This window comes from Phasianus colchicus, chromosome 8, assembly GCF_987193195.1.
Source record: "Phasianus colchicus chromosome 8, bPhaCol1.hap1.1, whole genome shotgun sequence".
NCBI lineage: Eukaryota > Metazoa > Chordata > Aves > Galliformes > Phasianidae > Phasianus > Phasianus colchicus.
In genome coordinates this window covers 19,568,971-19,839,571 of record NC_143443.1, presented here as the reverse complement: position 1 = coordinate 19,839,571, position 270,601 = coordinate 19,568,971, and the positions used below count along the sequence as shown (strand labels likewise).

The following is a 270,601-nucleotide window of genomic DNA, read 5'->3' as shown; positions in this document are numbered from 1 at the left end:
CCTCTTATTTTTCATGAACAAAATGAAACTTTTATTAAGCTTATTTACAAGTTCTACCAGCAACTTTAAATATTTATTTATTTTTAAAGAAATATTCAGAGGAAACAAATGTGTGTATACGGAGTTCAGGTGCAGGATCTTTTGAAGTATGATCTTTGATCATAGAATCTTCTTCTGACATTGATTCAGGACAAGGTAATTCCAGACATCTAACATCCAAAGAACAAAGATGGTATAGGTCACACTTTAGCTCTAAAGGAATAGTTTGTTTTGTCAGATTGGCTGTTTCTTCAAATCAGCATTTACAAAATGCATGAATACCTTTCTGGTTCAGTCTGTATTATTTATATATAAAGGAGTAAATGAACATGCATAATTTTTTGCAAATTATCTTTTCATAGCTTTGTTTAACCACTCTAAAGGAGGTGACTGCATTTCCTAAATGAAACAGTAGAGGGAAGCATAACATACATAATAGAGCTTTGACATACATAATCTTGGCTTTAAGGATGGTGCTCATGGCAGCTTGGCGGTTATGGGGTGGGACTTCTTGTGTGGTTTTTTTCTTGGTGGTTTTTTTCTACTTTAAAAAAAAAGATTTGCTCTCTTTCTCCCTCTTCTTTTTTAAGAGGATATGATTTGGAAGTATCTGTCACCTAGACATCCCTATATTCTTAGCATTTATAGTTCACTGGTGAAAGAATGAAATGTTACTTAAATATGAAGTAGCACTTCTTTTAAGATGCAAATTCTCTGATTCAGAAAAAGAAAGAACAACCCTAGCATGTCATTCAGGCCAACACACACACAGACTATGCAATAAGCACAAATTTAGGTTGTGTGATTGTAGAAGAAAAGCACGCATTAGCTGTAGATTTCCAGGGACTGTCAGGTAAGTTAATCACTGCTGTTTTAAGAGAAGCATAAAATGAAGCTAACTTCAAAATGCTGAATTGAGATTTAAAATGCATAATATGTCAGCTGTCACAGCAGGTAGACTGGAAAAATGTACAAATGGTATAAATGGGTCTATTTGGTTGGTAAAAAGAATAGCTATAATGATTAGGATGTTGGATTAAGATAAGTCACTAAGTAGGAGAAATGGGAAGAGCCTGGTGTAAGAAGAAAGCTATGCTGTGTGTTAAATTTCAACTTTCCTAAAGGAGAAGAGTTCTGCAATGCCTGCAAAGATATTTCTTTGTTGTCTTGAAATCTGAAGTCAGCATATTTTTCTTCCCCTGCAGCACTCCTGAGAATCTGCAGTCCAGTAATTTGCTTGTTTATCTTTAAGCTTTGCCTTCCTTCATGCCTCCTGTTTGGAGCAAGAGAAGCTCCATTGCACCACCACAGTAGGTCTGTATCAAGAATCTAGAAGTGCTCGGATCTTTGAATCTTTGTTTTGAGAATGGTACGGGTGAAGAAGCAGATTCCCTGGGGAAGATCAGTGAGTTTGCGGATTAAGTTTCTCCTACAAGGACAGGCTGAGAGAGCTGGGGCTGTGCAGCCTATAGAAGAGAAGGCTCTGGGGGGACTTTTGAGTATCTAAAGGGGTCTGTAATAAGGAAAAGGACAGATTCTTAGCATGCTCTGTTGTGATAGGACAAGGGAAAATGGTTTCAAACTAAAAGGGGGGGGGGGGGGGGAGAAATAGATTGGACATAAAGACGAAGTTACAATCAGGATGATGAGGCACTGGAACAGGTTACCCAGAGATGTGGATGCCCCATCCCTGGAGACATCCAAGGTCAGACTGGAAGGGACTCTGAGCAACGTGATTGAGCTGTAGGTGTCTGTTCGTTGCAGGGGAGTTGGACTGGATGGCCTTTAAATGTCCCTTCCAACTCAAATGATTCCAGGTATGTATTCAAAATACTTGTCTTGGTACAAATTGAGATCTGTTAGAAGCTAGGTTAACATGCCCTGGCTTATTTCTGATACATGTCTAGGTAATTGTTAATGTAAGTTAGAGCAGAATGAGTGGGATTTCCTGCTTTTGCTTGTGGTGGCATGTGCCACATTCCGCTGCTTTTGGACTCAAGCATTTGTTCTCTTGAAACACACGCAGCTCCCACCATTCTTTCCTGAACACCTAGAAACCCTGAATTTTAACAATTTTGACAAATTCAAACTGCATCCCACAGGAAAAGACTTACATGTTTTTAAAGTGATTTTTTTGGACTGAATTACTGTGTAAAAGTTGCAAGTTCTGGCTGAGGAGTGGGAGGTGACTAAAACACAGTACTTAATTGATCAGATGTGGTATGGGATGCCTGGGGACAGCCCAAGGACCTGACTTCCTGGGCAGGTGGTGTGTTTGTGGTGCATTCCAAGCTTAGCAAAACTCTCCTGGTGTTTCAGGGGTAGCAGCACTGATGTTCTTGTTAGACTGTCACAAGATGCTTTCAAGTGAGTTTTGGCAGGACACAACAGAAATTTAGGGGTGGGAGAGCCATATGGGGTTGAACTGGTGACAAAACAAATATTTGTGATTGTTTCCAGTCAAATGAGTTCTTCTACTGGAATCTGTTTTCAAAGTACAAGGTGTCTTTTGAATCTAGGATAAAATGAAATGTGGGCTGTGAATATACCACAGTCTCTTTTGTGTCTCTCTGCCTGGGAGGTAGAGGACATGAATGTCCTGGACAGTAAGTGCTTATTCAAACCTGAAAACTGAACCCGATTTCTGATTATCTGGTGCTGACTGGAACTCGCCAGTAGATGAGCATTAGGGTGGTGCAGAGAGGGAGAGATTGTGACCCTGAATACAGTGAATGTTCTTCAAACCTCTGTGACTCTCCTTCCAAAAGCCTCAATGAGAAGAAGCAAAATCAGAACTGAATCTAGTTGCCAAAGTTTGGGTGGTCTTGAACATCCATTGCTCGTGTCAGTACTTAAGTGATGCAGAACAAGGGTGTGCTGGCCTCCAAATGGATTTTGCATCAGATCCAGTGATGTTGCTGGAAGGATGGGGCTCTGCTGGCCTGAGCAATGGCTGTGCTGTGTGCAGCAGTGCAGCACAGCTGGCTGTGTGAGGGGTGGCAGCTCCCAGGCACTGAGGGGCCTGCAGCCAGCACCATGCTGGTGTTGTTCCTGAACACTGCGAGGCAGCTGCGGAGTCCCAGGGATGACTGAAAGTAAAGGATTGCTACTGCCAGAGGTGGCACTGTGTCACACTGAGAGCAGCAGTGTGCCACCTCTGTCCTGAAGGAGTTCTGCTTGCTTGACTGTGAGGGATCAGAGCACTTCCCTGCTTCTTTCATGTTGGCTGCCTTATCATTGCACAGGTTACTGATCCATCCGTTGTGCTGCAAGCAGCGGAGTCTGAATGGCTCCATCCCACTGCTGTACTGGAAGGATCGAGGAGTAATGCTTAGGGCTAGACACAGCCTCATCGGGAGCAGTTGCTGCTGTGCAAGATCACTGCTACAGAGGCAGTGGTGCTTCAAACAAAGTGGTGTGGCTGCAGGTATATTGCAACTTGATTTGTCGTTCTCGCCTGTTAGCCAAATATACCAAGGTAAATTGGCTGGTGGATCACAGTGAATTTGGAAGAGGTGGAGGTGGGGATGTGTGTGCAAGGATGAGAAAGTCAGTGCCCAGAGCCAGCAGGACAGATGTGCTAGCATTGCTCTGTCCTGCAATCTGTTACAACAGCCCTGTCAGCTGGGAGATTGCAATCAAAGTATCTTTGTATAAATCCCTACATTGTTACCACCTGGCAGACATAATGAACTGAAAAGGAGAAAACGAGTCTTACATTTTTGAAGATAGCTACATGAATCACTAAATGCTGAATGAATTTAAAAGAAATATTCATTCCTTTTTAGTAGATTTGCTTTGTTTTGAGCAACCTCTCAACCTTTTGAGCAAATAACCTGGTGTGATTTGAATAAATAAACAACTGCATGCTGTTCTCAGGATGCAGGCATGGAGCACGCTGTTAGCAGCTAGCACCCTGCATATTGCACTTGGCTACAGAGGGCTGTGCAAAAAAAAATTTGCAGAAATATTTGCAAGATAAGCCAAAAACACTGTCCTGAATTCTGTGGGGTTTGTCCTCTCTGTTTAGCCTAGGAAGTAAATTCTTTCTCTGTCATCTTAGATCCTGGCAGCTTGAAGTCCCTGTGTCTGTGCAGCGCAGTTTTGCCTTCTTGAAGAAGGAAGACCAGTGTGAGAGAACCGGAGCCACCAGCCCAGCGCCCCACAGCTGCTCTTTCTCTTTACAGGTAGGACAGAAAACACCCAGGAACCAATCCTCTGATTTTTTTCCCTCTTCTCCTTCTCTGTCATCACGCAAGAAATCACTGAAACTCCATACGTTTTGAAGTGCCTTATCTTTGCTGCAAGATGTGCAACGTCTGTGAAGCCCTGCAGCCGGAGAAGCAGGTGCAAAGGCAGGTTTGTGCCGACCTGGTCTTGAAGTGGTGCCTTCCACCTCCTCCCGAGGGCCCGGCAGCCTTGCCGGAGCCCAGCCGTCTTGCTGCGTCTCCCACTAGGTGGCACCGCCGCCCGGCTCCCTTGCTGCGCACAGTGCGTGGCTTTTGGCGTTCCTGGCTCTGCTTTAGGTCTCCGTCCACACATGCTCAAGTTAAAGAGAAAAAGTAAACAGGAGGGGAAAGAAGCCCAACAGCTCGCTTGCACACGCACGGAATAAAATAAATAGCTGAAGGTTGCGTGTTGCATAAGCAGCCCCGGAGCCCCCTGGTGCACCTCCAAGTCAAACAGCACTTTGGTGCTTGCAACTTTCTCTCTGGGTAGGATGACAATGTTTTCCCAGTTTGTTAGCTCTGCAAATGTTTGCTCTAGATATTATCAATGGGCATATTTTATTTAAAGGAGGATATTAACATTTAAAACAATGAACCTCTTCCCTAGGCTGTAAACAAACACAACAGTCTGGCAGTAAAACACAGGTGGAAATCAGGGCTAGCAGTTCACTTGTGCATTTTACAGCAGAAGTAGAATGGAGAATGCCCTGGGGCTGCACTGTGCCGTGGGGGAGGGAGAGAGTGCACAGGGTGCAGCTGGGGTTCTGTCTCTGATGTACATTGTGGAGTGGGAGGTGGCTCACCACCACCTGTCATCTGGTGCTGTGTGCTGCTGTGGGGTTAGGTAAGGACCTGTGCTGCCCACAGGCTCTGCAGCCTGGATCAGCCTTTATGTGAGATCTTCATAGGGGCAAAGCCCCTTCTGCTTTGGCCCAGAAGCTGCTGTAGGTGGGGGTGTGGGTGCTGAGCTGTTGATACCTCTGCAGAAGAACACAGCAAAGCACACCTGTTGTCCATCAGAGCGAGGAGAAATGTAATGCCATGAACATTTGTAGAGCCATGGAAATGCTGTGCTTTCCTCATCTGCTGTACTTAGTGTATATAAAAAGACTGTGTCTAGCAAAACTTGCAAAAATTCTCATAAATGAGACATGTTTAGTCAGAATAGGTTGTAGGATATAGGTGCATCTCATCCTGGGTGCCATTAGAAGCTGGGCTTCTTTTCAAATGATTCTTTTGCTCTAATACTGCAAAATGGCCTTATGTTGCAGGAACCATCAGTGTAAAAAGTGAGGAAGCTGTGGAATACAACTACATGTCCTCCTCTTTTCTTACTCTGGATTCCACACATGAATTATACAACCATGTACTTTGAGGATCCCGCAGCCTCCTGACCTTCTGCTGTAGGCCTGTGCACACCTACGTAACACAGCTCAGCGTTGTGCCTGGGAAGCAGCCTGTGCTGGTGAGTGGTAGTGAGAGCCTCACCTCCCAGCTGGGAGTCTGCCAGGTTGGGGCTGTAGGGGTATGGTTTGCCCATGTCCATCCTGGGGTGTTGTTGGTTTAATACTAGAGATGTCAGGGAAGCTGTGTCCTCTTGACCATGTGCTGCCAAAGGTGGCATTTCCAAATGTTAGTGACCACAGAAACACAATACCCTGAGTTGGAAGGGACCCACAATAGTCATTGAGTATAACCCCTGGCTCCACAAAGGACCACACAAAATGCAAGCCCTGTGTCTGAGAGCATTGTCCAAATGCCATTCGTCAGCTGTACCACAGCACACAGCCATTCTCCAAGCTACAGAAGTGCGTATCTCACCTGTTAAGTTCTAGTGTCATTGTTTCTGATTTTTACTTTTTTCCCCTTTGAAAAGCATCTGAAAGAGTGTAAAGATATTATTTGTGTTTGCACAGGACCCAGTGGAGTCCTTTCCCAGACATGATGTCCTCACCCAGACATCTCTGTGCAGGGCTGTGTTCCTGTGGCACCTTAGTGGGTAGGGTGACAGAGCACAGTTCTGGCCCTCCGGGGTATTGAGGGCAGTGCAGTGAGTTATAGAGTGCCATTACCACATAGCAGAGCACAGAGGGGACACAGCTGTACCCCATGGGGACAGGGAGCTGAGTGCAGCCCTATAGCCCTGCAGAGGGCCACCCCTTAGACCCTTCCCTAGCCCATGGCCCTTATCAAGTAGCAGAGGGGTTTGGGATCTCCTGGAGCTCCCAGCTGCCCACTCCTGGCACTGTGGGGCAATAGGGAGGGGAAAAGGTTATGCAGTGTCTTGGTTTTCATGGGACATGTCCCAGGGTGGTGGTGCCCCTCTGAGCAGAGCCCTGCTGTTCTCCAGCCCCCAGCAGACAGCCCCTGGCATGTCCAGCAGCCGGCGTGGTTTATCTCCTTGGATAAACAAAGGGCTGCTGGAATTTGAAACTTGTTCCCAGTTGAGGGTCCAAAGCCCGCTGCAGTCCCTGCACAGCTGCCCTGACCTGTGCCTTTGTGTTGAATTTGGACATGTAAAATGCAGTGAGCAGCAGTGCAGCTCCTAATGGTGTGAGGCTGTGCCAGGGCTGTGTGGGCGCAGGAGTTGGTGTACACCCAGGTCTGATGCACCGACTGGCAAAATAGCTGTGAGCCTCACCGTTTGGTGGGGAAGTTGTGTGTGCCCAATGCATGTTGTGACGCCAGGCGGGCAGCTAAATAAGACATCAGTAGTGCTTCGGGTTCTTTGCGCGAGAGAACTTAATTTTGTTTGTTTTTTTTCCCTATTTAATAAGAAGGAAACGAGAGCGGCTGGGAAAGGCTGCACTCTGCTCCCCGCACCGCCCGCATACGCGGGGCCCCGGGCGCTGCCCACCGCCGCGGGAGGAGCGGGGCGTTGCGGGGCGGTCCTGTCCCGAGCGGCGCTGCGGGCGGGAGGTGCGGCGGTGCGCGCCCCGCACACTGCCGGGTGCCCGCGGGGCAGCGCTCGGCACACGCGCACCGCAGCTCTCGGCTTGGGGGGGGCGGGGGTCCGTGGTGGCGGGCGGGCTGAGGGCAGGGGATCGCTCAGCGAGAAGGAATGCCAAGGGACACGGTGAGTATTATCCTTAATTCTGTTTCTGTGCTGAATCGCCCCTTATTTGATATAGGCGTTCTGCCGACTGCGCGTTGTTAACGAGGTGTTTCACTTTCCTACCTTTTTGGCGGCTCTACGTTCATCGAAGGTTCTCAGCGTACCCCTCGGGGCTCCCACGTCGGCGGCTGGAAGTGCCCCGGGAGTGCTGCCGCCGCGGGACCCCGCCCCCGGACCACCTGCGGGCACTGCGCCGTGCGGGCTCGAGTTCCGGGCCGGCGCCCCACGGCTCGGGCGCGGGCAGGGGGCAGATTTTTCAGATGTTTTGGAGCGAACACCATTTGCTTCCTCGGGGAGAAGTTTGGCCGTCGGTCCTTAGGACGTACGGTTGCGTAAGCGGCCCTCCGAGAGACCCGCGCGGCCGTCGGGGAGCGGCCGGAGAGCGAGGGCAGGTGAGGAGGCGCGGGGCCGCTGCTGGAGCCCCGGCTCGAGCGCTCGAGCAGCTGCGTGCGGTGTTAGCGCGTGCGGTCCGCTCTGCCGCACCACGAGCCGTTGGTTCTGCGCTCTGCTACTGCGCTGAGCCGTCACCCGGTAGGTCTGCTTTAGCCATGCGTGGTTCTGGCTGCGTGTAACTTCAGCATGCCGTGTCTGTGTTGCGCCTTTTTGTAAACTAAGCCTTTATTTTCTAGACGACAGACTCGGGTGTCATAATGATTTTGTGAATGTCGTTACGTTGTGCTGGACAGACGGACAAACAGACCTCAGATTCTGCAAGGGGAGATGGAGCCCTGTGGTTGCCTCCCATCCCACCTGCGTGTAACTGATTCTCTTCTACACGTGCCTGTGGTGCTGAATGTATGGGACTGACCTGTAGCCACGTTCTGCGTGGCAAAGGGGGTTATGCAAACAGCACTGCTGTAACTGGCACCGTGAGACCCCGCAGCCAGCAGGCTATAAGCTTCCCATAATCTCTACGATTTACTCCAGTCTGGAAAGCACTGCTGCTTTTGCAGGCAGCTCTGAGAGTCCTTCTCATTCTCATTTCTGCAACGTTTCTCTGCCATGATTCAGCTGCAGCTGCTAAGAAAGCTCAGAGGGCACCACTGCTGCTGTATGGTATGTGTGTGCTTGGAGGTGACGGCACGCTTTGGCATTCACAGAGTTTGGGGGAGCAGTGATGTGCCATGCCAGCCTGTGCTTAACAGGGGAAATCGCTCGTCCCTCTAACCTGAAACAAACTGAGTTAAGAAAAATGTGATTTTTACTGCTTTTCTTATGGCTGCAGTTTGGATTGTCTCATAGTCTATCTTTAAAAAGTAGAGTAAAAACAAACAAACAAAGAAATTCCTTCATTTTATCCATTCTTTCTAAGAGGAAAAGGGTTTCATTTCTTTCCAGCAGCCCGAGGAGAGCCAGCCACATCCCCCAGGTGCTGTGTGGTTGAGGGTGCCTTGCAGGTGGTGCTGGGAGCAGTTGGACTGCTGTGCTGCGGCATTTCCGCACGCGGTGGCTCCCATCTGTGACCTGGAGCACTCTGAAAGGTGTGACCCTTTAAAACCAAAGCCCACAATGCCCAGGCTGCTCACTCTTTTTATTCATCAGAATCAGAGATGTTTGCTCAGCGAACCACAGAGAGAGCTGTGCTTTCTTCTCAGTAGCTGCCTGCACTTGCTGCAGTGTAGCAGGAGGTGAGCTGCTGCCAGCATGTGCCAGTAGTCAGGCAGCCCTGGGAGAAGACACCCGTGTGGCCTCTGTCCTCCTCTTGCTTAAGCCTGTGGATGAGTTACAATCTCCTGTGTTTGTCTTTCTAATAAGATTAGGGCTCCAGTTGGGACCTCAGCCCGTGCGCAGCCTTCCCTGTAGTGGGAGTCTCTGTGGGTTGAATGGTTGCAGTCAGCCCCACTTTGTGCTGTGCCTTGAGGTGCTGTAGCACTGCCTCAGCTGTGCTGACAAGTGGATTTGCAGCTCTGGCATCAGGAAGGTAGACACGCCTGTGGGCTGCTTCAGCACCTGCTCTTCTCTACTGCAGTAAGATGAGCCAGCAGTTTGTAACAGGCTTCTTCAAAGAGCCTGAGGGCTGTGGCACTGCCCAGGGAGCCAGGCGATGTATTTCATTAGGGAGCTGGGATGAGTTCCCTCTTCATTAGTAAACGTGATCAAGTACCTGCATGCAGTGCAGAAGCCATTTGAAAACTGCTGCTTGGCTGTTGTATGGTGTTGGTAATTTGCAGGCCGTCATGGAGCAGTGTCTGCTGGCTGCCTTTCCTTGGCACTTACAGCAAATGAAGCAGCACTTTTATGCTGTTGTTCGTCATATTTATTAGTTCCTGCTCATTTCATTTGTTGAAGTAATGAACTGAGAAAGCAGTACCTGAAGTGATCATCGTTTGCTTTCAGTCAGTGTTACAACTTTTTTCCAAAGGATTAATGGGCCTTTTCTCTCCTTTTTTGGTGTTTTTGTTGTAAGATGATTATATTGGCTCTGGTATGAATTTCAGGATATGGTGTAAATAACAGAGGTGTGAGCAGCTGTGTGTAACCGTGGTCTCTCTACACATGTTGTGTTCCCAGTGTGTGCAGTAGCAAGCAGGGCTGGGAGCTGGTGCAAAGGTACGTCGGGAAAGTCTCTGTGTTGAGTTAAAATGAATGTGGAAGTAATGAGTCTGAGATACACTGGACTCCTACAAAATGCTTTTTAACTATTAAATATAATTTTCATTACCCATAGTGGTTATCACAAGAACCTGTGGAGTTTCCATGGAATCTTGTCCTTGAATGCTTTCTGAACAGTAAGTGCATTAGTTGCTGCCAGAAGGTCCTGAAAACAGTGTCCAGAAATAATGGTAACATGCTGCCCTGAGCCATGTGTGGATATTTAGCTACAGTGCGCATTAGTGTTGTTGTAATTCACCAGTGGGCTACTTATAGAGAACAAACTTCTCACCCTTCCCACCTCTCAGGGCTTAGTGTGCACTCAAGAGGGACTGGGAAGTGTAAATTTTCCTTCTGCTAAATGGTGGCTGGCCTATGCTTCTTGGGAGCACAGAGGAAATGGTTCTTCTGGCTTTGATGCTTGGTGATACCATCAGAGCAATGTCCATGGATTGCACAGAGATGTGACTGCACTTCAGGGTTTTCTCAGACATCTGTTTATTGCTGTGCTTGGGGGTTTGCCCCCACACCTGCTTACACTCTGATTCTTATGGAGTAGCACCATACATAATGTTTAAAAACCTCTCTTGAATTCATTCTGAGCATTAGGTAAGAATGCAGATGAAAATACAGTAAAATACACTTCAGTTCTTGATTAAAAGGTTGGAAGTGAAGTTCCAGATAGGAGATAGGTAAGAGAACAAAACATTGTCTAGGGCCATTAAAAAAAAAAGGTGTTTCTCAGCTGTTGCATAGAACCCTTGTGGATGAGTTTGGACTACAGAAGAGTGGAGATGTTTCAGCTCACCACTGCCTTGCTCCCGCATCCCCTTTTCTGCACAGGACCTGAAGTAGCTTTGAAGTTGGGAATGTAACTCCCCACGCACAGCCCTCAGCAGGACACTGCTGACCTTTCTCTCTCCCTTTGTTCAATGTGGAAACAGTCCCCCCCTCTTCCACCCTCCCCCTCCCCCAATTCAAAGCTTCCTTCCTTCCTTCCTGCAGTTTCTGGATTTGTACCAATGTGGATGTGATGACTCACATTTCCCAGATGCAAAATGCAAATCTGCAAAGTGTGATCTTTCCTCTGCCTCTATGGGGGTTTCTTGGAGTCTGTGCTGCTGTTGAGCTTCTTAAATAGCACGTCCAGTGTGAGCCAGATGGTTTTCCTGCTGGCCACAGCATTCTGGGGACTTATTTAAAAGTCATGTATTTCTGGGACAATGTTTAATAAGTCCTATCTTTAAGTGTTCATTGTATGCACATCTTAAACCTCTTTGGCTTTGAGAACTTCTCGAGGACCAGTGAAACATACTAATTTAATCTGTTGATGCAGGCAGATACTTCTTCGTGTTCCTTTTTGGGTTTACGTCCTTGAGCTGGTGTTTGACAAAATCAGTCCCCACTGACAGAGGTGCTTCAAGCCGGTTCAGGCAGCGCAGTGGCTGTTGGTGCTGAGTTAGGAGCTGCTGGGATAGGGCTGAGCCCTGTTTGGCTGCAGCCATCTGTGCCCATCTCTTTTTCACCATGATCACATGCCATGCCCAGTGCTGCAGCATGTTACTGTACTGGGGGGTCTCTCCCTATTAGCTGTATCTGTTGGGCACTCAGCTTTCACGTGACTCTGCCCTTAAATTACACTTACTTCCAACCAAACAAATAAAAGCTTTGAAGTCATGCTATCTGATCTGTTTCACCTAACAAACCAACAATGTTTTTTCTAGATAAAGGCAATAGGCATTTGAGAAATGTATTTATTAACAGTCCTCTGTTGATTCTGTTTTTCTCTGATAACTAAAGTTCTGAAACAGCATTTAATTAGCTTGAATGTTCCTTGGCATGGCTATGGCGTGATGTCAGAAATGGCAAATCTGATGAGCAAAATTGCATCTCATTTACTTGAGGGGTTGGAAAAAGTGTTCCTGCAGGCAGACAGAATGTTGGCACGGAAATGGGCTGGGCAGAAAGAGCTGAAAACAGCAGCACTTCCTCTCGTGATGGAGCTGGGAACACAACAGCCAGGTAATTTCTCTGCTTGAGAAGTGTCAGTGCTGTGCTCTAGTAACATCTAGGGCTTTTTGTATAAGAGCTGGTTTTGTTATGGAGTGTGGAATTGGTATGTTCTGTTTCCTCATCTAAAGCAATTCATTATATACTGAAGGACCTGATGCCTGCCCTAAATCTGTGAAAATCTCAGCAGTCAGAACAGGATTAAATTGATCAAACTTGGTTTTCATTTTTCGCACACTGATGTGTGACTATGAAGTAAATAAGCAGCACAGTGAGGTCCTCTGGAAGCACAGCACAGGGCCTGAGCTTTGGGCAGCTCCCATTTGGGTTTGCTGAGGCACCGGAGGAGCTGTGTGTAGGACAGCACAGCCAGGCAGTGAAGGGAGGATGTGTAACTTAGGGTGTGCTATAAGTTCTCCCATACCTGGTACATCATGTGCTGCTGTTCATGAAACCAGCATTTCACCTGGATCTCATTTATGGTTCTTTGTTAGTGTCCATTCATCTAGCCTGATGAAAAGCAAGTTTAAGGGAATAAATAAAGCAGTTTCATCCAGCTTGTTTATTCTTAATGAACTTAATTGTGGAAAGAGTAATCTTATGGGAATAGAAACCTACATGGTGTAATGGTGTTTGTTAGGCACATTGTTAGGCACACTGCATAGAAGCAGCCCCTGTGTGATGTGTCTGAGCTTCCAGGCACTGCTGGTGTGCCAGAAGGGTGGGAGAGTGAAGTGCTTCACATGAGATCTGTTGTGTGGGCATCTGAGGTGTTTCTGCACAGAGCTCTTATTGGGCAACTTTGCTGTCTTGTATAACTAAATGAGGAAGCAGTTTTTGGGAGACGTGTGAAAAGCTCATACTCTGTGAATATGAGGTGATGCTGGCTTTATTGCTCCTAGGGAATATAACAAGCAAGTAAATGGTGTTGGCAATATATCACTGCCTCCTGGCAGTGAAGGGCTATGCAGCTTGCACTGAAATATTAACTAACAAATGGATAGGGAAAGAATGAAAGGAAGAGTCTGTGAAGGTGGTGCAGTAAGAACTGATGCGTGAAAGCAAGTGGAGTGTTTTATGGAGGTAAGTGAATTCAGCTAGCACTTGTGGACTGATTTGAGAAAAAAAAATAAATTATTTTTTTTCTTTAGGTGAATTTGAAAGTTTATAGTTGCTTAGAGTTTATCTAATACAGCCTGACCTAACTGAATTACCTGGAGCATGATGTAACAGTGCAGGATTTGAAGGATGCAAGCTGAACAGAGCTTCCTTCAGAAAGCAGGTTTGTAGGCAGAAGCTGCTGGCAACATATTTCCATATACTGGTGTTACTTTACTGATAAAGGAAGCTTAGCTCAGCTGAGATATTTCTCAGCAAGTTTAAAATATTAATCATTTTCCCTTAAATATTGTTTACTGTTTTTGATGTGAGTTCAAGGTTATCTTTCATTAATGTGGTGTCAATGAACTTAGGGGTAAACCAACAGTTCCCTGTAACAACGGTTCTTTGAAATACCACAGGTTACTCTTTCAGCTAATTCAGAAACTGCAATTTAAGTAATCTGACGATCTCATAATTGTTGATTTCTTAGATGGGGTGAATTTCCATTGTAAATAGCTCTCAAAAACAAAAACAAAAGAAAACCAACCAAACAAACAAACAAAAAAAAGAACCAAAAAACCAACAGTATACTCTGTTCTTTTTCTTTTCTCTTAATTTCATCTGGAAAATGTTTTAAGGAATACCACTCTCTATGTATCAAGAATTTTAAAAAATGTTGAAGGTAATTCTTACTGTCTGATCATTCTTATTTTTATTTTGAGATTACGTGTGATAAGCTGTTTAAAGTGAAACTAATGTCTCTGAAAGGATTATTGATAATGGGATCTAGTTGAGGGACAATTACAAGGTTGGTTAAGGTAACAAGATAAGAGGATAATTATTGAGTCCTCCTTTGAAATCTCTTGTTTTTTGGTTCCTAAGTTGTTGCACATGGTGACAAATGGTATGTGTGTGAGTATCCCATCTGAACAGTTAGCACGTGCATTTCTTCATGATGGCTCCTCGACCAGTAACGTAACGTCAGGAAGGAAACTGAGATAGAAGATCCAGGATTGTTGTTGGGTGTTTTTTTTTTTTTTTTGGTTCTTCACAACTGCTGTAGGAGTACAGTACCGGCTTGGGGGCCTATCCTTATTTCCACAGAGTCTTCTTGCATTTCTTAGCCAAGTGTTTGGTCTTGTGCACTTCCCAATGTAGTGGTTTCTGAGTAACAGTTCAGAATGTTGTGATAAATTGCCCGTAGTTGGTCTGTGGGGCCATGTTAAGTGGCAGAGCCTGCATAGTCTGCTTCTGAAGTGTTTCCATTTGTGAGTCTGCTGATAGCAGTGTTTGTGTGTTTTACAGGACGTTGGGCAGGCTGAGCTGGTCCTGTGGTTGTAAGTGCTCTGCTGCTTCAATGAGGAGGACTGAGTTTAATGGGAAGAAATAAAGCCTTTTTATCAATTCTTTTGCGACTGGTTCTTAGAGACATTTCTAGTTTTTTGTTTTGTAGATAGCATCAGTCTCTTTCGTCCCCCCCTTTTTAAGTCCTTTAAAGTTTTGCCATTTATGGTCTCTCTTATCATTGCTGTCTAAATGCAAGATAACTCCCTAATGTGTGTCTTGCTGCTCCATAGGCACTCTTTTCCTCTTCTAGAGCCATCTGTGCCTTTTCAGTGTAGCCGTTGAAGAAAAAAGAAAAGCACAATACAATCTGGTGAAACTGGTTTCCTGTTTTCCTACTGTCTCATTCTTCCTCGTGCAGCTCAGTGCTCACTTCTCTAGCACTTCAGCCCTCCCTGCTTACGGGTCAGATTTTCTGCCAGAGGCCCCCCTGCAGAGGGGGCCTTGCAGAGGCCTTTCTTATCCTTAGTCTCTAAGAGTTAAGCCAATCCCTAACCTCTTGTGGTTGGCTATTTTTTCAAGCGTTCTATCCAGTTACATCTCCATGAGTTCCTTGAATGTGAACATGGAAGTGTTTGTGAGAAAACTTGCTCTGATATTCTGCTTGCTGACAGTTCAGTGTGTGTATGGAGTTGAAGGGATACAAGCTGAGGAGCTGTACAGGAACACCAGAAGTAATAGAAAGGAATTTTTAAATGGCTGGAAATCTGGAAAGCAAAAATAAAACATTTCTAACAGGACCGGTTGGTTTCTTGTGTTTCACTTACCAAAAAACTCAGTTTTCTCTATGAAGAAAGAGGTGTTCTTTAACATAAAATTTGGAAGCTGTAGATCTGGGCTGTAGTAATTAGAAGTACACCCTTAAGTAGCATGGAAAGTTCTTGCTGGTCTTTCCTGCAAATGATGTAATCGAGCAGCTGCACCAATATGCACTCGTCAGAGGCACTTTTCTTGAAGCTTTGAAGATTTCCTAAGAGCTAAAAGAAGTTTCTGGATCTAGTTGAAATGCAGCTTGGTGAGGCTGAATGGAAGACTGAGCATGAAGAATGTGCTGATCTGCTCAAGACGTGTCAGTTGTTTGTTAACTTTCAGAGGATTTGATTTCACTAAGATGATCTGTTAGTGGTGAGTAGATGCATTTTTTCACAATGTGCGTGCAGTCAGTCATGTTCTTCCCGGTCGGAGAGATATTTACTTTTTATAGCTAACAAAGTGTCGTTTTTTTCTTGACCTCCATCTGTTCCCTTGTCTTTCACTGTAGCATTTGATGTTTCCTTCCCAGCTTGGCAGCTTCTGTGTTGTCATTTTCAGAAGTTTCTCACACTTTCTCAGAACGTCTAGAGTGCAGGGAAGGCACGTGCTGTGATTTTATCCTTATGGCAGATAAGGTTCTGGCTACCTTTGGGCTGGTTAGGTAATCTAGGGTTTCCCGATAATCTTATCAAAATAATATATGATTGCTCTCAGCTGAACTAATTCACATATGAATCATTTTGTCTGCTATTAAAATGCAGAAGGCCTCAGTAGTAAATATGTCTGCCTTTATCATATCGGATGCTGATATTACATATGACCAAAGAAGGAAAATTCTTGTATTGCAGAGGACATTTTTAGGCAGGATTGGCCAAGACATGACAGCTAATGTAAAGTAAATGGGAATATCACTGGTCCTGGCAACTTTTTTTGAAATCTAAATTCTAGCATTTAAGGAGAGGTTTGGGTTTGTTAATTTGAATCATAGAATCATAGAATTGCTCAGGTTGGAAAAGACCTTGAAAAGGACCTTTGGCTGTAGGTTGCCCCAACTTTGAAGCTGAGCATAAAGATGTTTCTGTGAGGCTGAGGCTTGGCACAGGCTTGTCTTTTGTGCTTCCAAAAGCCATCAGTTCAGTGTGTTCAACACTTAGAATAAAACTGGGTGTGTGTTGCTTGGCTACCTATCTTGCAATGTGTGTATTTGACTCATTCACATAGTGTTTGTATTGTACATGATACTGCTCTCACATTTAGGTGGTTTAAGGTTAATTGGAACTAACCTATCAAAATCTATCTGTATATACCACATGTATTCCCCTTAGTTAAAGATTTTCTTCTATTACTGCCGGAGATTATAGTAGTGCAATATGATAAATACAGTACTTGTATACTATCCTTATTAAAAGTAAAACAAACAAAAATACATTTTTTAAAAAAACAAACAATAGTGACTTTGAGATTAAAATAAAATATCATAATTTTACTGGGCTCACGGTTTCAGCTGTAAGCTTCCAAGAAAAATAATGATCCTGGTGGCAGTTTGCTATCGTACGGTGTGTGTTGTCCAGTAGAAGAGCACATATGGCATTAAGAATCCTAATAGGTTTCTTTTGAAAGGTAAGCTTGTGTGAGTGAAGGGAAATAGCCTGCCTTGCCTTTCCATGCCTGATTAGTTTCTGCAAACAAATCCTGCATATTGAAGGAAAATGAAATGAATTGCTGCTAACAGCAGCCCTGGAACATCAGGTAAATAGAGGCAATCTTCTGGATAACTTGTTCTTAGGTGCAGATTTTGTTTTCTAAAATGGTCATCAGTCTTCTCATTAGGAAGTAATTCTGTATGATTGACATCTTGAGAACTATCAGTGCAATGTTATTCATCTGAGCGATTTTGGATCCCTCTTCCCTAAGTGTGGAATGCAGTGTGCAGTGACAGTAAAAGAAGGCAAGAGCAATAATTTCCCCCAACAGACTGCTTGACAGTCTGCAAAAACTGTCCCGTTCCACATGTTTCATGGCAGCTTTGCGATGGTATAATTTGGGGGTGAAATTTTCCTGAATGTGGAAAAATTAATATAGCAGTTTCAGGAAAAAGGCCAGCTGAAGACCTCTAAATAAAAGGTCTTTTCAGCATTTCCAAACAGTTATGGTCATATGTTAATATTTGTTTAAGGGTGTAATGGTATATTATTAAGTTCCTGATCCAGATTGTTGCATTTCTCATTTGTCAAACTAATAGCAATGACTCAGACAGTGATTGGAGCATCACCTACTTAAACTACAAATGAGAAATGTTTGACAAAATGTTTAGTCACTCTTAACAACACATTAACATAATAAAAAAATAATTAGCATCAGAGAGTTCTGACATTCTTATGCTCCCCCATAGACTCCTGGCCCAGCAGACAGTAAGTATTTCTGGTAGAGCTCTGGAAGCACCATTTGGTTTAGTGATTTCTGGAAAATTGCACATGTGAGCAACTCAGAGCTGCGAAGCACTGGTGGTGGGTGGCAGCATGGCTCTTCTTCTCCCAGCATTGTCAGCACTGTGCCACTCAGCAAGGCAACGACTCATGGGCTCATGTGTCCCCCTGCAGCCTTTACTTCTGCCATATCTTTTGTGTTTCAGCTCTGAGTTCTTCACTCTTGTATAAAAAGGACATTTCTCAGCTCCTGTCCCTTGTTTGCACTGCCCCACTCAGCTATGCACTTCTTCAGTACTTCCCTCCTTGACTTGTTTTTTTTTAGCATCCCTTTATTTTCCTTACTGCTTATAGGACCCACATCTATGCTCCAGTCAGTCTGTCCTCTTCAGCAGTTATCTGTTTTCTCCACAGGCACAAACTCAAGTAAATGAACAATGTCTGCTGCTCAGCATCCTGAGGGATGGCAGTCCGTAAATTGTACTCTCTCACATTTTGTCTTCTCTATCCTGAGATAGAGAGGCTTGGATAGCAAGCTTTATTAGATGTTGATGTGATGCCTAGCACTGTGACTCCCACTTCCTGATTAGAAGTCCTAAAGCACTATCAGAATACAAATAGGCTATTAATGTTGCCCTTATCTGGTGTCACAGGGAAACCCTTCCATAAGAAACATAAAGGGTTACACATGTGCAGAGTATCCAGATTGATTCAGATACACTGCACATCAAAAACTGGACAAAGAGTGAAACACAAAGGACAGTTTGCTGTGGTAAGCTTCTGGTCTTAATGCTGCGATAGCAATGAGAAATAGGGCTTGTTTATTTATTTATTTGTTTACTTTGTTTCTAGTACAATTCCCTAAGTGAAATTTCAGGTGGATGATAACCATTTATTGAACTGCTGGAGAGGCACTGAGTTTGTGGAGATGTACTGGGAAGGTGACTGTGTACTCTGCTTACATACGTACTCCATAATTCTCAAGATTTCTAGAGGATTTCAGTGGAGCAGTCTGCTGATGTTAGGAAAGCGTAAAGTTTAGTCACCTTTAAGTCACCTTTAAGTGGAGGGGAAAGCTGAGGATACAGAGCTGCAGCCTTGAGATCTCAATGAGGTATTTTTATTTAGGAGCATAGAGTTGGAAGGAACCTCTGGGGTCATTTTGAAACAGGAAGTGATAATCCTGCAATTCTTGATAAATACTCTCAGCAGAAGTCAAAACAAGCTGTTCTTTTTCAATTAAACAGCTGATCCTGGGAGCAGAATGGGACAGCTCTGCTTTGGGAAAAATATACATGATTAGAAATAACTTACAAATGCCAAAAACTGCACAAAATTAGAGAGCATTTACTTCCCCTATATGTAAGAACACCTTGGAATTTAGCTAGCTACCAGACCACTGAGGTGCCTACCATGGTGTGCAACTGTGAGGGGTTAAAGAGGCAAAAGGAGGTTGTAAAAGTTCTGTTTTGCAGACCACCCAGCTGACAGGCACTTGTACATCTATCACTATCTCCTGTGTCCTATTTGAATGTGCTCTGCTGTGTTTGGTGTCATGTAGGAGATGGGTTAAGGGGCTGCATGCCTGGGGGTGTTCGGTGGGGAAGGGAGGTCTGATCCTGTGTGGTGAGACATCTGGGACAAGGTGGTGGCATAGAGAGGGCTATTTCCCTTTTTTGTCTTTCATCTGCTGCTGGGGTAAAGCCATTTCTCTACAGATCTACACAGTTACAGATGAAGCCATCCATGACCATGCAAGGCATGTTGAAGAAATGAACTCTTTCAAAGCACAGGAGATACTAAACCTGAAGTGTCTCACTGTCACTGAATGTGTACAGTGTTTCTTTCTATTCTCTAGCATTTTAGTGTTCTCTCCCACCCTTTACTGCTCATTCTGTGCTATGTTTGGTTTTCTTAAGTCATAGTTGTGTTTTTTATTAAAGATGCAGCTGTTGAGGGAAGGGAAAGGAAAACGAGAGCAAGAAGTTGATATGAATAAATGTAGCAAAGACCTACAACTAATTAATGCTTGATACAATCTTAAAGACAAGTAAGAAATGCAGTAAATCTATCCTAGGAAGCTATGCACATAGGGCAAGTGGAGGAACATATCAGAAATGGCCTTAGAGCTAGGTGAACAGGGTAACTGTAGCAAATAGACCCTTACCTTTCACTCTAAGCACTAATGGATTTTTTCCAGCTGTGCTTAGGCTGTTTTGTACTTCATAAAATTTGTCTGCGCAAATGTTCTCAGAGTGCCTTTGAGAGCTGTGTACGTTGCTGTTCACAAGAAAAACAGTTCAAATTCCTCTGTGCAAGTGAACCTGCTGTGGGAGTGTGGCCAGGTGCTCGGACATAGGCTGGCATGAGTTTCTCAGGCTCAGCTCTGCTGTTGTTGCTGTGAAAGCACTGTAAAGCATGTACAGCATGTGTGTATGTATGTAGTTAAATTCTGCACTGATTCAGAGAGAAAGTTCTTGTCCTGTGCATGTTTCTGTATTGCCAAACAGGTGTCTATGGGTGTGTGGGATCCTGCGCTTATTTACCTGTTGTATAGATTGAGGCCAACCCCTGTGGGGTGATTAACTACACAACATATATAGCAAGGGTCTCTTGCACCACAAACTTAAGAAAAGACAGAACATGAGAGCTAGCCAAGGTAGGATCAGGAACAGAGGAGATAAGTGACCGCACAAAGAATGGCCTTTCTGTCTCTGTCCTCATTTGTAGAGGCTGCAATCTGTACCTCTCATGGCATACATAATTAGAAAATAGCATCAAGGTTTAAGCCAGTGAAGTTTTCTAACTTCAGTGTACATTTGCTAGGGTGTCATACTGAGTGTTTGTTATACTCATGCAGCAAGAAGAAAGGTAACTGTTTAACTTAGTTCAATGCCTGTAACACAGCACTCCCTGAAGTCAAGGGGATGGTTTGCACAGGTTCTGCATGGGCTTTCTGTTGCTGTGTGTGCCAGACATTTCTAATGTTGTTTTCAATTGCTTGTAGCCTCGTTTAATGTTTGCTGTTGGTGTGTGTGTTGGTAGGAAGGGCTCTGTGGAAATAAAATCGACAAGTGATCATGTAACCAAGTACCTAATCTATGTTTGCTTAGCCTGATATGTCATCAAATGCTTCACAATTGTGCTTATAAACAACTAAAATGCAAACTGGGTTCTCACACCCTACCTGATGCTTGTCTGGGAGGTTGGGCCAGCGACACAGGCTGAGCTCCTGGCACTCAGCTATTGCTGTGTATGTAAAAATGAGTTTAGGCTCTCTATTTGGAGGCAGTAGACTCCTCTGAAAGATGGTATGTGTACTTTTACTTTACTGTAACATGCATAATAAATCAGAGTTATTGTTATCTCTTCTGGCATTTCTGGAACTTCCTCTTCCACTCTTAATAACCAGAATTTGAAATGCATTTTGAAATGCATCCCTCCCCTCCAGGAGGGATGGTGAAATACGTTGCTTCAATCCAAAATTAGAAGCTCTGCCTTACCAAGATGCTAAAGGGTGCTGCAAAGGTATGTCTGGACTGCATTGAATCCCTCTGGGATGTGCCTATGTACACTCCACCGAACTGTGTTACTCCTGATTGCCAGTAAAATGTCAATGGCATTTTATCAGTATGGTGTTAATTCAAGTGACTGGCATGGGTTTTCAGGGGATATTCAATCACTCCAGCATTTTGAACCTAACACATTAAACTTGCAGTAAATCCATCTTTGAGGTCTCTAGTGTTGGCTATGAAATGTGGTTGCTGCTTGGTAATTGCTCTCTTGTTCAAATGAATTCAGTAGGATAATGTTGTAATGTGAGGCTTCATTGCCAAACAGGGGTGTAACCGATCTGTGACACCCTGGCTTTATGCTAGGTTGGCTAGCAGTTTTTTTGCATCTAGATTAGAAGTGGATACCCACAGAAATGTTGCATTTTGGTTTTCATCTATGTAGGCAGGGATGTGGCTGTTGCCATCAAATTGTTTATTTTGCTCGTCATTCGTTGATCCAGGCTGAAGAATCATGTAAGGACACAGCCTTCGCCATCAGATAGCTTGTCAATCTAATAGGTGCACATATTTAATCAGCAGTTGTTGCTTGGAGCTATACAGAAAGGGGTAGATAATTGACAATACTAGTTAAAAAACAAAACATCAAGAATGAGTCATTAGTGCATGTCAACTCACTCCAAAAGTAATGTAACCCTTTGTGCTGTATGGATGGATTCAGCACATGAGAAGTATGGTCAGCTCACAAATTTGCAGCACATGCTGGAAGACAAATAAAGAATGTGAGCAAATCCATGGATGTGTCTTCCATGTCGTGAACCTGGAGCCCTGTAACTTCTGACTACCTGCTTTTTCAGCTTTCATAATAGTCTTCTAGCATAGAATTTGTGAGCAATGCTATAGTACTTTGCATATACACTTACATGCTTTCTTTTCTTACTGCGTTAGCCAATCTGTTCTACCTTTTCTCCTCGGTTTGTTCATACGGTTCCTCAAGAGAGCATCTTTTGTTTTTGTCAGAGTTTGTTTCCAAACATAGTGAGATAGGAGGGTGTAGGTATACACTGGTCCATGTAGTGCTGCATGTTCGTCTTGCAGTAAATAGATAAGGTCAAAAACTGGACTTTACATTTCAAGGAAGAAGTCACAAGGCTTGTGAGGAGGCCAGTAGTGTCCTTTGATTGTGTGTGCATCTAACAGGCCACTTAGAAAGCTCTGTCAGCTGCCTAGGCAAATTTAGCTTCATACTGGAAGGTCATGTCAGAAAAGGAAAACCGTCCTGGTCACTGCTCTAGAACTTCATTGATCTTTTACTTGCTTGAGTCCTAGCAATTGAATACCCCAAAGACAAAGTTTGAAATGTTTAACTCGCTTGGACCTTGTTTACTTTGTGTGCTTTTTCTTATCAGCTGTGGGAATTAATTAAAGACTGCATTCATCTGGGACCATTTACCCTCACTTGGAAGCGTGCATGAGATACTGGATTTGGGGCTGATCATCAAAAGCCCTGATAACCCAAGCTGCGTGTTTGTTTGATCTTTGTGAGCTGCTGTGACCACTGCTGTGTGATCCAAAACACAGTTATGTCAGATGTCCCGTTTGAGATGTGGCCTATTCTTGAACTGTGGAGCGCTTAGATGATGATGCAGAGTGGAGCAATGTGTATCTCACCAGAGCTTCGTGGAAGTGACAAGTGAAACAGGTCGCTAGGATCTTCTTTTTATCTTTTTATACAGCGCTCCTGTAATTGATTAGTGCATGTTATATTGGATGGTACTTCAGGCTACAGTGAAGATCACTTGTACTAGAATCCGTAAAAACACAAAGGATAACATAGACTTTGCAGAAACTTCAAAACATTATTTAACTTACGATGAAACGGATGTTTGGCACAATGGAGGAAGAGAGTGTAATAAAGAATGCACTTGTGCATGTTCTGATGCTTATAGTTGGCTTAGCTTTGGGCTTGGAATCACTGAAAGCTTTATACAAATATTTACTTACAAATAAATACTAGCAAAGCCTATCATACAAAGAGAGAAAACAGAACAATCATTTTCTTTCCAAATACACTCACAGATTTTTGGCCTCAAGTAAAATAAGTGAGAGTTCACTGTCTGAGGAGCAACAGCCATGAATAAATGATAGACGAGGAATACACAGAGATGGATATTTCTTGGTAGCCTTCTCAGCTTAAGTGGTTGGATGGCAATTTCATAGAGTTTTGGCATCTTTTTATGGGTATTTTAATCCGCTGATAGGGACACTGTTTCAGACGTGACTGCTTTAAATCACTGCTTGAAAGTGTTGACAAGCACACACTGGTGTGAGGTGACAAAGGTTCAGCTGCCCCATACTACAGCACAGACATTGGCTTTTGGACTCAACTCCTGCTTTTGCAAGCTACACAAAAGTTAAAACTGTATTCCCTCAAATGTGAATTTTGCACTGAGCAGTGTACCAGAAGTAGAGCTGCCTCGAACAGAGGCTGCAGTTTGAAATAAAATCCAGGGATTGGTGTGTGGTGCTGGAGTCCCGCTGAGGTGAGCTGCAGCTCTGGGCAGCAGCAGGGTGAGTTACACCTGCGGGGAAAGGCCTGCCATGTAGTAGGGTGCAGCTGCTGGGGGGATCACCCTGGTGTAAGATACCAGACATGAGGACAAGTTCTGATGACTCAGCCTTGCTTCCAACAGATTTTAATACCCTGTGTTCAGAAGGAAGAAATGTAATACCTTTACATTTCATAGCTCTGTACCCTGACTGTTCTCTGCCTGTTTCTTTGCAGATGGCGAGCAGTCCCTGGACCCACCTTCTCTGGTGTGTGGCAATGGGAGCCAACCAGCAGTGCTGAGGGGAGGAAGAGGAGCATCACCCTGTCACAACATGGCCCCGCGTGCCGGCCCGCCTGATGGCGGCTGGGGCTGGATGATTGTGGCCGGCTGCTTCCTGGTCACTATCTGCACCAGGGCCGTGACGAGGTAAAGGGGCTGCTGCTCGGCTCTGTCCTGCTGTGGTGCTACCTCTTTTCTTCTTTCATCTCAACAATGTTTCTCAAAAGCAGAAAGAGCAGGAAGAGACTGCTGCTTTGCACAAATGTGATGTGTATGTTTGGGGTGAGATGGCTTCCACAGCTGCTGCTGGGTCACTTTGTTGTTGGCTGGAGGCAGGAGCCCGCTCCTTGTGAACGTGGACACTGAGCTGTGTTAAGCACAGATAGGTGCTCTGGTGAGGGAGAGAGACTGAGACAGCAACTTCTTGGCCAGGCAGTGTAACATAAACACAGCATTTACTACTTCACATTCACATCTTGTTTAAAATAAAATTGCCAGGTGTAGGAATATGAGGAGCTTGGAATAAACATCACAGAAGGGACATGTGAATGTTGACATGGTAGTTTCTGCATGCCAACATATCTGTTCCATAATGCAGATTTCCGAGCGGATTTCTTTCCTTTTTCACATATGAAATGTGAAAGAGCCCAATAAATAATCTGACAAGTGTTAAACATCTGGAGAACATATGAAAGTGAAATATATGCAAGAAAAAACATGAAGAAATTAACTGCCCATGGATTACAGAAGAAAGAAAAGAGGGAAAAGAGATCTCTGCAGCTGCTGGTGGCTGGAACAAAACCATGCAGCCATTCATCTGTTGCCTGCAGAGGCAGGTGAAACACTAGCGCTTGTGCAACAAGGTGGAGTAACCACTCCTGGAGATGTTTTAAAGAACTGCTGGAAGGGCTGTTGGCTCCTGTGGTATTTTTATCCTCTGGAAGGTGTTGCTTTGCACTTGCTACCATTTTTGTACTTGTGTACATAAGAACACGTAGCTATAGGTGGTGTTGGTTCTACAGGTGCTATACCAGACGTGCTCTGCTTGCACAGGCATGAGTACCATTTCAGTGAGCAAGCGTGTCAGTCAGGAACAGGAGCTGAGCTTTGTGTACTAGGGTAACAACATCATGATGTGGCTATAAATTGCCGGTGATAGTTACAGCTTCGGTTTCATTTCAGTTGAAAAATCGTATGAGTTACAAAAATCTAGCAGCAAATACCACAATAAGAAATGTGGTGTTTAATGTTGATAATCCCTCTGGATTAGTCTGACCTGTCTGAAATATGTTCTAAATCAGCCTTTCTAATCCCCCTGTTGGGATCATAGCTGGATGCCATTTTGTGATTCAGTTGTTGCCAATGCAAAGCAAGGATTCTTCCCTGTTTGAATCATGTAGCGTTCTGTTGAGATTACTAAACTTGCACGCACCATTTCATGTCTTGTGTCACATACATTAATTATCTTCATTTCCAATACTCCTTTGCAACTCTCTAAAAATATCTCCTTCCAGTTGGGATCCAGGCAAACCACAAATTTGATTGTTGCTGGGGGCTGGGGAAGGATTTTCAAGCAAGTTCTCCTTATCTCTGAAGAATGAGATTGGTACTTTCTGGGAGGCAATCTTCAACAGTTTGGTGTTTGTATTTTCTTCTTTAGGTGCATCTCCATTTTCTTTGTGGAGTTCCAGGCATATTTTGGGCAGGATTATGCCAGAACAGCTTGGATCCACTCCATTGTCGACTGTGCCACGATGCTCTGTGGTGTGTATTGTGTTTTTACCACTAATGTGATTGCTTTTTCTTCAGCTCCATCTGTTTTGGGAGCACCCATCAGCCAGTGCAGTAGGCTGGGGACGATGGATGCTGTGGACTCTCAGAGGTCTGGTGTATCTGAGCCGTTTCCCCTAGTGTAGTTGAGCAGGAAGGGACTGACTTCACACTAAAGAAAAGAATCAGAATTTTGTTTTGTTAAATGATCTAAGTTTGCAGAAATGTACGAGGTCTAATGGGACAAGTTTTTTGAGAGCTGCTAGCTGAGCACATTTCTTTTGCCTATTGATTGGAATCATACTTGAGAATTAGCACAGACTGTACTTTTTGCCTTTGGATCAAGTCACATCCTCCTCATTTTAGCAACTTGTGTTTACAAATACTATTTTCCTTTAAAAGAAAATTTTGTGCTACTACAAATTATGTGCATCAGTTCAACAGCTGTTCTGAATTTCTTAGGGTTTTACTTCAAAACTGTGCAATTAGGTGAAAATCCAGGCCCTGATCCTGCTGTAGAGGGTTAATCCACAGGCATTGCTTTGAAGGCACAGGGGCACAGCTGAAATGAGACACAGCAACAGGGAGGGAGAGAGCTGGTGATGACATTCCCTGGTAGAGGCAAGGTGATCTGGGAACTGCCATTGTTGGAGAAGTGCAGGACAGGTCTGGTGGCTCTGGGGGTGGTCAAATGGTGTGAGACCTCCTCCATCTGTGTCTGACACAGAGCCCTCAGAAACGTCGCTTGAAGTTACTCCTGAACTATGGATTGCAAGTTGAAGAAGGTCTCTGCAGTTGTAAGCATGGATTAAAGAACAGCATGGGCTCTTCTAGTTGTTGCTATGGCCTCACCTGACCCCCGAATCTGCAGACTAGTTGTGTTCCATGGTGATTTTGATCTGCTGAAAGAGCTACTGTAAACTTCAGTTTTATCCTGACTTTCAGGAAAATAATTCTAAGTTTTTGATGCTCACCCCATTCTAGTAAGGGAGGCTGTTAAAAGGCTATCCTGATCATCATTTTGCCTGATTTCCCTTGATGATTTTGCAATGAACTGTGTCTGAAGACCTGCTATTAACTGCCAGCTTTGTTTCTTTAAAGCCCCGCTTGGGAGTTTAATCAGTAATCATGTATCCTGCCAAGTTGGTATCATGCTAGGAGGGCTGCTCTCATCTATTGGACTAATTCTGAGTTCCTTTGCCACCAGCCTGGAACATCTCTATTTATCATTAGGAGTCCTTACAGGTAGGTGACACTCATCTTCTTGGTCCAGTTGGGAAAGCAGCACAGGAACATCAAAAATGATGGTCCTCCCTGTAAAGAGGGGTGATCTCCCCATGACATAGTACCACACAGCAACTTGTTCATCTCACTGTGGAAGAGAGGGTTTGGCTGCAGTCAGTAGGTCTCATACAGCCCAAATATGGCATGCTGAAAAACATCTCTTTAACATTGCTCCACTGAGGGCTATGGATAAAGTTCTGAAGTTCTGGGATGCTGGGAAGGATTTTTGCGGCAGGTGATACCCAAAAAGATTTCCTCTTTTGCCTGTGATTTGGGAGGAGGTTGTTATGGTGAGAGTTCTAGAGTGCCTCCCAAACATCTGCAAATTAAAAATAAAATGTAAATTGAAACAAAATGAGTAAGTAAATGAATACCTAGTACTTCAGCTGAGCACCTTATTTTTATCCGCATTACGTTCCTTTTAAAAATCAAACATATATCTGGCTAATAGTATTTCTGTAGCAGATCTTCCATTTGCATTCAGGTATGGTGACAGCAGATATCTTTGCTCTGTCCTATTTTCCTGTGTTTGTCATGCACAGAGGAATATGAGAGGTGCCCATGGTCACACTGACATTCCTTCCTCATTAATACTGACCTGGTAGCCACGGTGATATAAGCCCTTGTATTTGGTTCCCTGCTGTTTAGTAATGAGGTGGTGGAATTACTGCAGTTCACATGCTGCCAACAGCTTATTCAATAAGGATTTCTTCTTTTTTTGTTTTGTTTTGTTAATAGTGCATGCAGTTCCTGCATTACAATGTTAATCTTTTGACAAATGTGTTCGTAACAAATAAAAAAGCTCCTTGTAGTTCAAAAGGACTGTGCCACCTACCAATGCCACTGAGGCTTCCTTAGTGGGAACCACAGTGAATGCTGGGTGGAAAAGCAATTGCACTCTGTAGATGGGGTTGTAAGGTGTCCATTCTGTAAGCAATTAATTTCTGGTCTTTAGAGACTGATTAATATGGGGATAACTGTTGGTAAAGGCTGGAGGTGATGCTCCAACATAGAGGAGGTCAGAAAGTAACTAAAAAAGTCTTAAGTCCATAAAAGCAGCAGAACTTGAAACTATGAAGAGTGAAACAGATGGGATAGGGGACTGACTGGAAAGAAATAGCAGAGCTCGTTCTAAGAGGTATAAAAATGTTTTCAGTCCCAAACTTTGCATTTCCACTTTTCACAGGACACTCACTGGCTCGTGGGAACCTATTGTCTCTGTCACCTCATTCAAAACAATATTTGTCATAGCTCCTCTGCCATCTCCTTTCCTCATCCCCTCTAATCCACTCAGCTCAGTGCCTGCCCAACATAGAGATGCCTTTGAGGAGAACCATGCAAGCTGTTTATGGCACAGGTGATTACCTTCCCAGCTGACACATTCTGCTGAGGATCACTGGGCACTTTTAACCCAAATGTAGACATGCTCCTGAACCCCATTCAGGAGCTCATTTTGTTGTCTCGTCTGGAAATAAATGTTTTAGCATCGTAGCAAACAATTGATAGTTACAATCTCTCTGGTTTCTGCAGCAAAGGTCATGATCTTTTCCAAGAGGTGGATCTTACATATTTACTGACTTGGACATGGCTTTGTATTCTGAGGCATTTTTCCCCTCTGTTTGTGCACAGGGATTTACAAATGCTTAGGGATCCAGCCAGCTGTTCTGTGGAGCTAGTTGAGCTGACTGAAAAAGGTTTAGTGCAGGATATTAGTGACAGAGATAGATTCCTTGTACTGCATTTGTGATCTGAAAATTAACAGCTGGATTTGCACCAGATTGAAATACAAAGCATTGTCTCATGAATGTGCCCCACACCAGTGTCTGCACTGGGTTAAGACCTTATCTGGTATCCAGGAGAAGCTGACATGCCATTTTTCTGGTGTTTGATAGTCCTGTTCTTGTGATTAAGTAAACCCCACTGTTCCTTTCTGAGCCTTGTTATCGTTAGGTTTGTTAAATCAATGGCCCTGATAGTGGAAGGAAGGAGTCATCCTGGTTTCTTCCCACACTGGACTTTCATGATGCAGAATCACGTAGAATTTCCTATTCGTTAAAGTGCTAATTAAAGTAAGCTATGTGGCTTAATTTAATGTTTTTTATATGTTGTGCTCAGAATTAACCCATCTGCACTGTGTTTTCTTTCCTAGGACTTGGATTTGCTCTCTGTTATTCTCCAGCTATTGCAATGGTGGGCAAATACTTCAACAAAAGGAAAGCTCTGGCTTATGGAATAGCTATGTCTGGAAGTGGAATCGGTACCTTCATCCTGGCTCCTGTGGTCCAACTCTTAATCGAGCAGTTTTCCTGGCGTGGGGCATTACTTATCCTAGGAGGTTTTGTCCTAAACCTCTGTGTCTGTGGTGCCTTGATGCGGCCTATTGCCCTTGAGGAGGACCGTAAGACTGTTCCGGGGCTTCTTGAAAAAGATTATGTCCCTGAAGCACAGAAACAAGACTTGAAGCGAATGTCTCTCTGTTCACCTTTAATCAGAACGTGGTCGCCTGAGTGTTTATGCTACTGTTCATTGAAGGAATATGACTTTTTACTCATGCCAGGCTTCATGGTGCTAGCAGTGTCTGTTTTATTTATGGCATATGGCTGCAGCCCTCTGTTTGTCTACCTAGTGCCTTATGCTTTGAGCGTTGGAGTGAGCCATCACCAGGCTGCCTTCCTCATGTCCATACTTGGCGTCATTGATATCATTGGTAATATCACCTTTGGATGGCTAACGGACAGAAGGTAATGGCTTATGGCTGAGGAAATGCAAGCTTTAACCAGTAGGACTCTGGTTGCAAGTAGGGTGCAATACATATAAAGTTAACATTATGAACATTGTCTGTAGCACGTGTAACTTCTCCGGAAAACCAACACACAATCTAACTTTCAGAAATATTTTGTCTCTTCATTGGCTTCTGCTGGGTGTTTTTCTTGTGTGTGTTTTTTTTCTCCCCTGAAGAAATGAAGTGTTTGTGCAAAGCTCTTGCATTTGACCTTGGAAATGTAACCTCTTGCCCAAGATATGTCAAGCATGATCCTCTGTATGTAATCCCTACAGGACAATACTCTATTTGTGCCTTTTCATCTCCTCTGTGCTGCTGGGGAGGTACAGAAGTGGTAGAGAAAGAGCAAAGGTCTGGCTTACCATTGTCAGGCATATACTCATAAGGACTGATGTAGAATTGTTACACGTTTCTTAGTATACTGAGAACTGAGCATCTGGCTAAACTAAGAGGTGTTTTAATTTTAAATGACATGTTATTCTTTGTGTTTATTCAGTTTCTAGGAAAAATCAATCATCGGTTTTGTGAGACAGGGAGAGAGGGAATTGTCATTTCGCTTAGCTCTCACTAACTCCATTGCTGGAAGGCTGATGTGAAGGATGAGAGCTGAGAGAGGTGTGCTATAGCTTGTTATGCATAGTATTGGGAGTGCCTTGCTGAGCTGGAAGGCCCAAGAAATACTGCTTTGAGCACTGAAACTTCAGAGGGCTGCATAATCTTGGCAGTTGAGCTGCCCTCACTACAGTCAGCCCTAAAAACAGTTTGGGCTGCTATTATCCAGGGGTTTCTGCAGCTGTAGGCAATGAGTCCAGGGCTCATTGCTGGTTGAGCTTTTCATCTAAAAGCTGGGTAATATGTCGTACTTAAATCTGAACAATATGTAAGAGAGAGAGACTGAAGTTCTACATAGCAACTGAGGTGCTGTGTCCAGTGATATTCTTTCCTGTTTTGAAATTTGCAGGTGTCTGAAAAAATATCGGTACTTCTGCTACCTCTTTGCTGTAGGAATGGATGGTCTCTGCTGTCTTTTCCTACCAGTTCTCCAAAACTTCCCCTTGCTTGTGCCTTTCTCATTTACCTTTGGATACTTTGATGGAGCCTATGTAACACTGATCCCTGTTGTGACGGCGGATGTAGTGGGAACTTCTTCTTTATCATCAGCACTGGGTGTTGTGTACTTCCTGCACGCCATACCATATCTAGTGAGCCCACCTGTTGCAGGTCAGTTCACAAATGACTTTTCTGTAATCTTACTACCTTGATTTCACCTCTTGACCAAAAGCAGAATAGCCTAAGCTTCTAAGAGCTGTGACGTTACCGCTTCACATAGTGCAGAAATGAAAGATTTCTCTGGAATTATGCAGTTTTGAAAATGCTAGCTAAAGTGACTCATTCCAAGTTTTCTGGGCTTTTTTTTTTTTTTTTTTTTTTTTTCATCCAGAAGACTTAATCTTTTCATCTCTGAGCTGCTTTGGACAGATGGTTGAGTCAGCTTCACTACTGTTGGGCCCAAGCTCATCCATCATTTTCCCTACCAGTCTCATTGCAAAAGAGTAATGACGGGAACTTTACTCTTGTTATTCTTTGGAAAGCTCTTGACATAGTTTTGAATATTATGGAAACTTAGAGATTTTTTCCAAAGAGCCATATATAGGTATGTCTTGCATATCTTGTCTGCTGTTCACAGCAATTTCCAATTGATCTCTGTTTCTGAAGCTTTTAATTTAACTTTCAATAACAAAAGATATTGCAAAAGAGAATGCTTTAACTGATGCATGAGCCCAGGGCACAGCTCACTAGCAATTTTTGGTATGGGGATCTCACACACACAGTAGTTAAGTTGTTAAGCCTGCCTAAAGACAAATGGTGCAAAGATGTTTATGTAGTACTATGGGGATGATTGTGTTTTTCTTGTGTGTTTTACATCTAAACAAAAACCCATAAAAATCTTGTATTCCTGCGGATGCTATGGACCAGTTTTCTTCCACCCCAAGAGGTAAAAGAATAGTGAAGGCAATGTGAGCCTCTCTGGTTTTATGGTATTCATATGTGATAAAATTCCCAAAGTGCAGCTGATCACAAGATTTGTAAATAAAAAAATGTAATTTGTCTTCCTGCAGGTTGGCTTGTGGATACAACTGGCAGTTACACGGCATCATTCCTCCTGTGTGGATTTTCTATGATATTTAGTTCAGTGTTATTATGTTTTGCCAGACTGGCAAAGAAAATGAAGAGGACACATTTGAAGTCACTCTCCAGTGATACTCACAGCAAACAGCACATCTGGACAAATGGAGCAATAGCTTATTCTGTCACAGGAGAATTAGACCAAAAGGATGCTGAATTTTTGCCTGTGGATACAAACAGCTGCAGCAACAGATGACAATCACTGTTAAGATTCAGCACTGTGCAATCACGATGAGACAGAGGAGACTGTATCATGTTGCAGTGCTGAAGATGATAGTCCTGTGACACAAGGACAGTTAGATATTTCTGTCATGTTTGGATAGGCTAGAATTTGCAAACAGCATAGGAAGTTGAAGTGGTAGATCAAAACTATACTGAGAATAGAGTTGGTAGATAAAAGTTTCAACAGATTTAGTTCTAAAGCAGTATGTTGACTCCACAGGTAACCTGAAAAAGTATAATTGGCTATGATCAAAAGCAAACAATAAAGTTATCAGTCACCAAAGATGAAAAATAATGTTTAAATTATTTAAAAAATAGTATTAATGAAATAGGCATTTCAGTGTTCCTGTCTGTTAGTTTTCAATGGAGTAATCACAGATGCCACCAAAAAGCCTCTCCATTTTTCAGGCTGCATCAAACTCTTTGCCAATGACTGTTTTGAATGCCAAAGCCATTTTTTAGAAAATCTGACAGAAAGCTGTGATTTATGCTGAAAGTATATCTGAAGCAGCTTTAATTTCTACAGTGTGCCTGAATCTTGAGCATACGTTGCAACTTCATTTCAAGGGTGGCTTGAGAGCTGCTTTCCCAGTCCCCCCGCAGCAAAGTGTTCAGGTGGTTTGGTTGCTGGCAGTTTTTGGCTGGTTGTTTTTTTTTTCCCCTGGAAACCTCTAGAGGCTGAATTTCTGAATGCTGACACTCCAGGTATGATCTTCCAGCTGGTGTTTTATGAGTAGGTGTAAGAGGAATCATGGCTGCTCTGCCATCTGAACATCACTAGCTTTTAGGAAAAATTAGATCTGTGCAAGCAGATTATTGAGAATTAATAGCTCACCACACCAGCTATTAGTAAAGAGAATGTTGGCTGACAAGTTGCTCCTATGTATTGCAATGGCCAGTCTGTCCCTTTTTTGCATCTGGGAGCTGCATCTTTAGATGATTCTACTTACTCACTTGTACCAACTAACCAGGTCACTTGTCCTGGACAGAAGGCAACAGCTGTGATTTGCCAATGATTTCCTGCTACTTGTGCTAGGGATATTTACTACAGCTGGCTACTTTGTGAGACCTGGGAACTGAATGTAGCTCATGAGGTAAATTACTGATGGTTGGTTTATTAAAAATGGGATGCTTCTACATTTCCAGGGTGAATCCGTTAAGAGATGGAGAAAATTCACATTCTGAGATGCAGATTTTTTCTGTTTGATGATGTATGAAGCTGTAGTCTTTTGTCATTAGCAAATTGATTGGAGACCAGATAAACTTCATTAATGCTGTGATGTTATTGATTGCCTGCAGTACGCTTGGTGTTTGCTGTTGGTGTCCAATTCCACGCTGTGCCTCAAGGGGGAGACCAACGTGGGCTGCTGCTCACAACTTCGACTCAGATAAGAGAACAGCCACAGGGTCATAATGTATTTTATATTTATCAATACTGTGTGTATCAATTACTTCTATTTTTCATGCATATTTCAAATACAACGCATTAAAATTGTTTGACTTCAGTTGCCTGTGCTCGAAGTATTTACCAATCCTGCTATGCCCCAGTATGATCAGAGCAAGTAGAGTGAATTCCTGCACAGACCACGAATTAAGAGGTGGGAGTGCCAGAGATGTTTAAAACTAGCAGCACAACCTTTCTTCAGATCTGTGTGGCAAATGAGTTTGAGGTCCTAAGTTTCATTTTAATGTATGTTGATAAAAAGACAAAAGACAAAACAAAACAATTCAGTATTTTGTGAGTTGGACACAATATGCACACTTGGAAGAAAGGAAAAGTTATAATTATTAGTAGTGATGAAAGTATTGTCTTAGATTCCAATACAAATGTTTTGTATCAAAAAAAAAATAGGGAGTAGTGTGGTCTATATGAGATTATTTCAGCAACTTTTAAGTGATCAATCGCTCATTTTACAAAAATTTAGTTGTTTGGTTTTCTTTACCACATCATGATATGTCAACAGGTGTTGGTGCCATAACTGCATGTTATGAAAGCCTGTTGGAATACTGCTATCACATATGGGTAAATAATACAGATTTGGTAACAAATTATTAGCATATGGGGATTGTTTTAAACAATTTCAAGATATTTTTTCATAGGGTTTCCTGTTTATAAACATGAACATCCATTTATAATTAAGGCAGTATTTATTGTTTTAAATATCAATTCAGCAGAAAACATTCAATTTGTTTTATACACAGACATTTTTTGTGGAAAATGGTAGAATCATTTCAGGGTTTCTAGCGCCGTTTCTGCTTTGACTTAAAGGCATAGGTACCAGAATGATGCTTTCTGTGCATAAAACTAAGTATAAAGTATCAGCCCTGTGGTGAAATTCTCCATCTAAGAAACTGAGAAGGAATGAGGCATAGCAAAGAAATGGAAGTGGAATAACCGGGAATACAACCTAAGTTTGCAAATCCTCACGTCAAGCTTCTACTCTTTGTTCTGCACAACCAGAAATGAACTTCTCCATCCTGACACATGAAATAGAATATAATATTTTTAAAAATCAGTAATTCTGTCTGCAACATTTTTTTCTCTGCTCTTCTCTGCTCTGCTCTTCTGCTCTGCTCTTTTTTTTTCTAGAAATGATACTATTTAGGCTGTTCTCATACAGGATACACTGTCAGGGCACAATGTGGCAGTAGGCAGATATTGGGCAAGTTGTGAACTGAATAACACTGCATTCCCACCAGCCCTATTGAGCACCAGTGGAGAATTTAACCTTGGATAGGGCACTGCACTGCTGAACCTCTCTGGCTTCCCGGGACTTGGCTGGGGCAATGTCTGCCCAAGACAGAAACAGACGGATCCTACTGCAAATGAATCTTGCCTACAGTAATGCACAGTATTCTGTGCAGCATAGCAGAATTCAGTGCAAGTAAGTGCAGAATATGATTTCTAATTGGTTTTATAGTTGATAATTTTTTGCACTGACAGCAGTGCATAAAGAGCTCTGAGACACTCAGATGCTAACAGCCTTCATGGCACTGTGGCATCTCCACCATCTGCTCCACAACCAGTACTGTTTGCAGCCAAGGTCCTGGGCAGTTCTTTTCCAGGAGCATCATATCATCTTTGAGCCCATTCTGCCCGGGCTGCTATGGGAGCTGTAGGAGATCTATGTATGGGACCAGGTGGTGGAAGTCAGTTGTAGCAGAGAACCTAATAATCTCCACCCCCAGCCTCTATGGAGTGGATGAGGAGGCCCATACCCAGGTGCTGGAGCCCAACCTAGAGCACCATGCAGTGACTTGTGTGCACCATTATTGTGCAGTGCTGCACTGAAGAGGCCCCTAGGCTGCTGGCCTGAGAGGATGCTGCACTGTTATGAAGTAGGAGGACAGCCTCATGGTTGGACCAGGGATTTTCAGCAGCCCTTCAGACTGCACCCTGATGAACTTCCAAGTACATTGGATACCATTCTTTGTGGAGGTCACAGACACACCATTTGTGCTGCCATCCATGCAGCACAGCAGGAGCCCCCTGAGGGGCCTGGGAAGGAGGCAGCAAGTCCTTCTACTTCTGGCCAGGGCAGGGACTGCTTACTCAGAGCTGTGTTGTCCTCCAAAGGTGAGGGCCAGCAGCCTCCACAACCCTGCAGGAGGCCACCCCAAGAACCGCACTTAGCAGGGTTACAGCTAAAGACAAAAACAACAAACAAACAAACAAACAGAAAAACAAAGACTACAGCACCAAGTGCTGTTCTTACTCATTGCACAGCTGATGTTGTTTAGCACAGAGGACTGCTTTTCCCCCTTTTGCTGATGCCTTCCCCTGCCCTGCTATGCACCAGTCTCAGTGAGACAGCCTGATGGGGAGCACAGCCAAGGGCTCCAGGACCTGGAGTTGTCTCAGTGGTATTTGCTCCTAGCAGAAAGCCTGCTGCAGATCTGAGGGCTTGCTGAGGATGGCTGACAGCCCGGGAAGGATCGCAGCTAGGACAGCTGATGCAATCTGACCTAAGGGGTGCCTCCATACTGTGCAACATCGTGCTCAGCAATAAAAACTGGAAAGGGTGAATTGAGGATGGAGTTTGCCAGGGCTGCTGTTGTTCAGGGGCTGATTGGACATCAGTCAGTTGGCGGTAAGCAAGCGCTTTTTGCTTCACTTGTTTTTCCTGGTTTTCTTTTACTTTTCCCACATCTTATGTGTTAAAGTGCCTTAATATAAACCCACGTTTCCCAGTGAACTAAAAAGACAAAGTGTTTGCTTTTATTGTTAAACAGTATACAAGGCAGCAAACTGAACAAGACAACACAAGTTTTTTTCTAAATGATACTTGATATTCAAAAAAACACCAGAAATAACCATATTAGTATTAGCATGCCTTTCAAGTGGATAGGTTAAAAGTTATAATATTATGTTCTCTTTTCTCAATAGAAGGTGAGAACTGTTTTCCAGCTTAGATTTGTGTCCTACAGGTACTCATAGACAACTTTTATACCAGTATTAGCATGGCAGGCTAAGGTAGCTTAATTTCTATTTATTCTAGTCAAGCATGCTTTTTGGTAATGAACAGGCAAGCAAATGCACAATCATCATCTGGTCATCATCTGCAGATTCTGCATTATCATAGAAGAGTGAAGCCATTAGGTTTTTCAACTGGTTATAACTCTAACTTTAAAAAGTGAACAAATGCATTTATATTTTCTCTTCAAATGTGCTTTTGTTATTATTGAGAGGGATTTGGGAGCACTTCAGCTTGAGAGGGAAAGTCGTAGCTCATACAACGCACTCAGATATTCCTCATTATCAGGATTGTATTCATTGGCTTTCTCATAACATTCAATTGCTTCAAGCTTCTCACCATCTAGCTTATGAATGAGTCCAAGTGTACTGAAATCTTCTTCACCTCCTAACCCTTCTTGAATTCTCCTTTCCAACAGTCTCTTCAAGTATTGTCTGATCTTTTCTGCAAAACAATAGTTACCATTTTTTAACCCTTCTTTGTAGTATTTAATTGCTTCAGATTCTGATTTCTTTTTATATTGCAGAAAATTTCCATAATAGTAGTATATTTCTTGTTTATCGGAGCAAGTCAGAATATTTATCTTCAGTGCTCTCTGAAATGTCTCTTCTGCTTCTCGATACATCTTTGCCTCTGCATACATCCTTGCCAAATCAGTTAGGGCACTAAAAAATTTTGGCTTTTGCTCGGTCACAGCTTTGAAATGAGAAATGCAAATTTCAATGAGTTCCTCCACTTGATCTTGAGGTGGATATCTTGTACTGTTTTTCAACTCATACAGCTTTGCTCTGTAGCAGAGTCCTAGCTGATGAAGCAAAAAGGTGGATTTTGGTGATACTTCTAGGGCTCTCTCCAAAATCTCTTGTGCCTTGTCCAGTTCTTTTTTCCTTCTGTAAAATTTAGCAGCGTATCTCAGGAAGTAGGGAAGATCAGGAGTTTTCTGCATTCCTTCTTCAATGTATTTCTCTGCTTCATCAACTTGATCTGAGTCCTGAAGTTTCAAAGCAAGTAATGCTAGGAGATACGTGTCCATTGGATTCAGTTCCAGTGCACGCTTCAGAGGCTCCAGAGATGAGTTCACTTCTTCACATCTTCTGTAAGAAAATTCTTCCAAACGATACATTGCTATTGCATAGCCAGCATTAAATTCTGGGTTGTTGGGTTCTTTCCTCAGAGCGTTTTCGAAGCACTCTTTTGCTCTTTTATAGTACTTTCCTCCAAATTTTAATAGTGCAAATCCTTGCTCAGCATAGATCTCTGGAAGCTGAATCTTCAACTGAGCAGTATTTGAAAGTTTTTTGCAACTGTTTTCAACTTTCTTTATATACATTTGAGCTTCTTCATATCTGTTCATGTGGTAGTAGATCCAAGCATAGTTCCCCCAGGTAACGAGACTTCTCCTGTCAATTTCATCTGGATAATACTTTTTAACTTCTTCTTCAGCTTTTTGGAGATATTCCAGAGCTTCTCCATCTGAGAGCTTTAGGTGGTATACGTAAGATAGTAGATTGTAATTTGAAATGTTGGGTTTTATGAAAAACTCAATCTGATCACCTATTGATTCTTCCAGGCTGGCAAGATCTATATCCTCCTTCAGCAAAGTCCATGTAAAATAACATTCTAGCTGCAGCAGGGAGTTCTTCAAGGAATTCTTAGAAATAGTACTAGAATAAATTAAAGAAGATTGATTAACTTCCTGCTGCTTGTGTTTTTAACCCAAGCATGATGTACTATAAAAGCAGGCCGTACCTTGGCTGGTGCCACTAGACAACAATAGCTCATGTAAGCCACAGCAGTGGGAAGCTGTAAGTCTAGAGTAATTCTAGTAATTCTCCTTGCCAGTAGAACTGAGAGCACCACTTACATAGAGAAAGAAGTGGTGGTCTGGATGCTGTTAGAGAAGGGCTGTTCTACTCTAACACCAGCACTCCTCCAGGCCTCAGGAATGTATTACCCCTCCATAAAAATAGAGGCCCTGCTTCCTTTCTGCCTCTGGATTCCTCCATGCATGTGGGGATGAGCCTGGCAGCAGCTGGGGCAGCGTGTTGCATGGCTTCCCCTTCCTACCACTGACTTCTTTGTCAAATGGTCCATTGTCAGAAAGATTGTTCTGCTTTTTCCTTGTAAAACCAGGAGTATCTACTATCCTGTATGGTGCCATGTATTTCCAATTAGAAAGCTATATTTAGGAATTCATATTTTTTTCTGGGATGAAGGGGAAGTGAGAGCAAGTTCTGATAAGAGCAGCACCTTGTTAGAAATCTTTTTCCCGAGGAGAATACCATGAGAGAACAAACCCTGGCTGCCAAACCAGCTTGAAGCATTTTAAATTGTCCCCCTCAAAACAAAATTAAAATGTTTTGTCCAAATTGTCACATTAAGGGGCAATCTAGTCCCATATAGTGGCTGGACTCAAGCTCAGATAGATGGGCAGACTTGAAGACCTTGAAGGTTCTTTCCAACCTGCAGGATTCTATGTTTCTGTGCAAGTGAACTAAGTGATTCTGCATTTCCTGTTGGTTTTGGTGCCTCAGCTGAGAACCCAGAAAACTTCCATGGATGAAAACAACAGTAGAGAGTAATTTCATGAGTAATTTCACATTTGTGAACATGTGTGAGATTTAAGTGACATGTTTCTTTCTAGCTCAGACTCTGACTATACCATACAGAACTGTAATGTGATGAATTCTTCCTTTCCTTCTGACTGGTTAAGAGACAGCCTTGCAGCTAACTGGTGACTAGCAAAACAGAACTTGCAACGACATCCCCAAAACAGATTTGTGATGCAGATAAAATGCAGTTCAGTTTAGTACTGTGCATACTCTGTCAGTGCAATTTTCCAGGTTGTCATAAACATCATAGATTCATCCTATTTGAGTGTTTGCAGGACAGTCCTCAGCAAATGTTATCCCCAGTGTGCTCCAGACTGCAGACCAGAATGATTTTCTGGTCCTCACAGTAGTAGAGAGCAGAAAGTAAATTCTCAGCTGCATCAGTGCCAGCCATCCCCTTGGCTGGTCAGCAGCTGCTACTGCAGCCTGCATTTCATCCAGGAACTGCGTGTACACAATTTCTGACAATCAACTCTGTAAAAGCAATAATGTTACAGCATCCAATTTCATCCTTCTCTTACTTTGATTCTTCCAGTGAATATTATGTAAATTATTCTCTGATACCTAGGTCCCTACGTACCTTACTGCTTCCAGTTATGCAAATTACAAACTTACATTCCCATAGCTTAAGAGTACAGAAAAAACAGCACTTGTAGACCAAGCCGCTCTCTTACCTCATGATTTGCCTTCTTTCTTTCTTTTCCTTTTTCTGCCTGTTTGCAGGTAGCTTTGAAGTCCAAGAGCTTCTCCCTGCAGTTGTGAGTTGCCTTTTATGTGCTCTAGTGTGCACGTGATTAATGTGTATGATACTGGGAATCAGAAAGTGAAAGCAAGCTTAATGAGTCTGGGAGGAGCTGCAAGGCAACCGGCTGGGAAATAGAAACTTATGAGTCACTCTGCTTTTTCCATTTTGGCTTTATGCCACACATTGACTTGTGCTGCAGAGCCCATGGTAAAAGCTGCTAGCAGCTCCATGTCTGAATTTAACCCCAAATTGCTAGCACTGAGAACTGCCTGGCCAGTGCAGCCCATGGCTGAGTGGCAGCTCTCAGTGGCAGCTGGGTGTTTGCTGGTGCCTGAGACTGGTAAGGTATGGATTGTCTCAAATAAATGTGAGAGGATTGAAATACTTTGTGGACAGTTTTACATTCAAAAGCATTTCTTTAGAGCTGTTTACCTTTGAATGGGAGGGTCCAAAAGTGATTTCTGTCTGGGGACTTGGCCTGGAAACAAATATTTTCAGCTTGATACAAGAGACTGGGAGATGATACCACTGTACCTTGTGAAGGTCCCCAAAGCCAGAAACTGTCATTCCAAAAGAGCAGGCTCAACCACTCGGGATGTAAGTCAAAGGTATGGACGTTTGTCATTTGTCCACAACTTACCACAACAAATGGTCAGCCCATCACTACCAAAGATCAGCACCACCAAGACATGGCTGGACTGAGGAGTGGTGAACTGCTTTGCTTTGCCATGTTTGTATATCTGTACGTCTGCTTGTCTCTCTCTTTCCCTATCATTTATCTTCTACTCTTTCACTCTTAGTAGTAACCGTTTCCTAATATTGTCTCACCTGTAGCACTTATTAATCGTTATTAGCAATTTAACCAATTTTAGATCCAAGTAGAGCATTAGTTGTTATTAGAAAGATCTTAATAAGTTGATTAGTATTATTCTGCTGACTCTTCAATGACTCCGTTGCAGTAGAGACCCCTGCTGATGTGAGGAGTTGTGTCTGAGGATAAAGAAGCCTACTCTCTTGAAACCCGCTGAGTGGGACAAGACAGCTGGGCAGATGCTGGATGCTGCCAGGGCTTCCTAAAGAGCAGTGAGTTATAGTGAATTGGGAAAGCTATAGCTGAAATATCATTTGCTTCTGTTCCAGGAGCTTTGAAATGGGGAAATCATCATTCTTTTGAAATTGCTTATACTTAAAAGAGAATACTTTATCAAATCAGTTTTGGAGAGGAAGGGAGACATTTAGTAAACTGTACCTTGAAAAATGGTGTGACAACAGTGATGGAAAAGTAAAGCACCTTCTGTTAAAAAATAACTCCCTTCTGAGAAAAAATATATATTCCTACCAGCTTGGATACTTTATCTTGTGAAAAACAAAGGTGTTTTTGCTATTATATGGTGAATACATTCTATATATATTATGACAATTGCACGTATGGGAGCATTGTCCAAACATCTGTTGAGCTCCAGCAGCTTGGGGCCATGTCCAGTGCCATGGGGAGCCTGTTCCTTGCCCACTGCATTCTGGAGAAGAGTCTTTTCCCAACACACACCTGACCCTCTGCTGACACAGCTCCATGCCATTTCCTTGGATCCTGTCACTGTCACGAGAGAGCAGAGCTCAGTGCTGACCCTCTGCTCCTCTCGAGAGGAGCTGCAGGCTGAAAGCTCCCCTCAGCCTCCTCTGGTCTGGGCTCAACAAACCAAGAGATCTTGGATACTCCTTATTCACTTTACTCTCCAGATTATTTACCATCTCTATAGCCCTCCTTTGAGCATTCTCTAAAAGTTTTATGTCTTATTTTCTATGATCTGTCCACTGAAATGGACCCCACAAGTGGCTGGCCACCAACCTCATGTAAATCCAATTACACCAACATTTTGAACTCAATCCATCAGCCAATTCCTCACCCATAACTTTATGTTTTTGTCTAGCTGTATGCTGGATGCTTTGACCAGAATGAGAGAAACAGTATTGAAAGCTTTGCTGAGATTCCTGAAATATTACATAACTGGCTTCCCTTGGTCAAGGATGTGGCCAACCTTGTCGTAAAAAGAGATTAAATTTGTTAAACAGGACTTTCCCCCCCCCATGAGCCTGTGTTTGCTGTGACCCACAACAGCATTGTCTTTCAGGTGTTTTTCAGGAAGTCCAAGAATAACTCCTTAATTTTATGAAGCACTGAAGTGAGACTAACAAGCTTGTAATTACAACGGTCTTATTTCTTGAAAACAAGGACAACATTTACTAGTTTCAATTCAACAGGAACCAATCGATATTCACAAGACTGCTGAAAAATAATAGAGAGAATTCTCATAACATCAGTCAGCTTTTTGAGTTCCATGGGATGAATCCCTTCAGACCCTATGCATATACATAGAGGTATATGCATGCATCTGAAGCAGCAAGTCCAATACACATTTGGATTTGGCTGGGAGTTTATCATTCACACAATCATGGTCTTCCAGCTCAGGGCCCTGGTGGTTCCAGGGCCCATCAGCATGCAAGACAGAGGCATAGAAGGCATTAAACATCTCTGCTTTGCCTGCAACCCTGTTTCTGAGGTGACTGTCCTCATCAAGCAATGAAACATTATCTCACAGAATCACAGAATTGTAGGGGTTGGAAGGGACCTCCAGAGATCATCGAATCCAACCCCCCTGCCAAAGCAGGTTCCCTACACCAGGTTGCACAAGTAGGCATCCAGGCGGGTCTTGGATATCTCCAGAGAAGGAGACTCCACAACCTCCCTGGCAGCCTGTTCCAGCGCTCCGTCACCCTCACCGTAAAGAAGTCCTTGCGCACATTGGTGCGGAACTTCCTATGCTGCAGTTTCTGGCCGTTTCCCCTTGTCCTGTCTCCACACACTGCTGAAAACAGTCTGGCCTCGCCACTCTGCCCGCACACCTTAGATATTTATAGACCTGGATCAGGTCTCCTCTTAGTCTTCTCTTCCCAAGGTTAAACAGACCCAGCTCACTCAGCCTTTCCTCATAGGAGAGATGCTCCAGGCCCTTCACCATCTTTGTGGCCCTCCGCTGGACTCCTTCCAAGAGATCCCTGTGGTCCTGTTTGCTGTGAATGTATCTGAAGAAGCCCTTTTGTTGTTCCCCTACAGCTTTAATTCTGACTGAAATTTGACAACAATCATTTTCTCCCTGCTGTGGCAACCAGAATCTCTGTAAACTTCCCGTGTTGCCTGAACATGTCCAGTGGCCATACATTTTTCTTTTTCTCCCTAGAAGGTCCTTGGGCCTTCTGCACTGCCTGCTTGTCTTCTGACATTTTAGAATTGACCAAATTGTGTCCATTAGTGCCTTGGCCAGCAGCATTCCACCTCATCCACCATACATAGGTTGAGCACCGCAAAGCCATGCTTGCACAAACATTCCCCTGGGTGGTAACAGTCCAGTGCAATCCTCCAGAGCACACAGGAGATAGGGCACAAGACACTGATTTCTTGCATCGCTGTGCCTCACTTAACAGCAGTGTTTTAAAAGTGCAGGGTTCATGTTTCCTAAGATCCACCATCTATTATACCAAGCTACAGTGCTGTAGAACTAAGCTGGCATGTCACGAGTGATACCATTAGTTGGATCTGTGAAGGCAATCCCTTCCTTCATCTATTCTCCTTTCAGCTCTTTCTTCCCTTCCTATGTGCTCTGTGTTCACCCACCCCTTTTCCCCCCTGTACCTTGCACTAGAATTTCCCAGAACTTTAACTGTGCTCCACCCTCCATTTCTGGTTCAGTACTTTGTTTGTGTTTGTTTTTCATTTCCCCATCTCTCACGTGATTGTGAGAGAAAGAGGAAGTGAAAGCAAGCTTTCTCTCTGAATCTGCAAGGAGTTGCAAAGGCTGCCAGATGGAGAACAGAAACTCATGAATCACTCTGCTCTGTTTTCATCTTGGCTTTGGGCCATGCACTGAACTGTTGTGGAGCCCATGGCAACAGCTGCTAACAGCTCAAAGCATTGACTTTGCTCAAATGCAAAGGCATCTATGATAAGGAGAGTATTTCAGGTTAGCATAGCTTGACCTGGTTATCATACATAAGCAGGATCTTGGGGTCATTCCCCCTCCTGCTTTAGCTGATGAATCTATGCATGGTTTTGCCCCTTGCTTTAGGCTTCTATTTTAGCAGTGTTGTTTATACACATAACATTAATGCAACATCATCCTTTGCTTGCCTCCTGTATGCTACATCCTCTGCCTCCACTTCCTGAGGGCTCTGCTATCCAACCAGCCCTGTATTGCTCCATGCTGTCATTGTATTAGTTTGTCACCAATGGCTTGTGCTACCTGGAGCAGCTGCTTGCTGCTGCTCTCCCTGACAAATTACAGTTTTACGCCACAAAGATAAAGAAATGTTGAGCAAATCAGATACAGACACCTGATGTATTGAAGCAATTGATGTCACAGTTGTACCAAGCCAAACAAGATTTGAGCAGGTGGAGATGAGCTCCAGCAGAGCAGGCATGACACACCCCAGTCCTGAGGCCATGCAAACGCAGTGCAAAGCTGCGTGGGCAATACTGTGTTATAGGGCTGCGTGGCCAGCAACTGTGGTTCAGCAATGGTGCTGGAGCCCTATGGATAAAAACAACCCATTTGTAATTAGGCTAAAAAAAAATTTAAAAATTCATAATTAGTGTTTGTGGAATTTGAGTGCCTGTTTTGAGAGAATAAGGTTATAAATATGCTCCCAAGGGTGCCTCATGAGACATCTCATGGTGTCTGGTACACATCAGCTGACTTCATGCTCGTGGCTTGGCTGGGATGTGGCTGTGCCTGACCAGCTGTGGGGAACATAAGGGAGCATGGGGCACCCAGCAGCCTGCAGGAATGGTAGCTCTTGAGTGGACCTGATGGGACAGCGGTGGGGTGCAGCCTCAGCCAAGACACAGTAGGTGGTGGAGCTGCACTGGAGCTTGTCCATTCACTAGCAGCCTGCCCCAGGTGCAGGTTTTGCCCAAGGACTGGGTTGTGCTGCAGGTCTGGTGGAAAGCTGACAGCTTTTTATTGGAATTAAAACAAGCAGTGCTTCTCTTTGCACAGTAGTGGCTCTCCATAAGCAGGAGCCTTGGTGTACTTGTCCTGGAGATGCATTTTCCTGCAGCAGCTGTCAGTCATGGTATCTTTGACATTAAGCAGGGAAGTGGGAAAGAGCCTGAGCATGGAGGCTTATCTGGAGTTTGAGGAGGTGCAAATAAGATGGTGATAAAGCAGAAGAAAACATAGATAAACCAAGTTAGAGAGGAGGACTGGGATCTAGTTAGCAATTATATAATCTTAATTTGGGAAACTATCCTTGCTGAAGCTTTCTTGATTGATTTTAAAAGTACCTTTGGAAAATCTAGTCCATGTGTCAGTGTTGGCATGTAAGTATAACGCGACTATTAGTAACAAATGCAAGAGATTCATGGAAAGCACATGAAGAAACTGATAGAAACAACTGCCTTTGTATTTAACACAAAAGCTTTACTTACTTTAGTGCTCTGTACATATAGAAGAAAAGGGAATGTCTGCAAAAATATCTACGTGTTTTAGAGAGAAAACTCATGCCTGTACAGTTCCTTGGAGCTGATATCTGCTGACAAGGAATTATTTCCCAGTGACATTAGCTCAGTCAAATAGTCTGAAATGCAGTTTTCTTCATTAAAATAATGTAAAGAAACTATTCCATTGTAATAATTTGATCATTTAAATATCTAGTTTCCATTAAACCTAGTTAGCATCTAATTACTATGCTTGAGAACAGCATCGCTGGCATTTTATAATTTGTATTTTCCTCTGAGGAGAAAAGTATCCTGTAATTAATCTTCTTGAAAACCCACACAAATAGCTCAGCATTACTTTTGTTACCCAACTTCTGAAAATAAAATGTAATCCTGTGAAATTCAATTCAAGAATAGGAAGGGCGTCACTTTCGCTGAGTGTCCAGGACATCTCTGTATGTCAAAACTAGTGGATGCAATGGTGCTGAAGTGCCCAAGATAACTCTTTTCTTCTGATATATTTCCCCAAAGGCAGCTCATGTGTAGTCTTAGCACATTCATTGATGAGAAAGATGAAAGAAAGGGTTATAGACTTTTTAAAAGAGTTCTTGAGAGTCCACATTAGTACTATTTTGTGGCAGTCTGCTTCTGAATGTGTATTTTATCCCTTGCATGTTTCATCTGATGGTTCAGCATTTAAACTAACTGCAACCCAAAACACTGCTTTCAGGTGGGAAAGTCACGCACAAGGAGGATACCTACAGGTGCAGTGGAGGTAAAGTGATCAGATAACGCTGTGAACTTCCAGTTCCAGTGGTGCCCCTCTTGGGGGAGACACACCATGTTGTACAGGAGGTTATGATTACTTCAGCCTTAAATCCCATGTATGTGCTTCACTGCAGCCCATACTGTACTGCAGCTCACAGTGATACTTCCAAGCCTGAGCTTTAACCTCATTAACTGAAAATGAGACATGGTTATCAGTTTGCTGGATAGAAGAATTTCATCCCTTCTCATGGAAAGTTGTAGGACTACTGCTCTCAAAGAGAGGTGCTGACAGTGAGTTAGCTCTGGTTTGGTTTGTCCTGTGCCAGGCCCACACCACAGCTGTGTGCTGCGTGGGAATGTGGCCCCCCGTGTGGTACTTCTGAAAGCAAAAACTCCAATGAAAATCTTCACACCCTCTAAATAAACAGAAATACTTGCTTTCTTGACACATTACTGCTCTGCTACTATGTATTTTATTTCAGGTTTCAGTATTATCCCAAGGATATTACTACGTGCAAGCCATGTGAATGTTTGTACTTCAGGGCTGCATGTGGTCCAGGTTTTGCAAGCATGGCTGCACGCTGCCTGACCACAGGCTCTGGAACACGACAGACGTTACATGTGCTGCCAGCTCGTTGCCTCAGAGCACCGGGACAGACCAGATTGGCAGCAAGCTGCTGGAACTGTGCACCTGCATGTAATTCAAGCCTGCTTGTATCAGATTTGATATATTTAGATTGTGCTCAACGATGATGGACAGATGATCTTCTCTTTGTGAGAGGATAACGGTGCTGGACGCAATACTTCGAAGCCCTCAGGATCGGCCACGAAGTGCCCGTGGGTGGGGACGGGACTGCCGGCGGGATGAGGGGTCATCGGGGCAGAAACCTGCGCACTCACGGGGCGGGGGGCATTCGTGCAATCTCAGTCTTTTTAAAAAGACTGAGTTCAGGAGAGGGGGGGGTGGAAAATTCCCACGCAGCTGCTGAGAAGCGCTGAATCACGCCGCCCAAGGTCGCGCAGCCGGCGAGGGGCGGCGTGCAGGGAGGGCGCAGAGCTGCGGCACGGCACGGCACGGCGCAGCCCCGCAGCGCAGCGTAGCGCCGCGGAGCAGCGCGGCCGCGGCCGCCGCCGCCCCCGGGCGGGCTCCCGCCCCTCGGGCCGACGATAGGCCGCGCCGCGTGGCCTGAGCGCCGCCGCCGGCCCCGCTCCCTCCTCCCGCCGCGGGTCGGTGCGCGGACGGCTCCGTGGCCGGGGGAGGCGTGAGGGCCGCGGGACACGCCCGGCCCGGCCGCGCGCCTTCAGCCGCTCGGGGCTGCGCAGCCCCGTCCTCGCCCTGTCAGCGGGCGTCCGCCCCCGCCCTGTCACGCGGTCCCGTGCCGGCCGCGGGGCTCGGCGGAGGAGGAGCAACAAAAGCCCGCGGCGGGGCCGCTTTCTTATACGGCCGTCTCGGCGCGGCTTCGCCGAGCCTTGCGAGCCGTCGGGCGCGGCCCGGCCTCCCCCAGCCCGGCAGGATGCGGGGCCTGCTGCCTGCCGCCGTGTTGCTGTACGGCGTCGTCGTTCCGGGCGCGTTCGCCGTCGGGAGAAGGAACGTGGACCCCGAGACGAACATGAACATCGTGAGTTGTGGCGCGGGGCGGGTTGTGGAGTGGGACAGAGCCGGGCCGGCGGCGCTGCTGTGGCTGCAGCCTCTGAACGGCGGCGGTGCCAGCTCGGAGGTGCGTTGTGCCCCGTGGTTCCGGGACGGCGGCAGCGGCTATTGCCGGCCCCGGTGCCCCGCACCTCTCCTTCGAGTCCTGCTTCGGCCCCTGATGCCCGCAGTCGATCTCTCTTCTGTGACTTCTGAGCCGGCTGTGTGGGTTTTGCTAGAAAAGAGCGTGCTTACAGAATGTACGTAATGCTGGTGCCGTCCTCCCGTCGTTGCAGCGATAGCTGCTTGCCTTGCTGGTCCGTCCTTCCCTTCCAAAGAGAGATGAACTCTCTGTAGAATGCCCCGGCTTGGAAGCGTCCCGCGAGCAGCGCGCTGCTCCTGGCCCCACGCAGCACCTCCCAGAGTCAAAGCCGGTGTCTAAGCACTGCGTGAACTCCAGGCTCTGTGCTGTGACGGTGCCCTGCAGCACCTGTGCCAGTGCCCACGCAGGTGTCTTCCTTCCTTCTCATCCTCTGCATGCCGCTGTGGTACCAGGTGCTGCAGTGCTTGTTTGTTTTTGGAAGATACTATTTTTTTCTGAGAGAAAATCATAGAATCAGGGAATGACCAAGGTTGAAATGTCACTTTTTGCCTGCCATTTCTGTCCCAGAGCTTTGCCCTGTTACAAAAATCCCCTTTTCAATGCTGCAATCTTTTGCGCTTTAACAAAGGTGCGGCAGTGCGTGGGGACAGGCGAGTAAGTCCTCCCAGGTCCCTGGGTTAATGCTTGTACTCTGGCAGGCTCCTGCCTGGCATAGGTCTCAAAAGAAACCTGTCTGTGGTGGGTGGAGGAATGGCTGTGGCACACTCTTGCCATGTCCTGTAATTTCACCTTGCTGTTGGGAAGGAGCCCGGGGTTCTCTGAGCATCTTGATGAATGAAGTAGGCTGGGAGCCTGACTCCAAGCTTCTTTCTTCTCTTTCTTCAGAGTCAGATTATCATGTTCAGGGGATACCCCAGTGAGGAGTATGAAGTGACAACAGAAGACGGGTACATTCTTTCTGTTAACAGAATTCCTTACGGAAGAAAAGATCTGGGGCAGAGCAAAGGTAAGATTTATTTCTGGTTGGAAAAAGCAGTAAAGAGTGGAAAAGTTCTACGCTTTATAAAAAAGAAAAAAAAAAGTTTGACGGAACTTCTGCTCCTACAGTCATTCAGAAGAAGATTACAGACTATAACCTGTGGAGTTACAGTCTGAGACTGGTGAATTTCATGGCCAGAATGGCTCAGGTGTATTTAGAGTAACTTCAGTGAGAGAAGGGTGAAGGAGTTAAGAAAGCTGCCTTTTCCTGGCATTTCCATTTTGTGACATTAATGCAATCCCTCTGTTGTTTGGTTTTTGATGGCCTGAGAGACCCAGATCTTCTGGCAGGGAGAAAATAGGACTAAGAAACTTTTAAATATTAATTTAGTATCCTGAAAAGAGTTTGACTGTACCATTGTAGCACTGTTTCAAACCACACTGAAAAAAAAAATCTTATAAAAAAGAATTTTGTTCAAAGTGCCTGAACATTTTCGAAAATAGGCACAACTTGTATTCCTCTTCTTGTGAAGTACAACTGAACTATAAGAGTTCCCACTGGGAACTTCACTAAATAATTACTTCCTGATTTCTGGGGCATAGGGGAAAGAATCATTTTGCTCATCGTAACTGCTGAAGCTGCCTTTGCAGTAAGTTACAAGCTAGAACAAGTCCTGCTGTTGTGGTGTCATTTTGTATATGCAGCTGCTTAAATTGGAAGATACTGTAATGAGAGAAAATCACTTCAGAGCATCTTGAGTTGAATACATTTAAAATACAATGCAAATGAGCATATGTAGCAGGTTATTGGCAGCAGTGAGCTCAGGCCAGCTTGTTTTATGGATGTGATTTGATGGGGAGCAGGGAGGGTGGTTGGCATAAACCACCAGATGACTCTTTCACAGTAATCCTTACAGTTTACAAGATTGCTTAAAGCCATGGAAGGAGTGCAGGGGGTGCGCAGATGACAGAAATGGAGTGTAAGCTGAGACTTATGGGAGCGGTAAGGTTTTTGCAGCAACTGAATGATGGAATGCTCTAAAAATGAGTGAAATATGTGTGGAGGAAGAGTGATGGACGGTCTTTGGATCGTTGTCTTGCTCTGCATGCAGAAATAAGTGCATCTGAATAACAGTCTCTGAACTTAGTACTGGTTATACCACCACCCCTTAGAAAATGTCATACTGACAACTGCATGTGTACAAAAGCAGCTAGTTTGCATGCAGACTGCATCTATCCTAAAGACTACTTCAGAACCTTTGGGACTGAAAAAACTTGCAATGAGAGGTTAAAAAAAAAAAGTGGCATTTAAATAATAAATAATTGATTGTCCTTTAGCTGTGGGTGCATACAAGACTATGGGAAATGCTTCTCTTCTAAAGGCCAGGCAGCAGTCTCACCTGCTGGTTCTGCAAGTGTTGGGGTGTTTGCACCATGCACTTTCACAAGGTTGGTGTGTAAAATCAGTGCGTGCGTGAAGCCAGTCAAACCTGGTAGGTGTCTTTTCTCTGAACTGAAGTTTCAGAGAAACCACAGGAAAAAGATGCCTGGAACATGTTGATTTTGTTAAATCTTTCATCTATGACATAAGCAAACAGAAGTTTCCTGACTTGTGGGAATTCTCCACATTCCCCTTGCCACACCCTCTATCCCAAGTTCATGTTTTGCAAAGTGCTTTAATTTTAAAAACAAGGATTACTGAGCACATTTGGGGAAGTATGATCTCAGAAGAATGAAGATCTCAAAGTTCATATTGATCTTAAGTTTTTATAGACTTGGTATCTTTTCCCAGAAAGATACCAATGATGTGTTACTGCTGACTTAGCGTATATATGCCATAATTCTTTTGCAATACCTGCTTAATGTGAATAGGATCCCTTGGAGTTATGGATCACATGATGTTTTGGAACAAACCTACAGTTCCTCTGCTGAAGGGGGAAAAAAAAAAAAAAAAAAAAAAGAGGGGAAAAACAAATGGAGGGCATAAAAAACCAGAAAGTCAATGATTTTCATTTTTAGTAGTAACTAAAAATCTTAGATAACTGCATTGCGCAGGTGAGAATGGCATTGAAATAAGTTCTTCTTTCTTTTGGACAGATTTATATTTTCAATAACTTTATTTAAGCCATGTATAGATTTATTGAAGTTTTAACTGTTTTACTGAAAGGAGTTGTTGATGTGACAGTAGAAGAATGTAAGAGGGATTACATTTCTAAGTGTATCTTCCAGTTAGAATTGGTGTTGTGTGTAATTAGAACAAAAAGTTAATTACAGGAAAAGGTATTTTTAAGTTTCCACCCTTCTTATTCCCTTTTTAGGTTTTAGGACCAAAGGTGATTAAGAATTATTATTGTCGAAGTCAGTTTGCCTTGTGATTGCACAAGTCATGTGCTTCAGGAAGTGAAAACGGAACTGGCAGAAGTTCAGAAACTGGCGGTTAACAGGACAGAATTAAAGCGTTGAAGGATTTGAACAGCTTCCCCCTTTCTATGTTAATTAAAAAAAAAAAAAGAAAATATTGGTTTATCTGAGTTTAGTAAAAGGAAAGAAAATACAAAGCTAGAATTGATCATTATTGAAAACAAATATAGTGTGAGGTGTGAAAATCCTGCACGCGGAAAGAGATGAACTATTACTACAGTATAGAAAACATTAGTGTGGAATTGTACTGTCCTGAGTGCTTGTTTGGCATTGCTGGAGATTTGTTTTTTTTGGCATGGGTGCTATGTCACAATGTTTTTATTTTTTAAATGAAATGAGAAAAACAGGCACCAGAAAGCTCTCCCTTCCCAGACAAAAAGGCTGTCAAGGGAGAGAAATGCTGCTGATTTGGGTTTATGGAACTCACAGCAAACCTTCTTGAACACAGCCTGGTTGTGACTGTTTCTAATGAAAGATCTAAGTCCACTTTATCAATGGAGAAAGCACTGTATGAACTTGGGACTGTTGTAGAACGATGTATCATTGGAGTAAGTTAAATTCCTGAGTAATTTCTGGCACTGAGATAAAATTACCATGTCTTGGATTTCAGTTATTAAAGCAGGAATAAAGGAGTCATTTTCTGTTTTAGGGTAGGAGTGTCAGGAAAGAAGTTTCCTAAATTTCATGTGGATATTCTCTGTGGTGCTTTAGCTACTTACATTGAGGGAAGAAAGGCGTTTGAAACTTAAACGTACTTATTGTCTACCCACATTGTTATTTGGGTTCTGCCAAGAGCTTTGGTATCAAAAAGATATTGGATGGGGCCAATACTGGTACTGCTAATCTTCATAGTTGAAATATTCAAAGTATGAAACTGAAGCAGACTTCCGGTCACTCACCTGAATTTTTCTTAGCTTCCTATTAACATGGAAATGAAAGTCTATGATAAATGCTTTTTCAGGTCCAAGGCCTGCTGTGTTTTTGCAGCATGGTTTGCTTGCTGATGGCACCAACTGGATCACAAACTTGGATTACAACAGCCTTGGCTTTATGCTGGCAGATGCAGGCTATGATGTATGGCTGGGAAACAGCAGAGGGAACACCTGGTCCAGGAAACATATACACTTCTCAGTGAAGCAAGAAGAGTTCTGGATTTTTAGGTATCCTCATCTTTGTAGACAAACTAAGCGTGCTATTTGTGAACAGGTTTCTGTCTTTTCCTGTCACCCCGTTTCAGTTGTGGTGTGGATGTACAAGATGCTTTCTTTCTGTTTGTGCCCTAACACATATATAGAGGAAATAAAGGGAAGTTTTATGGTGAGTGTTGTCTCGTTGTGTCCTGAGACAGCTTTCATAGATGGTCAGTAGGACAGTAATTGCTTTCAGCAGTACTTGGTCTGATGACAGCACCAGAGTGTACAGTTTCATCCAAAGAAAGCTTTTCTTTATATCCAGACAGTTGGTCTTCAGTACAGTAAAACTCTATGCAACCATTACACTCTGATAATTTTGTCTTTGCTTTGTAGCTTTGATGAGATGGCTAAATATGACATTCCAGCTTCTGTGGACTTCATTTTGAAGAAAACTGGCCAGGAACAACTATTTTATGTTGGCCATTCACAGGGCACTACTATGGGTATGTAAGAAGATGCATTCAGTAAAAAATGCTGTGTTTGAAATGATGACAAATTCTATGTGTATGGTTTAATGATGTTTAAAAAAAAAAAAAAAAAAGACTAAAAATCTATAGCTTCTGTTTTTTGACTGCTTCCTGAAATATTCATTGTTAAGAAGAAAATGATTAATGTTTTTGTTCTTACTTTAAGTGGGAAGTTGTTGAAATGAGAAAATGAAGTCACAGATTCAGTACAGTTCCTACTGAAATATGTATTTTGATAAGCTACACATAATAATGTAGAATCATTAGATATAAATCTACCATTTCTGGAATATTTACTGTATGGAAGGCCTGCATCAAGTGCTTTTAGACCTGCAAATAAAAAGAAGAATATTGAGTTACTCAGCACAAACTTTTTATTTTCAGAAGATAAGAAATCCTTCTGATCTTAGAGAAGATAGTAACACTACTGATCTAAAAGCTTTTGCACACATCTTAGATTTTGTAAAATCACCTCCACATGAAATTCTTGTCTGTTGTGTTTCAGTGATGATGTTTGTTAATTATTTTCTTACTATTTGCAGCTTTCATTGCTTTTTCAACTTTGCCAAAACTGGCCAAAAAAATAAAAATGTTCTTTGCCTTGGCACCAGTAGCCACAGTCAAGTTTGCCACTAGCCCACTGACAAAGCTGGGAGCGTTTCCTGATCTGCTTATCAAGGTTTGTTTTTTCGTGTTCATATTTTAAGCCAAAGGAAGAGTATCTATGGCTGAAAACAGTATAACAAAGAATGCTAGTAGCTGTGGATTAGAGATTAGTGTGTTCCACAGGTGCACTGCGCCAGTTTTTCCACAGTAATGCTATGCAAGTCAGCAGTGACTTCTCTGGTTTTACTACTGTCTAATGATACAATTTGCATTGGTGTTATTATGTTACAAGTACAACATCTTAGGTGGAATAAAATAATGGTTGTTTTGGTTACATATTTCTGGAATTTAGGCTAAAGGAATAACACAACAGTTCTGTTTTAGGAGAGTCATATGATAGCTTTACATAGTATACTTCTTGAATTGTCATGAACCTTAACAGATTTATTTCACAATAACTATTAAGTACAGGAGGAAGATTCATCAGAGGGTGATGATGTGCAGCAGCTTTATTTAGATGTTATTAGTCATCTTCTGGAGTTTATCTTTCACCATTAACAGCAAGGGGAATGTAGGCAGACTGGCAGGCTGCAGTCAGCGCCTGGAGTCAAACATTCTGAACACCCTCTTGTGTGTCATTTTTAATGATCACTTCTTTATATCACTTGTGGCAATTCCCATGCAGGCCTGGTTGTCTTCGGAGATAAACCCTTGTACTGGTTTAGTGCATGCTTGTATGCATTATTTGTTCCCTACACCAAAAGCAGCTAACATAAAAGTGGTACTAACAATTGTGATGAACTTTATGTGAGAAGGAGTAGCTGATCAGTGCCCTGTGCAGATGCTCTTGTTGTGCTTGACTTTCATGGTGACTTGCAAAGGAAACAACTGCATTGCACAAATGCATGAGAGCCACAAACCTGTAGGTCAGTCACATTCTTAAAAACGCTGTATCGCTTTCTAAGAAAGTGCTGAATGGGCCACTTCAAAATTTTCAAAGTTTTAAAAATACTAACAAGAGGAAGTAGCCACAACAGCTCATGCTAGTTGTTTTTCTTGCAAATTACTCTCTTTGAGACATATAAGTACAAGGCCATTTCACTTTAGCAGCTTAGCCTTAAATGATTGTGGTGACAAGAAACTCTAGTACTCCTGTAAAATATTGAATTTAAAAATTAATTGAATTTGAGAGGAGACTTGCAATTGCATCATTGTTCCAGATCCCACATACATTTTGTGGGTGGTAATTCAATGCATTGTTTGTAGCAGAAGCACTAACCCTGACCTTCCCCTAGGGCTGTAAACAAGGTGGTTGATAAGGAGGTAGGTGTGTTTTTTTTTTTTAATATGACTTACCTGTCACCAGTGCAAATGGAAATAATTACCTGAAGGATTTTTTAGTATAAAAACTAAAACCAGGTGATTCAGTTCAGTAACATGTCTGTGCTATGTTTGTTATTTTGTAGAACTTGTTTGGAAAGAAGCAATTCCTTCCTCAGAATTTTTGGCTGAAGTGGCTTGCTACCCATGTTTGCACCCACAGAATACTTGATGACCTCTGTGGCAATGTATTCTTTCTTCTGTGTGGCTTTAATGAGAGAAACTTGAATATGGTATGTTTTGATGTCTTTTAACAGTGAAATTATTGCAAACAACACGGTATTGACAGTATCACTGTACCAATTGTTCTTTACATGTAATTAGAAAATAATGCCTTTGTTATGCAAAGTGTACATGTATGTATTTCTTTGGTGTAGAATTAATTGTCTACTTGGAATGGATAGAACTTATTTTTTAAAAAGGTACTGAGAAGCTAAAATAAATTATTTTAGGTATTTTGGAGCAGTGGGTAAAAGAAATGAATGTGATGGAGCAGGAATGTATTCCTCTCATCTTTCAAAGATAAGTGGAAGACATCACTTTCTACCACTTTCAGTGAAACTATTGAAATTTTCTGGTCTCTTGCTGGATGTGTGCAGTTATTTTCTCTGGGGCCAACGTCCATCCCTGCTGATGACTTCATCTCTGGTCCTAGTTGCGCAGGGCTTGTCCATATAACTTTTCTATCTAAAAGCTTGTTCATAGCATCATAGAATGGCTCGGGTTGGAAGGGTCCTCAAAGAGCATCTAGTTCCAGTCCCCCTGCTGCAGGTGGGGTTGCCAACCACCGAATCAGGCCAGTCACTAGATCAGGCTGCCCAGAGACCCATCCAATCTAGTGTTGAACATCCCCAGGGATGGGACATCCACAGCATTTCTGGGCAGCCCATGTCAGCACCTAATAACCATCTCAGTGAAGATTTCCATCTTATTTAGTTAACAGCAATTGGTGTGTGTTTTTCTGTTTTCTTTTTTTAAATGCTTCTACGTCCTTGACAACAGCAGAAGCTGGCATCAGATTACCCATCAGTAGAGGGAGGCAGAGGATGTCTTTGGTTGGAGTGAGATGGAATTAGTGTTATTTTTGTCACTGCTCACCGTGTGTGAAAATGCACTTTGTATGTCAACACAAGGGTGCAGTTTTTTGATATTTTCTTGCCCAAGACATATGTATTTTTCAACATTAAAACTGTATATTTTTAATTTCAGGATACTTAGTTTCCCCTGGATATAGTATACTTTTAAACTGAAGGTGTATGAAACTTTGAGTCATTGTTAATTGACAGCTTCTCATTTAGATGTAGAGTGACTCTGATTTTTCTCTGACGGTCCATGTAAATATTTGTTTCCAACTCTTACAATTATAGCACTTTTTGAAAGGTGCTTTAACTATATAAGAATAATTAGGTATGTCATTATTATGTTTAAAAATGAGCTATAAGCTATGCAGTCAATTGCAGTACATATGAAACTTTTACCTCACCTGTTTGTATGGTGCTTGTTTTTCTTTCTTTCTTTTTTTTTTTAAGAGTAGTTCTAAGAGGAATTGTCAATTTGGTGTTAGTTGTTCCAGAAGCAATAGTGGGTAGAACTTTTGTGCTGTGAAGTGTAAATTGTGTTAACTATCTTGTTGCAGAGCCGTGTGGATGTGTACTCATCGCATTGCCCTGCAGGGACATCTGTACAAAACATGATCCACTGGAGCCAGGTAGAGTTTTCAGAATCTAAAGTGTTCATGACTCTAGCTTGCCTGTGGAATACTGACACCCCCTGATATTTAAGTGGAATAAAATTTCAATGTATGTATGTAGCATAGCCTTGATGAAATTCTGGAACTGCTAATAATCAGAACAGCAGCTGTTCACTGCAGCTGCTTTGATACTGACCTTATGGGACTGAGCCCTATTCCCTATCTCATGGATGGTGATGTTAAACAGTTAAACAGTTTAGGCCAATAAACAATACAAATGGAATGACTTAACTCAGGGAGATGCTGTAACAAATATTTGCTTGCCTTTCAGCAAGCTTTGTTTTGACTAAAAGTTATATTTTTAACCAGGAAAGAGCAGCTGGCTTTATATTCAACTATATTGTTTGGTTTTATTTTATGGTTTTGTTGTTTGTTTGTTTGTTTTTTGTATATTTTGAACTTCACCTCAGAGCACAATTACTTCATGCCTGTGATGCTGCTGTGCTGCTCAGCAGGCTCAGCTATATGCTGGCAAAGAGGAGGAGATGTCATGGCAGCAGCGATCATTGCTGTGTTTGATCTTGTAGCTGGACTTGTTCATTCATTCAGAAGTGATCTGTTGCACTATACACAGTGGTTGAGTATTGAACAGAAGGAAATTTGTGAACACTTTTTTTTTTTTTTCCCTAGAGAGGGGAAATGGTGTTAAATCAGAGTAGACTTCATAATAAAGGTTCACTACTGCATTCATGTAGGTTGCTCTGAAGGTAATACCTTCTACTTATTTCCATGGAAATGACAAAAGATGCAAGAAGTGCAATAACACTATCTGATAGAGCAAATTCTCAGATATTTTCCAATGTAGTCACCACCATTAGCTATGCATTTTTGCCAACAATGAACAAGAGCATGCATACTGCATTTGTAAATGTCTGCACCAGTGGAGGTGACACACTGTTTCTGTCACTTCTGAAATGTGCCACCCACTGCCTCACTGTGTTCACATCCACTGTTTGGTCTCCAGAAACATTCAGCAAGCATCAAGGGATGTCAATAGGTGCCATTTTTTTTCTGCATGGAGGAATTCAGTGATACATATTTGCTTCAGGTGCCATTGTGTCAGACTGCCCCTCTGCTGCCATCTGTCTCTCAGCAACAAACAGTAATAGAATACTGGCAGAAGTGTTCAACCTCTGCTTCCATACCAACATCTGACTCTGACACTGTGGCTCAAAATAATAATATAGGGGGTGTTACTTTTGGAGCAGACCTGGTACATTTAGACAGAATGTTTCAGCAGTAAGCATAAAGTTGTCACATCCTGGCTTTGAATACTGAGAACTGTTTTTCTTAGTCTTTCCTACTGTTGTTATGATTGTTATGACAGTCTGTGGTCTGTTGGTATTGAATCTTAATGTTTCCAACTCCCAAGACGTGAGGCAAAGCAGTGGTCCTTGTCCTTGTTAGTACTTGGCATTTCAGTGTCTCATGTGTGAGCTGCCTTTGCCAGTACTCCAAGATAGTGTCTTTTTTTTCTTTTTTTTTTTTTATCCCTTTGATAAAAGTTTTTTGGATTTTCAATGTGTATGTGAATGTTTGTTCATTTCTAGGCTGTGAAATCTGGGGAACTCAAAGCTTATGACTGGGGAAGCAAGGCTGCAAATATGGCTCACTACAACCAGGTAGATACTTTTCATGGATCTGTTTAAAATTTTTGAGTGTCACAAAAACAAGTCTTCGGGCACTTATTCAAGGTGCTGTGTTTATACTGTGTTCTAAATGGTGTTGCCCAGTAACCAGACTGGAGACGTGCCTTTTTAAAAATAAAGAAATAAAACACAAGTGCCCCCCCCCCCCCCAAAACAAAACAACAAAAAAAACCCCACCAAACCCACAGTCAAGAAACACAGAGCTATAGAGCTCTGAGGTAGTCCTAAATCATTATGGAGTTCATGCTCAGATACAAAGTTGTGGTGGCACAGTGTTTCTTGAAGGTCATCCTTTTGTTAAGATTTAATTAAGATTCTGCCTATGTCATGAAATCCCAGTGCACTTCTCACAAGAAGGGACGTACTGTAATTTCAAGTGTACTGCTTATCCTCAGCTTCTTAATCTTCACCTGTGTTTGTTTCTGAATTGCTGTGTGTAGAACAAAAAATATTTTGCCCCTTGTCATTTTAGTGACTGGAAAATACTGCAGTATTATACTTTCAGAGGAGCTATCACTTCTGGTATTTGACTGGGGTTTAGAAATTCTTGAATGAAATGTGCAGCGAGAAGTCTTGGAAGTGTCAATGTTACCTTCCTGGCTTGCAGGCTCTCCAAGCCACATTTTTACTGCTGTGTGTAATATAATATTGCAGAACCCTTTGGAATTACCTTTTTTCTTGAAAGTCAGGATTCCATCTACAACTCTGGCTGTCTAAAAACAAAAGTGAAAGTCAGAATCTGACATATTTTTACATTTACTAGTGTATTATGCTGCAGTTTAGTACCACCCTAGAGACTTGTTCTTTCTAATGCTTTTGTTTCTGTTTTTTTTTGTTTTTTTGTCCCTCAGTCTACTCCTCCTTTCTACAAAGTAAAAGAGATGACTGTACCAACTGCTGTATGGACTGGTGGACAGGACTTGCTGGCAGACCCAAAGGATGTTGCCATGCTGCTCACTCAGATCACAAACTTGGTTTACCACAAACACATTCCAGAGTGGGAACACTTGGATTTCATCTGGGGCCTTGATGCACCTCACCGCATGTATAATGAAATGATTGACATGATGAGGAAGTATTTGTAAACCAGCATTGTATTTCAGAGTATTAGTTCACCAGAAATTCACCTGTCTGGAGCATTTGCTTTTCTGGCAATAATGCTACATTGCTTATTTATGTTATGTTTTTAAAATGCCAGGAATGACTACTGAATGGGATTCATATTTGATTTTTTTTTCTCAGTATTATTTTTCCCTCTTGCAAAAAATCCTCATTCTAACCTGCTGATTTTGCACACAGTGGCACAAGATCAAAAAACAAGCAGTGTAACTTTGCACACACCTCATGTGTATAGACTTAGTTATGTCTGAAAGACAAAATAGTCCACTGAGCACCAGGAAACTTGAGAATTTAGAAGTATTTTGCTCTGTGTAAAATGCTGCCACTTCTTAACACGTTGCCATTTCTGAGTACCTTTCAGAAGTACTGCTTGTATTGCAGTGACCCCATTTGATGCTGGTACTTCAAAAAGCACTTAGTGACTTCCTGTTGTGTTATTTTAGCCATTATTCAGAAGCTAGCTACATCAGGTGACTTTCTTTTTCAATATTGCCAAAAAGAATTGTCTTGAAGTCATAAAAGATCACCACTGTCGATTGGAAATCAAGAAAAAGGCACTAATCATACAGCATCACTGAAGCTTTCCATGTTCCACATAATAGCTATGGATAAGGATTGTTACTTGCCCTTGCTAATTCCTGGAACAGAAGCAGCAGTTAAAAGGAATAAAAGCAATACCACTTTTATCTTTGTGAATAGGTTGACTTACTAGGAGAATGACATAAAACATTTGTGTTTTATTTGCACTGACCACTAGAAAACTCTCCTTTCCCCCTGCCACTACACTTCTGGTCAGGGAAGGGCCAATGTATTAATTCTATATGTTGAGCAACTTCGTTTGCATGGACTCTTCTCCCTAATCATCTGCTGCTTTGAAAGTCTGTTTACTTTTTTTGCTGGTTGTATGGTGCTTGCCATCATTGTGTTCAGGAGCTATAAAGTATTCTGGTGAAGCCTGGCAGTGTTTATGTCAATTTCCATTTGTCTGTTTCTACTTTACAGTGGGGCTAAGCCCCCACTCGGTGGGGGTAGAGAATTCACATTTGCTTTAGAGGCCTGACTTTGGAGTTATGGTAGTCTCTGGTATAGGTGCCTTGCTCTTTCCATTGACTATGCAGAGAACTTTGACTCCGCTGAATTTCATGCCTAATGGAGATGTATGAACAATCTCCAGAGTCAGTTACCTCAGTCCAGATGGTAATTTCTGTACTTTAGTTGGAGTTTGTTCCAGATCTCTGTAATCCTAAGAGTAAGAACTGCCTTTTGTATATGGCATAGAAAATAGTACACTTTAAACCGAGGCAGCCTTTTTTTTTTTTTTTTTTAATTGGAAAAAGGAAACCACACAAGAAGATGTGTAAGCCATAAATTAGGGTTTGTTTTGTTTTGTTTTTACTCCTAATTCAGTCTCAGGGAGTCCTCAGGCTTTGTTTAAGGAAAAAAGTGGTTTGTGGTATTTCAGTTGTGATTCCTAGCAGGACCTTTAAGTTTGCTTCATATTTGTAGCAGCTACATTTGCTTCTCACTGATGTACTGGAAGGAAGACTGTAGGAATCCCAATTGACTAACTCTGCAGCTGTGATGGTATGATGGCAAGAGCCATGTGTGTTACGTTCATTAAACTTGAGATATTTCAATAAATGTGAGAGACCTGCTCAGAGTTTGGAGTGATGTGATCTGTTTGACTTCTTGTTTCATGTATGCATGTGAACCTTTGTGGCGGAGAACGCAGAGAGCCAAGTCTATTCTCACAACTGTTCATCCATAAAACAAGTACAGTAAAAAAGTACAACTTCCATTTTACTTTTGTCATCAGAGGAACTTTGCCTAAACATAAAGGGCCATTCGTATTGTTTCAGAAGACTTTTCTGAGACTTTTAGATAAGGTACAAACTATAAATAACTGCTTAACTGCTTAGTCATTCTCTAAGCCTGCAGGTTAAGAGTTTCTTTCAAAATACTGACGTGGTGAAAAGCTTCTTGTATCACATTCTTAAACCTTGGGTAATTAGATTGCTTAACTGAGTGTCTGGTAATCTCATAAATAGCATGTAACCACATTATACAACAGGGAACTAATCTTTTTCTTGGTGAATTTGACGTGAATGCCCAGCGTCAGTAGTAAATAAGCTCAGGCCATACCTTTCTGTCCATCCTGAATAGAGTAGATGTGCAGTCAAGATAGCAGGGTGTAATAAATCCTGTGTTTTGCCAGCTTTTTTACTTGTTAGAACTCCTGTGTGCCTGGAAGTAAAGAATAATGGAAGCTTTAAACAAAGCCATTCTGGACCTTCTTTCCTTTACTGGAGCAGGGATGTCTGTGGAAATTGGGAGCTGCTGTGCTGTCAGTGGCCTGCTAGTTACAAGCATTTCATAAGACAAAGCTGGAGAGGCATTGTCAATGGAAGGAGACCTGCAAGATAACACATCTGGATGTGACAGAGAAGAGCAAGACTTTTGATCTAATAAGGAGCAATACTGAATGCTGAAGCAGATCTTGCATACTTGATGCCTGTTCTATAGACCATTTTTCTCTGACGGTGATGTTGAAGATTGGCTGAAACATAAATTTCCAATAATACAAAAGCTGACAAAGAACATAGGACATCTTCCACTGACATTTAGTGATGTGAGCCAACTACGGCAGGAAGCTGGAGACAGTGGACCCTAAGCAGCTCAGCTCATGGATTGTCAGACTCACTGACCTGTCTGTGTGTGAGCAGCATGCACCATCCTGGGCTGTCGCTCCCCGATCTGCAGCACAGATGGGCGCACAGGGGTTGGAACGTTGGTCCGGAAATACTCGGATTAGGAAAACCTGCTCATTCTGTTAAGAAAAGTATGGGGAGCTGAAGATTTTCATCCAAACAGAAGAGAACATCCAAACAGGAAAGAAATGTGTGCAGGAGGGGTCTTAGAGTGTGCAGCACGCCAGGGAGCCCAGTACTGGGGGGCTGCAGGAAGTAGCGGCTCTTGTCCCTTCTCTATATTCACCTCCAGGATTTGACTCTCAGCGTACCAAAACATAAAGAGTCTACAAGTTGAAAAAGACGTAAATATGCGAGGCCCTTTCTTTTCCACTCAACCTGCCGCACCTGTGACAAAGATGTACGCCTCCCGACTTCGTGAAGTCGCCGTCCCCTGCCGAGCGTTTTGCCGTTCCAGGAGCGCTTCCGCAGGCGGCAGCCCTGACGGAAGGCTCCGCAGGGTGGCGCCGTTGCGCAGCGCGGCCGCCGCAGCCTCGCAGGGCCAAGCAGAGCCGGGCGGCCGTCCCGGCACGGGGGCGGCAGGCGGGCAGCGGGCAGCGGGCGGGGCGGGCTCCTCGCACAGGGCTCCTGCAGCAAGGTGAGTCCATGTGCGAAGGCTTCAGCTTCACTGCGATTCCAGCTTGATTAGCTGTTTTGAAGTGAGAGAAGGGACAGCCTTTAGCATCGTTTGCTGCAGCTACTTGCCTGCTCCCCTATCACTGTCCTAAGTTTTCCGCTCTGCTTTGCAGCACCCGCCTGTGCCAGTGGGCTCGGCTGCACCGGGCTGTGCCTCAGCTCTGGTACAGCAACCATCTGTCTGCCCAGAGAGCGGGAGGCTGGCGGGAGGGAGAAAGGGTTTTGCCTCTGCTGCTGTGAGATTGGTTTCAGCATGCACATACCGGTTTCCCTTCTTCCTAACTTTTCCTCGCTTTCCTAACCACTTGTTTGTGTTCTGCTATTTACCTCGCTGCAGGGCCTGGGGTGGGTGCCTGCGTCTTGTGCTCATGTGGAATCTATTTAAGACCCTTTGCGGGGCCTCATTCCAAGCTATGTGCCCTTCAACCTAACTCCAGAGCAGCAGTCTTGGCTTTTTAAGAGACTCGTTTAGAGTCCTGTAACACATGGGGAAGCTGAGCAAAAAACGCCAGGGCTGTATTGTTGAATTAAGTACAGAATGGATGTGTATGCTTCGTCTTTTTTTCACCTTGTGTTGACAAGAAAACCTAAATCAGAGGAAGGAAAATATGTGAAATAAGTGCTTTTTGATGGCAAAGTGAAGGAACTTGAAATCGGTTTCTGGAAAAGAAGAATTTGCTGTCTCTGATGCATGGCGATTCGCTTTCCTGAGCCTGAATTAATTCCCAGCAGGGTGCAACTTGACAGCAGAGTTCATCCTCCTGAGCGCCAGCAGATGGGGCACAGCGGCGGCGGCGGCTTTGTCTGCCTCGGAGCTGCAGGTTGTCGCTGAGGTAAGCTGTGCTTGCAGCCCTCAGCTCGTTTATGCTTTATGTTACAGGATGTACTAGCAATAAGGCTGCAAAATTCTGTTCTTGTTCCTTAAGGGATTTAGGAATATTTTCCTATGACATAATCTGCAGGCAAAATGCCAATTCTTTAAGTTTTAGCTGATAGGCGTAATTGGTCCTACATCTTCTTGAGAATTCATATAGCCATTAAGAATTAGTTGGAACAGTGTCTTTAGAGCAGTTAATCAGTTTTCCTCAACCTCCCTTTTGACAGATTTGGAATATATTATGGAGAAGAATCAGTCCTAGCATAAATCTAATACAATGGAGAATCACATATGCATCTGGGGGGCTTAATTTCTGATTGTAACTACATAAATCAACAGAAAGCATCTCTCAGAAGAAAATGTTGTGTCTTACACAGTGATTGAGTTATAAATGCATTTTTCATGTTCTTATTGTGAACCGGAGGTCAGTTTAAAACATATTTTCAAGACTGAAACAAATCTTGGATGTAGGTCCTCATCCATCAGATTGGTGTATCTCACAGGGTTTTAGCTCACCTACATTCAACAACCTGATCAAACAGCACAATCTCACATCAGCAGAAAATCTGAATCTATTTCTAAAATATGTGTGCAACAGATAAAGCTTTTGAAGGCTGTACCAGAGCTGTCTCCAACATAAAACTTCTGATTGACAGAATAATAGCACAAGTGACAATAGTGTTACTGTTTCAGTAAACTAAGTCTAAGGAGGGAGCAAAATTTGTATTTACTTTAGAGCAGAATCTCTTGACGATGAAATAGCTGAAGCTGAAGACAAACTTAAGGGTTAAGAAACATCCATGCATAGATCAGAAAAGTTCACTGCTAAACTCATTATTCTTAATTATTAAGAAATTAGGAAACTCTCATTTACTCCTGTAAAGATCTAAAATCATCTGAACAAGCTAATAAAGTCATCCAGGAAGCTGAGCTCATTTCCAATATTAGAATAAATGCTGTGTCTACAAAAGAGGTGAGTTCATAGGAAGCTGATGGCAAATTGTTTCCCTAAGTATTCAAAGCTTTGTTTTCCATTTTCAAGAAGCACAGAAGAAGTGTTGAATCAAGAACTCTTGTCTTACCACTGAAAAACTTTCAGCAAATTTGAAATGCTGGGATTCAAATCCGCTAGCTTTTTTTCTGCTCAGAGCTTGTCTATGATCGAAGGAAGATCCTTTAGAGGACACTGGTCTAACCAGTGAATCTTTTATTTACATTAAGTTACTGTGATACTTAGGTGATTTGGTACAAGAATGAATTCCATATCATATCCCTCAAATTCTTACCAGTAACTAAGAGATATTTTTGTTGGTTGTTCTTTTTTTTTTGTTGTTGTTCAATTTTGCATCAGGTCAATTCAGGTGGATTTTGCCTTGTCAAGTGGTTAAAGGAGAACATGACCAAAAAATAGATGGAGATAAATCACAGCTACTTACATTCGGACTGGAAGCATAGTGTAGATCTTACACGGTTTCAACTTAGCCTGTTTTATACCCATGAGATGTTTAGGATGTGTCCAAATTAGCCTATTGGCACACATCTTAATCATCCCTTGAGTATAAAACAAATTAAGTTGAAACCTTAGAAGATCTACACTGTGCTTCCAGTCTGAATGTAGTAGCTATAATTTAGCTCTACTAACCAGCAAACATTCATGGGTCAGACCTAGAGTTTAGGTGCATATACATCCTTGTATATGTCACAGAAAGAAAATCAATAATGGATTATGTTTCCTCACTTATAAAGGCAAAAGGATAGCAAAGGCTGATATAATGAGTAAAAGATAGCAGTCTTTCAAGTGTATGCAGTAAGTGGAGTGGAAAATATTCTTACCCCCTTCCACTGTTTGTTCTACGTTTCAATTTATTTTTCCAACTATGCAAGTCTTTTGTAGAGCTCCAGTGATTACCTGACGAGCTAATTCGGTTCTGATTGTAATGCATTACAGGAAGGGGACTTCCTCCTTAAAGCCAAGCTAAATAAGGAGTTTCTGGGCGGAGTCATCTTCTGAGCAGCCTAGATAAAAGCTTACCAGGATTTACGGAACCTCAGACTGCAATCAGCATGAACTGCAGCGTGCCAGACAGAGTGCTGCTCAGCTGCGCCATGGAGAGACAGCTGGACAGGCTGTGCCTCCAGTTTCTTTGGGACTTTGTCAGAGCAAAAGAGACATTAATCAAGTCACCGTTTTTTCCAGTGTTGTTTTCTTTTACAGTGTACATGGCTTTCTGTCTTCCATATATTGCACTGGACTTTTTAAGCACTAGACTGCCAAACTTGAGAAAATACAAAATCCAGCCACAGAGCTATCCAACTCTTGGAATGATGGTGCCTTGCTTTATTCAGAGTGTGTATCACCATGTTGTGTGGATTTTCCCAGTGACATTTCTCCACTGGTACTGGAAACCAACGAATCTACCGGTGATAGCTCCAGAGCTGCCTCAGGTCCTGCTGCAAGTAGGAGTTTGCCTGCTTCTGTTTGATTTTGAATATTTCTTGTGGCATTTGCTTCATCACAGAGTGCCTTGGCTCTACAAGACCATCCACAAGGTGCATCACAAGCACGTATCGACATTTGCTCTTACTACGCAGTATTCCAGCGTATGGGAATTGCTGTCACTGGGATTATTCGCTGCCATCAATCCATTCCTCCTTGAATGCCACCCTTTGACAGAAATGATTTTCTTCCTTGTCAACATCTGGTTGTCAGTGGAGGACCATTCAGGATATGACCTTCCGTGGTCAACTCACCGACTTGTGCCTTTCGGTTGGTATGGAGGAGCACCGCATCATGATCTCCATCATCTGAAATTCAAGTCAAACTATGCTCCCTACTTCACCCACTGGGACAGACTCTTTGGGACATACACAGAGTCACATCCTAATTAAGAATATTTGCCTATTTGCCTGTGGATGAATTTTTTGTTGATAAACTATACTGGGACATTAATTTTTCAAAGCTATACAGAAGATTGTATATTTGAAGCTACTTAGAAAGTCTATGGCTATTTATAACAAATCTTTTTAATATATGTATTTGTTTGTATACTTGGAACTTCCTATGTTAAATGACTGCAAAAGGGATAGTAAATATCTGTTACTTGAGTTTGTGTGAGTCTAAGTGTAAGGGAAGTGTAAAGAGATGTTCTCTCTTCTTTCTAGCTTTCATAAAGCATTTATTGTTTTACTGTATGATGTTTATACATACACCAGAAAAAAAGATTTTAGGGCTATAAGATGATTTATGATGTAAACAGAGAAGGTACACAGCACGGATTTTGTGGAGTTGAACCTGTCAGATCATGTTATTGCACACTGATGTCATAAAAAAATGCTGCCAGGCAATCAGTACTAGTTTGCTGACTGTGCAATAATTTTGACATTTGTATTTTAAATCTTGATGTTCCATCTGTTTTTAAATAAATATGGTCCTTCTTTTAAAATTATGTTACGTTTCAGGTTATTCATTCTTCTGTTCATATTATGAACCTATGTGACTCCTTTTTCATAAGTGTAGTTTAATTCAGTTTTAGAGGTAGAGTTCTCTCCTTAAAATATTGTCAATTTATTTCAAGTGTGAACCAAATACCTTTTTTGTCATCAAAATTGTAGTATGTTTAAGTGAATTTTGATTTGGGAGAAACAGAATATTGAATAATGCATTTTAAAAGTCAGGGTGAAATTTCATTATTACCTCTTGAGGAAGCTTGAACTATTTTCACTAAACTTACAGTGTGAGAGCAGAACATTAAGCAGCCCCTTAATGAACAGGAACATTCCCTTCATCAGTCCTTCACAAACACACCAATTAACTAGCACTAGCACGTAAAAGCCTTACAAGGAATAGAAAGAGAGCTTCTGCAAAGTAGAGGGATATTTCATTTAGATTTCGGGGGAATACAATCAAAACTTGGAGGATCCTGAAGCACAGAGTGACATGCTGCATGTTGATAGAGGAACAGTTCAAAGTAAAACAGTAGCCATGAAGTCTACAGGAATCCTACTGAAAAAATAAAAGGACCCACATGAAGATATAAGATCTTCAGTGCTTCCTTCAGCAGAACCCACATGGCTTTCCCATGTCTGCTGTATACCATTTTAATGCCGATAACCTATCCCGTGTTGCTAATAAACTGCTCAGGGAAATGTTAGGAAAAGAGAAAGTGCAAATAACATGGAGTGTGTGTACTGAATGCCTATGCATCATCACCCACAAATGTATCTGTTGTTCTGGTCAGTCCAGAGGGTTTTGTGACCTGATAGAGGCTATTTGTCTGGGAGAATGAAGAGCATTTAATAATTCCCACTCTGTGAATATTTAGGGGGAGCAGTACTTTTGGACACTCTGCATCTTTTAGGTAACATAAAATAATGCTGATGAACTTCTTAAATAGAATGAAATGCTTTAGTCATTAATTTATAGCTGCCTGTATTTTCTGGATATCACAGAAGTGCAAGATTTTTTTTCAGTGGTAAAGGCATGACACAAAATAGCATCCTGAGAACAAAAATGGAGACTTAAAATGATTACAGAACTGGATTTTTTTTATGAGTTTATTCAGCTGAAGGAACAAATTCCAAATCTTTCTGATTATTATAATCTTAAGTTTTTTGGGGTGTGCTACAAAGAAAAGTAAATTGGCTTTTTTTTTTTTTTTTCAAACGCAGGAAGCAAAATGTAGTCTCTGATTTCTTTGAGCTGCTTAGCCATTTTGAGGCCATTTTGAGGTATCCCAAAGTTACCCTCTCAGTTCTAGAAATACCATCTAACTCAGCTCAGCAAATACTGAACATCTGGTGGGGATGCTCTGTGGTTTTAATGGGTTATGCCATATAATATAAGCATATATGTAACTGCACTTTAATAGCCTGTTTTATGTACCATTGATTCTCTAAGCAAAGTAAAGGCTGAATTTGTTATGTCTCTATAAGAAGCTAAGAGCAAATGCCATGAGAGGAGTTGTAGCTGTACTCATAGGGATTATTATGCTTTTTATTTGTGCCTGTAAAGCTTAACAGTTGGTATAACAACTACTTCAATGCTAGAGAAGGAGTCCTAATCACCTGCAGGCAAAACTGGGATTGCAGTTGTTATGTCAAGAGAGTCACATTCAGCACTGACAGCAGGAAGGAGTCTCAAAATGACAATGCAAAGAGATGATCCTCTCCATGAGAGTTCCACCTTCTTCTTTGTTCCTTACATCCCAACTGTTTCCATTACTTCACACAGATGCCAAGAATGCCTTTCCTCAAATATGGAAATTTCCCCCAGATTATATCGGTACTGAACTGCTTGCCGATCAGACCTGGAATCTTGTTTTAAAGGCTTGTTATTGCATGAGCTTGGAATACAAATAACATAGTTGTCATATGAACATTTTCCAAATATGGCTTATTTACATTCTGTGTTAGAAATCTGTGTCATCATGAGATGTTCTTAACATACCTCGTTCCTGTTTCTTCAATGCTTTATAGATAATACAAGCTTTACATCTCAAGAGGTTGAAATAGTTTGCATACTGTGGGTATTTTGAAGCACATTCTCCAACAGTGCACTATAATATAACTCTAGATGTATATATGAGAAAAAATTGTGAGCAGAAGACCCAGGCAAACATGTAACCTCAGGCTTATGCAATTTAATGAAAAGCAAAATAGAAACAAAAACATATACCGGAGACAAAAAGACAAAGCAAATAAAAGTTGTTTTTTTATCCTGTTTTCATTGAAAATTCAGCATATTCTGTTTCACCGAGTGTGAGAGCACACCAAGTTCTGTGTCTTGATGGCTGGGATTTTAAAAACAGGATTTTACAGATGTTACTTCCTATATTTCCATTTCCCCACAGTCTTACCGCAAGTTTTCACCAGGCAAATGGAACAGTGTAACACTGCCTTGTAAGAGTTTATGTCATACAACCAAAACCAACTTTCGTTCTTCTGTTCCAAAATTCTCCTAGCTTCCTTCCTCATTATAACATGGTATGATGTGCCACGGACTTCCTACCTAATCTGCTGGAAACTTAGCTGTCTCTTGTGATTTGTTAGCAGATAGTGGATGTTTGCACACTGTAAAATGCAAATGAACTGCATTTAAGACTCTGGGCTTTTGTGCTGGGCTTTCTATGTGCCAGTGTGCACAAATGTTTAGGCTGGTCCTCCATTGCTCAGTATAACCCAACCCGAAAGGTCTTTGTCACACAGTCTGGAGTTGTGTTTATTGTACATTTTCCTTGTAAAAACAACAACCAGACTGTTGATTTCCAGAAATTCAAATGTGTTTCTAATTTGTGGAAATTTGAAGTGGCTCAGGACACACACACACACACACGCACGCGCCAAACACAACTAACAAAAGCATTCCAAAATTTTAAAGGAATCAGAATTCATATAAAGAGGTTTTTAGCTGTGAAAAATGATGCTGAGCTTTTTTCTTTTTTCTTTTTTTAATTTTAAGGTTCTTTTAAATCTTTCTTTTCAGACTTTTTTCTTTCTAAAAAAGAAGACTTGAAGCTTACTAGTCACCTCATTACCTGAACTGTACAGCTTGCCATAATCAAGGCTATAGATGTGGATAGGGCAGGGGAAGGAGAGAAAGGACAAATACAGCAACCTGCAACAGGTAATTCTGCCTTTGATCTGCACACATTCAAATATACCTTTGCATTGTCAGCTATAAGATTAAGTTAAAAAAACAAACACCTGACTATTAAGATGCCAGGTTTTACTTATGGAAAACCAAGACAAGATGGACGTCTGGTGTCCATTTTTATTTCAACGTAAGGAGTGAAAGCATAGTCTCCAACAGATACACAATTCAGAGAGCTGTGGAAGAATGGATAACCAGCACTTCCAGGAAGAGTTTACATAGTAGATACTTCCATTTGCCTTGAGAACTGAATAGCTAACAGTTTGGGGAGGTTAGATAGCCCAAAGTGGGGATGAGCTATTGAAAATCTGTTTTTAAGCTGATACAATATGAAAATCAAAGTGATATGAATAAATACTGCTAAGAACCATATTGATGTAAAGATGTTTATATAATTTTTCAGAACTTACAGAAGCTGTAGACTACAATCTTAAGAACAAACATAGTTGGGTAATTACAATGTCCCTTTAAGTGATTTATTTACAAAACTTCTGGAGACTTCTGGAGATACTCTGACTCAACAGAGTTTGTCAAGCTAGCCAGAAAAAACAAAAAGCAAAAAAAAAACAAAACAAAAAAAAAACCCCACAAATATGGGAATGACATGGATGCATAGGATTGAAGCAATTGAACACTATGAGTATGCTCTGCTGATGACAGTTTACAAAACCTGTAATCTCAGAGGTGGCCTTATCAGCTGCTTACAGAGAGAGCAAATGATTACCAGCTGCCTTCCCTCCCTGATGTATTCAGTGCCTTCTGCACTGCGGTTCTCCGTCTCTGGTGCTCCTAAACACTTCTCAGCTGTTGATGATTGAGGAAGCTGATTGAGTACTGCCAGCTGGATTGCCAGTTTTGCAGTGTTTCTTCACTTAGGCAGTCAGATGACTGCTCTCTCGTGCCTGGAAAAAGCTAGCAGTTGAGAACCAACTAAATATACTGCATGCACAAGCTTTGCTGTGTGTAGGGGCTTATACCTCACAGCCTGTTCTGAAACCCTTCTCTGTAGTCCAGCACCTGCTCTTTCCTTTTGTGCTCAGCTCCAAGCAGGTCTGCCTGCAGTTCAGGTAATTCTCTGTGTTAAGAGCCTCCTCCATTGAGACGATCTCAAAATGGCTTTCCCCTCCTTAGCCCTAGTTTTGGGAGATCATGGTTTGTATATGTGCTAGTTGAAATGGCCTTAACTCATGTAAGTATGTGAATGGTAGTATCTCAAATGCTTCTGTCTGTGGCCTCTCCAGAGTATGAATGTTAGGTCCTCTGATGAAGACTCTGAATGGCTGTGTCAGGCTTGATCATGCTGTATCCAACCTGGCCTTGAGCCCTTCTAGGGATGGGGCACCCACAGTCTCTCTGGGCAACGTGTTGCAGTGCATCACCATCCTGCCATTCTGGTATGGTCAGTCCCAATGTGATGTATGTGCAGCCTGTACTCAGGAAAGCTTGAGGAAGAAAAATGGCTGTGGTGGAGAGGAAAGCCAAGGAGTGTTTAATGCCTGGCTCCATGGTGTTGACTGGGTCCAACCTCTGTTCCTCTGCTCCCCTAGCTGTAGCCTGCCCTGGTCTTGACAGTGCTCAGTTCTTCTTGCAGCTTGCTTGTGGGAATAGCTTTTTCCATTGGCAACCTTTCTGCCCTCCTGGCCTGCTCTCTATGCCAGGCAGTTTGGGGTCAATTGCTAGCAGGTGACCAACTCGAGGGCAATTAGAGCATACAGAGTATGTGTCAATCCTCTTTTGACAGTACCACACCAATACTTAATTACTATATTTGCTTCCTGATAAGGCCACTTCCCCAGGACCTGCTGCTCTGCTTTCTTTGCATCATGAAATTAATTGTGCAGGTTAGTCCATATGCTGTGTACAACTTCTGCTTTTCTCTTGCACTTTTTTATGACTCAGACTGGTTCCTTGAGTAGCTGGACCATTTCTTAGAAGAAGAGCTTTTATTTTCCTCTGCAGGTGACACAGGTAGCAGAATATCACTGCTTTCCTCTGAAAGCTGATGTACACAGTTCAATTTCTTTGTCACAACAGAAGAGTAAAGTTCTTTATGCATGGAAAACAGCTAATTTTCTACATTTTTTTTTTTCTTTTGCCTATAGAGCACCAGTTTATTGTTTCAAAGCTGATCTCTCAAGGCTCTTAATTCACAGAGTAATGGGATAAATTAGTACACACATACCAGCTTCAGGACCGTTTCTAGAAGTTAGCCATGCTGACAGAAACAAATGATGATAACAGAGGAAAATAAATATCTAGTCTAATTTTTCTGACTACTATAGCAAAAAAAATCAGTTGCATGTTTTAACCTACTATGCCAAGTGGGTTTCTTGGTACCTGCGCCTTCCTGGGGGCTGCAATGAAATTTTAAACCAAGAGTGACATAAATTTTTATGTATTTTATGAAAGCTGTATTCTTGTCTTTGTTATCAGGATTTGATCAAAACTTCCTCAATGTAAGTATCTAAATTTGAGTTAGCTGTCACTGATCCTTTCAGATACCTGAAAAGCTGATGTGTGTTATCTACAAAGCACTAATATCCAAACAAGATGAGTAATAATGAGGCATTATTTATTTCCCAATGCTGTTATTATACATCTTGATTATTTAATGCAGATGCAGTGCCTACTGAGGAATAAAATTTCATTGTGCAAGGTTTCTCTGAGAACTGTTGATTCATATGTGCTATGACTTACAATACTTCTGCCTTCTAATATAAAAATTGCTCCCAGGAAAATATTAATATAGGAACCAAAGCAAGGTTTGAACTTAAGTCATGTTCAGTCTAACGACCTTTGCCAATGGCGTCTGGGTATAATTGGATTTAATTCCTCTTGAACAGGAATTCCAGGATGAGATTATTAAAAATGGATGTTCAGTGCAGTTCCAGTGATTGTCCAGCAATATGTGAAGGAGTCTCAGGTAATTTGTATGTATATCCATTGTATATATATAACTGTGGTATATAAGATATGATGTGAGAAGTATGGAGATGACAGTAAATCAGAGTTGTGGCTGGTGGTTCTTTGAGGTGTGCAGAGGTTTACCTCTGTGAAACCAAGAGGGAGCACTGATTGGGAGAATGGGGCATTTGTGTTCAACCTCAGAAGTGACCTCAGGGTTTTCCTCTGTTGAGACATGCTGACAAGACATCTGAAACTTGTGTGGTGGCGATAGTGCCAATTTTAGCCCAGTTTCAGAAGGAAATGGTCATTATGCAACTGCACTGTCTGTCAAGGTCTTCCAGTACTGAGTTAGGCAACTCAGCAGAACTGGACAGAGCAGAGGAGATTGTAAGATAGTAAGTGCTTGTGAATGTTATGAAAATCTTTAGCTATACATTAGAGAGAGAGATTTACAACCCCAATTTGTGAGGAGGCAGGGAGGAACTGGCCTGTGTGTGAATGTAGTCTGTGAGATCCTTTGAGAGTGCAGCTCCAGATTAATTGTAGCCTGTTCTATCTCTTTGGATAAAAGGCTGAATGAGGCAGAAGAGTGACAGTATAGTGGGGAGGGAGTGGGAATATTTGGGTTTGGGGGATGTGAGTGAGAAGTAAGAATTTTGTGAGACAGTACAGAAACGTGCAGGTAGCTAGAGATCTTGCTGTGTCAGAGTTTCTGTGGTTTTTGTGGTGGAGGCATGTTAATCATGAAGATAATTCTCAGGAAACAAGGATATACAGCTCACAATCAGCAGCTCTGATTTGAACTATAGTTCTGCTTTTTTTTTCTTCTTTGAAGTGAAGACAAATGTGACGTAATCACAAAGCCAACTCATGATCCAGAGTAAACAGTTCTATAAAAAAGACCTAATAGTGAGCTCAGCAGTACTGCACCTCTTCAGAGGAAGCTGACCTCCGGTGCTGTGACTCCTATTTTCCAAAAGGGAGAGTGACTCTTGTGGCAGGGTGAACTGAGGTTAGCAGTGGTGGCCAGTGCTGTCAGCAAGCAAACTGAGCTAGGCTTGCCACAAGGATAAGTGAGCAATGGGGAGGATGCAGTGAATTTTAGAAGGCAGCTCACATGACAGACATTCTGTGCATATTAAGCATAAATTTGCACTTATTTTCATAAGTTCATTTAATATGCTATAATACCAGAAGTCTTTTATGAAAAGAATCTTGTTATATTTCCTTGCAACAGAAGGACTGGCAGCAAGTAAAAAACTGTGCTGCTGTTGTGTATTTTTGTTGTGGTTTTGGTTCTCATGCATTTTGACCAGCTGACTGAGTTAGCTAACTAAGCTAGTGCAGTAAAGTGCCCTTAAAAAATTTCACGTATTTATTACCAGTCTTCAAGAAGTCTCTTGTATTTTCATTAATGATATGCTGCCTAAAAAGAAGCTCGTCAGGTGAGCAAAACAAGTATAGACTTGACTTAATTTTTTTTTTTAATGGAAAAAAAGGGTATGCCTTGGGATGCTCAACTTCTGAAACCAGTTGTAGAGTAAAACAAGGCAGGAACATGATCAGAATGATCTTTAATGACATCACTGTATTTTTTACCTGACAGGCAGTGGTGGTTTGACAGGCTGAAAAAACTGGGAGAATAGCAGTCTGCCTCATACTCACTGAGATAGGTGGTTTCCAGCTGGACCAAACAATCTTTGTCTTAAAATCAGGTTCAAAGGTCTGTGAAAGTTAGTGAAGGATGGTATTCTGTGGACTCTACAGCCTATATTTCTGGACTGAAATTAGTAAGTAATGAAGTTTTGCTATAGAATAGCAGCAGTTTTAAGTGAAATGTTGACAGAAATGTTGACATTTAATTGCATGAATATGTAATTTTCTGTATTTTTTTAATCATCACTGAACATTAAGAATGTTTGTAGCATCATTGTAAGTATTTTTTTAATGTCAGCTATTTCCCTTTAAGTTTACATAATTTAGATTAGTTTATGGCCTAAGATTGAATGATAATAATGTAAAAATCATAACTGCTGGGATCAAAGAGAGAAATCATCAAGTGAACCAGCCTTCTGGAGACAAAATGTACTCTGGATTAAGCGGAGGTGAAATAACTGTGAAGAACTGCCCAAGAAATCACAAATTGCTTTTACTTGTCTCTAAAATGTTAAGGCCTCTGAAAATTTAGCAGGCAAGTCAAGAAGTCGACTCTCATAGATTCAGTTCATTTGGCTTTTTCTTCTTATGTATGACTGTTTCATAGATCCAAATGTCTGTCCCAAGCTGTGTACCCTGGCCTCTGGTCTTTTTGATGGTAGCCCTCCATGTTGTCCGCTCCCTTCCACATCTTATCTTTCAAATACCTGTGAATTCTACTTCTCAGCAAAACCACTCCTATTCTCATCCAGCCCACCTGTCCTCCAGGTCTACATCCCAGCCACCATATACCTCCTTACACACTGTAAGTTCAGTTCTCCTTCTTTTTCCCTTTCTCGGTGCATGGCAATGGCTCAGTGCATTATTGCACTCAGCAAAAAGAGAAAAAGCCTCTCCAGCTTTTGTTTTCTTAATGCAGTTTCTTTTCATCATTTCACTGTCAGCCTGAGCTGATGACAACTAGTTACAACATTGTGCTAGTTCCTCTTTTGAAGGTAAATGCAGCTCATTGCAACCTATTTTGTTTGAGCAATACTCTGACAGCATTTCAGCTTGCCTGCAGGTATTGATTGCATTGATCTGAGTTGTGTAATCCCAGGTGATGCAAACTCTCCTAAAGCAGAATAGAAAGAATGAAAGAAAAACTGCGTGGGCCCTAATCCTTTCTCACAGGCAGAAGATTTGGATTGCAGCATGTCAAAATGAAAATTAATCCTTTCCCTTGAAAAAACGGAAGTGCCAATGAGTACTTAAGCAATGTTTCCTACAAGCTGAAACTAATGTTTGAATCTAGAAGGGGAAAAAAATGCTTACTAAAAAGTACAAGGATCTGAAATGTTTTCTGGGGTTTTCTCAACTTCATAAGAAGAGGAATAATGACCTTTAAGGACAGAAAGAGTGGAGTTTTTCTTGTGCTACAGGGGGAGTTTTCTGTTCCTGCTAGACCCTGAGAGAGATTATTAGGGTGGTAGAACAAAATTGGTAGAAATTATTATTCTAAGCAGTGGCTAAAGCTAACTATGTGTGCCTTCCCCTTCCCACTCAATCGCTGCAGCAAGGTGAATTGCTCTGTACTAAATGTTAACATTTTTTTTTTCCTTATTGTTCTAATTTATCCTTTTTCTTGAGTGTTTTTCCCCCCAGGTTTTATTTTGTGATGCCACGCCACTCTGCAATGCTAGTCTTGCCTCCAAAAGCTGTCTGGTTCTTGTTCAACCTTATACTGGACCTCCTTTTAAGGGAGTGTAAATTGAAAGACCATCAACAATCAGAAGTGATGCTATTTCATACCCCTTCAGAAACTGCAGAAGTGGAATGTAGGTGTGATTTTTTTCCAGGGTTTTGAAGGATAAACAACCAGTCTTCAGGGAAGATTTAGAAGAAAGGTCACAAATAGCCAGCTTCAAATGGCAGACATACTTTCTGTTTAGACAGCTGCAGCTGAAGCACAAAATCTCCTGAACAACCAATTGGACACATTTTCTCTAAAGGAGATAAAGCTGGCCCGTATAGCTTCATGATATGTACAGATTCTGCAAGAAATACATTTCACATATTTAAAATTCATTCTGAAGTGAAAACAGAGACTCAACATAATGAATCTATTGCAATGCAAAACGTTGGGTCTTTGTTTCATTGCTAAAAATGTCTTTTGAGAGTTGTTTTATCCCTCTCTTTGTTTCACCTTATCTCATTTTGTACCATATCTCCATTGCTCCTACCTACCTGTACCACATACTCCTACTTTTCTGTCCACCAGCTCCTTCCGCTTAGCACTTGCTGTTTCTGTTTTCAAGTTATTTTGTCCTTCCAGAGCCCATGCTGTTGTGTAGGAGCTCACTGTGGCTATATGGGTTTACAGCTTGATGGCAGCCATGCAAATGCAGAAGAGCTTACAAGGGGACAGATTCAAGTCTGGAACAGAGTCCATGTTTTTATGTCTCCACTTCCCTCACCGAGGAAGAGCCTTGCTTTTCCTCCTCCCAGGGCCATATAGGAAGGAGTATGCTGATGTGCAGAGCTGAAACAGCTCTGAAACAGGTCCAGAAACAGCTGTTTACATCACAGGAAAAGAACAGCTTTCTGTGACTTTGTCTCCCTTTGGCAAAATAGTCCCTTTGGAATGAAACCAATGTGGGTTTGTTTTTTTTTTTCTCTTTTTAAAAGGCAAGTAACACTCTCTGTTCCGTAGTATTTTAGTATTTCTAAATCTTATATTATTACAAAATTATTAACTTAATTCGTAAACAACAACAAAAGCATTTAAATTTGAAAATGCAAATGAATCATATGATTGTTTACTTTTTTTAAAGATGAGACTTTAAACTCATTAAAAATAACACAGATTTCTTAATTACTTTTAGTGATTCAAATATGCAATATTTGAATTGAATTTAGCAATATTCAAATATTCAGCAAATAAAACTTGTGTTCTGAAAAATGTCACCTATCTGCTATGTGAGAATTTGATTTGCATGATGCCATCTCTAGAGAATATGTTCTCCCATTTCAACTCTGACATTAAAACAGTGTGTTTTTCTTTCTTCCTTTACATTTCCTTACTCAGAATTATCTTACTGATATTGCATAGCAATCAGGAATGCATGCATCTATTTTCTGCATATGATATATTTTTCATCTAGTAATCTCATTAATGAAAAGCTTTTCCAAGATGTATATTGTGGTTTATTAAGTTATATTAATCCTTTAATTTCCTTAAAAGGATGATTTGGTGTTTTCAGGAACACGTAGTCTGTTTTGAGGGTGCTGTACACAATTCATACATTGATTTCACATAAACCAGATGTTGAAAATAATGGAATTCCTACCACTAGACTCCCATTTTACTGGAGACTTATTTTGGGCTTGGAAATCATCTAGAAGACAAGTCTGTAAACATTGCTTTTGTTTTTGAATGGAGCAAAAAGGTGAGAGTGACTATTTGCATCCGCCCATTCCTTAAAGGAATTGATTGTTTAGCATTTTACAGCTCCTGAATCATCTCCCTTGTGTTTGTTTTACATGAAGAGAGTTCCTCCCCTAATTACTGTGTATTTTTAATTACTAAGAATTATTTTGCAACATATAAAGCGATCTGATTCCTACTTGCTTAGTCTGTTCTGAATACATTTTCTAACTTGACAGAAGTCATAACTGTAGGTGCTACATAGCAAGGAAGACATCACATATTTAGAGTTGAAACTAATCTTCAATTCTTATTATAGAGGTCATGATAGCTTATATGAGTTTCCTCTACAAAACTCTTCTGTTGAATTATGTTCTCTTCTGAAGGCTACTGTGATCTCCATCCATGTATTGCACAAAGAAAGGAATGAACAAGACAGAGCAAAGAAACTCTCAATAATATGCTGGGCAGAGCAGGATCAGAGAGAAGTAGAGCCTAAAAGCTATTGGAAATGTGAAATAGGGGTGGTCTGTGTTTCATTTTCACCAGGGGAGATTCAGGTTGGATATTAGGAAAAATTTATTCTCTGAAAGAGTGGTCAGGTACTGGAACAGGTTACCCAGGGAGGTGCTTGAGTCACCATCCCTAGAGGTGTTGAAGAAACATTTAGATGTTGTACTAAGGGATATGTGTAGGTGAATGGTTGGAATGGCTGATCTTGGAGGTCTTTTCCAACCTTGGTGATTCTATGATTCAAAGAACTTGGAGTTCAACAGCCTGGGATGCTGCTTTTTGCAAAAAGAGTGAGAATCAGAGCTGAGATTCTTAGTGCTGCTATGCAACTTTTAAAGAAGTTTTGACTGCAGTACTAAGGAAGGCTGTATTCTGGTATCATTACCTTTTATTTTCTTTAGGAAAATAAAATATATCCACAAAACAGCATCAGTATTCTGATTCCCATGAAGGAAAATGTAATAGCTTTGGATGCTACTGTTTTCCTTAGGGAGGAGGAAAATGAAATCCCGATAGATTACTTTGATTAGAAAACAAGCTAAGCCATGGGGGATGTGGAAGCCAAGGATATGACGAACAGGGTGTGGAGCTGGGCACTGTGCAGGAGGAAAAATGGTTGGAATAGCAGGGCTGTGGGATGTGATTTATGGAAGAGGTGGAGGATGCCTCAAGGTAAGATGCTGAATGATCAGTGAGGTTGTGAAAGGAGCTCGCAATAATCCATTACAACCACTTACTGCTAATTTGCTTACCTTGTCATTATGGCATGGACAGCCACAAGGGGAAAATTGGAAGTGGACTGCAGCAGTGAGTAATTTTTGAGTGCACATCAAAGCAAAGTATTTCTTCACTTAGAAGCTAGAAATGTGTTCCCCATTAACTTGGTTTGGTTAGAAACATCCATTTCCTATTAAAAGCTTAAGAAGGACTACTAAAAATCATAAATAAAATTGATTAACAACACATTATCACTTATCTTCTCAACTAAAGATTCTAGGTTCTTTATAAGTATAAAAGTTTGATTTAACACTTATTTGAGAAAACTTCTGATACTTTTAAGTCTTCATGCTTTGAAAAATAGGTGTTTTTGTGGCTCCTCATTAAAGCATTGTTAGGTAAATTGCTGTAAAACAGCAGCAGCTTTTTGAGGGTATCTAGTGCAGATCTGCCAGGTGACTTCCTGAAGGAAGTTGTATCAGACATGATTCCCATAGGGTTCCAAATATGCTCTTATTTCCAGTTTAGCTTAGAGGAAAAAAGAATATTTTACTGCTAATGAGTATGAGATGAATCATTGTCCAAATATCAGATGACAATGGATAAAAGCATTAGGAGCAGGACCAGGAAATTGGTCTGACCGTCACTTAATCAGCTTGCGATATTCCTGCTGAGTCGCCCAAGATAAAAATTCCCCAGGCACTTTAGAGAAATAAAGTCCTACCTATCCCACTTCCTAACCAGACCACTTTGTATCTTTACCAAAAATCTAGCTTCCATTCTACTCTCTCTATGTGAAAGTGGATTGTGATACCCATCTTCTTTATGTGCTTCTGAAAATCTACATCAGGTGTATTCAAATCCTGATGTCGTCACTTCTAGTGACAAACAGTCTAACAGGGCAAAGCTGTTTGTACTGGAATGTCAACCGAAATGCTTCCCATGCTGAGTGTTTTAATGTCTCCCACCCCCAGTTCCTTCATGAGCAGCACAGATAATGAAGATGTCTGGGACACAATGTCATCATTGTGCAAGTGACTTCTTGATGCTGTGTGCTTTTTTTTCTTGCATGCAGATGAGAGGCTGTGTGGCTTTCCAGTAGATAGTGATCTGCATCTGGCAGAGGATGCAGAGAAAGCAGATGAGTAGGGGAGCAAATATGTGTGACTTCAGAATTTTCTCCTGTTCTAAGGTGGCAGTCAGCTTTCACAGTTGGAAGAGAAGCAATGATCCCAAGCAGAACCCCTTTCTCACTGCAACACTTGTCCGTTACCTCATTTTAGCAGGTAGATGAGCACTTTTTTTATCTTGACAACATTCCTGCAGTTACCACATTGGCTGGTGATGCCCTGGAACATGCCGGAGCCCTGACCATCTGTTTCCCACAACACAGTGTGCAGCAGCAGCAGCTCTGCTCCTCCCCTCCGTGACGTGGCTGCTTGCCTTTTCCTGGCCCCTGCTGTGAGATTGCTGACCTCCAGAACTCATTTGCAGTGTGTCAGCCAGGCGCGAGAGGCTGGGACTGCAGTCATCTTGGCAGGAGGATGCGTAGTGGGTAGCTGTGAATCATGCAGTGGGGCTGGAGGCGTGGGCTGCCGACAGGCTTCTGATTCTTCTCTGAAATCACTGGATCTCCTGACATCCTCTCAGACAGGAAGGAGAGGGGAGTTGGAGTGTGGGCCTGCTCCCAGGCACAGAGTTCTGCTGCCTGGGAGCTTGGTCCTTGCTCTGGCTGCTTGGCATCACGGGTGGAACTGAGGGACAAATCCGCCTCTACTAGCTGTGCTGTGTGTGTTTATTATTGCAGTGTCTGGGAAGCATGCTTCTGCATGAAGACCTCTGTTGTGACCTGTGTAAAAGTGGTATCTACAATGTCCTTCCTTCCTCTCCTTACCCCCCTCCCAGCACAACTTACACACAAAGTGTAAAGCCAGATAATGGGAAGGCCCAAGCAGTCGGAAGGGAAAGGAGAAGTAGAGCAAGGAGATAGAGAGTTCATTTGGATCAGCACTCCTGTCTGTGTGTTGAGACAGAAAGGACTGTCTGTCCTTGAAGGACAGCAAAATGCTTTTGTATTTGTTTAATGGGAGCTTCAGTCAAATGTGGTTTTTTGCAAGAGATGACTTGCTGAGAGCAGTGATGATGAGCAGGCTGAGTGGACCTGGCTGATCTTTCTATATTGATGGGCACATAGGCAGAGTGGTATTGATAATGGGCTGACAGCAGAAGGAAGCAAAGGAGGAAAAATGAGAAAGCTGTCCTCATGGTTGCTTTCTAGGTAGATTGGAGCAGGAGAACATTGTGCTTGTTAACTTCTGAGAAAAGGATGGTGCAACACTTGACATGATGAGAACATGGACAGGATTTTTGGCTGACTATCTGGAGGAGGAAATGTCTTAGACGAAGAATGGTTGAGATTTAGATGTGGCTTGAGCCTGAAGACTTAAAGTCTCAGCCCTTGTTTGTTGGTAGACACATGGCTTAACTTCAAGTAGGGAGAAAGGCAAACAAGAGGAACTGCAAGATTTATTGAAGATGTAAATATAGTAATACTTGTTCTCTTCTTGGTAGCACTTTATGACAGACATCCGAGCCTCATTATTCATTTTGCAATACCCCTTTTGTTATTTTTGAGCCCAAATTAGCCATTTAGTGAGCTACTTTGTGAGGGCTACTTCCCTTTCCCTTCCCTTTCCCTTCCCTTTCCCTTCCCTTTCCCTTCCCTTTCCCTTCCCTTTCCCTTCCCTTTCCCTTCCCTTTCCCTTCCCTTTCCCTTCCCTTTCCCTTCCCTTTCCCTTCCCTTTCCCTTCCCTTTCCCTTCCCTTTCCCTTCCCTTTCCCTTCCCTTTCCCTTCCCTTTCCCTTCCCTTTCCCTTCCCTTTCCCTTCCCTTTCCCTTTCCCACTACTGTACTGTTCTTTTCACTCTTGCTGAAGCTGCTGGTTTGCATTGAGGATGCAAACACACTCTGTGGCATCTCATGTTGTATGACTGATGACTTAGGGTGCTCACATGGGGTCATTTGAGAAAGTAGTTTCTTGCTGGCTTTGAAAAGCATGTAGGGGATGATTTAGATTAAAAGTTAAGCCTGCGTGGATAAAAGTAAACAGACTGTGGTTCTTACTTTACAAGAGTTTTTTTATAGCTCTTGATTAAACAGTCTTGCCCATGGCCTGCATTACTGTTCACTGGAACATTCCTAGGGGTTTTACTAGGAGCTTGCACCTTAATTAATTTCCCTTTTCCACTGCACATTAACTCCTTTGTCATTTTTATGTACGTTAGATTGAAGCTTGTCAACAAACTTCTGTTATCTCTCTAAGTTGTCTGGAGAAATTATGAGGACAGATAAGAACACTTAGAGGTAGAGGATAAGAACTGGCTGTCAAAGTGTGCTTTGTACATTAGGCAAAAGGAGAAAAGAAAGGTATACAAAAGGCCAAATCTGCTGACAACAGAGTGGATTTAAATACTAATTTGTAGGAATATAGAAAATTGGTGTATATAGGCAGATTGAGCAGACTAATCTTGTTGCAAGTGTTTCTTTCTTTCTTTCTTTTTCACTGGAAAAAGTGAAAAGCAAGAGGAAGGGATTAGGAATGATCATGGGGTTGACACAAAGGGTTGAAGAAAGCACTGGAAGTCATAAGACAGAGACAGAAAGTTCTGAACTACTCTGGATCATCTGGTCTCCAGTATTGAACAAAAGCAAAATTAAATGTACTTTGGTAAACCAGCAAAATTCAGAAGTTCTGGAAGCATAGTGTTTTTGTAACACCAAGATACAACTTGCAAAGCTAAAGAAGTTGTTTTTTTAAGGTTTGGTTTTTAGGAGGTTTTCTTTCCCTCTGTTTGACCTGGACAAACAGAGCAAAAGTGATTAGGATGTTAAAATGTGCCTTAGTTTATTTGTAATGTATCAGATATCAGTCAAGAGTAAGATGAATCAATGCTAATGATGCAGTAATCTTCTCACTGTCCTCCTAACACGGCTCACTTTCTAACAAGGAAAGGATTTGTCTTCATCAGGCACATTGCTGAGAAGATGATAGCTTCCCATAGACAGAAGGCTGTTACGGTAAGAAGTTGTTGGTTCTGCAGGAAACTTGGGGAATTCTTTAGTGTACATTAGAGGGGAATACATCAATCCTTGGTTTTCATTTAGAGATGCTCATTGTGATTCTGTTACATATTTAAAGTATTATATATTAAGCATTTAACAATACTCTTCCAAAGTTACAACCAAAGTGTTATATTTTGATAAGATTTGATTGGTAAAAGCATAGAAGTAGATCTTGTAGCCTTGGGCAGGCTTCTGCTTTTGTCAACAAAAGAAGAAACCTTCACTTTTGGAATGGATTTGCACCTTTGTTTGTGGGCTGTTTTTGCCACATGCTTTAGAAACTTCTGCAATACTGGCAGATGGAAAAGTCACTGGATGCCTGCTCTGCTGGGATGTTTACGCTGCTGTATGCAAATTCTCCCATGTGTGAAAGTCCCCTCTGTGCTCCCTGAGAAAGTCTGGCAACCAATGCACATGCTGGCAGTACATCTGAGTTGTAATGAATTAAAGCCAAGAACTTCTGCTCACCCACAGGTGAGCTGAAATAATTTTTTCTGCATCTGGCATACAGATAGCAAACAGGCAATTAATTCCTCATGGCCCTGCACTCAGCAGCCACAGAAGTGGCTCCCATCCAATACAAGGAAGGAGGACAGCACAGGAGAACAAAATAAAGCAGCATATTTCCTCCATTCCTGTGCTGAATGTACGGCTGTGCTTTTACCAAGCAGGGCTCTTCAGGGCAGTGCCACAAGCATGTCATCAGCAATCCCAGCCACAGATCCTCTTGCTTGCCGTGTCCGGGTGGCTATCCCCACCCTGCAGCCAGATCTGGTCCCATTCCACATTCTGGCTCTGAACATGACAGCACAGATGGAAATTTTCTTCTAATTGTAATTGGACCAAGAGCATATAATTTTTGCCCCCCTGCTTAATGATGATGAAGCAGTCCTTTTTGGTGCGAAGTATATAGTAAAGGCAGAATACTACAGATTTGATTTTGAGAAGGTTCATTTCCATCTGAGCAGAAGAATGCACAGAAATAAAAAGCTGCAAAATTAAAAGTACAGGTAAGAATCAGCTTGCAATAACAGAAGCTAGCATTAATGTATTGAAAATCAAAGTATGTGTTTAGACATGTTTAGTTCTTATACCCAAACAATTAACACAAAGGAGATGGTAGATAAAGCCATTTGCCAAGGATTGGTAGATGCCCAAGTACAGACTCTAGCTTTTATTTACTCAGCAAATACAGGAGATGTTGAAATATTGCTTTACCTGTTTTTATTATAAGCTTAAAAGGAGAAGTTTGAACCAAACTATTGGTGCAATTTTTTTTCAGTTTGTTGTGATTGTTAACCTCACTATAGAGAAAGTATTCTGTCTGCTGAGTTTCCTCTGGTGATGGTGTATCTTCTTTTGTAGTGAAAGGAGAAAATATTTTTTAAAGGAAAATATGAGCCTAAACCCATGAAACCTAAAGTGGGAACTTTGGCAGACACAGCACATAAATTTCAGCCGTTTCTTCTCTTTTGGTTTTACTCTGAGTGGAGTACCTAGTGACGGTGCTGCTTTCATGTTACGTTTCCTGCTACTGTTTTCAGTGCACAACCTATAGGAGGTTTTTTAACAAAAATTTCCCAGTAGTAAATTTATGTCTAAAAATTCTTCTGGCCTACCCATGCGGACAGAACACACAATACGAAACAGCAAGAAATGGCAAATTCTCAGACGGGATTTCACAACCTGGTGCCTCTCTGCTCAGCTCACAGCTCCTGTTTGACCTCCTGCACCACAGCACCTTGCAAGCACAATGCAGGACATGAGCTGCCTTGGCACCACCGATATTCTCCACTTCATTGTCTTGCAGTGTGGAAAGTACACTTTGTAATGGAGCTCAGTGTTCTGCCTTTGTTTCAGTACTAATTGGTTCTGGATTTATAACAGGGCAGATCAGAAGTAACTTTGCTATGAGAATGGTGCTGTGGTAAGATCTGTGACCATTTTAAGCTTTAGCTTTAATCCTGATTAATGTATGCATTAGTCCTGACATGGACATTGCACAATCCCTTTCACTGTCCAAACTTGCCACCTGCCAGCCTCAAAGTAAGGGCTCTGCCAATGGGGGACCAGTGTGCATCTCAGAAAAGTGAATACTTCTTGGTGTATCCCAATACCACTCTGGTCTTAGTTGGCTGCTTATGGGAGGGATGGACCATTAATAAGATAAGTCAAGTAAGGCAGTGTGTGCAGTTGTTAGGATTAACTTTTCTGTTAATCTGGAGATAAAAACAGGACGGTGCTGTGCAGGGCTTTATGTTTAACAGACAAGTCAAAAGTGTCCCCCTCCCCCCTGTCCAGCCCCTGCTCTGCTGGCTGCAGCTTACTCTGTGCCTGCTTTTTCCAGGCATCCCCACCTTCCTTTTGTAGGGCTGGCTGTGGGCTGCCAGACGTTTCTCACAGGTTGTGTGTACGGACTGAGAGTGGGGAGGACCCAGGCATTTCCCAGCTTTCTTTTCCTTTGCTAAGGGCTCTGAATGAGGGGCCCTCAGATTGCAGGGATGCCAGCCCCTGCTCTCTGTACCAAATGCTGCTCCCCTCAAGGGAAGGAGAATGAATGCTGCAAAGGTGAGCTTTGAAGTTAACAAAGACATTTACAACTGCTGTCAGAAAGCTCAGTAATATAGTCTTTTAGCTAGATGAGTGCTTTATGTGCTTTTATTATATGAAAATCCAGTGTCAGTGAAGAATCTAATAAAAATTGTTGGCCAACGGTCTGTAGTTTTTACTAATGTTTGCTGCCACAAAAATGTGCCAGCTTGGCCAGAAAAGGGAAGTCCTCTGAAATGACCCCTGAGCTCACATCTGGTTTAGCTGCAGCCCTCCTTTGATGGAGCAAAGCATCACCTGGTAACAAGATTATTCTAACCCTTCCCTTCGTTAAATGAATCTTCCTGTTAATATTTGCACCTCCTCATGTGTGCATATAGGGAGATGTGGAAGACGCTTCAATTTGTATTTTATATAAGTGTACACTTTGGTTACACATTTACAGTAAATGAGTCAGACCTAAGCAGGCCAACAGAAAAGAGATCCAGGCTGTCAGGCCCCGCTGGAAAGAGAGTAGTGCAGGGTTTTGCAATAGCATAAGCTGTGGGTGAAGGCTGGGGAACATCTGGGAGGGGATGTTTCTGGGTGATTATTTCTGAGACGAGTGGCCTTGGATGGGGAAGTGAAGCTTAAGGGCAGAGAATCTGAAAGAATCCCTGAGGGAAACAGTACCAGCACAGAACACAGCGCTGCACACAGATGTAAATGTGAGCAGTGTATTTGTACCAGTTCTCAGCCTCAAAGGGGTCTCAGCATTTCTAGAGACTTCTCTTGTTTTCTTTTTCTTTCTTTGTTAGTTATAGCATAGCATGTAAAAATATAAAAGAAATTGCTTATTCTCCTCCCCCTGCCCTGTTTTTACTATTTTGACCTGATGCATATCAGATGACTCCAGCTTTTGTAAACACATTTACTTTTAAAAGGAAACATTCTTTTTTTTTTTTTTTTTTTTTTTTTTTCCTTCTATGAGTAAGTCTTGCGTGGCTATCCTTTTTTCAAATTAAACACTCATTTCCAAAATCTGCAGGGGGGAAAAAGGCAAGCTTCATTTGCTCAGTTTGCCACAGTATTTAGCTACCATAGAGTGCTAGTCCATGACACAATAAATAATTGTAGTGGTGGTGTTTGTATGTCTTTCCTATTGTTCCTACTGTTATGGTTTTCCTTCAATATTATGTTGATATTGAAGACATACCATAACTGCTTCTTAATAGTAACATTTTTACAAGTTTGTCATATACACTCATTTCCTATCTTGAAATTACTGTTTTGGAAAATTTCCCCCTAGTGTACAAATTACAGTCTTCATTGTCTCTTTTTATCTTTAGGGTTTTGGAAAACTATACAATTAATGCAGAAATAATCTTTTCCAACTAAATACTTTAAAATTTCCAACACAGATTAGCAATAATGTAGTTGTTGAAACCACAGTGTCTCACAAGTAAGGTCACAGCTAAAAAATGTAAACCAAACAAGTCTTGCTCCCCAAAGTCTGTTTTCATTTAAGAAGAAATTCCCCTCGCTCTCATATTGGGTTTCAGATGTCTATAAAACAAAGAATATTGCACTCTGCAACTAAAATTAAGCTCTCAAACTATCTTTATTTTGGAGAATATGATCCATTCTAGTGTCAAAAATCCTTATTCTATACAAGTCTGTTGTTACTTCAGCTTTTTTTTTTTTTAATAATTAATAATTTCTTATTTTGAATTACTGCACAACAGAATTCTATTGTACTCTGACAGAGTGGTTCCTAGAGGAATTTTTCCATACTGGAAAAAACACTCTTTTTTACATGAATCCATTCTGAGTTTTCTTACTTCACTGCATCCAAATTCAAGTGATGGAAGAATGAGAAATTTAAATGGAAAAATACAAACAAACCAATTTGCCTTAACACAAAGGAATTAACTGTTCCTGAGTTCAATCTCAATGATGAGAGCTGTATCTTCTGAATAATTTGTTTAGTTGACTGGAGAGCTCCTTTCCAGCAGGCCAGCCCCTAACCCATACTGATGCATGTGGTTATTCCTCCCCAGCTGTAGGCCTCTACACTTGCCCTTGTTGAACCTCACCAGGTTTCTCTCTGCCCAACTCTCCAGCCTATACAGGTCTCACAGAATGGCAGCACAGCCTTGGTGTGTGTCAGGCACTCCTCACAGCCTCATACCATCAGCAAATTTGCTGAGGGTGAATTCTATCCCATCATCCAGATCATTGGTGGAAAGCACCGAATGAGACCAGACCAACTTCTTCATGTTGTTGGTTATTCAACGAAAGCACAAGGAAATCCAGGATGTGCTTGGACTTTTTCCATACTGGGAAATCGAAGGCATGTTGGAGTCTTTAGAGGAAATATCTGGAAAGAATGAGGGGAAATGTAAAGTGATTTGATTATGCTTGAAACAGATCAGGGAACAAACTCAGAAGGGAAATAGGTAGAGGGAGAGATCAAAAGCAGAACTTTGGTGGCTGTAACAAAAAAGATACATCCAATTGAATGGCCATCTAGCTTTAATAGCATTAGAAATGATTAATAACATAGAATCTTTATGACATTCATAGTTAGCATGCCTCTCCTGCTCCTAGTCCTAGAGTCAGAAGATTGAAAACTGGCTTTTTCTTTATCTTTTTTTTTTCTTCAGTGGCAATGCATTTTTTTTAACATGCTATAGCCTTTTATACAATTGCCTTTTTGTGGCATGTTTCTGCTTTGCACAGAATTCATTTGATGCTTTGAAAGAAGTTCACATAGTAAATAAGGAATTCCTTAAGAAACTGGGTTTTTTTCTTCAGGAAAGTATTTCTCCAAACTGCTTTGTTTAGTATTCTAATCTTTAAACCTAAGTATGGCTTCAGAGTTTTTATTTTTATTTTTTGCAATTATTTCTCTTTTTTTTCCTTTGAATGCGAAGTAGAAAGTTTTGTGTCCTACAATGTTAATTAAACTTTGCAAATATAAGTAAATTTAAGTAGTATTTCTGTGGGTCAGTTTGCATGGGCTCAACAGTTAAAACTTCCTGTATGGAGTTGTTTTGAATGTGACGTGGATATCTTAAATTCACTTCTGGACTTAGGGGATTAAAAAAAAAAAAGGAAAAAAAAAATCTTGCCTGTTATTTTCTCAGGAATCCAGCTTCAAGGGGTTAGTAACAAATACTTTTTTGTATACATAGAACTGATTCCCAGTGTTCCTTTTATGGCCAAGGGGACATGGTTTCTACAGGGGATGCTTCATATTACCTGCAAGACTCCTGCACTGGATGTACCTCTCTAGAGGAATCTATGAAGTCTACTTTGTGAGGCTGCACATCAGATTTTGCAATTACTTTCTCAAATTCCCTCTTCTATACTCAGGGAAAAAAATTACATAGCATGATATATAGATTGTACTCAGTCTAGAAGCACAAATATATAGTTTGCTGAGAGAGGATTGTATTTTGTAGTGGAAATGCTGAGTCATGGCCTGAAGTAGTGATCGAGCACCTGGTGGGAAGGCAGGGCCAACCCAGGGGAGCTCAGGTGCGTGCAATGTACCTGAGTGACCAGAAATGGTGAAGCCAGGATCCACTCCTTCCCAGATCTCATTTAAGGGTTGGCAGTGGTGGTGAAGGAGTCTTGCTAGAGATCCTTGTATGCCTGAGGCCTTCACAAGGTAAGCAGCTTCTTTCCCTTATTTCTGTGCCCCTAGCTGTTACATTTGAGCAAATCTCCATTTGCTGCAGCTTGGGACCTTGCTGCTCTGCTGTTGTTGCTGTGCTTTCCGTGGTGTTACAGTGTTGTATTTGAAGCTTCTTGAGCAGTCTGGCCCAGACTGACCTGATCTTGAACTCAAACAGAATGTAAAAAGAGAATCAAGACAAAAAATGGAGAATTAAAATTCATGATTTGGAACAACAATTGGTTTCACTATTGGGTTTAGGAAGGCATGAGCAATTAATTTTAGCAAGGAAGAAAGGAAGGAAGTCAAGCAGCCTATGACACTAGTTTAACTACTGTAAGAGTGACAAGATAGAAGGGATTGTTATCTTTAGCAAGACCAGCTGTTGGAAAATAACTCATCTACAACTTGTTTCTTCAGCAGCATTGAATTTTGTATACTGTACCTCACATAGTGAACTTCTCAATCCAGTACAATGTTTAAAACTACAGATATTTAATATGGAATTGATAAGTAATGAAGTCTTTTTCCTTCAAGAAATTTAATTAGCATTGCTTCAGATTGACTCCAAAATAAGATGAAAACTTGGAGCCCAAGAATTCACTTACATTTCTTTATGGATTTGAGGCTCCTGACTACTACTTTTGTTTGTTTTTGCCCTCTTAAAAGCATATTTACTGATTGCTTTTTTTTTTTTTTTTCCTGAAACTATTCACTATTTTTATTTAACTAGCTTTAGGCTACAGTTGTCACAAAAGAAATGTTATTTGGAGGCTATATTTTTAGGTCTGGATCTATAGATAAGCCAATGTGTTATTATTTCCAAATATAAGAAACAGAGGCACCACTGAGATGTTTATTGGGCATTTCAGAACTGGATTTAAGAATTAGTAATATACTGAAAATTAACTGACTGCTGGCTAAATTTATGGAGAGTAAAATTCATCTATAACCTTTCTGCTGAAAAATGTCAGGAGAAACTTATAAACTTATTTGTACTATTCCAGCTAAGACAAGTAAATAAAGAGTATTACAAACACTTGAATAGAAGATTCTCAAAAATGATTTTTTTAAAATTTGTTAATGATTTGACAAGAAATTTCATAGCATGAATGTTCTTTCATTCAGTTCCTTTAAAATGCACCACAAAAGCTTGGCTTTTAATATAATTGGAAAATGTAATCAGTAATGTCAACCTTAATGAGGAAGTGTAATTACTGTTATACAAGTTCTGAATAGCATTTCTTCCTCCATCTTTCCATGAACAGGATACTGTGTTTATATCATTTTACTAAAGTTAACACTGACGTTATCATATGGGCTGGCCCATTTCCTGTCCCATCTATTCTCTCCGGAAATGCACCCTGGAAGGTTGGATCTTCTACATGACAAAGGCATTTCTGGATGACCCCTGTCTAGTCTGTACTGTATAACTTCTCCCTGACAAATGTTTCTTGCTGCCATGAGAAGGAAGCCTGTATTGCCTGTAAAAACAGGCTTCAAGTGTGAACCACTGGGAAAGTATGGCTTGTGTTATATTCAATTGCTGGCTGGGATATCTGTGTTAGAATTAGGGGTAGACTTTTGGGGTTAGGCTTAGTGTTTGATTTCTCTGGGGATTTGGAGGAAGATTTACTGGTGGAAACAGTAGAAACCAAGAGCTGACAGACTGTTGCAGGATGTATTTTATTTACATCTGGTAATGACTGAAGTGCTAATTTCTGGTCATGGAGATGGGTTAGAGAGGCTGTTGAAGCAAACAAGCAATGAGATATTTTCTTGCTGGATATTATCAGATCAGAGGAAGAGTGGGATCCTGGTCATCCAAGAACAAAGACTCTATTACTGTTTCTTGGAAACATTGAGCTATCTGCAGTGTATATAAAGCTGAGATCAGGGTCAGTGTTTGAACAAGTAGGGAAAGCAAAGTTTCTTGCTGGATCCTGTAAAGTTGTGAAGATCAAGTGAAAACTGGTATCTCTGAAAGCAAGTGGCTCTTGTGTTTGGCTGAGGCACCATATGGTGCTTAAACCTGTCTTGATTTGTGAGACTGAGACTAGAGTTTAAGAAAGCGAAGTCTAGAAAAGTGATTTGCTGTTTCATCAGGGAATATAAACAGTAATGCAGTGGGGGAGAGCTCCTCTGGCCACTAAACGCTGCACTGAATTCAGGTCCTGCTGAGCAATTACATGTGCTTTAATATTGGATGGGGGTTTGGCACTGAAATAAGCCTCAAGCAAACAAAGCCTGGAAAATGGTATTAACTACAGAGATGGCTTCCATCTTTCAGGCACTACAGAGATAGCTGTACAGGGACTACGGGCAGGATTTTGAAGGATCTGCTAACATGGAGGTTCTGAGTAGGGTGATAGCTGCTCGTTCCTTTTAGTTGTGTGCAAATAATGTGACTGTTTTCATTTGAGCTTTTACTGTCCTTCGACCTACAAGAGTTTCTGGAGCATCCAAATAACAAAAGAAAATGATGACTGATATTTAAATTCCAGCTGAACTGAACTTCTGCCTGCATTGTAGGTGAAGGTCACAATTCTACCAGTGTGAAGAGCCTCTGCATGTTTGTGGGCTGTGGTGCTGTGAATATTTTTTTCAATTATGAAGGAGATATGAATAAATGTAATGTGGGAGCTGATGTTTCTTCATCACAAGGGTAGTTTCCTAATTCATGCAATTTATCACTGATGCTGTAATTTAGCCATGTTATCTCTTAAGATTCTGGGAGCAATGTCCAATAGATATCTAACTTCACACTGGACAAACAGTACAAGCAATGTGGCTTCAAGTAATTTTCAGTCATTGTGAAGGTTGTCATTGTGAGAGTAGTGTGAAATGATTTGAATAAAGATGAGAATCAGCCTAGCTATATATATTGTGGTAGAGTCTATCTCAAATTCCAAATTAATTCTCATTCTCACATGCATATTTTTTTCCTTTGAAAAATGAAGAGGATGATTAATTATATGTGGGAGGGCAGCAGTAAGGCACCAAACATATTTGCAAAATGCTTTTTTCTATTTCATTCAATAAAGCACAAATTCATTTCTGAGCAGATTAGAGAGGAGTCTACTTATATCAATGGATTTCTTTCAGTTGCAGAGTTTGTACCAGCTCTGCCTGAAGTCAGCATCAGTTTCTGCTGATATTAACAATGAATAGACACAGTAGCAATCTCTTGTTTCTGCATTCCAGAAAAAACTAATTTCCAATATAAAACTGACTTGACATTCCTGTATAACAGTACTTCCTGTTACAAGAACCGATGCTTGTAATTTTGAGAAATCACAAGCATATAGCTTAAAACTACAATTTTAGGCCTACCAACTGAATGCTTCAACAAACGTTTTTATTTTTCTAATTATACCCTCTCTGCATGAGGCTTAGCTGTAATTATGGAAAATTAGGGAAAATCTCTGCTGTGGAAGCATAATAACAACTTCTGTTACTATTTTCAGATCTATTTTGAAAATGTAGGTATGAATGATGTTTGACTTCCAAGTATCACATTAATCGGGGCTCTTTATGCTGGGAAACTTCTGGCTGACAGAGGCAGCCAAAGCCTTTCTAGCTGGATAGGCCTATTTGAATTTTTCTACCTGGGGGATGCTGGAGGCTTCCAATTTTATTTAAGAGTAACAAGAGGGGGGAAAAAAAAAAAAAGGGGGGGGGGAGTGTGAAATCAGCAGAAGAGGAAAAAGGGATGAAAGGCTGAGTACAGGGGAAGTGATGTTTTGGGTGAAATAAAAAGGAAGTTGAGAGATGGGAAGATTATTTCAGTGTAACTCTAGGAGAAGAATTAGATGAATAACAGTAGAGTCAATTTTAGACACAGTTACCTTTCATTTTCTCCATTCTTCTTTTCTTTCCTTCAATCTTCCTAGTGCCTTGGGATTTGCTGGCAGATGCTGGTAGCTGCCTCATGCACCTACAACCACAAGCAGCAGCAGCAGCCACCCCTTATTTCTACTCTTCTCTGCACCTATTTTGGGGGGTTGCCTTTGGTGCTGACCAAGAATTTTGGACCTCTAGCTAAATGAAATGTTTGGCCTGTGTCACAGAGGAAGTCACACTATGTGATTGAATTATCTCAGTGGTCCTCATGAAAATTCACACCTTGAGCTGTCAGGGATCAAAATAATTGAATGTTGGATTCAAGTTCTGGATCTGTAATGTGAGTTGAATGTGACTGTCTGTCCACTACCAAACACTACACTCTTTCAAAGAAGAGCAGAGGATGGCATGAGCATGAATTTTCTTTTCTTGAGTTCTATATGGAAAAGACTTATTAACTTCTAAGATATTTGTCTAGAGAAAAAAGAAAAGATTGGAAGACAGCTTTGTAAGAAATGAGAGTCAGCTCCAGATTTGATTTAGGCTTTACATTTGGACAGCTGACAAGTTTCAGATGAAGCTGACCTCATGCATTCCTGGCCATATCAAAACCAACTCTAATCTGGAGAAACCCGGAAGAAAAATGTCTTTCTGTACAGTGCTTTTTCCCAGATAATTTCAATCCCTTATTTAACACAATGTCTTTGAATTACATAGGCCTCTTCCATAACCAGTTACCACAAAAGTGTGTTCAGTGACATGCAGTAACACCAGAACCAGAAGAAACCCTGCAGATATGTTTCGAGAAAATATTGTCAGAACTCTTCAGCCAAATGTTGAACACTCAGTTATCTGTATGTGTTAGCTGGGCTGCTGCTTTCCTCTCTTGTTAAAGATTTGAATCTCTCCATCAACTTAAGTCATTCTCAGACTCTACTTAGATGGGGAACAAACTGAAGAGCAGCAGATTTCCTTCCATCTAAGAGGCTAAATGCATGCCTTTTAGAAGAAGAAAAGAATGAAGACTTTACTGTGTGCTGCCTGAAGCCTGACCCATTTATTCCTTCAGTTGAGTTCTGTATCGCCTCTGCCTGAACATGTTTCCTCCAGGGAGGTGGCCTTCTGACTATGGTTTTGTCTGACTTGCTTTCCAGAAAGAGTTGAAAATTACAGCATTGACTATGTTAAAACTTGTGCCATTGGTAATGGATGAATATTTTCTTCGTGGAAGTTATTTCTTTAATTAAATAGATTTTAGTGCAAAGCTGTACTTCGAAGGAAACCTTGAACAGTGAGGGGTATGTGTATTTTGAAAACATTAATTAAGGCCAGGTATGGATTATGTTTCCCAGTGTCTCTTACCCTTGAGATAATGGAAAAGCACTTCTGCAGCTGTGTGCCAGTATTACTGTGAACTTTTAATGGGAGTGGTGCTTGTTGCCTTTCAGTTAGGACTCACAGCCTGCCTCTTTCCTTGTTTGGACATAACAGTGATGGACCAGATTTTTCTGGTAGCAAGTACCTGGCCTTCAGCTTGTGCCAAAGGTGCAACGGAAGAATGCCTTTCAGCAACATGGTAAGCCTGTTTTTTTTCATAAATATTTTAAAGTAACCCACATGAGTTAAATTTGGAGGTGTACTAGGCCTGGGATAAAAGACAGGATGATGCTGTTGATTTATACTATAGGTATGTTTGGCACTCTCATATGGATTGGTTCCTGTTATTTTTGTACTTTTATTCTTGGCTTTGAGAGAAGTGTAACAGATATTTTAAACATTGTATTGTCATAAGCGTTCTACTCTGGGAGCTATTTAAAAGGCTATTTAAACTGTTCCTTCTTATGAGATGCATGATGAAAAGTATTTTGTTACTCTATTCATTTAAAAAGAAAGGCAAGGTGTACTGAGGGCAGCAAACTTCTTGGCTGTTTCTTGAGGAGTGAGGACTTACTACAAAATAATTGTCTGAACAGGTGACAGTTTACAATTCAAGATCATTCTTTAGTAAAGTCTTCCTTAGTATTATCACAATGGATTTTCTAGTGATGAATGTGTTACTACTATTACCATTACTATTTTAAAATTACCTCGTGGACATAATGACTCTGCAGATTCCATCAGCAGACTGAAGAATGGGTGAAAGTAAGTCCTGAAGCACACTGTAGGCATCAGTACTAGAGTAGCACGCGTTTACTCATAAATTTAAACATGTCCCATTTTGTCTTAGCAACATTAAAAGCTTTTGGCACATAGACTATTTCAGTTAAGAGTCTCACAGTTGTGGGCAACACAGTGCATCTTTGTTCAACTTCCAAGCAACATTCTAAATATGATAAACTGCATGCTTCTCAGACTTCTATTTCCATATTCTGTTTCTTAAGGAAATTCTAGGGCTGCTGCCATATGGAATATTACAAAGACCAGTAGTTTTGAATCCAGGCTCGTAGTTTCTATTCTGTTTTTTTTTTTTTTTTCCAGCATCCTTATTCCTACTTCTTGTCGTATTGACAAAACACTGATGCAGCACACCACTTTCAGAAATTTGTAGTGCTAGGCTATAATTTTATATTAAGAAGTCACCTACAGTGTTACTTACTTTTATTTGACGGTGCAAAACATTGTATTAATTTTCTTATAGTCCCTGCAGGCCTATTTTGGAGTCCCTATTGTGGGATGATGTTTGCTCCTCAGTAAAGATGTAATTGAAAGAATGATGAGTGTATGCAAGATTAATACATGTTTTTTAAGTGTGGGCTGATTACGTTATTGCTGGTTTTGGCAAAAATAATAACAATAAGAAGCAATGAACAGTCCTTTGTGAACACAGGAAATCCAAACTTTACTGCCTTTTCCTACAAAGGCAATGTTTACTGACAAATTGCACAGCTTTCTTTAATTATAAACTATATTAATTATAAATAAACTTCATATTCTAAGCAAATATTGCATGAATCAGTGACTGCTGTTATGTCTAAATGTTTTAATTTATTGAAAACAGTGTAGGCTCATATTTCTATAATGAAATTTTCCCCAGAACATGGCTACATCCCCAACCACTTGCTAACTCTACATATGAAATCCAGCTGTGCATGGAGTTCCTGCTTTTTTGGAAATGTTGTTCTTATACAGTTTAATAACCCATAGTTTCCAACTCATTAGAACAGTTACTACTTCTCTAAACTTTCTCCTCTTCCTTTGGATGTATGCCTCTCCCTTGTATGACAGCAGAGATGAGTTCAATGTTTGAAGTTCTCTTTTTCAGTGGCTGCACTCCCCCTCAAAGCAGGTTACAGGGTAAACTCTCAAGAGTGGGGAGGTAGTTGAAAAGAGTAATTGGTCTGAGTTGGTATCGTTTTGCAGCAGGTCTGAGAGATGCCAAGTGTTCATTGCATTCTGCTGACAACCCCTGGTGCCATTACCAAGCAAGGTGAGAGTTAAGAACGAAGTGTTTTTTCTGGTCATATCAGTGAGTATCACTATAGAAAGGTAGCAGGTTGTTCACCTGATGTTCTGACTATCTCCATTCTGACAGCAATGGATGTGTCCTGGAGCTCCTGGTCAGCAGGGACAACTAAATTTTTATGGCTCTTGTGAGAAATGTTAGCAAATGACATGAGATTTTTATCAGAGGAAATTCTTGCAGAGTGGTCAGCCTACTGAAAATATCATTTGGGGACAGCTGCAAGCCAGCACTGAATTAAATTTCATTTGAAAAGTGAACACTATGAAGTTTCAGAAATTTGTCTGCATCTGCTTCATGTGTAGTTTTCAAAGACTCGGTATGCTTCCAGCTGTCTCTTCCACCACTTATTAAACATTCCCAAGCTTGAGCCAAGGCAGAGTAACTGGGCAAGTAAGCCTTGAATTTTAGAAAATGAAATCAATTTAGTTTCAATTTTCACAGACAGCACCTTTTGATTTTTAATATTAAATAATTTTGATAACAAAGATATTTCCCTGGCATAAGTTTATCTCTAGCAGATTCTCACATATCACTTACATACTGTAGCAGATATATTTATTCAACAAATACAATTAAGCATGTACTTTTTGGGGAAATTAATCTCCTGCTAAGAAGACTTTTGCCTAATTATGATAAGAAGGTAGGCTTGAAAGGTTTTGGTTTCCAGAACTAAACAAGGTAAAAAGCCCTTGATCTTTCCAGATGTTTCCTCTGGACATGCCCTTCTGTTTGGGATCTCAACATGTGCAGTGAGTCATCAAATTGTCTCTTTCAGTGATCATGCCACTGCCAAACTATAAAAGTTTCCTTTTTGTTAAGAGCCAAGAGGCTGGAATCTACACAGTGGAGTTCTCTTTTGTAGTCAGGATAAATGTTTGCTCTTATAAAGTTATAAATGAATGTTTCCTCAGTTGAAGTACTAGCAATGTATCATTTCCTCAGTGGGTTATTCTGTATTGGTGGATCTGGTGCCTACTCTCAGATACTGATACCACTTTCCCGGTATCATATTGTATGTCTGACATAAAGTCCCTATGTTTCTCTTTATTCCCCTCCTCTCAAGTAAAATGCATGCAATCCTTTCAAACTATTGAGGGAATTATAAGGCTGAAAGCTTCTGTAGAGTATGTCTCTCTGCAAATACGTTAACATGGTTTTGCAGTGTTGATTAGAATGACGTTATGAATGTGGAAAGAAGGGATACTTTGTCAGACAGTAAGCTGGCAAAGAGGAAGAAAATGCAGTTCAGCCATTCTAGTGTGCATCCATCTAGCTGTGCTTTTGGGAACAGTGAGGATGAAAAGCAGCCACAGTTGGTAGGGAGCAGGATGGGCCCATTCATTTTACTCTTCGGAGGAAACTGAGTTTTTAAGCCTACCTGGATGATTCATTGCATTACATAGATATATTTTTTGTTTTGTTTTCAGTAATGACAGGGATATTCAGTGATGAGACTATATTGATTTTTGAAAGAGCCTAAATTAAAATCAGGATTTCTGGGTACTGAAATGAGCTCTGCATTTTTATTTCTGTTTTTTACCTGAGGGAATTACTGTTTACTGTAAATCTGTAGTGGATAAAACAATTTATTTTAACGTGTAAGGTTCATTCTCCTGCATAGAGATCAAGTGAGAAGAGATAATTTAAATAAATCTAAGACCTCTGAGCCTGATACCTCCTTGCATACCCTAATATATGGCAAATAATGTTGGAGGATTGCTCTTAGTTTATAAAGGTTCCCCATTTCTTGAAGCTAGAATGAATACATGAATGAGCTAGAATGAATAGATGAAGTGAGTAGAAATTTTGCTAAATGAGAATAGTTATCTACCCACGCATCCCTCCAGCAGTGCCATGAATGCTACCGGAAGACCTGCCTTTGTTAGACTTGTTTCTGCAAGCTAACGTTGGGTGATTGAAATGCAGGTAGGCTTATGGAACGGTTGGAATATAATTGTTTTACACTCCTACGTGTACTTTGTCAGCATTCCGAGGCATTCATACTTTCCATTCCAACAGTGAGGTGCTCCAGAACATATTCTTGCCCCAGGGATACTTTGCACAGCATAGTTATTCAGCAGACTCCTTCCTCTAAGTAAAAATGAGAAGCTTTTCAGATAGCTTGCTGATGCCAAATCCTGGCCTTGTTTGATATGAGTCCCCTGAAGATTTCTTTCTTTACTGAATAACACCATAAAAATGTGTGGAAGGTGTAGTTCCAATACTGTTTGGAAGGTTTTTGCAGGTCATTCTATAAGCATGAATATAGGACAGAAGAAACTCTTCATATTGTTCAGATACTACTTAATCATTTCAATTCTTCTCAAATATGCTGGCAGCATTTCTTCTAGAAGTGCCTGCTTGAATAAAATATAAAAGGTATGTGGCAAATAGAGTGCTGATGGTGCAGTAATGGGGTACAGTGACATCCAGCCTGGGAGGACCAGGGGCTCATCAGAACCGCTATGTGTGGTAAAGCCAAGCAACCCAACAAATTGCAACAGCATTCCTCTGAAAAAAGGTTTAATGGTGAAATAAGTACTGGAATAGTAAAGTGAGCTGGAGTTGGGCAAGGCTCTGAGCAGTGTGATCTGACTCCAAAGCTATCCCTGCCCTGAGCAGGACTTGGAGCAGAGGGCCTGTAGGAACCACCTCCTGCTTCAGGGATTCTATGATTCAAATGTAGCTTAACTATAATCTTTCACTGGTTAACTTCTTTAATGATTTCATGGGATCTAATGTATGCAAATGGAAATATTTCATTGTCATAGTACTAGGAAGCTACAGAAGGGTTATCTGTATGGAAAGAAAATTGGCTTTAATATACTTAACTGTAGGGACTGAAGTGCTTTTATAGGTAGTTGAGAGAGAACCTAATCTGTCCATTAATACCAATTTTCTAAACAGAAGTAATGAGCCAATTACTTTCTCATTCAAGAAGGGTGCTTGGCTCTTTTTCTTCACTTAGTATCCAGACAGAATTTTTGGACTCTTTGAATTCAAAGCATATAATTTTACTTCTACTTGCCAGGAATAAGCAGGATAAAATAAGCTTTTTTGTTTTCCTGGAAATGACAGGATGTCCTGATTGTTAAATTCACTTCTAGAACGCAATTTAGAAACATTTTTCAGCATTGACTTAACAATTTTCATGTGCTTTTGATGTGTCTTTTCACTCTATCCTTTTCAATGTTTGTTATCTACCGTTTAGCTGTGAAATCAGTTAGCTTCCAATAGATTCTGCATTGCTGCTATAAACCAGCCCTAGTTTAATTCTGTAATTATTTTTTTCTGCTATTTCCTTGTATGCTGACTTCAGTGACTTCATCTGGAAAACTGTTCATAATTGAGCTGAATACATGCTTGTATCCTCTGCTCAGGCCCTCTTTTGTATTTTTTTCCATGACTGTGAGAAGGACAGTAGGAAAGAAGAACTGAAGACTCTTCAGATTAATTTCAAGTCATAATAAGCTATGAAACTCTTTCTAAGCAGACGAGCCTATTTTACTTCTAAGACTTTGTGAAATGAGCCTTCTGAGAATGGAGGAAGGAGTATGCTTCAGAAGTTTTTGATTTTACTAAGGCTTTTGATGCTGTTCAGATTAGTAAACCAGGGAAATGTGGTGTATGTTAGCCTACTACAGGATGCATAAAGGATGTGATTTTAATTGAAATGAACACAAAGAACAGTCAGTCACGTGTTGTTGGAGAGTCAATGGTTAAGTGGCAGAACAAGGACCGAATTTGTGAAAACATAAAAATGCGTCAACAGTACTGCTGCTATGCAAGTGACAAATCCTTATTCATATAAACAAAAAGCATAGCTTCAAGAGTGTGTGAAAGTTTTTTCACTTTTCAGTTGCAGTGCTGTTTAGTTGGTGCAGCATAGCTTTAAGAAATACGTGGGCTGTTTCAACATAATTCAGAGAAGAGGCAGAGCAATGAAAGAGCTTCTGGGATATGTGACCTATGAGAAAAGATGGGAAATAAATGACATTTTGGAGCTACTTAATCAAAAAGGATGACTAAGGGAGACATACTGGTATTCAAATGCTTAAAGGGCTGCTTCAAATATAGAGGAAACCACATTTCCCCCCTCCTTTATCTACTGTAAGTAGAATAGAGATAGTAAGTTTTGAGTAAAATAAGGAAGATTTGGCCACATTAGGAAAATGTATGAGGTTAAAGATCATGAAAGGTTAAAAGAGAATTCTCAGGAGGCTTTTCAGTCATCCTCATCAACAGAAAGAGCGGTCTAAAGAGACAGGCATTAATATCTGTATGGATTCATGGTTTTGTCCTCAAAGAGGAAGTGTTTATATATCATTTTGGCTCTCCTCTTGCTTAATTCTGTACAGTTCTGGGAAGAAAACCAGGCTGGTTTAGTGGGTGGTGATACAGATCTGATGTGTATTGTATGGAGCATCTTTCTGCCCCATTAGCAGCTTGCTGTCAACCTCCACTGTTACCCTGTGTTTGCATTTAGCCCCTTTCTTTGATCCCTTCAGAGCTTTCAGTTCAGTTCCTGGAGATGTGTGCATTTGTGACTTTAGGTAAGAAGATGCATATGAACTATGAACAGAATTACTAATAAATTAGAAAAGTTAATAGTTGGATTTCTGATGAGGGAAGCTATGGTGATATAGTCAAACAGATCTCATGCTAAATGGAGAAGTTGAAGCAGCATTTCCTTGTGAGTTTAAGTTACCCACTCTACAGGCTGGATCTTCTAGATGGTTTCTTGTGCTATTTCTCTTCATTTGTAATGCTGTACTCAATTGCTAGAAATAAGCCATTGGCTAATGCTGCAGACTAAAACTCTCTCCCTTCTGTTACATAAGGTAGATTTGATTATAAGTATGAACAGGAACATAGGTGGATAATAATTTTGAAAATGTTGGGTAATTCCCAGTTCTCCTTTGTGAGTGTTCTTGAAACTTCATTTTATTAACAATGTAGTAAACAACTGGGAATCTTCTATCTGATTGTTTTAAAATGACCTTTCTCATTTTTTTTTTTTTCAAAAACATCTGTCAGTTTCCAGCAGTGTCAAGTACAGTCTGTCTGATCTTCTTCATACTTAAATAATGTAAACTGACTCTGCTGAGAGCTGGAAATATCTTCAGATCATTTTGTTCTTGAGAGCATTATTAGGAGTTGTATACTCTAATATCAAAAAGGATTGTGTAGTTGACCATTTACTATTGTAGTTGTGTGCACTGAGGCCAAACTTCAACTGCTGTTCTCCGCAGACCACATGCTGAAAACAACTTTACTTTAGCAAGAATGTATATATAGTCTATGCACATATCCAGAGCTTGGCCAGAAAAGACATCCAAGATCCTATACACTTTGCACACAGCTTTACAAGGAACACAAGATCTCCTGCCAAACTATGCAATGCTACAAAATAAACTGCTTTGCTTGTAGTGTAAACCTTAAAAGTAAAACTCCTGAGCCAGCCCCTCATGAAAGGCATCACACAGTGTCTGCTCCAAATACTTAAAAGTCAATTGTTCCTTAAGGTTATGAGGATAAAACAGAATAGTAAAAAAAAACAAAGCAAAAAACCAGTGGATTAAATCCCAGAACAGATAAATGAAAGAAGTAAATTAACATTAGGGATTGAAAATGAGTTTGTTTGCAGTGCTAAAAATATTCTAATGTTAATTTCTTTCAGACAGTCTTTTGCCCTCGCATGTCAGATGGGCCTAAGAAACCAGCAGCGGGTGGCCTCTGAGTCTGTAACAAACATACTGCTTTTCTAATTAAAAAGTCCTACATTTGAGCCACTTACAAGTAACTCAGAACTGTCATCTTAAAATAGAATGTCAAAATTTCCTGAAGCTCTCTTGACACTGAGTAGTCTTGGTCCTTTCTGACTCATAAGGGCAAAGACTCCCAGGTCCCTAGTCCCCAGCTTGCTTCAGCTACACGAGGAAGAAGCCACTTGATTTGAATGCTGAGGAGTTAAGAGCCAGACCAGATGGCAAGGGAAAAAGACACAGGAGTGACATGAAGCAGCTTCAAGTTTGTGGTGGTGGGAAGAAGAGAAAATGTGCCTTTCTTTTCTATTATTCTAACCCTCATGTATCTGAAAAATGTCTCAGTGTGTCCTCAGAGAGACTGGGGTGTTTCCCACTTGTCTGTGAAAAATATGTGGTGGAGATGATTTGCAAAATACACGCAGAACATGGTAAAGCATATTTTAAAAATTCTAGGGGAACAGTCATCTGAAACTAATGATTGTCCTGAATTGGCCACTCGCTTCCAGTACCGGTTAAGGGCAATAGACATAAATCTCATAAGCATCTGAATACCAGAACAAGGATTTTGTGATACCTTCAGAAATTTCTGTGAAGACTACAAAATTCTGACCGTCTTGGATGTTATGAACAAATTTGATTTTGTTTACATTTTGTCTGGTTTAAGTTCAGTGCTGTTTTGAGGTGAGTAAGGCTTAAGATTTATCCAAGAGGGAGACCTCCCTCACCAGTGTATTTAGGGACGCAATGGGCTGTGACGCTTCCTTGTCAGAACAAGTACTCGCTTTCTCTAGAGCATCCTCCTAGGCTGTCCAAAGGGGAAGAGGTGTACCCATGTTAGGCAGGCAGCTGGGTAAGTGGTGGCCTGGGGTATCTGGAAGACTCAGTGGTGTGCAGCTCTGCACTGGGTCAGCAAAAGTTGCAGGGCTCTTCCCATTGCTGCTGGCCCATGTGGGCTGGACAGGCATAATTGTTTGACTTTGAAGTTCTTGACTTAACAACGTCAGTATTTCTTTAATTCCTTTTCTTCACATCATGTTGTTAGCTTTTGTTTTTCATATAAGAGCAATTATGCTGTCTTTCTGTTCTCACAGTCTTTTTCTTCCTATTCTCTGTGAGGTGGCTTTATAGTCTTACTCGCTTAATAAGTTTAGTCTGTCTCCAAAAGCATAAATAAGATACAGAGGAACTTAGACACCTAAATTTTTGCCTTGCACAGTGGAAGAGACTATGGCAGATGATGATGGGTGCAGTGCTGTGCTAATGCCCCACTACAACCTTATGAGATATACCAACCTACTAATTAAATAAAATACGATGAGTTCAGTCATCCATCTGCTTTGTTGTGTGTCACAGGATCAAAACACTAAAAGTTCTTTACTAGCATTTCTGCTTCTCCAAGAGAGGGCATCAGCAGGAAAACCCTGTTATGAGGCTCCAAAGCTCTGAGAAGTGTGTGTAGAGGGCAGAGGTGTCTCATAGGACAAAGAGTGTTTTAGTGCCTGTGGTAGTGTTCCTGGCAAACTCAAACCCAGGCAACATCTTTAGGGATTCCTGCCTGTTAATGGTTGAATCAGTAAGATCTGGTCTGCAACTCACTCCCCAGGAGGAGAAGTAGAATGTGGATGCTCACTGAATGGTTGTTTATCTTGCCTAAGCTGAAAAAGGAGAGCTAAAAGATGTGGATCTACATTCTGTGCAGAAGTCCAGAGAACAATGAGACCATGCTCTGACAAACCGTTGTAACAAATGTGCACAATGGGTATGCCAGCTGAAAAATACTGGGATGGTGTAAGGTGTGGTTATAGGTGGATCTGTGTTCCCTTGGCCCATTTATTAAAATCATATGATAATGGTAGTTTTGTGCTGGCTTGAATTATGGATGTGTTTTGTCATAGATTGTCTGGTGTATAGTCTGTTCTCTTATGAGGATTTTGGGTCAGTTTCCTTGGTGGTTCAGCTTCTGTTTCTCAGATCAATTACTGTCTCAGGAAAAAGCTTTTGTAAGCAATGTTAGTAATTATTCTGATTTTGTCATTGTTAAAGTAGTGTTCATCATTACCCTCCTTCCAAAAACTATTGGTGAATGCTGCCACAAAACCACAGTGTGGATCTTTGTCATTGCTAAGCTTCTGACAGCCTCTGTCTGTAGAGAAAAGAAAAAAAAAAAGAAAAAAAAAGTGTTGCTTACTATTGACTTTATTTGGTGTTAGGCTGCACACGGTATTCAGGTATTGCAGAGATACTATGCTGGATTGAATTCCAGGTGGAGTCTTGCTGATACTCAGAGATAAAATAAGTCTCGCGGCCTGCTGATGGTTCACAAGATCATGGAACCAGTTGTGCAGAACATGGGCTGGACTGGTTGGGTCCATGAAACAGAGATAAGTAAAGGTATTGGAGAGGTGAAGATGACTGCTCCAGGGATCTTGTTATGGTGCTACATCTCACATAGCCTTCAATATTGTCTCACCTCATGCTGCTCCCTTTTGATGTGTTTTTGCAAGAGTTCAGGGCACTTGTCACAGGGTCCTGATTCATGATAGCCACGGAATGATTCATCTTCGTGGTCTGAGGGTGGCTTCCAGACTGTTCTCTGTAGCTGTAGATCATCCACTAGTAGTTACCTAGCTTTGGCTGTATTCCTGATGTGAGAAAATAAAACCTGTTATCTTCTCCCAGTCAGCTCTATGTTTTATCGATTCACTCAAAGAGCTGTGGCTATCTGCTTGGACACCTTTTGTTGTGGCAAGTACTTAATGAATCGACTTGAGCAGTGCTGATCCTGCATGGAGTATGTGTGGGGGAAAATGAATGCTGCTTTTCTGGAACATGTATGAGTTTGGTATAGCTTTGGTGATCCTCGTGTGAGCAAGATGGATCAAGGAGCAGGGTGGTGCAATGAAGGAAGAAGATTCCACAAGTATCTTTTTCACAGGCTAGCAATATACAGCCCTCACAAATGTCAGGATTTGTACAAGCCACGTATAGGGATCCAGGTTATGTGAACAGAGAGAGGTATTTTCAGAGGGTCAATGAAGCCTGCTGTCCAGGCAGGGAGTTTTCCTGGGGGATTGTAGCACTACTCTAGAGGCTGTGCAGGCACAGAGGCCAAGTGGCGCAGGGAGAGGGGAGCGGCATGCTGTCGGTGTGGGCCATCTCTAGCTGTGAGGTCACCTCACAGTCACCTTGCACAAATCCTTTCTCCTTAGGAGAAGGGCAGGAAAGCCCAGGATTATCCTGTAAAGTCCTCAGAGTCTCTTCAGGACCAGCAGCAAGACACCTCTCACTTGGAGCAGCCATCTCTGGCTTTACATGCTGTCCTGCACCCTGTGTCAGGCACCATCTGCTTGACACTGCATCTCTTGCTGAGACCCTGCTACCCAGAGGTGCCTCACCATGGCATGAACAGGTCTGCCAGCTCTGCCTGGTTCTTGAGCAGGTCTTGTGGTGTGGGACCAGATCCAGCAGGAAGTTAAGGCTTGGTGTGGCACGGGGAGTGGTTCTGGCTGAGCATCAATGTGCTGTGATGTTGATTGTGAAACCAAAAGCTGGAGGGGACTGATGGAAGTAACTCAAAGTCACAATCCAGGGAGACATCTGAGGTCAAGATCTAGGTGTAAATTAAATATGAAGGAGGGAAAAGAAATGTAAAAAACAGCACACAGCTGTGTTTAAAGAACAGAGGACTTAAAAAAAGAATAGGTAGCTTAGGGGACCTGAGGGCAATGTTGATCACATGGATGGCACCTGCGCCATAAATCTTGGCATGGCTGCAAATCAGCAGATGTTTTGGAGCTGCTGGGATACTGCTTTCTGATCCACCTGTGACATGCCCAACCTGGCTACACAAAGGCCCACAGCTGAGTGTTGTCACTCTGACAGCTCAGTTCCACTATGCTGCTTTCTCATTCCCCTTGCTCAAAAGAACTGGGAGAGAAAACATGATGAAAAAGGCTCACGAGTTGAGGTAAGGACAGGAATGTTGTTCACCAATTACTGTCACGGGCAAAACAGACTTAACGTAGAGAGATGAATGTACTTTATTGAGTATTGCTTACAAACTAGAGCACTGAGAACTAAAAGAAAACTACAAATGCTGTCAGCCCATCCAATCCTGTCCTGTCTCCTCTCTCTGAGTGGTGCAGGGGAATGGAGGCTGCAGTCAGTCTATAGTGCTTTGACTTTGCTATGGCTTGGTGTGGTCTGCCATGGTGACCTGGGGCAGTGTGCCAGGAGGAGTCTGTGACTGGCAGCCTCAGCAGGGCTACTTGAAGGCCCTGTTGCTACCAGAGATTTGTATTAAATTACAGTATGAATTTTCCTACAGATGCTGGAAAAACCATAAGGTAGTGATGGATAATCATACTGCTTCTGGTTTTTACTGGATCATGATAGTGCCTCTTCTCCTTCACAATGACTTCCTCTGAAGCACAGAAAGCTGAATGTAAGTTTGATTAGTTACTGAATGCCAGGACAGAAAAGGCAGAGGAAGATGGGAGCTTGACAAATGGAAATAAGTTTTCTGTAGAGAGTAATTCAAGCTTTTTTTGTACAGTGTGTGACTTTTCCCTAATGCTGTAATGCTTAAATCATTGCATTTTGAACAGCCATCTGTAAGAAGCTTGTAGTGCCCTGACAAATTATATACAAATTATATAAAGATCCTGAGAAATCTGTGTTTATAGAAGCTGGTTCCTCATTAAACAATTCCAGCACTAACTTTACTTTTTAACAAATTACTGCTGTTATATTTTGGTAATCTCTGTCTAAACAGAATAATGTCAGTGACTAATACAGTCATCTGTTATACAGTGTCAACATTTTCCCGGCAACTTCCCACTCATGCTTTAGCCGGTTTCAAGCAAATCTGATGGTGGCCTGAGATTCTTAAAAGACAGCAAGTTTCCCCAGGTGTGAAAACACAGTGAGGTTATCAGCTTATTTGGACTTCCTGTAATGATGTCATACCCACTTTCCCCAGACAAATAACCAAAGGACTGAACACTTCTGAAGGCACAGCTGCCAGCATTGCGCAAGCAGAAGAGTTAATGGGATGCCAGTCTCTTTGCCAGTCTCCTGTGGTTGTAGCTTATGTCTGGACTCCCTGATGTCAAATCTAAATGAACTTGCACCATAACTCTTTCTTCATTATAAAATATCCCTTTTTATTGTCTGGTTTTGTGCCATTTGGAGAACATGCTTTGGCTGTAATCCTACTGTCAGATTTTCATTAAGTTATTCAGTGGGCATGAATTGACTGGGAGAAGCAACAATGTCAAAGAAAGACAGAGTGCTATACAGGAGGCAGAGTGATCATGTAAGTCTGCATTAATTGCTATCGGATTGCAGTTTTACTGCCTTGCAGTGGAGCAGAGGAAGTGGAGGATGGAGTGGAGCGGAGGAAGTGATTTAGGGGAATTCTTTAGTGTTCTCAACGCCTGCTTTGGACAACTTTCCCACCAAAACAGATATCAGTGTTTGTGAGCTGGTTAACTATGGTAAGGGCTAAGAAGTCCTTGCTGTAAACCTGTGTGGGTCACAGTTGTGGGCTGCAGGAGAGACTGTTCCAGCTATGCAGGCAGTACTGTGCATTCTGCCTTGCTGTTTCTGGTGAGGCTGCCGAGCGCTGAGAAGCTCTCATCTGCAGGAGAGCAGGGCCTTAAAACTTTGGTGCTGTGGAGAAGTGGGGATGTTGGTGTTGGAGGAGTCTGCTGGGATGTCTGTATATGTCTTTCCAGAATTGAAGAGGCCAAAGGTCATCCACAGAATTTCTTCATGCCACAGAATCTGTTTCTTCACGAGCAATGTAAGCATGGTCATTCTGAAAGCCTATTTTCTTGTCTCATGATGTTTTCCTTTGACTTTAAGGAGCCTATTTCTGGTATTTTGCTGTATTTTATTTGCATAGAGTAGAATAATTTGAATTTCATCTTTTTATATAACTAGCCTAGCTCTGGGGACAGCCCTGAATCTGCAGAGGTCTGCTGACTTCTATTCATTATTGGTCTCAATCTTCTGTGTTGCTTATTTTGTGTGTGTGATAGATTAATATAAATGAACCACTGATCAAATGTTTTCTGATGGCAATAATTGAAAAGGCAATGGAATGTGCAGAAATTGTTCCATGACTTTCTTATTAGCTTTTCTTAGTATCTTCTTGCTTCTCTGCCACAGAATCTATAGTTGCCTCTCTTACAAATGCACATTTATGCCCACAGCAGATCCATAGAGATCTCAGGAATAGAGATCTCTGTTCAGGAATAGAACGGAAAGCATCTGCCAAGACCACAGGCATGATCTTTTTGGAAAGTGAATAGAGGAACAGAGACTGAGGAGAAGTTTCACCATTTGGTGTCCAAACGGTAGCTCATGCTCAACTAGTTTTCTGTTGGCAAATAGGCAGGTGTAGCATCTTTACATAACATTATTGACATATTGCCAGCTAAGTTATAAGGGCATCTGTAAAGAAAAATGCTTGTAGCTCTTTAAAATTTGAATGGTATGTCCAGATTGGCTTGCTGAGACAGAATTTTGAGAAAAAGTATGCAAATTAAAAATCAAGTTGCCTGCCAACTGCTGGCACCCTGTTACCTGTACTAATACTGCAGGCTCTTTAAGGATCCTGGCTGCACAATAGCTTCAGGGAGGTCTGAAGGTGAAGTTCTGGGCTATGGCTGTCAGGTATGTGGTAGGAAAGGCTTTGTGACTACCATTTATATTCTGGGAGTTGGAGGAAACTTGAGTGTAATTGCATGGAATTGGGAGTTTATGTAAGTCGTGACTGGTTCATGGTTCAGAACAAAACCCAGGCATTTTACTGCTTTGTTTGCTGTGCAAATGTACCTCCCTACCCTATGGCTGCACTCCAAGGTGCCAGCACTGGTGGAATCCTCACCCATGCAAAGCAGGGAAATTTTTGCCTTTTGGCATGATAAGGGAGATTTCTCTTCCGCAGGCCTTTGAGTATCTTGTGTAAATCAGTAAAATGTCAAGCATTCTGTTAAAACATTGATACTAAAAAGGTTTTATTTTTGCTTATATTTCATTTGAGTGTTTAAGATTTCCAGAGAACCTACTGGAATAGCTCCCACTGAATTCAGTGTGTACAAGATCGGACTTGCCGGGGTGTTTGTTCCAGGGCATAGAATACTTCTGCTTCTGAGATTTCCTGGTAAGGTGAATTTTGTTTGACATAGAAAAAATATTTTCCAATCACATTTCCATTAGTATCTATTAATTCACTACAGCAAACTTCCAAACTAGCCCCTTCTGTTTCCTGACCTTTGACCAAATGTTCTAATAGCTTCCCTATTAATAGTAAGTAGATGCAGAATTTCAGGTAGTACTAACTTTGTAACAAGTATTGTATCTAATTTATTTTTTCCTTTTTTTTTTTTTCATCAGGGACTATTCTGATTCTGCAGGAGTTTGAGTGAAAAAAATAGCACAGAAGATGAATTGTTGCATTAATTAAAAAAAGAAAAAGTCATGACGTCAATATGCAACCAAAAAATTTTTCTTACAGGAATCTCTAAGTTATGAAAACGTTTATAAAATGTGAAGGTCAAGCCCCCAGTACTGTTCACTGCAGTTTTTGCAGAGTGATTGGGTTTGATCTGTTTGCTCCATGTGGTGCTTAGAGCTTGAACTTTCTCAGCAATGGTTGGACTTTGCATTCAAGTTCTGACAATTTACACAGGTGCCAGTCTAAAAGTTTAAGCAACATGGGCATCAAGTTTTCTCATGCATCAGTGCAGAAGTATTGAATTCAGTAGAGTTTCTCTCATTTATCTAGAAAGGAATTTAGTATTGTTTTTTTCTAGTTTTAGTGACTTTACTGAGTGGAAAAGGAAAATAACATCATGATACTAGCGGTTACCTTTGTCATTACAAAATATGATTCTTTTTTTCAGTGATGTTTAAATGGATTTATTTGTTCACATTTTACTTATGCAGACACAGGTCTACTGCCTCACTGGAATCCAGGAAGGGAAAAGTAGGGTTTTGAAGCACGTAGCTGCTCTTACCCTAATTCCACATAGGAGGCCAACTCGAGCCTGAAGTGCAAGGAAAGTCAGAGGGGCTCAGCAGAAACTGTGCCTGTGGTGTGAGGTTTAGTTTGCAGCTCTGAAAAGTGTGGGTGCCACGGTGCCCTGTGCCTTGAAAGGGAGCAGCCTTATGCAGGGCTTGCTGTGCCATATGCTCCTACAACTCCATGGGCAGGGCAGTGGAATATCCTGGAAGAAGATGAGAGACTGTCTTGCTTAGCATGTGGTAGGAGGGAATTAAAAAGCTGTTTGATGATTTTGAATAGCCTTATGCTAAGTCAGTGGAAAAAAAGAAAGAGTGAAAGAGAGAGGAGAAAGCTTTTTCTTTCACTTTTTTTCTTTCTTTCTGTCATGCTGAAAAGGCACTTAGGCAGTGCACTGATGTTTGTCTTTGCACCTAGCTTTAAGACAGCTCAGACAAAGGAAGAAAGGAAATGCAGGCCGTGCATGATTTTATAGTGGCCAAAGAGAGATCTGCATACCACTGCAAATAAACTTTTGCTTAGGATGAGAACTGAGGAAAGGAAGAAAACAGAGAAAGCAAATCTCAAGCAGGCAGCCAAAGGAAAGCAAACCACTTCCATGTGAACACTCATGGAAACTGTGGCTAGTACATCATATCAAGCTCAGAGGAAGAGGCAGCATCTGAGACCTTCAGCAGGTTGATTCTGTTCACAACATCTTACTCCTCTTTTTCAGCCACAATGAGTGAAATACTTGGAGGTGGGAGTGCTTGTACCACAGCAAAGTGGAACTGCTCCAAAGGGGAATTGAGAAGTAGTGAAGTAGGAAGATGCTAGCTCTGGTTAGACTGACCAGATGTTTGGTTTTTAAAGGGCAGAGGGGAAAGAACCTTTATGCATAGTTGTAAGGGAAAGGAAGAGATGCTGCTCTATTGAGCAGTGGAGGAGCTTGAGCGGAGATTCCTCTGTTCTCCTGTCAAGAAATAATGATGGAAGGAGGGTAAAAATGGCTAGCACTACTGCATAATGGGTGAACATATTCTGTCTTGCTGGCAAGACATCTGAAGCTTTTTGTCAGGATAGAAGTGCTTTCTGTCACAGTGGTCTAGCTATTTGTAAAGCAATTGTATTACCTACTGCCTGAGAAACATGACATAATCATTCAGCTCCTCTTTTATTTACTCATCACGTTTTCTCCTCACGTCTGTTTCCAGAGTGCTTGCTTGCTCTGCTCATACCTCAGCTGATGACATCAATGGCTCTGCAGACACATCCTGTCTCTTCTTTCATCTCTTGGTGCTAGCCTGGTTGCTTCCACAAAGTACAAACTTCATAAGAATGCTTTACAGAGAAGGCAGGAAACAAGAGAGTTATGACACTGGAAATGGCCATTGTTCCTTCTCTGGCAAATTCCCTCCAGGCAGCAGTTCTGGGAATCAGCTCTTTTTGTGAAGTTGTTGTTGCGAGATGTATTGGTGGTATATGCCATGGTGAATTTGCCAGGCAGAGAGAGAGTCCCTTGGGGAAAAGAGCAAAGAAGCACACTAAGCTGTCTCCAGAAGCAAACCTTTAGAAATGCTCTGCAAAGGTGCCTGAAAATTAAACTTTTTTCCCTTGATAAGGATGAAAGGCAGGACTTCTGATCCCCTACTTCTTACTAGGATGGAAACTTGGGCTTCCGTACTTCATAGAAGTATATTTTATGATAGATGAGAGAAAATGAAGATCCTTAAGGGAAGGCTAAGAAAATTTCTCTTCCTTCCAAAACTGCCTTGCAGGATCAGTGGAAAATTTCTGTTCAGAACAAGATCCTTGGCAAGGATACACCACCACCAGGTGAGAAGCAGATGCCCTCAAGATCAGGCAAAGCATTTCAACATTCTTCTTCCTGTTTGCTCCAGGTATATCTCAACAAATAAAACTGAGAACCATCTTGCTTGTCATCCTGAATTGCACATGCTGGTGATTTCCAAGCAAGAAGATGCATACATAACAGGTAGGAGGGGCTGAGAAGCTCTTTGCCAAGCTTTTTCTGTTTCCAGAACAATTATTTGATTCAGTCCCTGAGTGCTCTCAAATTACTATAGAGGAAGAACATAGCTGGGAGTAGCTTGTAGCAATTGTCCTGTTGGTGACAGACTGGTCCCTGATGGTGTCCTTCCTGAGAACACAGGGAGTGAGCTGCATGTAGGACTTACTGGAGAGGGCTAAGGGAACAGGCTGGGCTTTGCTGTGTGACGATGCATAGCCATTGATCTCCTGCCCAAGTGGAGGACAGGCAGAGGAGTTGGACACTGATCAGCTGCAGTTTAGGGAAAAAGCATAGGGCTGGCATATGATGGCCGTTAAAGAGCAACTGAATTGATGACCTCTATAGTATATCAACAAAAAAGAGCTCAGATATTCTGCTGCATTTCTGTCCTCAGCACTGGAGATGCCAGCGTTCATGGTAGAAAGTTAAGTACATCCCAAGAAAACAGCCTGAGATTTGGGAATAGGAAGGTGAAGGAGAAAGATACGTGACTGTACATGCAGTTTTGCTATTATTTTTGACACCATCATTTAACAGTGAAGGAGGAAGAAAACCAAGTTTTTGCAGTTGTGGCCCGTATGGAGCCATTGTCATGTCATTTATTGTGTGAAAGTTTTATCTTCTGCTATAAGTGCTGTGCCTGCAGCTGTTAGAACAGTCTAGCTTTCCAGAAGTCAATAAAATCTCTTCATTTGCAGTTTTACTTATTGAAAATTTAAAAATATGAGAAAATTGATTGAAATGAGCTCAATTAATAAAAGCAAAACCCATATATATATTTCTTTTGATGTTTAGGTCCTATAATTATTTTGGACCAACATCCCATTAGACATCAGACTTGTATGTATTGTCTTTCTTCCTTTCTCCTTCTATATTAGGCAATAGGAAGTTCTGTTCCTGTGTTGCGTCATGGTAAATGATCACATTATAGCCTTTGGTTTTGGCTTTTTCCTGCACATCTCAAAAACTGAGATGTCTTCAGTTCTGTATTTTTATTCTTTCCATGCACAGATGGAACTGAAATTTCTGTTGCTGTTACATAACACTCCTGGCAGCCATTAGGTGCTACCAGCTGTCTTGGAGATGTGGTCTGAGTCCTTTGGCAAGTAGACATTGTCCTGTTAGGATTCTACTGTAACTTACATTGGTAAAAATTAAAAATAATGCTATAGAAGTCAACGAGTTAGGCCAGCCATCTAAACATGGGGAAAATTTGATCTAAAAAATTTCCGAGGGACTATTCCTTGTAATAAGTTTAAGTATTATTTAGTGCCTGTTGTAAACAAGGAAGGACTTTGACTATAGCTAGATGTGTACAATTAGCTGTGGTTAGCTGCATTACTACAGCAGATGTATGGGAAATATTCTATCCTGGCATTGGTACTAAGGCAGAAAAATAGCAATCAAGCACTACAGACACCTAAGATCTGTTTTATTTCTTCTTACTTTCATTTGCAGTTAAGTTTGGTGTTTTTTTTTTTCAGTTTTTTTTTTTTTTTTTTTAATATTTCATCTACTTTTCTTCTCATACAGCCTCCACATTCCCATGGATCAGACACCAGTATGCTGCCTCTTGCAATATCTGCAGTCTGTGCCATATCTCAGAGCTGTCAGGGACTGACCTGGACCTGCTGTTCTCTCCAGGCAATCTGCTAGTCTCTAACTCCACCTGGCATGGTAACTACCCCACTTTGCCCTCTAGACACTCCACATGGAGCCTCCCTAGGGCACAGCAAAGCATTATTGGCATGGTGCATATAGTGCTAGGATACTGAAAAATCCACCTTATGACAGAGTAAGCCTGAAGGTACCTGCAGTTAGAGCAATCACTGGGTGCTCTTGTTTGGTACTCATCCAGTGCGCTTACAAACAAGGCCTCAAGATCCTAAATCTGTGACTTAGCTGAAAGCACCCCAATGCCAGGATGCTAAGGCTTTTGACATGGTCTCCTATAACATCCTTCTCTCCAAACTGGAAAGATGTGGGTTTGATGGGTGGAATGTTCAATGGACAGGGAACTGGTTGTGAGATCATACCCCAGAGAGTGGTGGTCAATGGTTCAATATCGGATAGGGATCAGTGACAAGTAGTGTCCTCCAGAAGTCAGTACTCAGACTGGTGCTCTCTAACATCTTCATGAATTATGTTGATAGTGGCATTGAGTGCACCTTCAGCAAGTTTGCAGATGACACCAAGCTGTGTGGTGCAGGCGACATGCCTGGGAGATGGAATGCCATTCAGAGAGACCTAGGCAGGATGAGCAGTGGGCTTCATAAGGTTCAACAAATCCAAGTACAAGGTCTTTCACCTGGGTTATGGCAACTCCCACTGTTAGTATAAGCTGGAGGATTTATCAGAGCCCTGCTGAAAGGACTTGGGATACTGGTAAGCTGGACATGAGCCAGCAATGTGCCCTCAGAGCACAGAAAGCTAACTGTATCCTGGGCTGCATCAAAAGAAGCGTGGTCAGCAGAGTGAGGGAGGTGATCCTGCCCATCTGCTCTGCACTGGTGAGACCTCACCTGGATTACTGCATCCAGATGTGAAGACCTCAGTACAGGAGAGACAAAAATCTGCTAGAGCATATCCAGAGGATGTCCACAAAAGTGATCCATGAGTTGGAACACCTCCTCTGTGTGACATCTCCTCTGTGTGGATAGGCTGAGAGAGCTGGGGCTGTTCAGCCTGGAGAATAGATGGTTCCAGAGGGACCTGAGAGCAGTCTTTCAGTATTTAAAAGGTGGGCTGTAAGAAGGAAGGGAACAGACTCTTTAAAAGGTCTATTTTGATAGAGCAGGGGAAAATGATTTCAAATTGAAAGAAGGGAGATCTAGATTGGATACAAGGAACGTTTTTACAATATGGCAGGAGACTTTAACAGAGGAGGTCAAATTGTGATTGTTTGGCTTTGATATTAAGGCAAAGTTTAAAAGAAAAAAAAAAGAAATCCACAACTGAGTTTGGAGTGCTGGACTGAGTGTGGTGCCTGCACAAGATCCTCTTCTTTAGGTTCTGTTTAGGCAGCACATCTAATCAGCAAGTGATAGCAGTGTGTGTTCCTGTGAAAATACAGACTTGGTCTGGGACTCTCTTGGGACTCCCCTGTCCTGTATCTGCCTCAGCCTGGACTCTGGCCAGGTCCTTTCCAGCTCAGTCGTAGGTTCCTGCTTGCATCCCGTATCTAATCAGCTGACATTTCTAGCTAGAACCCTACTATGTATTTATAGTTCTTCCTAATTATTAGGACTGTCTTCCTACAGTCTCAAGCTAATCTGTCCTACATCTGCTCCATGACAATATTACCTTGAACCCTTGGACAGAGATCTATTGTCTCTAAGTCACCAGACTGCTAATCCCCCAGTGAGGCAGGCAAGTGGAAAAAGAATAACATATCATGAAGTAGAAAGTGAATTTTGACAAGTGTTTGTGTTCTGGACATCTGTACTACTGTGGCCACATAAAGCATTAACATGTGAAGGTCAAAATATACATATATTAATGTTTGCAGTTGCAGTGCATTTGCAGTAATGCTCTGCATATTTTAACATGGATGTTTAAATGCCACTATAAATACAGAGCTTTGACAGGTTAGTGGATTTGTGGAGGGGTAGCTAAGATGAACTGTTGTCAAATGCTACTAATATCTAAACCACAACACGCCTGTAAGTTCCCATCGAATGACATTTCAGATATTAGTGGACTCCATTGGTGGATTACTTTGCTGAATCAGGATTTATTTTGGTTTATTGCAAATACTGTAACTGATGGGCTATTACCTGGAAGTGTGTTAGCTATGTGACTGCTTTCAGCTCTCTAGCACTGTGTTCTTCCTTATGTTTCCCTACATCTTCTTCCCAACTATTATCTCCAGTCATGTAGATCCAAATGTCAGATCAGATCCCTGTCTGGGCTTGTGCTCCAAAGGCTGTTTGGAATCTGGAGTTATACTGGTAACAAACTGGCTCACCAGAGTCATCTGACAACTGATGCTAGCCTCCCCTCAGGGCAGAGACAGATCACAAAATAATTACATCTTTAGGGTCTTAATTATGTAATCTGTAGTCTGTGCCTGACAAACCTGGGACATGAGTCACACCAGAAATGGGTGACATGCAGTGGGTATTTGGGAACATATTCCTGTTTTCCAGTAGCCTTTGTTAATCTAGATTACTGCAGAGAGAGAAGTCATATGCTCTCATTTAGGAAGCAGACAGGATTTTCTCCTGGCGTTGTTCTACTGTCTTGGTATTTCTATAGGCATAAAAGTTGTACTGTATTATCACTTCACCTTAGCTGCTTACTTAGATGTGACAGGGCCTCGCTTTTCAATTGCAGGTATATTAGCTGAACAGCTTGCCATTGTAGACCTGAGACATAACTATAATGGACTTTAGAATCGCAGAATCATTAAGGTTGGAAAAGATCCCTAAGATCATATAGTCCAACTGTCAACCCATCACCACTAGGCCCACTGACCATGTCCATCAGCGCCATATCTCTATTGTTTCTTGAACATTTCCAGGGACAATGACTCCACCACCTCCCTGGGCAGCCTGTGCCAGTGCATCACCACTCCTGAGAAGAAAGTTTTCCTAATATCCAACCTGAATCTCCTCTACTGCAACTTAAAGCCATTACCTCTTCTCTTTTCACTGTTACCCGGATAAAAAGGCCGACCTTCACCTCACTACCTTCTTAATGTTTCTGCTCCATGAAGGAAGAATAGCTGGGAGCGCTGGAAGGCTTCAGTAACAGCTTGTGGCTGCTGCCAACAGAGTAATGATATGCTGTGGGGCACAATGTCCTGGCTGCACTGGGGGCTGGCAGCTAAGGCAAGGCATACCAGGAGTTAGGCTTTAGGACCACAGCACTTTTTTTGACTGCAGTGTTCTAGCAAGGTAGGAGGAGCTGATTAATGATTCAGAAATTCATTAAAACGGTTCACAAAGAGCTGCAGTCGCAAGAAGCATAGGGCTTATGTTGAAATGAAATCTTATAGACTTATTCTAGGAAATAACTTATTTTAGAAAAGTCATAGCTACATCAATTCTTCTGGTGATAGTCTTGCTGCATCTTCTAAGAAAATACTGAGGAAAAGGATGAAGTGGCAGAGGCGTAATGGCAGGGGTCAAAGGACTCTGGTTAGTGCAGTGTGTTAATAACATCTTGTTCTTGTAATATATAACAAAACTCCAGAGATTTAATGATTCAGTAAAAGTTGAGAAACACATTTTCAGTTCCAACTGAATATTTGTGGCATTACTACAAGAAGAATGAGGCAGGAAAGAGAGTACTCTTCAGCAGAACCATAGCATGACAGGAGAATAAAGGAAGCAGATGCATAGAATCCTTTTAGATCATTTATCTAAACCTAGGGGAACACAAAGTTTATCCTGGTGAATGCAAAATTTCTCCTGGAAATTCAAATCCCAGGCACTGTAATTGCCAACAATTTCATACAGAGACCAATTCCATGGGGATTCTCATGCATCAGTATTTAGAGAATATGTAAAAATGTGCTGGAATAAGCTAAGACTTAGGTATGACAGCAGATTTTGCCATTTATAAAATACTTGCGAAAGGTGCCTTGTGAGGGACTAAGGAAATTCATTTCAACCAATTTATTATTTTTCTGGTATCTATTTTTGGAACTTAAGCAGAATTTATGCAGTTAGTGCTTCCTTTGTTGAGATGGTAATAATACCTCTGCAGAATTGTAGCTATATTTAAAATGACTGACTGACTTGAGTGTTTAAAATGCTGAAGAAAGAAAGGACAGACATAAATAATATACCAGCATTTTTGCAAATTACAGTATGGAGTTAAAATGTAGTATTACAATAACTCTTGATTGTTAGCAAAAGTAGACAATTTATGTAGCCATGCTATATCTTTTATTTTTCTTAAATTACTTGCAAAAATGCTGTGAAGAATTGCTTGTTCAATTGGCCTTACTTGTCTTCACAGAATAAGAGAATCACAGAATGGTTGAGGTAGGAAGGGATCTCTGGAGATCATCTCACGCAGCCTCACTGCTCTAGCAAAATTCTCTTCAGCACATTGCCTGGACACAGTCCTAGGTAGGTATTGAATATCTCCAGGAGAGGAGACTCCAGCCTCTCTGGGCAACTCATTCCAGTCTCCCTTACAGAAAAGAAGTTTTTCCTTATGTTTAGTCAAAGCTGCTTGTGTTTCAGTTTGTGCTTATTACCTTTCCTAACGTGATGATTGACATAAATAGTCTTCTCTATGTAAAAGGCTATTGTAAAAAGGAAAAGGAACAATCTCTTCTCCATATCATAGTAGATACGGCAAGGTATAGACAACTGCAACTGCACCAAGGATTCCCTGACATTAAGAGACTTCTTAACAGTGGAGATTGTGAAACATCAGTGTGAATTTCCTGGAGAGATTTGACGTCTCCATCTCTGGAGATAAGGAAAAAGCATTTTAGTTAATCTTGCTTTGAGACATGGGACTGGAATAAGTGACCTTTCAAAGTTCTTTGATTCTGAGAAAGTAACCAACAGCTTTTAAGGCAGGGTTCTCTGTGTTTATTTAAAGGAGGCTGGAATTTCCAGCTCTTTTTTTCTAAATAGGAACTCGCACTAGACTTCATTGTTCAACAGGAAAAATTCCTGGATTTCACTTTAGCTGGAAGACTTAATTTCCTGTTTGATATCATAAACAATATTGAATTGTCAAAGAAGAAATTCCCAGATATCTTATTTAAATAAAAAAAAAAAAGAACAAAACAAAAGAAGAAACACCCCCAAAATCCCAAAGAACAGTGTAGTGTGTGAAAGTAAAAAACTTTCTAGTAAAACACTGCCTTTAAGCAAGTTATTTCCTCTTGCTACCAACGGTTATCTGATCCTAATTACATCTAGGTCCACAGAAGAAGATACCTCATATTTCAGTGTCTAAAAGTGAGTTCCCAGTGCTGAGCTGCTGATCCCCTGCGGCTTAGCAGGTTCACAAACCAGACAATTCTCTGTCTACCTTACCTGCAGCGTGCAGACTGCTCAATAATGTGGTGACCCAATACAGGAATAAGAATTCCCTGGAATAGAAAGAATCAATTTCTTATGTATGCAGCAATGAATACTTGATTAGACATGGTGGAACAGCTTCAAGAGGTGTCCTCAGATAGCCCAGGCTTATGCTTCTGGGAGATGGGTAACTTGAATGGAATTTTCTGCTCTAAACCAAGGAAGGGGATTCCAGCCAGGTCCTGCCACAGCTTACGAGTTCTAAAATCTACTGTGCCAGTATGTGTACAGTTAGAGTGGAAGAATGGGGAAGAACATTTGACTTGCATTTCTGTGTCTGGTGGTGTGGCCAGACACTAATATGATAAGCGTTATCCCATTTTAGAATAGGACTTTTAATCCTAGAAGGTTATTTGAGTATTTTTAGATTCAAGAATCCTGCTTTTGCTTTTTGTCTCTGTCATGGACTCCCCCTGTAGATTTATTTCTTCTAAGGCACTCTGTAAGTCTGACCAGATTTGTTAACAGTATAAGTTGATGACTGATTAGATCCTCGGGTGGAATGCTGCCTAGAAAAAAAACTTCTCTTTTTGATTTTAGTGATAGTTTGCCCCTTTGATCCAATTGCTGTCTTGAATCCGTGTAAAGCAGGATTTCACATGAATTCCTATTTCGAACTACTTACAGCTTCTAAAGCTTACTTTTCTTTGCTGAAATTTTCTGGAGATGGTTTATGTCCGATATATTGATTTACTTTGACCAGCAACATTTTCAGTCACAGTTGGAAGAACCATTTCCTCCACGTATTTAAAAAATGACCCTCTTTCTTTGGAATAGATCCACAGCTGAGAAGAAAGTAGGAAAGCATTATTTCCTTCTGAAAAATGCTTTTGCACATTTTGCTGGTAGTTTGTTTGGACTTCAGTGAGTTCAGGGACATTGAAAACTGAATTTCCTGGAGGATCTGTACATATTTTTGTGATGTATGTAGGGGTGCCTTTAGAGGTGGGAACTGTTCTCTGGAAGACTTGACTTCAGCCCCTATTCAGAACAGAACCCTTACCTTGTGTCTAGCCTCAAAATTCCAACTCATTAATTCACTCATCTGTTTTCATTCCCAAATGAAAAAAAAAAAAAAAAAAAGAGCCTAAGAATTTGCACTGACAGCAGGCTAATAGAGTCTCACAAACTGAAAAGGAAAGTAATGAGGAAAGGAGAAACAGCCCCACAAATTTTCTGTCACTCTCCTTGGCTCTCCCCTGCAGTCCCACTGCAGGTCACCAGGTAAATGTGATGCTGTCCTGCACTCCATAGACACTGAGACACAAGTACCTTGCAGGGGGTTGCGCAGCTCAGGGAGACTAGAAATCACCTGTTAGCATAACTGTTCAAGAAGTTAGTTAACACATGCTTTCCAAAAGGGTGCCTGAGTTCCTGTCCCTGTAACCTGTTACTTACACTGCGCTAAGTAGCACTGCTCATTACTTTCTTCTTAGGGTGTTTGGAAGTTTCCTATAGCAGCACGTCTGATGGCAGGGAAAGGCCTTTGAGTGCTGCAGGGAAATTGGAATGAATTCCTACAAGAAGGCCCTTTCTCAGGAGAAATATCTCAGAAAGGGAGTTGTGTAGCTTCCACAAAAGAAAAAGCTTCCTTTCTAAATTATTTATGCTAACAAAAAGGATAATATGTGGAGTACTTCACAAGCTCTGATGTCTCCTGGTACAGAGTTGTATATTTTTAAGCAGTAATGATTGTTCCAGTTTTTCTAATTCAAGCAACAGCCACAGATCTTGTACTACTGAAAAAAATCTTGGCAGTGAGCTCTCTGAGGTTGCTATTCCCAAAGTTCCTATTGCTAGAACAGAAATCAAAACTGCATTTAACGTAGAGTTATTTAAAGTGATAGGATAACTTACCAATCTGAAAGGGAAGAAAGATAAAAAACCATTTACAATAGCAGTTGTAACAATTAAGGTTGTTACTCATAAGCCAGTTCTTCCAAACTGTCACTGCCCACCCCTTCTCCTCCCCATCTTCCCGAGATTCTTTTTCCACTTAGTTGTAATGATAAGAAGATTGCCCCTAGGAGGGGCAGATTTCAGGACAATTGCCCCCTCTTCTCTTGACTTTTTCAGCTGCTGCTAACACCAGCCTTTGCATGTATGTTGCGTAGGCATCAATTGAGTGAATGACTCACAGCTGGCTTATATGTGAACAATTATTAAGGCTTCACTGCAGCGTACATCCATGCTGGCACAGGTAGTGCTGCACGTACTTCACTAATGGTGCCAATTCCAGGCTTTGGAGTGTTCTGTTTGCAGCCAGACTATTTTACTATTACATTTTCTTTCCATGTGTCGTTAGCATTAAATCTAGTGATACCATTCATTGCTGTGCTGCTGCAGAGCTTGGCATAGCACCGTGGGACTTCCTTAAGCCACTTAATGCTTGTGCAATTTGAAAGGGAGCCAGGCTGTGCCCATCCTCATACCAGACAAGCCAGTAGGCATCATTCTGTGGCATGCTGGTGGAATGTGTCCTCAGGATATGGATGTGGCTGCAACAGCAGCATGAGGAGCTGGAACTAACCCAGCCTGGCTCTGCACAGCCAGGCCAATGCCTCATGCCCTGCTGCAGCCAGTGGATGAGACAGCAGTATCCTGCCATAGAGGGGCCACACGTGGGCTGTGCGGTGACAGGCTGCCACCTGCTGAGCTGCCCCCACCAGGCCCTGATCACTGCCTTTCTGGTGCAGTGGGAAGTTCTGCTTTTTGGAAGTTTCAAGTTTAGAGGAATTCAAATGTGAAGAGATTTGATTGAGAGTTTCAAAAATACTCAACTATGTAGTGACTGCTATCCATTATATAAAGAGAACGCTCTCTGTTATAAATCCAGTCACACCCCTCCATAAAGTACACAAGTATTTGTTCAAACCCGTAGCCTCTAGACTTGTCTTGCTTCTTCCTACACCTTATATAAGGCCAAAAAAGCGAATGTAAGAGGTGAGATGTTCACAATCAGAAATATGTTGGTTTTCAGGGTACAAGGAGGGCCCTGGTGTGCTATGAGACTCACTATGCAGGGGGCCAAGCACTGCCCCCCAGCGCTGCTCTCTGGCTCCCTTCTGCCTTGACTTTCGGTCAGCCTCCTCCCTGGATTTGTTCAGTGCCCTCTGTTCTGAATGCTGCCATCATCAGAGTGTTTTGTGCCTGCCTTCAATGAAGAGCAGCACTCTGTCACAGTCACCGGTTCGCTGGGGGAGCAGGAAGTCTTGGCTTAAAGCTGTGGGAAAGAGCCCTCTAGCACTGTCTGCATTAAAAACCATGCTTTCAGTTTGGAAAGGAACTAAAACCACTGAAAAGCTATCCAGAACATAGTGCTTGTGCGTTAGGTTTTGTCACTGTTCCCACATCTCTCTTAGTTCTCAGCCACAGCTCCGTGCTGGAGGCCAGATGCATGCGGAGGGCACTTTTCCGCTTGCTAGCAGTGGGACAGCAGGAATGGAAGCTCCCCTTTTAAGTCCAGAATCAAAGTCCTGACAACAGTAAGAGAGGGATGTGTTTCCTCAAAATAGAGACATCTGTCCAGCTCTGAGGCTTCTTGCAACACAACTTTATTGTTCTTCCAAATTTGTTTTTATTGTATTCCTTCTATCTCCTCCATGCAGGAAATAAACCTATGGCTCTCTTGCATTTTAGTGTGCTTGTCATATTGTCTGCAGAGAAGCATTTTGGTTTCTGTACTAAGCACTTCATTTCTCTGCTGTGCCTTTTCATGAACTGGCAGCTTGCAGTATGACTTTAAAACAGCGATTACAGCAGTACTGTGCAATGCAGGCATCCTGGGACTGTCCTGCTTTCTTCTAGCTATGCTGTCACTGTGATCTCGCTGCTGTCCTTCAGGTTAGGTCTGCTTGCAGCAGCCATTCTATTGTTTGCAGCATCTCTCATGGGGTCATCTTCAGTTTGCAGGGGACTGAACTTCATCCTTCAGGCTTTATACTCCTATGTTCCTGTTCTTCTGTTGTTGGTATTTTAATGTAACAGTTGTTCTGCTTTTTATTTTTTTTTCCATTTTTATTTTTTCTATAATAAATGCAGGTGTTTTGCAAGATTTTCCTTTCCTGAAGAGGGAGCTTCCCCTTTTTCAAAACATGCTGACTCATTCCCTGGACAAATTTCTGTTTCACTTTCCACTTGCTTTTCTGATGCTGGGTTTCTACTAACTGTACAGTTGTATTAGTCAAAACCATTTCTGTTACTTTTGGTTTTTTTTCTTTTTCTTTATTTTAATTTTTTATTTTTTCCTTTTTCCTTAGAGCTGAAAAGTGTTACTTTACATGGCTGTCTGCTTACACAGCGTTGTCACTGCGGAGAAAGAAGCTTATTATTGCTTGTTTGTAGATTGCAGCACACAGGATAAAGATATCAGAAATAAGTTTCAGCCAGCAGCTGTGGTGGTTGCCATCTCGTCAGCATGAAACTCACTGCAGACTTTTGGAGAAGGGAAGGTAAGAGCAAAAGGTGACACCATAGTGATATTTTCTTGCGCAGTCCAAATTTGAGAATGAGGCCAGAAGCAGGAGGCAATGGAAATTTGGATGCGCTAGAGTGACTCAGCAGAACTAAATCACTTCTGGTCCTTGATCTAGCTTCTTTAAGCTTGACAGGTAGCTTTAGACTTGTTAGTGTAGACATATATTCAGTGCTTAGAAAAAACTACTTCATGATATTATCAGTCCTTTTATTTGTTGCACAATGTCCTGGTAAAGAAAAAAAATTAGAATGTATGCTGACCACTAGAGTTCATGGCAGCCTGGGTTCAGCCTTGTAGAAATCTCCTAAGGAGAATATGACTCATTGTTCAGGGACTTTCTTAAAGTTAACCGTCCTCATTTTACCGAGGTTGGGGAATTCCAGTGTATTGAAAGATAGAATCCACATTCTATTTCACTGCCACATTTTATGAGATTTGGTGCATCCATTTTAAGATCTGTCTTATTCAGACCAGTTATATTAACTGACACTGAAGCCCTAAGAACTTTGGTTTTTGGTGACCAGATGCCATCTTTGAGAGATGAAGCCAGAAACCAAGAAAAGCCAAGGTTCAAGTCAAGCAAATGCCAACATACCTTTAAGCTATATGTAAGCCTTCCTGGGTGGGATGTGGTACAGGGAGCAGCCTGCCTACCAGGATTGGAACTATTAGAGCATAGAACGTTTCTTCCTTCCTGTCTTGGCTGTACTTCTGCATAGCTGCAGCCCAGGAAATAACTACAGCATTGCCTACACCACTGCTGTTCTGCTTTTCCAAAAGGCAGACATTTTATTCTCCTATAGATAGACTCTGACAAAACAGGCAATGAGTAACACACTGTCCCAGAGTATCAGATCTGTACACAGCTAAAACAGACACAAGTCAGTTATACAGTGCAATGCCTTAACCACATTGTGGAGTTGTCCTTAAACGTCGAAGTGCACAGATATTAAACCTTTCAGCTATGGCTGCCCAAAGGCAGTACTGTGGGGAATTTGGTAGTGTAGTATTGGCAAGCTGACTTATCAGGTCATGTAGAAAAGGTGGAATATTTAGAGGAAAGAGGCTCTAATGCAGGTTTGAAGGCTTTTCCAGGCTCTTAGCACTTCTGTGGTGTTAGAAAACTGAGAAAGTGCCAAGCCAGGTTTGGCTTGGCAACAAAATAGGCGTAGTGACCTTCAGACACTGGACAAGTTAGTTTATAAAAAGTTGTAAGTTTTTGAAGCTAATGTAAGCCCTACCCTTCATTTTAGCTTAGCAAAACACTCAGAACTGTGGTTGCACTCCCAGCTGTTTTCAGGGGCTAAACACTGTCCTACCAGCAGCATGACCTTTGTGAGCATCCCTATTGCACCTGTGAACACTCAGCTGGGGTTGATCCCCAGCACCTGGCTCCCTGCTTGTATACCCAGTCAGCTCTGTCCACACCCTAGGGCCAGGTGGCAAAGATCGAACCTGATTGCAGACCCCAGCCTTCAGCTTTTGGGAAGGGGAAGGTTTTCTTGTGTTTTGGTTGATGCTTGACGCTTAATTGGAAATTCCTTCTAGGGAATGGATGGTAGAGCCAAAAAAGGTCCTGGGGAAAAAAAAAAATCTAACCTTTCCAGTAAGGTGGTCTGCTGAAAGATTTTGAAAGATAGTATAAATCTGTGCATGAGCAAGAAAAGCCTCACTACAAAGCAGCTCAGTGTAATTGATCATTGAATTTAGGAGCCCTTTGGAATCTGCAATGAAAGGAAGGTAAGATTTTGGTTGGTTGTTTTTTTTTTTATTCTTCTTCTCTAGGAGAATGATCTCCCTGTTTGTGATTTACAGGCCTGGATAAAATAAAATTTAAAAATGACATACATATGTAACACAATAGGAAGGAAGGAAAATGGTTTATTTTTAAAAATTTATTATGATGAAATTTGTATCAGTTTCTCCATTAAAAAACATGGTGCTGATTGCTACACATTTACAGTTTGTGCAGGTTGCCTTCAAATAGCAATGGCTTTGTTGTGCCATTCTATCTCTCATTTCTGATTCTTTGAAGGTTTTGCGTTTGTTTTGTTTTTAACATGAAAATAGGCTTGTAATCAGTGCAGAGAATGTAGGAAATAATCTTACTTAATACTCAGAGTTTTGACAAAGAAAACACATCTATACTTTCATATAAATATAGACATATAAAGCTTTTCCATACTACATCCTTATCTCTAAATTGGAGAGGAAATAATTTGAAAGGTGAACTATTTGGTGGATAAAGAGTTGATTGGATGGTCATGGCCAGAGGGTTATGTTCAGTTGCTCTTTGTCCAGGTGGAGGCCTGTCACAAGTTACATCCCCTGGGATTCCATTTTGGGACCAGTGCTCTGTAATGCCTTTATCAATGACGATGGGATCAAGTGCACTCTCAGCAAGGTTGCTGATGACACCAAGCAAGTGCTACAGCTGACACAGTAGAAGAGAGGGATGCCATCCAGAGGGACCTGAACAGGCTTGAAAAGTGTGGCTGCATGAGCATAATGAGGTTCAACAAAGACAAATGCAAGGTGTTGCACTTGAATCAGGGAGGACATGAGGGCCCCATCTGGAGTACTGTATCCAGGTCTAGGGCCCCCGACACAGGAAAAATGTGGAGCTGTTAGAGTGGATCCAGAGGATGGCATCTAACCTGTGGAGATAGGATGAGGGAGCTGGGCTTGTTTAGGTTTGAGAAGAGAAGGTTCCAGGGACACCTCACTCCAGCCTTTCAGTACCTAAAGGAAGCTTATAAGCAGGAGTGAGATTGAGTTTTTACAGAGGTAGGTAGTGATAGGACAAGGAAGAATGGTTTTAAACTTGGAGAGAGGAGATTTAGGTTAGATGTTAGGAGGAAATTCAAAGGGTGATGAGGCACTGGAACAGATGGTCCAAATAAGCTGTGGATACCCAGTCCCTGGAGATGTTATAACAAGGTTCAGTGGGGGTCCTGAGCAGCCTGATCTAGTGGTTAGCAACCTTGCCCATGGCAGGTGATTCTTAAAGGTCCAACCCATGCCATTCTATGATTAAGTTATATAGTTAGAATTAATTAGGTGTATATTATAAAAAAGTTTATTATTTTGTTGTTGTTGAAGCATTCTTCCTTGTATATTTCATAGACCTTTAACATCAGACTTTTCACTTTGAAAAACATCCCATAATTATAATGTAATTGAAAAACTACACTGAGTCAGTGTTCAGGACTACCACATTTGAGTTAAACCTTTCTGCCAGTGACTGCTTTGTTCTTTTTGTAACAAGTCCTATAGCTGAACTCTTCTATTGTTACCTTTAATAAGCGATAAAGCTGTCCTTCTTTTAACAATCAAAATAAACAGTTAAGACTTTTTTTTTTTAAAGGAAACATACCTCTACAAAAATCCAAACTATTCTTCTCTTGTGTTGTAAGAACTCTGAAAAACTCCCTGAGCTGCCAACAAAATGGCTTTTAGAAGCTTTGTTATTTGTAGTAGTAAAAAAATACTAATTCAGTCAGAAATAATTTTCATATAATTCTATGCTATGTCTCTTCCAAACTCTCAGGGTAGGTTTTACTTATTCCAGCATTATCATGATAAGATTTTCCACCTTCCTGACTGCAGGAATTGCTTTGCCCAGTTTTGTCATCGTAAGACTCTCTCCTTTCCTGGTGGCTTAAAACAGCTGCCTTTAGTTTTTCCTCAATTTTATCAGCTATTGCACGCATTTTTAAATCTCTCAGGCTGCTTATTAGGGTTCCGTAGGCTCCTCTTATCCCATGCCTTTGGTGCCATTTCTGAAAGAGCTTAATCTTCTGTTCAGATGTGTTATTGCAGTTATCCTGGATAATTTCATCTATGATAGGTTCTGAAAGACCGTGATAACGAACGAATGTCTTGACCTCATCTAGTGTCATCTCCCCCACAATGTCAGGGATATGGCGGCTCAGTTCATCATCTAGAAACATAAAAAGAAATGAATGCCCTTGGCACTGACATCTGTTAGCTTTGTGTGCTTTTTTTTTTCTTTCTTTCTTATCATCAATATTCAGAGCTGATACTTCTATTTAAAACAGGACAAGTTTCAGATATTCATGACTCCATATGTTTTCAATGTGATTCTGTACTAAGTAACTGTATTGTCTTATGGCACCTGAACTACAATCTGTTTCCTCTGTAACCCCTTCATCATCTGTAACCACTACAAAGCCTTGTCATGCCTCGTTTACCTGTTTTGTTCAAAATAGCGCTGATAAAAGAGCAAGACAGGTCTTTTGTTATTATGTAGTCTCAGAGCTTGTATTGTTCTCCTGTTGAGTGTTACCACTGTGTTTTTGCCCACGAACATGAGATAGGTCCTGTTTCTTTGATTCCATTGCTGGCTGCAGGGTTACTCAATTATTAGAATTATCCATGATTTTAGAAATCCAGCTTGCTGCCTCCTAGTATCTGTACCATATATAGAATAGTAATTTACCTGTTGTCAATCAGTAGTTGCTTCCTATACAACAGAAACTCCTCCTCAGGCAGAAGTTTAATGGCATCACTAAATGCCTTAAGCACATCATGACCTGGCATTTCTATAAGTGTTCACAGTTGTGCCAGAGTGACAGCTCTACAAAGTGGCAGTCTATACAGAAAAATACCCTTTCTTTAGTATAGAGTTTATGTCTGGACTTTCATTTTACTGAAGTTTGAAAAATTACTTGTCTCTTACCTATAGATATGAGTGTTGAAGTCTCCTGTAAAGAGAAGCAAGTAAGAAATGAATGCAAAAATGTTTTATAAAAGGCCAACCCCATATAAGAGGATGAATAGATGTCGTAACACTTCTGAAATTTTCTTTTAGCTTTCTCTATGTTTCTTCTGTTTTATGAGATATGGAGTCAGACTGGACCCTCCTTTTCACTTGAATAAGTTTGGGGAGTCACCTCACAATTGCTACTGAATACAAATATGCATAGGGATAGGATATCAGTTCTGTGGAGGTGTGATGATTTATGAAGTTCTGGTCTTGGTTGTGTAACTGAGTGCAACAGCAAATCCTGAAGAAAGGATATGGAGTTTCTTTTGCTTCTCCCAGGATTCCTCACAGTGGAATTTACTTCGCTGATGCTATAGAAGAGAGGCATGCACACGCTTGGGCAATCCCACAGTAAGCCAAGCCGAATTTTATCTGATCTAAGCAACAGTACTTACATTAGAACTGTCTCTTCCATTGGCTCTGTTATCTTGTGTAATAAAATTCTTCTGTTTTCTTTTGCCTAAAAAATAAAACAAACATTTTAATAATCCAGGGCAATTATTTCTCTGGATTCCAAGAATATAAAATTACATAAGCAGCTGAGTATCTTACTCAGAGTATGGCAGTAACAAGGAACAGGGAATCACTTACAGTAGAGTATTAATCCTGCTGCAACTGCTAATGCTATCACAGATATGACAAGTGCAGTGCCCCAAGGTGGCATTCCTGCTTCTGTTGGAACATTGGGAACATTACATTAAAGTTAAGTCATACTGCAATACAGCAACACGCTTGAAAAATTTAACAAGATTTCATCAGATTATAGAGACCCTTCTATTGTCTCCAAATAGCAGAAGGTAGCACTTGAGCCACCCCATCTCCACTGTGATCAAAAGAGCAATCATGCTCCGTAAGTCAGTACAAGGCCCAGCAGATACAGTGTCAGGAATGGCTATGGTGCACTGTGCAGAACACAGTACAATTCCAATAGCCTCTCAAAATACAGCAGACGGTTTTTAATACTAGCAGACTAGGTTTTAAAATGGTACCTTGCATTCTGCACACAGTGTCTGAAGTTGAAGTACATTCCTTTTCAACTAGGCCATTTTCACATCTGCAGAAAATATAAATGATTGTGGAATTTGTTTCTCTCTTTATAAATTGCCTAAGAGAGCAATCACAATCTTCTATTGCTTTCTAATCAGCTAATGGTGTCATACACCAGGATGCTGGACTTTGGAACTTAACAAGTATGAAAACAGTATGGGAAAAAGTATGGAAATGACATAACAGTAGATCACACAGAAGCAACAGGAAAGCTTAGATACTTAATTAGAGGTTTTGAAGAGTATATACAGAGTTGGTGTATTTATGTTTTTTGCACACGTTCTAATTAAGTAGACTGAGCAAAGCCAGCTGAATAAGCTAAGTGCAAAGCAAAACTAGTCTGTTTTCTCTTAGCTTATATATTATCATAGCCTCTGTCTTGAAACTGACTGGAAAAAAGTGTGGTAACATGATCTTAACAGTTTCATATTTAACAGTGAAGGCATCCACTTACATGGTACATGACTCGCAGTGGTCACATTGAGGAGATTTGCAGTAATGGTTCTTTGCACAGGAGCATTCTGCATTCTCTGTTGGGGTACAGTTCTTTACAACCTTCCAACCTAAAATGAATTCTTAAAGTTCGTTAGTTTGAAAACGCAGGGCTTTGCTCACAAAGCTCTTGTCCTCAGACCTGCGTGTCTTTAGCACCACCACTGCTGGTGCTGGCAGCACTTAATAATTACAATGTAGCTTTTATAATGAACCTTGTTTTGAGAGTACTGGAAATACCAAGATGGCAAAGAGACCTCTGCTGGCTAAGAGCTCAAAAAGCTGATCACACAGTAAAGGACTCTTGGCATTGCCATGTGTTGTCAGCTTTTTTTTTTGTTTTTTTGTTTTTTTTTCCCCTCATAGGAAAAAGGCATAAAGCCATAAGGGACTAAAAGATATCACATAACCCATCTCTTGGTTGTCTGTCTGTCAGACAGATTTTATCTCTTCCTGAGAACTTTCAATAGTGAGGAATTCTACTCCTTCTATCTAACACATTCCCTGCATAAGTTGCAAACCAGGTTTATTTTTCTTCTGGCCTCAATGTGTATGAAGAGGTGATCTCCATCTAAAAAGAAGTATTTTTGCACTTAAAAATATTGTAAGTAGATCTATTTACTATGGAAGCTATTTTCTTGGGTATGAAGGGAACATTTGAGTTACCATATTCAGTGCCCTGCTATAACAGGAAACCATGTTATCTCTAAAAATTGATTACTGTGAAACTGATGCTATTCATGAAGATACCAAACATTAAATGATCCTAAGAATAGTTCTCATGGAGCTTAGGTGGTAACCTTCCTCCTGCCTAGCACTTTCTAACTAACTTCTCTTCAACATTATTTTCCATGAGATAATGTGACTAGCCATCCTTCCACCATATTGGAATTAAAATCTGCCTCTCTGCTTACCAATCTGGATTTTTGATGTGATGAATGCAGAACTATCCTTCCCTGAATCCAGCTATACCAGACGCCTGGTGAAACTGGCAGGGAGATGTGTTTTACGAATTAAAACACACACACACACAAACACACACACACACATGACTGTTACTGGATTTTTGAAACTTGGTGTCCCCCAGCAGATAAATACACAAAGGGCTCATTAATAGATATGAAATTGTCTAGGTAGAGATGGACCTTCAAATATCCTCTCCCACAACTGTGAATGCTAGCAGCCTTTGCAGGAATTAGAACACAGAAATTAGGTCTGTGTATTTCTTCCCTGGGGGTATTGATTGATGCTCGGCTGAACATGAGCCAGCATTGTGCCCAGGTGGCCAAGAAGGCCCATGGCATCCTGGCTTGCATCAGAGCCAGTGTTGTCACCAGGGACAAGGGAAGTGATTGTCCCCCTGTACTCAGCTCTGGTGAGGCTGCACTTCAAGTACTGTGTCCAGTTTTGGGCCCCTCGCTGCAAGAAAGACTGGGAATGCTCCCTTCTCTGCTTCTTACAACATTCCTTTTAAAACAGAGGATGAAGTAGAGAGAGCAAACTTTCCTTCGCTGACTCTAAGCATTCTGTATTGGATCTTTTTTATTTTTTTTTTTTTTTAATGAGAAGAAAAGCCCATGCTCAAAACTGAATTGATTCTTATATCCTATTTCACTTTTCACTTATCCACCATAACTTCAAAACTACAATTAACTTTTGTTTGTTTGTTTGTTTTTTACATCAGCTGATTGTTAAGCACTGGAATAGTCTCATCCCTCCCTGGATGTGTTTAAAAACTGGATGTGGTGCTCAGGGATATGATTTAACAGAGGGTTGTTAGAGTTAGGGTAGTATGGTTCGGTTCTGCTTTCAGTTGGACTCAGTGATCTTTAAGGTCTTTTCCAACCTGAGCGATGCTATGATTCTATGTACTTAGAGGGCAATTAAAGATAAACAGAGACTTCTGGGAATACATGACCTCTGAGAACTTGGAAGCTATCTGTATCTCAGGACTGATGAAGGAAATAAGGTGTAGAATTCTGTCAGTCTTTTTTTTTTTTTTTCCTACATTATGATCAGTGAAGTTACTGAGTGAAGCTATTTGTCATGCTTCTAACGAGTGGGCTACTACATACCAAATAAAATCACTGTCTGTACGGTCCCTTACTATAGCTCATAAAATAATATAGTGTTTGTAAGATAATCTAATAGGAATATATCATAACCCAAAGTTGAGGTTAGTGCATAAGCATTAACTGCTGTAAATCAAACTAGCAACATCAGAGTGCCTCAGGACAGGTTGGACTACCTGCCTCTGTGCGAAGAAAGGCACTTCAGAGGCAAGTGTGGAAGAGATGGGATGTTACTCTCCAAATGCTTCCCAGCTGAGCAAAGACAGATATAAGAATAAATAATGGAGCAACATAGCTTGTTCCTCTTCCTACTTTGTGCTTAGAAGAGAAACCAGAGGATAAGTTTAAGACTTTGTCATAAACTTCTCCATGTCAAACTTGTAAAACGTTTTAATCTATGTGCTACCCGTTACTTGGGGATTGCAAAGATCTTTCAATTGAATCCTGCCTCTAAACAGTTGCTGTTTCTATAGACATACCGAGTGCTATGTCACATGAACGACATCTCATACACTTGTCCAAATCATTGATATGATCCATGTACTCCTCTCCAGATTTGCATGGTACACAACTTTCTTGAGTCTTTGGGCACTCAGTACTTTTGACATGACCTGCAGAGAGACAGAGAAACAAGAAAAACATATGTAATACCTTTGGACAAAGGCCATCAGCTTTGAGACCTATCAGACTTCTTTTTAATCTCTAATACCTTTCGATTTACAAATACAGATAGAATCCATAGTCATTATGCATACATATATTCTCTTCAGGAAGGCTGTATACGTAAGAGATGATTATCTTCCCCACCCCCTCTCCCACCCTCCCTATTTCTCCAATCTAGGAGAGAAAGAAAACACACCAAACAAAACTGTCCACACAAAACTGGAAAACCCATGAATATATAGAGTATCTTGTTGGCAAAACCCCATGTTTGCAGTTTTTTAACCTCTTTTAAAGCTGTGTAAGTAATGTAGTACTATTATTATTATTTGTAACAAGCATTTAATGTGTGATCTGTAGTGAAAAACTACAGGTGGTCTGAATCAAGAAATGCTTTTGATGTGTTGAAGTCCTGCAGTAGAGAAAGATATGGCTAGAATGAAGTGCATCCAGAAGACCACAACTGAGCTGTCCCAGAAGAAAGCACGTGCATGTGTTGTGGTTTTTATTTTAATGACTTTTCAGCACGGTCTTATAATGATACTCACCATGTCTACATTTCTTGCAGCACTGACCATTTAAAATGTATTCCTCCTCTGCACAGATAATTTGTCGCTTAGCAAAGTTTCTCTTCCTTGTAATAGATCTATTGTGTGCTACGTGTACGGGAACTTCTGTATCATTTTTGCAGTGTGTTTCCATAACTAACACAACCACCTAGGAGAGAAGAACAGCAAATTATATAGGAAATTACCAAGGACTGTAGGTTCATGTTACTGCTAGCACAGAGCTACATCAGCACTCTTATTCCATTGCTAAAGATGTTGATACTCATCCCCTTACTGAAGTTGTTTATTAGGCCAGAAGAATTAATGGAAAATGAGAAGACATATTAGATTTAATGCTATCACCTTTACCATTGCAGGCACTGATTGTTTGAAAATTAATGCTTGAGAACAGGCCCATACATCTGAGATGTGAAAGATAACCTCCTATGCCTAATTATGGTGCAAAGCAAAGAAACTCCCATTATTTTCTTGAAAAGCATTCTGTGCATCACATCACTGTTCCTCAGTCTTCCCTTTCTGAGTCATTGATAACGTTCTAGCTTACAGAATATCATTATTTCAAATGGTATATTTTATGTTTTTTGTTACTCTCAAGTTGCTTGCAAACTGAATGTTAATGATTCTCTAAAGAAAATAATAATAATAATTGTGCTTTAATATCATCCCAAATACCTGATTTCTAAATTGATCTTATTCTTACTTTGCTTTCCAATTCAGCTCCTTTTTCTCCTCAGCAGATGATCTTTATACAGTCCTATAGAAGTATCATTCTCCATTCTATCTAATTTACGCCCTATGCTATTTCTTTGAATGCATTCTCAAGTTAAACTGTATAATGCCTGGGTTTTGTTGCTTTTGTCTGCCAGAGGATGATACTTACGGGCTAATTCATGCAATCCTCATGGTTTTGTGTGAAACTGCTTCAATGCTATTACTTGAGTTAGATGCAAAAAAGTGTATGTAATTAACTTACTGGAAAAGGGAGTTGGATTTCAGACTGGCTTCTCATGTCAAGGAAGCGTTATCTGTAGCTAATGAACAGAAGTAATCAATACAGTGACTGGAGACTTCTACAAGTAGCCACTTCCATTGATCCTCTAGGCTATTCATAGACAGGAACCTTTTCCTAATACTCATCTTTTTCAAAATGTATATCCTATTAGCTCCTAGATGGAACTTAGGAAGACCTTTTGTTTGCACCTGGAAAAGATGTTTCAGCAGCCAAAAAACTGACTGAACGCTTGAGCTGGGTACATCACTCTTCTTGTTCAGCACTCTGACTTTGTTTAGTGCCTAAGCTTTCAGGACACATTTCTCAGCAGCTTACAAAGTAAGCTTTTACAGAAACTCTCAAACTGATGTGCCAAATGCGATTTGTTTTCCTTTTGCCTGGGAGATCAGTCGAACAGCTGGGATAGAAAGTCCAATCAGAAGGCAGTTACCCTGCAGCGCAGTGCCTGTTTTCTGTCAGGTGGTGGTGGTGGTGCGTGCTGCTCCACATGCTGCTGCCTCTGGGAGCCAGGCCTCGAGGGCAGCCTTGCAGGGATGACCACCACTGCCTGGCATCAGCCTGGTTTGGCTTCCCATGGCAGAGCCCCTTGTCTCTACTCTTCTGCCACACGTGGAGTTGGGCCGAGGGAACTGGTGGGTGCACTGTTGTTGAGCTGGACCGAGAGCATCCATTTGTGGAAGAAAATGGTGCAGGGAGTTGGGATCTGGAGGCCCTGGAAGCTCTGAGGAAGCCAGCTCCAGGAAACTCAATGGCACCAGGCTTTCAGCCTCATCTGTGCATGTGGAGGACAGATGCAAGCAGCGCTTGCAGGATGAGGAAGTCAGTGGGGAAGTGACTGATTCTCTCCTCTCTGATGGAGGTACTGTGACTCAGCAATGATGAGCAGCAGTGCCAGCCCTGAGCATGTAGGCAATTCCTGGATGCGCCCACTTGCATCTCAGCACTCTCTGCCCCACCACAGCACCAAGCCAGCTCCTTCCTCCTTATCTGCCCTATGCAACATGCCTGCTGGGGAGCAGCTGCCATCCTGCTTTTGGCACTCAAATCTCCCACTTTAGAGCTGTGAAGCAGCAGTTGTGGTTTTTGGGAAATAAGAGGATGACCCCAAGCCACAGTAATGGAGATTGAAGATTACCACAGCCCTACTGCATCCCTAACACATCTATAAACCTCTCTTAGGCATGGCAGAAGAACTGAATGTTGCTGGCAAGGAACAGGATGTGTGCCATGAAAGAAAACGTAGAGAAGAATTATGTAGGAAATGGGACAAAATGAAAGAAGGAAACTTCTTTCTAAATGAGTACTATCAGTAAAAGTTAGTAGAGTTGCTTTTAGGGTTTACTGAACCACTGCAATCACAGTGCAGGCACGGACACACTTCTGTCAAGCAAAACTCAATTTTGCATTTTTATATAGACAAACTAAGCTGATAGAGTGGGGAAAGACAAAAATGTGTGTTTTTTGTTTTTTTTTTTTTGATGGAAGCCCGCCACTGTCACTTGCAGAGATGAACTTCCTGGTACACTTACAAGAAGTGGGGATCACTTCTCAGAAACTGACTTTAAGCAGCACGCACACCTACATAGCTTCTGCTTGCAGGGGCTCCATGCAGTGCCTTCCTGCATAGGAATAATGACAGAAGTTTGAAGATTTTAGTTTTCCAAGTAACATTTCAATTTTGAAAACTTTTTTTTCTCCTGTTTTTGCGCCCTCTTAAAATAATTTCACTTGCTCTATAAGTGTTGGACTGTTGTTTAGCATTCAGAGCACAGCTTAATTCCTTTTCTCGCTGCTGCTGAGCAGTGAGTGCAGCCAGCAGAAAGGAAGCGTTTTAGGGGGTTTCAGAGAGGCAGGAGTGAAAGGTGCTTTTTAATGATGTGTATGTTCAAATGGAGACTCTGTGTTTTCAGTCTAAAATGACTCACAAATGCTTTGTTCTACTCTTCTCATCCTAAACTAAATAACAGTTTTCGTATCTAAAGTTTGTCTGAACTGAGCAATCAACAGTTGTAGAAGCAACCAGGGAGATCTGATCTTAACAGGTTCCATAAGAATCATTGCGTGGGCCCAAATTTTTTGGTTTTACTCTTTCTGCATTGCATAGGAATTTGAGAGACCTTTATCTTCTCCTTCTCCTCTTTTCCTTCCTCCAAAATGCCTTCCGCAACAGCATGAGAGGTAGAAAATCTGTCTCCATCTGTGTTCCCAAGGCAGTGACAAGAGTTACAGTTCCCTTGAAAACTTGTGGTTTTGTAACTCTCAGTCCTCAGATTCTTCCTGTATCCAAGTGTTCTTCATAATGGGTCAACTTCCTTGACCGGAAACCTTTTAGCAGGCACACCTCGTGGGGCTGTAAAATCACTTTGGAAGTGCATGAATCTGTTACTTGCATGCAAGACTTTTTGAAGTTTTACAGTATTTCACCCTCTAAGTAAAAATTTGTCACTGCTTTTTTTCTGTTATAATACCTTTGATCTTTATTAAGCTACTTTTCCCATTCCTAAGCCATAGATGCCTACAGATGAGAGAGCTGATGCTTTCAGAAGTTGGTTGCTATTTTCCTTCCATGTTTATTACTTGGGGCAACATGCATGAGGTCATCAGGGGCTTTCTGAGTGTTAAAAAAAGACAAGAGGGGGAGGGAGGACTTGAGGATTTTCTTTTTTTCTTTTCTTTTCTTTTCTTTTCTTTTCTTTATTATTATTATTTTTTAACTTCTGTTATTTCTTTGACTTTCTAGAGTTAGTTCCATTTTAGTACAGCTTTCCTTGTAAGTAGTCTCACTTACGCAAGCCCCTTCAAGATGCTTTTTCAGAGTGAGGAATGATATAGTGCCTGTTACAAGTATTCTCTGCTTTGGTTCTTTCAGTACAACAAAAATGACTACTTCCAGTATTTCCAGTATCAATTTTTCACCATCTCTTTTTTTCTCCACTAATGCAGAAGTTGGTAGCTAGCACAAAGGTGGGCACTGAAGATAGTATTTCTTCATGTTCTAAGTTCTTGTATGAGGAGAATTAAGAAAGCAATTTTATTTTCTGAGGCCTAGCAATGGGTTGGTACTTCCCCACAAATAGAAGCATTCCAACCACCTGAAATCTTAAGTGAGATGCACATGTTCAGTGCCTGTGATGGCAACAACCCTCAGTTACTGTCATGTCTTAAAATAGCAATCCAAATTCAATCCATTACTATTTCACGTCTCAGTTGTCTCACATGCCAATCACAGCAACATATTTGGGGATGGGGGTAGTATGATTGTTAATTTTCCTTTTTTAGGAGCACTGTACTGATAAACACTATTGACTTTAAGAAAGTTGGAGGGTATTACTAGCTACCATCTCACTTTGTGATACTGTGGCCAAGAGGTGGACACGTAGACATTTAGGAATTTTTTCCTAAAGAGCTGGAATGCTTGTACTGTTCAGTTGAGTCCGTGGTCATCCCATGACTTTATGGCTGCTTATATGCATACATTTAAATATTTGTATTAATCCTGTGCAAAGCAAGGAGGAGGGGTCAGCACAGCTGTGTGGGACTGTTTTCAAAGGCATATCTTCTAACCTTCCAGAAGACTGCCTGCTTTGTAAATAATCATATAAATCATTACAAAATATTTAGATAACATTTCGCAAGATGGCTTATTCCTCTCTAGAGTGCATCTCTGAATAATATGTGGTTTTGTGGATTGTTTTACAGGGTGAAGTTAGATGTTTTCTAGTTTTGTGGGTTATTGCTATTTTGCATTAATATCCTTGCAACTGCTTTTACTTTAGCACAGTAGAGGGTTGCTTGCAAAATTGAGGTTTAATTCAGCAGACACCTTTCACATTCTGGCTTAATCAAGTTAGTAGGTCAAATATTGTCTGATTTATAAGTAGTGGAACCACATACTAATAAAAAATATATATATCTTTTTAAATAGAATGCACGTAGGAGTGCTGTTTGGAAACAATCGGAAAGTAAGAGTAGGAATGATCTTCCTACTCCGGAAGATGTGAGATAAGAGAATGTATTTTTTAAATCTTAATTTCTGTTTTGAATAGCTCTAAGACACTGAGCTAGGCTAACATTTCTGCCGCTTGTTTGCTGCCTGTACAGCAAGAGATAATGCATGCTTCCGTTGGCAGCTCCTTGTATTTACTTACATTTTGTGCAAGAGTGTGGGTAGAACCTTACAAATCACGTTATAAATCCCTTTAAGTTGTTTACTACCTGTTGTATAATAAATCATATCTGCACGGTTTCTAACTTAACACCTGCCAAACCCAAGGCAACTCGTATTCAGCGGGAGCACAACCACAGTACGAAGAGACTGTGAGTGTGAATCCGAGCACGTTCCGAGGGGCAAGGGCCGGGCTGGGGCAGTGACGCATGCTGTGTCCACAGGCATGGACAGGTGCAGCTCTGCCATGGCACAGGGCTGGCTGTCTCAGGCCGGCTCCCCGCCGTCCCCCCGTTGGGCGGAGCTGCAGCCGGCGTCCGGCTCTCCCCGACCCTCTGGTCTAACGCTCCTGCGCTACGGGCTGCTCCCGCTGCGGGTGCTGAACCACCTCCATGTGGCAAAATGGATGTGAAGGTATCTTCATCGGTAGTAATAAATGTAGGCGGCTGACCCATGCCCTGAGGGTACCAAGACGTGTACTCTGCACGGGGCAATGATTCACGCAAGAAAGAAACGCCCTGCCCCGCTTTCCAGTAAGTGCCTCGGCTCAGGGTGCTACGTTCAACGTCTCCAGCTTTTCTGGGCTCACCGCTGATCATGACCAGCAGCTCCTCTACCGCAGCCGTTCCCTGCCGGCCCGGGCCGCCGTGCCCCAGCACCGCGACGGTACGCGCCCCGCAGCGTCGCCATGGGCAGCAGCCCCACCGACACCCGTCCTCTCTTTCCCACCGCTGTTCCTCAGCGCCCGCCGCCCTACGCGGTGGTTATAACATAGCGACGAGTCTGAACCTGAATTAATTACATGAGTTCCCCAAGAAAATAGAACAAGTTTGTTTGGCGGCCGAGCAGCGCTTTCGGCACCGCTACCGCAGCTCCCCGCGTCCCATCCCGGCACCCCGCTGCCCGGCGGCTACTTACGAGGAGCAGGTGGAAGAATTCCCGAGCCATGTCCCCGCGCAGCGCCGTCTCGCAACCCGCCTGAAAAACGAAAGCCGCCGGGCTTCTGCCGGGCCCGGCTCCTCCCATGTTGGTAAACACCGCTCCAGCCCGCCCCGGCCCGGCCCCTCAGGGGGCACCCTGCACAGCGCGGGTGTGACGGTCCTGGCTGCCGCAGCCCGGAGCCAGCCTTGGATGGCGGCTGTGCTGTGCTCTCGCTGTGTGGTATTGGTAGGGGCAGCGTGGGGCAGGGTAAGATTCTATCCTAAATCCCTAGGAGCGCAGCAGGTGATTGGACAGAGTTAAGTGCATTGTGCTTTCTTGTGCTGTCTCGTTGGAAGGATTTCTGTGACTTCAAAGCTATTTTCAGTGACTTTCAGTTTTTCCTACAGACTTTCAGCGGTTCAGAGTTCCTATGTAATAGCTGCCTCCTTAGCTGTGTTAGGATTGACGTGAGAGTAACAGTTACCAACGCGTCTTTTGATGTTCGAGGTGATGCCGCTGCCTTCAGAAGGTTGTAATTGAGCTGGCGTTTTCATTTTAAGCTCCATTTTTCAGCAGTTTATGACTCACCTCTTCAGATTTCTATTGGTTTGTCTCCTACCTGCCATGTTTGCAGATGACTGAGTTCAGTGTATCATTAAAAAAAAAAAAAAAAAAAAAAAAGCCATTTTAAATATTTTGGGTTTTTGACCACTTCCGGACAGAACAAATTGCATCAGCGACACAGTTTTTGGAGCTGCTGCATCTGGAGTATCCTGTAGCAATCAGCTCTTTTCCTTCCCACTGGCAGTATGGAGAGAAACTGGGGGGTAACACCCCTCCTTGGTGTGGTACCTTTGCTATGTGCCTGTCATTCCTACAGGCCAAACCCAAACTGGTGTGCACTCAGGGTTGTTTATTTTAGCGGAAGTTTGCATAAGGGTAAAGAGGTTACTGCAAACAGTGTTGCCTGGCTCTGCAGACTGCACTGCAACAGTGTTATTTCCAAATTCATCACTTACAGGATTGTGGCTTGTCCTGTAAACAAAATCTAACACGACTGGGCCCTGACCAAGCATTGCTTAGCATTTAACAACACCTAGGTATTCCCCTTGCCCTAACTGCTGTATATTTTCCTGTAATGTAAGGAAAGTCTATTTGGTGCAAGTCGTTTGCATTCCTCCCTGCCCCCCAGGAGGTGCAACTGAGTGCATGTGTAGATCAGTTTTGCGGTGGAGTGTTTTTTTCTTAGTAGTTAGCTCTAAGAGATCTTTCAGAAGCCGCCACCTTCTTGTGAAAATGAGAGTGACTGCCCATGACTTGGAGTTGTGCCTTGTAGCTGGTAACTGTAGCTGTTTGGGGTTTCCTTGTGTAATAGATGCAAACCCAGAGAGAGCGGTGTGTTTGGAGGGTATTTGTTTGTTGATTGGTTATTCTGAGGTGGTGTTGATGAAAGCACTGCTCTGCTGTGCCCAACTTTGTGCTCTCCTTTGGGCTGTAACAGCACTTTTGGGTTGGCAGACGTGGCAGCTTTGAACATATTTCTTACTTACCCACAGTCTAAGATTTACTTCATGTGTCAGCTGAGTTCTGTGCAAAAGTATGAGATCATAGAACAGCTTGGGCTAGAAGGGACCTCATGATCATCAAGTTCCAACTTCTTGGAACCCTGTGGCCAGGGTTGTCAACTGTTAGATCAAGCACTAGATTGGGATGCCTAGGGTCCCATCCAACCTGGCCTTGAACACCTCCTGGAGTGGGGCATACACAGCTGTCTGGGCAGCCCATGCCAGCACCTCATCGCCCTCTCAGTGAAAAGTTTCCCTTGACATCTAACCTAAATCTCCCCTCCTTTAGTTTAAAACCATTACCTCTTGTCCTATCACTATCTACCCATGTAAAAAATTGATTTCTTTCCTGTTTATAATGTCCCTTTATATACTGAAAGGCCATAATGAGGTCTCCCTGGAGCCTTCTCATCTCCAAAACTCCAAAGCAAGTCCAGCTTCTGCAGTCTGTCTTCATGGGAGAGGTGCTCCAGCCCTCTGAGTGTCTTGATGGCCCTAGTCTGGACTCTCTCCAAAAGCGTGACATTTTTCCTGTGCTGGAGGCCCCAGGTCTGGATGAAATACTCCAGGTGGTGCCTCATGAGAGCAGAGGAGAGAGGGACAATCACCCCCCTCACCCTGCTGGCCACTCCTCTTCTGATGCAGCCCAGGATTACAGCTGGCCTATGGGCTGCAAGCGCACGCTGCTGGCTGAAGATCAGCCTAAGACCTGCTTGACAGGACTGCACTCAAGGAGTTCTTCTTCCAGTCTGTAATCATACCTGGGATTGCCCTAACCCAAGTACAACACCTTGCACTTGGCTTTGTTGTACCTCATAAAGTTCCTATAGGCCCACCTTTTGAGTATATCAAAGTCCTTTTGGATGGCTGCATTATATTTCCTACCAGCAGATGTCTTTGCGTGTTACCCTAACATGCAAACTGGGAGCAGATTTCAGAAGGATCCAACTCAAGAAACAGTTACCATGTAACAGCCTGACTTTTTAGCTTCTTTGCGGCTCTACGTTTAGAAATGTAAGATTTTGAAGGTGAAGTTGTTGACCTACTCACTGTGCTGTTTTGATTTATGCATTGGGTTTTGCTGTTGTTCTATGCTTGCATGTAGGCACTGATCCTAACAAATTCTGTTAAAAATAGCTGCAAAAATGGCATAGGGATGAGTGTTTAAACATATTACTGCAGTGTTCTGGCTTTGGGAATTTATATTCAAGCCTTAGTTGGCATTAAACTATTTCTTTCTCACCCAGAAGCCTACTCGAATGCATTAAAACTGATTCCATCAGGGTATTATGACATTATGAACAGCTAAATTTTGAGAAGGCCTTCATGCTTTGTTTCTTAGATGAAGGAAAGGTGTCATAGTGAAATAAACACAAACCTGGGATCTGTGAATTGTGTTGGTCTGAACTTCAAAATGTTGAATCCACATTTGTGTTCCGGGGGAGGGGGTGGGGGGAGGAAACGTAAGATCTGACTTGCTTTCTACCACTTTGTTCTTTGTTTGGTTGTTACACATTGTTTTGTTTTTTTTTGTTGTTTTTTTGTTTTTTTTTGTGTGTGTGTGTTTTTTTTTGTGTTTTTTTTTTTTTTTTTCCTAATTACAATATATTGCTGTTTTTTTAATACTCAATTTCATTTTGGTTTCTGTGTATTGGTGATTATTTAACAATTTATTTTTTTTGTGCTAAAATTGGGCAATATAGATTAAAACAATATGACTTAACCAAAGTGCTTCCACCAAACTTAAATTCTCCTTTGACCTATAATGCACTTTAGAAGATTGTTGCACAGAAGACTTACACTTGGAATACGTTAGTGAAATAGATGTAGGATCTCTAGAAATTTAGAATAGTAATGAACTCAATACAATTGTCTTCATCTCTTAACTTTGCATTTTCTGCTTTTGTATATGTTGACTGTTCTTCAGTAGATAATAGATTTACCCTAAGGTGCAATTTAAGGATAACAGTTGTATTTTGCCTACCTGATTTGAATGAAAAGGGAAGAAAATGTGAGAGAATATTAGAAATGATCTTCAGTGACTGTAGGCATTGGCTTTTATGTTGCAGTGTGATATGGCCTGTTTGTAAAACCTCGGGATTGCTCTTCACCCTTTATAAAGTTCTACTGATAACCGCTTAGGTTGGTGGTAATAGTGAAAGGATCTTGGACAGATGATGTGGTAGCAAAGCCCTGGGTGGGCCCAAACATCCTGTCGGCATGGCAGCATAGAAATGGGAAAGCAGTGTGTCAACTCAGAAATTTGCAAACTCTGCTGCTTCCTGTGTTGTTTTGTAAGGCTGCTGCTGTTTGGTGTTAAACAGATTGGAGAGTTCTGGCATGTTGCTGTCAGAAGAAATAGTAGTTGGATAGTCAGACAAGCAGAGCCATAGATGATGGTGTATTTAAAAATAAAAAAGAGGGGATAGGGAAGGGAGTAGGTGTAAAACTCTCACTGATGATAGAAGTATCAGTAGTAGGACTGCTGGAACAAGGGATATAGATGATGTCTGAACCCAGATGAGATCCAGGGTAGCAGCTGTGTTTAACCAAAGACCTCTCAGTGGGAGCGTCTCAGGAACCTCTGTTTCTCTGGTCTGTGTGTGTGTGTGGCTGATGTAACAAAACAGCAGGAAACTGAAACTTGTTACAAGTCGCTTATCCCTTTAGCAGTTCTCTTCTAGAGGGGATGAATAAGACTTGGGAACTGTCCCTGGCATTGAAAGCTAAAATAGATGTGTACCCTTACTCCCACAGTTCAGCTTCTTGATGCCACTCCTGCTCCACGCTCTTGTTCAGCAGGCCCAGTTTGATGACGTCAATGCATTCTTCACAGCAGGAAAAAAAATCATTTTTCAAACAAACCGAGCATTTCTTTAGACTGGAAAAGCGAATTGGCTGGATGCCTGGTAGCTCTCACAGCCAATCATTATAACCTTACCATAAATGTAGATGTATTTCTATCTTAGGGTTGATTATTGATTTTATTTTAGCCATGGGACTGTCCTGTCCCAGTCGTTTGGGTATGTGCCCGATGAATGTGAGTGCTGAGATCCTGAAAACTGCACTTTTTAGCGAATATTTTGCACATCTCAGTGGCTCAGTTAAAATTTGACTTTGTGACCACCCGATACATCGTAAATGCATCTCTTTGGAAACTTTTGCAGACCTCTGTCCTTATCCAGAGCTTACAGCTGGCAGCTTAGCTTCAGTGGCTTGCTGGTAGGCTTTTTTCTCTTAGCAGCATTTTTGAAGATAGTGTTACTGAGATCATTCTTTCTCCTTGCAAAGCTTAGTGTAAAGCAAATGCTAACTATCCAGTGTGTAACGGATGAACTGTAAAAGCTCTAAAGAATGTGCAGTCTAGATGTCCTCCAGAGGATGAGTGAGGAAGTGCTTAAGCCTATTCCTTTGGGCATTGCCTGGGCATGATTTGGTCTATGAGCTGTGTTACGGTTTCCTACAAGTGTGAATAAAATCCAAGGCTGAATCCTAGCAGTGACAGTGAGACAGAAATATCTGTAGAGGAATGTCTGGAGTTAAAAGGTAAATGTGTGTAAAAGGAAGTATTTAGTTTTGCTTTTAACCATTGGTCTGAAGGTGGAAGTAATAAGCATGGCAGATGTCTTAATTTCAGGTATTAAGTAACACAAAACTGGCCACACACCGGGGAAAAGCATTTTCATAATGTGTTTAAAGTTAACAAAGATTTTATTAAAGGTGATGGTAGAGAGGAAACTAAAGGAAACATCTTGAAAGATCTTAGCACACTGTCCTTGATCACAGCTTCTAAAAGTGTAACAAATGCTGTGCATTTGTGATTTAGGACCTCCTGTCAGCTTTGTTCTGTCATGCTCCTGTTTGTGGGATATCATCTGACAATTGAGATTAGCACACTGAGATAATGCAGTGCCTGGTGGCTGGTGCTCCCAACTCTCCTGTGTTTTTAATATCACTTAACCTTTAAAATTCTTTTGGGGGAGGGACAGTGAAGTGCAAAATTTTATCCCTCCCACTAGCATCTCAGATGCAATTTGTCATCCTCTGTAACATCAAACATTTTTTAGAGTGAGAACAGGATGCAGTGTTCTCACTCTGAATGTTTGTCTCCAGGCACTGCTGTGTGCTTTTTCAGTGGGATTTGAGCTTCAGGGAGATGATCAAGAGCAAAATGTTGGTGAAGTGAACTTGTGGCAGGAGCAGGTTTGGACCTGGTGGACTATCACCGTTCCCTGCCCTCACTCACACACCCACATTCACTGCACATCTGCACAAACAGGCCTGGGCAGATCACACAACGACAGGGATGAGTCATATCTCCTCTGCTCAGCTGCACAACCTCCTCTGAGTTGATCTTTTGTGAGCATGAAGCAGATAAAAGGAGTATGTACAGACTAATTTATATTTCTGTGAAAAAACAGTTGATTGTTTTCTGTCAGTGTTCTCAACAGCAATTAAATTATGGGTTTATAATCCTGTGCATCTCCAGGGGCGACTGTAACAAGGGATACAGTAATGTTGGCGTTTGATGAAGCAGTCTGTTTAGTTCCCAGATAGGATGTTCATGATACTTTTCAGCTGACTCATTTCTCATATACATACTTATTTGAAGCCAAGCATTTCTGAAATGGCATTCTTTCCACGCTGCGTGGGATCCCCCACTCTCCTACTGCCACCAGCCTGTCTCCTGCAAGAGTGGGGGACAAGCAGAAGGGTTCTCCACTCTTACTGAGTCACTTCGGTGAGCCATATGTGAGATCAGTGGTCATTTTGATGTTTTCTCGAGTGAAGCTAAGATTTTACCACATGTGCACCAAGCGGATGTCAATATGTGTTGTGTCGGTAGCAGGGGACTTCCCACCCTCTGCAGGGCAGGGCTGGCTCCCTTCTCCCTCAGCCTCACAGAGGGGCAGATGCTCTGCCCTATGCCTCACATGTGGCAGAGCCTGGACCATCCTGGCTTAGTGTGTTGAAGGGCTTTTACCACGAGGAGCATCTTATTGGCTCTCCCAGCCACAGCTCCTCTATTCCTGAGTGACCTGGTTCAGAACCCACTGTCTTGTTTTCTCTTTAGAGGACCTACATGTAAAAAAAGATCTGGCAAAGAAGTCTGCCAAAGTATAACTATAAATTATTAAAAATCAACCAAGTAGGGAAGATTTAAGTTCATGGAAACAACAGCCTGTTGGGTGTAAGCAGAAAAAAAGAAAACAGATGTAAGCCCTTTTTCCCAAGTGGTGTTGTCCCCCACTCACCCCTGCAGCACGTGTTTCTGAGGAGGCCAGGCTGTTTGCAGTGGGAGTGGTGTTGAGTTTTTAATGCTGCCACTACTATCCCAATGTTGCTTTATTTATATACAGTTCAGAAAGGGAAATGTGTTTATGCTGCAGACCTGCTAATTACATAATTTTCTCCTTTTGTTAAGCAATGTGTTCGTGCTGTGTAATGCAGACCAATCACAGTGCAAGGAAAGATTTATGTTGTGGTGAAGAGGTATGAGCATTTGGCCTTGTCAGTGAATTCCCAGAGAGAGCTAAGTACGATACAGGAAGTGACAGACTAATTAGGATGCCAAAAGATGTGTGTGTAGTTCTGGTATCCTTCTGTGAAAGCTGTCCAGACATTTTCAGATGCCTGAACAGCAGTGTTTTGCAGCAGTGAAAGAAGTTACTAAGTCTGTTCAAGGAGTTACTAGCGAGGAACTGAAAGAAAGAGAAACCTGGGAAGTACCCAAAACAGTGACAGTGTGGTAGAAACAGTAATTCTGGGACAAAAGTTTAAAAAGCTTGTCTTTTACTTAGTGCTGTTAGACTTGCTAGAAGAACAGAACATGAACAAGCATGTTATATCATTTTTTGCTCGTGAGTACTTGGAATATTCATGAAGTCCTGATAACCTCAGTGAAATTGGGTGGATGTTAGCTTTCCATCTGTGGAACAGAGGCCAGTGTGCAGCAAGAGCTGTGTCTGTAACAATCTCTATGTGTGTAATACATGTGTATGGGCAATACAGAACAGTACCTGTGATCTTTCCTTATTAAGAAATACATCAAAAAGCAGCTGAGGTCAGAGAAGACTGCAGCTGGACAACCAGCAGATCAGATCCAAGTCCTCTCTTTTCCACCCCCTACGAAGCCAAAGCTTGTCTTGCCATTGATTCCAGTGAAAACCTGACCTTGAAATAGGTAGGCTGGAATGAATGAAAACTTGGTAGAATTCTGTTTGTTTGTTTGTTTATTTTTCTTGTACTTTTTTTTTTTTTTTTTTTTCAGAAATGTATGTCCAACCCTTTCTTACATTCAAAAAAGGAAAACAACAAAATATTCTTTGGTCTGATAGAGAATTTGAGTAAATAGTTAAAGGTAGGCACGTAAAACACTTTTAGTGGGAAAGGAAAAAGGAGCATTTGGCTGGAAAATGGTGGTGCGCTTTCAGAAAACCAAGCAAATCATTAAACAAAAATGACATCATCTTGTGCTTCTCCGTAGTTGACAAGACTGTCTGCAAGAAAGAGGAAGGACCTACCTTATGTAAACAAGATGCATCTGCAAAGCAAAGGTGAAAACCTGCCTATCTCAGTCTTTTTGTGAGACTTGGTTGTCACTTGGGGAGAAGTTCACAAACTGTGCCAGAATATGAACAATAGCTGTATGGTAAGTTTATCCTGGCTAAGTGACCAAACATCTTTGGCCATCAGATGATTGGAGCACTACAGAAGACAACAGAGTCACTATTCTAGGCCCAGACAGTGGCCAAGATGTGTGTGGGGAGATGTCACAGAGGCAGTTGGACACTGCATAGAGGACAGAGGGTGGCACCAGTGTTGTTCTGTCCTTCCTACCACCAACAGTGAGTTAGGCACCCCTTTACCAGGTGTGTTTGTCTGCACCTTGTTCTCATCAACTAAAGTGACACCCAGCAAAAATCCTACAGATAGAGGTGGAAATCCTTTTGCACAGGTCAGAGATGCAAAAGCTTTTCTCGGGGCTTCACATTATATACAGTATCCTGCAGGGGAGGACTCTTTCTTTTAGATCTGCAATATAGATTATAGCAAGTTGTAAATATACTTGCAGACGCTTTGTTGATCTGTAATTGTTATCATTCAGATCACTGCTAAAAGCATTAAATGTCATAGCCAATGATGAGAAGGGAAGGTCCCACACAGTCACACCCACTCAGCAGCAACATCCCTGTGCTGCTATGTTGTGAGACTTACAGACATCTGTATGTCAACTCTATATTGGCCTATTTTTAACAATACTATGTTTTAGAAAGTTAGAAACTTAAGGAATAATCTTTTACACCTAAATTTGTAATATTTCTCTTTGGAAAAAAAAAACAAGTTTGACAAGTAATTTTCATAAAGCCATATTCATCATCTATGGTAATATCCCCTTTTACTTTTAAATTATTTCAATTCTATGTTGGTGGCTGTGGCAGTTAGAATGTGTTTACCTGACAAGTTTGCAAGAGGCTACTTTTTCCAGTTACATGCTTGGAATTTTTGGTAAGCCATCTTTCTTCCTGTTTTGTAAAATCCCCTTAATCACTTCTAAGAGCTAATGAAAAGAAGCGTTAATTGCTCTGGACGCGGCTCAGCCTACTGTCTGGATAGCCTCTACCTGAATGGATGTGGCTACCCAGAACTGCTGCACTGCATGTGCCTAACTTTACTGCCTGTTCTTTCACTCTCTTGCAGTGGATATGAAATAGCCAAATCCATTTTGCAATGCTTTGAATTGCCACGTGGCTCTTTTCTGATACAGAAAACATACATTATTTCTACAGTATTTCATACAGTATTAAATATGCTTGCATTTGGTGTATTGTTTTTGACAATTATGTATGTGCATATATTTCCATGTGGTAGTATGCTGGTCTCAAAAGTACATTTCCTTTTTCTCCTAAGATATTTTCAAAACTTTATGTTAACTTCGTTCTTACTGGTTGTATATTTCCACTTGTTTTCAAATGTCCTTCAGTTTATTGATATGTAATGCTCATTCCTCAGTTGTGACATAGTGTATCTTGTGTAAGCTAAAAAAAAAAAAAAAAAAAAAGGTACAACTGTACTCTCAGGAGTTGTTTGTTAGTTGTGCTGAGTAACTGATCCAGCAGACAAAGAATTTGCTATGAGGACAGGTTTTCTGGTTCTGCCTAGCAGTGACTCCTAGTTATGCTGCATGTGCCCAGCCAAGGAGCCAGGAGAAAAGAGCTGGAAGCCATGTGTTCTGAGTTTCTTAGAAATACAGTGCTTGTTTTTCACTGTAATGCAGTAGGAAGATGTCATTTGTATTTGGGCAAAATTAAACTGTATTATCAGAGTGGTTCTGATTCTGGGGGAATCTGTTCTCTCATGACTCTTAGGAAACATGTCGATGTAATGTTATCAGGAACCCTTGTATGCAGTGTCATTTAGGGCAGATCAGTCTTCATGAACTGTGGACTAGCTACTGAGTAGCTGCTGTATTAAGGCACAGTGGGGCAGAGCTTAGCCTTGGCTAGTGGCCCAAGTACTGATCCAGGATCTGTAGTGCATTTGCAGCTCTTGGTACGGAGACAGCATTCCTTTGACTGTGCTTCTGATATACTTGATGTTTTCTTTCTGACATGAGGGATGTCCATTCCAGCTGCAATTTGAGCTGTGGGTGGTGTCTTGCAGATGAAATGCAGAACTTATTTCCAGAGCAAATCATGGAGAACGATATATCTCCAAAACTGTGTTTAAATCAAGCAAATTTTTGGAGGAAAAAAAATCTGTCAGCATCTGTTACACATGATGATATTGATACAAAATCCAGTCTCAAGAAATCCTTCTGCTGCCCATAAGAAAGCTGGAAGGGTATAGGAAGAAAATTATCGCTGTTCCCTGTCTTAAGAATTTGCTTAAGATGGAAGGAAATTGCAAAGACATGATATCAGCCTGATGAGCAGGACTCATTCTTAAGTTCTGTTTATTTATCAAAGAAGGATGGGGAGGGAGCTGTTAGCTCATTTTTACTTTGAGTATTTTCCTTTGCTTTTTGAATCAGGGGCAACTTTACTTAGTGTTATCATGGAGGAAGATCTTTGTTAAGAAGATGAAGGGAAATTGTGAATTAAAATGCTCATCGCCCCACCCTGCAGGCAAACACTATCCTTTAGCTCTTAAACAGCACTGACAAAACTATTTTCTAAACTTTGCGGGTTGAATACTGCCACGTTTTGCTGTCTTGAGAATGATTCGAGCTGTTTTGTCTTAAGATGTTAGAGCCTGACAGTGGTAGGGCAGACCAGTCTGTGTGTCTGACAGGTAGTGATTGCTCTGATGCTTTACAGATGTGCACTGCACGACAGCTGCAATGAATCAGGTTATTAGGACTTTCTGTTCCCTAAAGCTTCCTTATTCCTGCCATTCTTAAGAGGGTGGGGGAAGGGGAAGAAGAAAAGTGTAAAGCCTATCACTGAGATAGAGGAGAGGGCCTGAAGTCAGACAAACAGAAACATTTTAGGATTCTGCTAATGCTGAGAAGATGAAAGGAATCCCCAAATAAAAAGGAGCCAGAGACATATTTAGCAGAGTCTCATTCCTAAGTAGCCAATTAGATCTAAGCAGGAAGGTCTTCATGCACATGTGAGAAGCTGTTTTCCCTTATAAAGTAATGAGTTGTAATGTTATGAGTAAAGGAGCTACTTTTTTCCCAGTTTTCTATAGCAGTTGTGATAAAACTGCAGCTTCTGCCCTTCTTTACCAAAAAAGTATGACATCTACATGCTAGTGCGTGGCCTTTGAGCCTGCATTCCTCAGGACAGTCAAAGTCTGTTCCCTAGGCAGAGCCATATAGCTTCTGTTGGCATGCAGTCCTAAGCATATTTTCTGTTCAGATGAAAATATGCACAAGTTACAGAAAAATGAAGAACATGTCTTTAGAAACATGTAGCTAAGAGTTTCCACTGATACCTTGAAAGATGGTTAATAAAGAAGTTGCCAGTGTACGTGGGAGGTTTGCTAGTGATACTATAAAAAGATCAGGGGAAAGTATATTGGAGAAAAAGCAACAAAATAACCTTTTCTATTTATTTTTCTTTTCCTCGTCGTATTCCAGACATACTCCTCTGATGGACAACATTTTGGACAGATAAATAGCATGAAAACAGTTTCTGGCAATGGATGCAGTGAAAGAAGTAGAGCCTTGGGGTATAAACACACCAGGCAAATTGCACTTGGTGGTTTCTATACAAATGAGCACCGTAAGTACTTAAAAGTAGAGAACGGAAAGTGGTGATTGAACTGGCCTCCACAGGGGGGGGTTGGCTGCTTTCAGGAGTGGTATTTTGGTATTTGCTCTTTTCCTGGTGAAAACAGAAATATGACTGGGCTAAGCTGGTATGTGTCTATAGCCATAGAGGAAAGTTCAGAGATTTTATCTCCAACATTTAGGTTTGGTTCTCAGAATACTTGTTCTGCCCTGTTCTATTTAGGTTCTTACTCCTGTCTCACGCCACATACATTCACTCCCCATTTCCCACCCCTCTGGCAATGACCTATGTCACTGAGAAGAAAGGTATAAGCTATTAATGTCATTTTTTCCCCATGTGTTTTTATTTAGCAATATCTGTGATCATATCTTAAGCAATGGAATCACTATAAAGAGAAGAAATGCCTGTATTTTGTAATGTCCTTTAAGCTGTACTGAGCTCATTTCCTTGCATAGTTTACCTGTTTGCCTGCCTTCCTTCCTGTCCTAGGACCTTCCATAGTGTAACACCCCAGAGACTAGCTGTCTGCAGAGCACTGGCTCTCCTTTGTGTGCTGGAGGCATGGTTGTGCTGCATCTTCAGAGTTTTGCTGTGCTGCTTCTGTGTATCCACAGCTACTGCTAAGTCAGTCTCTGGGCTTACTTCCCCCTTTCAGTCTGCACAGTCCTAACTCTAGCAGATGCCCTGGAAATAGTCCCTCCAAACTCTATGTATTCTAGTTTTTGTCATATCAATAACTGCCTTCTCAGGGTAAACTTCTGTGTCATCTGTATCTTTCACAAGCACCCAGAAAGTTGAAATTCCCAAATCTTTGATGCCTATGACACGGAAGGTATTTCAAAGTGAGGTATGCTCCCCACCCACACAACCACTCCTCCCAGCAGCCATTGCCCCAACTGGTATTGGGATATGCACCAGGCTGAGCTGCTCAGAATATGATGTTTAACAGAGAGAAGAAACAGTATAATATCTGCATGGCCCCTGCCTCCCATGATGTCTACAAAGGTCTCCTGCAGAAAACTGTTGCCTCTATTTCTAGCTACGCAGAAGTGTTGTGTGAATTGATTGGCAGTCCTGCTGAAGGAGCATTTACTTGGCTTTGTAATCTCATACATGCTGTACTCAATAGAGCATCATCACCAGTAAGGTAGCTTGATGTTTTTTTGGATGAGTGAACCTTCTGTCATTTAAATCTTCACCTTAATTTGGATTCTTCTGGATCTAAAAGCCTTGGATTAAAGTTCCTCTATTAATTAATGCTTGTCTCAAAATCAGACATGTTACTGCAGTGAAGGGTTTTGCTGTGTGAAATTCTTCTTCCCCTTGACCTGATTTGCTGATCTAATGTAGTTATATGAAAAGTACATAATTTCCATCTGCTATGTTTTGAATGTTGTTTGAAAAGAAATTATTTCTTTTTGGCTGTCATTTAAGGGCCTGTTGAAGGTATGCAAGAAGGTATCTCTCTATATCCTCTGCAGTAGATTGCTTAACTTGGTAGTTTGCATGTTGTTGTTTGTTTATTACCTATTATCTTTTGTGTCCAAGTGCTAAGAGTTGAAATTAAGAATAGCTTTTACATAGCTCATGATCCAACACTAGTTAGCTTCTGTATCTATGCCTCAAAGGCAATTACATTCCTTAGAAGTTCCTTTCCTTAAAAGTTAAATTCCTTTTGGTCTTCAGTCCATAATTCTTCCTATCTGCTATCTTTACATGTTGCCTTGTACTCAAATCTCTGCAGCGGAAGAAATCCCAGTGTGGTTGTGTGGGAGATCTCTAGCATTAAGACTACTCAATTAGGCAGCACTCTATAAGCAAAAATGATGCTGCTCCCTGTTGCAACAAGACTCACAAAGGAAGGATCTCATTTGGATTCTTGTGTCTTTCTTGGCTCATGTGCATAGGCCGTTTTTGAATTTATAGTGCTTTAGTGATAATGTTTAGAGATGCTAATTTCTGATCTCTAGTAATAATTCAAGGGCAGTGTATTTTTGACTGTGAAAGGGGCTGCTCTTGAGACACAGTCTGCCTAGAGAACAGCTGGCTGAGGCCATAGAAATCCAGTCCTCAGAAAATAGCTCGTAGATTGAGAACCTTTGCTTTAGTTGCTAAAAATATGCTCAGCGACAAAGCTAGCTGGAGGTTATGAAATTCCACAACTTTATTATGAATGTTTTGAGATAGGAATTTACAACTTGTGTCCATCAGTGGAATTGACACCAGGATGAAGCTTGTTCACAGTTCCTAGTACTTTGGAAGTAAGCTGATGGAGACAGGATATTGATTCTCACCCATCACATGCTCAGGGGCACCATAACAATTTGTGAGCAGAACATTTACATAACTTTCAAAGACTCTACCATGAACCCTGTGCAATGGCAGGTTCTTCTTTCAGTATCCCTAAGTGTGAACCTTTTAAAGTGAATTTGTGGCAAAATTCAGCAGCTGTTAACTTGCTGAAAGTATTCTCATTGCTTTGATTCAAATCTTTAACAAAAGCAAAGTGTTTCCTTAAAAACGCCTTCCCTGTTACAAATGACTGCTCCTTCAGTTTTCTCTCTGCCTCTTGGATGTTCCTGTGGAGGCCTGGACCTCCCTATCTTGTTTGAAAGTGTGCTCTTCCTGTCAGAGGGTGTCTGTCATGGGCATGCTTTTCTCACTGCATTTTAGCAACTCTCCTAAAGTTCTTCAGTGTTTATCTTACACAGCTGAAAGTCTCCTCCTGTTTCATGAGCTCTGCATTGGAATGCAGTGGAAGGGACTCGGGGCCTGTGGCCACCCAGATTAGAGGTTTTTGTAATAAGGTCCCTATATGGTTTTGTTAGAGACTTCGGCTCTGTCTCTCTCATCTCTGTTCCTTGTTTGGGAGGCTGGTGGGAGGAGAAGAGCTGAAGGGGCTATATAACCCTGTGCTTTTGGATACACAGTGTACCATCCCAGAGCTTCTATCCCCAGCCAAGCACTGTCAGGGTAAGTGGCACTGAACCAATAGTGTGATTTATGGTCTTCTGGATGACTTTAAGTAATGTCAAATAGAAGCTATTCAGAAGGATGTACTGCTGTGCTGCAGTTTGCTTAGACATTACTTACTAGAATTTAATTGGTAAAATGCTTTTAATGTCTATGCTGAGTAGTATTTATTTTATAGCGCTTTTGAAATGGATCTGATGATTTTGCCGATTCCACCAACACTCCAACAGTAATATAAAGACACAGACTATGTAATGGCACAGCTGGAATTTAAGTGAACCCATGTGCCCGTGGGGAGTTACTTTTGGACAGAACAGAGTTCCTGAATGGGTGAATTTGCACACTGTGTAGTGATTTCTCAGCAGCTTTGCTTCAGTGCTCTTAAATCAGCTTACATTGACATGAGTGTTTTGGAATGTGACTGTAAGAGCTGGAAGATGCAAAATAGCAGTATCTAATCTGATGCAAAGAGGATGCATGTGTATTTGTTGCTGTCTTGATATATATGAAACTATGTTCTGCAAAATGCCAAACATTTTATTAAAGATCATGTTATACACAAGCGTTTCTTGTGAGGCTGAAGTTGTTCTCCTGATAGCATGCTATGGAGGCTGGGGAAGTGATTGGTTGTCTCTCAGTGTAAAGCAGGTAGAAGTAAGAGGCTAAATACTGTATTAATTGCTGGGGAGAATATTTTCCTTTATTCTGCAGTGCTGAGTGACTTTGGCTGCTGGAGGATGTTACTACTGCATGTCATGGCAGTTCTGAGCTGTAACTCACTCCTTGGAAGCAGAGTGTCGTGCCTGAATGATTCAGTTTTGATTTTTCAGCTTTTTGTGCTCTATTACTAAATATGGTTTTCATTAGAGTCCACCAAGCTCAGAAATGTAGCCTTTCCTGCTCTCTCCTCCCCCCTCCCCCAAGTGATTTTTGGCATTGCATTCTCTGCATTGGTTTGAGCAAACCCCCTGACCTCGAACTCTGTTCCAAAAACAGACGGTTGGAAAGCATATTTCCTAATTAGGAAATGGTTTGTCTAAACCAGTCTGTTCATTCATGTTAGATAACAATTGTACTCCATTGACTAAATGTTTAAATATAAGGAGCCTGTTTTCCCAAGAGTTTAATAAATGCAAAAATTGCAACCTACTTTCCTTTCCTTGTAATAATGACAAAATATCTGGAGTACATCAAGGTGGGATTTCCTTCTCCATGCCTTCTCCTGGGAGCTACTACATCCATGCAGAACTGCTGCCTGCAGAAACAGCCTCGCAGCCGTGTCTCATGGCTGTGAAGGATTTCAGCAGTAAAGAATTTGGGGGAGTCTGTCCCTGCCTGTCCATCTGTGGAGGCTGAATGTTGCCGCATGCACCCATGCTCATCAGCCATGACTCTCACTGGCACCACTGCCACTTCGTCCTGCGCTTCCAACGTTCCCATGGCAGAAGGTTGAGCGGCTGTATGAAGAGCTAGCTGAGCTGCTGGATGACAGCTGTCTCCTTTAGCTGTTAACACATTGCAATTTGTTGAACTCTGCATGGAAGCCTGGGCTCCCAGCTAGTCAAGTGATTCCCTAACACACTATAAATTGTGGGCAAATAGTTCTCGAGTGCCGGTATTCAGGGCTTGTTTCCATAATTGATTTTAATATAAACCTTCAAAGCATTTATGTTACCCTTGTTATCTTCCTGTTGCCTGAGGAGAAAAAGAATTTCTGTTTTAGTGAAGCAGGGAGCCAGCATAAATTACTCTGTCATTCTACAAATGCAGCTTATTAGCTGGTTTGAAATGATGATGGAGCACATACTATGGGCAGTTTTAAAACACATGCTGTCCTTGATTGCATTTTAAAGTCAGGAGATCATCTTTCTACATGCACCAGTCTTGTCAGGATGATAGAGGCAAGGGACATCATGCTGAATCTGAAGCAAAGGGACCTTTGTTTTTGCAGCTGTCAGTTCAGCAGTCTTCTTTATCTCCCACCTACTCCCCAGCGGTGGATTTCCGTGACCAAATTTAGATAAACACTTGCTGTCTCAAAGCTGTAATGATCTGTCTGCCCATGCAGCAGGACTGGAATAGTTCTATGGAATACCTTGAATTATGTCTAATGCATAGAGCCCTCCTGAGTATCAGTTCCTTTTATACAGCATTCTCTTTCTTACAGGGGGGTTCTGGTACCTCACTTCGTTTTTTTCAATTATTCTTTTCCTGCTGTTTTCATAGGGTTATTTTCTGTGTGGAGCACCTGAGGACATTGACATAGAAGATGTGTGAGGAGGAGGACAGCACTGCCCTTGTTTGTGACAATGGGTCAGGGCTCTGTAAAGCCGGCTTCGCTGGGGACGATGCTCCAAGAGCAGTTTTCCCTTCCATCGTGGGTCGTCCCAGGCACCAGGTGATAAAGTGCTTTAGTTGTTCCATACTGAGCTTGGAGATGTGCTCCATCCCCAACACTCCATCCCAGAACTACCTTTTCCTGCATCTGAGGCTAACTGAGCCCTGGATGATCTGTGTAACGTGGTATTTATAGGCAAAATGTGTCCAGCAGTGCACTCGCCTGAGTCAAAGCAGATCTTTAGCCTTGTGAAAGGAATCCTTCTCAGTTTTTTTCACTTCATTCTATGTTCTCTTCTCCCTGCACTTTGCATCACCCAGAGAACTTGGTGAATACAACTAGTTTAAAAGCAAACAATCCCAGAGAAGTAGCTGGAATTTTTGACTGCCCTAAAACAACAGATGATGTGCAGGGAACTAAGGGGAGAAGAAATTGTCCGTCTGCTTCCTGTCAACCTTACTTCTTCTTTTAACTGTGTCACAGACAGACACCTTTCTGGGGTTTCTAGGGCTGATATTTTTTTATTTATTTATTTTTAGCTTCAAGTTTTACAGTTGAGCATATGATACATTCCCATCAATTTTAATAGTTTGCAAAGTGTATTTATTAGCTGAGTTGTTAAATACAAGGTTGCTAAACCCTATCAATGTTAGTGAGATCTAGAGCAGCTTAGCTAGTCTATAACAAACTGAGCTGGCTGCTGGGTTTTAAAATCCACCTTATTTCTTCTGTGTTGCCTAAGGGCATGTTGAAATGAGAAGAGACTGACTGACTGTAAGATGTGGCACTTTATACACCCAGCTAATAAGTTTTCAAACCATTGATGGCAAGTGAAATATAGGCCTTTTGGTATAGTCTCTAGGAGGTCTAACTAAAGCATTTGAACATTACCACAATTAAAAAAAAAAAAAAAAAAAATTCAAGTGTCATCTTCTGCAGACAGGATTAATTATATTAATTGCTCAAAAATAAATCATACAATCACAGTAGAAAAATACGATATGACTTGTTAGAGAAGCCAACGTTTGGAGCGTAAAATGACTTATATTCTGGTAAGAGTGTTAGGTAGTCAAAGCATCCTACAGTATACTGCTTTTTAAACAGTATTTCTAACTTAAAGCATAGAGACTACTGTACATCCAGAGTAGTTTCCAACTTCTGACTCATAGATTTAGATAAGCTTGAAAAATTGTGCATTGCTGCATTGTGGCCCTTAGATGGCACAACGTCCCCTTTCTGCTCTCTTTCAGCAGACAGGTCATCCCTAAGTAACAAAGAACATTAAAACAAGCCTATCATTCTACTTCATCTTGATGAATTTGACACTGTACTTCTTGTGTGTGCATGCGATTTAACATCATACAAAAAATTGCACTTGTGTGCTGTTTACTTTAATTGTAGTGGAAAAATGAACTTGAGGTTTAAATTGGCTAAACATTTCAATTAAAGAACAATTAATCCTCCATTCATTAGTATTTATAAAGTGTTTTGTAATTAGTATCAATGGCAATTGAATTTATCTCAGCTAATGTAACTACTTTGTGACAACTCTCTTTGAGAAACTAACTCTATTTGTGTTATTTTTTAGGGTGTGATGGTTGGTATGGGTCAAAAAGACAGCTATGTAGGTGATGAGGCTCAAAGCAAGAGAGGAATCCTGACCTTGAAATACCCCATAGAACATGGCATCATTACCAACTGGGATGACATGGAGAAGGTACATCAGTATTAAAATAATGTGCATTGTTGGTAGACAATCACTTGAACTGAATGTTTAACACATTACTTGGTAAATTTTAGATGAAAGTGTCATGCTGTCATGACACTTGTCACGTGGTTTAATTACAAGCTTGTTAGCAGCAAGCTGGAATTAAGCCTGTGCATCTCTCTCTCCTATTGTAAGGTTATATTTATTTTCATTAATCTGTGTGCCCTTTGAAGAAATCATTTATCGTTAGCGGTGATATTTCTAACCTGAGGATTGAGTGTTTCCTTTTCCAGTTACCTTAGTTATTTCTACGAAGGCAGTAAGAACAATTGCATGTGAAACATTACTCACCGGTCTCAAAAGTGCTATAAGCAGAGTGCTGGAACATTAGACCTGTCTGAAAGTCATTCTGAGCTGCTAGTTGATGGTATTTTTCTCCTTTGCCTTCTGCCATTGTCCTCAGATCTGGCATCACTCCTTCTATAATGAGCTCCGTGTTGCACCTGAGGAGCACCCAACTCTGCTGACTGAAGCACCACTGAATCCCAAAGCCAATCGAGAGAAAATGACCCAGGTAATCTCACCCTGCAGCTATGGAATAATTCCAAGTTTGTGAATTCAGCAGGATGTGATCATCATCATTTCAGTTAGCCATGACAACTTGACTGTTCTGTAGTGTGCATCTCTTAGTAAGGGAAGATAGAAAGTGCACGTAACTGTGTGTCAGATTTCTATGTTACTACATTTACTTGAAAAAGTCTGTGTATCAGTTTTGGATGTGAGAACTCCAGTCTGTCCAAGTGTTGTCACTTTCATCTTTTTTTTTGTGTGTGTTTCCAGGCCTACTACAAAATGATCTTTAATGTGTCTGTATTAATACATCATAGATGTAGATCAGACACAGAGGGGTCTTAAAGGACAATATGTTTGATTTAAATGCATTTTCCTTCCTTGTTACTACCATCACTAAATACAAAAATCTTGTATTTTCCCTTTCCTTTGTTGTAATGATACAACTAAGCTAAAATCCCTACTGCTGAGCTAATGATGTTAATTGCATTTCAGATTATGTTTGAGACTTTCAATGTGCCAGCCATGTATGTAGCTATTCAAGCTGTTCTGTCCCTATATGCTTCTGGACGTACCACAGGTAGGCCTCTGGGGGTGGCACTGATGTTCAAAGCAGTTGTTTGTGAGCACCTGAGCATGAATTGTGTGTTATCTTCTCAAAGGAATTGTGCTTGACTCTGGGGACGGTGTCACCCACAACGTGCCCATTTATGAAGGCTACGCTTTGCCACACGCCATCATGCGTCTGGACCTGGCTGGCCGTGACCTGACAGACTACCTCATGAAGATCCTGACAGAACGTGGCTACTCCTTTGTTACCACTGGTAAGGATGCACTGCTAGACGAGGAGGGGAATTGTTTAATGTGCAATGTTTCTAGCTGCCTTATAAGGAATAGTGGTGGTTCTGCAGTTGTTTTATTAACAAGAAAGAATCTAACAGGGAAAAAGTACTTTCGCTGCAGGCCTGGCAGAAAGTATTTGTGTAAAAACGGAGAGGATGTTGGAGAATGAAAGTGTGGCGCAGTGCCATTCTAAAAACTGAATTTTCTCAACAGCGGAGCGTGAAATTGTCCGTGACATCAAGGAGAAACTATGTTATGTGGCCCTGGACTTTGAAAACGAGATGGCCACCGCTGCCTCTTCCTCCTCTCTGGAAAAAAGCTATGAGCTTCCTGATGGCCAGGTCATCACCATTGGAAATGAACGCTTCCGCTGCCCAGAGACTCTCTTCCAGCCATCTTTCATTGGTAGGTTGAGTGACTGTTGTGCTTTGGTATAAACATTGGGTCTCTATTTTCTCCTGATTGTATCCCACTGCTAGTCATTTAGATGTATACTCAGTCCCAGTGCCCATTATAAAATAATCTTTCAGAACAGCACTATTAATACACTGGGAGAAACTTTGTCAAACAGTGAAGCAAAATGCTTTCCCAAAATAAACCCTGAGTGTTTATTTCTGGCTTTGAGCCCACACCATTTTGTATATTATGTAGTGGTTACTATGAAAATTTTGGCTGCAGAAACACTTTTCTAAATAGTATGAGGGTTATAGTCTGAATGTGCTTCAGACAGGGGTTAAAAAACAAACAAATGAACAAAAAGCACTACCTTTATTCTACTGAAAGACTTCCCCAGAATCTGAATCCAGAGTCCATCGCATTTGCAGAACAAATCAATGGTCATGGAGGCAAGCTTGCAGCAAGGTCACGTAAAAATCTAGTTTGATAGAATGTCAGCTCAGAAATAGATTGAGTAGCTGCATACTTAGAGGTATTTGACTGTTTTGTCTCAGAACTAGCTCAGTTTAAGAAGGGAAAAAAAAAAAAAAAAAAAAAAGAGGAGAAAAAAAAAAAGTAAGACAAAGAAAACAAATGATTCCAGGACCATATAAGGAATTCTTAGGACATGTGAGGTTGTCTGCAAAAGCTTACTGGAAACTGTACTACTCCATACCCCTGGATTTTCTTTTTAATGAGGAGTTGAGTGTACACACTGGTGTGGGAAAGGAGGGCTGTACCTGAAGGAGATCCTAAGTAAATATTTCAAACAGCTGCAGAAAGACTTTCTGTGTTTCTGCAACTTTGAAGATGATGTCTTCCAAAGGCAAACTGCAGCTCATATTGTCTGTTCAGAGTTAACAATTTTAAGTCTCTGTGTGGAGTTGCTTCCTCAGTGTTCTGCTGTCACTTCCGTAGGCATGGAGTCTGCTGGCATTCATGAAACCACTTACAACAGCATCATGAAGTGCGACATAGACATCAGAAAGGATCTTTATGCCAATAATGTGCTTTCTGGAGGCACTACAATGTACCCGGGCATTGCAGACAGGATGCAAAAGGAAATAACTGCTCTAGCTCCCAGCACCATGAAGATCAAGGTACAGTGCAATTATTTGTAAACTATTTGAGGGGACATGTTAAAAATCCTCAAAAATCTAACAAAAAATAGCAACTCTTTACAAAGTGCTTTGTACAATTTTCAATCAAGTCTGTATGTTCTACTAAATCATCCCTGGTAACTGGATGAGTCACCCTGGCTACTAAAAGGAGAGAGGAACCTTTTTTCCTCTCACTTCCTTTCTCATGCTGTGGTCTGCAAACTGACCTAGCAAGGCCAAAGAAGAATAGCATGGAATCGACAATGTACATTTTTGTAGAGCTGCAGCTTCTTCAGCAATTTTTGGCTAATTAGATTAAGATATAATTAGAATAATATAATTAATTTGGGAATTAGGTGTAGAAATTGCTGCTTCTGTCATTGGCTTACAAGTTAAGAAAAAGATTCTAACAAGTTATTCATTCTTCTGTTGCTTCAGCTCTCCCCTTCCTTTCTTTGAAAACATTTTGTCAGCTGTGCTAATAAGAATGTTCCACCGGTCATTCATTCTTCCGAGCCCCTCTGGGCTACCATTATACGCTATGAGAGTGTTTGCCTCCCCTTTTATCTTTCATGGACATGACTGCACACACATATGTTGTGTTGGGCAGACTGATTCAACCAGAGGAATCCAGGGTATAGGCTCAGGCAACAAATTTGTAACTTTATGGCTTGCTGCAATGGCTAACTGCAAGGCAAGGGCAGACACTAGTGCATACATACAGTGTTTTCACTAATATAAAGTACCACTGCTTTAATAGTTTTGTATAACAAATTCATAGCTTAACGTTGCATTTAATGGTTTTATTTCTTAAACAGATCATTGCTCCTCCTGAACGTAAGTACTCCGTCTGGATTGGAGGCTCTATTCTTGCCTCCCTCTCTACCTTCCAGCAGATGTGGATCAGCAAACAGGAATATGATGAAGCTGGCCCATCCATTGTTCACCGCAAATGCTTTTAAATCACTTTATCCCTGTATGTCTTTTTAGCATATTACTGTGAATGTATTCAGGAAAATACATTCTTAAAATTTCATTCCATAAATCTTTCATCGTAATGGCTGGTTAATTGGATACGGTGTATTTTTTGGAATAAATTTTAAATATGCAAATGAAATTGCTGCTCCTATTTTAGAGATGCAGTTGTGGAGTTGCCTTTACAGCTGGTGCGAAGCTCCATCTTGTGGCGTAAATTTGTTACTGCGCTGTGGGCTTAGAAGTGGGTACCTGTTGGCCAATGGTATCAACGCCAGAAAACGCTCAGCTGCCAGCCTGCACGGTGCCAGCGTTCAGCCTCGGTATGCATTTCAGTCTGCAAGCAGAACTAGTCATGGTATTCCCAAAGTTCTGGGCAGCACCAGACGGGCACAGTGTCTGCTTGATACCAAGAGGAGCACATGCACTCTGCTTTGCATCTGCTCTATCCAGAAATATTATCTGACCACATCACTTCTCAGTTCACAGCTACCATGCTGGAAAAGGCACTTCTTATACTCTGTGGTCCAGTAGTGTACGATGCTTGCTATATCTTTTCCATGGTTGTTTTCTTTGGTTTTATTTTTAATAGAAACTAAACCTCTCCTTCTGGGAGCATATCTAAATTCTAATAATAGCTTGAGAAGGTGACTTTGCTATTATATGTCCTCAGAATGAGTGTAGCTTATGTTGTTGTTGTGATTTTCAGCAAAGTCTAAAGTGTAATTAAGCTGGCTTAATACAATTGCTCTTCAGAAGTTTGTTTGTTTTTCTGAAGGGGAGGATGTAATGTGATCAGAACAGATAAAATGTTTTTAGACAATGTCCTTTTTCTATGACTTTTCTGATTCCACTTATTGTCTTAAATACATTGAAGCTGATTTTAAGAGAAGTATACGCATAAGCATTGAAGCCAATACTGCTGTCTTAGAAGTATATATAGATATATACATATATATAAATATGTTTATGACCAAAGAATTAATTGAGACAGATCTGAAAAAGGTCAGTTCTAAGGATCCGTATTCATTAGAGTTCAGGATGAAGGATGCTATTTATTTTTGTTACTTATTTTCCTGCCTTAAACTCAACTATTTATCTCACCTACCTGTTACTCCTTACCTTTCAACCTGCAAGCTTTTTGCAGCAGCACCTGTTATTTACCATGGCTGCATAACTGCTGGGTTTCAGATCTTGTCCGTCTTCAGACTCAGTGCATATTCTGAACTCTTTTGTACTAACCTTATTATTTAAAGTCTAGGTCATCTAGGTTTCTTGGGACAGACACTAAATAAACTCTTGTAAGAGCAAATACCTTTGTATGGTTCTTCCTTCTAACTCTAGATAGATCTTTTTTACCTAACTCTAGCCATATGCAGGAAATCACTGTCAGGATAAGAGCTTGATTTAACACAGGAGTTTCATCTAGAGAGTTGCTGGAAAAAACACAGTTATCCAAAAGACTGATTCTTCTCTACTATTCCAGGATGCAATGATGGTCAGCACTCAGGTGAAGGACTTAATTATGTTTTCTGTTAATGACTTAGCATAAACTTGAGCTATGCAAGGATGAAAACAAATCCCTGAATTGATGAGTTTGCCTCTATATTGCTACATACAATGTAAATTCAAAGAAGCTATGAATAGATCTACGTAGCTGGAAGTCATCAAAAGCCAACCACTGTTAAAAATATCTGTAATTCTCAGTTAATAACAACAAATTACAAAAGGAGCATTATTTATTTCGACTTTCTTACTGTTGCTTGAAGTTCATTTTATTGTTGTTTTTAGTGAGATGATACATCTACAGTTTCAGGGGTAATGCCACTGAATTCCATTTTGACAGGGCAACAAAGTAACTCCAAAACAGGCAAAAGCAATAAATACCAAACCATTCAATCTAAAATGTATAAATATAAAAGTCGTTTCTGAAAATGTAAGAAAAACAGGAAGCCATTTTTCTCTTTTGGCCACTTTTATAGCAACATTGCAACTGTCCTTCTGTATCACCTCAGATCCAGCACAATTATCTTTATGTCCTTCCCAACCACATGGGTGCATGGCTGTGAAAGAAAAGACATTATTCAGAAACAATTTTCAGTAAATTAAAAGCATATTTCAGACTATGACCTCCTGAGCCTGCTTAATAGTTTGCCCATATATCCAGCCTTAAGTCCGCCTATCACTGTGCCTGTTCACAGACAAACCTTGTCTTCACAGCTGTAGACTGCTGTATAAAGCAAGGACTGTAACATAGAAAAAGAAATAAATTTCTGTAGAGGACATTGCTTCATGTTTGGTTGTGACACAGAGTGTAGTACAGTGTGATCCTTTACATATCCCAGCAGTGGATACCTGAAATGGAGGAGGAAGGAGCTGTGTGGTGTGTTAGAACGTGTGCATGGAGGATAGTGGCAAGGGAAGCTTGAACTCTGCTCACATCCTGCAGAGCTTCAGATGTGTCTGCCTATACATTTTTTTTTTGTGTGTTTTAAAGCATTTAGGACTGTGTCTTTAGGCACAGCCATGACTAAATAAGAGCATATGTTGGGTCTGTGGAGAAGAGATTTTGTTGTAAATCAGACAGACACACATAAGAGTTGTTCCAGTCAGATTTCAGGAAGCTTCCTGTATTAGCACCTCTGATATTTTTCCTCCAAGAAAAAAATGCTGTGCTCTTACTGTTCTTGTTGGAAGATTAATGTATTTCTGGGAATTGTATTTGACAGGTATGTTTTGTGTTCAATATAGTAGCAATGTGTCTAATGTTTATGAGTTTGAGTATCTGGTAACTTCATTCATGAACTAGTTCAATAAAGGACCACTGAAAAGAGCTTATCTGGAACAAAAGCTTTAAGATTTTGTTTCAGACTTAGATTACCTTCTCAATCCCCTAGAGTCAGTGATAAAAGAATAAAGCAAAATACAGAACCCAAAATCTCTTACTTTTTGAGTAGTACTGATATTATGGGAGTCCTACAACAAAGAAGTAATGTTTAATGTCTTTTAGTTATTTATTTTGAACCAGAGGTATGAACTATTTTATATTTGAAATGAGCCCCCTTTAAGATATCTCAGTTATTCAGAGATAAAGATGGTTGTTTTGTTTTTTTCAGATAGCAGTAATATTTCTCATAATTCTGAATGTCTATACTGTTCAGCCATACACATAGCATACTATGCTACTAAAACATCAAAAGGTAACAGTAGTTAGTTAAACAAAGCCTATGAGAAAGTAGAAAAAATGGAAAATGAAGTGTTCAGCAGCTGGAATGCTGTGTTGAAATGACACAGTGGGGGAGATGAGCTAATTTATTTTGTTAAAAACTGAAGAGCTCAGGACCAACTCCTCTTGAAACTGCAGCTTTTATTTCTGAAAGTAAGTGGTGTGTAGAGGAACTGTTATGTTGCGGCCTGATGTGATGATTGAGCACCTGGTGAAGGGTTGCAGGTGGCTGACCCAGAGAGCACAGGTGCAAGCAATTCACCTGTGCTTCCCTCTTGACTGGAAGGGGTGGGCCCTGGGTCCCGCTGGGCTCATTTAAAGGGTAGCCTCAGAAAGGAGATTATCTGCTGGATGAAGGCTGCTTTGTGAGCAGGAGTATCGCCCAGTCAGAACTCCTCACCACCTGCTGGGTGAGTCAACTTTTTTTGTTTTCCTGCATTATGACTATTGGTATTCCTAACAGTATTTTGCCTAGCGTTACAAAGAACTTGTCAGAAGCAGTTTTACTGCTTTGTAGGACAAATATGGTGACTGATGGCAGCTGCTTGTGATTAGGTACTATTCGAATGACAGAGCATAACAAAAGTCTCATGGCTGCTATTGACTGCTTAAGTAAAGTCCTGATGTCTACCTTCATTGGTGATGAAGAGTTATTAGGATAGGAGAAACTAAAGTGCAGCAGGTGTAATTTCTGCTTGCAGGACTATGCACAAGAACTCAAATAATCAAAAACATGTTGGATCATATACTTACATTAAATAACCTAGGATCCTTTGTATGTGGATGAAATCCCTTCTTTTTACAAGCAGAAACTTCAAGCATGCCAGCATTAGTCAGTCTGAAGATGCCAGTACTGGAAAGCAAACATGAAACTACTGTTATGCAATGTCTGTGTAATGCAAGTACAGAAATTCACACACAAATAACTTAATAGAAGGACGATGGGATGGTACTCAGTCACCTCTGATACCCTGGACTCACACTAAACTGTACTTATTTTCACCAAGAAACAGTAATAACCTAATAACTACAAGATGACACCAGATTAATTAATGTTACAGACAGGAGTAACAGGTTAGAGTTGGTTACAGGATACCAGCAGAAGCTATGAAATTTATGAGACTACAGAGATTGGAGAAAGTATGCAGACACTGCTGCATAGCACTTGTGCACTTACCATTCCAGCTGTATTTACAGCTCTGCTACCTGAATGGCTCATACAAAAAGCTGGCCAACTAGAATGGGATTCATAGAAGTTATCTATGGAGGCAGAAGGCCAGAAAAACAGTCTCAAAAAATGCGCAGTCTAAATATCAGAGTTAACCACGGGGCCTTGAAATGTCAAATACACCAAACATTAATCACAGAGCTGTTGAAATTGAAAGGAACCTCTGACGATCACCTGGTCTGACCTCCCTGCATGAGCAGAGTCACATTGAGCAGGCTGTCCAGGTCCATATCCACTCAGGTTCTGAGTACAGAGTTCTAACAGCATCTCTGGACAACCTCTAACATTATAAACCTTCTCATTTGTTCTTACAGTTACGATTTTTACTAGATTCTTACTGCTTGTGTTTTATGAAATAAGAAAATAGAACTTGATTAAGCAAAGAGCGATCTATTCCCAAAACTGAGGCTTTCATGACATCCTACAGAAGTATGTCTAACCCTTCCACTTCCTCCTTCAGAAGGAAGATAGGTCTGTGGTAGGCCACTGGCAATGAAGTCTACAGAAACAGCTCCTGTCATTAGTACTTGTTTGAGCAGAGTATAAAAATAAATCAAAATTTAAAACCTGGAGCTGGGAAGGGGGGAGGAAAAAGATGCCAGAAAAAATACTGTGCTTACAGACTGACTGGAATGCAAGTCTAAATAGATTAAAGAAAACAAACTCATAATACACTCATTCCTGTCCTTCATCCCAGCTGACGTGTGCTGTTTGCATTTGATCCCATTTTAAGATAAGGAGTAGGCAAATATATCACTACATTAGTTAGAAAAATCAGAACTCACTCATTATGTTTTGGTGAACAAACAATTGCAATGGCCTCTGGTAACATGAGCTGATAAGAACAATGAGTATGAAGATCAACACTGGATAAGAATGCGGTTTGTGTTGGATGTGTCTACAAAAAGAAGGAAAATTCAATATTGTGAAATATTTCTTGAAAGTCAGGGAAAATGTGTATTCAAGAAGGAACAGTAATTTTTAACAAGTAGAAGCATTGGTACTTCCCCAGGTTGGCATCTTCTTGTTAACACAGATTCTTGATTATTAGGGTGGCTTCTCGGTATGAAGTTCATGGACATAATCTCAAGCAGATGCACAAACCATTTTTCAATTATGGGGGAAAAGAAGTGGAATAAAGAAGTACAAGATAAAAGGGAAATTACTGTTTAAAATCTCTAGAGTGAAATCCAAATAATTAATAATGAATTTAAACAATGCAATGCCCTCAGATTTTTTTAATGGATTTTGAATACAGTGGAAAATAGATAGCAGTAGAAAGTAATAAAAGATCCCGAAAATGAGAGAAACAAAAGTTGCACTGGCAAAAACAGGCCCTGTAAACAGTGTGTCTCAACTTCATTGATCCAGAGATATTCATTACCTGGGTAAAACATCAATGCTTATTTATATCACTATGATTAGAATTAAGCAAAGAAATTCATTTGAATCTTGCCAGTTATTTCTTTGGCTTGTCATTTCCAGGGCTGGTTTAACATAATATGCAGAACTGATGCAGGAAAGCCAGAATCTGTGTCATACGTACATGTATCCAACCCAAAGTGAGGAGATCAAACTGATCCTGAATTCCAAACAATTCTTCTACGTTCTCCATGTCACAGTAGTCTGGTCCTGAAGACTGCTTTGGCACTATTACATGGGTAATAGTAAATTCGTTGTGTGTCTGTAAAACAAACGTTGACAAGGTAACATAGAGCAAAAGGAGGAGTGTCTTCCCCATACAAATGTGAAAGTTAAACTGTACCAGTTTTCCACAGAGAATTCCACATGTTTCTATTCCTCTTAATGTATTCGCCTCTGCTAGCAGCAGAAATTTGTGACAGAGATCCCTGGGTAAAATTACACCTCTGAGTGCTTCAGCCAATTGAGCTAGCAAACAAATGAGAGAGAGATAAAAATGCATATGTAGCCTACGCAGCGACATTCCTTAATTATAAAGCAATATACACAGAGGAAACTATTAAAGATTAAGAAATTAAACTCACCATATTACAGATATCTAAAATGAGATTACACCTACGCTGCAAGCGCATCATGCTGAATTGAGGTCACCAACTCATAAGATATGCTGTCGCCTGCCTCCTGTGGTGACAGGGAGTTGATCTCATTTCTCAGACCAAGGCTTCCCAAAAAAACTTTGACTGAAGCCTCTGCAGGTTCTGCTTCTGTTCTCAAGATTCAGGCAGATTTTATGCTATAGGAACCCTGAGGCTCCATCTCCAGATGCATCTACTGGTGCTCAGATGGAAATTGTAGGACTGTACAACGTCTCTCTTAAAATGAGGAAACTGTAAAACTCTTGTGTGTACATCTACCTATTCGTGCTTATTCCACTACAGGTGCTCTCAAAATGTGCAAGCCATAGAATCATTAGGTTGGAAAAGACCTCTAAATCCAATCATCACAAGCACATGCAATACATGGTCTGCTCTAAGCAGTAAAGAAGCAGATAAGGAGTACAGAACATATGCACTTACTCTGAACAGCACTTAAGGCAGCTGCTGGCTTTAGGGCCCGGTTTACTGGAGGTGAATCTCCAGTAGAGACACATATGCCACTCTTCTCTTTTTTCTCTAGCAGTGTGGTAGGTGAGGAACTATTCTCAGGTACAGAAATACAGGATAGCATACTTCCATCTATCTGCTCGGACATAACCATGCTCTCTTTAATCTTCTGATCTCGAGCCCGTTCTTGTTTCTTAAGCTGATCCTCAAAGAACTGAAACTGTTCTGATTCAAGCTGCTGCTGCCGCATATGTGCAATTCGTTTCTTCTCTGCCTCTATCAGCTTCTGCTGCTCTAGTTTCTTCAGAGATTCGGTTTTACACTTGTTCTGAAACAAATGCAAAATAGTTACATAGTCACTAAAATAAGCTATAAAAAGGAGGGGAAAGCAGCAATCTAATTGTATTAAAGAATGTTAAAAGTATGTTATATTAATCTCTTCTTAAAAAGCCTTCTGAAAACTGTTAGTTAAAGTGCCAAACACAAGCCTATTCCCCAGAGTAGTACAACACAGAATGAAATAGCGTAAGCAAGGAAGTCCTAACATGAATCTTTCAACCTGCATACCTGTGATGGTTTATGTTTTACTTAAGCAGCGAGATCATTTTCCTTGTTTAGCCACTAAATCAAGTTAGTAAAAAAGTAGTTTTCAGAACAGCAGTGGTAAAGAGATGAGATACAAGTATAAATCCTTACAATTTTCAACGCAACAAGAGATGTTTGCATAGTTTGGTTGACTTTCTCCTGTTTATTTATTTCCTTAATTTTCTCTGAATTGCTGAGAGGGGCTTAACCCCAATGCTGTGTATGTGCCCACCCCAGCCCCAGGCATGTTAGGTGCCATCTCCCACACCTCCAGTCTCAGAGCCAACATGCATTTTCTATAGACTCATGCAAGTGTCTGAACAATATCTTGCACTGCTTGCACTCTCAAATGGCCAACTGATCAGATTCTAAGCCACACTAAGCAGTGACTAGGTTTGTGCAGAATGGCTATTTTATTGCTTTACTTGTATGAAGTATTGATGCAAAAAATATTCATACAGCAATGATTTTATAACCACATAAAACTTACTTTGTTTTGCATGTATTCTTGATGTTCTAAGCTATATTTCTTTAAAAGATCTCTCTTCAGTTCATCTGTCCGTGGGAATGCAACCTCCTTCAGTTTCTTTGGGTGGGGTAGAAAGATAGGTAAGTTAACTTTTCACTTTATAAAAGGATCACCTGAAAACCAAACTCATCTGTAATACAGATTTTAAAAAATAAAATAAAATAAAATAAAAATTAAAAAATACTGCTCTTTTCCCAGGAAAGCAAGGAGGAATTATACAGAGAATGATCAGCTTATTACACTTACGTAGTACGTTGGTTACATAGCACATTGATAAACTATATTAATTTGCATAAGTAGAAGTTGTTATAAAACTACTTGTTACCTAATGAGGAGATTGTTTTTCCAGCTATGTGTTACCTCTGTTTAACAAGTATGTGATGACTAACATCATCTTTTTTTTTTTTAAGAAGACATATTTTCTAAATAAAGCCAGAGCCAACTTTCAGTGTTTCATGCAGGATCAACACATTTTACTCTGGAGCTCCCTGGACAGAAATAAAGTGTAATATGCCCATTTCTAAGTGGAAAAAAGAAAGGCTACAGTTGCACTTGTGGGTTCTGTGACAGCTCTGGCAAATTCTTAACTTAAATAAAACCAGCACTGTCAATGTTTACAGCTGATGCAGAGGCCAGTACATAGTAAGTTAGAGGCTGTAAGCAAGGGAGGGGAAGTAACCATGTGCAGTAGAGGGGAACAAACATTACAGCCCTTTCCCCCCAGCAGGAATGTTATTTGGATTGTGGGTAGCAGTCAGCATTGAGCATGAAGTGTTTTAGTCTTAACTATGACATTATGTAGCTTTAATGGTAGAGAAAGCCATGCAAATACAGTGGCATAAAGTAGAAAAGACATTTATTGTTATTCTAACTATCCTCAGTGAATAATTCTAGATGTTTTTAGTTCTTTATAAGGCAGTATTTGAAAATTGTCTTTTAGAAAAATAAGATGAACCATGTTGGAAGATAAAAAACTTGATAGAAACTTAACAATACATATTTGGGAATAAACTAAGCAACAATTCACTTTGATTTTTAAGCTGGTAAGCAAATAATGTGCAGACACCAGTAAGGCCACACATTCCTCTTTCCTTCTGTTTCCAGTGGAATTTGGATCAGTAGCTGTACATAGAATTAGGATCAGAATGAAACTGCATGCAGTTAGGTTAGCGTGCTTTTATCATGTAAACTTTCTGAAAAAGATGTACCTGGGTTTCAACAATCTACAGACTTGTTCAGAGATTGGTCTTATTCACCTTTTGGAATGCACAGCGATGACCAAGTGGTTAAACTAAAATAAAACACAAATGTCTGGGAGAGAAAGTTATCAGAACTTCAAGCTCTGTTGGCTGCCTTGGGCTACGTATACACTGGGGGAAAAGGAATGATAGGAAAGAACAGAAATGAGGAAAACAAAGCTTCAGGAAACCATAACCCTACCTTAATAATAACTTGTTTTTCTGGTACTGCACATTGGTGATAGTCTCGGTGACTGGGCAGCTTCTCCACAAACAAGCTAGAAAATTAAACGTGTATTTGTCTTGATAGCCAGAGGACTAGCTCTGTTAGCTTTCCTTTGGCAGAAAAATCAGTTTCACTTGTTGTAACTGTTTAACATCAAATTTCAGATGATTTGGAGCAGACTTCTACACAATTCATTTATTTAAACTATTGCTTAAACTCTTGTATGGGCTAGTACGAGACACATGGGGTAATGACAGGAGGTTATTTTCTACATCTGAATATATTTTGTTTCTCATTAGCAGTGGGTTGGGTCAAAAAAGGATTAACTAGCACTCAGCACCTGCAAATACCCTCCACATCAGCCACTGTTACTAAATCTTATTTCTGCCATCTTGATCTGTCGCCTCAGCTGAAATGAGGAATCTTAAATAAGACACTGTCATTAAAGCAGCTATTTCTACCAGACTAAGCTGTACAGCTAAATGCAACACTCATTATTAACTCATTCAGACATCTAAATTATTGCAACACTTGGCTGCAGAAAAGTTTGGAATTTACAGCTGCTATCATTTTTCCAGCAATTTATGCTATGTTCACCTCCAGACCTTCTTTTGAGACAGATGCATGGATTTAACATAGTTGAGGAAGAAAGATTTGGTTTAGTTTTCAGAATATTGGGAAAATAAAGGGAGAAAAGAAGAATCTTCTGAAAAAAAATCTAAAAGGATTTTTTTAATACACATATTTTAGAAGCAGCAAAATAAATCAATCACTTCTACAGCAAAGGGAGCTACTTAAAAGTTTATATTTGCCACTGAGAGACTTTTCAGTTGGTTATTTTGAGAGTTGTAATGAAAGCTGTCCAGGTTTGTTTTTTGTTTTTTTTTTTTTTTTATGGAGAAAATAATCATACAATGGACATATATTGCGGATTTTGCATTTAGTGCTTTAAGAAGCAATGATGCTTAATCCTTCTGGGGCAAAAAGCTGTTTCTTAATGGTTTTTGTTTTTTTTTTTTTTGTTCTTGTTTTTCTTTTAAATACTGTGCCACATTATCACCTTTAAAATCTGCTGAGACTCGCAGGGCTTAATGATTAGTCTCAGAAATCTTATGCAAACACTGATTGTTTAGGCTTACACTGCATTTTACCAACATGCTGATCTCTACACAACAACCTGTGTGGAACAGTGCTCATGGTATAGCCTGGTACTGCAAACTTCAGCCTCCGTACATTACATTAATTCACCCAGGCAGTCAGGAGGCAGGTAAGGCTACTCCACTAGCAGTAGAGAAGAAATCATAATAAAGACTGAAATAAGATTGAAGATCTCAAAAGAAGATAGCTATTCTGCAAGAAAACAGTGAGCATTTCTTCTCCTAAGCTAAAAGGGTGCTCCATTTTCCTTGCAAATATTTCTCTCCATTTACAACTACAGTTGTAGTACTGTAACTTAGAATAGTAGCTAGAATTACTGTAAACTGTTTCTTACGTTATGAACTTGTTATAAAAAACAAAAGCGTTCTCCAGATTTCCTTCCTCCATATAAATTGATGCCATTCGCTCCATTTCTACTCCAGATCTGAAGTAACGACGCGGAGTGATGTCCTCATTGATTGCAATATTGCTGCCAAGTTTGCTTAGGGCACGCACTCTCTCTTCTGGGGTCACAGAGATGTCTGTGTGATCAGGAATAGCTACGAGCTTTTTCTGAAAACAAACAAACAAACAGTGTAGCAAGGAGAATCAGAAATTGCATTTCACTTTCAGTAAATGATCTTATTCAAGAAACTCAGAGGAAATCTTCAAAATAGGTATCAGTTTCTATGCTGCTAGTAACTGTTAAAGCATTCTAATGTTTCTCAATTGCATTACAAATAGGAAAGGATCATTTCCCTTATTTTTCCAACTATAAGATAATCTCAGAAAGGAAGTTATAGGGAAAAAAAAAAAAAGTAAACCCCTGCAGAAATGATCAAAGACGACACAAAACGTGTCTTCTTCAGAAATCTTCAAAAATGAAATTAAATAGGGGTTCTACCTTTGGTTGTTGAAGTAATCTAGTGGAAGGTCTGAAGGTGCAAATCACTGTTACACTGTATATATACACTGTATACTGTGATGTACTGTGTATGACTTCTGGGTGCAGCTAATTTGTACAGCTAACAAAGAGCAGTATGTTTCCCTGAGCAGTCAGCAGTTCATTTTACAGCTTCAGATGAGGCAGTTTAAGTCTAAGGATCTAGTATTGACTCTGCTAGAGAAGAAACAGAGCTGCTTATTGTAGTAATTACTTTCCTGCTAAGTGGTTAAATAAGTGGCTACTGCAAGTTGTTTCCTCTTACATTGGTGAAAGGGTTTACCTTTTCTATTTAAAATGTTCACTTCAACTCTTTTAAACTGTGACCACTGAAACAAACAAAAACCCTGAAGACCATACATATGGAAACACAAATCCAGTGAAACCATAAGAAGAGGTGAGGAGCTGGCAGAACTCAAGAAAATGTCCTTTCAGCTGAGGTCAGTGCTGCTGAACTGCTCTGAAACTGTTGTACACTTGAAGAAGTGCTAAGCCATTAAAGCATCACTTTGTAATACATACCAAGGAGCTAATACTGAATGGTTGTTCCATGTTGCCCTCTGTTTGCAAACCAAGAAGGTTGCTCTTTTGCTCCAAAGCCTCCATCTGGCTGTGAAGGATGGGCTGCCTCCAGTATTAATCCAGTGCTCGGTATTTGTAGTCAGCTGTCTCAGAGCCCAGTGGAAACTTTAACGGAGATACGCTGATCGTGGTCAAGTGCTGGATGAAACAGGACAAGCCATTCAGATTAGAAATGCATTCAAATGTCACATCAGTTTGTATGCCTGTATCCACTCGTTACTTCAGTTTCAAGTGCTTACATGCTTATTAGCAATCTAGAATTCAGTAGGCATGTTGAATTTGAAGTAGGAATGCACAGAACATTTGTGAATTAGCTGACTCATTCTAACATTATCAAAGTGGACTCACACAGCATAGCAAATTATTTTTACAATCTTTACAGCAACTTGGATTAAAAAAAAAAAAAAGTCTGAGCAAATAAACCAACTTCTAAGCATTAAGTCTTATTAGTTCAAAGACTAAACACAGAATCTGTTTCCTTGTGCATATGTCATGACTAGCATATTTTAAACCAGTATGAATCTCCCATATTTTTTTCCTGCTAAGCCTATAATTAAAAAAAGGGAGCATACAAACTCATATCAGCAATATAAAGTGCCATGTGCTCCAACTGTACAATTTGTTCACTTCAACTCCACTCGAACTACAGTGGAATACGACAAGTTGACTGATGGTAATTACTCCCTCAGCAGCCCTGAACAAGTAAAGACAAATATTTAGACATGCTGTGGTCATAAAAAAGAAGAAAATTAATTATCTAAATTATACTGGAAATATAAATGTGAAGCAGCTAATGTGGCCTTTCACTTTTGTGCTCTCAAACCAAACAGGCTTGATTCTGAATGTCAAAGATGCTTCATATATTGCAATACATACATTGCTTTATGTTTCATAAAAGCATAAACTGCGGGTTCAGCAAAGATCTTTTCTCAGCATTTCTCATTCTAGAAGCCAGAGGGCTCTGGGTTGGAAGATAACAATCCTATCGTGTTTTCACCTGCTGCTGAAGCATTGATCTCTGAATTTGGGTCATCGTCATTTCTACAGGGACTACCACTGTCTGTCAGGTCAGTCTTCAGTTTTAACCATTAGTTGTCAATGTTATAATGAAATGTTATAGGAGACATTAAATTCATGTATGCCATGTGCTTTCTTTAAAAATAATTGGAATCATCCTGCTTAACTGCAAAATCCCTTATTTGGCACACTTAGTAAATGAGCCTTACCTTGTTTTTACATATCATCTCCTAATCTCAACTAACTTATTCTTGCTTGACTTTACTCCCACGTTTTCCATTTTCAAGAATTTTATTCTTGTCATCTGGCATGTCACAGATCTGTGCATTTAATTTAAAGACCAGCTTTTTCAAGTTAAGGCATTCAAAACCCTTGCACAATTTGTGACACGCTAATGGAAGTTAAAAAAAAAAAAAAAAAACAACAATGAAGCTTTGCTTTTACACCCAAGACATCAACATTAGCCGTGGTGGTACCACTGATGGAAAAAGTTCTCTAAATGATTTAATTTTATACAAATGGAGCTCTGGTACAAATGATAATCTTGGCAGGAGAGCCCTATTCATTGCCTATTCACAGGCTGCAGAAAGGCCTCATGGGACCACAGTAATGAAATAGTTTTCCTTTAGCCAAGGCTAAGTTTATGGTTCCCTGTGGCTAGTTCCACCTGAACTTAGCTGGATCATGACAGCCCTACTATGAAAAGGGAGGTCTACAAGCCTGGATAGTGCAGAGTTTACATCAGTCTCCTTTCCTGCAGCTCTGATGCTCAGCACACGTTACATTTTCAATAAGAGGCTCTGCATTCATATGCTCTGTCAGACTTAGGAACGCTATTAAAAAAACTCCTCAGATCTAAAAGCATGCATTTTAGTCACAGAATCATAAAGTCATAGAATATCCCATGTTGGCAATCCCACAAAGATCATCAAGTCCAATTCTCTGCTCTACACAGGACCACCCAAAATGCAAACCCTGTGTTTGAGATGAGAGTATTGCCCAGATGTTCCTTAAACTCTGGCACTTGGGGCTATGCTTTGATGGCAAAGCTGCTTCTCAAGCACTGTCTCCCTTATGGGCCTTCTCCAAAATCTAGCATGGAAATGGACACAAGATCAGATATGGATTATACACTTCTTTCAACTGATAGCACAGCTTGAAGGCCTTTAAGCTTGGACCACCTAGGCCCTTGCTGGTCAGCAAATGGGAAAATCTTAGGGCAGCAATTGAGAAACGCACACCTTTTTTTTTTTTTACTTCTTCTTCTTCTTTTTTTTTTTTTTTTTTTTTTTTCTTTCCATTTGTTTTTCTTCCATCATGACCAAAAAAGTCTTTGCTAAAGAAACTTGTGGTATCTCCCAGCCAAAATCTTGTGAACTAGCAAGGGAGCATCATGGAACCCCTTGGATGCCTCTAAGAATACTAAGGCTAAAAGAAGAAAGTATTTGAGCCATTTTTAACCAAAAGAAGCACTATTATTAAGAACAAAAACCCACGTACAATGCTGGGTATTTTAAAGAGAAGAAGCAACTCCCACTTCCTCAAATTGTACCAGTGCTCGGAAAGGATGCAGTGGCTGTGCAGAAAGTGAGGCACTGAGCACAGCCAGGCCACTCAGTACAGGGGAGCAGGGGGATCACAACGGATGAAAGAGGAAATGGACTTTTTGAACTTAGCTTCAGGAGCTCTGATCAGTGGCTCCTTGTTTTGTAGAGTAAAACATGAGATCGTTTTCACAAGAGCAAAGAGAAATGCAAGTAACTGAAACAGATTTTATATTCAAAAACACAAAATAGTTATGCAAATATGGGGAACCACATTCCAGCCCCAAGCATGGAGGATAAATGCCAAGAGCAGCTTGGAGCTGTCGTCGTCTATTATAGTGTAAAGTGCTCTAAAGTCTAAGAGTGAACATGCATTTTTCTGTTGTACAGTTTCAGGCACTCCAACTAATTTAGATGGACTTAGGTAATGTCTGATTAAGAAGAAATGTCTGTACAAAAAAAAAAAAAAAAAGTGTTTTAAATGTTATTAAAAATAATTCTTTCAGTTCAGGCTAACAAACACAGAATCAAGTGGAAGGCAAATGAAAAGTAGAGAGCAAGTTTGACTTAGCGCATACTCAAACATCAAGTTACATCAAGTATATCAACATGTATCAAGAGGGCTAACGAGACAGAGGTGGCAGCACTCTCACAGGATACTGCACAGGCTTGTTTCTAGCAATAGTGTGAACACGAAAGAGCAAATCCCTTTGCCTGAGCCCAGCTAAGATGGCAAGCTGCAGAACCGTGGCCTGTGATAGCGGCAGGTGGTACGCTTGGCTGCACAGCAAGCCTAATCAGCCCTGGTGAAGTACTGAGCTGATGAAGTCACACGGTTTGTGTCCGCAGTAGCTGTGCACAACCAGCTTGGTCTGGGCAAAAGGAGCTCACACCACCTAGGCCCAGGCCTAGGACAGGCTCTGGAACACCAGCAGGCTGTGCAACCCAACCATGTGAGGCCATAGCATGCCAACATGGCCAGCCAGGCTACTGGGTGCAAGCTCTGCTGAGGGATGTGCAGCCACACAGCCCTGGGTGCAGAGAGGAGCTCAGAGAGACACTGCCACTGACACCTGCAGGTTGCAGAAGCTTGAGGATCGAACTGCCACTGGTTACTGTCAGTTTGAGGTTGCTTGTCTTTCTTATGTCTTCAAATGAGATTTTTAGATGTTGAATGACCTTTTAGATCTATAAATAACGAACAGCTGAACTTTAATACATGACTAGTTTAATCACTAGTTTCCACTTTGCCTCTCTGTAACATACTTTTTACATTTCAAGAGATGAAGTTGCATGACACTGACTTCCCTACCACCAGCAGTATTTGTCAATAAATAAAGCTTCACTACAGAGATCACCAGTAAAATTTTACAGAGCTCTTTTTAATGTGCAAGCTAAACTTCTGCTAAAACTTGCAGAAGCCTGGGGCATCAGCTATCATTTACTCTCTGCATGTTTTTAACAGTAGATTATTTTAGAAATATTCACCCTTTGTTAGATACTTTGGTAGAATGTAAAGTGCATTAAAATTGTTTGCTTCAGTTCACTGCAATCAAGGTGGGGAGAAATTTGCTAATAAAAGAGCTATAATGTGGCATGATTCCACCTTTATACAAGATACTCTTGAAAATAATGCTCTATATTCATACTGTGATTACAAAAAAGCTTACTTTAATACTGCAATAGGAAGTTAAAACTCTGTGAAGCTCTGTTTTATTACTCTATGAAGTGTGATGATTATAGAATTCTAGAATAAAGATGTCTCAAACCACAAGAAGGTCACTTCTCACTAAAACAGTCAAATAAGCAAGTGAAAAAAAAAAAAAAAAAACCACACAAAAAAAAAAACCTTTTAATTTCCCATGATGGAACTTAATCGTCTCGGCAAACTTGAAATAGAGAACATCCAGTCATTGCTAGATGAAGGCAAAGGACGGTTTCATGCCAACAAGTCACCCATGGTGCAAATATTTGTACTTCTGCATTTTGAAGTTGATGTTCAGCTGAATTTGGTGAAAAAAAAAAGATTAGAAATGCAGGCATCTAACTCATTCCAGCTCTGTTTGAAACACCAAGCATATTGGTACGGCATATAATCATTTCCACACATGCTTGGGTTTGATACAAAATATGCTAAAAACAGCCTAAACAGCAAAAGGCCTTCTGTTGATTCTCTCCAAAAAGAAACAGCATGTTTATCTGTCAGCATGTTTTCTGAAACAGCAATTCCCTATCACAGCAAGTGATTCAGCTGGTAGAGTAAGTAGTCTCTTCTGGAAAAAAAAAACAACACAAAGCACTGAACGTCACAGCAAGATCATTCTCTGGTGCAGGAAAAAAAGCAGCTAATGCAAAACAACAGAAGGGCCTTTCAATGAAGAGAAGCTCAAGGAACTGCTTGCTGACACTCAGCTTGCTCAATGAGGAATTGCTCTTCAAAGTAGGAGCTACCAAACTGTGCTCTGTAAAAGATTGTCTCAGTAAACGTTCATAATTTAACACAGCAAGAATCTTTTATTCAGTCACATTTTATGTCCATGGTAAGGAATAAAACCATTCAACATATATCCATGAGCAAAGTCTCTCATCTTTACCCACAGGAAATAAAACGCATCTCATCAGCTCCCCTTCCGCAAAAAGGCATCTCATAGAATAAAACCTCATCTGCCATCCTGAGCAATAACTCAAAACTGACAGTTTATTCCTCCACTCAATCCTCTTACAGTTTGGCACGATCTTAATTTAGGATGATGTTATTTCAGTTCCTCTCTAACATATGGCATGCAGAAGGCTGATGTAGCCCATGGAGGGCTCCCTGCTAGAGGCTAGGGACTAGGTGGGACTATGTGCTAATGTATGTTTAAAATTTAGGGTAAGAGTATGTTGACCAAGAAACAGAATTAGTTGCCCTCAGGACAAATGTCACCAGTACAAAAAAAAAAAAAAAAAAAAAAAAAAAAAAAAAGAATGTGGAACCTACAGACATTTCTCATTGCTTCAGAGCACAAAGGACTCTGACCTTCATTTTTAAGTAGGCTTCTGAAGTCAAGATCTGTAGTGCCTGTGTTACTACAAAACAAACAAATAAACAAACAAACAAAAAGAACCATGCATTTGAGCTGTCAATGATGGCTTGCTACCAGATTTATTAATGTGCTCTACTTACAATGATATGGGCCACTTGTAAAACAACATCCTGAAAAACAGTCTGGAAATCCTGAACAGTGAAACCTGCACCTGTGAACTAATGACTAGCGAGCCCACAGGGTATTTTCTCTGATGGCTTCTTGTATTGAAACAAACTGAATTCCTCCCTCCCTCTTTCCTGTAACACCATTCCATTACAGCAGAAACCCATTTTTGATGTAACAAAGTATCACCAGAATGCCTTGAATCTGTAACACTTTCAGGCTGCGGCAGCACAGGACAGAATCTCTCCTTTGACCTATTGCAAGGTTAATTTAGACAAGGCTTCAAGGAACAAAGCCCCATCCTTCATCTAGGAAATCCACAACAGTGTACTAGTACAGAGTAAGCCAGTAGAGGGAAGAAATGAAAGAAATAGTTATTATGATGAGATTTGTTCTTTCATGATTCAACTGAAATACTGAGAAAAGATACCTGCAATACATGTCATCCACTACGAAGACAAGAAGCTGTGTTGCCAAGGGGAACAAACAAAGGCTAAAATCAGCACTGAGGTCTGTGACACATCAGAGATTCCCATGAAACAAAGAGAGCAGGATTACTTCCAAATTCTCAGGAATTGCAGCTTTCCTGCCTGCAGCCCTGCTTGTCTCAAAGACAAAGCCCCAGGAAGGAGCAAGAGCCCTCCTTCCAATGAAAGGTAATGGTTCTTCTGACAATATCTGCTACTTAATTTTATAACAATTCCAAATTCTGTAACTACTAATAAGGACATTTTTTAATGGGGTGAGTATCCACGTGCAACAATCCATTTTGGTTTCTATTGGATGACAAATTCCTATTTTCTTATTTATTACAGCTCATAATGCACACAGTGAGAAAAAGGAGAATTAAGTTTATCAGACATTTCTGGCACAAATCCACAGTCTACTTGCAGTCTATTAAATTGTCTGTACAGAGTCATGCCTGTCTTGTGGCCTGAAGTCTAGAAAAATAATAATAAAAAAAAACCAACAATTTTATGGATTCTGCACCCCAATGGTTAAGTGAGCAAAATGCAGGTAAAAAACTGATAGTGCCATTACCTATAGGATGGAGCGTGGTCAACTAATACAAATAACCACCAGTTAATCAGGCGTAAGCACCGTGCTGCAGAAACATATTAAGATAATATTGTAAGTTGATTTCATAATGAAGTCTTTGACCTCCTTCTCTAATCTAGCTGCAGGATCTCTTGTGCTATGAGTAGATGGAAAAAAACAAAACAAAACAAAACAACAAAAGGTGTTAGCCTTTACAGGAAAGATTCAGTGTGCTTCAGTCTATTTTTTTCTTCTTGTTAAAAAAGGATAATTACAATGCCTAATTTCTTGTTTCTAAGTTTCTAAGACTGACAACAATAGGCACACACTTCATAGCAGCACTGAGTGTAACTCAGCAGCTGCCCTTAAACCAGCTGGATTACCCACAGTCTGAAAGCCAAGTACAGTGCTGTGCAGCTCACTCAGGGAAGCTATGCACAGACCATCACTGGACCAAAATAATTTCCCAATTAATTACTTGCCCTTTCAGGATGAATCTGATGATATTTACTCCCCCTATCCAGGCTTTACTCTTAGTCAATGGAAAAAGCTGGAGATCTCTGGAGCCTTCTGACAGTGATCTGGAGATGCTGAAGAGGCAAGTACTTTTTCCAATAATTACATAGAGTCCATGGCCTCCCCAGCTCAGTTCAACACATTGTGTGCTGAACTGTGAGTTATCTGGAGCTGCCAGTAAGAAGTGATAGGCAAAGGATGTGCCTGAGGGGGTGCCTGACTCTTGGCATCACTGGGAGGTATCATCACCCATGTAAGATCTCAAATGCTGATTTTTTTTTGCATGAAGGATATCCATGCAGGAACAGTACAAAGCCATATGTGGATCGGTTGGGATCTGCACTGTACTGACAAAATCACTTGCTTCCATGGACAGACACTTCTAGTTGAAACATTGCCCTGAAAGTTTGTTTTTTGGCATGGCAATCCAAATGTTATATATTTATTGAAATGATATAGACAAAGACTTCCATTACAAGGTAGCAACCTGCTTTTCAGAACACAAATTGAAAATGTAACCTTTGATACAAAAATAAAATATCAGGAGTCAGATAAGACCAGGAAAAAGAAAACACCCTATGCATACAAGTTGGGCAAACACAGATGAAGCATTAATTTTTATACTGCATTTCCTTCAGTGTCTTCACACACAAATCACCTTGCCACTCCCTGAACTGCTGAGGATTTCATGACATTCCTCACCTTGAGCTGTACTTTCCCTTGGCATGGTGATCAACTTCCAGGAAATACCCTAAAGCCTCATCGTGAATCTATTCAGACACATAAAGAGAACCACAAGAAATACCTTTCTGGTATTCTCATTGATCGAGTCACTGAATCCTATTTTCAAACTTAAAACCATACAGTAAAATTCCTTGCACTTACAGGCTCTTAGAGTACTAATAAAAAAACAAGCATGCGATTTGTGCCTTTTTTTGGTGCAATTCTCTGTATTGCATTTGGGAATAATGCTTCCTGTAGTTCTCCATGATCTAAGAACCTCTGGATTTGCCAATAGTGGCATTTGGTTTAGTTGTTAGTAGTATCCTGAGCACATAGAAATACAATATATGAAACAAAAAATACATTGCCTCAGCAACATCCACCTTCTCCTAGGAGTACTTCATGAGGTTGTGGGTCTGTATACAACTTCCTAGGACCTGCTGCTCTAAGGCAGTTCATCAAACATACATAAGCTCCAGCTCTGTGCAGTCAATCACTTCAGCCTACCTCTCATGTGAAAACAGACTGTGTGCCGCTTCTGCCCATGGCTTCTTGGATGTGCATTCAGTACTGCACACATTATAAATTAAAAAAAAAAATCCAAAATAAAAGGACTTCCCTCAAAGGGTCTTTCTGTCACCCTTCTGAAATGGGAAGGTGCATCCATGTAACAGAGCCATTAAATTACATTGCTCGGTACATGTCAGAGAGATAGCTGAGGTCCTACAGAGATCACCACGATGTAGGTACAAAATGAGGTGAGTTATAGGTGAAAAAGTAACAACGCTTCTTCCTTTTTACTTTCTTTCACTTTCTGATCCGATGACAATATTTCATAGGTACGTAGCTGGGGACGTGAACGATTTACAAACGGAGTGCAGGCAGAGGCTGTGCTTTCCTCCGCAGCCGGGCCAGGCGCCGACGGCTCCATGCGGGCACATGCAGCGGCCCCGGCAGGCTGTCAGCGAGCGCGGCTCCGCCCGCCTCGCCGGGGTGGCCCGGAGCCGTTGTGGCCCACGGGCTGCCGGCACCTGAGAGCGGGCAGGGCAGGGCAGGGCAGGGCAGGGGAAGGGAGGCGGCCGGGCTGATGGGGCCGCGCACCCCGGAAGGGCACGGCGTGGCACGGCGCGACCTCTTTCCCCTTAGCGAGCACCGACGGAAAGCAGAGGGAGGGAGGCAGGGAGGGAGGTCGGGGGAGGTGGCGGCTGCTTACCGCCGAGCCGGGCCGCTCTCCGCCAGCGGCTGCCGAGTCTCGCACGCGCGTGGCCGACCCCGGCGAGAGACAAAGCGAGGACGCCAGGCAGCGGAGGCGGCCTGGGCCTCTCCCGCACTCCGCCGGCGCCGCGGAGAGGAGCGCAGCGCAGCCCCCCGCACTGCCGCAGCCGGCCCGGGTCACGGCGCGGTGCGGGGCGAAGGGAGGAGCCTGCGCGGCGCCGGGCAGCGCGGCATGGCCGCTGCCTGCGTGCCCAGCGGCCGGGGCGCCGCCGCGCGCCCGTGGCGGCCGTTACAGCCCGGCGGCGAGATGCTGCCCCACGCCGGGCACCTGGAGCAGCATCCCTTCCGAGCTCCGGTCCGTAGGCAGGGCAGGCACCGCTTCAGTACCTTCACATCTGCCCGAATACAGTAGTGGGCGCACACGGTTCGGGCGAATCTAAATCTCCTTTAGGTAAGGAGCAACATCGGTCGCTAATCGTCTGAGGGAATAGACTGGGTAAGGAGAGAGGTTTCAGTGATGATGCAGCGCTCAGCATGTGGCTTGCACTCGAGAAGGTGGATTATTGCTGGACAGGAGAGCCAGTCTCCCCACAGAATGGAACAAGGGCTGGGCAGATACAAATGCAGTGCAGGTGTCCCTTGCTATCCGGCGTGCCCACCTATGCTCTACATGTGGCATTTGCTGGGATGCAGTCATTGCTGGAAAGTCTTCAAGGCTGCAGAGCTGAAGCTAGAACCACGTTAACAATCTAGAAGGACCTGAACAGGCTTGAAGAGTGAGCCCATGGAAACCTAACGAGGTTCAACAAGGCCAAGCACAAGATATTGTACTTTAATCAGGGCAATCCCAGACATTCAAACTGGGAGAAGAGCTCCTTGAGAGCAGCCCTATGGATGAGGACTTGGAGTCCTGATGGATGAAAAGCTGGATGTGAGCCAGCAGTGTGCACTTGCAGCCCATAGGCCAACTGTATCCCAGGCTGCATCAACAGAGGGGAGGCAGCTGGGGAGGGAAGTGATTGTTCCCTTCTATTTTGCCGATGTGAGGCCCCATCTGGAGTACAGTGTTCAGGCCTGGGGCCCAGAGCAGAAGAAGGATGAGAAGCTGATGGAGTAGATCCAGAGGAGCAAGCGCTTCTCACTGCGATGCAGGGATGTAGTCTGTGTAGCTAGCAGTCTACTGACAGGACACATAAGAGATGAATGCTTTTTTGTGTGGACACAAGCCATTACAGGATTGTGTTCCTGGTGGATTCTAATATGAAGATAATTATTGTTTGTGGGAATCCGTATGATCAAGTGTAAAGCCTATCTAATTGTTTGGAAGTTGTTTTTGTCTTCTGTAAGCAATTTTGGCAACCCTTTGTAAATCTTGGGTCAGAGGTGGTGTTAGACTACTTGCTTTCTTTTCTGAGCAGTGTTTTACTGACCCAAATGCTTCCCTTTGACCTCTTGCAGAGTATATATGTGGCTGCTTCTTCTAGTTGAACATGAAAAGGCTCTCTGGAGAAGCTCATTTCCTTGAGTGCTTCTTGGTATCCACTTCCAGGCTGTGTGAGCTTAATCTTATCTTTGTATTCACACAACTGGCTTTTGAAGAGCTGCTATATTCCCTTTCTTTTGTCACCCAGGAATGGCCCCCATTGCCTGTCCTTGGCTTTCTTCAGTGGGACAGAGCCATGTGCCCTGTCAAAGGAGAATCTGAGCTAGCTCGTGTTTGTACTGGGGGCAGTGCTATGTCTCCTGTGCTCCCTGAGGAGCAGAAGTAGGTCTGTTCAGAATTCTCTGAGGTGGTCAGGCTGCTGGGAGCTGGCAGATGATGTGGTGTGGGTGAGAATCCACTCTGGGTTGTGGACTATAAAGCTCTCCATATGTTGTGACTTGAGTTCCCAGGGGTAGGTGCTAGACAAGGTGTTTCATCTCCTTTGCATATATTTTCTCTATTACATGAGATAAACACATTTTGTTTTTATATTGATGACTGTCTCCAGATAACTATCAAATGGATTTTATCTGCCACAAATCTTGCTTGAGGAATCTGGGCTGAACCCTGCACCCAGAAACACCCACAGCACCTGAGTTACTCTATCTCGGAGTGTATTGATGAACCCTTAATGATGTGATCTTTCACCTTCTGGATTATTTTGTAGGTGAATGGCATAACATGTGGACATGATGAGCTGAGAAGTTAGAAGACCCTGAAACAACTTTCCTGACAATATCAGGAATGTTTCTTGAGAGGGACATGCTGCCTGATACAGCTGCCTCTTCAATCCTCAGTTGCCAGGTTATAGTTACAGAGATGTTTGTTCTCTTTGTACTCAGGGAGTGAACAAAAGAGTTGCTGATATGTGGGCATGAAGGATGACAGAGTATCTGCATCTCTCTAACAAGTGGTTAGCGGCAAGTGGTTTCCCTCTGACATAGGTTTTGAGAGATATCCCTTGGAAGAATCCCTTGGTATTTGGGCTAATAAGGCAAACTATTGTATATTCAAATGCTAGGGTAGCCTTATGACAGAAGATCTTGGGGTTCAGGCTTGCAGTTCTTGGTAATATGAGAAAATAAAAACAGGCCAAGCACTTCAAGAAGAGGATAATGATTTAATTTAAGCAAAGATCAGTAATACTTAAACAGAGAAATGACTATATCCAATTTTTATGTTTTCGCATGATAACACCTCTGTCTCAAGTGGAATATATATTACTAGTATACAAGGGAGATAAAAGCTTGTTTGTAGCAAAATCAGCCCTGTAACTGTTAAAATATTTCAAAGTAACTCACACTGCCTTCTCAATTGTATATTCAGTGGTCATCGTGTTTCTTACCTTCCTAACGTACCTTACCCTACCTACCTACCCACCTTCACCAAAATACCATAAAACCCTGAGATATAATGCAAGAAAGAAACAAACCCCTATACCAATCTCTATACCTATATTCTACTGCTAAATAGAAATCTTTGAGGGCTTTGCTGGATGAAGGAACTTCCTGTATGAATCTTTAAGGCTATTTTCTAATTAGTTCAGCAATTTTCATATACATTTTTTCAGTTGCATCCAGGCCCCAGACAAAATCAAGATGTCCCCAGAAAGGAAAATTCTCATGGTAATAGAGATTATTAATCCTAGAAAGTAGTTTTGTTATGTCTTTGGGATCTGCAAATTTGTCTTGTCCACCACTCCAAACGGCAATGGGTGTGCTTATCTTCTCTATCTCGTATGCAGGAGGAGTAGACTGTAAGAAAGGGAGGACATCTGAGTGAATGCTGCTATATCAAAGGCTGTGTTTAGAAAAAGTATTCTGTGCAGAGGTTTGTTTCTCTTCTGCACTCGCTACAGGAAAAGAGTAGGGATCAAATCCACTTTCTTAATGCATATTTCCCTAGTTCCAGTTCCTATATATCATGGAACAGAATGATCTATCCTATTTCTAGACTCTTTCTTCAGTGCATGGCTATGAGTTGTCCTGAACTTTGACACCTGCTTATTCTGATCATAGATAGGGATATGGAAAGAGCAGTGTTTCTTTTTTATCAGGAGAGAACTGCAGAGGTATTGTTCATGTGTCCCATTCTTTTTTTTTTCTTTTCAAGCTTTTACGTGGCACAGTGAGAAAGAATTTTAGCTGTCTTGTGTCAAACCGAACACTCTCACAGTCATAGTTTCATCATAGCTACTTAGGGAGTAATAGCCAGTGAAGCTACTTGCTTGTTATCACAGAGGAAACTGACCAAACACAGAGCAGAGCAAGGATCTTCTGAGCCCTGAGCTAAGTAACTTAATTCAGGATTAGTCTACAGGCTGATGAGAGAACATGCAAAAAGTGCTTCGACAAATAACCTCTATCACCTAAAAGTAATTCTATTATTTTTCTCATTGGCTATCATAACGGTTTTGTTTTGCTTCTTTGGACAGTTTCCTAAACATATATTGGGAATAGTACTTCATCCAATTCAGACTTTGGTATTTGAACACCACAAGTGGATGGAAAGTGCCTGATAAATCTTTGGAATATTTCTCTGCCTATAAAATAGCATATCACCAAATAGCATGCTCTGACATAGAAATTATCACTAGAAGCCAACAGGTCAGCTCAAATCTCAAAGAACTGTCAGGCAAATTGTCAGTGTTGCATAAGTGCAGCATGTCTGAGTAATGAATTTTTGTCCATTTCCTTTTTTTCCTTAGAGTATACACCAGTTTGCATTCTTCACTGTGCTGTTCTGAAGCTTCCCTTCCATTTTATTTTGGAGGTAAGAACCTTCTCAAAATCAAGGCAAGAGGTGCATTTCCTTTTCTCTGTCCTTTCCTTTATGCTTGTTTGCTCTTTTGGCCATGCTGGTGTTCTAATTAAAGGTGGGGGTTGGGTATTTTTTGGGAAGAGGTGCTGTCCCATACTCATCCAGTCCTAGGACATGGATGTGATCTTTTGGGAATGGCAGGTAAATGGGCATGTCACTGGACTGCATCAGTAGGGAAAGAAACATGAACTTCTATTAGCTGTCTGCAAGGAACTGTCTGTGCCTTTTGCACTTAGTAGTATTAGGTTCAGGCGAAACACTATCTCACATCACTCTCTCCTTCTTTCTGCAGCAGTTGAAGTCATGTGTTCTTAGTTTTGTCAGGACCCAAGGAGATGTTCTCAGGAAAACCATATTGCCTTACCTGGTTGTATTTCTGCATATTTATCCTTGAGCCATAGTCATAAGATTGGAATCTGTCTGTATGGGTTAGCTGCAGATATGGAACAAGGACAGATAAAATGAAAACGTTAAGATACAGGGCAGATGCTGGTGGTATTTTCTTCCTGTGATTGAACACAAGGATCAGACAGTGCATTGTGAGTTCCTCCTGGCCCTTCCTCCAGTTGCAGGCTTTCCTGGGATGGGCCATAGGATGAGTGGCTTTGTCACTTTTACCCTTGCAAGCATTCTGTCCTGTTCCCCAGCTGTCACCATTGGGATCTTCTGTTTTTCAAATTTGGCTGGAGTCACTTCAGTTAGTTGTGACATGGGGCTGTGCTCAGTTCTCACACTGGGAAGAGGACCTGTCTAGAACCTGTCAGGGCTATTATTAGTTGTGTAGCGTTATCTATGATATCTCCTCACATCACACATCTGCTCACAGTAGTGGTGACCTTGGTGACCTTTCCAGGCACACTGTTATTCTTACAAGAGTTCAGCTTCTACAGGTGGATTGTAATTAGTTTGTCACTTAGCAGTAGTCCTCTTGAATCTGTTTTGTTATAAAAAGGAATTAAAGTGACTCGGTCTTACTGGGAAGGTGAGTGCATTTTTAAAATTCAGACCTGATTAGTAATTTGATTAGTGAGTGGTTTTAGATAATGAGAGATAAAGTTGAGAGGCCATTATGGAGCTCTTCCTCAGTTATTCCCACATGGGCTGAGTTGAAAGTTTGAGAAATTGAGGATGCTATAGAAATCTGCTACCTTGCTTCCACTTGCCAAATCTGGTTGCTGATGGTCTGGATGCTGGAGATTTGGACTCTTTATTTAGTGCTGGCAGAAACAGTCACAGTGCTGTGCACGTGCAGTGCTGTGCTTCTGAACTGGCTCTCTCTTGCCATGTTCTGATTCAAACTCGGGTCTGAGAGTAAGATGCCAGCTGAAAAGGCTGTTCTCCACTTTCCCATTGTCCCAGCAGAAGCCTTTGTGAGGCTGACTGGGCTCTGGGAGGTGATCCAGGCTGCAGTTAACCCTCTGGGAGAGAGCTTTAACCTGGATCACATCTTTGTTCTGGCTCATCCCCTGCCTGCTCTGGTTTCCACTTTCTTCCTGCTGCCTGCCAAGTGTCCAGGCTGTGCTTGAGTGCTCTTCTGCAGCTTTCAAGGCAAAAACAAAGTTGGAGGCTTGAAGCCTCTGGAGCCCAACTGCAGAGAGCCTGATGTGCCCTGGGGAAATCTCTTTGCCTGATACCAAAGGGACGGTTAGGGTAATGGTGTGGGAAGCAGTGCTCCCGCGGTGTGGGAGCATCTGCCTAGGGCATTATTAGAGAAGATATGGTGGGAATTTCCCAGAACCACTGCCTCTGGATTTCCCCATGGCTTGTCAGTTGCATAAAAAGCTGTAGTAAGTGCTTATATTTCACTATGCAGTTTTACCTGATGCCAATGTATAATATTCTGTACTGATGTTCCAGCTGGGTAATGTCCTACGTATACATCTATTCGACTCTGGAGAAAAAACAGAAGTGTTATAAAGGCAGTGATCCTTTGCTGTGACAGAATAAATCTGAGAAAAACCTCAGCAACAGTGCTGCTGTTTTATATCCCCTATTAATATAGAGGATGTGTTTTAAATATTTAAAAAAAAAAAAAAAAAAAAAAAAAGATAAACTCACAGGTGATGTGATTGTACAGAGAGAATTAGTATGTTGAGTTTTATCCTTATGAAAGAGTCTTTCCTACATTATAGCTTAGTTGCATGGAAAACAGCATGTAAGGGTAAACATGGATTGATCTTTTCCCAGTTTTTAGAGTTTGCCTGATAGTTATAAGTAGAGTTCTGCTTAATCATGAAAGGAAGAAGGATATTAATAGACTACCTGTGTGAACATAATGAGATTACACATGTAAGAGCTTTTTATGGGTGGACTTTTTAAATAATGACTGTCAGAGAGCAAAAAACAATGAGAAGAGAGATGCAGAAGGTCTTCCAAAAAACAAACAAATGAAAACAAAAGCCAAACCAAAACAAAAAACTGTTTTCCTTTCTCCCTTGTGTGAATTGAATTCATCAGCAGCAGAGGTTCTGGCCAGAATTATTTGAGAAGTGCAATGTATTTCTTTATGTTCCTGGCAACTGTATATAAACACAAGGCAGAAAAATCACTTTCCTCCAAAATTGCCTCCTCTCTACTGACATTTATGTGCTCTCGGAAATGCTTACCGCATTCAGGTTTTGCGCTCTGCCCCCAGCTATGGTGTATAAGATATTGGCACAAACTTTTTGCAGAGGTGTGCACAGCTGTATTGCAAGCCTTCTCAGCAGTTCATTCTGGCGAAGAGCTCCTCTGTAACCAAGGACCAACTGAGGAGCAGAAGAGTAGGAAACTTTATCTTGTTGCAGGAGTGTATAATGCAGAAAATTGCCTCTCCCTCTTCTCTAGTACTGCAGCCTCTTAACTAAGATAGCTCAAACTGCTTGCCCTTCCTCTGTCATTTAAAGTGCATTTTTCCCCAGAATAATTTTTTCCCCACGCATTCTTCCTGTCTTTTTGTACTGGGCATGTGCCCTGGAGGTTGCTATCCATCTGTTCACAGAGTGCAAACTTAATTGAGATAGGCCTATTGATTTCAGTCACAGGTGTAAACTATAGAAAGACCCTCCGTGCCCTAAAACTTCTTTCAGACAGGTTCACAAAACTGTAATTTGAGCACTGATACTTAGCAAAGAGGGGGAGTCAAGTGCAAAAGTGTAGAGCTGGGCACTGTATTTTCACATAATTAGTACAACTTGGGAAGAAAAAGCATGTACTCCTGCATTTTCTAGCATTCCCAGAATATACTATTAAGTTAAGTTGGCAAATTATGGTATGAATTTCCTATATCATTTTATAGGTCAGTATTTCACAACCATAAAGCAACTGTATGTCTAATGAATTTAAGTTATGAAATATTTGTAGTTTTCTACTTGAGCTTAAGACTTAAGTTAGTTGAGTATGCACACAACTTTTCTTTATGATATTTGTGAGTATCATTCAAAATTATTGCATTTTAACAAACAATGGTACAACATGCAAGTTTTCCTGAAGAAATTCCAAAAATTTGTTGCATCAAAATTTATAATTTTGTTCCGTGGAAAGTCTGAAGCCTACCAGCTCTATCAACAGTTTGATACCCTAAATTCAATCTTAACTCATCACCCCCTTAAAAATCAGTCTAGAAAGAGTGAATCCCGCACAGACAGAGCAGGCATTTAGGTCTTTCAGAAGGAGGAATGACATACATGGATCACTGGCTGAGGAAGACGTGCAAATGTTACAAAAGGACTGGTAGCGTGTGTGACAGTGAGTACTGGTCCTAAAGCAAAGAACATTTTCACCCTTTGTGCCAACTCTGGATAAGTAGAAAGTGCTACAAAGCCTGCAAACACAAAAGACAGAAATCAAGTTAGTGATGAGATCTTCCACAGACTAAATACATAAAAACATAGGTGACAAGAAATGAGACTATATTACCACCCTCTTTCCTTACCTAAGGAAAGTATTTGATTCTTTTTAATTTTTTTCCTAAGGACCTTCATTAGAGCATATCCAAAAATTCTCAGAACAAGTTTCTGTTAAGCCAGTTTTTGAGAGATGATGCATCCATCTGATTTTTTAGAATTCAGCTTCCCTTAAAGTTCTCCAAACTCTAATAAAATAATGATTTTTTCACCCTGCAGTCTCTAAAAGACTATATTTATGATGGCATACCCTCACGTAATAAATATATGAAGGCTGAGACATTAAGAACACAATTTTTGACTTGTAACATGCAAACTCAGGTGAGCGTGAATACACACACATAAAGGAACAGTATGAGGAAGGAAGAAAGAAGTGGGAAGCAAAAAGGGTATATCCCATCCTGTTTTCTGAACACATCCAAATTTCTCCACTGGCAGATTTGGTGACAATTTTAGCAGATTGCCTAAAACAGATTTACCTGTGGACAAGGACAGAGACGTCTTGGCCTGGGTGATTTGTGCTGCCCAAAGACACACACTTAGAATGCTTTTATAAGAGGAAAGTAAAATAATATTCTAGTAGCAAAGATACATACAACTTCCCCCAGATATCTCCTCAGTGCTTTAGAAATAGTCAATAGTGGTGTATTATAGTCACAGATCAACTATACCTTAGGTAAAATGTCTCGTGTTAGATTATGAGACTTAGTAATATGTAAGCTCTGCTTTTCTTCTCAAACTGTTTTGTGGACCATTGCTTTTAACATTTACATCCAATCTATGAGGATTGGACATGCACATCTTAAAAGCTGAGGTTAATCAAAGCTCCTTGTTGCTGATACTTCATGAAAAGTATCTGTTTGCTGTAAGACTCTGGAAAAAGTAACAATGAATGGCTAGAGAGTAATAAGAAAGGATACTTAGCAAACTGTAGTGCAATGTACCTGGTAAATAGTAGCTTTTATGTATCAGTAGCCCTTAGTTACAGAATTTAAAGCATTTCTGGATTCTATTTTGCTTGTTTGTATCAGACAGAACAGTTAGCAGGAAAGTTTCCCATATTTTTCAAGTATCAGGTTAGAAAGTATTTCTCCCTTGAGTAACTGTTTATGAGACAGAAAGATACTCGACAGAGACAGGCACATTCTGGTCAGGTTATGTTAACTATTTCATAGCCAGGCAATCCTAACATTACCTGCAGTTGAACCTTCTGAGTGACCAACATAATATACATTCTTCTGTCCAGTTTTATTCATGATGAAGTACATCTCAGCCGGGAGATCATATTTACCTATCTCATCGAAGCTACAGGGGAGAAAAACAGAAGCTGTCAGAGGGGCAGGTTGTTTATCGCAGTGTGAATTGTTGAATGTCAGTTTTCCTTAGCACTGACCAGGACCCATTCAAACGCACACTTAGTCTGCATTCTTTTCTGTGAGTTAGGGAAGACGACAAAAGGATGCAATTGTACTGACAGGCTGCCTAATGCCTTGCTCTCTCTACTGAGAAGGTACCCATTCTGTTCATTAGCTAAGGTTCTTGCGGGAACAGATTTAAGTACTCTCAATAGCAGGGGTAACTGTAGTGGAAATGCTGAGTCACAGCTTGAAGCAGTGATTGAACACCTGGTAGGAAGGCAAGGCCAATCCAGGGAGCTTAGGTGCATGCAAAAATCCTGAGTGACCAGAAAGGGTAGGGCCAGGATCCACCCCTTCCCAGATTTTATTTCAGGGTTGGCAGTGGAGGTGGATTAATCTCATCTGGAGATTCCTGCATACCTGAGTACCTTACAGGTCCTTTGAAGGTAAGCAGTTGCTTTCTCTTATTTCTGCACCTACTGCTCTTACATCTAAGCAGCTTCTCATTTCCTGTAGCCTAAGATCTTGCTGCTCTGCCATCTTATTATGCTTTCCATTGTGTTTCAGTAACAAAATACATTTCTCTTTCAGTTAATGTCTGTTGTCATGGATCAGATTTCATTGCTTAACTGAGCATTATTCTCTCCTGTCTGCACTTGGGGTAATGACATCAATTGAGAGACCTCAAGGTTACAGATGTCTCCTGGTTCTGGAAATGTTTTCCTCAGAGGAACCAGCACTACATATGTACAGAAATGGTGGGGTTCCTGTATATTTCCATCTTTGCTTCTTTGTTTGCTGATTCCAAAAAGACCTGTCCATGTCACCTAGCCAAATCATTCCTAGAATTGGATGCATCAAGAAGGAATTGTTCTGGTGCTCTTGGGTATTGTCTGTCCCATTTTAAATCAGGATACATGAAAATCACTAGCCTGAAGGGTAAAGATCCTACATCCTAGTATTAGTTGCCCAAAGTTGCTAGTCCACTGAAGGTTGCTTTCTTTGGATAGTTCTTCTCCACAGAGTACCTGAACTGCCAGAACTCTTTCTGGCATGTTTTAAGAGTCTTGTGTTTTGCAGACCAGGTGTTTCCTCGGCTGTTTCCCAGCCAAACATCATAGCCGGCATCTGCAAGGATGAAGCCGAGACTGTTGTTGGGCAGGTTAGCAATCCAGTAAGTACAGTCTGCAAAAGTACCATGGTGCAGCAAAACTGCTGGCTTTTGTCCTGGAAAAGAAGAGTGTTTTTATTTATTTTTATGCCATAGCAATAAATTAAAAGTACTCAAAACTATGTATGATTTTACAGAATAGTTTAAATACTTTCTTTCTTCAAGAAATTGATGATTGCTGCCCAAGCATTTTGGGGTAAGATGCTGGAGGACTTGGTTTTGGCCTAATGATTTCATATCAAGAGTAGCAAATGAAGAATAGATTTAGATGGCCTGTACCCACATCAATTCTCTCCACCCCTCTTCCCCCTTCCCCCAAAAAACAACAATCTACAGATCTCTCAATTTCTAAAAGTGAAAGATTAAGGACAAAATAGCATATCGAGACAACAAAATATGAGCAGGAAACAGAGCAGCACTGTCCAGTATTTGTGGCCTTGAATTCCAGGTACAAATTTTCATCACAGTTTTTCAATTTTTCTTAATATTTCTTATCAACCAATGATGTGTTTCTCACCAACAGGATGTTACAGAACATTCACCTTCTTGACAGTAGGTTAACTGTCCTTCATGAGGCAGAGAATCTTAATTTTGATGTCAAAATAGGTGTTTTTTTTTGTTTTGTTTTGTTTTTTTTTTGTCTAGAACATTTTCCTTAATTATGTTAAATGAAAAGTTCTTTTTAAATCTGAATTGCTTAAGAAGAAATTGGTAGGATTTTTTCCAGACTGCCAACAGTTGTACTAAACATGAAAGTCAAAGGAAATCATAGGGGGAAGAAAAGTAATAGAAATTTGAAACCTGAATATAGATTATGAAGAAGGGATGTGACCTGAGTTCTGAATTGAATTAGCTACTTTTTCTAAGTTGGGAAGGTGTGGAACATGTGCAAGCATGTCAGATGGGATCTTGGAGTTGGTTTATAGACTGTTGCACCTGTATTTTGCATGTTCCTCCCATTGGGAATTCTGAAAACACCGAGTATGTATCCGTCCTCCGTAGTAACTTCATACTTCTCACTGGGGTATCCATGATATCTGATCATTTCAGTCTGTGGAAGGCCAAGGAGAACTTGTTAATTTGCACTTGCTCTGTAGAGATGAGTGGAAACTGTCTGAAGTCTACTTCTATTCAGGGCTGTGCAGCTAGCCAAGAATGTGCCAGGAAGATAAATGTGATGTTATGTTGCTGGCTTATCCTCTACTGTTGTATGCTATACTGGGGGAAGGGACCCTACAGAGACTCCTGCAGGTCAGCAAAGCTCTACCCATATCTCTCTTGGGGATGGATGGATATATGGTCAAAGGATACCAAAAATGGTGAGAGCAAAAGAGCTGCCTTTAGTTGATGATGTTGATGCTCTTCAGTACTTTATCTTTCAAACTGAAATAACAAGATGTGTGGTTGCCTGGACAGGAGCACATAATTATACTTGGATCATTCCTGACATGCCACACTATTGTTTAGGTTTTGGCTAACTAGAGATTACTGTGACAGTGGCACATGTGCACTCAAGGTTACAGTGGTGAGATGATAAACATCACTTATGCTGCAAATAAGACTGTTTGTAGGCTCTAGAGCTTGGTTGAATGTGTTGAATATGCTGACTGTATTAGGACTGTCCCAGGAGCAGTGTTTTCTGTCCATCTCATTGTTTTCCACTCCTTTTCTGAATGCATCTTTGTGTTTTTGGAGCTGAGGGATGATGATGTTAGCCAGCTTTAGTGAAGCCAGCCCGTTTGAATGGCAAATAAGCTGAGCGGCATAGACGTGGGTCTGTTCCATAACAGTAGTGTAAGGGCCATGACTACAGGGACTGTGGCCAAAAATTAAATATTACAGGTCTTGTAAAAAGTTGCCTCAAAAATTTGCTTCACATCTGCTTAGGGGAGAAGTGGTCTGGTATCTGATCCTGTATGGGACAAAGCAGAACTGTACTGGGTGACTAAGCTGCTTGCCTAAGTGGAATACTGCACTGGGTTGCCCTTGGGTCACACTTGGCCCTGAGCAACAATGCCAGAACTGTTTCAGCGAGGCTTTTTTCTAGAGCATGGCTGTGTGAAGTAGAGACAGAGGAAGACAGGCAGATAGCACTTGGCTTTGTTTAGCATTTAGTGCATTACAAAGCTTGAAAGCTTATACCTCTTTAGACCCACACATTCTACAATGAAAATGGATTTGAGTGTGGTTGGTGGGGAGAGGAACGTGAGAAGTCAGACATCCCTATGTTCAAGTGTTGTCTCCAGAAGGGAGACTGTTTCAACTTTCACAGCAAATACAACATAGGTCATCGTGTTGTGCTGATAGTAACTTTCTAGAGAGTAAACATGCAGCAGTGTTGGTATAAGACTGCGCCAAAGGATGTCTTTGGTCCATAATGAGTCCTTTCCTGCTAAAATATTGTTAGGTAAGCCATGTAGGGTGGAGCTCTTATTACAAAATATCACCTATTTTTACAGTCTTGCCAGTTCTGGTGAGTCAGAGCAAGGGGGCTTGAATTACTTAGTATTGTAAGAATCTACTTGTTGAAGGAGGGGTTCAACCTCCCATGCCACTGTACTGTGCAAACAAGTTGTTACAAAAGAGGACTTCTATTGAGACTAGAAACTAGCCTCTGCCTCCGCTTCTCTCTAGCAGATCAGTCTGTTTGGATAGGATGTCAAGTTTTCTTTTAGGAGGGTACTCCCTACCACCATGCTGGAAGGATCTTTGTCTTGATAGGATCCCACTCTTTCCTTCCTTGAGCTTCAGCTGGAAACATCAAGATGTGTTGAGAGAGGTGACTGCACAAGCAAAAGTCACAGTTATAAGCCACATGTTCATTACATGTCTGTTAGGGTTCACCCTAAATGCAGGCAGAGAAAGTCCATTATCCAGGCTGAAATTGTGCATTGTGTGCACTATTCACAGTTACAGCTGCTGATGCTAAAATTCAGTGACCTGGATCTCCAGTGCTCTCCAGCAGCTTCTGGAGAGTTGCACTTTGAGACCTTTGAGCCAAGAGCGGGAGCTGGCATGCTTCATTCCAGTGATGTGTCAATGTCCTGCTGTAATGCACACAAATCATGTCTGTCCCCACTACATTCAGAGATGATCCTCACTGCAGTCCTGACTCTAATGCAGTGGCTTTGGGAAAGGCAGGTTAGGAAAATGGGCATTAGGAGCAGGCCTGTTTTTAAGCCTCCTCACGTGTCCTGTTCAAGATGGTAAAGTGGTAGTGGTGTTGTGAAAGACATGTTAAGAAGGTATGCAGAGAAAATGACACAACTTACAACGTTCATGAGGTCTTCAGGGTTGCGTTGCTTCCTGTGCAGTCCTTCCTCTGATTTCAGAGCATGGAGTGCTGTGAATCCTGCTGAAAAGACAACGGCCTGGGAACACAACAGCACGAGGAGACACCACATCTTGGGGCTGTGTGAAAGAGCAGATGCAATATGTTTGCTTTAGGAAGAGAGAGCTGATGAATTTTGCAGGGAGCCCTGCATCTGGAGTCTCTCTTAGGTTGTCCCAGGTGTGCTTCCTAAGGGACTCACAGAAATACATACCTGTATAAGGTGGAACTGTCTACAGTTAATGTCATGCAACAGGGGAAGGAATTAGTCAAGGGCTTCAGGAGGATGTGGAACAGGCCTAGGGGAATGTTATTGCTGAACAACAGTGCCAATTTGTGCCATGAGTTCCTTCCTTTCTTTCACATATGGTCCTACTTATTGTAAATGTGCATCTTAACCACCTGAAGATTAAGATAGTGCCTTCTCTTATGCTGTTTTGGTTTTTTTTAGGGGGGAGGTTGATGTGAGGCAGCCTATTTGATGAATAGAAACTGTGGAGTGGAATCTATCTAGTTAGTGCCTTGCTGTATGGAACAGAAGCAAAATCAGCTGTTACATACTAGTTTTAGCCATGGCTGCCTTTGTAATCAGCATTGAGGAACCAACACAGAGGTTGTGAAAACGGGATGTACTATCTGATGTTGCTGGAGAAGACTTTCAAGATTTGGAGAGTTAGGAACAGGTAACTAAGAAATTTGTTCTCTCTGAACTTCTTCATGAAGGAGTGAGTTTTCAGTTCTTCTAGGTTTTTTTTTAATCTTTCATACTCCTTGAGTCACTAGAACAATTAAGTTAAATAGGAAATACACTCAATTTTAAGATTGCCATGCAGATTTACTCTAGTGTGCTTACTTTGCAGTTGCCAAACTGACACACTTCTCATTGACCAATCTACATTATTTTTGGCTATTCTACAGACTAACTACTATATAAAGAAAAAATATTGTCCTTTTCAGGCATACTTTTTCCTATCAACTGTATTGTCATCTGGCTTAGTTGGCATGCTTTAAGGCACTTAAAGATTAATGCTTTCTAAATCAGATAAAGTGCACCAATTAGTGCATGCCAAGACTTGGAGTTGCCTCGTTAATTTCAGAGGTGAAGTTTTGACTGTGTGAGCTTTGAACTACTTTCTATTCTTTCTATGTTATAAGGCATTGTAAAGGGAAATATTTACCTTTAGATAAAAGGGAATTAACAGAAATATTTCATTAAAAAATAATAAAGGAATAAACCACTTGAAAGACATTAAGAAAGCCATTCAAAACTTCTGAAGATTTTTTTCTATGTCATGAAAGTTTTAAAGTTTCTAGAAATTTATCAGCGTAATCTTGAGGGTAATTTTTTTTTCCCCACATATAACAGTAAGTGGGACTAAAAGCCATCCTATCAGTTAACACAGTTAGCAGATATATGGATATCCTGGTTAATTTACAAGGAAAAGTTAAATGCAATTGAAACTGTGAAAGCAAATGATCACTTCATGTTTGGTTTTTCAAAACTGACATTTTCAGTCAACCATAATGACAGCTTTGAGAGGAAAACATTAGCAGAGCAAGATGAAAATGTCAGTTACTCCTTTCTTTGCACTAGCTGGTCAGTGACTTCTTCCTCTCCCTGAGTTTAGCAAACATGTCCTTTGATGAATAGCAGCAGGCTTACAGATCAGAGGGTGCAGAGTGCTCTCACAATAAACCGAACAAAAGAAGATTACACATTTTATGGAGGCAGACATGAAAGAGAGACCGCAAACATATATGTAGAAGCAACTTACCTCTACTTCGACTGCTTCACTTAAACCTCTGCTGCAGGTCCTCGTCTGTCTCTGCTAGCAGACTGATTCACTGGTGGAAACCTACGCCAATAAAAGGAAATCAAAATTCATTTAAGAGCAGCAGTAGGGTGCTGTGTGTTCCCTGTGTGTACAGGCAGGCATTCTTAAGTGCTGATTTGGCAGTACTTATGATAAACAGCACCTTTGTGTGACATTCTGAAAGACCTAATTGCACCATGGACGAGGAGAGGTTAAGAGGCACCTAACCCATGGTTAGGATATTTAGCAGGGACCTGGGGGTTCATGTTCCCTGAAGCTGTGACAGGCTCTGTACTACTGCTTGTCTCGGGGAATGTTCGTATTATTCTGGAATGAAGATAAATGCAGCTATTCTGAAAACTTCCTGGCTAAGAATATCATCTCTGCTATTCTGATTTGTGAAGAAGGTGCTGTGGTTATTGGCTCAACACCTGTCACTTGCTTTCTGAACTGCACTTGCAGGTCTCTTGAGGACAGGTTTGTTTACTCTTTTGTTTTTTGTTTTGTTAGGTAATCTTAGAATGAAAAGACAGATGATTTAGAATGTGTGTATTTAGCACTAAACATGTATTCCTAAACTCATAGATCAGTGAATAGCACAATACAGAAAGACAAGTTTGCACAGAATTTGCAAATGAAGTTTGAAAACATCAGTAAACTTCATCACAGGCAGTATGCTAGCAAGATTTCTTGTTTATTCCAAGTCACTTCTATTAATTCTTTGTAAGTTTTCCTACCTGATGAATGAATTGTAGTCAGTCCAGCCGCTCAGTCCTCACTGAAACTGGCCTCCTGACAATAGCCAGACAGTGTGTGTCCTTAAGCAGCTAGAAGACAAAGTCAAATTCTCCTGCATGAGCACAAGTCCCATCAGTGAATTAACTGCTAACTGCTAAATATTGTCAGAAGAACTTGTGTTTTGTCATGGTGGGATTTTAGAAGAACACCACATGGTGGGATTTTAGAAGAACACCACGTGTAAGTGATTCTTGCGCAGCAATTTGACTGGAATGCGGATGCTGTTAATGTGCTGTTTCATGTATGAAAAATAGAGTGAAGCAAGTCTTTGTTAGTGATCAATCTAATACATAACAGTAATCACAGGGATCATTCTGCTTTTTAAAGTAGTAAGTAGTGTGTGGAATTGACCCCAAAAAGAATAATTGATCAATGAAAAATGCCTACTCTGATATCCTTGCTCAGTATGATAGCAGACCTTGCTCTGCCGTCATCTGAGGTAATGCAATACTGTATTTTTAATTCAGTCTAGAATAATTTACAGTGTTTTATCTAGTTCCATCTCATACAAGCAGATAAGATGTATAGTGTTTACATAATTTATGATATTGTTAGTTATTAGGGTGCAAGTGAAGGGCAAAAGATAGACAAAGCCAGATATTGTCTCTTATCTTTTGTTCAGAAAAGAGAGGGCGACACGGAAAAGAGACGATGAAAGTAATACTTATAAAAACAGCATAGGAAGCACAGAACTTGAGAGATATACAGTCTTTTTCTTGAACATGTTGTGATGCTTTCCTTACACAGGGAACGCATTCAGCTGAGATAGTAAGTATTCTTCCTTGAAAACACTGGAAAAAAACTTTGAAGCCCTGCTGCTGGACATAGCATGAACTACTTAAGTATGTCTTAACCCCCAGTGTCTAATTCTGTGCCTCTAAACTCATCCCTCGTGGTCTGCAGGCTTGGAGGTGGAGGACAAGAGGAATATACACCTTGCAAAGAACTGCTGGAAACATGAAACAAACAGGACTTTCCTTTTCCATGGTGTGCCAGCACACTGAAGGTCTGCAATGAGACCAGGAGGCAGTGTGCAAGGTGATGTCTGGCAGAGGACAGACCGGAGTACTGTGGGACTTGAAGCAGCTGTGGATTGTACGGATGGTGCTGAGCCCTCTTGTGAGGAGCAAGGCTGGGCTGCCCTGCCAGTGCTGGGGCAAACAGTGGATAGCACTGTCTGGTACTGGGACTGTGCTGTGTGATGTGGAAAAATAGAAGTTCAGGATTGATTCTATAGGATGGGAGGTAGGTTTTGGGAGTAGAAGCTTAAACTAGTAAGAGTTATATATGCCACGTAAGTGTTTTTCATTTAAAACTTCCTACTACTGAGGTTAAAGACAGCATTACAAATTCTGGCAAAAATGTGGCAGCTGTAAGTGAGGATTTAGTTTTCTCAGGCATTCATTCTGGGAAAGATCAAGCAAGCACTTTGAAATAGTAATGTAAGTGTTCATTTAAGATGATGGTCTTAAGATGGTCTGTGTATATTCTTCCTTCTGACTATGAGCTCTATTCCTCTTCCTGAGTACTTTTGTTATTCTTTTAAGTTTTCTTCCTATGTTTTCCAGATGATTATCTGTTTGAACAGGTGTGTATGGGAAAGGAGTTACTTGTTTATCAGATACATGACTTTGATGAGGCATCGCCCATTCAGTATGCTACTTGACTAATTTAGATTAAGAAATACTCTATAGGATAAGACTGCTGCAAATGCTTGTATATCTACAGGCTTGTGCAAATATAAAACTCATTTTTCAAAAGCTGTTATGTTTCAAATTTTGCAATACTGCTGGAGAACTAGTTATGGGGATGGTAGCTCGGGCATACCCGAATCAACTTTTATGAATGATGAATCCTAAGAGCAATTCAGAAGAGAAAGACAGAAACTCAGCAGCCCTGGCTCCTGTATTCTGTCCTTAGGATACATTGTACTGTTTTGTAGTGCTTGCTGGTGCTGTGGAGATTTTCAAATGGACAATACTTCTGACTTTCAGGAAACATTTTGGGTGTTGTGAAATTCTTTCAAGAAGTACATGGACTGTTTGCCCATGAATTGAATCCTGGTATCTTTTGGAGACAAATGACGTATTCATCAACTACAAAAAAAAAAAAAAGAAAAAAAAAATTGTAATAATCAGGATTCAAAGATTCATTTGTAAGCACAGTCACCCACTAAGGATATGTCTGAAGCAGAAGTCAACCTGTGAATACATAAACTTGTGCAAATCTCCTTTGTGCTAATCTCATTTCTCATCTAATTGGGCTGCTTATCTATTCTCCAGCTAAAATTCTGACCACAATAGTCACTTTTCTGATTTACAAGTGTGTCAGAAATGTGATTCTGGATTAAATGGCAACATACATAGTCTGGTGAAAGGTGATGCCTGGAGTTATCTCTGTGCTTTTTGTAGGTTTCTTTTCTTTAAAAAAAAAAAAAAAAAAAAAAATCCTTTTATTGTGGGTTAACTCTGGTCCCGCACAGGCACTTGCTCATTCCTCACTGAGCACTGTGAAGAGAATCAGAAGGGTAAGAACACAGAAACTCAATTTAAAAAACCCACGAAGTGAGTTCCTTCACTGCTTCCCATTGATGGGCAGATGTTTTTCTGGAAATTGTTAAACAGAGCTCCATCATGTGAAGGTTTTATGTGAAAAGATAAAAACTGTAACTCTGAGAGTCTTGTACCCTCTGTGCATCCTTCTTTTCTCCAGCTGTTATTTCTGGGCATGGTGTTATATCACATGGAATACCCCTTTGGCCAGCTGGGGGTCATCTACCTTGACTATATCCCCTCACAACCTCTTGTGCATTCCCAGACCACACACAGGTAAGGCAACATGAGGAAAAAAAGGATGTGAAGTTTTATAAGCACTGCCAAGCAAGAGCTAAAATATTGGTGTGTTGTCAACATTGTTTTTTGCTTGTGAAGAAAACAGAGCACCATAAATAGACTATACCCTAGCCAAAATCCACCTTGCTATTGTGGATTTGTATAGTGGTGTTAGCAGAGGATTAAGTACCTTATAAAGTTATTATAGAGAACAGCCAAGTGATTTGAGGCTTCATTAAATGAGTTGTAATTTATAAATTCCAACCACTTAGCTAATGGATGGCATTTATTTGGGAGAATGCCCATTCCTGAAGGTTTGGACATAATGAAATACTGGCAAGGACCTTTCACTTCTGAGATGTTACGTACTCATCTGTGCCTCTGCACCATGCTGAAAGATCAATATACTGGGAGGATTATAGTGAGATTTATCGAAAGTATGTGTAGTATAAGTTTCAGTTACAATCCAACCTAATTTTCTTATGGTAAACAGCTTGGAACTGGTGTCAGCAAACTACGCTAGTCAGTGAAACTATTTTACTTGAACTAGAGAAGAATTGAGCGTAAGCAGTTCTATGTAGCTTGCTCCAAAAGTAAATCTTTGATTTACTTCCATTTAAACTACAACAGATACAAAGAGTATAATAACTATTTGATTGAGCAACAAAACATTATTTTTCTACATAATCATCACTATTAAATATGCATTTTCACCAGTAATGAGCAAGAGCCTGCATGTCATGCTTGTAAAAATCTGCACCAGTAGAGGTGTGACCCACTGTTTCACAGCTCCTATGACAACATTGTTGCCAGGAAAATGTAGCCCACGCAGACCATCTTTCATCTGCCCAAAAGTTTAGTAGTCAAGAAGTGCCAATCTGGAAAGCATGGTGGGTGTGATTTGACAGTCCAGCCAGGGTTGACAGTGTGTTCCATGAACTTCAGACTGGTGTGGGACCTGGTGGTGTTGTGTTGCAAGAACGGTCTCCTCCTCTGGTCACACATGGGCATTCAGCTTAATCAGCATCGTAGTGTATCTGTCAGGGTTGGTTATTTGTCTGGGTTCCAGGAAATCCAGAAAGATCTCCCCTTTCCCATCCCAAAAGACAGCACACGTTGTTTTACCCACCGAAGGCTGCATCTTGAACTTCTTCCATGGGGAATTCACTGTTTTGACTCCAGCTCATAAAGGTAACGCCATGTCTTGCCACTGGTAATGGTACCATCCAGGAAACTGCTACCTTTTGCCTCATTGGTGCGATAGATCCTTGGCAAACTTGCATATAGAGTTCTTTCTGTTGTGTGTAAGCATTCCTGGGACCTACCTCGAGCAAACTTTCTGATATTCCAGTGTTACTGCCATCATTTCCAATGCACTGAAGCCCTCCCTACTCACTCTATGCACTTCACGGGCTGTAATCCAGGGACATTTGTGCAGATGAGCTGATCGCGAAGCTCTTGGTTTCACGGTGAGACAGCTCTGCAGGCTGTCTGGAACATGATTTGTCATTCACACCACTGCTACCACCAATGAAATGCGCCACCCACAGCCTTGCTGTGCTCACATCCACTGTTCAATCTCCATAAAAATTCAGCAAGTATTCATGAATGTCAGTGGGTGCCATTTTTTTTCCACGTGGAGGAATTCAGGGACACACCTTTGGTTCATAAGCACTTCCATGTCAGACACCATTTTGTCGTTCTGCCCCTCTGCTGCCATCTGTCACACAGCAACAACATGGGGATCATTGGTGGAAAGGTTGTGTCTCTACTGCTGTGTCACAAATATGTATCCCTGTTGCTGTGGGCCAACAGAATAAAATAGGAGGTGCTGCTTTCAAACCAGCCCTTGTATTTGTCTCCCAACTTCACTGAAGAAGAAATATGAAAATTGTGTGGTAGCAAGTTTTCTAATGTAATGCACAGGACTTGAATTCAAAATGGGCAGCTGTGTGCACATGTTTTAAAGTTGTTTTTATTTTTTTAAATATGCTTGAAAGAGAGGAGACATAATGAGTATAAATTAAAAAGAGAAGAGAGATTTTGGAGTGTTTATAGATATTTAAAATACACATATCTTCCTCGGAAAGGCTGGCTGAGTGTACTACAGAAATACAGTCGTCTTACCCTCAGAACCTTGAAAAATCAAATGGAATGGGGACTTTAGGAGTAGGTTTTGGCAGTGATGGAGGGTGCAGGATGGGGAAGGTGTTTTTGGCTTATCTCAGTTTCTCACTGCTCTGGTCTGTTTGCAGTAGGCAATAAATTATATTAATCTCCCTCTGTTGAATCTGTTTTGCTCATGATGGAAATTGGAAGAGTAGTCTTCCTGTCCTTGCTTCAACCCTTGAGCCTTTTTCCACCATATTTTCTCCCCCTTTCTTTTGAAGGGGGAGGGTGTGAGAGCAGTTGTGGTATTTAGCTGTCCTCAGTGTGAAACCACAAAAGGAGGCTACTGTGAGTCATGTTCTGTGTTTGGACAAGGCTAGGAAGAGATGAGTGAGCAGATGATGAAATGGGCTGGTCTAGTTAATAAGAGACTGAAACTAATTACACCAGGAAATTTCTTTAATAAGGTATGGAATCTTAGTATACTTCTGAGGTTTTCTTGAAGTGAGTTTGGGATATGTAAACTCAAAATAGCTTGAGTGGCAAGCTACCTATTGTTCTTAGTTACTTGTTTTCCCCTTCCCCCCTTTGTTCACTAACTTATTTTTCTTCTTTCTTCTCTCCTCCCTCCCCTACCACCCATCCCATCCCCAGCCTATTTTATTGGTTTCCTTTTTTGGTAACCAGAGGCTGTTATTGCAAAGATGACAAAGGGAAATGCTTCTGTCTGTTGCAACTTGTTCTGTCAGTCTCTAGTAAGCTGCTGTTCCCACGTTTACCTTGCTGGGTTGGGTTTCTGAAGGCAATTGTTTCATATCACCAAGTAGAAAGCACAGAAGGCAAATGTAGCTTAAGAGTGATTTCTGTGTTTTAAGTTAAATGTTAACCAGATTCAAACAAGTTCAAGAGCATTTCAAGTGAGGTTAACTTGTTGGGCTGGTGAACAAGAAAGAACTCAAGCAGAGAAGAATAGGCATGGGGATACTCTATTCAGAGGTACGTGGTCATTTTCTGCACAGTAACTGAAGCTATTGTAGCTGTGGATATGTGTTGGTTTTACTTTGTTTCCTTCACATCATGTACATGGGCTTAAAAATACAATTCGGGCTTAAAAATACAATTCTTTTCCTTTGGAACACTGTTCTTTAGCTATTACAAATTGACAGAAGTGCCATTTGTAGGAGCAAAGTAAAGCACAACAAGTATAGTTGCTGTGGCTTTGTAGACAAAGTTCGCGTTTGCTCAACATTTTTTGTTCTGTGTTGAGATCAGAGTGATTCTGAGCACTGTGTATGAATAACTAAGAACTCCAAGTGGACTCCTTAACTGGTGTCGAATACAGATAATAAAGCTGGTGCCTAAGGAAATATTATCCAGGGAAGCTTTGGTTTAGAAATGTGATTTAAAAGAAATTTTTTAGCTCTTATGAGTTTTTCCCCAGACTGTAATTAAGTCAGCACAACCATGGATTTCAACATAAATGCTGTGTAAGCATATTCATTATTTTATAAATTTTCCATTTGCACACTAGGGAACTAATGAAGATTTCATTTCCTTTTTGATTGTGAATACAATGTATAGCTCTGCTGCTTCTCTTCCTGGAGATAGCATTGCATATCTGTTCCTTTAAAAGGTCACTCTTTTAATTTTAAAAGGCTATTCAATGAAAATATGTTCTCTTTCAGTATTATAGGGAGCTTGAATCTGTGCATTCACACACTAATTAATGAGTAGACTGCATCACATTCTTTTTTGTCTCTCACCAGTTTGGCTACTCAGAGATAGTACTGTACAAGAAACAGTCATCTAGTAGAATTAAAATGGTGTTTAGGGAATATTCAAATGCTATCCATGTTTTCTGTGCTTTCTAGTTGATCATTTCATATGCATTGGTTTCTTGTCTTAAAGTGTTTTTAGTGAGATGTAGTTTTCTTGGTAAGATAGTTTATTTACAGTTGTTAGAAATCTATAGAAGTGCAAATAAAGTGCAAGATTTATTTGCTGAGAAGTATGGGAGGGGTACTAGTACATTACCCAGCATCCCAAATATGTTTATATTTTCCCATTTAGGTTGTAGAAGGCCTTTGCATGAATTTTAGCACACAGAAAAAGACTGTGGATTGATTCAGAATATCTTTATAACATGAAGTATTCCTTTTTGTCTGAACAGTTGCAAATGTCTGATATAACTTTGGCTGTCCCTTGCAGTTCTCAAAAGAGAAGGCAATTTCCACTTGAAATTCTTGTTCCAGCTTTATCTTTAGCCTCCTCCCTAGTGGCTGAATGCTTTTGTGCCTTGAAACTTTATCATAGTATCTCAGAATCATTTGACTTGGAAAAGATCCTTAAAGGCCATTCAGTCCAACTCCTGTACAATGAGTAGGGACACCTACAGCTTGTTCAAGTTGCTCAAAGTCCCATCCAGCCTGACTTCGGATGTCTCCAGTGATGGGACACCTACTACCTCTCTGGGCAATCTGTTCCAATGCCTCACCACCCTCATTTTAACAAACTTTTATCTCACGTTTGGCAGAACTTGCTGAACTGCTAGCTGGTTTATTATTACTACTTTAGCAAATCTAAGCAAGGAATCACTGAAAACAAGTAGGAAAATTTAGTGTGCAATTCATCTGGATCTGAATAAACTACCAGATACTGGTTCCAGCCACATGGCCCATAACTGATACCAAAAACAATCAGTTCTGTAGAGGTGTTGCCCTTCTATCTATCAGCTAATGTTTTTTACTTTCACTTCATATCTGGTGATCTTGCATTGAGTGATTTTAACCATGAGAACTGTTGCCTAACCTGTGTCCCTATTAGCGTGTGACTTGTGCAGTGTCACGCTGTTTGGTTCATGGTGTGCAGCATGTCTGCATGTTGTGTGGTTCTGCAGGAGTGTGAGGGAAGAGGTAAAGGGCTTTGCTACATTGGAAGAGGCACTCACTTTTTCTTTACCTAAGCTCAAGTTCTTGGTCCTTCTCCCCACCCTTCAGAGCCATTTTTCTCAGAGCTCGTGTTTGTACTGGGGGTAATGCTACATCTCCTGTGCTCCACTGACGAGCAGGAGTAGGTCTGTTCAGAGTCTTCTGGTAGTGGTCAGGCTGCTGGTAGCTGGCAGGTGATGTGTAGGTAAGAGTCCACTCACCCATTTGCCTCCCACTTCTTCTTAGGTATTTATAAATGTTATTCAGATGTCCCCCTCAGTCATCATTTCCCCAGACCGAACAGACCCATGTTACCCAGCCTTTCCTCATGAGGAAGATGCTCCAGGCCCTTTATCATCTTTGCAGCTCTCCACTAGATTTCTTCTAGGAGATCCCTGCCTTTTGAACTGGCACACCCAGAAATGAACATGGTACTTTAGATGTGGCCTCGCTAGGCCTGAGTAGATGGGGGGAATCACCTCCTTCACCCTGTTGGCTCTCTCTTTTTAATACGCCCCAGGATACCATCGGCCTTGGCCACACTGCTGGCTCATGTTTGTCAATTTTGGACATATATGTCAGAGCTATGGCCTTTTCACCTTTAATACATTTTCTTTGATTAAAATAGACATTTTCTAGGATGCAAACCTGCAGAATAAAAATGGGCCTTAATAGAAGCCCACAAAACCTGTTTGTTGTGTGTGGTTTTTGTTTGGTTCTTTTTGTTTGTTTGTTTTAATGAATTGAATGCATTAATTTGTGAAAGAGTCAATTCTAAAAAGACACCCCACTTCACTGAGAAGGTAATCATTTAGAAGTTACTTTAAGTACTTAAATTACCCATATATTAGCTGGTGAAATGATTGGGAATGACTTCCTTAAATTATCTGTGCTGGAGATGTTTTGTTAGAACTGCCAATTTCAGAAGATAAAAGAGTGCGTGTAGCTCTTGCGTGCCTGTCTCTGTGGATGACTGCAGTTCCAAGTAATGTGCTCTGTTAGGGTGTATTCATTTCTTCATCAGTATTCATGGTTCTAGAACTGGATTCAGTAGAAGTGTATGGTTTAGAAAAAGATTCTGTGGGTCAATGAAAACATCAGTCAAAAATACCTTGAAGTCAGTGGCTGAGCAAGTAAAACTCTGTGAGGCAGTGTGGAAAGAAAAACACTACAGTGTGTCATCTGATGACGTTGTCTGCTGGCATAGCAAGAATCAGAGTAGAAAGGAATAAGGTTGTGTAGTAAATGGCCGGGATTTGAGCCAGTGTTCAACCAAGCAGCAAATCTCCTGCATCTTTAAAGGAACAGAGCTGTATTTAAAAGCAAGAGTAACAGTCTACTGACACTGCACTGGAGCTTCTTTTCTGTGGATGTGAAGGTGTAGTCCTAGACACAGACATGACTGGAATGAGGTTGTTAGCCAAACTGATTAATTAAATGGCACAGATATACAAGGTTCTTACGCCAGTAGGCCATTTAAAAGAGGGATTTCTCCTCTAAATCATTAAAGCTGGTTTGTTTCTGAAAGAATGTGTAGCAAGTGTCGTAGGAATGGATTAAAAGAATATGGACAGACACAAGTTTATGTTGTTGCATGTGTTCTTTGTAAATTCTTGTCTGATACAATCAAAACAAACAAGAAGTGATACAAGGTCTGGCAAGCATGAAAGTACTTTCTCTACACTGGGAAATCATTTACCTGGTGCAGTTGTTCAGAAGACTAAGCAGCAATGATATTGGAGGCAAGCTTGTACTGTAGACAAATGTTTGAAGTAAAAATGTGAATAAGAGGAATCTTTTTTTATGTGGAAAAAGCATAACAGCAGGAGAGGATGAGTAGAGAGGGCTCAGAGTCCAGAGCTAGGTTTTGTAGCATGTTTAGGCTGTGATACAGAGAGGATCAGAATGAAAACCTGCAGGTACCAACTGAAGAAATACACTATATTGGAAAAAGGCAAAGAACCTCAATATTGAAGAGGAAATAAGAAAGAAATCTTTTCTCTTTTTGACTGAAGAACTTCAAATGTTACAAGTTAGGCTGTTGTTTTCTACCGGCTGGTGACTAAAAGTGTATAGTACTCCTGTTTCTCTCTACCTGTGCTTATTCTGCCTAAATGGGGAAGGAATAGCAGGTGTGGTCAAAGGAGCTTGAACATACTGAGCAAAGATGTGAGCAGCAAGCAGTTTTCAAAAGCCAAGCAGGATCTGAGCTGTGGCCATGCATGCACATATACTTTAGGTATCAGGTTTAACTTGAAGCCCACGAAAAGAAATGTGGCGTTTTCTTCTTCTTCTTCTTTTTTTTTTTTCTTTTCTTTTTTTTTCATTAAAAAAAATACTTCTGGCTCAACTTTCACCAGCTATGTGGTTTTGCCCTGTGAATTGATGAGTCAGGAGTGATACCTCTTGTTCAAGCAGCGCCCATCTGAAGGGAAAGCTTGCTGTAAGCTTGGTTAGGTGTGGGCTTGTCAGGGCTTGCTTGCTTTCTGTGCCAAAATGAACAGAAAATTCATTCCTCTGTACGCGATCCGAGTCAGACTTCTCACGCTGAGGGCTGAGCTGCATGGCAGTGCAGGTGTATCTCTTACCGCCATCTTCTGGAAGACGCTGGAATGGCAGCCTCTGTCGGGGCTGCGTGGGAGGCTTTTGGGATGTGCGAGCAGAAAGTCAGGATGGACGGTACAGAGATGTTAGTGAATGCTGTGTGCTGACAAACATTCTCTTCTCTCTTCAGCCCATTTGTCAGGCAGCTTATAATAACGATTTCAATGAAGTTCAGCTCCTTTTGGATAAAAACAGCAACTACCAGAATATCCAGGACAGCTTCAGTGGAGATACCCCCTTAATCTGTGCATGCAAGCAGGGAAACAACAGAATAGCTAGCTATCTTCTTAAAAAGAATGCTGATGTCAACCTCAGAAACAAGGTAAGTGTTTACAGATTCAGCCTTTGCACTGGCTGCTCTTTTGAGTACATATTTGGGAACACTGGCAATACTGCTAAACCTTAGTTTTGTTTGCATGACATGTCTAATCCTGACATTGTTATTCTGTAAACCTTTATGTTTCTATTTATTTCCTCATCTATTTTCCTGACTTGACAATGGACACAAAATGTAATAAACATTGTCATTTTCAGTTTCTCTCTGTTTTTTTTTCCCATTCAGTCAATGCTGCATGTCATCCCAGTCCCCAGTGGATTCTGCCTGCATCACTCTGCGTTCATCCTGCCCTCCAACTTATATCTGTCCTTTCTGTAGTGTTTCTTTTCCATCTGCCTTTATCTTCACCCTATAGTTAAAAGGAAGATCTGAAAGACAGCCTGTCCGTTCCTCCCATAAGGATCCCTGAGGAAACTAAACCTGAGGGCTGAAGGGAGAAGCCTTCTGTCTGTTCTTCCTCTAATCCATATTTTTTAAAAATCTGCCTGCCTTCTAGAATAGCCATGAGTGGTTATTTTCCCCAGGGTGATACAGAAGTGTGTTTGTGTGGCAGGTTTCCTGTAGATTACAAAGAAAAGGAGCCTGGAAGATGCATACTCTGGCTTCACTGTTAATTTTTTCTTGTGGGAGCTGGAATGATATTAAGGGTGATAAAGTGCTAGGAAAAATTATCTACACTTGTCAATTCTGTTCTATCATCTCAAACTCTAAGTCAATGTTTAGCAAGTTCCTACACATTCATGTGCTATTTTACACCTCTGGTGTCCAGCATGTTTTTTTTTCACAGCAAATGTGTATGAGGTCAGTGGAATGTTCACTTCTATCTGCTCTGTTTGATCCAGAAGACTCTGTCTCACCTTGAAGTCCCTTTGAAATGGTTCAGTACTTTGCAGTAAGATTGTTCTTATTGCATTGGCAGCCATTTCTTAGCCTAGCCTGGTTTTCTTAAATTATTTTCTGCTTCACCTTCACAGATGGAATTAAGTCCTTGGGTACAGAGCTTGACTGATGCTCAGAACTGAGAATAGGAAGCAGAGGATTACACAGAAAGGCTTCTGAGCTTTTTTTGGGCCATGACATAACACCATAACCTGATTTGTCAGACTCCAGTTTAATGAGCTGTAGGACACTCATCTTCTTTAATGTCCAAGTTAACAGCTCTTCTCTTTTTCTTTGGTAGATACAATAGTCAAAGATTGTTAAACTCTTCTCACTAGGAGTCTGCTGTGGGTGTTGCTAATTTCCTGTTTCATATAGGTGACATCAGCTCTTCTATGTCTCTGCTTCAGTAATCAAAGTGAGGAGCAGCAAGGATTCTTCCTGATGATTTAACTTGCTGGGTCAGGGTAGACTTCCACTCTGCCTTCTTTCTCTCAACAGTTAAGTCTGCAGCCATATTCATGAAATCCCTTGGATCTCCCATTGTTCTTGCATGTGAAGCCTAGTTTCCCTGAGTCTGTATGAGACAAATGTGCACCCACTTGAAGGAGGCAAACTGCACGTGCCTGTTTCTGCTTGAAAATCAGAGAACTACTTTTAATCGATAACCTAAAAAAAAATGTTTGTGAAATACAGAAAGAATCTAGTATTGTCAATATTATACAAATATAATCAGAGAAGTGATTTTGATACTAATCAGAGTTATTTTATTTTATGTTTAGAAACACCGCACATGTCTGCATTATGCTGTCAGAAAACGGTTTACCTTCCTTGATTATGTGCTCATCATAATCCTCATGCCAGTTTTGCTTATTGGATATCTTCTCATGGTGAGTCTGGATGAAGGCAAAAAAGGCTTTACACATTTACTTCTCCTCTTATCACCTTTCTTATGGCGATATTTCAGGCCATAAAACTACACAGAACATGGCTGCTCTTTTTGAAGCAAACACTGATGGAGAGCAACAGAAGAAACAAAGTTTTTGCTATGAGCATAACTGGTGAAGGGGCAGGATTGTGTCACTGCATCAGTCTGGTATTTACAGAAGTCAGACACTTCTTATTCAGAGAAAACAATATCTAACTAACATCTACTTAATAGTGTATGCAGGTGAAGTGTCTCACTGTGTAAATTTTCACTTCCACTAAACAGATCTCAAAGACGAAACAGAATGAAAACCTGGTCAAGATGTTGCTTTGGGCTGGAGCTGATGTTAATGCTACAGACTATGTAAGTGGATTTATATAAATGTAGCTGCGGCTTTTAAGCATGCTATATTAGTAAAAGCAGACTTCAGACTTCTAGCTATACAATACGGCTTTCGGAGTAGGATCATGAACTGATATAACAGGAAGATTTAGTTTTTATCCTTGACACTTTAGCAATATTTATGTAATGTACTCAGAAACAATTCTCCACTGACAGCTTAGTGTAATTTTTTGATCAAACTTGTTTTTCTTAGCTTCAGCAGTTGTTCCAAACTCAGCATCTAAAACCTAGCATGACATTGTTAGATGTGTGCTTTTACTTAGACCATTGTAAGTGATAATCAGCTTCTTGACTGCTGTGATGTGTATTACTGGAGGGAATGTTTCACTGGGTTTTTAACTTTATCCGGACCTTTCCAACCAAAGTCATGTTAAAAGCAAATGCAGGCCAGCTGAGTTGAAACACTGACGTATTAAATATTAATCCCATAAATATTCTGGTGATGATAGCTTCTGAGTTTATCACCATTAGACTAAGGTTGACCTCTGGGCAAAGGTCATGCCTTAGCTCTGTACCCTGTGTCTTTTCTTGGTCTTTAAATTGTACTGATCTGCCATGTGTAGTGTTTGTGTTGACTATTTTCTTGGGTGTGGCAAAGAGCTCCAATGCACAAAAGGAGAAACTACAATATTAATGGCAACCAAATTCTAAAATACTTAAGTTTGAGCAAAGAATATGAATTAAGAAACAGTTATTGAGCTAGAGATCATGGAATCCCCTGAAGTAAGTGAAGAAGTACTGGCTTCCTGCTAAAGATATCAGACTTTGTTTTAGCAGCTGCATCCCAGAAGAGGATTTTTTCCTGTTGCTACTATGACAATGTGGTTTACTGTGTTGTGCATTGGAACATGAGATTATATATTTTATTCATCCAATTGTTAGGGGGAAAATTACAAGATATAAGGGGATATTGCTAGCACTACTTACCTAATTTCTGTTAAAGAAGGAATAAAGCTAAAATCCATCTACTACTGTTTCCCTTCAGTATGGTAGCACAGCCCTTCACTACGCTTGCAAAATGAGAAATCAGGCAGTCATTCCTCTATTGCTTGAAGCGCATGCAGATGTTTCTGTAAAGAACCAGGTAAGAAGATAAAGCTTATAACTGGGTATCCTTGTCAGGAGGGTAAATCAATATGTTGTAGGCCTTAGATGGTGTGTAGCAATTTTTAAAAAAACAACAGAGTGCACAGCTTCCTGGCAGTAGACTTGTTTGCTGTGGGGTTTAAAGAAATATTTGCCCCATTTCCTTTATTGGCAACAGGAACTTTAAGTCCAGGTACTTCACACTGGATTTCTATCATCAGCAACAGTCTACACATTCACTAGACTGGCAAAACTGCTTAACTCAGAGCTATGCTATGGTTGTTCCTAAGATGCAGGATGCAGAGAAGTGCTAAGAGCCCTCCAAGGAGCTCTGTGTAGCACTAGACACCATTCTTCTGAAAGGGGCTAAGTCAAGCTTCTGCTGTCCTTTAAGAAGCTCAAATACTGTCACAAGAAATATCCAGGAATATCTGTACTGTTCAGTTGAGACAAATGAAGTTTTGACTGTGTTGCTCTTGAAGTTAGCTCTTAACTCTGCAATGTCTTTGGACATTATCCCCAGGGAATGGTGGATTGGCTGTTGCTACTGGAACAGAAGCAAGGATGCTACCCTTGACTTCAGTAAGAGTTTTGTTAGACCCAGCACATCCTGAAATCTTTTCTTTAGATCATGGGTGTGACAGTGAAATTCATGCAGAACACCAAGGACAGCAAGTTCAGGAAACTTCTTTGTACTTGACTTATATTTATCGTATTCTGATGTACTTCATCTGTTTCTTTCAGGATGGGGAGACTCCTTTAGATATTGCAAGAAGACTACAGTTCAGCAACATTGAAAGCATGCTAAGGAAAACTTCCTAATGCTTGGTGGGACTTTATCAAGGACTGCTGAAAGTGCAGAAAATCACTCCATCAGGCAATACGTTCTATATAGCAGCAAGAGTCCTGCAGAGGGCTGCAGACTGATAATTGATAGATATTTGATCCAAATTGATGTAGGCTGTGACTATTTTGTATGAGACTTCTGAGTACCCTCAGATCTGTTTGGACTGAAAGGAGTTTATCTGCTTTTACTAAGCTGTGAATGAGTACAATTGCATTCAAAATATTGCTCCTCCCATCTGCTCCTCCAGTTTTACTGCTTAACTTGCAAGATAAGACTTCTGGAAACCTAAGCAGCATACGTGATGATAAGCAGCCAATGAAGAAATAAAATATCCTTTACAGTCTGTGTTACAGCTTCCTTAGGGGATACAACAGAAAAGTATACCACAGCAGCATATACAAGGTCGGGTACCTAATCTCTACGTATTTCTTTTCCTACCATGGGAACGACTATTCAAATTGATTGCTCTGCTTAGCACTTCTTCCTTCTCTCCTACAAATTTCACCTACCTTCATTCTCAAGATGCTGCTATGAGAGAAGGATTATCTTATGTTCTTACATAAAAGAAGCATCAAGAAGAGATTGAATTATTGGAGTCCAGAAACAAAGACAGTTCCCAAGTTGCTTTAATGAATTAATAAATAACAATGGAAATCTGTTTAAAGCAAGTCTTTTGACTACTTTTCCAATATAAAAAAAATTACTAAAAAAAGTAAAACAGTGAAATGCTGTAATGATGGGAGCCAGATATATTATTCTCAGGAAACTGGACAGGATAGTATGCTTTTAAGAGTGGTGCACACAGCAGAGAGTGCAAGTACCGAAATAATAATAATAAGTTCATGAATCTTTTATTGCATAGGTAAAGACAGTAGAAAACTAGAAGTGGTAAGCAATTTGTTAGCTTGGTCTGCCACTTTGTGGTTTAATAATGCACTTATAAATGGGAGTCTGCTTTCTAACACTGCTGTGTCATGTTTCCTCTGTCTAATGGATCTTTATCTCTCTTAGCAGTTTTGACCATTTTGTGTAAGCTGTCATAAGTTTGGAAGATAGGTGCTATGATCAGCACTGCTAATGGCTGCTAGACTAGGTGCATAGACAAAGTTAGAGTATGTTTCCTGTGCTGCAGCAAAGCTGGCACATTTTTCTTTGTACCTATCTTATTGGATACTGACTCCAACTGCAGACAGTCTTGGCTGAACATATATTCAGGCTTTAGGTCCCTCCCAGAATCACCCCAGGAAACAAAGCTACCTGTCTGAACCTGTAGGGATGACCACTTTGTATGCAACATGAGGACAGGTACTCAATCAGATCAGCATGTATGTCAGTAGATGTGAAGTACTTGCACGGATGACATAGGTTGAAGATACTGTCTCTTTCAGCTAATGGCTTGGAAGGGAAAACAGTTGAATGCTTTCACATATTTCAGAAATTCCATGAACAAATTTTGGCCAAGAGACAAAATTATGTAAAATTCAAAGTCAATACCACAGTGCTTTCAACAACTTAATTGCATATATTAAGATTACTACATGGGGTGACAACTGTATTGGTTGGAGTGTGGCTTGCTTGATGTATCTACATCCTCTTATTCCTCATCTACAACCCCTGGTCATTGTAGCTGAGGTTTAGAGTGCATGAACAAATCTTTGGGTGATGTGTGGGCAAGGAGGGCAGGAGAATACTTGGATAAGTCCAAAAAACAAGGCTGAGATTTTCTTTGAAATTGAATTCCTTGGTATTTGGAAATCACTGATTGCCTGCTCCAGTTCCTGTCACTGAAGATTTCTTTCTCGTCATGGCAGTGTTAGTAAATGTGAGGAGGGAAAAAGAAAAAAAGCCAAGTGCTCTGCCAGGTGGACAAAAGGTTCGGTTTAAACATAGGACAATGACACTGTGGAGTATGTAAGATATACAAGAGAATATATCATTTAGGCTTAGGAAAATCAGTCTTATGTAAGTAAGAGCTGTCCAAATTAAGTTATCCTTGAAAAATGTGACCTAATGTATTTGTGTTTTCAGTTTTTGTTCCCATATACTTTAATTTTCTTAGAAAGATACCAGTCAAGGTAACATCACGGAAATCCTCAAACTATGCAGAAAGCAAGAAATAAGCAAGTGCAGGTAAACATCTATACTAGAATTCTTTACTCTTATGTCTGTGTTTATCTTTTCCTCAGGTATCATCCTTCTTGCGAAATAAAAATTTTGGAGATTTTACTGAACGGATCAACACTGTGCATGTGGTTTCAAAGGTATTTTATTAGTAGTTCAATGATTTTCATATACATTTTCTCAGCTGCATCAAGGCCCCAAATAAAATCAAGATGTCCCCAGTCAGGAAAATGCTTATGATAACAGAGATTAGTAATCCGAGAAAGCAGCTTTGCCATGTCTTTGGAATCTGCAAATTTGTCTTGTCCACCACTCCAAACGGCAATGGGTGTGCTTATCTTCTCTATCTTGTATGCAGGAGGAGTAGACTGTAAGAAAGGGAGGACATCTGAGTGAATGCTGCTATATCAAAAGCTGTGTTTAGAAAAAGCATTCTGTGCAGAGGTTTGTTTCTCTTCTGCACTCACTACAGGAAAAGAGTAGGGATCAAATCCACTTTCTTAATGCATATTTCCCTAGTTCCAGTTCCTACATATCATGGAAGGGAATGATCCATCCTATTCTTAGACTCTTTCTGCAGTACGTGGCTTTGAGTTGTCCTGAAATTTGACGTCTGCTTATTCTGATCATAGGTATGGATGTAGAAAGAGCAGTGTATCCATTTACCATGAAGAGGCTGTGGAGCTTACTCATGTGTATACCTAGCATGGGAATCTCTTTAATTTTTTGCTGGAGCAAGAAGTGCATCTGTTGGTCTTAGCTGTTATATTTAGGGCTGAAGTAGCAATAATATAATTTGGCCATTTGTAATTTTGTGCAGAATTTTGCAGAATTAGGCAGAACTTTGCTGCTTTTCAACTGACATCTTTGCAGCTTTTCAATCTGTAAAAAGCAACCTGCTGTAGTACAGAACAGCAGACTCCAAGTAAAATGTGCTAATTAACAGTGAAATAATTGCCAACCATATGGAGAGGTCACGTATGGAAACTCTTCCCTAACTGAAAGGCAGGCTTTGAGGATTTTTTGGAGCTTCATACTCATCCAGTCCTAGGACTTAGCCATGGATCTTGGTCTGTTGAGTATGGCTGGTATATCAGCATATCAATGAATATATCCCTGCATCAGTAGGGAAAGAAAAACGAAGTTTTGTTAGCTGTCTGCAAGGGACTGTCTATGCTTTGTCTGTGAGTAATATAATTTTACATTAGTTAGGTTCAAGTTCAGATGAAACATTATCTCAGAACACCTTAGACATTCTGTAGCAGCTGAGGTCATGTGTGCTGAAGTGTTGTGTTCTTAGTTTTTGCCAAAACCCAAGAAGTTGTTCTCAGGAAAACCATATTGCCTTACCTGGTTATATTTCTTCATATTCTCCTTCAAGCCATAGTCATAAGCCTGGAATTTGTCTGCATGAAATACCTGTGGATATTGAACAAGGACAGATAAAATGAAAACGTTAAGATACAGGGCAGATGCTGGTGGTATTTTCTTCCTGTGATTGAACACAAGGATCAGACAGTGCATTGTGAGTTCCTCCTGGCCCTTCCTCCAGTTGCAGGCTTTCCTGGGATGGGCCATAGGATGAGTGGCTTTGTCACTTTTACCCTTGCAAGCATTCTGTCCTGTTCCCCAGCTGTCACCATTGGGATCTTCTGTTGTTCAAATTTGGCTGGAGTCACTTCAGTTAGTTGTGACATGGGGCTGTGCTCAGTTCTCACACTGGGAAGAGGACCTGTCTAGAACCTGTCAGGGCTATTATTAGTTGTGTAGCGTTATCTATGATATCTCCTCACATCACACATCTGCTCACAGTAGTGGTGACCTTGGTGACCTTTCCAGGCACACTGTTATTCTTACAAGAGTTCAGCTTCTACAGGTGGATTGTAATTAGTTTGTCACTTAGCAGTAGTCCTCTTGAATCTGTTTTGTTATAAAAAGGAATTAAAGTGACTCGGTCTTACTCGGAAGGTGAGTGCATTTTTAAAATTCAGACCTGATTAGTAATTTGATTAGTGAGTGGTTTTGGATAATGAGAGATAAAGTGAGAGGCCATTATGGAGCTCTTCCTCAGTTATTCCCACATGGGCTGAGTTGAAAGTTTGAGAAATTGAGGATGCTATAGAAATCTGCTACCTTGCTTCCACTTGCCAAATCTGGTTGCTGATGGTCTGGATGCTGGAGATTTGGACTCTTTATTTAGTGCTGGCAGAAACAGTCACAGTGCTGTGCACGTGCAGTGCTGTGCTTCTGAACTGGCTCTCTCTTGCCATGTTCTGATTCAAACTCGGGTCTGAGAGTAAGATGCCAGCTGAAAAGGCTGTTCTCCACTTTCCCATTGTCCCAGCAGAAGCCTTTGTGAGGCTGACTGGGCTCTGGGAGGTGATCCAGGCTGCAGTTAACCCTCTGGGAGAGAGCTTTAACCTGGATCACATCTTTGTTCTGGCTCATCCCCTGCCTGCTCTGGTTTCCACTTTCTTCCTGCTGCCTGCCAAGTGTCCAGGCTGTGCTTGAGTGCTCTTCTGCAGCTTTCAAGGCAAAAACAAAGTTGGAGGCTTGAAGCCTCTGGAGCCCAACTGCAGAGAGCCTGATGTGCCCTGGGGAAATCTCTTTGCCTGATACCAAAGGGACGGTTAGGGTAATGGTGTGGGAAGCAGTGCTCCCGCGGTGTGAGAACATCTGCCTAGGGCATTATTAGAGAAGATATGATGGGAATTCCCCAGAACCACTGCCTCTGGATTTCCCCATGGCTTGTCAGTTGCATAAAAAGCTGTAGTAAGTGCTTATATTTCACTATGCAGTTTTACCTGATGCCAATGTATAATATTCTGTACTGATGTTCCAGCTGGGGAGTGTCCTACGTATACATCTATTCGACTCTGGAGAGAAAGCAAAAATGTTATAAAGGCAGGGATCCAATGCTGAGCAACACAGTGCTGTGTTATAGTTCTGTTTTAATAGGATAATCTTCAAAAATCAAACAGAAAACTGATAGGCAGATGTAGGAGTAGCTCATTAACAGCATGGATCTGTACACAGATCTTTCTCCAGAAATATATATATTGAAAGAATTATATATTGAGGATATAATACAGTACCACTGTGGAATCCCATGATCCTCAACAGCAGAAAAAAAAACCTTCCTGTCATTTCAGAGTAGAATCCTTGCTTTATCTCCACACATGTATAAGTCTTTTGAAGACTCATTTTCTCCTTATTTTTCTCCAGGTGCTAAAGAAGCAGTCTTACAAATCATGGGCTGACTCTTCATCTGCTTGTGTTTATTATTTTCTTAAAGGGATGTTCTAATTCCATCCCCTCAGTTTCTTTCTCAGACTTACCTTGCCCTGAGGAGAACATTAGTGACTTAACCCAAGTCAAGTACTTATCTCTAGGAATCTCATAGTGTTGCACTCCTCAGGCACAGGGAAAGGAATTTCTGTAGCTCTCTGTTGTGGATTAAACTGTTGGACCCATTTCTGGGATCAGCAAAAATGGGACATGCTCCTTTGTGTAGTTCTTTGGGATTGAGTTCTGGCTCAAGCAGTCTAAAATTTGGAAAGAGAAGCAGAACTTTTCCAGTTTTTTAATTATTGTTCAAAGGACCATAGTGTCTGCATGCTAAAGAATAATACTGAAGTCTGATTCCATCATCCATTAACTCTTTTTAAAGAGCATGTGTATATGACCAAACTCTGGTTTGGTTGTTCCCAAAAGAGAACATACTTTGTTCTGCAATATGGCTGCAGACTAAATTCAGCCTTTTCTTGCTGAAACAGAGTATGTCTGCTTGTTGGTCTCATCAACTCTAGTCCACACAATGTCCTGTACTCTTTCTGCTGAGAACTATGTTGTGTTTTATTTACATTAACGTGTATGACAAAAGGTTAAGGACGTAGTGCAAAATATTATTTCCAAAATCATTTTAATTTTACTTTGAGTAGGTGTTTTTGCATATACTTACTGTGTTCAGATTTTGTATGTTGCCCCCAGCTATATAACAGAGTATTTTGCCACAAAATCTATCGTTGTTTGTACAGAACTGTGTCACAGGTCCTTGCATAAATCCAATCTGGTGCATGGTTCCTTTCCAGCCAAATGCTAACTGAGGGAAGGGAAAAGTGCAACGCTTTTTTTTTCTGTTACAAGAGCATTTTATGCAGGAAACTGTTGATAATAGCCTAGCCTCCCAAATCTGTATTCAAAGATTTCTGAAACAGTTCACCCTCCTACTATCCATTGAAGTGTTCTTTTCCCCATGGTGCACCACAGGTCATTCCTGCTCATTTTACTCTCTTCAGTCCTGGAGGAAACCATCCTTCAGTTTCTAATGTTTTAGCCTCAGTGCTGACTTATTTCTAAAGTCTGAGATTGTTATAGCTGTTATTGCAGTTCTGTTTTACTTTCTCCTGTATAAGGCCAGCAAAACACTAGTTAACAGCAATGATGAGAGAATTTCATACTTCGCTGGACCTGCTGCAAACCCCAGTTTTCTCTTCACCCGTGTTTCCCCCACCCCAGAGTTTCAGAAGAGAATTTTCAAAAGCACACAGTTTACTCAAGCTCAGTATCAGCATCTTGTCCCTTTGAAAGCTCTTCATCTAGACTGTGCAGCCTGGACCCTGAGATGATAAGCTAGGCCTTGTGCCTTGTGGGGGGAAGAAAGACATACCCTGAGCACTGCTGCAGGAAGTTTTGTTATCTTCATCAAAGGGCCTATAGCATATGTGCAAGTGGTTACTGGGCCCAGAGCAAAGAATACTTTCACTCTTTTAGCCAGCTCGGGGTATGTAGAAAATGCTATGAAGCCTGCAAACATAGAAGAGCCAATCTGAGTTAGTGAAAACATCTTCAACAGACAAAAATAAACAAGTAGAAGTAGGCAGCAAACAAGAAGTGAGACAAGATTTGTAGACCATTGCCTGTTGTCCATGAATATCTGTGCTGCATCTTCTAGCTAAGGCAAGCATTAATGCTAAATCCTGCAATTAATTTTATTTGGGAGGCAGAGTTCATCCTGAACTTGACAGAAAGTCTAAACTTTGCCTTTATCAGAACAGTTTTTACAGGTGACATGGCAGAGAGTTTTAGGTGACAAGATCAGATTCCCTCTAATGTTCACAAAACTCCCTATAAAAAGAAATAAAAATTTCAGATTGTAGCCTTTAAATGACTGTAGGTGTTTATACGTCCATGGAACAGTAGAATAATAAGCTGAATACTGGAACTTTGAGTATTTTCAACTGATTGTTTACACCAGAGGCACCTGTATGATTAATTAGCTTTGCCTTGAGAATCTTTTAATACTCTTACGAGAGGATAAGAAAGGAAAGATCTAGACCTATAATGGCATATGATTTTCCCACATTTTCATCTTTTTTTTTTTTCCCAAACAGTTTTCCCTAATGAGTGGTTTGTTGTCAATCAACATCCATATATGAACCTTACATGTAAGCTGTAAACATCAGAAACTTTTAGCTGATGCTGGAAAAAAAAGTTGCACACAAAAGCCATAAATTTGGTTAATGCTAAAGGCTGGCTCAGGGAGAAAATATGTTATCAACTCTTTTTAGATCCTAATTTTCAGCATCTGGCAATGAATCTTTAAATGGTAATGTGGCCAGTGACTATTAAAAGCATATTTCATGAGTGTTGAGTGTTTATAAGATAGGTATTAAGTCATACAACTTAGTAATGTTAAGATTCTTCTTCCTTGTCTTCTATTATTTGAAATTGTGTATTCTATATTCATTTTTTTCTTATTAGATTTCCTTACAGTCACAAGGAAAATAATTGTGTATCTTAACACAAAAGATGAACTTAATTAAAATTCCAGGTGCAGAGAACTTAAGAAAAATGCCCAGTGCCAGTATCTGGAGTACACACTAAGGAATGGCTTTTAAGTCTCTAATTATTTAAAAAGACGGACAACATTTCTAACTCCTGTTAGATTTCTTTGTTTATTAGTGGCAACCAAAGCTGTTTTTAGAAGTTTCCTGTTTTGCGCTCTAATCTCAGAAGGCATTTCTCCACAGGCAAAGAAAACAGCAGTCAGTGGGGAGACCCACCTCCTCATCAGCTGGGAACACAGGTTATTGTGAACCATAAGTGTCCTGACCTTACCTGATGCAGTGCCTTCAGAGTGACCAATATAGTATACATCCTTTTGTCCAGTTTTATTCATGATGAAGTACAGCTCTGCTGGAATATCATATTTACCCATTTCATCAAAGCTACAGAGGAGAAACAAAAAAAGCTGGCAGGTGGATGAGTTATCATAATGTGAATTACTGAATGTCAATTTCATTCACTGCACTGAGCAGGATCCACTCAAAGACAAGAAAGGGACAGAAGGACGCATCTGTACTGACATGTTGCTTGATGCCTTTGGGTGTCAGCAGAGGAGGTGCGAAACTGTCATATGTGGCCCTTGGGAAAGTGAATTTAATCAGGGCTTTCACTAGCAAGGATCTCTCACTTCAGCTGTCAGAGATCAGGGATCTCCAGACAAGGCTGCTCAACCTGTTCCAGCTGAGCGTCTAGATCTTCTTTTCTTAGTGCTGCCTCCCTTTTCCTCAGCATCTCCTTTCATTCACCAGTGTCTGAAATCTCTTCCTCAGCCAGTGCTCCCAACTGTGAGTACCAGTGGTCATCCTTCTTTGTCTGGCTTTGTAACTCTCCTTGGATTTTGTAGACCCTGTTTTCTGATGCTAAGCAAAAATCCCATCAGGATGAAGCTATCTAGTACCCACTTCTATCTTGAGTAATTCCCCCTCCTCATTACCTGAATTGCCAGAACTCTTTCTGGGAGGGCTTAAGGGTCTTGTGTTTTAAAGACCAGGTGTTCCCTCGGCTGTTTCCCAACCAGACGTCAAAGCCAGCATCTGCAAGGAGGAATCCTAGGCTGTTGTTCGGTAGATTAGAAATCCAGTGGGTGGCATCTCCTAGAAAAGCATGTTGTAGGAAGACTGCGGGCTTTTGTCCTGGAAAATATTAAAATATTCTTATATTGGAGCAGTCATTAATGTTGATTTAAGATTTGAGTGCAGAGTTTAGTTTGTGAGAGATTTTAAGTCTATTGGGCTGAGAAACCTGAAGGGTTTGTACCATGCAAGCAGTTTAACCATTTCATGCCATGACTGGCAAAAAAAAAAAAAAAAAAAAAATTAATAGGTGGCCAGTCCCCACCTACTTTTGCTCTGGATAGTCAATGTACAAGTTGAAACCTTCTATCTATAGATGAAAAATGCTGAAGGCAGAACAGCATGTGGAAGAGAGATTTGCCAATCTAACTTTGATCTGCCTTATCTTGAGGATGATAGGGCTGGTTCAGATCTCCAAGGAAGGCATCCAAAACAAATTATAGAATAATTTTAAGGAGTAATAAATGAAGTAGTGCAATCCAGGACACCTTGAATTCCGAGTTGAATTTTTTAATTCTATTCAGATGAAATGCATTTGGTCTTCCATGATAACCTGATTTCTTATCACCTTTAAGAATATCTATCTATTAGAAAAATGAGAATTCTTACAGATGTGCCTAACCAGTTGTCAAGCCTCTGTTTGCTACTTTCAGTCTATATTAGAATGTTAATGGTAAATCTCTCTAAAACCCTCCCCTCAATACACATGACATGGAAAAACTGGAATATAACAAGATTGTTGGAAAAATCTGAAATAATGACAGAGACATTAAATGTGAGGGTTCTGATGGATTCAGAATTCCTGGCTAGCTGCTTTTGCTGAGATAGAAAAGCATGGAGCACGCCATTGCACATGCAAGTGTGAAAGATGGGGGCACCCAAGTAGGAGTTGGATCCCAGACCTTCCTCATGTGTTATAGCTGTGCCACACCTGTATTATGCATGTTCCTCCCACTGGGAATTCTGAAAACGCCAAGTATGTATCCATCCTTCGTGGTAACTTCGTACTTCTCACATGGGTATCCATGATACCTGATCATTTCACTCTGTGGGAAGCCAAAGGAGAGCTTATTAACACGCAAGCCATCCCGTTTTGAAGCAGAGGAAGGCAGGCAGGTAGCACTTGGCTGCGCTCAGCATTCAGTGCATTGCAAATCTTGAAAGCTTTCATCTCCTCACTAGACCCATGTGTCTAAAAATAAAGGTAACAGATCAATTGCATGCTGTAAAGTGTGATGATTGGGGAAAGGAGCATGAAAATCAGGTTTCCTTGTGTTCAGGTGCTGTCTCCTCAAGGGAGACTACCTCAGCTCTCACAGCAAGTCAAGGGAGATAATTTGTCATGTTGTGCCAGGCTGATACAGATGGTACCTTTCTAGAGAGTAATAACATGTGTCAGTATTGGTATAAGACTATGCCAAAAAATGTTGTCTGTAGTTTATAGTGAGTCCTTTCCTGCCAAAGTATGGTTAGGTAAGTTGTGTGAGCCTATTACAAATTCACAGTATTTGAATTACTTAGTGTTGTGAGAATCTGGTGGTTGAAGGAAGGGTTCAACCTCCCTTGCTACTGTACTGAGCACAGAATCATAAAATCATTAAGGTTGTTTGGAAAAGACCAGTAAGATCATCTAGTCCAATCATCAACTCATCGCCACCCTGCCCACTAACTGTGTCCCTCAGTGCCACACCTACACATTTCTCTCTAGTCACCTATCTCCAGGACAGTGACTCCACCATCTCCCTGGGCAGCTGTTCCAGTGCATCACCACTCTTTCTAAGAACAATTTTTTCCTAATATCCAACCTGAATCTCCCTTGGCACAACTTGAGGACATTACCTCCTCTCCTATCAGTGTTACTTGAGAGAAAAGGCTGACCCCTACCTTGCCACAGCTGTTGTAGAGAGAGATAAATTCTCCCCTGAGCCTTCTCTTCTCCAGACAACAATCCCAGTTCCCTCAGCTGCTCCCCATAACATCCGTGCTTCACACCCTTCACAGTTTTGTTGCCCTTCTCAGGACACACTCTAAGGCCTCAGCAGGTTTCATATAGTGAGAGGTCCCAAACTGAATGCACTACTTGGGATGTGGCCTCAGCAGTGCCAAGTACATGGGGATGATCACCTCCCTGCTTCTGCTGGCTGTGCTATTTCTGATACAAGCCAGGATGCCATTGGCCTTGGCTATCTGGGAACACTGCTGGCTCATGTTCAACCGGCTGTCAACTAACACCCCCAGATCTTTTTTTCCTGTGTGCAGCTTTAGCTGGAAACATCAAGGTGTGTTGGGAGAGGTGACTGTACAAGCAAGAGTCACAGCTATAAGCCACATGTTTGTCATTTATCTGTTAGGGTTCACCCTAAATACAGGCAGAGAAATTCTATTGTTCAGGCTGAAATTACGTATTGTGTGCACTACCCACAGAAGTCACACTGTGAGTATGTCACACAATGGAGTGTGACACACCCCAGTTGCTGCTGAGGTTAAAATTCAGTGGCCTGAATCTCCAAGCTCTCCAGCAGCTTCTGGGGAGTTGCTGGGCCTTAGAGCCAAGAGCGGGAGCTGGCATGCTCTATTCCAGTGCTGTGTCAGTGTCCTGGTGAAATGCACACAAATCATGTCTGTCCCCACTACATTCGGAGATGATCCTCACTGCAGTCCTGGCTCTAATGCAGTGGCTTTGGGAAAGGCAGGTTGGGAAAATGGGTAATAGGGAGGGGGCCCTTCCTTAGGCTCCTCACATGGCCTGTTTGAGATGGTAAAGTGGTAGTGGTGTTGTGAAAGACATGTTAAGAAGGTATGCAGAGAAAATGACACAACTTACAACGTTCATGAGGTCTTCAGGGTTGCGTTGCTTCCTGTGCAGTCCTTCCTCTGATTTCAGAGCATGGAGTGCTGTGAATCCTGCTGAAAAGACAACGGCCTGGGAACACAACAGCACGAGGAGACACCACATCTTGGGGCTGTGTGAAAGAGCAGATGCAATATGCTAGCTTTAGGAAGAGAGAGCTCGATTTCACAGGAAGCCTTGCTGTGCCCCTGTTGAGTTGCTTGACTCATCCATTTATCATAACAACACGATTCTTCACCAGCCCATTTCTGCCACTTCATCCAAGAGCCTTCTCTGCTATCTTCATTTTTTCTCTCATTTTTTCTACTGCTAGTTCTGAACCTAGTGTTTCTGTCTCTCAAACTGATGGCTGTTACCACTGAGAAACCATGGAATTATTCATTTTTAGAGCAGTTTACAATGAAAATTGACTGTGTTTTGCCAACGGTCTCTACCCTTTCTCTCTAAGAAGCAGCTGTCATTGAAAATCTTGTTTTGTTGTGGGGAGATGACACCTTGTTCTTTGCTGGCTGGACTGCATGGCAGCTATTCTGAATGGAAATTGGAGAGTGCAGTCTGTCCAGAAACAGCTTAGGCTGATGCCTCCTACAGTAGATATACTTCCAGGCTTTAGTCTTTGTTTTCCCAGAACCCAACTGATAACTATAGAACACTTCCCTCTGTGAGCCTCCCTGGACTTTTTGTCAGCATACAAATTTTATTTCCAAAATTCCCTAGAAAAGGGAAGAGCATGCTATGTGTCATAGAAAGATACTGGTTAGGGGACTGTGAGTTGAATCTGTTTGGATAGCAAAAGAAATACTGTCATGTTCAGTGCTTCTTGCCTACAAAAGAGCTGCAAATAAGTGGGATAGGAATTTTCTTTCCAATGTGAAGAAATTCACAAAAAGGATTCATCCATGTAGCTCATGATTGGACTTACATTTCTGGAAAAGCTCCAATATATCTAATTATGATTGTGTGCTGTGTCTGCCTGTGTGAGGGGAGAATAAAGGCTGGAAATAGATAAGTAGCAGTCATTCTGCAAGTGGATAACAATCTTAAAGATCAGATTTAATACCTCAAGTTCAACAGTAGGATCTATGGGATAAAAGTGATGAGTAATGCAATGTAATGTTTCAGCTCACTGAGGTTTCTTGTGATACTGACACACCAGTGGTGACTGGGGACATTCTAGCTCTTGTAGGCTTGGTTTCTTCAGAACAGGGAATGCTTCTGTCACTGTGGGTGTTTATCTTTGTTCACTGTTCTGTCCATCCTGTTATTATCTTTTGATGTCACTGATGAACTTCTGCTAAGTGCAACATTGAGGTACAAGCCTCTGAAGTAATGGGGTTCTCAGGCGCTCCTGAGAGGAAGGACTATTCAGGGGATTTGTGCCAGCTGTGACATGTTCTACAATGAGCTGAGCAGTCAGCACAAGTGACCTAGCCAGCTAACCAGCATTCATACAGCTCCAAGGCAGCTGCAGTACATGTGCCTGGTCATCAGGATTCGTGAGGGAATTTCATAGGAGACCCATCTGCATTAGGAGGTAAAGCAGACTTGGGTAACAAGTCTTCCTGAGTCCGTGCATTGCTAGGTACACTGAACACAGAGAATCTGATTTTAATGAAGGACAACAGTTCTCCACATTCTGGAGTCTGCTTTTAGTGTAAGACATCTGCTATAGCAAGACATGTCACTCTCACTTGGGCTTGGAAATTGAGCTGTAGATCAAGGGAAAATAAGGGAGTGTTCCCTGGCAAGCAGTGAGGAAGATGATCAGGATTTATGGGTGAGGGGTGGGGGAGGGGGGAGGTAACCAAGAGATTTTTGCACTCTGAATCTCCTACGAAAAAAGTTGTTCTGGCTTTTTCTGATCTTCAATTTAACCTTCAAATTTTACTGAACAAACTTAAAGAAGCCAAACCTCTTGAGTCATCAGACAGCTGCAATGAAGCAGAGTTTGGAAACACCCAAAACTTTAAACTTGGCATCAAAACAAGTACCGTTCAGTTCTGTTTGTATATTGAATGCTTCTTAATTTTTGTTGTTCAAACAGGAAGACTCCCAGCTACACACTGAGTCAGCACAATACTCCTTTCTGCTTTCTGTTGTTTTACTTTGTCCCAGTGGGAGTAAAATGCAGCTCCCTGTCTCTGCACATGGAATTTCATTTGGGAAGAAAACACTTTGCTAATGTCTCAGCATGCTTTCAAATCTCTAGCAAGTCATACTGGGGCAATGGAGAAGCTAAATCACTCCTCTTGTTAGGGCAATTTTTTCTCAAAGCACTCAATTATCACATAGCTTAGCTGGCATGCCTCACAGACTTCCAGGTATTCACCTTTTGAATCAGATGCAGCAGGCTAAGTAACATCAGTCTTAGCAGGCCAGTGCTCCAGTAAGCTTCAGGAGCAAAGACTTCAAGAGAAATGAAACCATAGGGAAATTCTGTACATGGTAAATTGTCAGAAAAGAAACATACTTAGAAGGAAAAAAGTCAGAAAAGGAAATGCCCTTGAAAGCTCTTTTGGGACTTTTAAGGGTTACTGAAATTGAGCTACAAGACCTTCAGAAGTTTATCCATATAAATGAGAATCTGTTTACTAACAATATGTACATATGCATGAAACTTCAAGAACTGAATGTCCAATTTACATACACTGCTTCAATACAGAGACTTTCTCTTGTTCTTAGACTGGATAAATAAGTAGAGGAAAATGAAACAATCACTCTTTTTTTTTTTTTTTCTCTGCAGGTTGAACTTATCTGTCTTCCAACTTGAGCAAATGTACTTCCATGCATAGCAATAGGCTTACAGATCAGAGAGGAAACAAGCCATCTATTCTCACAATTAACTGCACAAAACCAAGACTGCATGTCTTTATGGAGATAGGCAACAGAGAAAGAGATCATGAACACACATGTACAAGCAACTTACCTCTGCTGTGACTGCCTTACTTGTGTCTTCGGCTGCAGTTCCTTGTCTGTCTCCAGCAGCAGAATGATTCACTGGCAGAAACCTATGCCAATAAAAGGAAGTCCAAGCACAGTGAGCACTTCAGGATAGCGAGTGTCATGAGTTGGCAGCATGTATTGTAGAGCATGTTTAACTGCTGATCTGGCAGTGCTTCAGAAGTGAGGAAATCTTTGTGATGAAAAAGATCTTCCAGTTAAATTCACAAAACCATGTATCAGGAGAGGTTAACAATTGCTTGCATACCAGTGGTTATGATATTTAGCACGGACCTGGGCATTCCAGTTCCCTGGGCTGTGGCAGACCTTGACCTGTAATGTTTCATACTTTGAGGGCTGCTTTAAATATAATATTTTAGGATAAAGAATAAAAAGTGTCTAATTTCTCACAACATACTGTCTGAAGAATATCTTTCTTGCTACTAATCTGCATTTATTTATGTTAACTTTGAATTTATCATTGCACACACATTCCTAAATGTGTTTTTGAGTGAGGACCACAACTCTGGATATCCATATTATTCTCAATTAGTCTCTCAGAGTTGATATGGCTCACAAAGAGACACTCTCATGTCAAAGAAGGCTTGAACACTTAGTAAAACCTTTTTCCCAGGGAGAGAATAAAGAAGAGCTATTGTTTCTCCCTGGCTATTTTCAGAAACTTTGAAAACACAGTATCTTTGGGGACCTCTTCCTGACTGCTGGATTAACTGTGATCAGCTCAGAGGCTCATTCTCACTGAAACTGATGGCTAGAATGATGACTAGAAGGGCACCTTGTTTTCTTAGTCAGCCACCTAGGCTACAGTCAAAGCAGAATCCTCTTGCCTGAGTACCAGACCTTCAGCCAGTGAATTCATAAATATCTTCAGAAGAACTTGTGTTTTGTTATGGACTGACTGCTGAGCTTTTAGAAGAGCAGCAGATGAAAGATATATGTTCTCAGCTGCTAATACAGTGCTGTAGGGTGGCAGAGGAAGGAGAGAAGTGGTGTAAGAACAGGATATCACAGAAGCCACAGTAACAGTTCTACTCTACATACAAAGTAGAGAGCATGGTTTGGATTGTGTGGTGCTGAGCTACCTGGTGGAGTTACACCACAGCAAGAGCATTATGTGGAATGATGGAAAAGATAATTCCTTAGTGAAAAGCACTATAGCTTTGATGTCTCTGCATGATAAACTTTCATCAAAGCTTAACTTTCTCTGTCAGAAGGGCTCTGAAATATGATGATACACCTCTCCTCATGTCCTAAGGTGAGATCAACAGATTCCATGATATTTCCAGTACCACTTGTCTAGCCTGCTTTTACTGATTTCCCATGAAAAAATTTTCAACACCCAGACTCTTATTTGGTCTCTCAAGTTGCAAGATATGTGCACAGCTGCAGTCTCTTTCCTAAGTGAATTTGAGGGATGCTCTGCTATTGCTTTTGCATTTCTAAACCTAACTCATAAACTAGATCTCAAGTTGTCACGCGTTTCCCTTTACCAGCAGTAAGTCTGTTGATGGGCTTACTGTCTGCAATGCATTTGTCCTTTTATTTTGGAATTTACATTGAGTGGAGGGTATGTCTTTGCCTGGAAGGAACTTGATTTGATTGGTTCAAACTTTATATTTGTGGAAGCCAAGGAAGCAAAATGGGTTTCATCTCAGGAGGCAAAACAGGCCTGCTTGTTGTGTTGGAAAGGAAAGGGGCATAAGTGGCATTGGCCATGGTTTGTTTGGTTTATGTATAGAGTTATATAATGTCACCTGTGCAACAGCTGTAACTGCTGGTTAGTATCCCAGACTTCACCCATCTTGATGCTTGATTCAAATGGAGACTGAGGGTGACACTGTGAAAAAGTGACACCCTAAGTGCACTGTATTTCTTTTCCACTAATAACACTTCATTGTGGAGACACAGAAAGCTATAATACTGTAACCTAATAACCAAGGAGGCTAACCTTTAAGTGAGTGCTTTTATGCAATAACTACATCACTGCAGCAAGGTTTGTAGAGACAGATTTCCCCCAGGAGATGGAATAGGATGATAATTTCTTCAGTGCTTTTTCCAAAGCACTCTTTCCAGCCTAGGGAAGGGCTCTCCTTCAGATGAAGACAAACCAACCTTTTTTTCTTTTTCCAGTACTGCATATTTTGTGTGAACTCTTTTTCCTTCTGGTTATCATCTTACTAATAATAAAACTGATAAATGCCATAACTGCTGGAGTTATCTCAGCTTATACAGGCCTTTCAAGAACTGCCAACCCAATAAACTGAGAAATTATGTAATCAGTGGAAAATTTCTTGAGATCAGTGATCATATTCAGATAAAGTCAGCCAGGTAGGACTACTGCTTGTGAGTTAAGGATACTTCTGCATCAGATCAATAATTTCATTATAAACACACAAAAGTGCATCCAATCTCCAGATGAAATCCAAGTGTGCCCATTCAGGAATCATCTTGTGATAGAGGAGCCTCTTAATCTGAGAAAGTAAAATGGCCACATCCTTGGAATCTGTGAGCAAGTCTTGTCTCCCAGTCCATACTGCATCTGTTCTGACTTGTATAGAGGAGGAGTAGCCTGGAAAACATGAAGCAGTGCTGGAATGAATGTCCAGTAAAGAAGAATAACCTTTAAACATGCATCTGGTGTTTTCTTAGGTCAATGTTCAAAGTAGAGTTGCCTAAGACAAAGGGCAGGGAAGTGCCCTTGCTTGCCTTTTCTGTGTTCACAGCGATGATCAGATGACAATGCAGGCAAAGGAAACATACAAATGACAAACTGACAAACAATTGCAGTTAGATCTTTGTTCCCTCAGCTAGGAAAATGTAGGGCAGGAGCCCAGAACAAGACAGAGGATGTCTGGATAAACCTCTGTCTTGGTCCTCATCCTCATCTCACATACTCCTTTTGGAGTACTGGTCAGCCCCAGAAGACACACATAGTCTGGTTAGAAAAGACAAGGTGTCACAAGCATGAAAAGGAGGTGACTTCTGTAGGAGAGAGGAAGTTGCTTAGGATTCCTGAATTTGGAAAATAGGGGCCAGCACGGGGACAGGAGACAGGCTTAAACAATCATGAATGGCATGAAGAAAGAACACAGGAAGTAATTATCTCATTATTTCTCAGAACACAAAACCTAGAAGGCATCCAGTGACTTTCCAGGGGCAAGAAAATTCAAGACAAACCAAAGGAAGCTACTTTTCATGCAAGCCATCATCAAAACACATAACATTAAACTCCTAATGACAGGCTGTTGTGGAGACCTAAGGTCAGAGGGTAAAGGATGGGCTCAGAGTCTTGGATGGATTAGAGGTTGCTCAGGGTGTGCGTAAGGTCAAAGTCTCCTGTGACCAGAATCTAGAGGTAGCTTTTAGACACATTACGACTCTCCACTTGCCTTCTTCCTGATACTGTTTCCCTTTGCAACTGTCAGCCATGCTAGTAGGCAAAATTTCTCTTTGGTCTGATCCACTAGATGTTCTTTTTCAGAATTCATTTTCCATCTCTTCTGCCCTTCTTTCTTATTATTACTATTGACCATTTCATGAAAAAAAAAGGGTTGATCTTCCTATCTCTTTTCCTTTTATTTTTTTCTTCTTTCCTTTATTTTTTTCCTTTTTTTTTTCCTCTTTTTTTTTTTTCTTTTTTCTTTTCTTTTCTTTTTTTTTTTTCTTCCCAGTTTGTGTTGACATTAATGCTTGCATTTTTCTCTGTTAACTTCCAAACTGGAAATCATAATACAAATGGTGGTGGCTAAATCCTTCTGCACGTATTCAGAAACTGTGACTCCTAATATATTATTACTCTCTTTTCCAGTGCTTCTGCATTGTCAGAGGGTGACAATATTGTCTCACTGAATGGTACCTGTTGGTATTTCTCAATGTTCTTCTTTGAACTGCCCCAGACACAAGCTTGGAACTTTCCTGAATGGGCTTCATAATAGGACGAACCAGAGAAGAGTAGTTACAAAGCTGTCATTCAGGAAGGTTATGGGATTTTTCCTACTAAGCCTCTGACACAAATCTAAAGCCTCAGCTGAAGCTCTTCTCTTTTAAAAGCTATGAAAGAGACAGCAGTTAGCTAAAAGCCTCAAGCAGCAAAAATGAGTTGAACATTTTTATCAGCGTCAAAACAATCAGTGCACCTGTAGAAAGACCTAGAGATGCTTTCACAGGCAATTTGTTCTAGTCTGTAACCTTGCTATTAAGTGACTGTCTCCAGGTAGTGCCCTTCCATGCTGGTGCCGTGTCCTCTTCTGACAGTCATGTTACTATCCCTCAGCTCTGGGAGTGGCTCCTTTCTAGGTTTTCGCTTCTTTTTTCTGTTTGAATACAGAAGTCACCATTTCTAGGTTTCCCCTCTTGCTCCTTGGCTTTGCCTACTGCATGCATTGTTCCACTACACGAGAAACCACCAGTGGGATTTAATACTGAGGCAAGGTGTCTGTTAATTCCTATAATAGTAATAATAGCAATAATAACAACAGCTTAGGAGTATTACTCCTGCATGTCTGTACCTGCCAGTCTATGATTAGACACTGAATTAAACCTCAGTCTATTTCCCTCACTGTACCTCTGTAACTTTTCTCCCTTACAGGCCTGCAATGGTCAACAACTCATCATCTAAAATTCACAGAATTCACAGCCAAGGTGTTACTTGATTTTGAGTAAATGCCTGTGCAGCTGTAACTCAAACACATTCTTGTGTTTGCTATGTTGAAAAGTGCACAAACTTTTCCTGCAAATTCACCCTGCTTGCAAGTGACTCCTGCTCTGCTGCAGGGCAAAACCCGCAGTGCTGCCATGAAACCTCTCTACATACAACAACCTGTATGACGAGCCCAAAAAGAAGCAGGCATATTCCATCAGCATTGCTGATGGACAGAACTTTGTAAGTAAATGAGCCATTTATTATTTATAGTTCTATTTCTGCCCACAAACAGAAAACTTAGAAAACAAGACATGAAAATACAAGGGTCCTAATTCATCAAATCTGATATTCTACAAAGCAGCTGATGTCTCTGCTCATTTCTTGACCCCACATTAGAGAAATAAATGATAATTTCTTAAAGCAGGCTCTGCATTGAAGTGCAGACACCATTTGTACAGGGTACTGGATACACAATAAAGAGAGTGCTATACACATCTGCATATACAACCTCCAGCATGCACGAATTCAGTGTTTTGTTGTTGATTTCACATGTACCCGTGTCACACAGTGTATTTCTGTTCTGCTGGCAAAAGAGAGATCAGTGGAAAATAATGTGTAGAACTGAGATATTAATTGTGAAGAAAAGATTGCACGTATTTCCTGGCAGTGAGCAATGTTTTCATAGCAAGATATCAGCTACCCACATTCCATACAGTACAACCAGGGGTTAGAAATTCTTTTGTGTGCCAGAAGTTCGATCACTTGTACCTGACTCCAGTGGATTATGTTCTGCTCAGATGTTCCAGCAGGAGTTCGTGCAATATACACATTGACCCGGTTCTCAAAGAAAATATTCAGTGAATGTTCTCTTCCTCCCTCTTACTCAGCTGTGCATCAAAAACAGTCAGAGCAGCATCTTGTACCAATAAAACCAAGAGAAAGCAAAGTGGTATGACCAGAGACTCCCCCAGAACTTCATGTGCATCAGGTTTGGAGCAACAGAAAAAGGACAGCTGCCAATTAAAACATTTTCCAGGATGATCAAGAACCTGAAAGAATCTAACAGATGAAGAAGGAAAATCAGCAGTCTTCCTCCCAAAGCAAGTGATTTATATGGGAGTCTTGAGGCAGCCGTGGGTTGTAGAGATGGTGCCGGGTGCTCTTGTGAGGAGAAAGGCCATGCTGCCCTGCCAGTGCTGGGGAAACAGTGGATAGCACTGTCTGGTACTGGAACTGTTCCCTGCTGTGTTATGCAGAAAAATAGAGTTTTGGCTTCATTGTACAGAATGGGAGGTAGGTTTTGGGAGCAGAAGCTTAAACTGTTTTTCAAACTGGTAAGAGCAGTACATATCATGTCAATGTTATTCATGTGATAGCCTCCCACACTGAAGAAGACATTTCTACAAAGCTTGGCAAAAACATGGTGGCTGCAGAAAGGGACTATCAGCCTCCTTAGACATTCAGTCTGGGTAAAGAATTCTCTTTTGCCAAGCAAACCCTGTGAAAGAAAGGTAGCATTCATTTCAGAATGTGTACTTTATAATGTTCCTTTAAAAAGGTTTGGACCCTGTTCCTCTCGCCCAGAGCTTTTGTTGGTTCTCATATTTTCTTCCTTTGTCAGATGATGTTAACACAAACAAAAATGATCCTAGGTGTTTTCCATTGCATCAGCCTGCCAGGCATTGCCCAACTTGTGTTACATCATTTTTAATGAACGTATATGTTCAATGTTAACTCTGATGTATATTTTAGCTCTAAGTTTGCAAATAATTCCATGCATAAGTAGCTTTGCACATATGATCTGCCACACTGATTAGACACTGATTTTCATATCACTGTGAATTAGCGAGTGCACTCATTACTGGTTTTAGTGTTTGCCTGTCTGGAGATCAAGAAATTAACTTTTTATTACTGCAATTAATGGCAACTGATAGGATAAGTAACTGGATATTTTGTGGGCAGATCCAAGACTGTGTAGAAACCTAACCTTGTGTGTGCTATCCTAAAAAACATCACACACTATCCTCCTTAGCTTCCTTTTTCCCTTTTGTGTTAGCTCAGTTTGCCCAAATCTGCAAAGACAAATCAAGAAACATTTTTCCTACAATTCCCAGCACATTGTTGTATGGCTGGCATGCCTTTGAAAGATGTTAACAATTACACCTGATGAGAGGTAATGGCTTTTAGGCTCAGAGTATCCTCTATGGCCATGAATTTGGAATTAGTGATAGCCTGCACCTGGATGGTAGCTTGGCAGATCCTCAGCTGTTCAGCCTGCTTCTTTCATGCCTTTAAAAGCTGAAGATTAGAGGAAGTTCTAATTTAGTTTGTGGAGCCATCAAAAAGTTGCTTGGAAGAATTTTTGGAAGTTTCATCTGGAGTCCTCCTACAAGCAAAAATAGACCAGGCTGGCTGCGGTTTCTTCTAGAGGAATGCTGGAAATCTCAAGGGTCTGTGTTGCTGTGCTTCTCTAGGTAACTTGTTCCAATATCACATTACTGTCCTACAGTAATGGTGAATCTAGTAAGGTGAATCTACCTACCTGCAAATAGGTGAACTTTATGAAGTGCTATATTATCTATATGTCTCCTTTAAGAGTTGAGCAAACAAGTGTAGATAATTCTGCATCTGAAGCTGAGGTACCATGTACCCAGAGCAGTTTTTCAGGAAGATAAAGGAGTTTTGTTGCTGGGCTTCTGGCATACTTAATAGCAGTGACAGGTGCCAAAGCAAAAAAGAGTTTGATGTTCTGTGCCAGTTCTGGCACTGCTGAAAAAGCAATGAAAGCTGAAGAAATAAAAACAAAGAGAAAAGAAAATCACTTTTGTACCTCAGTCTTTTTGCAGTATTTATGCATACTAGTCTGCTATATCAAAACTACGGGCAGCCTTGTTAGTTTTTCAGAGACTGCAATTCAGCCTGGCTTGGTATGAAGTATCTCTGCTCCTTGTATTATCAGCTTACGGTCTCACTTCCCACTTCAGAGACATTAATCTATATGTTTTGCATTTGCAATTTTCTCCTGAGTTCATTTAAATGTAAGTAAACACTTTGATGTACACCTGTGTTTGGTATACTGTTGTGAGTTGCAGATGTTTTGCTTCCTCTCAATCCCTTTTATATATGTATATATATGTATATAATTATTTTTTTTAGTATCACAAACTGGCCAACTTTTCCTTCTCTTCCATCCTCTTTTTTTCTGTGGGTGTTCTTTTTCTTTTTTTTGTGTGTGTTTTGTTCTTTTTTAGCTAGCCAGCTGCTGTTGAGTACACACATCTTGAAAGGTACAAAAAGGCTCAAAATAATTTCTGGTATAATTCTAAACTGAAGTGTTTACAGTTGTGGTGCATTTGACCCCTTAGGTTTAGTCATCTTTACAATAAATTAATTCAGCCTATACTGAAAACAGATCATCATGTGCTTTTTATTCCAGCAAAGAGCTGATAAAAAGCCCAGGTACACTGAGTGTCTCAAACTAGGCTTTACTCCTATATTTTCCTGAAGCGTTGGTCTGCTATGTGTAACTTACTAATGGTGGTGCCTCGTGAATAACCAATATAGTATAGCTTTTCCTGTCCAGTCTTATTCACGATGTTATTGCTGCTGGAAGATCAAACCTGGCTATCTCATCAAAACTGCAGGAAGGAGTTGAAAGAGAGGTATGTATAACTTAAGATATAGTTTGAATTTACGTTTTTATTGTAGACTTGTTGGCAAATGAAGTATTCTGTGAATCACTTCACTGTTTTAGATCCAGTGTTTAGGGGCACTGGATATAGAAGATACTACGTGAGCTTTGCTGGGTTATTTTCTCCCCTCACATCAAAAAGACGATTCTGACTTCAAGGAGCTTTGGGTTGAACTGTAAAGGGCTACCTACAAGTAACAGGTGGTGATACATTAGCAGAGATCTTCCTATAGATTCAGGCATTTTACAGAATTTGCCAGTAAATGGTGTATTTTACAATGTTCGTTAAGTAGAAAGAAACTGTTTTACATCTTTTTCTTTTGTGATTTTTGTGTCATTCAAATATATAGGCCAGTGTTTCTAAAAACCCTCCAAAACCAGAATAGCTGGGACACAAGTTGCTCAGATCCTTCTGAGCTACCCTCATACTGTGCCTCCAGCCTGAACTCTGTTAGCAATGAAGGAGGTGAGTAGTCTGCACTACTGTTAAGCCCATGTAATTGCATAGAGACATCTCAGCTGCTGTGAATGTAAATAACATTTTTTAAAAGTAATATATGTTAATCCCTGACTTAACCAAATGAAATTAATACACTCCTCAATGTTTTGACCTACCTGAAAGCCCAGAACTCATCTTGGAATAATTTCAATGTTCTCTGGACCAGTGATTCCCTCTACTGTTTCCCATCCAAACATCATAGCCAGCATCAGCTAGCATGAAGGTTAAGTTGTTGTTGGGCAGGTTTGTGACCCACTTATAGGCATCTCCCAGTAGTCCATGTTGGAGAAATACAGCAGGTTTTGCAACTGAAAGCCATATCAGAAACAAAACAACATTTCATATAATTTCTTGCTTTTTCTGGTAAAGGGATATTGCTGTTTCATTTTCAAACACTGGGATTTGGCCCTGTACCATCTTAAAGGGAGATAGCTGATCATAAGAACAAGGCATGCCTGTCTGTAAAGAGAGAATCTCTTGTAAAGTTTTGGTAAGGTCTATAGGAAGGTAAGTCTAATTATCAGCAACAGTGACTTGGCAGCCTCAGGTCACTGCATATCTTAAGATGCTCACCACTGATGGGAACAAAGAAGATATGGGATAATTTGCAGACATTTCATGTATCCAAAATATGAATCAGACACTGAAATTAAACAGGTGTAAGACAAAATAAACTCAGAAGCTGGACCTGCTCTTGCAAAATGGGCTGACTGAACAGGCTCACCTTTTGTCTGATGTACACACACACATGCACATATATCTTAACTTTACTCATCAACTCCTGTTTTGAAGAAATTACAATGCTTAATTCATATTTTTACTATAAACAGAAGTGCTTTACATAAATCCTGTTGACCTTGCAAGCTGCTCAAGGTAGATAGAATGCTCAAACTTCACTTGTGTGCACAAACTTTGGTAGATGTCTTATAACTCTGCAGTTATTTCTTTCTAGAACACCTATTAGTGAACTGTATTTTCCTGATTACATGTACCACAGGAGACTCTGTTAATAGTAATGAGATAATGACTGAAGATGGTTACTTTGTACTCTTTGCTGGGGTACCCTTTGTATGTAATGAGTTCATTCTGCAAGAGAAAGAACAAATGCATTTTTTTTGCACAAGTTCTTCTCATACACTACCTGCCTAAAATATTTGTTACAAAGAAATATTAGAGAGCAAAAGCAACTGGGGTTTCTTTTCAGGTATTTAAGCATTTGTATGAAATAATATTAGATGGGCATATTGTAACCCCCCCAAATTACCACTACAGAAAACTAAAATTCCTTTGTTCCTTGTGTGACCTCCAGGGTTTGACTATTCAGTGAAAATTATTTTCAAAAACTGTTGCACCACTGGCATCTGATCACAAACCCTTGCATTACAGTGATGCAAGAACCATTGTAGCATGATAGCAGGAGCTTGCATTTCCCAGAGCTGAGATGAGGAGCTGCCTAGGTGTGTTTATGAAAGAGGATGGGTTTTCTAGAGCTTGTACTTGCAGAATTATTCAATGTAACTTTTCATGCAGGACAGGGGGGAAAAAAAAAGAACCAACAGGATTCTAGCAAGTGAATACAGATCTAAACAAGCTTGCTTGGTTGAGAGGTGCTCTTCTGAAAAGCTGTCCATTTCAAATCTGTGCTTGGCATTGCCAGTAATTCAGAGCCTTCTTTGCTGATGAAATGCTGGCAGAGCATTCCAGATGTTCATTCTTTCAGAGTGCCAAACTAATAACTAATACTAAAAGGAAATTAATACTGCAGATGTACTAAGGAGAGGAGTTTGCCTTGATTTGTAGCAGAAAACAGTAGCATGTAGAGTGATTAGGGGTAGGTTAAATGAAGGCAGCTTATCTACCTCTTTATTCACAATACCTAGAAATTCCTCTGCTGTGAATCATGCATTCCTTTGTCCCCGGATAATTCCAAGAAACTTAGATTATTCAAGAATGCTTCAGGATCATTCTTTTGATTTCTTCTGAACAACTAATTCCTTGGAACAAATACATCACAGCAAAAAATGGCCATGTCTTCTCTCTGGATAAAACAATATATACACCTGTCAGGAGTCCTGCTCTGCACTTGTGTCCAGGCAGGTTCTGTGCTTTTCTGCGAGAAAAGTCTTGCTCAAAACTGCAAGTTAGTCTGATGCTCTCTACTTGATAATTAAAATGAACAAAGCTGACTTTAAACAAGTCTGAGGGAATTTGGCAGCAGTCTGGATTCTCTGCTAACATTTGTGTTAGAATGTTGCTCTCTATCACGGTGAAATGCATCAGAAAATCCAAGGGAAGGAACATTTTTGTAGAAACTAATTACGTTCCTTTGGAGAAGGAAGTCACTTGTGTTACAAAGCCAAGTCCCTATTCTATATGTTAATTAGAGAACTTTTCTAGGTTACTCTTAAGGATGCTACCGCTATTGGGCAAATCAGTTAAGTTATTTATCATCTAGGTAAGGATTAAGGCTTCTAAATGAAGCATTTATTTGTAGTTGCCTGATGTAATTTATATGGAACTGCTCAATGGCAAAATCTGACCTATTTGTAAAATGAGGATAGGGAAAGGAAAAGAGAGCTTTGATAAATGTAATGATAGGTAAAGACTGAATGTAATTACATCCAGGCTTGTTTATGAAATTAGAACTGGAAAAAAAAAAAACCAAAAATGCAAGGAAGCTGGCCTGTTTGAACAAATACACAGCAGCTTTACAATCTATGCTCTCAGCTCAAAGATGATGCAGGATGTTTAGATGAACATTCTCTCTGCAGTATATAAACATCTGGAGCCCACACTGAAACCTCAGTGGTCCCAGTGACATATCTCTGAGCTGGACTGAATTAGCCATCAAATCTACTGCATGTGTTACTTTCCCACTCAATGAGATTGTGATTGTTTTCCTCCATGAGAATTTTGTTTTTTTTAATCATAAGAAAATGCACAACTTATATTCTCACTTCCCTATTTTCTGATATTACCTAAAATATCTGTCTCTTTTGTGGGAAAAGAAAGAGGCATAAAACTTTTTTTGCCTAGCTTATCTTAGGCAAGTGAAATTGCTACTGACCTTGAGCCAGAAATCGTGTTCTGCTGAGCGATTGAGGGATGGAGACTCATTCTATGGGTGTTTGAAAGCAATACTGGCTGAAGAAGACAGTGAAGTATTGATCATCCAGTGTTTCCCCCACAGTCATGCAAAATATTGCCCATAAACGTTAATTTCTTTCCCATTTCTCATTCCCTGTGCTAATGGTTGAGCTTTCAGGTATTAGCTGAGAGGTCACTCCTTTTATTCTCAGACTTCATGCTTTTCATCTCCTCAGCCATTACATAAGTAACTGCCTTCTCTTTATAATCACAGATAGTTGAATTTTTAAGGAGAATACCAGCCTCTGTGGAGTGGTACTGCAGGATCAGGACAAGATTTGTTCTGAGAACAAATATCTTATCGTACCTCAGGAAATTGTAAATATGGAATAAGTTTCTTGTTTACTTACAGCCTGCTAATTCCACCTTTTCATCTTATGTAGAAAGAATGGGATACACTCTGACTCTGATCACAGAAGATCACAGAATCACCAAAGTTGGAAAAGACCTTCAAGATCATCCAGTCCAACCATCCACCTATCACCAATAGTACTTACTAAACCATGTCTCTCAACACAAAATCCAAACGTTCCTTGAACAACTTCAGGGGCAGTGACTCCACCACCTCCCTGGGCAGCCCATTCCAGTGCCTGACTACTCTTTCAGAAAAGTAGTACCTCTATAGAGTTCATTGCACATATTTTTCTTCTGTTCTTTTAATGCTGATGTTGTTGTTCCCCAGTTTAATGCTGTTGCAAGAGTAGTAGCAGGACATTTTCCTTTATTTGTGTTATTTGCAACCAAGGTGTCCACAAAGTGGGTATTACCTGAATGTATAGTTAGGAAGCTTGAATGTTTTTCCATATCCTTATGGACATAGGAAACATACCCATAAGACTGTGAGCCTCAAGCATACTGCAAGCTGGCCAGCATCGCCTGGCATTGGAACTTAGGTAGGTTTGAGCAGATTACCATGTCTTCAGGATAGGGAACTTGTGAGCTCTTTGTGTGGAGTATAGACATGATGCGGCCATGTTCCCAATCTGATGTCTGAGCTGCTCTTCAATGAGAAATATAACAGCCTAGGTTCAGACTGTGTCAAGGAAGTAGGAAAATAAATGATTATCAAAGTTGGATTTAGTATGTATTTCCAAACTTTGTCTCCTTGTGGGATTGTGATTTGTTTGTTTTTTAATCTTGTGTTTATCTCCTTGCATATAATTAACATCTTGCATCTTTTAGGACAAGAGGTAATGGCTTTAAGTTACTCTGGGAGAGGTTCAGGTTGGATATTGTGAGAAGTTTAGAACTTTTGTCTCAGAAGGAGTGGTGATGCATTTGCAGAGGCTGCTCAGGGAGTTGGTAGTGTAGTCAACATCCTTGAAGGTGTTTAAGAACTGTGGAAGCATGGTACTGAGGGACATGGTTAGTAAGCATGATTGGAGTGAGATGATGATTGGACTTGGTGATCTTAGTGGTCTTTTCCAGCCTTAGTGATTCTATCTATGGCCTTCGCTCCAAGAAGACCAGGTTAAATAGCAAGCTGAATAGCAGAAGACTGGATAAAATAATCACTGAGGTACATTAGCACTTGTTTGGAGCAAATGCTTGCGTTGAGGAAAGAATGTGATTGAGGTGTGTTCAGCTGATTATTTTGACCACACACACTCCATTTTTAACTGACAGGCTTCAAGGGGAGCTGCTCACAGTATGAGCAGGTGTAGGAGTCAGTAGAAATGCTCAAAGGTTGAAATACTGCTGTCAGGGTTGTGGCTGCAGCTTCACAATTGTGGGTATGCTCAAAAGAACTTTAAACTGGTCATCCTAACTGTCATTATATAAATGAGTGCCTCTATATAAATTGTTGGCTATGTATTCAGTTTACGAAGCCTCAACTCCTTGTTCTCTCTTGGACAAAAAGCAACACACAGGATGATATAATCCCTAGCATTTTGATATTTTCTGCAGATGTATTTCTCTTTCTACTTCCTCATGATTCAGAAATAGATCTGGGTTTTTCTGGAACTGAGGTAAGAATAGAGAATATTTGCAATATGCTGAATATAGTTCTTCATGGATCAAATATGTCCTTTTGGCTTCTTCAGCCGGTTAGCATATGTTGTTATCAGGGAAACCTGTCTATTTTGAGTGTGTTACGGAGGGTGTTTAGAGGATGGTATGCTTAACTGAGCAACAGCCGTATTCTTGTGTGAGCTGCTGGCCAGTCGTCTCCAAGGAGACACAGCAGCAAAAACAGAAGGAACCCTCCATGTACTCTTATGGCTCTAAAAATATTTCATGCCAGTGGTGTGAGGAGTTGTTTGCCAAGACCGAGCAAAATACAGTAAGAACTAGGAACAAGGGCTACTAGTGCATTCTTCATGCCATCTGTGGGACAACTGCAGTCTCCATCAGGGCAAGGCCTACCCTCAGCCACCCACCCCTCAACAGTTCTCAGGTTGGGATACTCTTGCCTTCCAACACAACCATGTCCTGGTGGTGAGGCAGAATCCTCAGGGATTCCTAACGGACCTTACACCTCCCAGCAGCAAAGGGAGAGCTTCAAGTGGAGTCTGTGCACAGTAGGACACAAATGCAAAGCGTGAGGTGCTATGTTCAAGTGGCACTGCTTGAATGAAGGAGTCTCCTCAGATCTGTGAGGCTCACAAAATATTCCTGGTTCTTGTTGTCAAAGCAAATAGCATGGGCTTCTCTGGATATGTTCTAGTGACCAAACTGAGTGACACGGTGTTCTGGAGTGATGACTGAGATAACTCTGAATCAGCACTTCCACAGTTATGAGCATTTTGTGTAACATAGGTGAAGAGTCAAAGGGCAGAGTCTGGGAGGAATGGAGTGCTGCACACCTGGTGACACCTCATGTCCCAGTGCCCAGAAAATGCTGCACTCCTGCCCATACATCTTACAGCCTCAGCCACCTGGAGAAAGGGCAGAATGCTCAGTGCTGGCTCCTCTCTTTTTGATGCACACAGAGAAAACACAGCTTTTGACAATAGAAATAGGTTCTACAGTATATTTGGCTGATGATGAAGTTTGTGAGACGTATGCAGAACAGGGTTACTTCACTTCTGAGTGTGGGTGGATGAAGATGAAGTCTGTTGCAATTCATGCATTTTACATGGCTGCCCAAATTATATTACACCAGAATCCACAGATAATTCTTTTAATTCATCTGCTAATTTTACAGTAATATATACAGTAATTTCTCCTCACCCTTTCTTAATCAAATTCACCTCATAAAGAAAAAAAAAATTCATACATCTGCATGCATGTGTGGAAAGCTGCATGATATACAGACTGTTCTCGTATGCATTGGAACAGGCTGCCCAGAGATATTCTGGCATTTCTTTTTCTGGAGTTATTCAATACCTGTCTGGATTTTTTCCTGTGCAACCTACTGTAGGGAACCTGCCTTAGAAGGGGTTGGGCTAGATGATCACCAGAAGTCTCTGCCAACCACTGTGACTTCAATTCTGTGACTCTGACTAACTCCCAAATGAAAGTTGTGGGAGCATGAGCTCAAATACTCTGGCAGAACAATTAGAGCCAGTGGTAGCACCAAGCAGGGGCTGCACTCAGCATGCACCAGGCAGCACTGGTAATGGGCTCTGGTTGCTACTGGTGATGCGTTAGCCAATTTGCTCAAGTCTGATTTGTGTTGGCATTTACAGGAGTTTTCCAGTTGCTTTTAAGGATCAGAGGGATAGTAGACAGTGAGTAGTGGTTTTAGAGGTACAATTTAAAGTAAGTGGCTTGCTCTGAGACTGAAAGAGGCTGCTGGAAGAGTTGGAGATCATAGAATCATTAAGGTTAGAAAAGATCATCTAGTCCAACTGCCAACCATCACCATCATGCTCACTAACCATGTCCCTCAGTGCCACACCTACTCTTTTCATGAACAGCTCTAGGGACAGTGACCTCACCACCTTCCTTGGCAGCCTGTGTCAGTGCATCACCACTCTTTCCGAGAAGAAATTTTTCCTAATACCCAACCTGAACCTCCCCTAGCACAGCTTGAGGACATTACCTCTTGTTCTATCTGTTAGCTGAGAAAAGAGACCATCCCCAACTTATCTACCTCTTTTCAGTGTGTTGTAGGGAGAGACACAGTCTCTCCTGAGCCTCCTCTTCTCCAGACTGAACAATTCCATTTCCCTCAGCTGCTCCCCATAACACTTCTGCTCCAGACCCTTCACATCTTCATTGCCCCTCCTTGAACATATTCCAGGGCCTTACTGTTTGTCCTGTAGAAATGGGCCCCAGACTGAATATGGTAGTTGAAGTGCAGCCTCATCAGTGCTGATGGCATCGCATATCCTTTGTACTCTGTTGAAACTGGTATTTTGACACACCTGTGACTGGTCCAGGCTGACCTGAGTTGGGTGCAGCCCAGAGTGGGCATCAGCATTAGTTTTCCCACATTAATAAATCCACCATAAAAATAATTAAGAAGTAGTAACAAATTAAGATGATTACCTTGCACTTAGGGAGTAGAATTTTGTTTTGGTCTTTTGTGAGGAAAGCAACATGAAAAAGTGTTTAAACCTTTTCTATAGAATGTACTTTAAATAGCAAATCTGCATACCAAACAGTTTGTGTTTTCAAAACAAGCTTTCCCTTATAAAGAAAAAATTTGTCTGCTGAACCCAAGTTGATATTTTTCAAAAACAAATGAAAAGTCTACACAGTGTAATTTACTAGTGTCAACTCTTACTATGTGAAGGAAATGTACTTCTAACGTGCTATTGCCACCACAGTTTCACAATGCCACATAGGAACAGAACCAATAAAATTCTGGACAAATTTCATGTGCTCCTTCACATGATGGCTGTGTTGTAACATTCTGCACGGGCCACAATCTGAGCTGGGGCTAGTGAGTAGGACACTGAGCTGTTCATCACTGTTGTGCCTAAATCACTCCTGCTTCCATGATTTTTGTTTCCTTCCCCTTGCCCAGCTGGCAACTCTGTTTACAAGGATTTTGTGCACAGGCTGTTCCTAGTACTTGTCTGAACAGTGTCTGAGTTGTATTTCAAGTTGCATTCCTGTTAATCTGAGTATCCATTCCAAATACTGGCAGGTAGCTGATAACTACATGAATGTTGTTGCTAAAATCCTTGCCTAAGGGGTATCAGATTTGATTCACATAAACTATAAAGACAGGAATATCGTTATTACAAGGTGTGATGACAGAGACTTAGGAGAATGAACTGCTGGCGATGAAGAAGTCAGTAATGACTTCTGATCACCTAATTTAGCTGTGCATGTCCCTGTTATTTGCAGGGAAGTTGGACGAGGTGACCTTTAAAGGTTCCAACTCTATGGATTCTATTTTTGTTATACTGTATTTTCTTTTAAAATAAGGTAATAAGTATCTGAAAGAATAACGATTTTAAAAGATTTTTTTAACTGACAAGTAGATTCTTGGAGCCAGTAATGCTTTAAAATTTTCATTTAATCATATCAGAACTCCTTTGTGTTTGAAAAATTGTTCTTTGAGCACTACGTAAGGCAAATGCTGGTTTCTTACCATTTTGTACTTTACAGCTGGTTGCAAATTCAACATTTCCAGTGACTGGGGTATTTCTCTTGCTTTTCTCCTGATCTTTGTACTCAGTGATGCTGGGTAAGGTATTACATACACTTGCAATCCTTCTCTTCACTTCTACTTGGTCATCCTTTTTTTTTTTTCCTTTTTCTCCCCCATGAAACAGATGAAGACTCAGTCATTTTGGCCAGGAATGTGCTGGAATCAGTGAGAAATGGTCACAAGGCTTGAAATTTGCCAGTGAGCATACAGACACACAGAGACGATAATCCCCTGAGCATTGTTTCCTTAGGAGGACAGCTTAACCATCTTCCCTTAGGCTTAAAATAACTGTATGGTTCTGTGCTGTTGTTGGATTCATACTGGCTTTGTGTATTGGGCAAGTGACTGTGCTATTGCAAAGCAAGATGATTTTTTAGAGCTACACTCTTTGAAAAGACGTGCACAAATGCTAAGACGTACAAATGTTTTGCGTAAATGAGTTCCTCTGATGTTATGTACTCACCCTTAGCCTTACAGGAAATGGGCAGTATAAAACTCGTACCTTGGGCATATATCGGGCACTCAGCTTTTTTAATTTCATTTTCTATAGAAAGAACCAGCTTATGAAGCACCCTGAAACTGTTGCCATTACCTTTTTCACTGGTGAGCATTATTCAAATTCAAGGAGGAACAAACTGTAACTCTTCTCTGTTTGGAGAAAAGCTGACAAAACTCTCCAGAAGGTGGACAGGAGTTTCCAGTTTCGAGTGGTTCTGGCAGATACAGAAAGATGCGTGATATTGTGTAGAGTGAGTTCCTGCATGTTCATCATCATGGAAGTTGTTACACGTGCAGAAATATCCACTGATGACAGGGATGTGGAGCAGGTCAGCTCTGCCATGGCTTCAGTGATGATTAGTCTGTAATTTTAATCTGGGGCTGCAGAGAATTACACCCTGGAGTTTATTTGTGAGAAAATAAAATCAAAGCCAGAGCTACATAATTGCTTATGTCAAACATATTTCTATGTGCGGTACATCAACTGTCAACTACTAGTGGGTGAAATCATTAATACTAGTGGGTGAATGTGCAATACAGGGTGTGTACATACAACCTTCTACTCATAGTGTTTATTTTTCACGTAACTGACAACCTACACTGGAGGGACTATACTAGAGAATGTCAATCAGTGATCTGTTTCCCATTCTTTTTTCTGTCTTCCAGAATCACTGGACTCTGCTACTTGTGGGACCTTGGGAAAAGAAGAGGAGTGTAGCAAGATGAAGAGCTACATGAGGCTCCAGTAACCATTGATCCAGCAACAGGAAGTACCAAGCATAGGTCTAAGCACTTAGTTTTAGTTGTTCTTGGGTTTCCTACCTGCTTCTGGCATTACTGCTTGGTTTTGTGTGCATTCAGTTTATACAAACCATCTTCTTCTTGGATCATGTTTGGAAGTATACATGTTTTATCCTAGTCTGCTTAAAGTCATTTTGTTCATGAAAATAATAGTAAAGAATGAAGACTGGGCTTGCAGGTATCCTCTGCTTGGTTTAAGCAAAGCAACAACCAGATTTTCAGGTGGAAAAGATTTCCATCTGTGATGACTGATGGGCATAAGCTAGTTAAACTTCTGAGCATCTGTTGTCTGCAAATTGTTTACTGTTTGTAGCTGAGTATTACAGAAAACACAAATTAAAAATGGAAGGTTGTTTACAAGGGTAATTCTGAACAGTTTTCCCTTTTCCAGGTGATACAAAATAGCCAGCTCTCAGCATTCGGAGCCATGAGCAAACTCCTGCCTCATTAGGAGCCCTTTGTTTTTAAGCTTTTCTCTATGACTGCTAGGCTGGCATCCTCATGTGACTGTGAGCACCAATTTTAAGGGAAATACTGACCAACCTTTCAATAAAGTCCTAGCTGTGTAATAAGTATATTTGTTAATGATTAAGTCATTGTAATTTAAATTATAGCTTGTCGTAGTTACTACAAACATGGCAAGTATAGTTATATAATCATAGAATATCCTGCATTGGAAGAAACCCACAAGCAACATTTCATCCTACCCCTGGCTCCAACAGGACTGCTTAATTAGACAGTATGTCTGAAAGCATCGTCCAAAAGTTTCTTGAGCTCTATCAGGCTTGCTCCTTGACTGCTTCACTTAAGAGTTACAAGCAGATAGGTCCTAATATCCTCCTTAGACTTCAGAATATGTGATAGATAATTTTATATCTTTGTATCCAGTACTTCCGTGTTGCACAGGTTAGATTTCTTTTTAATTTTATTACTGATATATTTGGTTTTGGAATTACCTCTAGTGGTAAGTCTACTTTATGCCCAGACATTTCTGATCATGGTATATTCCTTACATGCACTACAGGGACAACAGGCCATTGTGTTTTCACCCATCTGTACAACACCTACAGAGTTAGTCTGTGTGAAGTGAAGAGCATATGCTGCAGAGATTAGTGCTATTTGTGTGCTAATCCCAGAGTACTTGCTGCCTTTGAAACACCAAATGCACTGTGTTTCAGCTACCATGCAAGCATGCATGCATTTCTACCTGGGAAATCACAGTCAGCAGTGTAAGTGCATCTAATTGGAGACAGTCATCCTGATACTTCCCACCAAAGCAATGTGGATTTACTGGAGTAACACAGAGTTAAATAGCAGGCTCTCTGCATTGCATAGCAGGCACTATGCAATGCACGTTTGTCTTGCTTATTCATAAGAGATATGGGAGGTCATTTTATGTAAGCCTTGTTTGCCAAATATGATCGTGGCACGATGAGTTGTTGTATCTCATGAATGTGCAAAGGAAAAGGTGATTTGCTTCAACTGCGTTCTGATAACATGAAAATGTGCCATTCCCATACACACCCTGGTGTGCCTTGTCTCTGTGTGCCATCCTGTCACCTACATCTGCAATGAGGTAGTGCACCTTGTCCCACTGTTCCTCACATGAAACCACACAGCTATGCTGCAAGAAGCAGAGGAGTTTTGCACAATGTATTTAAACCATCTCAAAATCAAAAAGATGTTGAAAAAAGCTATACAGGTTAATTAATCATGCATTGACATGTTTGCTTATGCTTGATGTATGTTTGCTTTTTTCAGTCTGCCTTCTGGCCTTTCAAGAGGAAAGAACCACTCCTAATTTATGCAATGCAATTTGGAGTTTCAAATTCAAACATATGTTGCCATACTTTTGCTTTGGATGAATGAAGTAAGTTTTCCTTTACCCTCTCCTTTCTTGTGAGGTGAGGCCAGCTCCTAACCTAGCCTGTCTTCTGTCCTTTGTCTGCTCTTCTGTGCTTCAGTCTTCCTTGTAGTCCTATTGGTGTCCTCTGCTCTCACTGTTTTCTTGTGTGTCCATCAACACCTCATATCTCTCATGTTTACTTTTTGTTTTAGTGTCTTGTTATGTTTTCTCATCTATCTATCCTTTTTCAGCTCTTCAGCCTTTCATAAACCCACATTCCTCCTGTTTTTCAGCTTTCCTGCATGTAATTTTCTGCTCTGTCTTCATGATCCTCATAGGTGTTTTCTTACCTCATCACTGTTTCTCTGCTGTCCACCACAGACCTTTACATCCTATCAAGTAGTCACACATACAAAAGCCCCAGGTGAAATCCCAGTGCTTCTAGTCATGGAATTTATTCAGTTAAATCAGATTGCTGATCTGAAGAAGTAACATTTCAGTGTCATAGTATTGGTTTATTTCCCCAGACCATACAGCATATAGCCTTTTTTTTTCTTTTTTTTTTCTTTTTTTTTTTTCTTCATTATTTATTTATTTATTTATTGTGATATGGAAGAGACAGGCAGATGTGGGGAAAAATACATTTGAGAAATTATCATAGTTTTAAAGCAGAATCAATAACTTATCTTTGGACTTCAAGTCTGGTTCAGAAGCAGTCCTCAGCAATTCCATTTCTTCAGTAGTGGATACTTGAAGTGTTGCATATGTTGGAATTACGTTTATATTAGCTGAAGTTTATTCTATTTTATTCTATTCCAGTCATGGTTCATTTCATCTACTCTGTCTCCTGACCCATGTATCCTCCTGGAAGTCAACATATTATTTTTTATAGAACAAATGCAACCTGTTGTATCAGGTCTTTTTTTTTGTATTTCAGTCATGTAGTAGATTTTATTTCTGAGATGTTGATGGTAAAATTTTTTGCCTGCTTTTCATACGTCTGTTTTAGAGTGACTTATGTGAGACAGAATAAATTTACAGACTCATGAACTTAGGGCCCCGTTAAAGTTTCTCACCACTATTTTGAATAAATCAGATTTGAGAAAAAAAAAAATAATGTAAACAACAATGTAGAAAATAAAGTCAATTTGGTTTCAGTACAACTTCTTAGTAGCTGTCCTGTGTAGAGACTGAGCCATATAGACATATACATACCTACTCAGTGAGAGTGGTCAGGCACTGGAATGGCTGCCCAGGGAGGCGGTAGAGTCGCCGTCTCTGGCAATATTCAAGAGGCGTCTGGATGAGGAGCTATGAGATATGGTTCAGTGGTTTGTGGTAGCAGTGGTAATGGGAGGACGGTTGATCTAGATGATCTTAGAGGTCCTTTCCAACCTTGTGATTCTATGATTCTATGATAAGAAAATTTCTTAAGGAAGTTTGTTTACAAATTAATTGTTGTTAATGATTTTCTGCTTGAGACTAGCTTTAGCTTAATCCCGTTCAACTCATAATTTTCAGTGTTCTTGTCCGACATATCATTTTTTTAAATTTTTAAACCATGATCTAGTGGTTGGTAACCCTGCCCATGGTGAGTGGTTGAAACTGGATAGTCTTTAAGGACCTTTCCAACACAAGCAGTCCTCTGACTCTGTGATTCTACTCTTTTTAGGGAGTAAAGTAAGCCATCTGAATGGCCCATTTGAATGCCAGAAACATGGAAATTACAGTCTTATATAAAATATATAAGACATTGACTAAGCTGATTTTTCTTTAAATTTTTAAATTGTTTTCAGGCCTTCATGCTTTTGGAGAAATAACTATAATAATTACTTTTGCTAATAATACTGAGTAACAAAAAAAAAATGCTTTACATGGTATCTCCACACAGCCCCAGGTAACTGTATTTAGCAGGTGTTGGTCACACAGGAGTGGAAACCATGGAAAATGCTGGGATGGCAGCTGGAGTCAAACTTGCAGTAGTACACTGCTATCACTGACATCTACAAGCAGGTAACAAGAAAGCAGGGGGTCTTCTCATGGCAGAAACTGCACAGTGGCTGCAATAGCATTTCTCTGGCAGTACAAATTCATGTGGTATATTTGCTTTTGCCTTGCTGGATAGTTTCTATCACACGGTCTGTTATGGCACCTTTTTTAAAAGATACGTGTTCCCTGCTGCTGTTTCAGGAAATAGCAATGTTGTAATTAGTTGGCTTGAGACATTCTCAACCGTGGCTACAGGACACAGAACAAAATATGTTTTATCATTTTGTGCTCATGTTTCCATGGTTGAAAGTGCTACTTAAGTACTGTTTATGTTATTAAATGCTATTTATAAAGCAAAGGCAGACAGTAACAGCAACCTTATGAGTAACATAAAATTTTCGGGAGTATTGCACAAGGAACTATAGACATGTGCAGACAAAACAGCTATGAAGAGATGCACAGGCCTGGGCACTGTCATGCTGTTTCTGGTGCTGAGGGACTACATCTTCAGACTGAGTCTGCAAAGGCCTTAAACATCTCCAGATTAGCTACAAAAGACCTTCACTCATGGCATTGCCTTCTCAGAGGTGTGGCTGCTGTATAGCCTCCTTTCTCTGGAATATTAACGTGTAATCCAAAGAGCTAGTTGGGAAATCAGATTCCTGGCATTTTACATACAACACCAAAACAGGATTCATTAAAGTCATATACTGAGTGAGTAGCTGCCTACAATTGGTTTCCTAAAGGTATATTAGTCGTTCACTAGGCTATAACCTAAGTTGCACCTGTGGTATGCAGGTTGGCGTTTGGCAGCTAGAAGCCAGATTCCTGCCCTTGCCCACCCCATGCCAAGATGATGTTGACAGTTCTGAGGAACACCAGGCAGACCTGGCACCTGGTTTCTGGTCCTTGTAACTCTCTGAAGAGCACAAAGTGTGTGCTTTGGAGTCTGTCCAAAACAGGATCTGAACTTCTGGCCCAGGCATAGGTGAAGCTTGTGAATGTAATAGGATAAGGCGTAGGGCTGTGAAGTGGTAGTGTTGCAGGTGTGTCAACATACAGCACTTATTTCCTGATTCACATAAGAGAATAGAGGCAGGTTCTCTCCTGCATGTTCATGTGACTCAGCCCTGAGTCAGGAGCTGCTCATACCACTGACCCCAGCACCAGGCTTGACTGCTGCAGGTGTTGCTGTCAAATAGCACCGTGATGAGTTTCCAGAGCACTTATACATGCAAAGCAGGCAGACTTTAACTCATGCAGGAATGTCTTCAGAGGAAACTTTGGAATTGTTTCTGTCAGGGTTACCTTATGGAGTTTCATCTTGCACACATACTACTTTTGGGTGATTCATCTGCTTTCCTTTCAGCATATGACACTGTAGGAGTTTACAGGCTGATACAATTAACTCTAACTCAGTGGACTAATCCTAGTAGATTAGCTGTATCATGAATTAGCAGTAATAAATGCAAAAATAATATACCAGGATTCATGTGATGCTGTGTGGACTGACAGTTCAGGCAGCTCAACTTCAGGTATCACTGCACTTCACAGTTGATTGCATCAAGTTCTTACTCTTTCTTTTCCTGCCTCTGTGAATTTGCCATAATGATACCTCACCCTCCAAATCTCCACTGCCTCTGGTGCTTTCAGTAGACCCTGAGGTGCCTCTCATAACAAGATATAGAAAGAGGGTCCAAAGGAGAAATGAACACTTCAGCAAGCAGTCTCTGCAAGGTCATCCAGCACCCCCTGAGGGTGAGCATTCCTTCTACACTGGGATTTTAAGGAACTCCTGAGGCTATATTTCTTTGCACAGTTGAGCTGCTCTAACAGTCTGCTGCCTTTGAAAAGGGTGCCCTTATTCCCCTCAACCCTTCATTTTGTGCCTGTCCCTTTCTTCCATGGATTTATTTGGCTCATTACCCCTAGAAGACAACCACCTGCTTTCTTTTTCCTAATTATTTTTTTCTCTGGGCTAATGAGTTCTGTCAGCTGATGGAGCTGGCAAATAGCACTAGGATGGGATGGACGGTAGGGAGCAGAGCTGGGGATGCACAAAGAGGGTAATGTGGAGCAGCAGCTCAGCCTGTGTGATGTGAGTGCGTCCTTCAGGGCTGTTTTGGGCTATAGCTTAGTTGAAGGAGCATCTATCTCCAGAATTACTGGTGAGTCAGAGATGGACCTTAACTGAATGAACAATTTAACACAGGAGTGAAGAGCAGATTTTTTCCAACCTTCGTCTTCTAGGGCAGCTAGCTGTAGGGATGGAGAAAAGCCAGGCCAACGGAAGGGAGCAGGCAAGAAAAGCATCTAGGGATATGCAAGAGCACTCTGCCCTGGGAATTCCCAACAAGGCTGAGCAACCACCTTACTGGCAGCTTTCCCCAGTCCCATTTCCCAAAGGAATCCTACATTGAGACATGCCTGAAAACAAAAAGACCTGATTCTGCAGATGCTAATGATTAAGAACTCTATAAATGCATTTCACAGCACAATAAAATTTGGGGTGAAATTTTGTTTTCCCCACTCCAGAACTCTTATTCCATTGGTATTCCTCTTGCCAGCTATCTCCGCTGACAGGTGGGTATAATGTGTGGGTCTGCTGTGTAAGGGCAGATGTGTGACATTTGGATGCAGGTTGGCTGTGTGCACCCAGGCTGTCCTGGAGCTTTGTTCAGAGCTAAAAAGGCAGTGGCATAAATGTGATCTTTCATCAGCAGATCAGTTGATCTATGAAGAGCTCTGTCTTTTTGATAACTCTTACCTCTATGTATATAATTAGTTATTCAACATTCAGAGAGCAGCCTGGGATGTTGCAGAAAGTTGCATGCCACTAAGAGTGGGTATAATGGGCAGATATGTGACTGAGTCAAGGAGCCATCTCTGAGCACAGCCTTTTGGAGAAGTGGACAGGGATGATACCCTTTCAGCATGGCTGGGCTGGGGCCTTTCATGGTGCAAGTATGCTGTTTGATTATCTACTTTAGAGGAAAATGGCTTCGTATTCATTTCTTCATGTGATGAATAAACCACCACCAGCTTGTGGGTGGAGCTGTGACTTTATTCAGGGTATCAGTGGTGTGGTGTTAGTCTGTAAATTGCTTCAATTTTCTGAATACAGTTTTGGAGGTGTAGGAGGAAACTAACTCTCCCTAAACTCAGATATGTATGTGACTCTTCTCCAGCATGCTATTTTGGAGTGGAGGTTTAATTTGGGCAGCTGGAAGAAAGAGGTCTGTAATCTCTGCATTGTGTATAGAGCAGATTGATAGCAGTCATCATTTCAAACATCAGTGATGGAACAAGAAGCTTTTTTTTATTCATTTCTAGTTGTAGGAACAACTGAGTGTGTGAGACCAACCATAAGCCCCTCCTGAGGACAGTTTCACTAACCAATACAGGCAGCCAAACACTGTGAGTCAATATCTTCTGCCTTCTTCCCCATCCATCTCCCATAACAGGAGCAAATTAATCAGAATTTATTAAAAAGTTGCACTGAGTTCTCATCACTTGCCTTTTGATTTTTGAACATATTTTCCCACTTCCCTTCAAAATACATCACTTTCCTAAACGGCGATTGTGGTAATTGTGTCTCAGAGAGATGAATGTTTAAAATGAAACAACGTATTTCCAAAAAAAAAAAAAAAAAAAAAAAAAGTCCACACTGACTTCTGTGTTATTATCAGCCTAAACAGGTCTCAAGGATTTTCTGTCCTTCACCATCCCCACTCCAACACTCATGTCCAGTGTCCGAGCAAAGTACTCCTTCCCATGTGCAGCCATGTGCACTCCATGAGAGTTGCCTGATGCTTATGTGAGAGTCTTGCTGATGGCATCTGCAGGCACAGGCTGAGTTGTAGGTCCCTTTGCTAGTGGATCCAGGAGCAAAGAAAAGAGTCTTGGGCTATCTGCCCTGTACTGCTCTGGTACAACCTCAGAGAGGTTACAAATCCTGCCTGAGGGATTGAGCAGGAAAGAAATGCTATATTATGGGTAAATGGTCCTCAAAGAGCAGAGGATACAGTAGGATTAAGGCAAAGGTGAAGACTTCAGGGTTTGGAGAGGGCCATGGGGGCAGCATTGTAACTATTATTGCCTTTGCCCACTGGGGGCCATATTTAACACAGCCTGCTGAGCCAACTAGTGCAGTGCTGAACCTTGGAACTTGAGGTGCTACAGCATTCCAAAGCTCTTCTAACTCCAGAGGGCTCCCTAGGGTCCTCCCTGCTCCCACAGTGACGTGACATCCCTGCTGGGCCCAGAGCATGTCTCAAAGGAGAACACTTAGCAAGAGCTAGCTCCAGAAGAGTGCTTGATAACTCCAAGCTTCCATGAGCTCTTCCAGGCACAACAAGAACAGTCAGAAGACAACTGTTCCCAGCAGAGGCTGCTCAGTGGATGATGGTAGCCCTCTTGCTGCCTCATAGGAAGCAAATGCCATGGCTGTGATGTTAGGCAGAAGCTGCTGCTGCGGCGTGCCATTCTGTAATAGATGATGAATGAAGCCATAGAGAGAGATTCCCCAGGAGGAGAAACCTTACTGTCTTTCCAGTGGGCTGGTCAATCCATGGCCTGTCCCCTGGGCATGGTGTTGTAGGGCTGCAGACCACCACAAACCCTGTCAACAGCTGCAGGTCTGATTTGAACATGCAGTCCCTGCATAACAGGTGAAACAGCCAGGGTAGGGAGGGCCAGGAGGGCCACTCCTCCACACTGGGGCATGGGTGACACACAGTCCATCCCTCATTCTCCTTGCTAGCTGTAGAGTTGGCCTGTGGGATTTCCTGCTGACCTGCCAGGATCATAGCAAGCGCAGAGGAGGCTGTGACACTCTAGTCATTGTGGCAGCGCTGCCCGCGGCACAAGGTCTATCAGTTGCCTGAATCACAGAGAGAAACACCAGTACAAGTGTGCCTGCCTTGTCCTTGTTGCTGGTAAATCCTCAAAACAGTCCTGTGGGACTGAGGGGAGTGAGGACGACAGGGGTATCAGGAGGGGTGAGGATGGGTGCTGTATCTGATGTGGTTTCTTCAGTCTCACTTTCCACATCATCCAGGCTTTCGCTGACAGAAGGGATGATTTGCACCACCTTCTCCTGGAAGTGCACTTGCTTGCGTGGGGCTGGTGGGACCTCTGGTTGGATTGTAGCTGCATGGGTCAGACTTCTGTCCTTGCTGCCCTTCAGGATGCTCTTCATGTGGCCCAGCAGTGAGCAATGCTGCTCCCTCTGGGCCTCGTGGAAGGTGTAGGTCTGCTCAGTGTCACCAGCAATGGTTGGGGCTGCCATGGTGGCTGAAGGATCCACGTACTGGCCTGCCTCAGGATGCACCTCTTTGTGCCCTGGGATCTTTCTCCTCTTGCTCAGCAGAAAGTAGGCCAAGGCAGTGAGCACCAGCATGGACCCTGGAGAGAAGGATATATTGATTGAGGGTTGGCTCAAGGTGAAGTGCTAGCCAATAAGTGTTTGGTCCAGTTAACTCAGCACTGCACACATCCTCACCATCTGTGGGTCTACCTGTCCATTGTCCCCAACAGACCATATTCGTCTTTCATTTGCACCACTCCCCACCCCAGCACAGGCTCCTCACCAGGTATGGTGACATGCCAGACGATGACGGGATGCAAGAAGCAAGCCACTGAGAGCAGAGTGTACCCCAGAAATTTCTGGAAACTTCCTGGGCGTCTGGCTTGCTTCCAGCAGGAATGTGCCAAAGAGTCGGGCTCATATCTGGAGAGAGAAACAGAAGTCCTTGTACACTTCTACATGTAGAAATGCATGGTGAGGGGATTTGGACCTAACCATGACCTATCTAAAGGTTCAGACTCTCAGTCTAGTTTGCTAAGAAAAACTGGTGTTTTGGTTAGAGAAGCTAAATGAAGTCTGAGTCCTGAGTATGGTGGGCAGAGGTAACAAATCAGCATCATATGTGTCCTCTTCTTGGCATGCTTATAGCTACTAGTTGGATTAAGGTGTTGCCTCATAGCAATTGGAGATTTTGAACTTATGATGAAAGTCATGAGAAGTGTGTAAGGATTTTCTACATTTTAACTCAAACTTCTGCTGGACTCTTGTATGACTTCGTACAATGTGCTAAGAAGGTGCTGCAGAGTAGGATTTGTCATACTGATGCTTAGATTATGGCACAAACTTGGGTTAAAACATGTGTTTGATTAATTGTGGACATAACTTCACTTATCTCCCTGCTGCACTACTGCCATGGCATTAGGGGCAGGACCTTTGGTGTGGCAGTTGCAGCTTTGACAGGTCTGATATTGCCTGGAAGCGACAGGTTGCCCTTGGCAAGTCCCACAAGGGTTGGAAAGACTGGACAGGATCTACTCACGTGAAGCACATCTCCAGGAATAAACTGAGAAAGAAGAAGCCTTCACAGACAGTAACTGCAACCCCTGAAAAACTGAAAGATGGAGTTGTCAGGAAGGCAGGGCTGGGCTGAAGCATGCTCTGCAAATGGAAGAAGGGGTGTGGAGAGCTGGAATTTACTGTCCCAATCACAACAAAGACTGTTTTCTAGGGTCTGAACACTCTCTACCTGGCTGGTTTATAGAGGAGAGCCCAAGACCTTCCACCCATGGAGGGCTAACTTGCAGCCAGTCACTTCTGGCCTACCTGAATCTACATTAGCATGAGGAGAGGGTCATCCTCACTAACAGGATCAACTTACTCATTGGAAGCCTAATAAGGGAGTTCTAAATTCCCCAAAGCCTTTGATGCTGTTCCCTGCTGCTGTTGAAGGCTAGTTTGGTGCTATACTTGGTGGAGGAATCAACTGTGCCACCTCTACTAGCTCTGAGTGCAAGAGTAAAAATACTCACAGCAGGTAGAAAGCCAGGCTTTTGAACTGCCCTCGCTGTAGAGTTTCTACACCCACGCCGATCAGCACTAGAAAGGGAAGGCAGCAAAGATGTTGACTGCTGGCTCAGTTTGTGATTCCCTGGTGTTCCATCAGCTCCCAGTATCCATGCCCTGGTGTCTGTGGATGTTGGTGCAGCTGCTTCTGCTCTGCATCTTTCGTGACTCAAGCTGATACAGGAACCCTGGAATCAGAGCTGAGTGCTGGCCTTGATGTACAGCTCAGGAACCAAGCACAGCAATATACCAACAGGCACCCTTGCTGCTGCATGGCCTGGGAAGATGTGCTCTGAGAATAGCTTTGGACAGAGATAAGCAGAGGTGTCTGTCCCATGTCTTTCCCACCCTCTACTGCTGTAGAGACTTCAATCCCACTTACCCATCTGCTCCTGCCCCTCATCCCACGCATCTATGAGCCTCTGCTGAGGCCTCTCTGCTCTGATCCTCTCCATGCCCACCAGCTCTGCTGCACCCCACATGTGGCTGTAGGGCATTGGCAGGATAGGGGAACTGTGCCAGTTGTATTCAGGTAGGGCTGTAGCCAAGGAATTAAAATTCTTTGCTAGCCAAACAGAAAAACCTGTAAGAGGAGCAGGCAGATTAAAAACAAGGAATGAACATCCCCCCCAGAACACAAGCCAGCACAGCACACTGGGGAGTCAGTTTAAGGGGGATTAAGAGTATTAGCAAGGCTAAAGTCCTTCCAGAACTGGTCGTTGGGAGCCAATAGTTTTATGGCATGCAAACTTTCCTTCAACATCCCTCAAGGGTATTTCCAAAATAGCACAGAAACAAAGTGCTTTGCACCAGCGGCAGAGAGCTTGTTCAGTGCACACTGGACAAGACCTGAGGTGCCAGTTGGCTGTGGGTACTCTAACACCACACTGGAGTTAGAGAGTTTTTCTCCAGATTTCGGATTACATTACCTGAGCTGTGACTGTGCCCACCCAGAAGTAGGGTACCAGGCTCACAAGCAGGGAGCCAAGCTCTAGCCCACCATGCCCATGAGGTGGGCCAGTACGGTGGGTCTGCGCCTGAGCATACTGTGATGATCCAGCCAAGCCAAGCCCCATTTGGATGCTGTGGTCTTGTTGGTTCTTGCTGTGTCACCTGCAGCTAATGATCTCCTGTACTGGCCCTTCCTGGTTCCAGGGGAACACATGGGGCCCACATCCTGTCTCTCCACACCCAAGCAAAGACAGGGGATATCACTTCATCAGAGGGCTGTGAAGGGACCAAGCTGTGCAGTCCTACACACAAGAAATTGTCCTTCATTATCCTGTGATAAAGCAACCTTCTTAACACTTTTCTATACAAATGCAGAATTCATCCATTCAGTTGCTCCCCACAGACAAATGCAGAATTCAACAGCACTAGTCTCTGCTTTGCCTGGGGAATTTTTCTGATTTTGCACAGCTTCTGCTTTATCTGCAAAGCTGTTTGGGTGAAGTAACTGCAAAAAGCAAAGGGTTGTTTCTGAAGTGTTTGTTTGGGCTTGTTGCTGCCTTGATTTGGATCTTCTCCAAATCATGTGGTTAAAGGCACATGATTAGGAATTAAATGGTTGAAAGCATGAGAATTAAGAAAAAAGTAAAGACTCTCTGGATGCAGAAATCACGAGGCCTAAAATCTCTGATTTATGGAGATACCCCCAATACAGAGGTCATCTGTGGGATGATTTGATTGCTCCTCACTGATGAGCCATGGACAACAGGATATTTCCTGCACAAGAAGCCCCATTGCACACCAAGGTCCTGGGGGAAGAAGGGGTTACATTTTGTGGGCAATCTTTTGTGTTTGCAAATCTATGGAGTTGGCCAGACCTTCTCAGGATCAATTAGTGAGGCTGATGCACTCTCCTCTCCCTTTCATTATTCTTATTCAACCAAAGCCTGTGGGATTCCTTTCTGCGTGGTTTCCATTTCATGTGAAAACCTCATACACCTCATCAGGCACTAAGCGCTGCATCAAGCTGTTTTCTTACCCCATTGAGACACACAAAAGAATAAAGCATGGGCACCTCCCATTCCTTCACTGTCCTTTTGGGAAAACCAGTTGATAGTGGGAAGGCATCAGAGCAGAGATATGGAAAAGTACAGAGACTGGCAGTGTAGCTGTCTGTACTCTGCAGCTGCTCAGCTGAGGGGACTGCACTTCTAGTTTCAAAAAGAGCTATGGGAAGGGGTATGGATGATGCAGAGTGTGGAGAATAGCAAACAGTCAAGAGAGATTATATTCCATTAAGACTCTTCCAAACTGTAAGCTATGTTCAGTTTTACTGTTCTAGCTTTAGTTTTCCTGCAACAAGGCCGTGTTTTCACCCAAGAATATCTGTGTGAATTTGGAGCTTTAAGAGTGAATATGATCAGCATGGGCTTGTGTGGGCCTGAGGAGGATGGGAACAGACAGATTTGTATTTACTAGTTAAAGCAGTGTGCCAGCTCCTGTCTGCTGCAACCTCAATATAATGTGCTGAGAGTTTGTACAAACTCAATGACTTGAACCTCTGCACTTTATCAGTCTATTAAAGTACACTGTGGAGCACAGCCTCCATTGTCCCAGCAGGGCTCTGGGTGTCCTTGGGGACCTGTGTGCTCTCCAGCTGACCTTTGTGCTTTCTGCTTCGTCCCTGACTTGAGCAAAGTGTCTGCACTTGATAAAGGAAACGCCAGAGTGGGAGGGCCTGCTATGACCTACTGAGCGATGTCTGAAATCCAAAATTCCTGGAGTCTGACACAGGCACCTGAGATACCTCTCATCAGGAGCCTCTATTCACACCTCCAGCCATGAGGCAAGCTAAGCCTTTTGATCTCTGCTTTGCTGATGGAGAAACTGAGGCAGAATTCTGCCTGCCCTGCCCCATGAGAGAGAGTCAGCAGCAGTACCAGAGTGAACCCCTGAGCTCACTGCCCCTGTCCTGGCTACTTATCCCACCCAGAGACGTGCTGTGGGGCAAGGATGACCACCACAGCCCAACTCTGAGTGAATGAGATGTTGCAGCACCATGGCAGCCCAACAGTTTCGTGCTGTCCTGAGTATTTTGCTTTTCAGTCCCACTCACATTATGCTTGTTCCGCTGCATTTTTACAAGAAAACAACTTGGCTGTCTTTTCCACCTGCACTTTGTCTTGTCTTCTGCGAACAGTCCATGCACCCAGCACTTTCCTTTGATGTGTCTCAAAGCAAAAGGGAGCAAATTCCCTTACCCCCCTTGCAGCAGGGAACAGTGGCTACACCTGGCCAAAGGCTTAGAAACAGCTCGAGAGCCCCCACCCCTATTCTTTTAATAGCAAAGAAAGGGAGCTTGCTCCTACCTGCTGCAGTGGTGATGCCCAGCAATCGGCAGGTGTACTCCAAGGCACTCCAGAATGCTTCCTGCCGCATGATGAAGATGATGGAGGTGATGCCAGCTAAGCAGAGGCTCTGTCTTCAGACCTCCAGCTGCAGGCTGAGCCTCTTGTGTGCAGGTCCTCGTGACCTTCCCAAAGGACTGGCCACCTCCACAGGGGCAGAACAAGCTGCCACTGCAGGGAACCGGTCAGCACTGCCTCAGGGTTGCAGACACTTGGCCTTTTCCCCCTCACCCGCCCTCCCGATGATGATTAATGATTGGTAAGGGGGGTGCGGCTTTGGGAGCATTTGCAGCCTTGCAACTGGGGTGCACGCGTGGCTTTCCTGCTCCAAGGCAGCAGCTCTGTAAGCCCAAGCTGATTAAATGCATGTGAAGTCATTAGTGCTGTGCGGCTCCCTGCAGGTTAACCATTTGTGAGGAGGATGATGCTTGCTTTTGGCAAGGGAGCAGCAATCTCCTGGTAGATGGTGGGGCTCCTGGGCTGGCCATTTGCACTGGGGTCCCACTGGCATGTGGAGTGGTGTCAGAGGAGGAGGGCTATGTGTATGCACTCTGGCCTATTTGTGTTGGCTTTGGCAGACAGCATCAGGATCCTTGGCCTGTCTCTCCGGGACACAGTGCTTCTGAGGAGGGGCAGCTCTCACTACAATAAAGGCTGAGATAGGGCAGTGTGCACCTACTCGTGACCCCCTGTCCCACTGAACACAGCTCATCTCATGGGGGTCACCAGACCCCACCTACTGCCTGGATGGGCACAACCAAAGCACAACAGGAGACCTGTGCACACACTGGTGCCCACAGGGCTGTGACTCATAAGGCAGTGATCTCATCCACTGGGCAAATCACCATGGCTCCTGCCTTCACCGTGCCTCCTGCAAGTGTGGGCTCAGTAAGGACCCCACACAAGGGGTTTCCCTCTCTATTACCAGCCCCACAGCATATTTTTGGAAGAAACGGATTTAGGATCTCCACAGCTGGTGGCTCAGCTGTAAGCCTGCACTTCTTTCTCAAGAGGGATGGAAAAACCAGTACACACCAGCAGAACAACTCCCAAGGGGAGCAAATTCCATGGTGTCCTGCTTCCTGCCCACTGCCACTGGCATGCTGCAGGAATGGCCTCTGCACTCCTCTGGCCAATGGCTCCAGAAATTACCACACTGGCTGGAGAACCCTAAGTCTGCAAATTGTCTGGATGCATTTTTCTTTGTTATCTTTTTTTTTTTTTTTTTTTAACCTTGATGTGTTGAATTTCAGGTGTTTCTTTACAAGCATGAAAGCTGAAAAATAAGTACATAGGCCAAAGGAAAGCAGAAGGAATTTTAGGATTGCTGAGATCCACTGGCCCAGCCTTGAAGAAGCTGCTGTCCTGAGGGTTGTCTTCAGTGCCTGTCTCTAAAGAGTGGGACTCTGTGCCCACCCTCATTGTCCCCTGCCTCACAACATGGTCCCCACACCAGCACCACGGTAAAGCACCACTTGGTCACCCTCGGGCTCACATCCAATTGCAGTGAATTCTCGAACAGAATTTAAATGACTTTACCTGGGTGCCCTTGACAGTAAGGTTTCCTTTCTTGCCAGCAACAAGCCCCAGGGTTTAAAATAAAAGTAAATTTGTGGGTGGGGGTGGTGATGGAGAAACATAGTCCATCTGGGAAAGGCAACTTAATACATTAATGATTTAAACCTCCTATCTCCGTCCCACATTCTCCTAGCCATTTTCCAGCATCAGAGTGGGCTTACACCTGACTTGCTGAGAGTCCTTGTCCCCTGCCTGAGGGAAGGTATGGTGTGAGCAGGACAGGCATCCTCAGTGCCAACACTACCAGTATTTCCTTCCATTTAGAAGCTTTTTGGCTAGTGCTCTATGAAGTAATGTCATATAAATGTTATCTTTCTTGGTAGAGGGATCTCCTCTCATTCTGCCTCCTTTCAACTGGGGAGCTGATACCGTCAGTGAAGCTATAAGCCCTTTCTATGTGTTTCTGTGAGGACTTTCAGAGTGAATTTATGCAGTTAAAAAAGAATGAGAATTTATGACCTACAGGGGTTTAACAGCCTGTAACCAACACTGCAAAAACTATGCGCCAGCACAGCCTGTTCTGGAAGCCTTGATAGCAGTGTTCTCCACTGCACATTAAGCTACTTTCTGTGCATAGAGCCATGCCATTTGCACCCTGGCTGCCAGCCAGGATTCACATTTACTGGCTGCTTCCAGTGATGTATAGTTTTAGCTAGGAGGATTTTATGCCATGTTACTGTTTCATAGCAATGCTAGTCCCCACTTTCATTCTTTCCTTCTTGCACTTCATTTTAGTCACATTGTAATAGTATGGCCACCATGGCCACTGTGCCATGTCTGCGCTTAGTGGCACACACCTCACCCTGTGAAAGAGCATTAAGTGCTGTAACTTCAAATATTCAACCCTGGTGGGAATCAGAGAAGGTTTTGTTTGGTTTCTCTAAACATTGCCCTAGTCTAGTGTGATAAGGTGATCTGCCTGTGGTCCGCCAGGCCCTGCTGCCACCCTGATGTTGTCACAACCATGGGGGCTACCGGCAGGGGACAGCAGGACCCCACCACCAGCCTGGCTGCTCCATGCAAATTGCAGGCTGCAGCCAGCCCTCTGCAAGGCGATGATGAAAGATGCCATAAAGTTTTACTATCTGAGTAAGAAGAGTGTGACAGACGCCACATGGATCCTGTGGAAACTGGGAGGATTGGGAGATCCCAGAGCTGAGGCCAGCACCAGTCCACAACAGTTTATGTAGGGTGGGGTGGGACTGCTAGTCCTGTGACAACTTCAAGGCTCCCACCAAGCCCAGGTTAGCTGCTCTCATCAGAACAAGATATCCCTACATGTCAGCATGAGCGCCCCTTCCCCTTTGTGACTGCCAAGTCTGACTCTTGTCTCTGAGGCTTTCCCAGCAGTGGACTAATGTTGTACCCCTTGTGCAAGCCCCAATGAAAACATATTCCCAGCTCATAAAGTTGCAAAAAGAGACTCAAAACCCAGAGATAAGAAAATTCCCAAGTGGAACCCTTCCCCCTGTGTTCACTGTTATTAGTAGTATTACTTTTAATTGAATGATTTAAATTCATGCTCTTCAATAGGATGACAGCAGAGCTAAAGCAGGAATGCAGCAAGGAGAGAAGACATCAGGAGAGATCAGACTGGAGTCAAGGTGCTGCTAAACCCCATGGCAATGATTGCCTCTGTTTTCACTGCTTCTCAGCTGCCCATGACATTTATTTGCTGGCAGCAGAGTGAATGGTATGAGGGCTGAAGCAGGAGTGGGGTTGAGAGCTGGAAAACACTGCAGTCCAGTAGAGCCCTGCCAGGGATGCCATGCTAATGGGATGCTCCCTGCAGGAAACACTCAAGCCTTGGAGCCTGACCTGGGCTCTCAGGTGATGACAGGAGATCTAACTTGGTGATGTGAACCATACATGCAGCTCACACATGCAGGAACCATAAAGCAGCGGACTGTAGCAAAAGCAGTCCAGCCCCCACATCACAGGTCAAAAGAAACTCAGAGCCCAGGGGATACAACATGTAACTGCACAGGAGTGGTGCAGGGGCAGAAAGACTACCCATGTAGTCCAGAGCAGACTCTGGAGCCTGTTGCTGTATAGCAGAAGAAGGGATGAAATCAATCACGTGTATTGTTTCTGGATCAGCAGCTCAGCTGCTCTTGAGACTCCTGAACAAAGACTGGAGTTCCCCGAACCAGCCAGCTCCTTCCCCACCACTGGGCTTGTAACACCACTGGCCAAGCTGCCTCAGGCTGCAGTTCCCGTCTTCCAACTTCCCCATCCCCTTGTCCTCCCCTACAAATCATTGCTAAGATGAGCTGTCACACTGGGATCAGTGGCGGCCATCCTACAGTGTGCAGGGTGTGCAGCCTGGTTCTCAGTGCTGAGAGCTGATGACATTGCCAACGGGAGCACTGTGTCAATACAAAGGAGGCTCCTAGTTTTCCTATTGCACTGACTCATCTCCATTCTGCATGGGGAAGCAGGGGCAGGGAGCTTCGATGCAGGTCCGCACAGCTCAGCCCAGGATGATGCATCCCTCCTGCCTGCATATCCCTTGAGAAATCCAATGGTGGCTCTCAATCAGGAAGGTTATTCACCTAAGCTGTAACCTGAATTAACAGGAATTGCTCATAGGGTAAATGCTACAAGCTGTGCTGCAATGGTGCTGAGTGAAATCCACCCCTGCATAGTGGGTCTGTAACAGGGCTGGTACACCCGTTTGGCACCACAGGACAAGAATGGTGCTCTGCTTATTCCTGTAAGAGAAGAATTGTCACCATGGGGGAAGTGCAATAGTTTAAAAGAAGTTTACAAAAAGATCAAATATTCATGTGCAGTCTCTTGGTCTGGAGTGTATTTCATAAGGAGAGATGGAGTATTTTATCAGCTATCAGGAGGAGGGAGTACTGCTAAGTCGCAGTACAAACAAGCTCTGTGCAGGAGGGTCTGCCCACAGATGTTTATCCATTCATCAAAACCATTTGACTTCTTGCCCTTTTTTCTGGCAAAGGGGACCGGTAACTTCTCCCTGCGTGGGAGCAAACAAGGTGTACACAGCAGTGATTGATTCACCTGGTGTTTGAGACACGCATCAAAGAGCCTGCTTGCTGTGTTTTGAAGCCTAGTGAGCAATTTATAGAAGAGTTTGTGAGGATAAATACTGAGAGATTTATGCGAAGCAACACAAAACACATGTTTTTAGCTGTGGAGATGAAGAAATACATGAGGACTTGCAAGTTATATAGCTTAGGTTATTTATGAAAGTGTTCCTGTTCAGTGGGATTTATTCTGGATCTTCATTGGACTTGGAGCTGCCTCTGAAAGGCTGCGAAGCAAACAAACACAGCAGGACCCATCATCTCTGTGTTGTCTCAAAGGGGTTTGAGTGTTGAGGTTTAAAAGTGGAAGTTTATCACAGCCAGGGCTGGGGAGAGGGAGAAGCTGAGAGTGAGAAGGAGCAGCAACAGGCACAGAGATGGAACACCTGGAGATGGGGCTCTGATGGGGCTGAGAAAAAGCTCAGCAAAGAGGGGGCTTCCTGTGCAAGCCTGTGACCCCACTGCTCCTGGCTGGTGTGGAGGGAGAGGAGGCTGTCCTGCACTGAGTGTCCTGTCAGCACTGCTGGCATGTCTCACCTCAGCTGGAGGTAGATATCAGCTGTCCTAAGCCAACTTGTGATTGCTCCTAGGCCTTCTGCTCCCTTTCTTGGTACGGTAGTGCAGGGCTTGGGATTTGCTTAGCAATTAGTTGTCCTGTTGATAGGAAAGACATCTTGCCCTCATGTGTGGACCATTTTATTTACGTAGTTGAGTCTGCATGTTTATATTTAGTAAGAGAGGCCATCACAGATGTAGTAAGCTAAAGATGAGGCTGGAAGAAGACATGGAGGTTAGGGAGGGGAACATGAGTAAGAATTGAGGAGGCTGGAAGCAACTCGAGGCTGTGCGAATGTGAACACCAGTAGCTTCTACTGCTGGCAAAAGGACCAATAGGTAAAGTCACCTGTGAATGTGGACACGGGTCAGATCCAGCTTTTTGATTCAGGCTCTTCTTTAAGCATTCTCACAAAGGGAGATTCACTTAAATACGACTTAGCTGTGCCCTGCCAGCAATTTCAAAAACAACTCATTCTCCTCCATCCGGCCTCAGTGAAGGTGCTCCAGATATCGTCACTGGGCAGTGACAAGCCTGCATGTGGGCTGGGGAGCACTGGGTCATCCAAAGACTCTGACTGAGCTTGCTGAGAGGCAACACAGGAATGATGCCAGCCTGGCCCAGCCTTGCCCTCCTGTGAGCTGCCTCGGTTCCTAAGCTGGCTGTTGAGAGTGCTGTTCTGAAAAGCCAAGAATTCTGCACAGACCAGAGGACAAGTGGCTGCCATTACCTTTGGGCTAATATCAATGCAGTTCGTGAGCAGTGCACAGCCTCCAGGAGCTCTGGGATGACACAAGCACCTTTACCTAATGTATCCGTGAGTCTTCTTTTCAAGCAGACACAGCCTAAGACCAAGTTTATAATTTCAGTCTGGGCAGAGCCAGGTGTGAGGTTTCCCACTGCAATACTCTCAGCCATTCCCTCCTCCAGTGCAAACCCCTGAGAAGGGGAAGCTGCCTGCGAGAGCAACGCGATGACAGTTGGGAGCAGACTGTGCATTCCTCCTCCTCCCACACTCGGGTGTCTGGATTGCATTTGTCTTCTTTTGCTTATGAGAAACACTCTGTGAGGCAGCACTTGCTTTCAGTTGGGGATACTTGTTAAAAATGAAACATCAGATTGCGTTGGTGCTCAGTAGCCCATCGTGGGCATGGTGCAGCTGTTGGCTATCCTTTCACCTCACCAGCACTACCCATCAGGTGTGGAAGGTAAAGGCCTGGGCTAGCTGTGGACAGCAGGGTTCAGTCTGCGGAAAGGCTTCAGAGCAGCTATTCAGGAGGAAAAAACATTCTTAATTTGAAGTAACAGCACACCTAGTGCTACAAACACTTTGACAAACTGTTTCAGTTAGAAAGAAAGCAAAGTTTCAGGCACACTGTTATGCATACTTGTATCTGATCATTTTGCATTGCTTCAGCTTGTCTAAGCACAGCTTGCCATCACGCCCTCC

The 270,601-nt window shown here is 41.5% G+C and overlaps 12 protein-coding genes, 3 long non-coding RNA genes and 1 pseudogene across 29 annotated transcripts; 8 read left to right on the top strand and 8 right to left on the bottom strand.

Moving 5' to 3' along the window:
* Positions 1-5,582: 5,582 nt before the first annotated feature.
* SLC16A12 (solute carrier family 16 member 12) lies at positions 5,583-34,824 on the top strand. Of its 7 annotated transcripts, none has more exons than XM_090145193.1 (7): positions 5,583-5,733; positions 23,907-24,099; positions 25,613-25,716; positions 26,824-26,967; positions 29,156-29,747; positions 30,750-31,009; positions 31,909-34,824. In XM_090145193.1, the coding sequence occupies exons 2-7, from the start codon at positions 24,005-24,007 to the stop codon at positions 32,169-32,171; spliced, it is 1,458 nt and encodes a 485-aa protein (XP_090001319.1). In that variant the 5' UTR covers positions 5,583-5,733; positions 23,907-24,004; the 3' UTR covers positions 32,172-34,824. The 7 variants fall into 7 exon arrangements, with proteins under 7 accessions (XP_090001319.1, XP_031463561.1, XP_090001321.1 ...); XM_031607701.2 differs by lacking the exon at positions 5,583-5,733 and adding an exon at positions 7,211-7,344; XM_090145190.1 differs by lacking the exon at positions 5,583-5,733 and adding an exon at positions 7,561-7,775.
* A 1,570-nt stretch (positions 34,825-36,394) lies between these two features.
* On the bottom strand, positions 36,395-40,066 carry LOC116238156 (interferon-induced protein with tetratricopeptide repeats 5). Its single transcript, XM_031607700.2, has 2 exons — positions 39,959-40,066; positions 36,395-38,336 (listed from the first exon to the last, which is right to left on the bottom strand). The coding sequence occupies exons 1-2, from the start codon at positions 39,961-39,963 to the stop codon at positions 36,902-36,904; spliced, it is 1,440 nt and encodes a 479-aa protein (XP_031463560.1). The 5' UTR covers positions 39,964-40,066; the 3' UTR covers positions 36,395-36,901.
* A 7,521-nt stretch (positions 40,067-47,587) lies between these two features.
* Positions 47,588-61,244, top strand: LOC116238146 (putative lysosomal acid lipase/cholesteryl ester hydrolase). The gene is made up of 9 exons (XM_031607677.2): positions 47,588-47,907; positions 48,907-49,027; positions 52,382-52,580; positions 52,947-53,056; positions 53,623-53,759; positions 55,153-55,299; positions 56,703-56,774; positions 58,367-58,438; positions 59,317-61,244. Exons 1-9 carry the CDS (start codon positions 47,803-47,805, stop codon positions 59,548-59,550), a joined length of 1,197 nt encoding a protein of 398 aa, XP_031463537.2. The 5' UTR covers positions 47,588-47,802; the 3' UTR covers positions 59,551-61,244.
* Positions 61,245-61,343: 99 nt separating this feature from the next.
* Positions 61,344-62,773, bottom strand: LOC149917058 (uncharacterized). The gene is made up of 3 exons (XR_016468803.1): positions 62,680-62,773; positions 62,290-62,411; positions 61,344-61,828 (listed from the first exon to the last, which is right to left on the bottom strand). It is a non-coding gene; the product is annotated as an uncharacterized LOC149917058 (long non-coding RNA).
* CH25H (cholesterol 25-hydroxylase) lies at positions 62,773-67,269 on the top strand. Its single transcript, XM_031607698.2, has 3 exons — positions 62,773-62,929; positions 63,700-63,800; positions 65,793-67,269. The coding sequence occupies exon 3, from the start codon at positions 65,909-65,911 to the stop codon at positions 66,731-66,733; it is 825 nt and encodes a 274-aa protein (XP_031463558.2). The 5' UTR covers positions 62,773-62,929; positions 63,700-63,800; positions 65,793-65,908; the 3' UTR covers positions 66,734-67,269.
* A 40,643-nt stretch (positions 67,270-107,912) lies between these two features.
* LOC149917057 (uncharacterized) lies at positions 107,913-152,136 on the top strand. Of its 2 annotated transcripts, XM_090145188.1 has the most exons (6): positions 107,913-110,269; positions 113,011-113,105; positions 113,937-113,981; positions 114,675-114,818; positions 148,450-148,519; positions 152,050-152,136. In XM_090145188.1, exons 2-6 carry the CDS (start codon positions 113,066-113,068, stop codon positions 152,084-152,086), a joined length of 336 nt encoding a protein of 111 aa, XP_090001314.1. In that variant the 5' UTR covers positions 107,913-110,269; positions 113,011-113,065; the 3' UTR covers positions 152,087-152,136. The 2 variants fall into 2 exon arrangements, 1 of the variants encoding a protein (XP_090001314.1); XR_016468800.1 differs by lacking the exons at positions 113,937-113,981; positions 148,450-148,519; positions 152,050-152,136 and adding exons at positions 119,109-119,221; positions 124,453-125,337.
* On the bottom strand, positions 126,422-141,044 carry FAS (Fas cell surface death receptor). The gene is made up of 9 exons (XM_031607658.2): positions 140,395-141,044; positions 134,279-134,447; positions 133,550-133,681; positions 130,961-131,069; positions 130,449-130,513; positions 130,051-130,131; positions 129,855-129,919; positions 129,373-129,397; positions 126,422-128,613 (listed from the first exon to the last, which is right to left on the bottom strand). The coding sequence occupies exons 1-9, from the start codon at positions 140,500-140,502 to the stop codon at positions 128,198-128,200; spliced, it is 1,170 nt and encodes a 389-aa protein (XP_031463518.2). The 5' UTR covers positions 140,503-141,044; the 3' UTR covers positions 126,422-128,197.
* Positions 152,137-152,175: 39 nt separating the features above from the next.
* Positions 152,176-164,457, top strand: ACTA2 (actin alpha 2, smooth muscle). 2 transcript variants are annotated; one of them, XM_031607665.2, is made up of 9 exons: positions 152,176-152,194; positions 157,403-157,574; positions 159,103-159,231; positions 159,686-159,796; positions 160,288-160,372; positions 160,455-160,616; positions 160,849-161,040; positions 161,989-162,170; positions 162,989-164,457. In XM_031607665.2, the coding sequence occupies exons 2-9, from the start codon at positions 157,446-157,448 to the stop codon at positions 163,130-163,132; spliced, it is 1,134 nt and encodes a 377-aa protein (XP_031463525.1). In that variant the 5' UTR covers positions 152,176-152,194; positions 157,403-157,445; the 3' UTR covers positions 163,133-164,457. The 2 variants fall into 2 exon arrangements, with proteins under 2 accessions (XP_031463525.1, XP_031463523.1); XM_031607663.2 differs by lacking the exon at positions 152,176-152,194 and adding an exon at positions 155,031-155,176.
* Positions 164,458-164,937: 480 nt separating this feature from the next.
* Positions 164,938-184,778, bottom strand: STAMBPL1 (STAM binding protein like 1). Of its 2 annotated transcripts, XM_031607657.2 has the most exons (12): positions 184,607-184,778; positions 182,158-182,221; positions 175,305-175,502; positions 174,195-174,412; positions 172,679-172,754; positions 171,200-171,295; positions 170,098-170,452; positions 169,365-169,489; positions 169,146-169,283; positions 168,385-168,497; positions 167,125-167,224; positions 164,938-165,208 (listed from the first exon to the last, which is right to left on the bottom strand). In XM_031607657.2, exons 3-12 carry the CDS (start codon positions 175,386-175,388, stop codon positions 165,152-165,154), a joined length of 1,362 nt encoding a protein of 453 aa, XP_031463517.2. In that variant the 5' UTR covers positions 175,389-175,502; positions 182,158-182,221; positions 184,607-184,778; the 3' UTR covers positions 164,938-165,151. The 2 variants fall into 2 exon arrangements, with proteins under 2 accessions (XP_031463517.2, XP_031463516.2); XM_031607656.2 differs by lacking the exon at positions 182,158-182,221 and having other exon boundaries at positions 184,607-184,773.
* An 86-nt stretch (positions 184,779-184,864) lies between these two features.
* Positions 184,865-231,029, top strand: ANKRD22 (ankyrin repeat domain 22). Of its 4 annotated transcripts, XR_016468799.1 has the most exons (8): positions 206,476-206,674; positions 211,869-212,060; positions 213,737-213,844; positions 214,168-214,245; positions 215,270-215,368; positions 216,115-216,619; positions 218,404-218,478; positions 230,853-231,029. XR_016468799.1 is itself a non-coding variant. In XM_031607667.2 (7 exons), exons 2-7 carry the CDS (start codon positions 186,836-186,838, stop codon positions 216,190-216,192), a joined length of 615 nt encoding a protein of 204 aa, XP_031463527.2. In that variant the 5' UTR covers positions 184,865-185,059; positions 186,759-186,835; the 3' UTR covers positions 216,193-218,396. The 4 variants fall into 4 exon arrangements, 3 of the variants coding, with proteins under 3 accessions (XP_031463527.2, XP_090001311.1, XP_090001313.1); XM_031607667.2 differs by lacking the exons at positions 206,476-206,674; positions 218,404-218,478; positions 230,853-231,029 and adding exons at positions 184,865-185,059; positions 186,759-186,895 and having other exon boundaries at positions 216,115-218,396; XM_090145185.1 differs by lacking the exons at positions 218,404-218,478; positions 230,853-231,029 and having other exon boundaries at positions 216,115-218,396.
* On the bottom strand, positions 186,906-201,621 carry LOC116238139 (lysosomal acid lipase/cholesteryl ester hydrolase-like). Its single transcript, XM_031607668.2, has 10 exons — positions 200,431-201,621; positions 198,597-198,735; positions 196,261-196,375; positions 195,182-195,380; positions 193,991-194,100; positions 192,577-192,713; positions 191,518-191,658; positions 190,731-190,802; positions 189,276-189,344; positions 186,906-187,845 (listed from the first exon to the last, which is right to left on the bottom strand). Exons 2-10 carry the CDS (start codon positions 198,726-198,728, stop codon positions 187,618-187,620), a joined length of 1,203 nt encoding a protein of 400 aa, XP_031463528.2. The 5' UTR covers positions 198,729-198,735; positions 200,431-201,621; the 3' UTR covers positions 186,906-187,617.
* On the top strand, positions 194,084-203,708 carry LOC149917056 (uncharacterized). 2 transcript variants are annotated; one of them, XR_016468801.1, is made up of 4 exons: positions 194,084-194,599; positions 195,234-195,327; positions 199,107-199,338; positions 202,171-203,708. It is a non-coding gene; the product is annotated as an uncharacterized LOC149917056 (long non-coding RNA). The 2 variants fall into 2 exon arrangements; XR_016468802.1 differs by lacking the exon at positions 195,234-195,327.
* LOC116238141 (lysosomal acid lipase/cholesteryl ester hydrolase-like) lies at positions 218,443-231,453 on the bottom strand. The gene is made up of 10 exons (XM_031607670.2): positions 231,036-231,453; positions 228,083-228,221; positions 226,190-226,304; positions 225,120-225,318; positions 224,459-224,568; positions 223,008-223,144; positions 222,300-222,440; positions 221,143-221,214; positions 219,689-219,757; positions 218,443-218,706 (listed from the first exon to the last, which is right to left on the bottom strand). The coding sequence occupies exons 2-10, from the start codon at positions 228,212-228,214 to the stop codon at positions 218,473-218,475; spliced, it is 1,209 nt and encodes a 402-aa protein (XP_031463530.2). The 5' UTR covers positions 228,215-228,221; positions 231,036-231,453; the 3' UTR covers positions 218,443-218,472.
* Positions 231,454-233,418: 1,965 nt separating this feature from the next.
* LOC116238162 (lipase member M-like) lies at positions 233,419-244,012 on the bottom strand (annotated as a pseudogene).
* Positions 244,013-245,246: 1,234 nt separating this feature from the next.
* On the top strand, positions 245,247-257,261 carry LOC149917055 (uncharacterized). The gene is made up of 4 exons (XR_016468798.1): positions 245,247-245,333; positions 249,765-249,881; positions 251,661-251,769; positions 257,068-257,261. It is a non-coding gene; the product is annotated as an uncharacterized LOC149917055 (long non-coding RNA).
* A 517-nt stretch (positions 257,262-257,778) lies between these two features.
* On the bottom strand, positions 257,779-264,156 carry TMEM72 (transmembrane protein 72). Of its 2 annotated transcripts, none has more exons than XM_090145183.1 (5): positions 263,923-264,156; positions 260,572-260,793; positions 260,082-260,153; positions 259,326-259,465; positions 257,779-259,140 (listed from the first exon to the last, which is right to left on the bottom strand). In XM_090145183.1, exons 3-5 carry the CDS (start codon positions 260,090-260,092, stop codon positions 258,680-258,682), a joined length of 612 nt encoding a protein of 203 aa, XP_090001309.1. In that variant the 5' UTR covers positions 260,093-260,153; positions 260,572-260,793; positions 263,923-264,156; the 3' UTR covers positions 257,779-258,679. The 2 variants fall into 2 exon arrangements, with proteins under 2 accessions (XP_090001309.1, XP_031463535.2); XM_031607675.2 differs by having other exon boundaries at positions 260,572-260,638.
* Between the last annotated feature and the right edge of the window lie 6,445 nt (positions 264,157-270,601).

Coding starts and splice junctions, on each gene's coding strand:
- CH25H (XM_031607698.2), top strand. CDS start 65,909: ATGAACTGCAGCGTGCCAGACAGAGTGCTGCTCAGCTGCGCCATGGAG.
- LOC149917057 (XM_090145188.1), top strand. CDS start 113,066: ATGCTGGTGATTTCCAAGCAAGAAGATGCATACATAACAG. Junction 114,819..148,449: donor CTCTAACTCCACCTGGCATG/GTAACTACCCCA, acceptor GCTTCTCCGTAG/TTGACAAGACTGTCTGCAAG. Junction 148,520..152,049: donor GATGCATCTGCAAAGCAAAG/GTGAAAACCTGC, acceptor GTCGTATTCCAG/ACATACTCCTCTGATGGACA.
- FAS (XM_031607658.2), bottom strand. CDS start 140,502: ATGGGAGGAGCCGGGCCCGGCAGAAGCCCGGCGGCTTTCGTTTTTCAG. Junction 131,070..133,549: donor TTCATGTGACATAGCACTCG/GTATGTCTATAG, acceptor AATTCATTTTAG/GTTGGAAGGTTGTAAAGAAC. Junction 130,132..130,448: donor CACTGTGTGCAGAATGCAAG/GTACCATTTTAA, acceptor ATGTTCCAACAG/AAGCAGGAATGCCACCTTGG.
- STAMBPL1 (XM_031607657.2), bottom strand. CDS start 175,388: ATGGAGGCTTTGGAGCAAAAGAGCAACCTTCTTGGTTTGCAAACAGAG. Junction 168,498..169,145: donor TCACTTTGGGTTGGATACAT/GTACGTATGACA, acceptor TTCTTTTTGTAG/ACACATCCAACACAAACCGC. Junction 165,209..167,124: donor AGGATCCTAGGTTATTTAAT/GTAAGTATATGA, acceptor TTTCTTTCACAG/CCATGCACCCATGTGGTTGG.
- LOC116238146 (XM_031607677.2), top strand. CDS start 47,803: ATGCGGGGCCTGCTGCCTGCCGCCGTGTTGCTGTACGGCGTCGTCGTT. Junction 52,581..52,946: donor GAAGAGTTCTGGATTTTTAG/GTATCCTCATCT, acceptor TTTGCTTTGTAG/CTTTGATGAGATGGCTAAAT. Junction 55,300..56,702: donor ATGAGAGAAACTTGAATATG/GTATGTTTTGAT, acceptor ATCTTGTTGCAG/AGCCGTGTGGATGTGTACTC.
- TMEM72 (XM_031607675.2), bottom strand. CDS start 263,992: ATGCGGCAGGAAGCATTCTGGAGTGCCTTGGAGTACACCTGCCGATTG. Junction 259,466..260,081: donor TTCCTGGAGATGTGCTTCAC/GTGAGTAGATCC, acceptor TTCTCTCTCCAG/ATATGAGCCCGACTCTTTGG. Junction 259,141..259,325: donor CTGGCATGTCACCATACCTG/GTGAGGAGCCTG, acceptor CCTTCTCTCCAG/GGTCCATGCTGGTGCTCACT.
- LOC116238141 (XM_031607670.2), bottom strand. CDS start 228,214: ATGTGGTGTCTCCTCGTGCTGTTGTGTTCCCAGGCCGTTGTCTTTTCA. Junction 222,441..223,007: donor TTCCTGCAGCAGTGCTCAGG/GTATGTCTTTCT, acceptor CCCTTCCCTCAG/TTAGCATTTGGCTGGAAAGG. Junction 221,215..222,299: donor ACATACAAAATCTGAACACA/GTAAGTATATGC, acceptor CTTTCTCTCCAG/AGTCGAATAGATGTATACGT.
- ANKRD22 (XM_090145185.1), top strand. CDS start 206,594: ATGAGTGAGCAGATGATGAAATGGGCTGGTCTAGTTAATAAGAGACTG. Junction 213,845..214,167: donor TTATTGGATATCTTCTCATG/GTGAGTCTGGAT, acceptor TCCACTAAACAG/ATCTCAAAGACGAAACAGAA. Junction 214,246..215,269: donor ATGTTAATGCTACAGACTAT/GTAAGTGGATTT, acceptor GTTTCCCTTCAG/TATGGTAGCACAGCCCTTCA.
- ACTA2 (XM_031607665.2), top strand. CDS start 157,446: ATGTGTGAGGAGGAGGACAGCACTGCCCTTGTTTGTGACAATGGGTCA. Junction 157,575..159,102: donor TGGGTCGTCCCAGGCACCAG/GTGATAAAGTGC, acceptor GTTATTTTTTAG/GGTGTGATGGTTGGTATGGG. Junction 160,373..160,454: donor TGCTTCTGGACGTACCACAG/GTAGGCCTCTGG, acceptor ATCTTCTCAAAG/GAATTGTGCTTGACTCTGGG.
- SLC16A12 (XM_090145193.1), top strand. CDS start 24,005: ATGGCCCCGCGTGCCGGCCCGCCTGATGGCGGCTGGGGCTGGATGATT. Junction 24,100..25,612: donor TGCACCAGGGCCGTGACGAG/GTAAAGGGGCTG, acceptor TTTCTTCTTTAG/GTGCATCTCCATTTTCTTTG. Junction 29,748..30,749: donor GGATGGCTAACGGACAGAAG/GTAATGGCTTAT, acceptor TGAAATTTGCAG/GTGTCTGAAAAAATATCGGT.
- LOC116238139 (XM_031607668.2), bottom strand. CDS start 198,728: ATGTGGTGTCTCCTCGTGCTGTTGTGTTCCCAGGCCGTTGTCTTTTCA. Junction 196,376..198,596: donor CTGAAGACCTCATGAACGTT/GTAAGTTGTGTC, acceptor GGCCTTCCACAG/ACTGAAATGATCAGATATCA. Junction 195,381..196,260: donor GAGGAACATGCAAAATACAG/GTGCAACAGTCT, acceptor CTTCTTTTCCAG/GACAAAAGCCAGCAGTTTTG.